Below are 285,495 nucleotides of genomic sequence, written 5' to 3' on the forward strand. Positions count from 1 at the left end.
AGCATAATTATCTACTTGTATATTTCTATCCTTCTATCCTACTAATAGTATAAATGCGAAAGTTTGGATGTCTGGATGTTTGTTACTCTTTCACGCAAAAAGTACTGAACGGATTTTGTTGAAACTTTACAGTATTATTGTTTATAATCCAGAATAACATATAGGCTATAATTTATGACGACCTGTGACAAATGAAATTTCACGAGGGTGAAGCCGCGGGCAAAAGCTAGTACTAATATAATAAAGCTGAAGAGTTTGTTTGTTTTCAAAAATTCGTTAATCTAAGGAATTACGGGTCCGATTTGAAAAAATATTTTTGTGTTGGATAGCCCATTTATCGAGAAAGCCTTTAGACATACACCATCACCCTACAGCCAATAGGGGCGGAGCAGTAAAAAAAATGCAACAAAAACGGGAAAAAATATTCAAACTATTTTCACGCGTACGAGGTCGCGGGCACAGCTAGTGCTTTATTGTACAATAAAGAGTTTGAATTTTACCAGCCCTAAAATGACTAAGCTTTGTTTTAGTGTTGATGTCATTATTTACAGTTTTCATTTGTTTACACGGCGATAACAATTATCTAGATAACAAAGGGACTCAATTGTGTAACCGCAGTAGTTACTTATTGACCTAGTTAAGTTTGATTAGGACTTAATTTCGGTCTATTACGAATTAGTTCTGTGTGGGCAGGTAATTGTGTGTTGGATTTTGTTTCTGTGGGTGGTTAATAAAAGTATTATCTGTACAGTCAGCGTCAAATAGTTCGTGACACCCAAAGTATCCAAAAAGTTCGTAACACGTCTTTGTTACAATGAGGGCTATCGTTTTTATACTTAACAGTTGGCACCCCTGGCGATTGACAGGACCTTACTCTACAGTGGCGCCATCTTGATGAGCGCAAATGCGATAGTCCTCTAACCACTTTCGCGCTCACCAGCCGGCGCCACTGTCTTCGCTACTAGCAAGTGACAGGACCTTACTCTACAGTGGCGCCAACTGGTGAGCGCTAAAACGATAGCCCTCATTGGAATAAGGTTGTGTTGTCAACTTTTTGGCCACTTTGGGTGTCAGGAACTATTTGACGCTGACTGTACGTTGAAATTTGTAATGTGGTAGGAACAAAATTTAGGACAGTGTAGCGTTCTTGGGCAAGGCCAAGTTTTAATATTTAGGTTCATAACAGCATGTAACCTCCGACTGTCGAAACGCAACAATGCTGTTGACATTGTTATGGCGATTGTGGTGATATTATTATGGTGGTGCTTGTCAGGTGGAATTAGATCAAGCTCTACCACCAATAAAACCGATTAGAAAATTTTGCTCCCACTGGGATTTGAACCCGGGACATTTGGGTCCGAGACAGGTGATCTAACCCCTAGAAATTGCACCAACTCAGTTCCTTGTGAATGGATTAATTCACTCATGTGCTGGCATACGTTATAGATACTTATTTACCTTTTCATGACGCTTGTTTTTAGTAGTAAAATTATTTTAAATCACAATCAATAAAAATGCAACAACAATCATAAGGCACCTGTAAAAAATCATCACACAATCACAAGGATTAAACATACTTACGTGCCGATAACAAATTTCTATAGAAAAAGCTATCCAACTACTCAATATGTAGGAATTTTAATGATTCACCATGAGGTATACAAAATGATAAAGAACACCACTCACCAAGTAGGTATGTATCCTCTTTACTAAGTATACTCATATAAAACGAAAAAATTCTGTCTGTTACGTTTTTGATGAAGAAACAATGAGTTTTGGTAGAGATGGGAGCCAGGACACAATAAATAATTGGCTAGAAAGTAGGCCACGTTTAGTTTATAAACCTGGAACCTCAAATCGAATCAGAAATGAGGAGATCCGCAGGAAAACCTTACCGACAAAGCCCGCAGAATTTCTAAAATCAAGTGGCAGTGGGCGGGGCACATAGCTCGTAGAGCTGATGGACGTTGGGGCAGAAAAGTTCTCAAGTGTGGGCAGGCTTCCCACTAGGTCAACCGACGATCTGGTGAATGTCGCGGGAAGATCCTGGATGCGTGTAGCGCTGGACCGGTCATTACGGAAATCCTTGGGGGAGGCCTTTGTCCAGCAGTGGACGTCATTTGGCTGAAACGAACGATCAGAAATCTTATACACTGAATTTCACGTAGTCGAAGCAGCGGGCTTTAGCTAGTTCAGATTATAATAAGTATTCATTGAAAAAGTGATAAAGAACATTATTGAAGAAAGAAGTAAGTTCCATTGATGGTAATGTTGCAGGAAGAATGAAAATATATTCAAGGTGATGCACATAGTTAAAATAACGACGTTGTCACAGATGATACATATTTTGGTTTTGTATGGAGTAAAAAGTGTCTATTTGTTGCCTCATTACCATTTTAAAGAGAGTTTGCATTCATTAATCAATTTTGAACCCTAAAGACTGGTAAATCTGGTAATAAAGTTTAACATCTGTCATTTCAGTATGCAGTTGCAGGAAAATATCTATTTCAGGATTTTAGCGAAACTGCTAATTTTATTATGAAAGGATAAAAAAATCACCCAACTTTTTTTGTTAAATTACTTGTGTTGTGTTTACTCTTGCTAACACTCTATTTGTCTTGAAGTACAAACCAACATGAAGGGAAAATAAATAATGATATTTAAATGTAGCAAGCAGACTTAGGATTTTGCGTAATCTTATCTTTTAGGTCAGTCACCCATTACAGGTCTATAGTAGGTACCTAATGCGTTAAGGAGAGAAACGAACTATTTTTCCATGAAGTCTTTTAACTTAACCAATATTTGGAGCCTGTTATAGTCAAAATGTGAATCTTCAAATATTTGTACTTAATGTATGGCCTTATGCTGCTACCCAGTTTCGGTTTAGAAAAGACAGATGAAAATTCGGGAGTAAAAGTCAATTGAATCGCGTGTTTATTTCATTTTGCTGTAAAATAACTAATAAGTAAGTATGAAACCTACCTATCCAGTGTTCCATTGATGTAATTAAATCAAATTAATTGATGTAATTAAACTAAAATGTATTAGTGTAACAATGTATTGGTGAACCAAATAAATAAATAAATCGAACAGCTGAAAACTTACCTAAATCACGTGGCCATGTGCTCATATGAATATATAACTTTATTTATTTCTTTAGTAATATAGTACCTACTTATTTCTACACCAGGAGGCCCTTAATAATAATGTTTATTTTATTCCAACTTCTTACATGAACCTTTTAAGATTCCAAAGCAATAAAATGGTCATTAAACTAAGACGAATTGTTTAACCTGGCCTCAAGTAGACCTTGTTAGCCTTCCTGATTACTCTTATTGCATTATAATTATTCAATTGTTTGTGTTTGTTTACTGTTAAAGTTTTGGTTGCATCTCACTTAGGAATTTTTATAATAAAATTATACAAATATTTTAATTATGTTTTGAGCTAATTTTCATAATCACAGATTATTACAAAAACCTCATACATTAATTAATTTAAAAAAAATCTACTGGCAGGCTTGAGTGTTTAAAAAAATAAGTTACCAGAGATAATTATAAAATTAAGCTCTATTATGAAGTTTGATGGCTTCTCCTTCATCCTGATCTTTAGTTTCCACAGGCCAAGATCTTTCTCGTACGTAATACACAGATAAAAAATTCAAACACAGATTTATCGTAAAATGCCACAAAAAAAAAAAAAATATCCACGACATAATAAGTCCTGCGTGTCTATGGCGCGGTAATTTGATTAGTTTATTAAGTTGGCAGCCTTGAACCGGTGCGCGCGACCTCGCATAGAAATGCGGGGAATCAGAGCATGGATGCATGTCGCTGGACAACTGGAAAATTGGATGATTACCGAAATGGCCGATGGTAATTGAATTACTAATTGAATTTAATTTTTAGTTTTTTTTTTATTCATGGTTGTTTGAAAACAATATTGTAAAGTAACGTGCTCGAGTGGTCCAGTCAAATTAGCGATCAACCTTGCAATGAAAATTTAGTAGGTACTAAAAATGTTGTCTCAAAAGTCCCATAAAATTTTCGTTTTTAATTTAAAAACAAAAACTTTTCCAAACAAAATTAAAAGAAGAAAAAGTAATTAATACCTAAATACTTTTAATTGGTATGAAAGAGACATTACCGAAAAATGTTAAAGTAACGAAAATCATAATAACCGAAGTCTCAAATAAGTCGGTTTGAATATTTTCGAGTTTCGTGCATGTTAATGACGTCTCAAATTATCCAAAATTCGTTTTAAGTACTGACGCGGCATTTCAAGGTAAACAATTTGAACCGTAAGTAGTTGTAATAGATGTTATTTTACAATAAAGATTGTTGTTTCTGACTGTATCAATGAGTAAGTGGATAATCATTCAATCGGAATGCACGCTGGTAAGATAATTTCGTTGATGGCACCCCAAAACGAAGTTCTTCGAACTAAGTCATTATCCTGGGAATTATATTTAATATTTCTGACGTCCTTCCTTACGTCAGTGCAGAACTTAATAGATTGATTGGGAGGATTGGAACACGTCAGTGTGATGAATGAAAAAAAAGATAGGTATTCTTTAGCTAAAAGTTTTATCATTGCTGTTGTGATCCAATCTAAGTGTTGAGCTTGATTCTGTTTTGCTAAAAGATAAGTATTCTAGAACTTAGCTTAAGATTTGATTCTAATTCAAGCACAAATGGAGGCTTTTGATTGGTTCAATTTCAAATTTTAGTAACAAGTGTTAATTGTGAACAATCTAAATGTTTTAATATCAGGGTGAAATTGATGTAAGCAATGTCAATGCCAAACTAGAAACGTCAGAAAAGAGGGACGCGCGGGGGGGACGTTTCCGCGCGCTTTTAAGCTAAGTGATTAAATAATGTGCATTGTGTAATTAGTATCCAGTGTTTTATTTATGAAAATAAATCTACCGGCCTCTAATAGTATATTTAGTTTTAGACCAGACCCAAGAATTTATGACAGAAACGTTAATTACGTAAAAGAAACAAATTGCTCTTTAATTAAGTGTAATTAGCACGAGTCCTTCATATTTCATGGAATAACGCAGCGTAGCGTTTCGAACGAAGAAAAATTGATAAGTAGGAATGTGAAAAAATACTGCTAACTATCAATCGAGCGAGTCTTATTATTTTAAAAAAATCCGAGTTTTTTTTTTTTTACAAAAAAACTTATTTTTTCCGAGCGAGTCTTATCATTACTTGTAAAAAACTTTTTCCAAGTTCCGTATAAAAAAAAAAGTTTATTAAAAACTGTTTTGTGTCGGAGTCGAGCGTGTTCTACCTAACTAGGCAAACAGTTAACGACAAACTTTTTTAGCTTTCAATTTTATCGATATTTCAGACGTTTAATAATATTAGGCGCGATTTATCTTAATATGCCACAATATTTTAACAAGTAAGGAAAGGAGCCACCTTTTCATCTTATTAATTTATAAGTTTGAGTATTCTCAATTAATCTTATTGACTCAAAACATTGATGCAAGTATCGATTAACTGTTTATTTGAAAGTATCGAGCTATCATTTACCCGTATTAATTTTTAAGGCAACATTTTTTTTAAACTTTTTTTTGCTGCAACTCAATAAAAGCGTACCGTACCGGGCAATTTGCGAAATGCCCGGGCGTGTCTGCGACGTAACGAGCATCTTTCTCCTACATTACACTGCGCGTGCAGTGTGGCTAAACGGCGATATGTTATTATGTATGATGGGGTTCCGTTGGTGAATAGGGATGTTTCTTGGGAAAAAAGCAAGAATAGAGAGATACGGGTCTCAACGCGACATTTTTTACATGAGCTATACAGTGTGAGTCACGTTAAAGTGTACATATGAAAATAGATGAAACTAGACCTATTTTTATCGACAAAAAAGAGATCAAAAAATTTTTGAGATTTTTTTTTAATTTTTTATAGAATTTTTTTTCTTCCAATTACTTATTATAAAGAAAACGTATTAACTTTTAAAGTAAGCGGTATATCCTGATAAAATAAAAACAATAATAATGCTAAATAACAGGCAATACTAAAAAAATACATAAAATACACAAAAAAGGCCAACAAATAATAAAAAATGATACTTTTTGAAAAAAATATGCTTTTAAATTCGTGTTTTTTTTGGTTATTTCATAAATTTCTCCAAAAAATGCCCCTATAACCGGTGGTTTTTATTACTTTGTATTATTATCTATCGTATTACCTTCGTAAAACCAAAAGTCGCATGTCTCTATCTCTATCACAACGTTTGCAATGATCGTTTGAACTAAACCTCTCCGGGCGCGCCATTCAAAGCTTCGTTAACAACGAAACTGAAAATGACTCTAGATTTGTAATTTTGATAAAGACACGTTAGATTTCGAACAAAAACAAAAGATTTCGAAGTAAAATAACCATTTTAGTTCAAATTAAAATTTTCTCTACCTGTAGCGGAGAATAATGTTGTGGCAGGCCTTTGTTCAAACGATCATAGCAAATGTTGTGGTGATAGGGATAGTGACATGCGATTTTTGGTTTTACAAAGATGATACGATAGAGAGTAATACAAAGTAATAAAAACCACCTGTTATAGGGGCATTTTTTGGAGAAATTTATCAAATAACCAAAAAAACATGAATTTGAAAGTAGATTTTTTTCAAAAAGTATCATTTTTTATTATTTGTTGGCATATTTTGTGTATTTTATGTATTTTTTTAGTATCGCCTGTTATTTAGCATTATTACTGTTTTTATTTTATCAGGATATACCGCTTAGTTTAAAAGTTATTACGTTTTCTTTACAATTAGTACTTGGAAGAAAAAAAATTCAATATTTTTTTTTTTTTAAATTCAAAAATTTTTGACCTCTTTTTTGTCGATAAAAATAGGTCTAGTTTCATCTATTTTCATATGTACACTTTAACGTGACTCACACTGTATAGTCTGGTCCGGGAGCACGTACAATTTTGTCCACTGACACCAAGCTACCCATCCTTATCGCTCGCGCGTAATTATGTTGCTGTCACTCTCGAACACTCACTGCGGGCGCCCGTCCCACAGTCGCGACAGCAATATAATTACGCGCGAGCGATAAGGATGGGTAGCTTGGGGTCATTGGACAAAATTGTACGTGCTCCCGGTCCAGACTATACATGTACTCACGGCTTAAAATCTTATAAAAAAACAAGACAGTGTTTGATGAATATTATAAATTAGACGTGGGTCTGCTTTTTGACTGCCTCTATGGTCTAGTGGTAAAATCTGTCTCCGATCCAGAAGTCTGGGTTCGATTCCCGTTGATGTTAGGGCTTGCTCACCTGGTCCACCTGGCCACTCTATAATATACAGTTTTAATACGTGATTTTAACGCCATTTCACAGTAAAGATTTTTAATTTATCCGTATATGTTATGATTACTATGTATGTTTCTTAAAAATGTAATATGCTATTGTATACTAATTTTGGCTTACGGTCCAATATGTAATTAACACTTTTTCTTTACGATGAAGCTTAGACTGTAAACTGTTTGTATACCTATTACAAATAAATAAATAAAAAACCTATATACTGAACTCTTATTTCAAAACAGTCTCGCTCTTGACAAGTTTATGTTTATTACAGGTGTTGATACAGACTTTCATTGGATAGGCGAAGAATTTACCTTTACAGGCTTCTAGTTTGGAAAGTGAGGAAAATTGTTTTATAAACGTTTTCATAGTGGAAAATAGTAAGTATAGGTATGACATTTATTACATGACGTGGGTGTTTTTTGTATGAGGCATGGGCCGTCGAGCTATTGGAACGCTGCCACGAAATTCCGATCGACCAGCAGATCAAGCGCCGCAAGTGGAACTGGATCGCCACACTCTCCGAAGGGATCCCGATCACATCCCCAAGCAGGCTTTGTATTGGAACCTCCAAGGAAAACGCAAACGTGGTCGCCCCAGGCAAACTTGGCGGCGCATTGTGGCGAAGAAGATCGGCAAGACTTGGAGCGAGATGAAACGCGAAGCTCAAGACCGAACGCGACTGAGGACTGTTGTGGACGGCCTCTGCCCCATCTAGGGGGCATAGGACCTTAAGTCAAGTAAATTCTTACCGTAGATTCATATAGTCTTCCAGTGACTTGCGGACTTGCCCCACTTTTAGCTTGGTCCACGGGCCAAGTAGCTGGATTGAATTTTTAAATAGTTTTTCTTAAGATTCTAGAGTAGATTTTTGTTGACTTGATGTTTAATTTATTAATAAAACATTGCAGGTGGGCCCAGTGACAGTCACTGGAAGAAAAACTATTACTAAAAATTCAAACCAGCGACTTGGCCCTTGGACCAAGTAAAAGTGGGCGAAGTCTCTGGAAAAGTCCATTCATATAAATATCTTGTATATTGTAGTGACAAATTAAGTACAATTTGAATAAATTATCGATTTTCATCTGTCTGTGAATAATGTTTTTTGCTTAAATACTTATTTTTCTGCTTAACCCATTTAGCATTGACAAGGTCACCAGCCAAGGTTAAGCCAATGATAAGACCGTAGCCTGTTGAAGGTTAACTCGACCTGCTGGTCCAAATTAACCTGTATCGTCAAGGCAAAGAGGCTATGTTGGAAAACCAAGGTTTAAGGATAACGGCTGTCTGACAAATATCCGGTTTTTCCAAGTTTTTCCTTTGATAATGGAGGCGATATCTGAAATTCATTCATTAAAATACAGAGGTAATGTTCAATTGAAAGTAATTAAGATTTTTTCAAGGCAGACAAATGATAATTGAATCTCATTATTTCACTTTTGCTAATGACGTCATAGATAAGTTATTTTGCAGTAATTCATCTACACTAGTCTTCACTTTAGGGTCTCGCGTTAACTCAGTCAGTGTCTGAGGTATGAAAGCGGCAGGGGAGGGGTGACATTGACATAATGTGACAGAGCATACAAATTTAAGTCCCGGGTTCGATTCCCGGCCGGGCAGAAATTGAAATGATGAATTTTAATTTCTGTAACGGGTCTGGGTGTTACTATGTTATGTATGTATTTACAAAAAAAAGTAGGTATTTAAGTATGTTTATTAGTGTCCGACCGAAACTAGTTTTACGACCGAAACCGAAAACGAATTTCGGCAACGGTGTCTATTTCGGCCGAAACCGAAACCGAAACTTCCTTACAAGGCAAGGCTCATATTTTGAGGGAAAAATAAAGAAAAAGTTATTATAATCAGTCAGTCTTTATGGTTTTCTCTTTAAATTGCATTAAAATTGAACTTATAAAGTGCATTTTTACTCTAAAAGGTATCAAATTATGTATTAGGTATCAAAAAAAGAAAAAGAAGGATTTATAGTCTAGATTTTTTTTAATTACTCGCAATATTCAGGACATCTACATAACCCGTCGCATGGTCGGGTTTTTTACCTTAATAATTTCTCAAAACAAAATTGGTAGTACGTAAGTTAGTAGGTACCTTAGTTAGTGCTGTGTGGGGACGGCCGTAAAAGAATACTTTTCCCCACCGCCAACAGGAGGCGTGTCGTAAGAGGCGACAAACTCCTGTAGCACCGGACGGGCAGCAGCGTCTGCGTGCGAAACCAAGCAAAAAAACTGCGATCGCCAACCCGCCTGCCAAGCGTGGCGATTAGGGCAAAACCCTCCAAATGGTGGCAAAAACAAAAAAACGGCCCCTAGTCCCCGGCGGCCCCACTATCCCGGACCACGGTAGCGGTCACGGTAACGGTGGGGCAAGGGGTGCGAAGAATCCCCGGGGGATGCCAGGCTACCAACACCGACGACCTCTGGCCCTGGCAACCTATAACGCTCGCACACTGCGTACAGACGTGAAGCTAATGGAACTCGAGGAAGAGTTGAGCAGGTTACGGTGGGATATCGTAGGATTATGTGAAGTCCGAAGAGAGGGGGAGGACACCATAATTCTTAAATCCGGAAACCTGCTCTATTTCCGGGAGGGCGACCAGCAGTCCCAGGGTGGTGTCGGGTTTATCGTCCACAAGTCCCTTGTCAACAACGTGGTCCAGATCGAGAGTGTTTCGGCGAGGGTAGTGTACCTGATACTCAGAATCACCAAACGGTATTCGCTGAAGGTCATACAGGTATACGCACCGACCACGGAACACCCCGACGACGAAGTGGAGACCATGTATGAGGATATTTCCAGAGCCATACATGGCTCCCGGTCCCATTTTACCGTTGTGATGGGGGACTTCAACGCGAAGCTAGGTAAACGAAGCGATAATGAGCCGAAAGTGGGGCAATTTGGGTACGGAGAGAGGAACGCACGTGGCCAACTGCTGGCTGGCTTTATGGAGAGGGAGGGCCTCTTTATGATGAACTCCTTCTTCAGAAAGCCAAAACAGCGAAAGTGGACATGGCTGCATCCCAATGGCGCTACAAAAAATGAGATAGACTTCATCTTGTCGACGAAGAAGCATATATTCAATGATGTCTCTGTGATCAATTCGGTCAAAACAGGAAGCGATCACCGAATGGTAAGAGGCACATTGAATATCAGACCCAAGCTCGAGAGATGTCGACTGATGAAGTCTACGCTCCGCCCAGCGCCCATCCAACTCCAAAACCCCGAAAGCTTTCAGCTCGAGTTGCAAAATCGTTTCGAATGCCTAGGAGACTGCGAAAATGTGGACAAATACAATGACAGGTTCGTGGAAATTGTCCAAACGACTGGGTCTAAGTTCTTTAAAACCCGTCGTTCAAAAGGAACCAAAAAGATCTCTGACCTCACCAATCAACTCATGGAAGAGAGACGGAACTTGGTTCTGCAGTCCTCTGAAGATGCTGCTCAGTATCGGCGCCTTAACAGACAGATCTCCAAGTCTTTGACTCGCGACCTACGCCAATTTAATACAGACCGTATTAAAGAGGCGATTGAGCGAAACAAGGGCTCTAAAGTGTTCGCAAGAGATCTGTCTGTTGGCCAAAGTCAACTGACCAAGCTGAAGACGGAGGATGGCAGAGCCATTTCGTCGGGGCCGGAGATATTGGAAGAGGTCGAGAAGTTCTACGGACAATTATACACGAGTGTACGTGCACCTGTCACAAATCTAGCCGAAGACCCAAGAGCTAGACTGACCCGACACTATACCGAAGATATCCCGGACGTCAGTCTGTACGAGATTAGAATGGCTCTCAAACAGCTGAAGAACAACAAGGCACCGGGTGATGATGGAATCACGGCTGAGCTTTTGAAGGCAGGCGGAACGCCGGTACTGAGGGCTCTTCAGAAGCTGTTCAATTCCGTCATCCTCGAAGGAAAAACGCCTACGACATGGCACAGAAGTGTGGTGGTACTCTTCTTCAAAAAAGGTGACAAAACCTTATTGAAGAATTATAGACCCATCTCACTTCTGAGCCATGTCTACAAGCTGTTTTCAAGAGTCATTACGAATCGTCTCGCTCGCAGGCTCGACGACTTCCAGCCTCCCGAACAAGCCGGTTTCCGAAAAGGCTTTAGTACCATAGACCACATACATGCGCTAAGGCAGATTATACAGAAGACCGAGGAGTATAATCAACCACTTTGCCTGGCGTTTGTGGATTATGAGAAAGCCTTCGATTCGGTCGAGACCTGGGCAGTGCTACAGTCTCTCCAAAGGTGCCAAATTGACTATCGATATATCGAAGTGTTGAGGGGTTTGTACAAAAACGCCACAATGTCGGTCCGCCTCCAGGATCGGGATTCGAAACCTATCCAGTTGCAGCGAGGGGTAAGACAGGGAGACGTCATATCTCCAAAACTGTTTACCACCGCCCTGGAAGATGTCTTCAAGCTTCTGGACTGGAACGGATTTGGCATAAATATCAACGGCGAGTACATCACCCACCTTCGATTCGCGGACGATATAGTAGTCATGGCTGAGACCTTGGAGGATCTAGGCACAATGCTCGATGGCCTCAGTAGAGCCTCTCAACAAGTGGGCCTCAGAATGAACATGGACAAGACAAAAATCATGTCTAATGTCCGTGTTGCACCCACTCCTCTGAAGGTTGGAGACTCTACACTCGAAGTTGTCGACAATTATGTATACCTGGGACAAACAGTCCAGTTAGGTAGGTCCAACTTCGAGAAAGAGGTCAATCGTCGAATCCAACTCGGATGGGCAGCGTTCGGGAAGCTTCGCCATATACTCATGTCCGAAATACCGCAGTGTCTCAAGACGAAAGTCTTCGAGCAGTGTGTGTTGCCAGTGTTGACATATGGATCCGAAACGTGGTCGCTTACTATGGGCCTCATAAGAAGGCTCAAGGTCACCCAAAGGGCGATGGAGCGGGCTATGCTCGGAGTTTCCCTGCGTGATCGAATCAGAAATGAGGAGATCCGTAGGAGAACCAAAGTAACCGACATAGCTCGCAGAATTGCTAAAATCAAGTGGCAGTGGGCGGGGCACATAGCTCGTAGAGACGATGGCCGTTGGGGCAGGAAAGTTCTCGAGTGGCGACCACGGGCTGGAAAGCGTAGCGTGGGCAGGCCTCCTACTAGGTGGACCGACGATCTGGTAAAGGTCGCGGGAAGAGCCTGGATGCGGGCAGCGCAGGACCGTTCATTGTGGAAAGCCTTGGGGGAGGCCTTTGTCCAGCAGTGGACGTCATTTGGCTGAAACGAACGAAGTTAGTACCTACTATACTTGCCACTTGGATACCTTGGTTATAAATACTAAAATGAACTTTGAAACTCTGAATCCATAATATTATCACCATAAAATGCACTTTAGTAATTAATAACTACTTTCCTAATGTTTGTTTACGTATAGCACTTGCGAACCAAAAAAAAAATTATAGGTTAGATATTTAAACTTGATTATACTTTTATCGGGAGCCAAACTTGGGTGTACCAGACCAAAAATAGAGCAAAAATAGAATCATGTCAACATGCGATGGAGAGGAGCATTCTGAAAATAAGAAAATTCAAAAAATCAGAAACAACAAAATTAGACAACAAACAAAACTAACAGATGCTCTCCAAAAAGCTTTAAAACTAAAATGGCAGTGGGCTGGACACCTAGCAAGGTACAAAGATAGAAGATGGACTATAACATCAACAGAATGGAAGGGACCGAAGGGGAAGAGGAATGTTGGGAGACCCAAGGAAAGGTGGGCTGATGATATAATGAGAGTAGCGGGAGAAAATTGGCTCGACCTAGCCCAGGACAGGAAGAAATGGAGCGGAATGGAGGAGGCTTTTGCCCATACAGGGGTGCCACAAGAGTGAAGACAAATGCTTCTAACTTAATATTTAAAATTGTAAACTTGCGGAAATAAAAGCTTTTTATTATTATTATGTTTGTACGCTTTGGAGCTCACGGGTCAAAAGTGGCCCGGTCCTTTATAAGGCTTGCGTGGGGATACAGATCCAACATGTAGAGGCCGTTTTAAGCGCAAAATAATCGACAAAAGTGAAAGTGGTGCACATGCTGGATCTAGTCTCTGACTATATCATGGGATGTAGCCAGAGACCATCCCCAGCCTGTGCACAGGTGCTATTGCAGTTATGTTATTGGAAAATGGACTAGGGTTATGGATGAAGGATGGATGGACTGGTTACTGGGCTATGGATGGAGACTACGGGACACCTGCCTGGTTCATAGTCTCGGACTGAAAAAATGGCAGGCGGTGACTAGCCACTACTAGCCAGCGACTAAATGGGCCCCACCTGGCGTCATGAGTCGTATAGACCGGACTGAGGGGCAACATTGGCGTCTGCCAGCTCAGGGGTGTAGAGAGGTGTGCTGCGCTTTCTCCGAGGTTACTCGCGGCGTTATGCCCTTTAACACTTCCACCCCTGGAGCATATAGCTCTAGCGACTCCACTCTGGCCGGCCGGTTAAGGCAAGCCAGAGGTGAAAGTCCTGCAGACCCTCTCGGATTCCACTTCGGCAAGCCGAAGACGAGAGTCTTGACCGACTCTCGGGAGCACTCGGATTAACAACTGGCCCCGTGGTGTCGCTACTCACCAACAGCTCGCCACAAAGCTGCCCTGCGGGGCTTATTATTATTATTATTATACTTTTATCAGTCATATTGAATATTTATTTTTATGTTTACACCCGCTCTTATGTTATAACGACATAAAACGAGATAAAACATACCAAATTCAAAATAAATCACTTGAAAACTCGCCACCACAACAAAACAAAACTAACAGCAAGCAAACAAACAAACGAGCGAATCACGACATTTGGCTCTGATCGGATTCATTCACTCATTCAACGCGCCGAACATGACCGATAACAGCGCGGAAACTCCCGAATGCACATTCGGTTTCGGTCGTAGTTTCGGCAAGTTTGCCGCCGAAAACGAAACTAAACCGAAACTCGTGTTTTTACCGAAACTCAACCGAAAACGAAACCGAAACCGAACATTCGGTCGGACACTAATGTTTATCCGACTAGAGGCGCAGTGTAAAATGTCCAAGGATATTTTATTATTAACCAGCTTTCCGCCCGCGGCTTCGCCAGTGTGCAATTTTTTCTGTCATAGAAAAGCTTTATCGCGCGCGTCCCTGTTTCAAAAACCGGGATAAAAACTATCCTATGTCCTTTCCCGGGACTCAAACTATCTATATGCCAAATTTCATTAAATCGGTTCAGTGGTTTAGGCGTGAAAGGGAGACAGACAGACAGAGTTACTTTCGCATTTATAATATTAGTATAGATTAACTTAAAATACTCGTATAGTAACCCGATAGAAGCAAATAAGCCTTGCGTATTGTTTCTAATCACCCCTAAAAGGTATTATGGTCACGGATCACCATCGATCATGAGTAACTGTATGCATGCCACAGTTACGTGCGAGCGAGACGGCGACACCCAAGTTTAGCGGGCAAGAAAGAGACGCAGCGCGAGATCAATTTGTGCACGAGGAAATGGAGTGTGAAGCCTGACAGGGTTGGCAAAAGTAAGTTAATGGATTAAAAATTACTTTTTTGTGATAGATAAGCGAATTTGGCTATAAGAGATTATGCTTTGCTGATCTTAGTCTAAGAGGATTATGTTTTTTATCTATTTTTGGTCAGTCAGTGTATATCTAGCTTCCTGCTTAGATAACTTTTTTGATGATTGATTGCTGTTACGGATCAATGATTTAAGAAATATTATTAGAAAGAGTCTGTTATGAACCTATACGTCGATAACATTTTTTTTTTAGCTTTTTACGATCTTGCCTAGTTAAGAATTTTGCACGCTCCATCGCCCAAAAAATTGATGAATTAGCTAAGCTAAGTTGATTTACCGTTTCACTGAGCGGTTGTGACTGTGAAATAGGGTATTTATTAAATTGTGTGAATTAGTAATGGTAGCAAAATTATTGTAATTACTTATTAGGGCGAGGCAGTCATGATGAGTAAAGTTATAATAACCTCAAAATTATGAGAAAGTTGTGAGAAATTTAGATTGTCATGAAGTGAAGTTAGATTTTTTACGAATAATAACATAACCTATTAAATTATAAAATAATTTCCAGAAATGCTTACCGAGAGTTTATCACATGAAAGTCGATTTGAAATCAAAATCGGTTCATCGTTTGGGATGTTTAGGGAGCTACGATGCACACTACGTGTGCATCTTATCTTAGCACACATGCTCCATACACACCCTTTTTTTAAATTCAATAGGATTTTAATAATAATGCAAAAAACCATCTGGGCACAAGTCAACTGTGGGCCTCAAGCCAAACATATAAAAGCACATTACTTAGTTTTTCTGCTTAGCCCAAAGGTAAAGTAGCAGAAATGCCTTTATTGCATTAACATCGCCTTCTGTAGCAATTATAGCAAGGTGCTGGACGCAGGCCGCTACCAACCGGGCAACACGGAAAGCATTGGGCGAAGCCTATGTTCAGCATTTAAGGCATTAAATTAATTGGCATTGTTCCAAATAAACACTTTTTATTTTTTATTTTATTTATTAAAGCTTAAATAAATAAATAACTTTCTTGTACCAGCCCTAGCCTTCAACTTGATCGTGCATGACGCACCGCACTCGCACACGGCGCGTTGACTTCCTGCACTTGTATGGAATCTATGGGATGTGCTGTATGGCTGTATTATGGGATTCAGCTATCAATTACCCAGTGCATTTGATATGCAATTAGCAAGTGAATGAGAGTTTTATGGCATAAAGCGATAGGGATGGGCGAGTTAGAAGTTATTCGAATAGTATCATAATCGATTTTTTGATTGTAAAATACACCATTTGAAATATTCGAGTGAAATAATTTATTGGAATAATTTTTCATTAGAAGAAAATTGTAGACTTATTAGGTATTCAGGCAGAGACGGGTGATTGTGGTGTATCATCATTGCATCATTTTAGCCACAGGACGTCCTCTGCTGAACATAGGCCTCCCCCAATGATTTACAGATTGGCCGGACCTTTATGAATCATTCGAATAGAGAGGAAAATTATTCGGCACTGTTAGGCAATCATTCGAATAACTCGAATGTTATTCTTCAGTATTCTTTATTCTTTAGTAGACAATCGCCGATTGCTAACCAGCGCTATAAGTAAGTTGTTGCGCTGTAAGTAACTAACTACCCAACTTTGCTAGAAGGAGGGTTATGTTTTTTGATGTTTTTGTTAAAGTTGTTGTTATGAAAAGGTCATATTGTTTTTGTCTTGTATGTTGCTTACTCACCAGAACACATAATGTGTATTTTGAGATGTATTTTCAGTGTTTTGCTGCGTAACTCTTTTTGTTTAAATTATTTCCAAAAATACCTAATTAAATAATAATAAACGTAATCAACGTTGTTTTGATAAGGATTATAAGTGCAAAAGTAAGTAACACGTGTATGTCATGATGCCTAAGAACTGGACCAATTTTGATGATTTTGGCATACCTACCTAGATAAAGATATAGAAGAAAAACATAGGCTTCTATCAGATGCAAATTTCTATGCGGTTACATTATTTTACAAAATGTGATAACTACAAAAACCTCAACACCAGATTCTCTTTTATCACAGTTAGTTACTTTTGTCCGTTTTGCACTGGATAAAGTCGAACCTTAACTTCGGACTCTACCGATGTTCTTCTGATTAATTTCGTTGCTGGTCCAATGACAGTTTAACTTTCCCCCGGGACAAACTTGACCTTCACTGGTTGGGTTTTTATTGGCGGTCAAGCTGTAGATCCTGGCTACACAGGAGTTGCAGCGGTGGGAACGAGAGTTGGGACTGGGAATAGTTCCGTTCCGTAGGTAGTTACTTTTGTCTTTGCAGGATTCGAACCAATGGCTTACCGGCACTACTAGCACTACTACACTGATCACTAAGGTCATCTAATACCTAAACATGATTATTAGTTTAGCCTATTAACTTCTTAAAACTAATGCGATTTTAAAATTAGTTTAATCGACTTACCGTAGATGGCGACACGCACTGACATTGAACCAAATAAACCTATTAAAGTTAAAAGTAACTGTAATTTATTAATTGCATTAAACGTCTGTTCTTTGTATTTGCTAATTAGTGTTTTCTTTGAACCGACGATTGCGATCTGGGATTATTAATTATTTTTTTATTTAAATGGGTTTCTGCGTTTTTCTGGTCTTGGTACCACTTGTTTTTCTCAAAATACAAGTTTTATTTCAAAATAATTGGTATTGCTTTTCTTTTAATAACTTTTATATTCATATTTTTTGCTTATCCTGAAGTAAAAGTATAAAAAACCCTTTTCTTATATTCTAGATAGAACACGATTTATTTACAAGAACAAGTAAATTTTTAAAAAATATTTTTATTTGGAGTTTCTTCTTCTTCTTTTATTTTGGCAACGACTTGGTATTGAGAACCATGATTTCGCCAATGTCACGTGGAGTTTTGGTCTCGCTACTTCTGCTTTTTGTCCAATTATTTTTTTAATACTAACGCCCGTATTGACAAATATTACTATGAGGTTTCACAGTGCGCGTGGACGCACAGCACAGGGTCACAAACGAACCAATCACAGAGCTCTATTTAACGCTGTGCGTTTGATTTTGTATCATTTGTGAATACGGGCGTTAGTTAGTTACAATTTTGTTTATGTTTCACCATTAATTAGTCCCAAATATGATTTTAAGTAGGTATTATCTGAACTACGCATAATAATTCTGATTCTTATGTAAATGGAACAATTGCCGGCAAATAAAGTCTTTATACTTAATTCTTTAAGATTTGCCGATGTCTGATTGATTGTAGTACTTGGGATTAATGCAAATTAATTTATCTAATCATATCAGATAAAATTATTTCCATGATAAACTTATAAGGTGTGGCTACACGACTATTTTGGTGTGCGTTACCTCACACCTGCTTGTTTTGTTTATATCGCTAATAATATGATGTTTATAGCCACCTACTCTATTGCAATATCCCCTAGGTAACTAAGTCTTAAGCCCATGTACCTATGTAAATGTCACCATTACAAATTGTCACTAGTAGTAGTAAATCTATAGTATACATAAAACTCAAAGGTGACTGACTGACTGACATAGTGATCTATCAACGCACAGCCCAAACCACTGGATGGATCGGGCTGAAATTTGGTATGCAGGTAGATGTTATGACGTAGGCATCCGCTAAGAAAGGATTTTACGAAACGCGGGTGGAGTTTCTAAGGGGGTAAAACGGGATCCACGCGTACGAAGTCGCGGGCGGCCGCTAGTTTGATAATATTTTGACGGGGTAACGCACACATTCCTTTATGTCTGTTTGCAAAAAAGGTAAATTTTATTGAAATTAGTAACTTACATAAGGCTTATGACTTGCTTGCTATTTACTACAACTTTTATGTTTTTTGTACTACAATATTTAAAAATTAAGATTTGAATGCTAGCGTGAATTAAAAGCACACAGCGCCATCTGTTATCTAATTTTGCAAACAATTGCAGTTACTTTCTGGTGGTAGATAAACACGCATCATCAGTCCGCTCATTTTCTCGCAAATAATCAAATAAACATAAAAGCTGGGGTTTTAAGTTACATTTATCAACGCACCTTTATAAAATACCACATATCACAGATAATAAAAGTATTAAAACAATATTAAATACTTGCCTTGATACACTGATTTAGACGGAGAAAACTGAATGATGTTTTATTAATAAGAAAATGTTATTTTAATAACTACAATATTTTTACTACTTTTAATGACTGGTTTCATTTTTATTGTATTTTAAATCTAGTTAAGAGTGTTACGCGACATTATACTCTACGTGCCTTTATGTAAAGTTTATATTAACTTGTCATTTTATTTGTATCCTAGGAGGCTCTTTCACTCAAACTCTCAGTACTTAATTGAAATTAAAGTAAAACACATGTTTACAAGTTTTCTAACATCTCTGTTAAATGTTAGGTATTGAATTAATAAAAAATATTATGATACAATGTGACTCTACATTTAAACTGACTTTCATATAATGTGGCACTTCATAATCAGAGTTATACCTTAATTGAGCAGTAAAACTAACTACAATGAGTGAGTAAAACTAAATAAAAACAGTGCAATTATCAGTTTTTTTAAGAATTATTACGAATCGATAATAATTAAAAATCAGGGTTAGGTTGGTGAGCCCCACATAACCTACCCTGTCCCCGCAGGGTAGGTATGCGATTCAACGCGTTTTTTCCCCGTATAAAAATAGTTAATAGAAAACTAATTAAAATTGGGTTTTCTAACTCACTGATTAATCACGAAATCTCAGAAACCATAACAAGGAAGGAAACTTGCTGGTAGTTTCCTTATAGGGTGAAGACATCCGCTAAGAACGGATTTTACGAAACTGGGTGGAGTTTAACTAAAGGGAGTAAAACGGGGTCCACGCGTACGAAGTCGTGGGCGGTCGCAATAAATTTACGCAGACTATAAATTTTGTTGTAAAAATCGATCTTATTTCAATTACATAAGTGCCAGTGTTTAGCTTGATACGCTGTCTTTACCCACCTAAGTTACCCATTACAAACAATCAAGAAACCGAGCCAATATTCGAAAACATTTGCCTTCTATACCGTGTTATGGCAACACTGGTGGGAAGAAGTGTTGTATTGTTTCACACAGGAAAATGTCTCTACGGTGTCACTGTGCACACTGGGAGAGATGCTATCCCAACTAATATTATAAATGCGAAAGTAACTCTGTCTGTCTGTCTGTCTGTCTGTCTGTCTGTTACGCTTTCCCGCTTAAACCTCGCAACCGATTTTGATGAAATTTGGCATAGAGATAGTTTGAGTCCCGGGAAAGAACATAGGATAGTTTTTATCCCGGTTTTTGAAACAGGGACGCGCGCGATAAAGTTTTTCTGTGACAGACAAAATTCCACGCGGGCGAAGCCGCGGGCGGAAAGCTAGTACTATAAATAATTTGAAAAAATCGAATTGCCTATGGCGGGAATCGAACCCATGACCTTTCGCTTTCCGGGCGACTGCTCTTCCATCTGAGCTACTTAGTTTTTGTATCTATTTTTATTTTATTTTATTTGGGATAACAAACAATTGCGCTGAAGATACTGGATGAACCAGTCGATATTTTCAAGTGCAATACCTACGCTGTTGCGGTCGAGTTGCTATATTCCTATGTAGAGCGACAATTTGGTCATTGTCAGGTTTTTTTTTATGTGACAGAAGGCAAACGAGCAAACAAGGATCACCTGATGGTAAGTGATTACCGTCGCCCATAGACACCCGCAGTCTCAGGGGCGTTACAGGTGCGTTGCCAGCCTTTATGGTACTTTTTGAAGTCTCTTGAACTTTTTGGAGTTACGGTATTTAAAACAAAAATGCTTTCTCGTAAGTGTCTGAAATAGCCCAATTTCCGTTGTATTATTGTTATAATGCTTGCAATATCTTAAACAAACTGGGAAAAATTTACTTGGTGATTTCTCATTTTTTCCAATTCTCTAACCACCAGACTGCACAAGCATGCGTAAAATATAATATTATTAAGTATTTATTGATATTACAGCTGGAAAAACAGTATCAACAGTAACTCTGTAAGTAGATAATGTTGAAATATGACAAATATTTATACGAGTACACATACAAATATGGGCCACTGAAAATATTGATCAATCACAGTGAACACTGTCTATCTTATGTACAGTCACGGAATGAAAAGGTTCGTCAGTTTTCAAATTGATTCCTTCAACGAATCGCGAGCACATATTGCCTTTTGAAACTATGTTACAGAATAATCTCGAATTAGAGAAAATAATCTTTAACTGTTCGTCAGTAAAGTTCAAAATTATTCAGATCAAAGTTGTTTGACGATTTAACTTGTCAAGAAGATTATTATGATTGATAAACTACAACCTTCTTGTTGGTTCAACCTGCCATTATCTATTAAATAAAAAAAACTACATTTTGTAACATTGCACTGATGGGATAGAAAAATAAACAAGCAAAACCTTATTCGTTAGCAAACGTCATATTTATTTAAATGTTAGCAGCACTGTTTCTTGCACGGTTATGTTGGCAGGTTTGACTCTTACAGTAGGTACCTAGTGCAAGCGAAAACCGACACTAAGGTGACGAACCTTTTCATTCCGCGACTGTACTACACATAGGTGCTATTTTGCATTAAAAATGTTTACCCTGATGTACTGTCGCCTGTATTTACTGATCTCGATATCATATCGGCTAATAACCTCAATCAAGGGGCATTTTATAATGTTTAGGTAGGTTAGGCATAAGAACTGCGCCAACTCATTTGACTCTGCGTATGTAATATGTGTCCCTCTATTAAAGTAAATAGATAAGACTAACTTTTCCTATGGCTTCGTCTGCGTGAAACTCATACCTATTGTCGCAGAAAGACTGACTTACTTGACACTTTCGTTGTAATTTGGCTAATGATCTAAATCCATTCCGTAGTTTTGTGTGAAAGAGTAACAAACATCTAGACATCTATTTTCACTTTTCTCATAATTATTGTGGAAGTATGATACTTATTTCAGCCATGAGATGTGCCAGAGAAACAAAGATATAAATAATACAGTAGCAAGTATAGCATAGCATCGCATTCAGTGGAGTTACCTGATTTAGCTATAACACAAGGTGCCTATAGAGAGAGCATAATACACATACCGTCTCTAGTTTAACCTCTTTCAATACCTTTACAAGAATTCGCTAAGCGTAAAGGTATGTAGTATGTGCTAACAATGATGGAGTGTCTTCACTAATCGTGGAAGCACCTTTAGAAACTAGCAAATAAGTCAATAGGTTGCGATCACACGTGAATTGTGCGGTGCGACGCGGCGAGACTTTAGTGATGTATGTTTGACACAATTTATTTTAAATGCAATATATTGCACTGATATTTTAGCAGCCGTTCTTTTAAATACAGGTTTCCATCTTAGCAATATTTATGTCCTACCGCATTTTCTTATCTATATAAATAAAATGAATTGATGTACGTTAGTCTGATTAAAACTCGAGAACGGCTGGGCCGATTGAGCTGATTTTGGTTTTAAAATGTTTGTTGTAGTCCAGGGTAGGTCTAAACGGTGAGCAAATACGCGCGCGATATTGTTTTTCTGTGACAGACAAAATTCCACGCGGGTGAAGCCGCGGGCAGAAAGCTAGTCAGAAATGAAAACTTCGAATGAAAGTAAAAGGGAATTCTTAGATCATTAAATTGTACAGTACATTAGCACACTATACATATACCTACACACGTTTTAATATACAGGTTGTCCCAAAACTTGCAAACGGGCACCGGACGATAATCCTAGCTAGCTTAGGAAAACTCTGAGAAAAATATTTTTGAAAAGTTCTGGGACATCCTGAAAAATAATTTTTTGTTGAAAAATAGCAATTAAAACCTATGGAGGATTGGAAATAATTATGTAAACTGTAATAAGTTGTTTAGCCACTCATTTGTTACGTAAAATTAGGAATAAATACGTAATAATAACGTAATAGATGCCAGATGACTTATTTTAAGTAAGATTACATCTTCATTACAACGTCTGCTGGTCAGACTGTCAGACCATTGTCTTGAGGAAAGTCGTCAAGCAGAACCTTCGCCAAGCGCAAGGTCAGGCTGAGGACGTCTTCGGACCGTGAATGTAAGAAGTTAGTTGTTTTTGATTTTGGATGAAATTGTTTTATGTATTTTATTTTTATTTACCGTCGTTCGTACTACATAGGCTGGTTTTAGTGTCACGCGGACTGTCAGTGCGGATCGCTCCGCACAGCCGATTTGTATGAACTGCTAGGGAGCGAAGCGGTTTCTCCGGACCGCATTACTCTAAAACGCTCCCTAGAAGTTCATACAGATTGGCTGTGCGGAGCGGGTCCGCACAGGACGGTCCGCGTGACACTAAAACCAGCCATAGACCTTAGCACTTCCACAATAAGGTGTACCATGCAGTAACAATATAAAAAAGCATATTTAGTGCCTGCAAAGTCATTACATTACATATCATTACACAGGCAAGTACATCGCGGAAGTGCGCAATTTCACTTATCGCTAAGCCAAGGTCGCAGCCGCCATTATGTAACGTGACATAAACATGGCGTCTGTAACCCAAGTTCAAGAGCTTGAAAACTTATTTTGGTTTAAAAAAGGTTCTATTTTTTAACATATTCTGATACTTAACTCTACAATGTACGATATTATCATAACTCTCTGAACTTTGTATTACAACAAGGTTGATCATAGCGCAGCACTATTTAAGGGAGATCGAGAAGAGTTGTAACACAGGAGAGTTGTGACATTGTCGATTCGTTCGTTTCAGCCGAAAGACGTCCACTGCTGGACAAAGGTTGAGCTGAAAGGTAGAGCTGATGGCCGCTGGGGCAGGAAAGTTCTTAAGTGGCGACCACAAGCCGGAAGACGTAGCGTGGGCCTCCCACTTGGTGGATCGAGGATCTGGTGAAGGTCGCGGGAGGTGCCTGGATCCTAGCGGAGCAGGATCGGTCTTCGTGGAAATCCTTGGGGAGATTGTCGATTATTTGAAACTCATTATAACTACCAGCGAGCTCGTAACAGTGCGCGTTTTTTAGTTCAAATCTCGAGCTAACAAATGCGCGCTGTTGTGAGCGAGCTATTAGTTAATAGGTTTTCAAAATGAAATGAAAAAACCTTTGAATGCAGTTCTCTCTCTTTTCAAAAATAAAGAACTGTTTTCGTTGAGTAAAATTTTCTGTACAGTATTAAGAGTACTTTCTCTCCAGGTGGCATTACAAAATTCCACCCTGTATATGAATATACAGCTCTAGGTATCTGGTGACTGTGTGTGGCTCCAGCCCGTTTTAACCATCAATCCCTATTTTTTAAGTGACCCCTATGAAAGCAAAATGCCTGTTATGTGTTACCATAGGGATCACTTAAAAATTAGGGATTGATTGATTGAAACAGGCATCAGGCTCTTAACTAAATATCTCCAAACTCAGCTATATCAAACTGGTAGGCCATAATTATTCCGATTGACACAGTCCAAATCAGTATTTATCAGTCAAACCTTATTTGTAAATAAATCCCCACAGTGCTTCCTTCCATGCCAAAAGAGGCAGGTTAAATTAAATCTAACCATTATTCCAACTGGACACAGTCAAATAAGACCTAGTATGTCATTTAGGTGATTAAAATTTCTATAAAAGAATCAAAGGCTCTTTTCGATGTACCTTTCTCAATCACCATTTTAGGAAAATAGTGTTGGGAAAATTAAATGCTTACTTATTCCATTAATCCTTTTTAGCTAAAGTAAGCTAGTTTCGGTCGTCCGTTCGTTTCAGCCAAATGACGTCCACTGCTGGACAAAAGCCTCTCCCAAGAATTTCCACAACGTTTACTTAAAGGTAATTTGATTATGCTGAGTTTTGGCCACTTGCCGTTTCAGAATCGTTTGACATTTGAGTGCTTATCTGCCAAAAGGCTTATCAATTTGGTGACGTCAGAAAACATGATATACTGGTAACACTGCACTGTGTCTTGCCAGAACAAAAACCAATGATTGAGCATCAAGGTCGGCGGTTTGGCGGCGACCGACCGTGACGGACCGCGTTATCATTTGACATTACAACCTACGTGGTAAGGCTTAATATGTTATGTAGAGTCATGTAGTCGACAACACATTAGAGTGACTCTAATAATACGGGACTATTCCCACCTCTCGTTCCCACCGCTGCAACTCCTGTGTAGCCAGGATCTACATCTTGACCGCCAATAAAAACCCAACCAGTTAAGGTCAAGTTTGTCCCGGGGGAAAGTTAAACTGCCATTGGACCCGCAAGTGTTTGAAATTCTAATTACAAATTCGAACGAATCGGCTTTTGCGGGACACTGCAAACGGGATGATGTGAACGTTAATATGAAAAATGAAACACTGTTTTTGACATTGTTGTTACAAGCCGTGCCTTCGTGAAAAATTCACTTCGTTCCGTCTCTTTGCAGAAATCGTTGATTCCGAAGGAAGAAATTCCATATTATTTGTCAGAACAAATTTAAAAAAGCACAGTTCCCTTATGACCTCCTACGTCTTGCTTTTTGACGAGATACATATTAAAATTAATCATTCGTTTCGTAAATTAATTGATGGAATCATGATCACATACAAAAAAGTTTAAGCTCATGTCTCAGTTTTTGTCTGTATCTAACTAACATGAGTTTAACCACGTGAAAAAAGAGTGCTTCAACATAAACATCCGGGTTTAAATGCTAATTTGAAAACGTTTTGGGTTAATAATATTTGATTTAACGTCATTAAAGATGGAAGATTAGGATAAAAGCTGAAGCGTGCTTCGTAGCGGTTGATAGAGAAGAAAATCCATTAAAATCAGTACTAGAGATTAATACGTAGGTACTGACTTCCACACTTGTTATACATAGGCATAGGTAGTTAAGAAAAGAACAGCTTTCTTCCGCCACTTCTTCTCAGCACCAGCCCAAATGTTGTCTCGATTTTTCCCCTCCTAATCTCCCATCCTACCCTCCTTCTTCCAACTATTTTAATCCCAGTATTATGTATATATTTATGTTGTCTCAATTTGTTATGTCTTTTTTGTTTTGTTTTAGGTACTCACACAAATAAATTTCGCTTATTGTTAAAAACTTAAATATTTTCTTTTTTTTTTCTCTTAAAACCCTGTAACTTTGTCAAAGCTGTTTACGTGACATTGGCAAAATCATGGTTCTCAAAACCAAGCCGTCGCCAAAATAAAAGAAGAAGAAGAAGAAGAATTGTAGTAGGGTAAGCTATATGTATTTGGGACGTGTAATAAATGACCTTAAAAGGGCTTGAAATCAGTTCAAAAGAGGGTTTAATTGTTACTTTTATTAGGTATGTATCAGTAAAATACATAGAAGTCTAGGCGTATTTTTCAAATTTTCATTTTGAAATCCAATATGAATTTGCCCTAATCTACTATACAAAAATAAGTCGGGTTTTCCTTCCTGACGCTATAACTCCAGAACGCACGAACCGATTTCCACGGTTTTGCATTCGTTGGAAAGGTCTCGGTTTATAGCAAAGAAAATTCAGGAAAAATTTAAAGGGGATAAAACGGGATCCACGCGTACGAAGTCGCGGGCGGCCGCTAGTTGTATATGAATTCGTTTCGTTTCTTTGTTATATTATAAGTACCTATGTGAATTGGAAATATGTACGTGCGTCTAATTTAGATGTATCTCTCTGTATCTTATAAAAACGCTATCGCCCTCTCCTAGCACCGAATCTTCTCAGTTCAAGGTTTGCTCTTAGAACAATACTGCGCCATTGTTGAGCTCTTATATAAGCTAATTATGTATTTAATTATTCGTGACACGAGAACAAGACTCGAAGCTGAATTAGTGACGTGTGTACCTCGTTGTTAGATTTATAAATATAAAAGTTATTACGACAAATATTGGCTATTCTGTCTGAACACTGGAATTGATTACTTGCTTTAGTCCAAGTAGCAGACAAGCTGTTTTGGGTATTAATGAACCCGTACTCACAAACATTATATGAGGTCTCACAGTGCGCGTGGATGCACAGGCTCCCAAAAACCTATTCATAGACAGACAATGAGTGGCGAAGTAACACACGGACCAATCACAGAGCTCTTATATTTCACGCTGTGCGTTCGCCTTCGCATAACGTTTCTGCTTCACTTAAGCGAGCATCGTTTGTGAATACGGTGTAAGTTTAAGACACTTATCAATAACTAGAATACTAAGGCTGAGTTGCACCACTAAACTTTAACGGTAACTATAACGATAACCGGTGGTTTTTGTATTGAGTTTGACAGATTTTTGACGTTTGTCAAAGTTAAAGTAAGAGTCAGCCTTAGATATTATAAGTGGAGACTCGCAAAGGTTGTAGTGTAGGCGTCAAACTAACAAACAGTCAGTAACGTAAGTGTTGTTATTAATTACTTACGTGCGTATAAGTTTATGCTATTATAGATTACATAATGTTTATACTATAGGCTGATGTTCTGACTACTCTACCAATTAATATAGCCAGTTTCAATCTCACGATTAAGACGAATCTAACGACACCTCTCACGCTAAAATCGGTCAAGCCGTTTAGGCTGCAGGCCGTGCCAAAGAAATATACATGTACATACCCACATACATACACTCGAAAAACATAAATCTCCTTCTGGCGTAGTCGGGTAAAAAATAACGATAAACGAAGAAAATAAACTCCAAAAGTGACTTACGAGTATAAACATAAATCTTGCTGCCGGTAGGGTTTGAACCATCTACTGGAATTAATGATAAAGACTTTTATACTAACCACTAGGTCACGTGCCCACGGTCTTATAGAGTAAATAGTTATTAGTTTACTCAGTCATGATAAATATTTATCCATGCACGTTTAGACCCATTAAGGTTATGGTTTTTTCCGCTTCTAGAGATCTGAAGTAGGTAAATGATGTTTTCCATCTCAACTAAGACACCTTACATTTTCCTTAACATCTAACCACCTTACTAATAAAAAGTTACACAGTTGTTGAACACTGTTTTAAATTGACATTTCCATACTAAACATCATTTTAAAACACTGTTCAACGCGCGTGTAAGTTTTATTAGTAAAGGGGTAAGAATTTATATCATCATCATCATCATCATCATTTCAGCCACAGGACGTCTACTGCTGAACTATATAGGCAATAGGCCTCCCTCAATGATTTCTATATTGCCCAGTTGGTATAGCGGCCTGAATCCAACGCCTTCCTTAAGTATGAGGTCGTCTTCTATCTATTTATTTGTTTTTATTCCACCAGCACTTCATCAAGAACCAAGTGTTATAAAAAGTATCTATCTACCAAAATTGATGCAATGTCCTATACGAACGAATTCATGTTACGGCATGTAGTAAAAAGAAGAAAGAAGCTTTCGTCTTATTTATTTTACTTTAATTTAATCCTTAAACTACTTCAATTTGGTTCTTAAAGCTAACTAACGTCCTAACTTGTGTCCTAAAGTTGTTATACCTACCTACGAAATGAAAAATATTTTAATAAGACCGGTGTAAAAACCTTCCAAAAATCAAAACAAAATGGAAGCCTAATTGCAATTTTACGCTACGTTACCTACTTTTACTATGATTGTATTATGTGAATTAAACTCTCATTTGTGCTGTAGTAAGTTGAGATCTGGGGGCACGGCAGTGCCCCCACCAAGTCGAGCAAAAAAGCGGCACGGCCGTACCATCCTTTTCTCGAAGCAATTCAGGCCATTTTCGACCGCCTGTAACTTCGTTGTGGATAAAACTAGAAGGCTGAATTTTCATTAACTATGCAGGCATTGCAAAGACACGGTATATTTAAAATTTCATTCAATTTGAACCAGTAGTTTAAGAATTATAACGGGTCAAAGTTACTTAATTTTGTCACTCACTGACTCTCTGACTGACTCACCGATCATCAAAATTCTAAGGCACTTCTAGCAGACCTAGAAGCTTCAAATTTGGAATATAAGTAGTGTTTGGTGTATGAATCAAGGAAAAACTAAAATATTTGGGGGCACGGCAGTGCAACCGCCAAGTCGAGTAAAATTTTTCAATTTCGGTCCAGTTTTCTAGATACATAACTGCTGTCTACAAAATACAAAAAGAAATGAGATTTGGGGGCACGGTAGTGCAACCGCCAAGTCCAGTAAAATTTTTCAATTTCGGTCCAGTTTTCTAGATACATAACTGCTGTCTACAAAATACAAAAAGAAATGAGATCCCATCAAAAACAATACTTGTCAAAAAAACCAAGTCTCGCAACTCAGTTGTTCTACGGTAAAAAGTTGTGAGATCCATGTAATACCAAGTCCAGGCCAGGAAATCTTTAACGTTTTACATAAATATATTGACTTGGCCATCGCATGAAAACTTAAATTATTTAGTGCGATGGCCAAGTCAATATATTTATGTAAAACGTTAAAGATTTCCTGGCCTGGACTTGGTATTACATGGATCTCACAACTTTTTACCGTAGAACAACTGAGTTGCGAGACTTGGTTTTTTTGACAAGTATTGTTTTTGATGGGATTATAATTACTAATTACAGAACACAAATTTCACTTGTTATACAAGTTGTAAGTAATTGTTTGGTAGGGAATTGGGCTTTTTGGCATAAGTTATAAAATTGTCCACTACGAGTACCTACAAGCCACCTTATTTCTACAATAGTTTTTGGTTATCTTTATAATAATACTAGCTTTTGCCCGCGGCTTCACTCGCGTGAAATTTAGTGTCACAGATCGGCATAAATTATAGCCTATAAGTATGTTAATCTGGGTTACAAATAATATTGTAAAGTTTCAACTAAATCCGTTCAGTAGTTTTTGCGTGAAAGAGAAACAAATATCCAGACATCCAGACATCCACACAATCTTTCGCATTTATAATATTAAGTAGTAGGAGTAGGATAGTAGGATAAGTATCATGCATTTTCTTATAAAATTAATTACCTAATATTATTATAAAAAAAAACATTAAAAAAAACAGTCGGTTGAACCACTACAAATAATGTGGTTTACCTATGCCATTAACCATAAAACCGCTTATTTGGTCAACTAGTGGTACTTTCACCCTATGCAGACTGGAATTTGGAACAGCTGGAATTCTGGAACTTCAATGTTATCTGAGCACTTACGATTGCACATCCATCTACATCATTGACTTTTGCAACACCTGACGCAGGAAATTTGCCTTTGGGTGTGTAAAGGTATGTAGGGTAACAACACCAGTTTGGGCACAGTTAAAATATGGACAGAATTGTCGTGCCGTCAATAGTACGGTACCATATATCTAGTCTAGTGATTCTTCTTCGATTCTGATAACAAGTAACCAAACGTTAAAAATATTTTTCGTCGTATGCGTCCCAAATCAAAACGAAATCCAAAGCTTGTGTACCCACTTCTGGTTAACTCTAGGACCACAGAGATTGAGGATTCTGACCACTTCTGCACTGTGCAACGCGGTGACATTATATCGGAATTTTCTTCTATTGCGTCCATTAATTGATATTCATAGGGCGCAGGAACGCAAACAGGTTTGGTTACCTTATGTAATCTTCTGGTGCCGTCACAGGGAAGCGTTAGAGCCTGGTTATTGAATAATCTGGAAATCTTGTTTAGAACTAACTAAATTATAAAGTTTTTTTATAAAGGGTTTCCTATGAAAGAAATTGATCAACAATGTGAATCGATACAGATTTATCTAGTAATAACCCTTTCTTGGTTTCGAAGTAGTTATTCGGGTAAAATGGCACCATGAATGATAAAACAGTACAGCACAGTAAATCTACAACCTTCATCTGTAGCTAATAGAAAAACATGTAATTAACAAGCTTTTTTTCTCTATTACCAGAGAAGTTACATTCAGCATTTATGTATGTATTTATCACAAAGTTCTATGCATTTTCTTTATGATAGAGTTAACTATTTAAAAAAAATCACCATAGATGTAAAAAGGTTGTACAGCAAACGCCTTTGCCTTTTCCCAAGCTGATGCGAAAAAAAAGGTGAAGATATAAAACAAAACCTCTTTTTAAGTCCACGGATGTCACGAAGCGAACACGTGTTTAATCTGTAATTTCCTTTCCCGCCAACGATTACTGTCAATATGCAGTGCAAATAATCTGTGCAAATTATTGTTTTCCACGTTCACACTAGAATGTAAATTAGTCGGAAAAATGCATAAACTTGTTCAGATTAAGTGGATTTTTCTTATGGAATGTGGAAATCTAATAGATTTTATTATGATATGATCAGATTTATTTGCAATTGATTCACTTAAATTAGCAATTCAATTGGTTTAATGAATAACACCTTACTCGTGCTTGAGAGCTAGCTTTATAAAATGGGTTTAAAACTTACATGACATGGTTATTGTTAAAAGTTGCCAAATTTTCTGGAAAGTTTTACTGATGGAGCTTTTATTATAGGATTAATGCAAGAGTGAGATAAAGAAAAACGAGCGAGATCCTAACCTAACCTTTTAAAAAAAAAAAAAAAGGTTAGGTTAGGATCTCGCTCGTTTTTCTTTACCTAACATAACCTTAAAAAGTTTAATACCTTATCAGTCACCTCTCTCCCGTTTACAAAAAAGAGAAGTCTTAGGCTGGGTTGCACCATCTTACTTTAACTTTGACAAAAGTCAAAAATCTGTCAAACTCCATACAAAAAGCACCGGTCATCGTAATACTTACAGTCAAAGTTAGGTGATGCAATTCAGCCTTAATTATAATTCAAGACAGAATCCAAATTAACTGTCAAACTCCAAAGCATACCTACTTGACAGGTACGGTTACGGCAAAAAATATTGACGTTTCATCCACATCAAATGCAAATATTATCTGACCTTCACATCATACCTAAAAATAAGGAGTGATTAATTAATTCTTACCTAAATGACGTCATATGAGTTTGCTCAAAGGCAAAAAATGCAATTGTTTTATTTTACGTATCATTATTCACATTATGTAACCTGTTGTCTCTAGGTTCATAATAAAAATATTTTTGGGTTCTCATTAGTATGAATAATTCAGATTTTTTCAATGACAATAGGGTTTATTGTTCTTTTAATTAAAACAATAGAAAGTTGGCTTGGTACAAACAAACTCATCTAATATGGAGATTGCTGATGTTTTGTTTTTGTACGAAAGTTTTTTTTTTTTTTTTTTTTTTTATTAATGGCAACCAAACCTCTCTGGGAGGTTTATTTCTGCCAATGTCGAGTGAAAATTGACATAGTTATCAATAGAACGTGGGTGTTTCAGTTCTATTGATTTTTCATGGATTCCGTGGAGTTAAGTATGCCCGTAAGCAGGTTTCAAGACGCCACCGGGTCCAAAGCGGGTTGTTCATACGACAACCCACTCGACACTCGATGCGCGCTCAAATTCGAAGTATTTCAATGTTTTTTATAATTTATCACTTCACTGCACTTTAGAACACAAAATAACACCAAATTTGTACACTAAAGTCCATTAAATAATAAATTGAAACCATTAAAACAGATCGACCATGCTTCCCGTTCAACTACCCTCCACGGAATCTACGAAAGTTCCACTCTATCGTAGTTCGATTGACATGTTTTTTTTTATGTGACAGGAGGCAAACGAGCAGACGGATCACCTGATGGTAAGTGATTACCGTCGCCCATAGACACCCGCAGACCCAGGGGCGTTACATGTGCGTTGCTGGCCTTTAAGGTGAAGATACGCTCTCCTCTTGAAAGCTTGCAGGTCGTATCCGTATGTTGTTGACGATGTGAGGAGATACAAAGTTTTTGTGATTCTCAGACTCATTTGGTACCATGAGAGCGATGTATCTGACATTGCAGATTTTAACCAACTGTCCGAAAAGATGCTGAGTTTCTTCTTTTATGGCAAAGTTCATCTTCATCACTGATGATTCATCAGATTACATCAGTTTTAAGCGTGTTTAAAATGCATTGATACCCTGGCACCGGGAGTGCAGGGGACTTAGGCCCATTTTCCACCAAGGCGGAGCGGGACGGAGAAAATTAAATGTTTTGAACAACCAATCAGATGTCATTCAGATTGAGTGAAACCTTTTGACTTGGATTTTTCCGTGTTTTTTTTGTCATCAGTGTCGTGTATAGCCCCTTGAGATGCTTTGTTTTACAAAACCACATCCTGTATAACTGATCCCCCAGGTTATTAACGATAGGCGGATCCAACCTAGCTAGGGTATCCGTATCAGTTGTAGGGGATCCGAACGGAACCACTCACAAAGACAGAGTAATCTGGCGTACCGTGGACACATACAGACGACAGCACGTCAGCCTATACATTTCCGTTGCAAAATCGTTCTTATTACTACGTAATTAAAGACCACAGTGTTACAGTAGTACACATTTAATAAGGCGCGTCGTGAATCTTCGGCCACGCAGACAAGGACAAAATTTTTCCGATTATGTTCCCCGTCGCACTTGCGCAAGCCCCGCCCATTTCATAATTACACTGCAGGCCAAGTACGGGGAATAAAATATTTATCTTTTTGAAAAAGTTTAATAGAGTATTTAAATAAATAAGATAAGATAAGAAAAACTTTATTTGACACAAAAAGAAAAAATAAAAAATAGAACAAATACACTTGTGGTACCCGTCGTTGTTCCCGATTTCCATAACACAAGTGCTTTTGCTACATACTTTGGGATCGATCGGAGCAATGTACGCGTCTAATATGTATTTATTTATTTACTTGCTTTTGCCCGCGGTTTCACCCGCGTGAAATTTAGTTTGTCATAGATCGTCATAAATTATAGCCTATATGTTATTCTGGGTTATAAACAATAATAAGTTTCATCAAAATCCGTTCAGTAGTTTTTGCGTGAAAGAGTAACAAACATCCAGACATCCAAACTTTCGCATTTATAATATTAGTAGGATTATTTTTGTGGGATGTATTTAATCCATAATTTAGAAATGTTATAATTTGCATGCTACATATAATTGTAGCGAATTACGATAATGCACTTTATTTTATTTATCATATCTTTAATATACTGTACTCTAATAAATGGCAAATAAATATTTGAATTTCCGAATGTGAGAAGGTTAATGCTGAATCTATGAATGAATTGTGAATGTGTAGATGTACGGAGATTGGAGGCTCACAAAAATAAAACACTTTTTTTGCCACTAAGTGTACTTTTGTCAGCAACGCGTCTACGCACTCTAGAGTATGGCGGCTGACTAACATTGATGTGTCACAGCGCGCGCAAACATGACACGCGGCGCGGACCAATACCGGCACAGGAAGAAGACGCGCCGTGCGTGGAGTATCCCGATTGGTCAATAGCATTTCCCGCGCTACTTAAATTCGTCTTCTGCGCAGGTACATCGGTGAGCCTTATTAAATGTGTACTACTGTAACTTGATGTGATAACTGTACAAGCAAACAGTGGCCTTGCCACGGCGTGTGACTCGCAAATAATGGGCCTTCTTGTTACCGTCAAGTGAGTCAATATACGAGAGTCAATTGTCTTACGCCCGTACCTATTCACAAACGATGCTTGCTTAAGTGAAGCAGCAAATCGAACGCACAGCGTAGCGAATAGAGCTCTGGATTGGTTCGTGTGTGACTCTGTGCGTCCACGCGCACTGTGAGACCTCATAGTAAAGACCTGCAGGAAATTTACCGAGACGAAACGCGAGCACGCACACCGAAATATAGACGACTAACGGCGATACTAACTGAAGTGGGTGTTTACACTAAATGTCTCGATGAAGTTCTCGCATAGTGTAACTGCGCCATTAGGTTCAGTTTTAATTATTTCCGTAATTATTCAATATAACTATAAATACTTTAGTTAGATGATCGTGGTGGCTTTAATTTTCATTCTAATCTAGTGGTTTTCGTTCTAGCCTAATTGACAAAGTGATTATTTAATAATATACCTACTGTTTTAAAAGCCATTAAAAGCGACGGAAAGGCTTAAAAATATTATTATCTTGGCGTGCCTATAGAGATGTAGGTCTCTAAGAGTCTAAGTACTATGATTACCAAACTAGGACATCCTGAATATTATGAAGAATCAAGTAGCCTTCTTTAGTTCAAGTTTCCATCCGCAGTCATTACACCTACATAATGGGCGAAGGTTTTGTTTTACGGCTTGGATTGACAGTTTGACACTGATGATTTTTAATACGATTTGACACTCCCTTGAATTGAACTCCAGACGCTGTTGAAATTATTTGACAATACAAAAAACTATTATTGTTTCTCACACAATGACTGTTTGATTTGGCTTACCTAAATACTAAATACCTATTTTACATACTTAATAAGTATTAACCACTACTTAATGCGCAATGAAATTTATAGTAGAGCTTGCATCACAAAGTTTAAATATTTTGATTAGAAACGGACTCCAGAACAATCAGTCCGTCAGTGTAAAAGTTTAAAGTCGTAACCAATTAAGTAAAAAACTGGATTAATTAAAGATAATTATTTAATTTTTTTAGCGTTATAGCGCCAATCTAATTTGAAAATTATAAATAACTTAACTCCCGCCTTAGGCAGTTCGATTTTTTCAAGTTATTTTTAATTTTCAAATTAAAGATAATTGTTATTAAACAATAAAAATAGACTTTACATCTTTCTTTATAATAATTATTGTAAACAAGATGACACATACGATTTTATCACGATGCTAACGGTTGATTACACCAATCTTATTAATTATTTATCAATGTTAGTCTGATATTTAATTGGGTATTTGATTGACACCATTTAACCTTAAAGGCATGATTAAAAATAATACTACGGCCTGAAAATTCAATAGTTAGGTAAGTTTCATTAAATTGAAACCTAATAATCAACCAGTTTTTTAAACTATGAAAAAACGTTTAAATTATTTAAAAATATTTTCGAATTAAGTACCTACGTATTTTTGAGATATTCGACTTAGGATGGGAGGACATACGACATCTTGCGACCTTCAAGAGGTTAATAAACAAAAGATAGATTTTTACACCTGATGTAGAGACAGGTATTCAAATGATTTTTACAATTTGTATTGCCCAAATAACTAATAGTCCCATTAGCCCCTCGTGTACCCCTAAATAAGCTTGTGTTACGAGTGGGCTCACCACAATAGTCGAGCGGCAAATACAAATGTTATTTGTATGAATATTTGAACATCGCGGGAAGGGCAAGTTAAAAAATTAAAGGCAGTCGAAAATCCAAGCAGGCAAAGCCGCGGCCAGAAGCTAGGGAAACTATAATAAATGTGAAAACAGGAATTAATGTAAGTAATCACGCAAGTATACCTTCCTTTTGTTTGCTTGCCTGGCCCATATTTTATTGCGTAAATATCTAAACACGATCGTAGGTATTAGATCACCCTTTATTTATTCTACGAGTATGTAATGCAATAATTAAGGTTATTGTTTGCCAAATTTTTTTATATTTTTACCTGCGAATGTGCGGTGCGTATATTCATTTATTTATTTTAGGAAGACCAGGGTTTATACCTAGACAATTTGGTAATCTTCTTGAAAAACTGTTTTATTGAAGAATATTATGATTGATTGTGAAATTCAGTCAATGGCAGTCCACTGTTGTACCTTATTAACCTACTAAGAAGCTCTTTAAGACATGACATTCCGCTTTTTTGTGCAGTTGTAGGTTCTGGTCTTCTTCCGAAAGACTTTATTCGTAGCATCTAATCCTACGAATCAACCTTTGCATAGCATGGACTGGCACACAAATGTCTACAAACATTAGGTATAAAACTTTAACTTTCCCCAGGGACAAACTTGACCTTCACTGGTTGGGTTTATACGGTCAAGCTGTAGATCCTGGCTACACAGGAGTCGCAGCGGTGGGAACGAGAGGTGGGAATAGTCCCGTAAATGTCTACCTCATTATAGACTAACTGCTAGGTAAAACGAATGTTTTTTGCTAAAATACCGATTGTTAACAGTCAAAGTAGAACTAGTCTAATCACGGTTTCAACATTTAAAACTTCTTGCCACGAGACAATCATTGATGTAATCTCAACCTGGCAAGAACTGGATGGTTGCAAATGGCTTGCGAGCACATTTTCACTGGCGACCTAGAATGTGAGTCTACACGCATAGGAAAAATATGAATATCTTTCAACTATTAAATACCGCATGTGTTTAAGATTGATTTGATTATTACGATTTAATTGGAGCGTTTTTTTTTTTGTTTTTTAGCGTTAAGTCGCATCTCAAACTTTTTTTCTACTTTAATGCTTTTTACTTTACATTTTGACAGATTCGGTGGAGTTTTTTTGACGTAAAGAAGATCACTACTCAATGTTGACTGGTTACATTTACAAGTAACCTACCTAAGAAATAAAATATCGTGGAAAAATGTTTTCCTTTAAACTACGGAATAACCCAAGAATTTCAAGCATTGATCAATAAGGTAAACTGAACAAGAGAACTCTTTGGAGATACATATTTTATTTTTGACTGTACCTACTTACGTAATTAGATTTTTTAAATCTTCGCATGTTATTTTGAAATTAGTAAGTACCTACTGACTGATTCGTTCGTTCGTTTCAGCCGAAAGACGTCCACTGCTGGACAAAGGCCTCCCCCAACTGATTATTATTGATTAATTATACTGCTGTTATCAATTTAATTGTTAGATAGGTAGATATAAAATGAGGTGATACCGAATTATCTGCGCTCGAAATGGAGGTAGGTAGACATTTTTTTGTGTCTATTGATGATTGCCTCTTCTCAAACATTTTTACACAAAAATCAGACCTCATTTTGAGAGAACATTGTCTTGTGCAAGCCATTTTCATCTTTATCTGCTGACAATAGAGAATTGTCTTGCAACAAAAAACTTATTTCACGCCCGAGCGTTCTCACCGAAGTTTAATGTGGTCAAATAAAAACAAACTTTTATCTATGATAAATGCGAGAACAACAAATCGGTGAAAAGAGGTGCTCCATAAAGAGGCCAGAAACGACCGTGTAGGAATGGAATTTTATCTTAATTGCAGCAAAATGTAGGTACGTTTAGAAGTCAACGACAAAATCTATTAACAAACCTCCGTGAGTTATCGCCGTCCGTGGATTACGCCATCGCACATAACATAAACACCATGGAGAACTTGCACACAAAAACTTTTTGGTTTTCAAACTGGCCACATATTTTTGAAATTAAAAGTAAACACAGAGCTGTCAGATTCGAGCTGTCACATTCGGAAAGTTGAGCGCGTTTTGGCGCGAAAACGCGTAACTTCGAGGACGTCAAGCGCTTGGCGCGACGCGCGTTATACTGAATGTACTGTTGTTGGCGTATCACGTTATCCGGTGCAACTCCGGCCCATGCAAGACGAATGCACCGTTAATTCTTTGTACGTTACCGATTTATTGTTAAATTGCATCGGATAAAACGGGGACTTTCGGTTTTTAACTGCATGCCTAGATTTTTTGCAGAAAAAATCCTAAAGGTAATTTCTTAGAAGTTTAAAAGGTTTTTGTACGGGTGTCCTTTTACTACCTGCGATACATTGTGAGTCATTCATCAATCATCAAAAACCTTTCAATTTTGATTTTTTTGCTATTGACGCAAGTTGCGTACCTACCTACTTGTTTGCATAATGTTTTCATAAAAGCTGGGTTATTCTTATGTACGTTCAGCTTTGATTTAGGAAGTTATTTAATGGCAATGATATTAACCCTTCATTTGGCAAGACACAAATTGTTTGATTTTTTCAATAAAATCTATTTAGACCTAATTGTTACTATCAAATAAAGTTAAGAAAAATAATAAAAAAAATATTTGGTTGGTATTTTCGCGAAAAACGATTGTTGCTTATTTACCACATTGCCAAATAGGGGTACTTAAATATAACATTGAGATATATTATAGAATTAATTTTTTTATATGAAAATCATAAAAAAAATCAATCGTATTTCACATTATATGCATTAAACTATTTTTTGGCCATTTTCGCAAAGTCGACAACGACCTTTTTCTCCAACATTTGATAGATGACGCATGTCATCATACTTCACGATCAATATGCCGAGCCAAGGTTGGCTTTTTATTTTCTCTTTAGCTTCTGAAACTGGTATGTTACCGTTATCTGCTATAGTTGTTGACTTCAACGCAAGAAAAATGTGTTTATCATTTAAATCAGTTCAGCGGTATAAGCTTGAAGACAGACAACACAGAGACAGACAGCAAATTCTTCCCCTCTCCTAAAATGATGTGCCCGACAGGGTCCATAATTGCATCAAAAGTAATTGTATACCATCTCTATAACATTATTCATGTAATACATGATTGATTTATTGGGTATTGACACTTTTTTGTATTAACAAAAAGATAAACCTATTTTGTTAGATGTTTGGCACTGATGCTTCTAGGCAACATCGAGGTTCGGAAGCATGTCATATTATTAGAAAACACAGTTTCTACGCCAAATATTGCTTTATATGATTAGTTTGATTTATTATGAATAAAATTTAGACAAAACAAAAACAATTAGAGATGATAAAATAGTATAAAATCATAAAACTTCCGTCTTTGTTATTCTCATTGCGCGTCATCTTGGCGTCTGACAGAAATATGAATATGAAATCACTCAAAACTCAGTCGACGACCGATTTACTAGTGTTTTGCTGAACTAAGCTTCGTAACAAAATCGAATGATTTGCACAAAACTTATTATTTGGTGCTGTAGAAATATTCAAAGTGGTTGTTGCTTAAAAGCATCACTGCCAAATGAAGGGTTAAAGAACTATAGATATGTTACGTTCATAGAAATTACGATTTTAATCCGTGCCGAGCTATTCCAAATTGCACACATTGACAAATGTAACTGATAAGTGAAACAAAAGATACGAAATAGCACGCAAATGAAAGAGATAGCTATAGTTTTAACGATTCTGCACTAACTAATCTATGTCCGCAGCGCACGCATCCTTATCGCTCTAACGTCAAAACAAGATCGCTTTCTCTTTCTTAACTTGAACATGGCGCATGGCGTCTTGATTGTTTGCATAAATAATTGAAAATATAAATACTAAATAATTTTGCATAATCACATGTGGTAAGAGATCCCTTGTATTTTGTTTACTTTAGAGTCATAATTGGTACACTTTCGAAACACACACGATGGCATTTTTTATTTATTTTGGTAAGAACACAGGAACTTATGGTGTGGTACACGCGATTGCGCACGACGCAGGCCACACGAAGACTAAACACAAGACGTCCCAATTGGGACGTATTTGAGTATTCACAGCGCGAGCGCTTATAACATATCTGCTTTTGTTTTTATATAATATCATTGTTTAATGGCATTAATGCTACAGGATATAAAAACACAACTTTGCTCGTCTTTAATATTTCATTTTTATTTCAGTATTGGAACAGATGTATGGTAATTTGAATAAAACGTATACACGATTAGAAACACGCTTTTTACATTAATTTCGTCAAAATACAATTAGAAGATATGCTATGTTTTTGATATGCATTCTATTGCTAAAACCAGTTGGAGTACAGTCATGAAAAAAAATTAATAGATTTTTTGTTCAACTTCAAAAAAATATTTAAAAAAGTATTCTAATTTTTTTGTTCAAAAAATTTCAAAATTAAGAAAATAGCATCATTTTTGGGGGTATGTTTTTTATTTGCTCTTAAAACGTGATACTGTGCTAAAACTGGTCTGAATTTTGTAGCAATTTATAATTTTAAAATTTTTCCAAATATTTGTGCGTGGTAAAGAACTAGCGACATTTAGTTAAAATCCTATTTTTCTTAATTTATAATTAGTAAAACTAATAATTAACTTAAACACTTATCTATTTAATAGAAATAGTATATCTACATAGTAAAGACTATATTTATAAGAGTATTCTAGATTTCTTTGGCGAAGCATTCATATTTACATGTTTTAATAAACATGAAAAATAAATTATCCAACTTCTAAACATAATAAGTAAATAATATTAAATATTTATAACAATATCAATCGTATTTTGAAAATACATATAATTATAACAGTCTTTAAAAAATATCAAACAAAATCTAACATTATAGACTACAAAATGTTTAAAGTCTCTTAGTCAATATTCAAATCCATTGTAATTAACACAAAGTAATTTGCACCTAATTTTAATAAGTATTAATCGAGATCTAGGTGGGTAACTTCTGTTCTATTAGTTTGAACATAAAAATATCAAATAGTTAGTGTATTTATATTTAACTGCGCTTTTTTTTTAAATAAATTTAATTTTTTACAGCACTCGTGAGCGGATTTTCAGCACGCTTGCTTAGCTCATAGGATGTTGATATAAACCAATTAATGGTTATTTTAATTTACCTATTGAATGGAATTTTGCATTTACAGTGCCAAATATATCACAAAAACGTAACATTTTCTTGTAAAACTGATGTTTACTTAAATAATAGGCTTTTAGCATCAATTTGTGTAGGTAAATTATTTTTGGTAAATGTATTTTAGGATATAAAGTGATGTACTTGAGTATGTGTTTCATATTATGTTTAGTCCGTAGATTGAACCTAAAAGTACTAAGTGGATAAATTAATTAAATATTATGTTAAACATCATTTAGGTATTCTGTGATTTTTTAAAATTTGTTTTCAATATTTAGGTAAAATTATGCTCTACTTTGGGACAACATTTTATTGAGTTATTTGTTTACTTTTTATGATAGAGAAATGAGGACGCAACGAAAACTAAAAGTAAATTACTTTACACAATAAAACATTTTTTTCTAGACCAAAATTATCTCTCATTATCCCTTCTGAGCAGCCTGTTGACCCTAAAGATCCTGTTTTTGTATGACTGTATGGGCGCTCGACGCAGCAGTCGCGACGCCCGTCATAGCCGCTTTGTAGCTCTCTGCCGAGCTAGGATGCGCGCCGTGATAAAATCTTATCGATGATTTTACACGACAAACGTATGGACCTATCGCGGCAAATCCGATAAAATGGCGCGATAAAAGCTTATCACGGCGTCCATCCTAGGCCTACTGGTGTAAGCATGGTCGGAATCTCGCGCGTGCGCAAGCTGTCAGACGACAAGATGGCGGCGTCAGACAACATGGCGTCGATGTCAAAGAAGACTTTCATCTGATCCGCTTTCAAAACGTAACCAGATAAGATTGAGTATATTTTTTTTAATAGAAATGAGGACGCAACGAAAACTAAAAGTAAATTACTTTACACAATAAAACAATTTTTCCTAGACCAAAATTATCTTTCATTATCCCTTCTGAGCAGCCTGTTGACCCTAAAGATCCTGTTTTTGTATGACTGTATGGGCGCTCGACGCAGCAGACGCGATGCGGCGACGCGCGTCATAGCGGCTTTGTAGCTCTCTGGAGTTAGCATGGCGGGCGTCTCGCGCGTGCGTAAGCTGTCAGACGACAAGATGGCGGCGTCAGACAACATGGCGTCGATGTTTTATTTAAGATGAAGAAGATTTTCATTTGATCCGCTTTCAAAACGTGACCAGATTAGATTGAGTATTATTTTTTTTTAATTAATAGTCAGAGAAATGAGGACGCAACGAAAACTAAAAGTAAATTACTTTACACAATAAAACATTTTTTCCTAGACCAAAATTATCTCTCATTATCCCTCCTGAGCAGCCTGTTGACCCTAAAGATCCTGTTTTTGTATGACTGTATGGGCGCTCGACGCAGCAGACGCGATGCGGCGACGCGCGTCATAGCGGATTTGTAGCTCTCTGGAGTTAGCATGGCGGGCGTCTCGCGCGTGCGCAAGCTGTCAGACGACAAGATGGCGGCGTCAGACAACATGGCGTCGATGTCGCCGTTCAACATCGCTAAGGAATCTGAGGTGGTGAAGTTTGAGTTTGGAGTGCAGAGCGGGATCGCGTTCGACCATTTTCTGTTCCTGTTGGTTAAATTGAAGAGGTTAGAACAGTTTATTAAATTATGTACAGTCAACAGGACAAAAGTGAGCTAGTTTTGACATTTTGAAACAAAAAAGTGCTAATAGTGTCTTATTTATTATGTTGACTGTACATTGTCTTGGGTAAATCTTGGGTTCGTAAAACAAAACAATGTTGAAAACTCGACTCAATCTCGATGAAGAAATATTTTCACACGAACACCGCGTTTGCAGTTCCTTGAAAACCCCCCAAATCAAATTTCAAAGACAAATAATTTCAGGATCCTGCATTAAATTAAATTGGTAGAAAAACTGAATTGCCGTGGGAACGATCCCTCAGACTTGAAGTGTAAAATCACTTTCTGCATTCACAAATAATGGGTCATTTACATTTGTTCCAATATTGTTTAGTACAATGAACTGAAATCAAGTGGCAGTGGGCGGGGCACATAGCTCGTAGAGACAATGGCCGTTGGGGCAGAAAAGTTCACAAGTAGCGACCACGGGCTGGAAGACGTAGCGTGGGCAGGCCTCCCACTAGGTGGTCCGACGATCTGCTAAAGGTCGCGGGAGGAGCCTGGATGCGGGCAGCGCAGGACCGTTCATTGTGGAAAACCTTGGGGGAGGCCTATGTCCAGCAGTTTTTTTTTATGTGACAGGAGGCAAATGAGCAGACGGATCACCTGATGGTAAGTGATTACCGTCGCCCATAGACACCCGCAGACCCAAGGGCGTTACAGGTGCGTTGCCGGCCTTTAAGGTGAAGATACGCTCTCCTCTTGAAAGCTTGCAGGTCATATCCGTCCGGAAACACCACAGACGACAGTCCATTCCACAGTTTGGTTGTACGGGGTAGGAACAGTGGACGTCATTTAGCTGAAACGAACGAACAATGAACTTACTTCAAACACCTCAGCATGGGCGCTCCTTTCAGCCTGTACCCTGGCTCGCAGGTGAAGGTGACGGTTTCCCCGATCTTATAGTAGAACTTGACGGAGGACATGCGACCGGATATGGTGGTGCCTGGGTACGTGCACGCTTGGGCACCTGAGGAAAAATGCTATGGTTAGAGGAATAGTGGTATGCACTAATTACTTATTAGGTATGTGCATTACGTTTGTAACTTCATAATGTGTACAAACGTCAGCAATTCAACAGAATGAGGATCAGTACTGTTGTAGAAAATTCAATAAAACTAGTATCTACGTTAATCTTTAAGACATAAGAAAGATATATCTTTTTGAATTATCCAAATCGGACCATTACTTACGAAGATATTAAGTAATAAACATAGGCCGTTTTTGCCGCTAAAAGACAACGCACGCAGGGCCGCGTGACGTCATTATATCCGAATCGAGCGCAGCCGGCGTACTATTGGGATGGAAAATATTTTTTTCCAGCTAAACTATCAGTTTTAGAAAAAAACTTTTAATAACATTTATTCATCAAAATAAAGTAACCTATCAACCAGTAATTTTTAAAAATAAAAATTGTGAAAAATAAGTATCGTATGTCCAAAAACCACATTTTTATAGGATTCGATGGAATGCGGAGACGCGGTTGGGGTGAGTGTAACTTTATGATTGTTTGTATTGAACATAATAATACATAATATGAGTGCTAATACCCAGTTTCTGGCCTGGGGGGGGGGGGGATAAGTCATACCCAGCTTATAGCCTCGGGGGAGGGGCAAGCCTTATCCAGCTTCTGGCCTTGGTAAGAGGGGGGGAGAGGCAAGTCATACCCAGTTTCTGGCCTAGAGGGGGGGGGGGGGGAGTCATACCCAGCTTCTGGCCTAGGGGGAAGATAATAGATAAGATTAAATAGATTTCCAGGAGGGAGCAGCTGGCCCGCCCATGGGAACGGCGAATAGATAGGTAGGTACGTAGGTTTAACTCAGAAAAACTAAATAACAGGTAGGTATTGCGTGTACGACCCGACTCGACTCGAGTGGCGACCACGGGCTGGAAGACGTAGCGTGGGCAGGCCTCCTACTAGGTGGACCGACGATCTCGTAAAGGTCGCGGGAAGAGCCTGGATGCGGGCAGCGCAGGACCGTGCATTGTGGAAAACCTTGGAGGAGGCCTTTGTCCAGCAGTGGACGTCATTTGGCTGAAACGAACGAACGAACGAACGATTGCGTGTACATCGAAATGATCTTCATAGCAATGTCTTGTAGCCTAGGCAGAGTGTATCTGCCTCAGCTATACTTATTGTTAGAAGTAAATAAATTAATATTTATACATTTTTATATTTTACTTGGACGAAGATAATTGACTCTAACAACACTTATGAACACTTTATTTGAATAAATCGCCAAATATACCACCGCGGAGACCCTAATCGCGTCTCCGCGTTCCATTGAATCGTATGAGCGTATGGATTTTTTGCGATATTTCTCACAATTTCTATTTAAAAAAATTACCTATCGATAGCTTACTTTATTCTGACGAATAAATGTCATAACAAGTTTTTCTCTAAAACTGATAGTTTGGCTAGAAAAAAAATATTTTCTATCCACGCAGTACGCCAGCAGCGTTCGGATCGGATATAGTGACGTCATCGGTCCCGCGCCAAGCGGTCAGTGAACTTTTTTAGTAATTTGGCCATAACTTCGTCAATTTTTGTCGTAGAACAAAAATTTTTGGACTGTATATTAAGGATTTCTTAGACCTATAAATCTGCATTCACAGCTAAAAATCGAAATGATCCTCATTACAGAACTTACTAACTTGATTCCTCAAAGGGTAGGTACAGTGAAAAGGGTACAATACACACACAGTTATCCTATAACAGCGGGACTGCAGAAAATGTTTGGCCATGTATATGACTCTGCTTTTTTTTCCCGTATAAGACTAAAATTTTCTGCAATCGCTGTCTTAGTTTGCCTGGATAGGTTCTCCATAGAGCATTTTCTTCATATTTTGCTGCCTCCACCGTCCGTTGTCCTTTATATGATCCACATAAGGATGGTTCTTCTATAGTGGAAACATAATATCTCCTGCTCCGCACAAAACAATAGTGACTCATATAAGTCCCCTGGAATTCCTGGAAAGGCACATAAACTCACAAGTAGGCGGCTTATCGCTCCACCGTCCGCTGTCCTGGCACACCAAGATAGTTAGGTCTTCCATGAAGGGTATGCTCTGGGTTGCAGTGGAACTATAGCTCGTTCCCGGCCCTGTACGGTGGAATAGTGACTTATACAAGTCCCCTGGAAAGGCACACAAACTCACAAGTAGGTGGCTTATCGCTCCACCGGCCCCTGTCCTGGCACACCAGGATGGGTCTTACATGGAGCGTGTGCTCTGGGTTGCAGTGAAACTGTAACACTTCCTCTGCCCTGTACGGTTTAATAGTGACTTATACAAGTCCCCTGGAAAGGCACACAAACTCACAAGTAGGCGGCTTATCGCTCCACCGTCCGCTGTCCTGGCACACCAGGATGGGTCGTCCATGGAGCGTATGCTCTGGATTGCTGTGGAACTACAGTACATCCCCTGCCCTGTACGGTGGAATAGTGACTTATACAAGTCCCCTGGAAAGGCACATAAACTCACAAGTAGGCGGCTTATCGCTCCACCGGCCGCTGTCCTGGCACACCAGGATGGGTCGTCCATGGAGCGTGTGCTCTGGGTTGCAGTGGAACTGTAACACGTCCCCTGCCCTGTATGGGGCTCGGCCGAGGACGTAGCCTGATGCTGGTGGAGGCAGTGCTGGGCAGGATACCTCTGTGGAAGATATTTTGAAGTGAAGTAGATAATAAAGGTTGTGCAGGAATTAAAACACATTTGTCGACTATCTGATGGTATACTTCTTTAGAAAGAAACACCTTTAGACGTATTTCCTTACAAGACGTCCCCGTGGATAACAGTACGAAACTTTACCTCTCAGTTCACGTGACAACCATACGATTATCAAAATTACACTTTATATTCTGATCAAGCATTTAAAGATCATTGAGACACATCGGTGTCTCCTCATATCTGTGAAAAATCTGACCGAGTCAAAAGTGACCCTCACGTCCAAACACTTTGCATTCACACATCTTCAATCCACAATTTTGAGCGTAACTTACCTCTACAAACAGGGAAGGGTCTGGCCCAGTCCGCGGCCGGCAAGCAGACCGTCTCAGCGGCCCCACTGAGGGCCCACCCCGGGGGGCACGAGAAGGCCGCGCGGCCCCCTACACCACGTGACACTACCGCCACTCGGGGGCGCCTCTTCCCTTCGTGGAGGAGTTTAACTGGCTTCTTCGGTTTTAGTGAGACCAGTTTTGAGACCCCTACTAGCAGTCTTTGCCCCTCACAACACATTCATTATGTGTGCTTACCATGAGTTTATTTATTTATTTACACTTTTGCACATACAACTGTACAGTGGCGGACTTAATGCCAGGTTTACATTAGGTGTGTTCGCTAGCGAGTGCGTCAAAAAATTCTATGAAGATTTCAGTTCTTTAAAGTAGCCTCTAGGGGCACTGTACAATTTCAAGTCGCTAGCGAACACACCTAACGTAAACTATTACCATGAGTTTGTGGTAAGCACACTATTCTTGTAAAGAATATCGAGGCATCAAGACTTACCTCTACAAACAGGAAAGGGTCTGGCCCAGTCCGCGGCCGGCAAGCACACGGTTTCAGCGGCCCCACTAAGGGCCCACCCCGGGGGGCACGAGAAGGCCGCGCGGCCCCCTACACCACGTGACACCACCGCCACTCGGGGGCGCCTCTCCCCTTCGTGGAGGAGTTTAACCGGTTTTTTTCGGTTTCAGTGAGACCAGTTTTGAGACCCCTACTAGCAGTCCTTGCCCCTCACAACACATTCATTATGTGTGCTTACCATGAGTTTATTTATTTATTTACACTTTTGCACATACAACTGTACAGTGGCGGACTTAATGCCAGGTTTACATTAGGTGTGTTCGCTAGCGAGTGCGTCAAAAAATTCTATGAAGATTTCAGTTCTTTAAAGTAGCCTCTAGGGGCGCTGTACAATTTCAAGTCGCTAGCGAGCACACCTAACGTAAACTATTACCATGAGTTTGTGGTAAGCACACTGTTCTTGTAAATAATATCGAGGCATCAAGACTTACCTCTACAAACTGGGAAGGGTCTGGCCCAGTCCGCGGCTGGTAAGCAGACCGTCTCGGCGGCCCCACTGAGGGCCCACCCCGGGGGGCACGAGAAGGCCGCGCGGCCCCCTACACCACGTGACACTACCGCCACTCGGGGGCGCCTCTCCCCTTCATGAAGCGGTGTGTCGTGGACCACGTCCCCGCATTCTACGCCTTGAAAGATAATTTCAGTATTACAGTTAATCTCCGTAGGGTTAAAAAATGTCGCTGAAAATCTATACTACAGATATTGGAAATCTTGTGACATAGTGAGAAACGTTGCAAAATATTTATCTCTTGGAAATTAATCATCAGTTACCTATAGTATCTTGTGGATGTCGCGCTATTTTAATTTAAAAAAAAATTCAGTTATCTTCAGGTCTTCGTTATTTAAAACTAGGGGTTCAGCGTCAGTGCGCGAATGAAGTTTTCATTCAGAAGAAGAGCAAGATCTCATGATTTTCTACCAAGCAACACTACGAGATCTTCTCGGGGCACTCAAAATTGGATCTGTCAGTGAAAACTAGACTTTATTCGCTTCAAATAAGACTCACTTTCGCATACAGGAAGAGGCGCGCTCCAGTTGCCAGATGCGCGACACGTCAGTGCATGCGCACCTAACAGCGCGTTTCCATTGGCACAATGGAACCGGATCTCGATGCCGAGTCGCGTGCCTAGTCCACTGGCGACCAGCCCGCGTCTTATAGGCAGGGGCGGACAGTGGACATCTGAAGACAGTTAAATTTTAGTGTTAATGATGACTACATGATTAAAGATAACTAACTAAAACTTAGTTTTATCAGCAGGGGAGAACAGTTGGCATGGGCGCATGGCAAATTATATTGGTGATGAAAGATAAAATAAAAAAAAATATAGTTATAAAAGCTACTAAAGCTGTGTAAGAATAATTTGCTAGATCGTTGTTCATTATGCAGATGTTTAACGAAGATAATGACCACAATAACATTTTTTGATTGGTTATGGCAAGATGTTTAAGCCTGTGAGTCATTTATTTGTCATATTTTTATGTTTCATTCTAATGTTCTTAACAATGACATTGTGCACGATTAAAGAAATTCCAGATATGGTCCTTCGAGCCGGATTTGTGTAGTAATATTGTATGGACCAAACCAGGATCAAGAAGATTTTATTTGAACTAGTAGATTGTTTTACAACCATAGCTTCTTAAAAACCCATATTACTAAGAAGAAATCCGTAAAATATTTTTTTTATGTAGGTTAGTTAATAACGTACCCTCAACAATAATCTCCACGTGGTGACTCTGTCTGGCAGGGGTCTCGCAGCGGTAGATTCCTGAATCCTCCTTCACAGCTCCCAAGATGCTCAGGCGATACTCCAGCTGGCTGTCCCTGCCAGGATCCGTGGTCCAGCCTTCGGTGTATTTGCGGTCGGAACTGAAAATATACACCACAAAATTTTTATCACCGAAAATTTTTTAACAGGTTATGTAGAAACGTGTGAAAAATTTAAAGCAAAAGAAAAAGAAATGTTTTTCATAAAGTTAATTTTTTTATTAAATTTTCTTTAATCCGTATTTTACGCTTCACAGCTTTGTCACTCCGCTGCTCGCTAGAGTAGTCGTACGCGCTCGCACGTTGCATCGATCTGTCCATCTCGCTCACGCCTCGACCACGCTTCCAGTGTTATTATTACATACTTAGCTAACTTAGACCATTTTGAATTCTAATAAGTGTTACAGTATCGTACGTAAATAGTGCTAGCGACGCGTGTGTCCATAAATTACCAATTTTAGGAGGAAATTTTGAGTCACTTTATTTAACTTTTTTTTTGCACAAATGGGATCAGTATCAATAACTCATTACCCAAAATTTTTTTTTCGGTGTTAAAAATTTTGTGGTGTATAAGAGGCTATGCTAGAATGAGTTTCGTTTTAACTAAATGACGTCTAATTGGACGGTCTCTTCCAAGGATTTCCTGAATAACTGGGCCTGCGCTGCCCTCATCTTGTTGCTTCTCGCGACATATCCTAACTACGATATCATCCCATCGTAACGCCAACAATAACTGGCCGTCATTTTGTTACTACTCATAGGGATCCACCCTTAGACTCAACAGATGTAATGTCTTCGTAATAGTGAACTTTTTTTAGAAGCTTTATGTCGCCTTCGTCAAGTTATGAGTATCATTCTGTAATAAGAAGTCAAACTGCACATGGCCTTCCCCAAGGATATACGCAGCAGCCCGCATATACACAATGGGCGGGGCACATAGCTCGTAGAGCTGATGGCCATTGGGGCAGAAAAGTTCTTGAGTTGGGACGTGTAAAAGTGATTTTTTAAAGCCTACTTACAGAAATAAATGAGTTTTACTGAGTTTCACGAGTGTGGGCGGACCTCTCTCATGGTGGAACGAAGATCTGGTGAAGGTCGCGGGAGAACTTGGAAATGATATGACGCGAAAATTTTATAAACAACTCACTCAGGATAATGATGCGTGACATTCCACTTAGGGTTCCCGAACCTCCTCATCCAGAGGCACTCCATATGCAGCACTGTACCAGGGTACACCAGCAGTTTCCCGTCGTTGGTCTGCGCGATGGGACCTTGGGAGTGCCTGAAGAGAATCGTCGGAGGCTTCTCCACTGAAACAATGTGCGGAAGTTTGTAAGAAGCTTTGGTTTTTTAATTCACTGCCACTGGATTTATATTTGTCAACGTGAAATTGTGAACTCCGTCAGTTTATAATATAACGCGTGAGATTGTAAACTAACAGTTCCGATTTATATTATTAGTTCAGATTTATAATCTGACGGAATTCACAATTTTGAGGTGACATCTTCATTTCATTGCCCTTAATGTTGCGTGCCCGATAGGGTGTACGAGTATAATGGGTGAGCAATAAATATTTGAGTAATTAGTTAAATTACAACATATTCAATTTGCTACTGTAGCATCTATCTATAAGCGAAGCACGGTGCTATTTTCGAATCATAAACAATTTGATTAATTTTAATAGCTAAGATGAAAAACCTTTAAATGAATGAGTTTACAGTCGCTAAGTAAAAGTTACTAAAAATAAATTATTGTGTATTATTTTTTCTGCTAATGCTTGTTCAAGAGACTCCGACTAAATCAAAAAAATATTAACATATCGCTTAACAATAGCAAGTCTAAGTAACTGAATTAAGTAGGCTTTTATTTTAAGAATCGAGAATTTTATAAAAACTTTCTTGTCAGAGTGCAGTTTGCATAAAATGACCCCAACTTTTTAAAGAACCTGTAAGTGCGGAACTTGTTTCCTCAAAGGAAAGGGAGCCAAATTTAAACCTGTTGTCTCAGTTAGACATCGCGCTGGAATAAACTGGATATTTTTCACGTGAGTACAAAATTACAGGTCATTTTGTATGTTAAGAGATAATAGTAATAATATATTAGTCCATGCTGTTACTCAAAACTCAATTTATGTTACAACAGCTAGTAGACTGGTGCAAGTCGGCTCCAAGACAGGCCTATGCAAAACTTAATGACCCTATGCAATTTACAATGTACAATGGTTGGATGATGTATCGTTCCCCTAAAGAAACTACACTTTACACATTTTACGATAGATGCAGGACTAGGAGACTAAAGGACACTAAAGGCCGTAGCACATTTATCAACCCGGAAAGGAATCGTAACCGTATTAACTCGAGGCAGTTAGTATTCTTTGTATGAAACTCCATACTTAAACACCGTATCGTAAACGCCTCGCCAACATATCGAAAAAGCCTTAACTTTAGACGAACTTAATATTCACAAATAGAAAATCAGCACGCTAAAGCTGATAATCTTAATTTAGAAACCGGGGGTAATTGTAATATAGTGGTGATCTTAATAGAAATGGAATCGAAACTTGGACTAAATCAACTAGGACTGCTTAACTTAAAAATACTTGGATTAATACTTACTGGCATAATCGTTCTCTTGGTTGAGTCCGAAGCAAGTGGGCTTGGCGCCGTCCCACGACCCGCCGATGCATTTGCGCTCTTGTGACCCCGTCATAGCGTACTTCCCAATGTCACTGCATCTGGAATCATCATCATCATCAGATCATTTAGTCTCCACTGCAAGAGCACGATCCTCATCAAGAGGTAAATTGAGGATTTGGACTAAGAATACTTCCAATGCTGGACAGACGGGTTGGGGAGACCTGATGTTCGCATATTTGTTCCTTAGTCGCCTTTTCGATATCCACGTTACACAAGTATTAAAATCGGACTGGGAAGATAAAAGGATATGACTTTGAGTGTCTCTGTCCCTGTTTTTAAAAGAGAAGAGATAGGCCTTTCAGACATGGGCCCAAACTTATGTTACGAGTATATTTTGCCACATAATAAGGAAAAAAATACTTTTCATTAATATCAAATCATTTTATGGTCAATTTTGTCGCAAAAGAACTCATATCACAACCACTCAGCCACTCAGCTCTAATTTACCTGGACACAATAATAGCGCCAGCCGGGAAGTCCACCGTCTCAGTGATCTGCATATCGTTGTAGAAAGAGACGACATGAGGCTCTTCATTCCTGAACGTGCAGCTGTTATTGTTCAGCAACTCCTCGCTTTGGGCTTCCAGCTCCTCTGCAAACAAGTCCTCCTCTTATGTGTGAGAAAAACATATTTTGTAAGTAACAATACAATATAGGACAGGTCATTGTGGAAATAATTGAGGGCCTGTCCAGCTGTGGACGTCATTTGGCTGAACGAACGATTATGAACGTGTATAGTCTTGTCCTGAATTGGGCATTCCGTATTATACAGTACATTGTGTATTAAGAAAGAAAAAAATATTTATGTATTATTATAAAAGAACATTAAAAAAAGTTTGCACTAGTGGTCTGCTCCATATGAAGCCATAACGTTGGTATTCTGCAGACACCATGACAGTGCAATAGGTAATTACAGCATCGTACTAAATCATACTAAATGACAATAATAATTGCTATACTTAGATAAATGCTAATGACAGCACTTAACATAACCCATAATGATTTATTCTACCATCAACCTATGTGCCAAACATGGTACATACTAGCATAATTATTATAGCTTACAGTTCATTAGCTGCAACATTGCTATTTCAAAAATAGCAGCCGATATTAGTAGGTATCAACTTGAAGTAAAAAACTTATAAATTAAATTCATTTAGGTGCGTAGGTAATAATTATAAAAAAATTATTCTATTCATGACTTTAAAATTACTTAAAGACAATTAAACCGGATTATTTATTTCAATAATTTAATTGGGAAATACCGTAGAACGTCCAGCTAGATAACGTAAGATGCAAGATGATGATGTATCTAATTTAGAAATAAAGAAAAGTAAACAAAACTCAGGACACTTACCACAATTGAAACTTTTCCCGACCCAGTTTCCGTGTTCGCATATCAACTTCCATGTTGTTTTTTCACCCATAATGGATGCTATGCATCTGAACGTTATTTCAGTTCCATGGGGGTATCCCTCCATGCCCATGGTGCCATTGACTTCGGCTCCATCCCGATATATCAGAGTTCCCTGGACCCTGAGAAATGTTTGGGAGAAATTTTCAAGGTTTTGATATCATTTAGAATGAAGTTAGTAAAGAAGCTTGAAAGAAAGTCCTTAGGATGTATTTAATTTTTTATGTCCATTAAGATTTCATTTTTACAAGATTTAAGTGTCTCAAAAATTTGTTGAAATTCTATAAATGACAATATAAAACACGTCTCGACAGCATGCACTAAACACCAAGAAGAAATGTATCAAAAAGTTGAGCAACAAAAATTAAGCTTGGCCAAGACATAAAAAGCCAAAACCACGGCCATACAAACAGCTGACTGAACAGACATACATAAAAACATTTTATATGAACCTACACAATAACTAAGCCCTGCCTTCTGAGGATTTGAAGACCTATTGTTTATGAGGAAAAAGTTTCTTTATAAGAAACAGTAAGAAAAAAGTGTTGGAAAAATGTCGGAAAGATGGATGAGCCCAAATAGTTGGTGATCATAATGGTGATGTTATCGAAATTGATGAAGAGGTTGTGGTGATGATCAGAAATATGATGAAGATTTTAAATAAGCAAAAGTCCGAACCTATAAGGCTCTCACCAGGGCTTCGCATCCCTGAAGGCCTGTGTTCCCTTCAGCCTATCATCCAGCCAGCAAATAAGAAACGCAGACTCTTTGCAAAAACCATTATTTTTTTGTAACTCCTCATCCTTTATAAGTGGACGATGCCATCTTGGTAAGTTGTTGTCAAATTCTTATCAAAATTGGTAGTTTTGAGAACAACTTACCAGAGACGATTACAATACACCATACAATAGCAAAATAAACAATAAACGAAACGGAAAATTAACTGATGCGTTCAAAGCACATGGGCTAGTTCACTTTTCCAGTGTCTTTTGGAAATTGCTGTCGAATTGTGCAACTCAACATCTATAGCAATCACTTTCAGTATACATCCTTCCAAAGACAATTAAGTTCTTTAGAATGAAAATTGCGTTTTATCGGTCTTATTTAACGATGTGACTGTTAGTTAGACTGTAAACTTTGTGGACATTGCAGCATAATATTTGCTACACTCTTTCCCCTCAATCAAAATTGACAGTGAGTTGATGGTACTTATCAAAAACATGGTACGAGAAATTTATCATTTAAGCACATGCCTACTTAGACAGCGGACTGCCCAAATCACATTTGAGATATCTAATAAGTCAGTGATGGATGGATGTGCAGATTAAAATATAAGGGAAGTAGGTAATTGTGATAGATGATGAATTAACCAATTAGACCGTAGCTAATTAGATAAGCACCGGAAAAGTTAGCCCAAAACACATGAATGTTGCGGTATCTCTGAATGAGATGTTATCAAATAACATAACACACATAAGCTACAATGAAAGCTTTGACAAAATCGACATTGACACAAGAACGAGAATTTATAATTTTTTTGTTGCTTTAAATCTTTGTTTGAGGGTTAAAAGATGTAGGGTAGGTGATAATTCTGTGAGTTTTCGTTACCTAGCTGGTGGTCCACATTCTGTGACAGTTTTCCCATCTAAATCAGGTTCCAGTTCCGATATGTCTTCCCTGACGATGTCAGACCCGCTTTGGTACTCGGATGTTGGTCGAGGTCGGGACAAATTGGCTGTAAACATTATCATCATCATCAAATCTTAGTAAAAGTAGCCTTCATCTTAGTAAAATCATGTGCAAAAGGTTACCTACATTATTGAAGACATTGAGAACTTACGAGTATCTTTTTAGGGCTACGAGCACAGAACATTGACACACATTCTAATATCCAAAGAAGGGTACTTATTGAATAAATTTTATGTGGTGGTGATGCCATTTTCCCCAATAATAGTGGAATCAAAAATGGTCCCATCATAAACCATCTGGAATCATCTTCATCATTTCAGTCATAGGGGCTCATAGGCCTCCCCCAGTGATTTGACTTAATAAAGGTAGCAGGAAGGCGCTAAATGCAGGCCGCTACCAACCGGCCATTATGGAAATCATTAGGGGTGGCCTATCTTCAGCAGTGGATGTCCTACGGCTGAAATGATGATGATGAATGAATATGACTATCTACACTTACCTAAAGGCCGGCAGAAGTCATGCACAGTCGGCTGCAGTCGCCCCAAGTGGCAGTTCAGTGTGGCAGGCGGCGACCGACCGGCTTCACACGCAATGTTCACTGACGAAGCATGGGCTACAGTCAGACCAGCTCGGTAGCCCGCTTCGTAAGTCGCACCGTGTAAGAGGGGGAGCTCACAGGGAGCTGGTGAAGAAAGAAAGAACAATTCAATTTTGGACAGCGTAACAGAGAATGAAAGAAAAGGAGAGAATGTTTGTTATTTTGGTCATTAGAGCGAGATAGACAAATATCACAATGTGCTACAAACATACAATAGATCTATAACACATAAAACTGGAGTAACAGCATTATAAAGAAAACGATGATGTTGACGAATTATAAACTAACACAACCAGAAAAGATTAGTAGAGAGAGAACGTACAGTTTGGACCAATACTGCATTGAACAATATTGGCCTCCTCAGTAAGTAGTTGTTTCTAAGAAATAATGTGTACTGCCTCCGCCAGTGACCTTTCGCATGACGTCATTTGACTGGCAAGAGGGCCTCTCAGCAAAATATTTGTCCAGAAGTAGAAAGAAATGTAAGTCAACTTTGCTATGATCTGTCTGATCTAAGGACAATAATTAGAAAAGGAAAAGGTTTTGCATTACCTGCCACACATTCTGGCATGCTTGTAACAGCCCACTCCCCAAGCCAGCAGCGAAGATTGGTTGGGCCTTGCACGTTGTATCTGAAAGTTACAAATTGGCCCTTTAAATTTTGCTTCAACTGAAAACCGCCAAAAAAACCCAAGTAACAAGCAATAACTTACCCATACTCACAAGAGAAGTGGATGACCTGCCCATTGGGTACTGGATCAGTTTCATTCAATTCTTTCTCCTCTCCATGAGTAAGTCCCGATGATCCTAGCACTTGGCTGGCCGTCATCAGATGGCCAGGGTCGGAAGGCATTGTGTATATCCCATATTCTGTCGAAGGCACGTGACAGGGCACTACAATTCACAAAAAAAATGACACTTACTATTCCCATTTTTCCTATTCTTAGATTTGAGGATATTGGTTGGAATAATCCAGGTTTTGTAACTGTAAAATCATGCGCATTCGAAGGGTCATCATTCCAATGCAATAGTGTAAAGATTTTAGTTTTACCCAATGCGAATGCCATTCTAATTCCAAGCGGCATTCTTTGTAATTGGAAAGCGAGCAAATTAAAAATTAGACATGAAAAAAAGTTGAAAATCACGTCATTCTTTACAGATAATATAATCAATTCAATATCAAGAGTTAATTTCAGACATATTATACTAAAAGCTATAGACAAAGATTACATTTTTGTAAAGTCCAAATGGTTTTTCTTAGGCACCTAATTTAGACAAACAAATAAATATTATCTTACATATTTCGCACTTCGGTTTCTCTGGCTTCCACCTTCCCCGAACACATTTGGCTGTAGCGTTTGGTTCCAAATTCAGTCCGTAGCCTTTACCACAAGCCACTCTGACGATAGTGCCTGTAGAAATAAGCCAGTTTTAGAGATTTTTTGGTAAAGTAAGTATTTTCTGTTTTTCGTAGATTTTCAAACTTTACTAGCCTTCAACCTCTGGCTAGAGTCGATTCCAAACTATATCAGAAACTGCCTAAAGTAATTTGGAATTATAAGAATTTTCGGATAAATCTAAATCAAATTCTAAATTAATATACAATCGTTTTTACCAGAGCTGAAGGTATTATTTGGGTCTCGGCCATACTTCACAATCTCTATGTTCACGTAAGGTTCGCTCTCTATCGGTTCGCAAGGGCTCTTCGGTCTTCCCTTCTTGCCCTTCTCAGTTTGATTCCCTTGAGCTGCCCCTTCGATGATTTCTTTCGTTTCTGAACTTGCTTCTTCAGTACCATCGGTTTGTTGTTGCCGAAGCCTACCTTTACTTTCACGGCCTCTGTAAAAGACGTTAGAATTAATGAAAAATTATTTGAAATATTAATTTATTTATTAACTTTGTTAACTCACGATTTTGGTACAGTAGCTGTCGTTTGATTCAGTCTATCAGTCTTTCTACTCGTCCTCTTGTCTCGCTTATCTAAAATATTATCAACCTCAGTAGAATTTGTATTATTATACTGTAGCGGTATTAGAGCCAATTCCTTATTATATTCCTTTTCAGTCTCATTATGAGTATTATAATCTAATGGTATCACTTTTAAAAAATCGTTTTCAACTTCATTCGTCGATACAGATGATTCCGCACCTACGGCGCCAGGACTTGTAGTCCATATTTCCCTATCAGATTCTTCTATATTTACAAATCGTTTAATCCTGGACTTTTTTGCTTTGTCTGGTGTACTTGTAGTCACCTGAAGCGTGCTGGCAGCTTCTAGTTCTAAATTTATATCTTTTTTAGTTTCTTCGCTGGTTTTTGCATTTGAAAACCTTTTTCTTCGTTTATCGACGTATCGTTCAAAATAATCATGTTTCAGTTTGTTTATATCTTCAGCGTTAATGCTATTATCGTTTCTATGATCTGGAAAGAGTCCTCCCTTTAAAACTGTGACATGTGAGAGGTCATCAAATTCATCTGAATCTTCGTACTCAGATGTATTGACGTTATCAACTATTTCATCATCTTCAGGTTCGTATACAGGTTGGTAAGAATATAGTCTGTGTCCTATAGGTTCTCCATGAACGTTGTAAACAGTGTAAACAGCTGTTGGGTAGTTTTCGTCATCTTTGCCTTCATGTCCTGTACCAGTTGATAGGTCTTCTTCAAAACCTGAGTCGTATTTCTTCATTAGTTTAAAATTTGCATGGCGTAGCGTAGGTTTTTGGGTGTCATGGTTGTATTTGTCATATAGCTGATCTATGTATTGCTGTGTAGGGTCCGTGCGGCGTCTAAGATTTGTGTAGTATTGACGGAGATACGCTGACCTTCGATGTCGGATTTCAGGTTCTGTGATGGAACGGCGTCTTCGACTCCATCTTATGCGTGGGTGTTGGTATAGGGTGCACCTAAAAGGCAATTATGAAGCATGTTTCTTTTATGTATTTAAGAACCAGTGCATCAAATAAAAATGGTAATAAAGTTAGTAACTTACTTTGGTAATTCTCTAGGGCTCCAATGGCCACCAACGCAAGTGGCACCTGGGGGACCCTCTGACAGTACGTATCCCTTTTCACATTCATACATGATCTGTTTATTGTTTACCACCTGCAATGTTACTTTATAAATACCAAGTTTTTAAGCAAGTGATATAGCATGTTTAAAATGTTCATTGTTTTTGAATCTTAAAACAAAGCAACAAGGTTCAAATTACCTTTTTGACGTATGGTCGATAGTCATACAGGCCCATGTTTCCAACGAGGAGTACTTTTCCATTGACTATGTAACCGGGGAACGGGCAGAATACTGAAAGACAAAGAAAGCAAATATACTTAAAAAGTAAACAAGAATTTTGGATCGTATTCTCACCAGTGCAGAACACAAATTAGCCACACCACTTCAAGAAGTAAATAAAGTCCGGTCGCTGAGCAGATAGAATTTCGTAAAATGACCTCAAGCTCGCACACTCACACGGCGGCCGCCCGTTAGCGAGCGTGACAGCATTATAATTACGCGCGAGCGATAAGGATGGGTAGCTTGGGGTCATTGTACGAAATTCTATCTCTTCGGCGACCGGACTTTAGACTCAACTCAGCGTACCTTCTTCACACTTCGGAGCTTCCCCGCTCCAGTTCCCAAAAGAACAGACCACGATTGGATTCCCTTTCAGCTCGAAGCCGTCTTTACATCTGAACCGAGCCTTCATCCCGTGCTCCGTTTTGGGGGCTATCACCATCCCATTACGAGGATTTCGTGGCATTCTTTTGCATCTGAAAATAATTTTATAAAGACATATTTTATTATGAAGACATTGATCTTGATCTTCATACTTAGGGCAGAGAAGGGATAAGGCCTTCTTTAACCCAGATACTCCTGAAACTTTTTATACTTGTCAATTTTTATAAATTTTTAGTATGTTTCTAAATAGAGGTCAAGTGTCCACAGAAAAATATTAGAAAATTTATTGGTCAACTGGAAAAGCCGGAAAATGGGTGGTGTTTTAACACCTGGTCGGAGAATGGACTACTACCACAACTACTACTATGAGAAAACACCATACTATGATTTTGTTAGGTTTAAGAGTTAAAAACGAGTTGTAAGTTATACTCATTTATTAAAAAAATACCAAAATCTTATTCAGAAGTATGGTATTATGGTAAGACATAAATCATAGCCTAGGATGCTTTAGTACGTGGCGCATTTTTTACACCAAATTGATTTTTTCTTGCAAATTTTACATGTCAGTTGCGTGTAGTACCTACTCGTAAGTAAAGTAGTACATAGGGAGGGATGTAAGCTCCGTGGACCCTGGTTGTGGTGCCATTCTTCATAAATATTGTTTCGGAGTATGACTGCTTTGCCATGTATATTTTAGACATTTTGGCCCAGAACTTTCACAGAAGGTACTTGCACCATATTGCATTGTTGTAATTGTGATTGCGGTAGTTTTATGGCAGAAGAACTAATTGCATTGGAGGCGTCATTAGATTAATTCGTCTTACTTTAAAAAATCAGAGAGCGGGATGTTATCATCTTTATCTGAAGACTTGTCGTACAGTACTTTTGCCTAGGTATCTCTAAGTTGCGAACCTGGAAGTTCACGAAAAATAGCAATAGAAAATTTACACGCTATAAGTAGTAATGCAGAAGCAACGGCTGAATATTCTGGTGAAGAAGACTATTTACCTTATAAAATCTTCCAGGTTATAGTTAGATAAACGGAACCAGGCTAACCTGGAAGATTTTGTAAGGTAACGTGGTCTTCTTCATCAGAATATTCATCCGTTGCTTCTGCATTGGCATTTTCTGGTGGTAAAATTGCTATGTGATTCGGTATCTGAGCATCGTCGTAAATGTTTTCTAATACGTCCACAATTTCGTGAAGTCTCAGCGGTCTTTTATATCGTGACCTAAACTTTTAATGAATATACAGGTTAGACGTCGATTATGCGACCAGGTGTTAAAACACCGATCGTAATTTTGTCACAAAAAGTCTCAAAAATGTAAAACTTTTCAAAAACATATGTTTATAGTTTTGTAGCTAACAGTAGTACATAAAATAATAACTAGTATAATCTAAGGTATTACTAGCAAGTTTATGAAATATCTTACCATTTATTAGACGTTTTTGCACAAAACTAAATAACAGAATTCAAAATAATAAAAAAACTAACAAAATAAAGCAAATATGCGATATCGAACATACTCAATTACAGCTTGATTCGTAATGAAGAGAAAATACAAAACAGTAAACAAATTCTCGATATTTTTATAATTTATCTGAGGATATTCCGAACTACTTTTTAGCGGTGTTATAACGCCTGGTAGGAGTAAGTGGGTTAACTAACCGGGGGCCCTATGCATTTATAGGGATCCTTTTTCCTAAAAAATCAAAGAAGTTGCAAAATTTTTGATCTTTTCAGCGATCAAGACAACATTTGGTATCTGTTAATAGTGGTTTTGAGAGCAGACAGGGGGCAGTAGGTACCTCACCTGCCCAAAGTATCCAGTGGGATTGAGAGGCTTGGAGATTGGGAATCTAAAAGTATAATGAGTGTAAAGAACCATAGAAAATGGCTTTACCTGGCAGGTTGACATCTAGGTATCTGCGTCCAGGTGCCATTATTGCAGGTGACCGCAGCATTGTTCGAGGGAAACTCGTAGTTCTTTTCACAGTCCACTACTATTATTTCACCTGGAAAATAAAATAAAAAACGCTTTATCCTAATAGTAGTTTACTGGGTGCTGGATGTAATCCCAGGAAATGTTACAAAGTACGAATTTCAGCTTTTTGATACAGTTATTATCAGTTATCTTCTTGAAGAAATAAGTGGATGGGGTATTTAGCTTAGCGGTTTGATTTTGGATATTGTTATAAGACACTCCAAAACTATACTGCTAATTAGGTTTGTAGAAAATCTCAGTCTTTCGAAAACAAATGTATGGTGTATTCAACGTTGTTTGCCAATCTGTCTCACTCGTATATGGTGGTGAATTGGTTTGGTGATGCTTACCATGTTGCACCATAGAGGAACTGCCGACTATCTGGGTGTTCCCTTCTTGTGTTTCATTTTCTCCGGTCTTGTTCTCAACCAATACTACACGTCCTTGAGACACATGAGGGACTACGCAGGGCGCTGAAATTAATGTTATTATGCTTTTATTATTTGTAGCATTAATAAATACAACCCGGTCGAGTTAACTGCGTACCTGGCAGCCGTGACGTCACATAGACGCTCTGATACGGACGGGGCGAACGCGGGGAGGTGTGCGGGTAATGGGAGGAAGAGTCGCATTCCAGCGAAGTGCGCAGTTAGCTCGATCGGGTTGTAGACAGGAGCCAGTAAGTAAAAAGTTTGATATTTTCAAAGGCTTTTGATGCCTTTTTGTTTTCAGTTAAAACACAAAATAATAAGGTAGAAGGCTCAAAACATTTTGACAGAGAGGAGTTTCATGTGCTACTAGATGCATAATTTAATCAAACCAAGATGATTATTTATAAAAAGGAAATTATGCCTTACCTAAACACATCGGCAAAGGGTGACTCCAAGTGCCATCGCTCTGGCATATCGCTGACCCGTTGCCTTCCATCTTCATGCCATCCTGGCATCTGAAGATGATAGATGCCCCCAAACCAGTCCCCGAAGAAATGTTTTCAAGCCAACCATTCCACAGTTGGCCGGGGTGACCACAGTTGATTTCTGAAAATTTTCATGCTTTGTAACTTGTATAACTGTATCTCTTTTTTATGTTGATTGTAGTTAAATAAATTTTGTCATAGACATAAATGAGACCTAGCAGCATACCTTGGATATCTTACTACCTGATGTAGCAAACATAAATGAATAAAGGAACTAAGGGGATGAAAGTTTGTCCGTCCCAGTAAATTAATTAAAATTTTTAATGCTTTTTTGGAAAGAAACGCAATTTACGCAATGTTTTGGTCAGACGCGCCTGAGATAAAGATTCTGTGAAAGATTTAAATCCTCTATGTAATTCTATTTAAATCTCACCTTTGCAAACAGGCTGCGCCCCAGACCACTTCTTGTCTGCTCCACATCTCCTCGTCGCATCACCGACCAGTCTGTACCCATATTTGCACTCGTACGACACGACAGAGTTGTAAGCGCACGAAGTGTACACTGCCTTGCCATGTCGCGGCGCTTCCGGCGGCGGGCACTGCACCTGAGTGACCACTAGATGGCGACACGCGTCACTTTAACGTAACTCTCCATTTAAATCACAGATGGCGCTGACAAAAGTTGCTGAATCACGATATTAATACTCAGAAGACATCAATGAAACTATATGATTAGTAAAGCTGAAAATTCACATGCAAGAGGAAACGAAGCATGCAGTAAATGAAACAATCATTTATTTTTTTGTCTTTATTTCGCTACAGCATAGTATAAGATAAAGTTATGAAATTCTTTACAATAAATTCTTGCAATTTCAACATCGATTAAAGGCTTCACTACTTAAAGAATATTAGTATATCATCTACGTAAATATAGCTACAAGTATTGTTGGCTATATAGGCAGTAAAGGTATTTTTGACATTATTTTATCATGGCCATAATAATGTTTTGACTTTTACTTAATTTAGGAAAGTCGTAGTTGTATAGAACTTTATAGTAATAACAACTAATATAGTTTAATAACAAATTTGTGACACTACATAATGTTATGATCGATTCAAACTGTGTCCTTCTCTCCTCCTTCTATTCAGCAGCAGGAAAGGAGAAAAAAGATTTTTAAAACATTTCATTAAAACACATCTAACTTTAATGGAAGTCCCACTGGTATTGCGGTCTAAATGTCAAGGAAATCGCACTTTCATTTTGGAATAAAATATTTAAATTCACTCGTCGTGAAGAATTATACATTTCAACAATCAAACTCGACCGTAATGATGTTGAGTACGAAATTAATGAAGTTTTTAATGTTGATTTTAAAAAGTTCGACCTAGTGGGAGAACCATTTGCTAATTGCGTCATGACAATGGTATTGCTCAATGATAGCCATGATAATAGCCAAGTACCAAGCTTTACATGCCAACTAGTCATCGTATAACAATTATGTAGACACTTGAAAAATCCACAAAATCCGAAAAACCATGCAACATTCCAAATGATAGACGACACTGATCGGCAACTACATTGTCACGAAGCAATGCCAAGTTTTGCGTTAGTTTCAAAATGTTCCAATAGTTTTGATAATGAGTCTGCAAGAACATTCTTTTGATATTAAAGTTTAAGAAACATCAATACCTAAAGTAAAATCTCTAACACTAAAACAAACGAAATTCACACTTTAAACGCCATAATTATACAAATACGCTGATCAAATTGAGCATAGAGGCACTCCTCAAAAATCTTTGTAATGGTATAGTCTTTGGTGGTATCATCCAAGACTTCTGATCGCTGCTCCAGATCAGACTCATCATCAAAACTGCTCATCATCACATCGTCTACTTACGGACACAGGTAGGCAGCTCCTTGGGGGCCCAGGCCCCGTCGGACTGGCAGTAGCGTTCGGCTTTGCCAACCAGCTCGAACCCTTGGCCACATTGGACTACGGCCCGGCAGCCGAAGGTATGGCAGTCTGCGGTCACCCATCCGTGGGGGACGTCGCCTGGCTCGCCGCATGAGCGGGCTGGAGGTAACGTTTGAAGACTTAAATTTCTTTTGGATTATCTATAGACTTCCTATAAACTGGACCATCACTGGTTGGATTTTTATTGATGATCAAGCTGTAGATCCTGGCTACACAGGATTTGCAGCAGTGGGAACGAGAAGTGGGAATGGTCCCGTTTAGACTTCCCATCCTACAGGTGACTAATAAACATGATTATTAGCGAAGGTAAGACAGCTAGGAGCCTTAGCCACACTTGACATTTAATTTTAACAGTAAGTCAATCTGTTTTGCTAGTAGGTATCATAGAACCCCTTAGTATTTTCCATCTCAAATCTTTAGGCAACTCCTTTATTGGATTGGTTCAAATCATTACATTAATATCATATTAAACACAGAAGTAAACTTACGTTCACAGCTGATATCAGGCCCGTACCACGAGGCCTGTCCTTCGATAGCCAGGCACTTCGCCCTCGGGAAGCCGTTGGTGACGTATCCAGTGTGGCAGTTGTACTGCACTGTGGCATCCAGGTCGAAGGTGGCTTGTTCTGGTAGAGCGGAGTGACGGGCATGCTCGATGGTGGGCGGCTGGAGGCAGTAGACTGAAAGGGAGATGGAAGAGTTAGACTGAATGGTAAGTGATCGTAAGTGTGGTGACGGCAGAGTAGAATACATTTGTCACCAACCCCTACTCTTCCCGCGGGTGTCGTAAGAGGCGACATAGGGACTACACATCAAACAGAGAATGGGCAGCAGCGCTCTCTGAAAAACATCAATCTTTTAAACTGCGATCTCCAACCCTACTGCCAAGCGTGCGAAATTATGGCAAAACCCTCCACTATAGTGGAGGAGACTCATAGTCCAGCATTGGACTCTAAAGGGCTGTTGATGATGATGATGAAGTGATAAATTATAAATAGCTTGGAAAAATCGAACTGCCTAAGGTGGGAATCGAACCCACGACCTTTCGCTTGCCGGGCGACTGCTCTTCCATCTGAGATACTTATGCCCGTTTTCACCATCAATCCGTAATTTTTAAGTGGCCCCTTTGAAAACAAAATTTCTGTTATGTGTTACCATAGGGGTCACTTATTGGGGGGGATTGATGGCGAAAACGGGCATCAGTCACTTAGGCTTAATAAATAATATTGGCACTTATTTAAGCGTAGTTCGGTTCCTGTACATATTTTGAACTAGCAATTAACATAACTGACCTAATTAGTACTTGCTAATTGCATCACATTCCGTGTATCTAACTGATTGCTTATTATGCATCCTAGCGTGTATCTTGTGCTGGCATAGTATATTATTTACACATGTACCTACACAATGTAGTCACCAGTATGTGTATGACAATCTGACGTAGTTAGATTCCAATCTAAAGGCCTATTCAGACCTAAGCGGTATTCGCTACCGTCTGCGGCAGAGAAAACCCAGTGGGTATGCGGTAATAATACTGTTCAGACCTAAGCGGTATTCGCTACCGCGTGGTATGTACCTCTACCCACAGCGGCAGCGAATATCGCTCAGGTCGCTCTAGCCGCGATACTTGATACTAAATACCTGAGCGAAACCCGCGCGGTATGTACCTCTACCCACAGCGGCAGCGAATATCGCTCAGGTTTGAATAGGCCTTAACCTAACTGCTCAGTTTATAATCTCACGCGTTATATTATAAACTGGCGGAGTCCACTATTTCACGTTGACATGCACAAAATGAGAAATTTATCAAATTGACTTTGGATTTTGTTCCTTTATAATAAAATTCCATTTCTCAAAATGGGTAGGTTGATGAGCTTCAGTGATATTTTCGTATCAAAGATCAGGTAAATGTTTGTACCTTTTATTCTTTCTTAATCGGATCATCATTATCATCAACATTTCAGCCTACGGCAGTCCACTGCCTGACCTATGCCCCTAGAATAAATTATTACTGTCCCTATTTAGTACCTATTACCTAAGCCTAGGATGCGCGCCAGGTTAAACTTTTATCGAGGCATTTTCACGATTTTACATTTGTCGTCTAAAATCATCGATAAGATTTTATCACGGCGCACATCTTAACCCAGCACATGACGATGATCTCGTGGCGGCGGCGCGCGCATGTGTTCACGCGCACCGTTAGCGAAGAACAGGAGAGGTACTACTTCCCTGAAGCCAGTCGTCCATTGCTCAAACAGATCGAGCCACAGTCTGGGGCGGAGCCGTGAAAGAATGTCTAGGTCATCTAGCTCGGACAATAACTCGCAGCTCCGTCCCAAAGACTTCGGGAGAACACCGTCAGGTTTTAGTGAGTAGGCCCTGCCCATCTGGCAGGGAGAGCCTCACATAACCCACTGGTTCTCCCGGGCCAGTGGGTATGCAATTTCATGCATTTCCTGACGAAAAAAAGCACTTGATGATGATAGTGATAGTGGTGATGATGATGGTGATGATGATGAAACTTACTGTTTTCTTTACAAGCCGGGGCTTGTCCTGCCCACTTGCCGTCCGCTTGGCAACTCCTGCTCTGGAGACCCACCACGTGGTACCCATGAGGACAGGAGTATACGGCTCTGTGGAATAAATAATTATTATTACATATTTTTTACAACAATGTTATGTTTATTTTAATCAAACACATGTATGTACCTACAAAGCATTTAAAAGTTTAACCGCACATAATCAAGTACAGTGGCGGTAAAAAGGTTAAGAGCACACATGCAACTTTTAGCATCGCGATGTAGACGCTTTTTAGAAGCTGAATGCAGCGTCCACACATTCAACACATCTTTAAAAACACCAAACGCAGCGATTGAATCGCTTTTCGGAAGCTCGACGCAGCGAGTGCAGCGACAGCAGTCACTAAAACGTACAAAAACGTCTCCGAATGCATAAAGTCGTGAAATCGCAATACTGCATCGATATAGTCGCAAAATCGCTAAAAGTGGTATATCTGTTCGTCGCTTGCCTCTCTAACTGACGTAACTGAATTTTTTTTCGAAACTGAGTTATCTACCCCTTCTTAATCGATTTTGCAAGACGAATCGATCTGTCTAATCGCCTGAAAATTTTGCTAAATGTCAGTTACGTCAGTTCGAGAGGCAAGCGACGTGCTGTGTGTGACTGACTAACTGTAGTCCCCAATATATTTTAGTTTATCTTATAAATATTAAGGTCAATAAGGCAGCTAAGGACTGTACAAACACAAAATTATGCGAGCAAACCCACGGGAAAAAGTAAGCAAGCAATAATAATATGTATAGGTATTTTCAAAGCTATAATTTAAACCTTAATAAATAATTTTCCTTCTGCCAAACAGACATAGCTGTCCCTAGAGGTAAAATTTCTCAATTTGACTTCCAAATCACGAAATCTTCAAAATGTTTTTTTCAATAATAACATTCTGACTCTAAAATTAATTATAAATAATAAATATACTCACTTGTCCCCGAAGAGGTTTCCCGTCAGCGTGATTTTCCCAATTTCAGGCTGTTCCAACGCAGGGCACTCGCGATCTGTAACAAATTAATGACGTTTTTAATTGAATCGCGACATAATTATCCTTAAAACGAAATTAATATTATTTGAGAACATACCTAAGTCGTTATTCAACAAGGCATGATTTCCAAAAACAACAAAGAAATGAAATCTGAAGATAAAGAAAACAAAACACCATCAAAAAGGGAATAGAAAAGTTTTTTTTATTTTTCAGATGTAGTGGCCAGTATCGCGGTTGTTAAGCTAGCTTTTCTAGCTTTTCTGTTTTTTTTTGTTTCTAAAATGTTTTGTAATAATTTTATGATTAAACTTTTTGGTTGATTAGACTAGGAACTTTTTTTGTTAAAATCTAGACAGCCAATAGAGCATGGTATGTCGTAAGTTAACGGGACTATTCCCACCGCTGCAACTCCTGTGTAGGTGTGTGTAGCCAGGATCTAGGTACTTACATCTTGACCGCCAATAAAAACCCAACTAAGTGTTGTTGTATCGCAAGTTAGCTAAATAGTAAACGTATGCGTTTTTATCGGATTGTGAAGCCGGCTTTTACCCGTGGTTCCCCCAACAGCAAATAGAACGCAAAGTGTTGAATAGAGCTTTGTGATTGGTTCGTGTGTGACCCTGTGCGTCCACGCACACTATGAGACCTCATAGACTTGTTCATAAATACAGGCGTAATTATCTAAGCTACAAAGAAACTCCGCACTAAAATAAAACCCTAGACCGATTTTCAAACTGACACACTTTCACCAGAATTTAATAACTCAGAAAATACGCCTCTTGAGATCATCTCAAGTCGAAATGCTCAATACGCAAAAGCTGAGGCGCGACCCTGGATCGAGAGCCGGCCCTCAGTCGAGGGCTCTCGCTTCTCAGTCCTGAATTCCAGATAATTCTGTACCTAAAACTTTACCATTAATTATTTATTGTCTTTTCTTATACCAATCAATGTAGGTAGACATTAGCACGGTACTAAATAAGGCTGAGTTGCACCACCTAACTTTAACGGTAACTATGACGCCGGTGATTTTTGTATGGATTTTGACAGATTTTTGACGTTTGTCAAAGTTAAAGTATATGGTGCAACCCAGCCTAAGTATACAATTAAATTACTGAAGAAACGATAGCCTAACGGAGAAGGGGTACCGGACTGGCTGACTCGTGATTCGAGGAACGCGAGTTCGAATCCCGCCGCCGCCGCCCGACTATTGTGGTGATCCCACTCGTAAGGGCTATGAGCGATTTCCATAATTTTTAAGAACTAATTGAACTACCACTTGAACAAATAAAGATTTTTTCATTTTAATTTTAAAAATGCCCAATACGCAAAAGTCGAGGCGCGACCCTGGATCGAGAGCCGGCCCTCAGTCGAGAGCTCTTGCCTCTTAGTCAAGATAATTCTCTACCTAAAACTTTTTATTAACGTAAGTGCGCCTATTAACGACCCCCCAAAATTTGTATTCTATTACCGCCCTATTTTTCTTTCTTTCATAAAAGACATAATAACAGGTTCCAGAAAACACGTTACCTAAAAAATATCTAGATATGTTTATTGACTATCAAAACGATTAAAGTTTATGTTCGTAAATAACCAGTAAACGGAGTTATTTGACATTAAATGGGACGCGCCCGCAACGGACGCACTTTTCATACTGACGCGCTCCCAGCTACTTAAGGTGCACCTTGTTATTAATTAGCGATTTTAACACATTTAAAATGAGTATACCAACATGTTTTTGCATAACAATATTAATTCGTACTTTAGTTTCCTTAATAAACCCTCAATATAGCCCTCTCGCTGTATTTTTGTGGATTAAATACAATTTTAAATAAGGGCGGTAATAGAAACACTTTTAATAATTTGGTTCCTAATAACGACCCATGGCGTTGTTAGAATTTTTATAACGTTTTTTATTTTGGTATTTATATCTTTAATTACGCATTTAACCTCCATTTTGTTATCTTGATCGATTCATAAGAATATTTCACATACTTAAATCAATTAACGCCATACGTTAATTGTCATAGGTTTGGCATAAAACTGCAATGAACATTAAAGAATATCTCTAATAATGTATGACAATAGATTTTATAAAAACCTGTTAAATTCTAATTAGTACCTATTTGATATAAAATAAAACCTAATAAAAATGATACTTCACTGATCACGTCTTCATTAAAGTAGATATTTTAGCTGGTTGCTGTTTTTTTTTACGGTCGGTAATAGAATAAAGTAATATTCATACTTAATTCTATTACCGCCTCATAACTATAACGCCACTTGCGAAGACTTATAAGCCTGTATTTTGTATATAACTAACATTTATGACATGACACCAAACCAATCATGCGTTATCACAACTACTATGTAACTTTTTAAGATCTTTTGAATAATAAAAAAATAATTTAAAATAATTATACATACAGTGTCCAATTGTTCATAGTTTAAATTAAAATACACGATTACACACAATTAAAATCAATCAAAAACTAATTAAAAATTATAGTCAAATTAAAAATAAAAATAAAATATTAAATGAAAATTAAATTTTATTAAAACTCAAATACAGTTTAAATAATGACCCCCACTACTCACTAGAACACCGGGTACCGCGTAATCAAGAGTATAATAGAGAAATTTATTATTCTACTATTTCTGCTTGATTATTTATTTATTTTCGAGAAGCGTGCCTTTTCTCTTTTAATAATTAAAAAAACGTACTTGAAAAAAATAACGAATTTAACTAAAACTAAAAGCAAAACAAAGGACATTGGGAACTTTAATATGAGAAAATGCCCCACGGCGGACAAAGATGAAACGTATTTTATTTCAAAGCTTTATACTTGTAGGTATATTCACTTAAAGCGCTATGTTGTGAGATATGGGAATTCTGAGATATGACGAGTCTAAGTTGAAAATATATTTGTCTAAAATGATTTGATATTTTTACATGTTATGTTGTTTGGCATTGCAGAGTAACCAATAAAAGTAAATAAAATAATATAAATAAATAAAAAATATAAATAAAATAATATAAATAAATAAAATATTATAAATACTTAAATTAATATTAGACAACATCTCATATATTACTCCAACCCAAAATAAGTAGCTAAGGCATTTGTGTTATGGAAATCGGGAACGACGAACCACAACACACCCAAACCAGAGACAATGTGAAAAGATCGTTTTCTATATTGTCCCGGCCGGGAATCGAACCCGGGACCTCAGGATTGGCCCGGCACACCTTGAAAACCGGTGTGTGCGCCTCTCCGCCACGGAGATCGTCAAAAATGTTACCTAAATGTAAAATAAAATAAAATATTAAAACTTCATTTTCTCAATATTCCCATATAAGAGAGAGAAAAAAAATGCACGGAAATTCATTGGATATTAGTATGTATCATCTGTGATAGGTTTCGTTTGTGTCCGCTACTTTTCGAAAAGTGGGGCAAAAAGTTCCCAATGTCATTTAACTTGAAAAAAATCAAGTGGTTCCCGAGCCTCTGAGCGGGAATCGAACCCGTGCCTCATGGAATATACCCAATTGAAGAGCAATATTCTTAGCGGTCGGTAATAGAAACAGAAAAAACGTTAATAGAAACACACCTCGTCTATAGGTCGGTAATAGAAACAACTGCTTTTTCAGATTAAATTGCTATTTATTAATTATTGTGTGATTGTATACTCATTTTTACTACTTAAATTCAAAGATTAATTCATCATTGTTATAAATAACTTAAAGTGTCTTTTCTATCACCACGTCTTATATCTAATTTTCTATCGTTTATCCGAAGTCAGCTTAAACTGGCGGTAATAGGCGCATTTACGTTATATTTATTTATTGAAACACAATGGTGTGTTCTTGTAACAAACTTAGCACGGTAGTAATCTAGTCATTAGCATGGTACTAAATACGTATAGGTACTACTATAATTAAAATTACGACGCAGTCTCGCGGTAAATGAGGGTCATAAGGGCAGTTTCTATCAGCGAGAATACGTGGTAAGTAACAATAAGTTGTTTCTGAATGTATACAGACAGTGGTGACTGAGTTTGTTGCGTTTCTTCTCAGTAGGTATTTGCCAATGTTTTCCTCGAAGCGCTAGTAGGGTAAAGAATAATCAGACATGCAAAGGCTGCTCCTCAACATGTGACACCCTAATGGCGTATCCACACATGCCGTCGGGTTTGCCGCCGGCTTTCAGACTGCCTTGCAGGTTAAAAGATGCACGTGCCGTGCTGCCCGGCATGTGTGGACACATTTTAATAAGTGGTCACAAATGAGACCGCGGTAACAATTGAATTCTTTTGTGTCTCAATTCACTGGTACCTACCTACTTGAAGGGCTACGAAACGAAGTTTTGATGATTTGTGAGAACTATTTAACTCATCATCATCATCATTTCAGCCATAGGACGTCCACTGTTGAACATAGGCCTCCCCCAACGTTTTCCATGTTGATCGATTGGTAGCGGCTTGCATCCAGCGCTTCCCTGCTACCTTTACGACTGTTTAACTACTACTAAACAAATAAAGATTTTTTTATTTTGATATTAAAAATGCCCAATGCGCAAAAGTGGAGGCGCGACCCTGGATCGAGAGGCGCCCTCACTGGAGAGCCCTCGCCCCTCAGTCGAGATAATTGCCTATCTGCTCCTCCTCCACTCTTGAATCCTCGTTTTGTCAGCGTTCGCGCTTCGAGAGGATTTTGTTAATACGCTTATTTTTAACAAAAGTTTTTATAGAGGCATTATTTTGTTAATTTTTAATAACCTGACAAAATTGAATTGCCTAAGATAGGAATCGAACCCACGACGTTTCGTTTGCCGGGCGACTGCTCTCACCATCTGAGCTACTTGGAAATTGGGTGAAACAGTCGAAATTTTCCGACGGCCGATGGGGCAGCAAGGTTCTGGAATGGAGGCCGCGTACCGGAAAACGCAGCGTGGGACGTCCACCCACAAGGTGGACCGACGACCTGATAAAGGTAGCAGGAAGGCGCTGGATGCAGGCCGCTACCAACCGTGCGATGTGGAAGTCATTGCGGGAAGCCTATGTTCAGCAGTGGACGTCATATGGCTGAAATGATGAGTCAAAATTTTCAATTTTATAAATAGGACTTTACTTACCTGAAAATAATGAATTAAAATCTCCATTAAACAAAACAAATGGACAACAACTTTTCAAAGAACGCACATTAACAAAATCCTAATTCCCTTCTTAAATATCAATCAAGTGCAAAGCTTCTATTATAAAAGACAAAACAACTAATTTGTTTCAAACAAAACGACGGAATGGAAAACAATTTTAATTAAAACGAGACGAGAGGATGAATTGAAAAAATAAATCGTCCAAATGAATATTCTGACAAACGGGAGCTTTTGGTGATAAGGAAAAGTTTAATGGGATTACTAGCTATTGCCCGCGTCCTCGCCCATGTAGATTAAGCCTAAGGCGCAGACCACCGACTTTTAGTTGACCGATAGTTGGGCCCGATTCTAATTTGTATGAAGAATCGGCCGATACCAATTCGGCGTAATGTGCGCACGTTCATATATCTTCATACCAACTGATTAACAGCCCGACCCAACTATCGGCCAACTGAAAGTTGGTGGTTATTATTATTATTATTGGTTTTTGGGCCTTTATTTGCGCCAACTCGACCAGGTTTGATCTATTGTGGCAGCCCTTGTCTTTAGAGTTCACTGCTTAGTCCCGTTGAGTCTATAAATTTCCAGATTCTTTGGAGCGTGATATCTGCTATCTCATCCGGGTGCATGATGTGTCGCCCGAGATGGATACTTCTTTTGCTCATAAGCGGGAAGCATGAGCAAAGAACATGCATGGCCGTTTCTTCTTCCGTATGGCAGAATCTGCACAGAGTTTCCTCGGTCATGTTCATGTTCGATTTATGTTTGTTTAGTTTGCAGTGGCCGGTCAGTATTCTATTCACTGCACAGGCTTTGTACCTTTTGAACTTTAGCAGTTCCTTAGTTACTTTGTTGCTATATCCCTGAATGAGTGCTTTTGAGTGTTTTTGTCCCGATGTAGACTTCCACCACTCAATAGCCTCTTGTTTGCAGAGGGCGGTTAGTAGCGTGGTGGCTCGTTGTTTGGTAATGCCACAGAACGGTTATACGCCGATTTAAGGGTTATCGGCTCCATTTCTGGCGATTTCATCTGCTACTTCGTTTCCTTCTATATTCGAATGTCCTGGTACCCATGTAAGCGTTACTTTGTTGGTATTTCCCAGTGCATTCAGTGTCTCGGTGCATGTTTGCACCAATTTTGACGTGTATTCGAAGGATTTTAAGGCCAGCAGTGCTGCTTGGCTGTCTGAGTTGATGTAGATGTGTTGATCCTGGAGCTTCCTTTCCAAGTTTATCTCTGCACATTTGTTTATGGCAAAGACCTCGGCTTGGAAGATTGAGGCTTCAGTCCCCATGTTTAGGCTAACTTTGAGCTTAGGTCTCTCTCCGTAAAGTTGGTGGTTTGCGCCTAGGCTAATAATATCGTTATAAATTGCCTATAATGTTTAAGTATTCCGACATATCTATATCTACTACTACCTACACCTTCCGGACTATCGATTCGAAGATAACTTCACACAAAGTAATAGGGTTATTAAGGATACAATTACATGTTGCATAGAAGTATAAATATCTTCCACCTGCAAAAGATCTAAAAAAAACTTGTACTTTAGGTATTTTTTATTTAACACAAACTACCAATTCTCTTTGCAAGAGAGCTCTGAGCATTCTGTACGGCTAGCACGAAAAACTTTCGAGTTCGAATCGTTTGCGTATTCGAATCGCTATCAAAAGATTTAGTACAAAAACTACAACAGCACCCTTGTGAACGTGTCGTAAAGTGAACTAAGTATAAGAAATGGTTGTACGAAACTTATTTTTAGAATCAAAATTGTCACGTTATCGTTTAATTAGAAGGTTTCATATCGAATTTTGTCGAATACGCAAACGATTCGAACTAGAAAGTTTTTCGTGCTAGCCGTACTGTAGTAGTTTTTATTCTGTCTTTTTTTCAAGTTTCCCCAGCATTCATACAGGGTGTATACCTAAAAATTACTGCTCTATTTTATCTTCATGTCAAATTCAATAATGCTCTGGACTATTTATTTTTATCCAAAATAGAAATGCTTCTTTGTTAAAATATACGTGTTAAAGAAATCCAAAAGAACAATACATCTTGCTTTTTTATCTAACACTTAACAATAGAAAAATTCTCTTTGTAAGAACGCTACGAGCAAAGTAGTTAGTAGTTTTGTTTCTTTTCTTTTACTTGTACGAGCATTCGTAAAGCGCTACTAAATGATGGATATTTTCCCCAAGTCTTTCGTTTTAAAAACAGTTTTTAAAAAAGGTAGATCGAACTCCGTCTTCCTTTGGACTACTATAGTAGCGCAAACATAATTTAGCTTAAGGTGGGTTGGTTAACGGGAAAATTAGTCATTTGCGCAATAATTTTAAATTAACTTACTATTATTCTATAAAAAACAAAACAAGTGTTCAATAGAAATACCTAATCGCTGTGTAACGTGTGGAACAGCAATAAAATAAATATGAAGCGTTTGATTTCAAAATATTTCAATAACTTTACTGTTTTATCTGATAGCTTAGAATAAAAAACTTTTAAATAAATCTACCATGTTTTTCAAAATCAAAATCAAAATCAAAAGTATTTATTCAGTTTAGACCACAAGTGGCACTTATGAACGTCAAAATTATTATAGAAAATAATAAAAAAGAAAAGTTAGCCCTTATGGGGCACTTTACATGTCTCCTTATCTTTTGGGCCCTACACCCTTTGTTAACTACCCTCCACATACGCCCGTTATTTATTTCTATTTCATGCAGTTTCCAGTATTTATACAGGGTGTGCGATCAAACTGGCTTTTAAAACTTAAAGCCGGTTTGAAATATTAACCGGCCGGCTAAGCGAAATGCGATTACGGGTTGGCGAGTTAAAAGTTAAAAAATATCGAAGCGCAATAGGGCTGGGAAATGAGGATTCTTTTTTATCAAAGTTTATTTTAGTTTTAAAATGTTTTTAACTCTCTCTCACATCTATAGGACTAATATGTATTAGCTTTTGCCTGCGGCTTTGCTCACGCGAATATTGGTCTGTATCAGAAAGACTTTATCGTGTATCCTTTTCAAAAAACCGGGATAAAAAATATCCTGTGTTTTTCTCCTAGACAAATTATATCCGAAACTACTGGACCAATTCGAAATCAATTTTCACTATTAGAATCCTCATTCTTTCTAATGAAAATAGGCGGTACGAAGTTCGCTGGGACAGCTAGTTACTAAAACTCCGCAGTATCAAACAAAAGGCACACTTAAATAGTAAGACACGGGTCTTAACGCGGCGTTTATTAATGAGTTACATTATGTACTCACGGCTTGACGTTTCGGCTGCGATGCTGCAGCCGTGGTCACAAGCAGACTGGCGGCTCGCGGCCAGTTTAGTTGAAATGGAACGCGAAAGTTTAAAATCTTATAAAAGGCACACTAATTCATACTAATATGAATACACCTTTATCAAAACTTTATTATTTCTTCAGATGGATGTGTGTTCAAAACTTCAAAGGGAATCCAAAAAGGCTAAAAGTACTGAAACTGTGCGAAGTTAGCAGCCCTAGCAAAAGTTCGTAACACTTAACTAAAAGCTATTAGAGCGAGCTTTTCTGTATGTATCGGTGTACAGCTTTAAAAGTGCGGTATTTCTGTTAAATTGTAAAAGTTGCTAAGTATTTTTCTATGACGAGCGATTTGCAGTAATGTGGTAATGTGCATCAAGAAAATAAATGGATTTTGATTTTTGATTTTCGGCAGATAGCAGTTGCATGTTCAATTCTAGCACAGTGCAAACATTTGTGTACAGATCTTTGATATTGATCTGGAGGTCTATGTATTAATAATGTTCATATTAATTTAAGTCTATGTGTATCCATTTTTTGGTCATCAGTAGATGTTTTCTATAAAAAGATTTCAATAAAGTCTTACTAATTTTAGCTTATGTCCTATACAGATGTATGTATATGTAACAACTTTGCAAAGTTTTGTCATAATCCGTCCAGTAATTTATGCGTGAAAGATTAACAAACATTCATCCATTCTCACAAACTTTTGCGTTAACCAAATAAATACGCTTTGACGCGTTCTGTAGTCCCTTTGAACCTAAACAGATTTTCAAAACATTGAGGGCTTATGTTTACTTCAACAATGAAGAATAGAATAAAAACTTTATTGTATTGTTTCAGTTAATCAAGGCACAATTCCCGGTTTAACTAGATTTGCAAAATCTGTTAGCCTAGAAAAAGTCAACCCAATTTCCGACATTTCCCAACGTCATTATGAGACCCATATTCAGATCACGTCGTATGCTAATATGCAAAGTGGGACGGGGAATGTCGGGTTTGACCTTGCAGGTTAGTGCGGACGGAAAATGGAAAAGAAGCACCTATTTCTACTTTGGATCGATGAAAAATTAATAATATGAATTTGAATATTATAATACTTATGAATAATATGGTTTTCAAGGTATTACGGATCTGGATTCTGGATAAAATCTGAAATGAGAACAATCGGAAGAAGAAAAAGTAATGGGTAGTCTCATACAATTACTGAAAAACATCCGACTGTGTTTTAAACTGTAAATTTTCAAACTTCATCATCATCATCATTTCAGACAATTATGACGTCCACTGCTGAACATACATACAATTTTAAACTTAAAATATTCAATGTAACTACCTAATTACGATAGACGAATTAAAAGACATTGTGATATATCCAGTATCACTCTCATTTCAAGCTAAAATCTATCAAGTCGTATCCCATTAGGTATTATCAATTTTGATTTTGTAAGACGTAACTTAAGTTGCTCTTACGAATAACATTAGCTTTTATCTGTAACCATATTTGTAACAATACGAAAGTTGTAAATCTTTACGTAGCAAAGAATACATTGCAAATATTTTTGCAGCGTATGCACATGAGTCATGTACAAAGTGGGATGGGGAGAGTCAGCATCGCCTTTCAGGTCAACAGGGCAGGGCAAAGCGCAATTTTTCACGTACGAACTGATGTGGAAAATTGGACCGAATTGGGAGATGACCTTTTGACATTTTTGGGGTAAAATATAGAGCAAATGAGGTGTTGAATTTTTAGAGATGTCAATATAAATAAGGGTTTTCATTTGGGAATGAAAAATAGAGGTCTTTTTTGCCGAATTTTGTCTTTTTTTTCGTCAGGAAAATACTTGAATTTGTATACCCACCAGCCGCGGGGGCAGCTAGTGGGTTTATGTGAGGATCTCTCCAAAAGCTTTTCAATGTCCCAATATTAGTTTTTAACTACTATTCTGGAAAGATTGAAATAATTAAAATTTTGTTCAGACAAATTAAATTAGTTTCGAAACACACTTCAAAACGAAGCAATCCCAAGTAATATCGATCGTTTCTTTGTTCAAACTCTACAGATAATTAAGGGTAGTGGAAATAAATCCGTTCTATTGTTTAGTCTAGAACCTAAAATTTTAGTACTTTCCTGTAAGCCTTTTGAACAAAGGCTCTCCTCGTCTAGACTTCAGGTAATTTCATTTAATAAACTACAGACGACAGCATGTTATCTTCTACAATAATTTTCTTAATACAATTTAAACTTTATTATTATAGTAAGTAGGTCCAAAATCAATTGAGGAATTGTGGGAAGGTTGATGTGCTACACATTAGTTAGGAACACCTTTGTGCCAGGGATGGGCGGCCATTACAAATTAATACCTATTTGGGACAGGGTTGGCCATGATTGGATAATTAATTAAAACGTAAGAAACTTCTGCTATTATTGGACATTTAGTGAGGTATAATGAATTATATTTTTAGTTTAGCTGAACAAATCACAAAGCGAAACCTTTTCTACAATGTAAAAAAAATACTCAACTCATAAAACTCATCTACATATGTTTAGCAAGTAGGCTTATAAAAAACATAACCCGCCTTCTGGCGCAGTCGGGTCAAAAGAGCTTTTACACGTCCCAGTACTACCTAATTTATTAACCCTACCACTGTGCACTGCTTACGGACAAAAATTTGCCAAAAAATAGTACAAATAATGGGACAGTAACTTGTTTTTTGTATAAAAAATTTTGAAATCACGAATGTTTTTTCTTTCCTTGACAACCCTAATTAAAAACGGGCACCAGTCACGTAAACAATGAACCAGCCAGACAAGGGTTGACCCTGAGCCATGTCCGCCACTGGCAATCCACTGGGAAGTATTCTTTATTAGCTTTTACTAGAGACTTCGCCCGCGTGAATATTGGTATGGGGAAGAATGAATGAATGAATGAAACGCCACTACACATTCTCACGGACTGTGGACCTTTGATGCGTAAGCGGAGCAAACACATCCTAAGCCCACAAGATGTAAAACGTATCGCCCCCTAAAAGATACTGCACTACCTAATGGATGCAGGACTGGGAGGCAAACTGTAAGGAAACCAGTGGCGATCACAATAGATCGGTACAGGTTGCAGTGATACTGGGACTTCATAGAATCAGAATATCCGCTCAACACAAAAAAAAAATGGCAAAGAAATTCGCGTGCTGTTTCTTCCAAATAAGTTTAAGGTTCCCCCCGCCGGCTCAAGGGCTATGAGCCCTTGATATTCACCTCATCCTGTCATCCGCTTTGCAATGGAGGGAAGTCGAACCTTAACTTCGAACTCCTCCTATGTTCTTCTGATTAATTTCGTTGCGGGTCCATTGACAGTTTAACTTTCCCGCGAGACAAACTTGACCTTCACTGGTTAGGTTTTTATTGGCGGTCAAGCTGTAGATCCTGACTACACAGGAGTTGCAGCTGTGAGAACGAGAGGTGGGAATAGTCTCGTATAATTGTTCACCTCCTAACTAGTCCAAACAAAGTTACGATGTAAAAAATTGTGTTCCAAGCATTTCTCTCTACATCATGTTTTAAACAGTAATTGACTGGACTATATTACATAATTCAAATAGTTATTGAAGTTTAGTTTCCCATAAACTAGGCAAGGTAATAAACACAATTACGCAACTTGGAATTCTAGCTCAAAATTCGGACCTAGGTCATCTGTCCAACATTATAACGATACATAATTCAAATTGTTATTAAAGTTTAGTTTCCCATAAACTAAGCGAGGTAATAAAGGCTGACAGTGGTCACGTGAGCGGAGCCACATGACGAGGGTCTGGCCGTCCATTTGATTGGAAACGTACGGGGCGATATTGCGGGCGTGCGCGCAGTTTCAATATACGAATGTAGAGTTGAATAGAACTGATACAAAAAGACGAGAGTATAAGTTTAATTTAGACAGGACACCACAAAACTACAGGCACAACTCACAGGGGCACGAAATAGAAAGAAAGAAAGAAAGAAAAATTGTTTATTTGGTTCAAACATAGTAATTTTACACAATTTGGATAATAATTATAAATAAATTGATGAACCAAAATGGCTCCTACTCAGCTTGTATCATATTCCGTAAAGAACATGATGCTGGTATTCTGTAGGAACCATTTTGAAAAGAGCGTCACCAATTTCACCAATTTAATTTATTATTAAAATATGACCTCAGCTTAAATAGCAACCGTTACTTTAGTTTTTAATTAAATATTAAATAATTGATTTACTTCACTAGATCTTGAACTATCCTACCTACTTCTTCTTTTGATTTTGACCCCAAAAAAAAGTTCATCCCCAACCGCATGCCCTCGGAAAATAAACTTTTAAAGGATACTAAAATTACCTACTGTCTATATCTAACTAACCACAGTGTCTACCCGTAACATGAGGATAAACAACTTTACCCTTACTAAAATAATGATGCAGAAGCAACAGATCACACTTCCAACATTATAAAATCATCTTCTATTGTACCACTTGAATAATTTTACTCGTCCGTGTATATTACCTACAATGGTCAAGAAAGTCATAAGTCATTCTCCAATGGGGCTTTTACAAGTCGCATTGTAATTTATCAAGAGTAGGTATAAAAATAAATAGTCATGTACTGACCGTACCCAAATGAAAACTGTGAGGAACAAGGCTTTATCAAACTATCCTTAGGCAACAAGATACGACATGATCATAGAGCGGTTGGCCCATGAGCCTGCTTGAAGAGGGTCTGGACGGCCGGGTGGCTGTAATGTTGGAATCATACGGGAAGTTATTGTGAACGGGTACGCGGCGGGTTTTAAGTCTCCAACAGTCCTATTCCGGCTTTTCGATTTAGTATTTCTTTTATTTGTCTGTATTATGTGATGTCGGTTATATCAAGTCATCTCTGAGAATGATAGTTATAAGTGTATTTCAATTCAATACATTGGCAAAATGGATGCAGGCCACTATCAACCGAGCGATGTGGAAGTCGTTAGGAGAGGCCAGGCCAATGTTCAGCAGTGGACGTTCTGTGGCTGAAATGATGATGATGATGAATGACGACATTGACAAAATTAGCAATATACTACTGGACTGAGAGACTGAATATACTACTGACATTTTTCAAGGTATTCAAAAGAAATTGTCACTTTTATAAGCCTAAAAGTTACCCTAATCAACTATAAACTGTATAATCAAAGTTCAAAATCAATTGACTTTAACAAACTACTCATGCATGAACATCTGCAAAACAGTAAGTAAACACTCGTGCGCAACTCGTGCGTTTGATCAAAGTGGAAGGACAACGACAAAAGCCCGGGGGCTCAGGTTCTTTCCCGGGTCTATGCGGGTGTGCGAAGTTGGCTGTGGTATAGCTGGAGTAAAACAGCCAGTTTAAAAGACAAAAACTTTGTAATGTAATTTAAAAAAAAATTGAACAATCAATAGCCATTCCGTTGCCAAAAGGATATCTATACCTACTTATAATAAATCTGTAGAGAGGTCAATTCTGTACATGAAATATATTTTCAAAATAACTATCAGGGGGTGATTAGTGATCAATACTGATGCCAAAAATGCGATCAGTAAAATTTTTGTCTGTCTGTCTGTCTGTCTGTCTGTCTGTCTGTATGTTCCTTATAGAAACAAAAACTACTCGACGGATTTTAACGAAACTTGGTACAATTATTCTTCATACTCCTGGGCAGGTTATAGTGTACTTAAGATTATCCCACGGGAACGGGAATCAGCTGGAAAATCCTTTTGTATGGAAAATCTAAACCGCTTAAGTTAGACGCTTGAAATTTGGCATGCAGGTATCTTAGTAAACTTAAAGCTTAGTTGCAACAGGATATTGCAAAATTCCCACGGGAACGGGAGTTAGCGGGAAAAAACCTTTGTATGAAAAAATCTAAACCACGTAAGATAGATGAAGGAGGTAAAACGGGATCCACGCGTACGAAGTCGCGGGCGGCCGCTAGTAATATAATAATAATAAACGTTCAACGCCGTCGTATCGCCTTTCGCGAGCTGTCATCACCTTTCGCGCGCTGTCAACCTCGAGGCGAGGCGTTTACGTTACGTTACGGTGCGGATAAGTGTGCGTTGCTTTATAGAGTTTCATAAAATAATGCTGACCGCTTCGAGTTGATACGGTTAAGTGTAATCCTTAACTAACTTAGTAAAAAAATTTAGCATGGCCGTTATAAAAAAATTCGTCAATGGATTGGTGGTGTCAACTACTATTTGACTAGCGTGGTCAACTACCATATTTGATGTAAATATCGTGCTATCTGTTCTCCCAGGGCAGTGCCAGAGGTGTGTTTAGGTAATTTAGGGTTGTGTGTAACTGCTATTGATCAACGCTTTGAGGCGGTAACTCCCCGGACATTGGGTTGTGTTTGTGTTGAACGCAACGCTATATACGGTATGTAGCATTTTATGTAGCGTTTCGGCTTTCGGTTTATTCTCTTTGTTTCGAAATGTTTTATTTTCTTTTTGATTGCAATAAGATAAAGTTATTGTAACTTTTCTCCTTAAATTATTTGTAATAATTATTATGATTTTGATGATGAGTCTAGTAGAGGCCCTAACTCTATTTACCGATTACCGCCTTAGGCAGTTCAATTTTTTCAAGTTATTTATGATTGAATAACCCAATAGATTGACGTGATGTCATAAATATCAGATTTGTGAGGCTAGAGATCACCAGATGACCAGAGTGATATTGGCATCTTCAAACTTTCGATCAAAAGTTTGAGCGAACCCTCTTCATACGATGCGCGACGTGTCGCTTAGACCCCAAAAACCAGCCACAGAACAAATAGTAACAGAAGACAATCTCCAGTATGTACTTAATTTTGCCTAAGCACACAGACGCGTGTCTAAAGCAGGGTTTCCCAATTTTTTTTGCCAAGGAACCCTAATTGATTATACTTTTCCTAGCGGAACCCCCGTACTACTCCACCCGCACGCCCTGCCCCTCCCTTGTGCGTAAACAAGTCGGTGCGAGCGAACAACGTCGGTCACGAAACGTGGGATAACATTTTTTACGGAACCCTTGCGGCCATTCCACGGAACCCCAGGGTTCCACGGACCACCTTCCGGGAACCGCTGGTCTAAAGCCTTGTCTATTAACCTCATGAGACCTGGCGTCCAATTTTTGGAACAAATTGCAACAATGTCACTGCGTCCTGCTGACATTTTTGAAACACGACCCTTCATTGTGACCGAATGTTCCAGAAATGGATCAAAATATTTTTTCGCCTTTAATTTAAAATTATTTTTTCATTCACTTTCTGTGTAAAATGGAATCTTTCTATGTATTCCTGAAGTCCCAAAAACTTTCTTAGAGCCAAAATATACCAAAATCATCATGAATCTAATAACATGAACATGAAGGTTCAGGACTCAATGGTGCTATTTTATTTGTTCTAAACTTGGACATCATAAAGGTAGGCGCTGGACGCAGGCCGCTACCAACCGGGCAGCATGGAAAGCATTGCGGGAGGCCTATGTTCAGCTGTGGACGTCCTATGGCTGAGATGATGATGATGACGATGAAATGACATTGGGAACTTTTTGCCCCACTTTTCGAAAAGTAGCGGACACAAACGAAACCTATCACAGATGATACATACTAATATCCAATGAATTTCCGTGCATTTTTTTTTCTCTCTTATATGGGAATAAATATTGAGAAAATGAAGTTTTAATATTTTATTTTATTTTACATTTAGGTAACATTTTTGACGACCTCCGTGGCGGAGAGGCGCACACACCGGTTTTCAAGGTGTGCCGGGCCAATCCTGAGGTCCCGGGTTCGATTTCCGGCCGGGACAATATAGAAAACGATCTTATCACATTGTCTCTGGTTTGGGTGTGTTGTGGTTCGTCGTTCCCGATTTCCATAACACAAATGCCTTAGCTACTTATTTTGGGTTGGAGTAATATATGAGATGTTGTCTAATATTAATTTAAGTATTTATAATATTTTATTTATTTATATTATTTTATTTATATTTTTTATTTATATTTTTTATTTATTTATATTATTTTATTTACTTTTATTGGTTACTCTGCAATGCCAAACAACATAACATGTAAAAATATCAAATCATTTTAGACAAATATATTTTCAACTTAGACTCGTCATATCTCAGAATTCCCATATCTCACAACATAGCGCTTTAAGTGAATATACCTACAAGTATAAAGCTTTGAAATAAAATACGTTTCATCTTTGTCCGCCGTGGGGCATTTTCAACCGACTTCAAAAAAGGAGGAGGTTCTCAATTCGACCCGTATGTTTTTTTTTTTTTTTTTTTTTTTTTTTTCTATGTTTGTTACGCGATAACTCCGCCAATTATGAACCGATTTGAACAAATCTTTTTTCGGCGTATAGGTAATACCTCAAGGGTGGTCCCATTTAAATTTAATAATAAAAAAAACAACCCCCAAGGGTGGAAAATTGGGGATGAACTTTTTTATACGCAATATCTCCGCCGATTATAAACCAATTTGAACGATTATTTTTTTGTTGAATAGGTATTATCAAAAGGGTGGTTTCATGCGAATTTGAAGAAAATATTTCACCCCCAAGGGTGGAAAATTGGGGATGAACTTTTTTATACGCAATTACTCCGCCGATTATGAACCAATTTTTTTTGGTCTCAGTGTACTGCCTACCTTCAGTGGTAACATCAAGGTAATAATTAGTTAACTAAAAAGCAAGAAATAAGTAAAATTTTATAAAAAAAAATAAAACCGACTCCAAAAAACCTACACTAAAACGTAGAAAAATAATTACTAATTACCTACTTATTTATTAGGACGAATTATTAATATTTATGTAGGTATACCATGATTGATACTTTTGGAGTCGGTGCAGGCAAACTTTACATGTTTCATAATCTTGGCACCGACTCCAGAAGTATCAATCATGGTATACCTACATAAATATTAATAATTCGTCCTAATAAATAAGTAGGTAATTAGTAATTATTTTTCTACGTTTTAGTGTAGGTTTTTTGGAGTCGGTTTTATTTTTTTTTCTCATATTAAAGTTCCCAATGTCCTTTGGAACATTCGGTCTCAATGATTAGTGGTGTTTCTAAAATGTTAGGTCAGGGGATATGTGTGCGTTGACCAAGCGCACTTTGTATGTAGACTAGCGGTCGCCCGCGACTTCGCGTGGATCCCGTTTTACCCCCTTAGGGGTGGAGTTTCGTAAAATCCTTTCTTAGCGGATGCCTACGTAATAACAAATACCTACATGCCAAATTTCAGTCCGATCCGTCCAGTGGTTTGGGCTGTGCGTTGATAGATCACTATGTCAGTCAGTCACCTTTGAGTTATATATGTCACCGGAAAATAACAAGACTCGTAAGTTGATCAATTTTCTAGGTAGTTGATCAACTCTCGGAAAATAATAAACGGCATTTGAAATGTACTATTTAACGTATGTATTTTAGTAAGTTGATTAATTTACGGCGTCTTGCCGTTAAATCATCCGACAAAGGGAAGGTGTACGTTGATTGGTTAAAAGACTCACGTGCTTTTATACCGCTCCCCGCCACCCGGCCGCCGCCATTACCGGTTTAAACGTAAATAAATCTATCTATTTTCTTTATTTACAGTAGTAAAATTAGCAATTGTTGTTTTTAGAATTATAACGCGTCATTTTATTTATGATGAGTGAAATGCAGGCTGTAGTGGTAGAAATAAACAAACTTACTTATTATTAACTAGCGGCCGCCCGCGACTTCGTACGCGTGGATCTCGTTTTACCCCCCCTTCATCTATCTTACGTGGTTCAGATTTTTTCATACAAATGTTTTTTCCCGGTAACTCCCGTTCCCATGGGAATTTTGCAATATCCTGTTGTAACTAAGCTTTAAGTTTACTAAGGTACTTGCATGCCAAATTTCATGAGTCTATCTTACGCGGTTTAGATTTTTTCATACAAATATTTTTTCCCGCTAACACCCGTTCCCGTGGGAATTTTGTAATATCCTGTTGTAACTAAGCTTTAAGTTTACTAAGGTACCTGCATGCCAAATTTCAAGAGTCTACCTTACGCGGTTTAGATTTTTTCATACAAATGTTTTTTCCCACTAACTCCCGTTCCCGTGGGAATTTTGCAATATCCTGTTGTAACTAAGCTTTAAGTTTACTAAGGTACCTGCATGCCAAATTTCAAGCCTCTAACTTAAGCAGTTTAGATTTTTCATACAAAAGGATTTTCCCGCTAATTCCCGTTCCCGTGGGAATTCCTAAGTATCCTATAACCTGCCCAGGAGTATGAAGAATAATTGTACCAAGTTTCGTTAAAATCCGTCTAGTAGTTTTTGTTTCTATAAGGAACATACAGACAGACAGACAGACAGACAGACAGACAGACAGACAGACAGACAGACAGACAGACAGACAGACAGACAAAAATTTTACTGATTGCATTTTTGGCATCAGTATCGATCACTAATCACCCCCTGATAGTTATTTTGAAAATATATTTCATGTACAGAATTGACCTCTCTACAGATTTATTATAAGTATAGATATAATACAATAAACTCTGAGCTCCAATATATTTTTTTAAACATTTTTCATTTATTTAACTATATAGCATAGACGAACTTTAATATCCCTATCTCTAAAATGTAAATATTAAAACAACATAATCTAAGTGTTTGTAACTCTATGAATAAACACTTGCTAAATGCTTATAATTAATGCTGTCGACCAATCGGAGAAAAGTGTATTAAGTGACGGATAATAGTGTACCGTCAAATAGTAGGTACACTGGGCAACGATTGGTCCATTTGTGGATGATTTTACTTGTAGCAATATTGTTAATTATTAAATTACGGCTAGGTACCGTAAGTTGACCAATTAGCTAAAATTCGATGCGTTAAATACTACATTTCAACTGCCGTTTATTATTTTCCGAGAGTTGATCAACTTCCTAGAAAATTGATCAACTTACGAGTCTTGTTATTTTCCGGTGACATATACAATTTAGATTGTCTTCTGCCCCTATCTATTTTATGGCCGAGCCAACCGCCTCGTGCGTGAAATCGTATTTCCCAGTAATAAGGTCGTTAATGAAGGGTCCATTATCGTTACAAAGTATTTCAGTTATCCAAAGCGGTTGGGTAATGTTGAAAGCTTAAATGGTGTGATGATTGTTGGGGAAAACTGTAGTTTGTCTGAAAGAAGTGGCAAATTATTGGGAATAGTAGTCAATTATACCATAAACATATTGGACACCTAAATTTTTATTTATCAATCAAACAAGTAATTTTACGAAGTTATGATGCGTTGAAGTTCCGCGTGACGTCACAAAGTGTTACACTTTAATGCACGCCTTGACGTCACGGGCCTCTTCTTTTGAACTTTGTCGCGTTTTATCTCTTTACAATATTAATTATTTTAAAAAGTGAAAAATACGTGTCGTGTATTTTTTCATAAATTGACTGATGGACTAATTTTCTTGCTTTTTTACCCAGGAAATATCCTTAATGAAGCACCTTTCGGTTTTAATAGGTAGGTAAGTAGCTCTACAAAACTAAGAATAATGTTATGTGAATGATGAGTAGGTACATACGTGTAGATTATACCTGTCTTACTTAATTATTATTATTGTATCGGTGTGGTTTTGTTCCCCAGTCGATGAAGCACATGACAAGGCACGACGCCTTGTGTGCCCAAACAACTGCAGGCAGGAAGATTTAATGAATGCTACTAACAACGCCACTCTTGTAGCGGAGTTTTGGGCTGACACTGTATCGGTTTGTTGTCGACACGACAAGTAGAAGATTAGTGTTTCGTTGCACTTATAACAGTGCGAGGTAGATAGGTACATAATCTATACATATGTATGTAATCTTGCCTTGTAAATGGTATTCCTGTAATAAATAAGAAGTTAACAATGGTGACTGAGTTTCTTATGCCATTTCTCAAGAGCAGATGTCCCAAAATGGTGGTAGAGAAGTTTTTAGTAGGATATGTAACGCCACGAATAAAACAAGATTACGAGTACGTTTATTTATAGAAGAGGGGGCGAATTGATAAGTCGGTCACCTGATTGTGAGTAACCCTAGATCATAGTACAACAGGCAATGAGGAAATAGGGTCCCGTTGGCACCCTTTACGGAATTATAACAAAGTAGGTAGTAGTGGGAATACTATTCCCATTTCTCGATCCTACTATTGTGCTCACTATTCCGCTTGACCGCTAATAATCCACGTGTGTCCAGGGAAAATTGAACTGTCATTGGACTCGCAAGGGAATGAATCAGGAGAAAATAGTAGGAGTTCGATATAGTAGTTCGACTTCCCTGTATGTAGGACTAACTATTTTAAGCTTTGCTTATGTATTTCGTTTGAAAAATCCACAATATTGATAACAATATGTAGGTAATAGTTAAGTAAGGCCAATAAAGTTTTTTATTTTTCTACTCTATCTACTTCTCTTGGTTGGTTGGTAACTATAGGTTGTCTGGAAAAGATAGCTTTTAGCGATAAGACCGCCTAAATTTAGCTGTGTCTTTTGTATATTTCTTTCACTTTCTTTTCTTGTCTTGTGTGGTATACAATATTGTCCATCTATCTATCTACTATTTGTGTCTGTACTTCAGGAACATGATCCTTTCTATTTTTAACGAGTTAACATTCCGTCTTTCTAGTGTTTTAATCAACTTTTAAATAAATAAAAATAAAGTATTTGCACAAATTCCTCCAAGATATCCTCAGGTAATCTTAACTAAGCTTAAAAACAAAGCTTTTATCGTAGTTTACTTCGCCGCTTCCGAAGAAAGTTATTTTTATTCGAGCGGAGCTTCTTGCACAACTTCGAAAGTTCCGACTTCGATCCGTTCGCGTTTTGTTTTAAGTTGTTCTTTTTAGCTGATTTATTTATGTACTGGCTTTTACTGGCAGTTTCTACATTACAAAAGCCTTAGGTAGGTACTTACTAGGCACTGTTCTGATGTAGTTATACCTACTAAATCATTGTGAAGGTTTATAAAAACCGTTCTGTTTTTGCGTCTCTCCTTTACGTAAAAATGTAACCTGCATGGCATTTTAAAACCTTTATTAGTATGTAGAGCTAGTCCAGCCGGGCTGTATGCGTGATAAAAACTTATCGATGATTTTAGGCGACAAATGTATGGGCTTATCGCGTAAAATCGATAAAATGGTGTGATAAACGCTTATTGCGGCGCGCATCCTAGGCCTACAGATGACGTATTTTTACGCGGTTCGAATCGCGCGATACTTACATTCTAACATACAGTTGCGCGTTTTCACAGACAAAAGTCGAAACACGCGAGTAAAAAAGCGTCATCTATACCACCTCTTAGTTAAATTTAAAAATGTGGCGCACATTTCCATAATCCACTCCAATGGCGGTCCAAACAAAATATTATAATAAACCTTTGGCATCGTGGCCCTCTTTATTAAGAAACTCCAAGTTCAGCTGTTGTTAAAATCTCGAGTTTACCAACAAGGGCTGCCACCTGAGTTGTTACAACTTTAAAACTGAATAAAGTGGCACTTTGAAGAGAATCTGCAAAGTTTTTGGGCCGAAAGATGCTTATTTAGGTACTTGATTGAAGTTCTTGGGGTTTGAGAAATCAGATTTTTATTTTAAGTAAATCACAAAGTAATACTTAAGTGGTTTCGAATCTACTCGTATTAGGTAAAAATCTATATTTTGGGACACCACTAGTCTTTATTAAGATCCTGTACGAAACTCAAACAATCGAATCCTAGATCTATGCTTGGAAATGTATAGTCTTGAGCTTATTTGCTGTCCGTGGTGTATGTACTCGTATATCTTTTCTTAAAGGTTATATAAAACCTTTGTTTTTTTAATTTCGTTGCGCGTCCTATGACAGTTTAACTTTCCCCCGGACAAACTTGACCTTCACTGGTTGGGTTTTATTGGCGGGCAAGCTGTAGATCCTGGCTACACAGAAGTTGCAGCGGTGGGAACGAGATGTGGGAATAGTCCTTTTTAACACGCTTTTATTAGGTCGTCGTGTATGTAACTAGGTAAATATGTAATGGAATCTAAGAATCTAAATTACACGCACTTCTAATTCTTGTATCATTGAAACTTGGCAATTATATGTAGATTAGATGACAAATGCAATATTATGTTACCATCGAGCTGGTCTGTTGGGACTGGAAGGTAGCCTAGGAACTCCCAAACGAAACGGTGGAATAGCATCGAGTTTGGGTTCATTGAATTTGTCTTTTTGAGCACTTTATGTCTAGAATCCTGCCTTTTAGTACAGTAATTAAAAGTGTGTTTTTAGTTTTTAAAACTATTTTTTTTAGTTTTTTAATGCAGAAGCAGCCCTACACACTCGGTGTACCACAGTAATATTCAGAGTTACACAACTCGGCGAACTGTGTTTTGATTGTGAAATAGAAATAAGTTTAATTTCGCGAACGTAACGCGAACTTGCTCGGGCATAATTAAATGTTCGAGCGAACGTTCGCAAGTTTCTTGGGAATACCCGGGATTGTGTTGTTGAACAAATAGAGCTTAATGATAATTGTTATTTGGATTCATTATGAGAATATATTCAACTTTAGTGATCCGTTTAGGTATGGATGATATAAACGCGAAAGTAGTTCTGTTTTTAATAATAAAAATAAAAATACGAATAAACCAATTTTGATGACTTTTGGTATTGAGATAGTTTGGATCTCACAGAAGGACAGTCTGTTTTCGAGGAATAAAGTAGCTTAAGTGACATAAATATTTAAGTACGCTACGTAACATAAACCATAGAAGTGTTTCACGAAAATAAAACTTGAAGTAAAGTTATTTCGATAAAGGTAGTTTTTAGTTTTTAAGTAATTTTAAGTTTTCTTGTAAATGTAATATAAAATTGTTTATTGAATAAGGTAGTATAAAAATAGAGACGAGCTAACAATACTTCCAATCAATGAGGGCTATCGTTTTTATACTTAATAGTTGGCACCCCTGGCGATTGACAGGACCTTACTCTACAGTGGCGCCATCTTGATGAGTGCAATTGCGATAGTCCTCCTACCACTTTAGCGCTCACCAGTTGGTGCCACTGTCTTCGCTACTAGCAAGTGACAGGACCTTACTCTACAGTGGCGCTAACTGGTGAGCGCTAAAACGATAGCCCTCATTGATTTCGACGTCTTAAAAACTCATACCCTCTCAGAGAGCATCTGCCATTCACGACACCAAATTCAAGCCTATTCAAAATAAACTGATTTTATATTAAAATGGTAAAATACCCATCCAGTCTATTTCCAAGATGGCGATCTGTCCCCACACATTTTTATACATCGTACCTTTTGAGCGTTGTCAAAGAAATTCTAAGCGTTCTCGACAAAACGGACATTTAATAAAACGACGACTTTTATGACTACTTCCATTCAAAGTTGTATCCCGAGTTCTTAGAAATTCTATTATACAGGGCGACTTTATTTATAATTCTTTTTGAAATAGATTTTCTTCTTGAATTTTCCGGGAATGTTTTCTAAATTATACCTCGCATTACACAAATTTTAAGCCCCAAAGAAATGTAAGTAACTGAAAATTAAATGGAACCACAGCACAGATCGTTAAAAACTATGAAGAAGTTGATGTAGGTATCAGATGTATAACTAATAACACTCTAAAACATTAAACTCCGTTCAGGTATACAGTATAGTATTTGCATGAAACCTTCATCCATTTACAAACTTTTACGTTGTATTAGGATTTTATCGTATTACCTACAAACAAAACCTATTTTATAGAAGACTTTTCTAGATAGACTTTTTATAACTGATATAAAGCTGCTAAAAGACTACCGTATTTTTCACACTAGACCGACTAAAGCATTTTTACAAGAATACAATCATTAAAAAATATATAACTTTATCCAGTTACGTTATTCGTTGTACGAGTACACAAAAAGCCAGTTACATTAATCATAGCAAATACAGTTTTATTCCGCGTATTATTAAATGAAGATTTTAAAGATATACAAGAATATCACTAGCTTCATATACCTACGTACCTACATAGCTTTCAAGGTGAAAACATTTTAAACTCACCCTGTATATCTAGTCCCGACGGGTCTGGAGACAAATCAAATAACATGAAACAGGTCATTGCTTTCAGGTGGAGTGAGTAGCCATGAGTTATGGAAGAAGCAGGACTTGCTCTTCTTGCACTGCTTCTCAGCACTAGCCCATTTATTGTCTCGAAGCAGTGACAGGGTTAATGAAAGCGCTTTTTAAAAGCAGAAAATAAATTACTATTACGACTTTTGTGGGCAGAAAAGTCCCGAGTGGCGACCACGGGCCGGAAGACGTAGTGTGGGCAGGCCTCCACTAGGTGGACCGACGATCTGGTGAAGGTCGTGGGGTGCCTGGATGGTCGTTGTGAAAATCCTTGGGGGAAGGCTTTTGTCGAGCAGTGGAAGTCATTTGGCTGAAACGAACGAACGATGTTTGTGACTTTTTTTGTTTCAGACAGAAGGATAAGGTTGGTAATGTAAAGACATCTAGGCCGCTTGATAGAGCTTCAGTCATTAACAATTTCTATCAAAAAAAGAGATTCGAAAATTTGTAAAAAATGAAACTCACAAAAATAAAAGACCACTTTTGAACTTGATCCATAGTCACCCTACATTTATCGCACATTGCGAAAATAGCTTGTATTTCTTTACGAAGAATTCTTCATAAAATACATAGCAGTTGGGCGATAAATTGGGAATCGCCGAAGTTTACGCTACAGCCTTTATCGATTGTATCGGAGACAAAATAGTATTGATGTGTGATAGGCTTAGCTAAGAGAAGATGCTTTGTTAGTTTTATGGTTAGTTTTATTATTGATACTTGAATTGGGCTACCCTTACTTTATTTTTGATTTTTAAATTATGACTGGCAACTAGTGGTGACTGAGTTTGTTCCGGCGTTTCTTCTCAGCACTTGCCATAATATGTTTGTCTCGAAGCGCTGGTAGGGCCCAAAAGATAAGGAGACATGTAAAGAGCACCTTATAAGGCTAACCTTTTTTTTGTTTTGACGTTCATTAGTGCCATAACATTCCTTTTTGAAGTCGGTTAAAAACTGTGTTCAATACGATATGCGAACCCTTCACAAAGGGTCACCTTTTTGTGACTGTAGACTCTTTCTAACAAAGCCATTTGCTGTGGCCAACAAACCGATATTCATTACGAAATTCTGCAAAATTAATAATGACCATTTTGTCGAACTCTACCCACAACTTTCAAACTCGGTCGGACTATCCCCAATGGGAAACGAACTAATTTTCGTTTGTTGCAGTCACAAGTAGTGCTGAAAATACAGGTGAAAATGCTATCGACAATTTTACTTAACGATATAAGCGAGTTGAGTTGAGACTCTATTACAATAAAACATTTTATCATTGTAGAAACACTTATGAGCTTTCACAAAAATGGTAAGTATATTTTCTTTGGCAAAGGAAGGTTGTTAAAAGTTGTTTATAGACAAAGATTTTAAAGTTTTATTGAACCCATCATTTGTTTTCGACGAGTTTTTATAAGGACTTTATATTTAGGACAATCAACATCACAAATACGAAAAAATTATGAAAAAAAATTCAAAGAACTAAGGCTGAGTTGCACCAACTTACTTTGACTGTAGCTTTCACAATAACCGGTGCTTTTTGTATGGAGTTTGACAGATTTTTGACGTTTGTCAAAGTCAAAATAAGATGGTGCAACTCAGCCTAAGTGTTGTAGTTGTCTGATATTACGATGAGAAGGAATAATTCGTTAGCGACACTTATTGGAATCAGTCTCTAAATTCGCATCACTCACCTAGTTCTTACGGTATAAAGACAATCTTTGTTTATAGTCAACTAGCTTTCCGCCGGCGGCTTTGCCCGCGTGGAATTTGTCTGTCACAGAAAAACTTTATCGCGCGCGTCCCTGTTTCAAAAACCGGGATAAAAACTATCCTATGTCCTTTCCCGGGACTCAAACTATCTCTATGCCAAATTTCATCAAAATCGGTTCAGTGGTTTAGGCGTGAAAGCGAGACAGACAGACAGAGTTACTTTCGCATTTATAAATTAGCATAGACTATCGATACTCTAACAACTCACAACAACACTAGCTTTGTTGTTTGTAATAACCCTCTATCCCTACTTAATAGCCAGTAGTTAATCGGCTATCATCGACTGACCGCCCGATCTAATTAGGTCGGTCTGTAAGACCTGGGCTTCCATTTTAGGGTTGAAATTCAAATTAGTTTCAAGTATTAGGTATTCATAGTTAATAGAAGAAAACTTAGTTTGAATTAATAAGAATGGTCGCTAACATATTATAATATGTACTTAGGGTTGCCAGGTGTCCGGCTTTAGACGGCTTTTTACGGTCTTGTCCGCCTTTTTTAGGCTTTTTATTTGACTGCCACGCCAGGCGAAAGTCGAGCTAAGTACAGAATAATATGAAGTGCACGCATCAAAATGTTAGGTAACCGATGATGGCAGTACTCACTCGTGAGCTACGACACTAATTGCACATGCAACATGGGGGGTGAATCACCGTTATACGGGCTTTATAAAAAACTATCTCAAGCACCAACATCCCACACAAGGCAACGGTTAAACTACGTTAAGTCTTTGTACCAATTTTGTAACCTTTTGTGAGAAAAATAAACATTGTACTATTTTAATAACTCCAAGAAAATACACCTTTAAAATACCTGTTTTTGAATTGCACAGTTGAATAAAAGTCCTGTCAGAGGGTGCGCGGTACATTTCCTGCGCTCGCTTCCTTCCTCGCTTTAGGATTTATTGCGCCAGAATTAAATAATGCAGACTGTACTCTAGATTAAGAATAATAGTTGGAGATTTATTAAGTTGAAGAACTGTTTTGATAATAGAAGTTTTATAGTGGAAAACTATAAAATGAGAATACATCAATAATTTAGTTATTGATTGAAGTTGGTAATGCACGACTTTGTTAAAAGTAATAAGTAAGTATTGAACTAAATCCTTCAAAACTAGTAAGTGCCGGAAAAAAATTGATAATTTTTTGAGCTTGGCACTAGGCAGGCTGGCACCGACTCCGAGAACATCAATCATGACACATTTGTCCCATAAGTAAATAACGTAATTATTTTTCAACCTTTAATGCAGGTTTTTTGATTTCGGTATTAATTTATTTGCTAAAATTAATTTATGTGTTTACCTTCCACAACAAATGAACTAAAACATCATATTATTTTCCCACACTTTTCCCATAAATGGTAGAACACCAACTGCATTTTATTTAAAAAGACCAAGACACGGTTAAAGCACACAAATAACGTGCACTTTTAACTAAAGTTCAGGTCAACAACGATATTCTGCGGTGTGTTTCCTTCCTGTGCTTTCAGGATTTATCGCTGAAAGAATGAAATTACGGTTTGTTTGTACGCTCCGTTATTAACGTGGTGTTTAGTGCTGATATTGCAGGAACAATGCAGTTTCAGTGCCGAAAGGAAATAATTGTGTTGGGTTTTCCACCAAGGCGGAGCGGAGCGGAGAAATGTTTTGAATAACCAATCAGATGTTAATTTCATTAAATCTGAATGGTATTTTCGTTAATGTCAAATCGAGAAAATTATAAAATCACATAGATTTCCATTTTTTAATAAGTCCAAAACATTATTTAAGATAGGTCCCCTCAATGGACAACACGCATAAGTTGTAATATTAAGTTAAATTATGACTTAATTTAAAGTTTAGATCACACACATTACACTAGTTTTGATTTCACCTCAATCCATCCAGTATTACCGAAGATAGAGCCTCGAGAAGTTTACGGACTTTTTAAAATTTTCAAAAATTTCCAATATTCGCGCGTGACGTCACAACATGATTTTGCAGCCCCCGCACATTAACCACTTTTTGTCTTTTTCCAACTAAAATAAAATTTTACCTAACTGACAACTGTTGTTAGTTGTCATCGTTCAATCACATTTCAAACTAGGCGCTAAAAAAGTAACCATTATTATGTCACATTTATGCACATAAAAAAAATAATAAATTTTCTGGAAAATAACCAAGTTTGTGTCTCTGTGCTCAATAACAAGTAAATAGTCCAGTTATTTGTTAATTTTACTTGGAAACTTTTCCGGAATTTTTGAAAATTGGTGAATAAATAGATTTCGCTATGTTCTTTCCGAATTTTGTGACCTCGTTTATAGAAGCGCGCTCGTTTATAGAAGCCTTATTGAAAAAAATCCGCCTTAAAAAAGGTTTTTGACAACTACTTTTTTATAATTTTTGGGACATAGACAAGCTAAGAAGCTTTGATAAATGTGATAAATTTAATGTACTGTAAGTTAAATAGATTTAGAGTTGTGAAACAGTCAAATTAATGTACCTGCTAAATTGCGAGTTCTTTTTTCTTTAATCATGGCAGGACACGCTGCCGGGTGTCCTAAATATGCTGAAGTATAAAAAAATTCGCGTTGCTGAAGTACCTATACTTTTTTTTTGTCTTGTTTGTTTCTACATTACATAATTGTATCCTACTAATATTATAAATGCGAAAGTTTGAATGTCTGGATGTCTGGAAGTTTAAAATAAAGTAAAGTAATGTTTATTTCTCACCAACATAACAGATAATATTATTATGATAACAAACAATCAGGAAAAACAAAAAGTAAGAATGTTGGTGGGTTGATACCTGAACTAAGAAGATTCCTGTGTCTCAGGTTTGTTACTCTTTCACGCAAAAAGTACTCAACGGATTTTGTTGAAACTGTACAATATTATTGTTTGTAACCCTGATTAACAATAGGCTATAATTTATGCCGATCTGTGACACTAAATTTCACGCGGGTGAAGCCGCAGGCAAAAGCTAGTCGTGAAATAAATAGGAAAGTTTAAAGATCTGAAACGTGGTCGCTTACTATGGGCCTCATAAGAAGGCTCAAGGTCACCCAAAGGGTGATGGAGCGGGCTATGCTCGGGGTTTCCCTGCGTGATCGAATCAGAAATGAGGAGATCCGCAGGAGAACCAAAGTGACCGACATAGCACGCAGAATTGCTAAAATCAAGTGGCAGTGGGCGGGACACATAGTTCGTAGAGACGATGGCCATTGGGGCAGAAAATTTCTTGAGTGGCGACCACGGGCTGGAAGACGTAGCGTGGGCAGGCCTCCTCCTAGGTGGACCGACGATCTGGTAAAGGTCGCGGGAAGAACCTGAATGCAGGCAGCGCAGGACTGTTCATTATGAAAAACCTATGGAAAACCCAAAGGCCTCTTGCCTTTGTCCAGCAGTGGACGTCATTTGGCTGTAACGACGAAATAGGAAAGAATTTAGATAACTACCAAAAATCTTCTCTAAGGCAGCATTTTTCCAATTTCCCAACGAGCGCGGCAATCACACTTAACTAACAGACTAACAGAGAGCATAGCGAAATCTATTTTAATCACCAATTTTCAAAACTCCTGGAACAATTTCCAGGTAACCACGTTAATTTGTACCAAACGACTGGACGACCAAATTTAATTGATATAAAAATTTGGGTACATCTTCTCAAAAACAAAAGAACTGGTGCTAAAAGGGTTAAGTGACGTTTTGACATTTGTAGAGGGCCTTGTAGAAGGGGAGGCTATGGTGCTGAATGTGGATTAACTCGAGTGTCATAGTAACTTATTAGGCTGCTAAGCTTGATGATAAAAAGAAAAATATTTTATTCAATGTACATAGTCTGTCATATGATAATAACTTTTGAATTTTGAATGAAGGTTTCAAAAACATTTTTTACTGAATTAGAATTAAAAAGAAAAAATGTGCGATAGTTCGAATTTTATTGTATGTGTAGTGGACGCATAAAGAAGTCCGAACTGCAGTTGTCACGTTGCATTGCTACGCGCCAAAGCAGATTTTCGTTGTGCTAAAAAAAATAGTTTATCTTTTCATTAAATGATAGGTATAGGTGTACCAGAATCTCACGGCAAACTACAACATTGGATAAGGTGTGTCTTTCATATGGCAAATGTCTATGGCTTTACTGTCACCTATCAAAGTAAATCAAGTGAACTGTCAGTCGCTGCAGAAATTTTGTAATCTCTTCATGCCTATTTGTTATTTTTGTGAAAAAGTCGAAAAAGCTCAAGAAAGCAAGTCATATTGTTTTCAATGTGTATTGTAAAATAAGGCATAATTCAAAGTCAATCTTTGATTTTAAAGCGCGTCGTTGAGTTGACAGTAAGTTGGAGTGAAATTTGATAATTTAGTTTATTACCTAACTGCGTCAGAAGGAGGGTTTTTTTTAAATATTATTCTTATAATAGCTGCTTTATCGGGGGTTTCAGGTGTAACTCACAAATTGGTGCAGAGGAATGGTGAAAATGTTATGACCATGTAAATAAAATTGAAAAAGATTTCATCAAGCAAGATAGAATAATTAAAATGCTGGAAGAGCAATTTATAATAAATACCTCTTTATCTTGATCATCTATTGAAGAAAAGTGGAATCCTTGGAATCGTTTTCTAGTTCTGAATGAAGTGATTAGTTATAAGTATGATACATAATAAAATTAGTTACATAAAGTAATATACGATTTACTTATTTTTCAAGACATTTTCCTATTATTATTACTGACGGGATTGCTAGAATGTACCTTAGTTTTGAGTTTCCAATATTTCGGCACTGTTGCAAGCGCCATGGTCACGGAGTAACTGAAGAAATTAAAACCAGACATCGTTCAGATGGGCGTTCAAAAGACCTGAGATTTTAAAAAAATCCCACGTTTTGTTTAAACAGTAAGCGAAAAAAAAGTGACTTGAAAAAAGATTACAAAATGATAAGGTATGGTAAATGATAAGTCTTTATCAATGAAGAAGCAGAAGTTCAATTTCATGTGTCCTCCATCTAGGCTAGTTTCCATCGTCAGTCAAAGTTTGGATGCGGTCTCAAATTTGGGCTTAATTGAGGTATTTTTTGGGTGAGAGGCATAAGAACTAAAGCCGTTTTATATCAAAAATTCATACTTAGAGGTACTCAACCAGGTACAAAGTATTTCCTTGTATGTTAGTCTGCCACTCTTTAGTAAGTCCCGAAATCCCCGCTTCGGCTACCCTACTAACCATTCTAACCACTGTACACAGATAATATCTTACATGCAGCTTTTCATGTTACTACGTCACATTTTCAAAATCCGCGCGGAAAATCGCTCCTAGCGGAAGAGCGCACTTTGAGCTTGAATATTTCAGTCATTTTTAAAGATATCAAAAAAGTAAAAATACAGTATTCATTCTAATTTTTTGTAGTTTTTTTTGGCATCTTCAACAAAAATTGTGCGCCATGTCCATTGTAGGTCAAAAACATACTCGTAGGAGACAAAGATAAAGTTAAAATTATTTAATAATCAAGTTAAAATTAACTATAGGCTGAAGACCAGGAGTAGATACGATCAAGTTAAAATTATTTCTGTATATTTTTATTTACACCTAGCGCCCCGTCCCGGCTTCGCACGGGTGCTTAGTACATCTGCCTTCCTCTTAAATCACTATATCTATTAAAAAAACCGTATCAAAATCCATTGCGTAGTTTTAAAGATCTAAGCATACATAGGGACAGACAGCGAAAAGCGACTTTGTTTTATACTATGTAGTGATAATTGAGTCATGATATTACAAGATCAGCGATTCTCAATCTTTCTTCTCCAACACACCCTCTTTTCTCCATTCTCTTTACACACAAGTATTTTTACCTAAGACCCATTACATAGACACAACAGCCAGCCTTTTACATTAAATTACGTTAATTCACTAATCAGTACACTTGAGACGTTAAGCCGGCTGTAAATTAGAAGATAAGAGCCGTGCCCTGGCCCGGCTGATACCTAGAGTCATTTATTTTCCAAACTTACCATAATCTTGACGTATAGTCAGTAACGTAACTTGCCTTAGGCCCTGTATCAAAAGTTGGTGACTTTCATCTAAGACCAAAAAAAATGGGTGCCCAGGTAATATGGATCAAAGTGGAATAAGGTCTATTCCACTTTGAATACTTATAAGAGTCCAAATGCAACACTTTTTAGTATCCTATGAGTCACTCTCGGATAGAATCACATCAATTTAGGAAAGGAAGATTTAATGAACGCTACTGACAACGCCACTCTTGTAGCGGAGTTTTGGGCTGACACTGTGTAGGTTTGTTGTCGACACTACAAGAAGATCGAGAAGAAGAAAATATCCAAAGCACACTTAAATATCGCCTATGGAGACCCAGGTGACCAAAAAAATGGTCTAAGGATTAATGCTTCGGTCTTTTCATCCAAAAGGCAAAATTAACAATTTCAGAAGGGTCATCAAAATTGGTATTGATTTTTTTGAGCAGACGGAGCCCTGGTAAGCTTCTTAAAAACCTTGGACACCTAGTCACCTACTCTGTCTTATAATTGATCTTGGGAGCCCTATAGACCCTGAGCTCCGTATCATTAATACGGCTGATACGTCGGTAGCAATAAGTCATTTTAAATCCACACTTACCATAATCTAGACGTATAGTCGTTTTTAAACTACCCCAAACTTACTTTGTCCCATTAACGCGTTATCAGTGAGTTAATACAACCCTTTTGCAGCTTAGAGCTGGTTAATCCGCGCTATAAGTTACTTCCATCAAGTCTTGGACGATAGTATAAGTTGGTTTCAGTAAGTGTGCTTTGAATATAAAGGTAGTAAGTGAGGAAGCCGTGTGGTGACGGCAGAGTAGAATACATTTGTCACCAACCCCTACTCTTCCCACGGGTGTCGCAAGAGGTGACTTCGGGACTACACATCAAACAGGGAACGGGCAGCAGCGCTCTCTGAAAAACATCAATCTTTTAAACTGCGATCTCCAACCCGCCTGCCAAGCGTGGGGATTATGGCAAAACCCTCCACTATATTATTAGAGGAGGCTCATAGTCCAGCAGTGGACTGTAAAGGGCTGTTGATCATGATGATGATAAAGTGAGGAGGATATTAAAAGGCGACGTAACGTGAGCTATTGATATCATTTTGAGAACAGAATTGCATCTCTCTAACGTATTTTCAGACAGATTTATTTGTTACTCCTGGCAGAAGCTGGTATAAGCGATTGCAATGGATTGATTTGTGAACATTCTTTGCATTTTAAAGTAATGTAAATATGTTTAAATGATAAAAAATAGTAGCAGCAGTGAGTAATAAAAAATTGCCTCGTGGTTTCGTCAGATAAGAAAAGGATGTCCCATGGATGTCGTGAGAGGCGACTAATAGAAAAATATGCAACCATCATTCGTCCCCAACCGGTACGGCCAACATGGGGAGTGTATGTCAATTCCTCCCTTTGGCCTATGATAAATTACAAAGGATTAACTATCCTCCTGCAGATGAGACTAAATTACCTGATGATTATGAAAAAAAAAAAAATTATTCCAGCTTAAATTACGTCTGGGCCTTCTAGTTTGTGTCCATTTTGTGTCCAAACTAACTCACTAAGAGGTGTCAAGAATAATCCTTTACTAAAACGTTCTTTGAAGCGAGTAAGGTTTCGTTCGTTCGTTTCAGCCAAATGACGTCCACTGCTGGACAAAGGCCTCCCCCAAGGTTTTCCACAATGAACGGTCCTGCGCTGCCCGCATCCAGGCTCTTCCCGCGACCTTTACCAGATCGTCGGTCCACCTAGTAGGAGGCCTGCCCACGCTACGTTTTCCAGCCCGTGGTCGCCACTCGAGAACTTTCCTGCCCCAACGGCCATCGTCTCTACGAGCTATGTGCCCCGCCCACTGCCACTTGATTTTAGCAATTCTGCGAGCTATGTCGGTTACTTTGGTTCTCGATCTCCTCATTTCTGATTCGATCACGCAGGGAAACTCCGAGCATAGCCCGCTCCATCGCCCTTTGGGTGACCTTGAGCCTTCTTATGAGGCCCATAGTAAGCGTAAGGTAAGGATAGTAAGAGTAAGGTTTACAAGAAATTAATATTTCAGGACGTTTCAAGGGTGTTAGAGCTGCCCGTCAGAATAAATCCTGAAAACCAGCTGAAAACGGAGGCGTATGGAATCATTGGATTACTAGAGTCACTTATAACAGCACGTGTATACTCGTAGAATATTTATCTCGGTTGTTAACTAAATAAAGTTTGTAATAATTATTAGTTGTTGCAATTCATAAAGGCGAGTGAGCATCGTTCGTTTTTCAAAAGATTGAAATAAATTACACTATCGTTATGTGCATGTACACATACACACACAAGTAAAGCTTACTTACCTTCGTGAGTCGCAAGAACTAGGTATACATGGACATCATTGGGGGAGGCCTATGTTCAGTAGTGAACGTCCTGTGGCTGAAATGATGATGATGATGAATACCTTTCACTGGTATTGTCGCAAGTTTGAAAAGAAAATCAACTCTAGCTATAATAAATGGTAATTTTAATACAAAACTGTAGCTAATTGATAGGTAAATGTTTAAGTTTGTGAAAACGGGTGGATATTTGAGTGAAATAATTCAATTCCAAGTAAAATTATGCAAATTTTAATTTCATTGTTCCAACAATAAATTATTTCTTGCCACAAACCATATTATTGTAGTCTGTATTGTACCCAAAATAACTAGAATTTGCATTATAATGACAGATAACAAATAAAATAATAATGTGTTTTATTGCTTCTTTAACGTAAATAGAACAGAATTTTCATTTTCATATTCACAATGAGAAAGCCCAGTAAATCTTATTTTCTTGGAAAATTCAAAATACAGCTCCTTTACCTAAACAGCGAATATGACGTAAGAACGTTAACGTAATTTCGTTCATAACATTGAAAGCCTTCAAGAGCCTCGGGAACATTTTTACGGTTCGTTGCAAGAGGACTACTCCGAATCTACGTTAACGTCGTTTCGGGTCTAGCTGTCACTGTCACTCATGCTGGCATCTCGCTTTGCGTGAGAGGGATAGCAACACGAAATTTTGGACGTTTTTCGGAATAACCCCGCGACATTAGGACTTCCGAAGCACGGATCATGAATCTCGGGAGTTGATAGCGTATTACTTATTATGATTGCGATCTGTAAAATTACTACGTGAGGAAAATGTTTCAGGGTTTTATATGAGACTAGCTTCTGCCCGCGGCTTCGCGTGAAATTTTGTCTGTCACAAAAAACTGACGCGCGCGTCCCTTTCAAAAACTGGGAAAAAACTATCCTTATGTCCTTCTCGGAACTCACTATCTCTCTATCAAAGTTCATCAAAATTGGTTCAGGGATTTTGGTGTGAAAACGTAATGACAGACACAAATTTTGCATTTATTATTAGAATATTTTTTTTAAAAGCAGGACTTTTCCCACCTCTCGTTCCCACCGTTTCAACTCTTGTGTAGCCAGGATCTACAGCTTGACCGCCAATAAAAACCCAACCAGAAAGAAAGAAAGAAAGAAAAAATGTTTATTCAGTATCATCGACAATACACTTGCAATACTTAACATTATTTAATGAGAAGGTAATTACAATTATACTGAAAACGTATCCACTCACGCACTACTGAGCACAACAATTGCTTATGAATCATGATACATAATAATATAAATACCTCATAAATACGTTACATATTGTACACCTTATATATAACCAGTGAAGGTCAAGTTTGTCCCGGGGGAAAGTTAAACTGTCATTGGACCCGCAACGACATAATCAGAAGAACATAGGAGGAGTTCGAAGTTAAGGTATTAGGGAAATCAGGGACGAAAGGGAGCAGTGTCTAACTACCTTCTCTTCTCATTTTCGAGAAATTTCTAATTCCCTCATAGTAGTGCGAGTGAGACCATTAGCAAAGGCTACCGGACTATCACCTCTCGTTCCCACCCCTGCAACTTCTGTGTAGTAGGGATCTACAGCTTGACCGCCATAAAAACCCAACCAATAAAGGTCAAGTTTGTCCCGGGGAAAGTTAAACTGTCATTGGACCCGCAACGAGAAAATTCCAATTCCCTCATAAAAGTTCGAGTGAGACCATTAGCAAAGGCTACCGGACTATCACCTCTCGTTCCCACCGCTGCAACTCCTGTGTAGCCAGAATCTACAGCTTGACCGCCAATAAAAACACAACCAGCTAAGGTCGTTTGTCATTGGACTCGCAACGAAATTAACCAGAAGAACTTAGGAGATCGAAGTTAAGGTATTAGGGAAAGCAAGAACGAAAGGGATCAGTGTCTCACTACCTTCTCTTCCCATTTTGGAGGCAATTCTCTTATTAAAGTCCGAGCAACACCATTAGCAAAGGCTAGTAATGAGTTCGCCTGCATACTACATACATTGTATTACACTAAACACATAAGTACATACCGAATGCACGCGGATTTCCTAGTTCCTATGTTTGTTATCTGGTATGCAATTATACTAACGGATAATGCCCGGGTTGCACTGAAGCGTCATTAGTGAAGTGTGGGCGTTGCGGGGCAAGTTGGAATTGCGGTGTTCTGTGAAACGTCTGGGATTAATATTAAATTGGACTGAGCTGAGGTGCTGTATGTAATTTAACATTGTGATGTTTTTAAACATTAGAAGTAAGTTGCACCACCTTAACTTTAATCATACTATGAGTATAACCGGTGCTTTTGTATGGAGTTCGACTTTTGACGTTTTTTATTAGTTAAAGTAAGATGGTGTAATCATACTCGTACTACATTAAACAGTAGGCTCTTCGCTGCAAGAACTGATTACATATTTGAAAATAGACAAACACCTAAAAGGGGGACAGACGACCACTAAATGTAGCAGGAAGGCGCTAGATGCAGGCCGCTACCACCCAGCTAACCTGAAAATCATTGGCGGGACCTATGTTCAGCAGTGGACGTCCTATGGCTGAAATAATGATGATGTTGACGAGATTCGTAACGCCTAGGTATATTATTGCGAAATACCAAATTACACACATGACCTGTAACATTGATACTGCTGTGCTGGCGTACGTTTCGCATGTGAAATTGGTTTTGGTTAGCTAACATGTGAGATGCAACAAATTAATTAAAACCTTAGCACGTTGTAGTGCATCTTAGGAATTTATTCATAAGCTAATAGTTGAAATGAAACAAAGGTTACCATAAACCTTAGTTTGTCACCTGCCATCTGCTTTCATTGGAGGGAATTCGAACCTTAACTTCGAACTCCTCCTATGTTCTTCTGATTAATTTCGTTGCAGGTCCAATGACAGTTTAACTTTCCCCGTAAACAAACTTGACCTTCATTGGTTGGGTTTTTGTGGCGGTCAAGCTGTAGATCCTGGCTACACAGGAGTTGCAGCGGTGGGAATCAGAGGTGGGAATAGTAACATATTGGGGTGGATTAGGGAGTATAGAACCAAGTTTGATAATCACTACCAAACTAATTAGACCTCAATCCAGATTTATATACAGACTGTTCTATAACTATTAACTAGTTAGATGTGCGAGCGAGATAACAAGTTCGTTCAATTACTAATCTCAATTAAGCCAATGAGTGGGGGAATAAGTTAGGCAAAGGGGGGTAGGTTTCTAATCTTCTAATTCTGATCTTTCTAATTACATCTATGATATACTGGTTCTGAGAATATGCTCGCTTTTGTTTGATACACGGCCATAGCTGAGAGTGTATGAAATTCCATGTTGTGATTACTCGTACCTACATAATGTATGACTGTAGTGGCACTCTTATGTAGGTAATATACATTAATGTTGCAATTTGTAAGTAAATTAAAATGAATGAATTCAACCGGCAGACAGTGGTTTCTAAGTTTGTTACGGCGCTTCTTCTCAACACTTGCCAAATGTTGGTCTCGAAGCCCTGATAGGTTAAAAAAAATATTATGAGACATGTAAAGTCCTCAGAGCAAACCCTTTGAAAGAAAAGAAAGAAAGAAAAATTTTCTTTTCTCAGTAAATTTTGACTTACGATAAAAATATAAAGGTATACCTAAAGTTAGTAAAAGTAAAAAATATTGGTAAAAAATACACAAAGCACACTGTTGTCATGTGAAGCGCTCCAAAGTAACTAAAAATTCATGAAATTAGGTATGCACACTGCACAGTTATCCATCACTCACGAAATTGCAAAAATTTTGGCCCAGCCTGTATTTTTTTATTATTTATTTATCATCTGTTAACAAAACACTCGCTTCTCTATTTTGACAATCTTTCAGTAATTTCCACCAATTAAAGAATGAACCGGTAAACTTAAAACGGTCATATAAAATTAATTTTAGTTTTCCCCAAGCTTCTGAGCTGATGAGAGATTTTATACGTGAGTTGACTTAAGTTTTATAAATGTCGTAAAAAATTTAAAGTGAGAGGACATAATTTTCTAGTGCACACTAGGGCAGGGATGGCGAACCAATGGCACGCGCCACAAACCACAATATTTCGGGCACGCCACCAATCAATTTCACTATGAAATAAAATATGTTGTCCCGAAGTGGTGGTAGGCAAGTATGTACAACGTGTTTAAGCGCCCTGGAATGGGCCTACATACAGAATAAAAACTTTGACTTTGAATGTCAATCGAAAGGCGCGGAAGGAGAAGGAAGCAGGTAAGTATTTGATGGGGCTGATTTGGGCGGGGCACACAGCTTGTAGAGACGATGGCCGTTGGGGCAGAAAAGTTCTCGAGTGGCGACCACGGGCTGGAAGACGTAGCGTGGGCAGGCCTCCTACTAGGTGGACCGACAATCTGGTAAAGGTCGCGGGAAGAGCCTGGATGCGGGCAACGCAGGACCGTTCATTGTGGAAAACCTTGGAGGAAGCCTTTGTCCAGCAGTGGACGTCATTTGGCTGAAACGAACGAACGAAGTATTTGATGGCCTATGCCTTAAACATTTTATGAAAAATGGTATTTTGATCATAAAGGTTCGACATCCCTTCTCTAGAGCCAACGCTAAACGAATGTAGTAATTAAATTTTGTACGAAAAATAACAGACCGTTTTTTCTAGCGGCGCCGCGGGCAAATTATAATAATGGTAAGTCCTAGGATAAAGTTAGTTTTAAATTATTATATTCTGTAGTAGGTAGCAAAAAACTTCCGTTGTTTTTCGGTGAAATTGTTACATAAAATGACTGGAAGAGCAGTCGCCCGGCAAGCGAAAGGTCGTGGGTTCGATTCTTACCTTAGGATTTTTCAAGTTATTTGTAAAAAGAAGACTGGAGTTGACCTTCACTGGTTGGATTTGGGACGGTCAAGCTGTAGATCCTGGCTACACAGGAGTTGCACCGGTGAGAACGAGATGTGGGAATGAATTATTTTATTATTCTCTGCCACTAAGTCGTGACTATCCAGTATAGTGTTAGGTATACCTGTACTTGGATGTAGTTATTATAAGAGAAGTAAAGCAGGTAAAAATTGCCGTGCTTTATTGTTAGTGGTCAAATGCCAATATTTTTCTTGTCGTGTCGTAAACAAACCTATACAATGTCAGCTCAAAACTCTGCTAGTGGCGTTGTCAGTAACATTCATTAAATCTTCCTGCGTGCAGTTGTTCGGGCACGCAGGGCACGACATCATGTTTGTTGTCTAACTTCAGCTCTTCCAGTTTCTATTACAGCAGACTAGTTTATTCCCATATTTTACGAGTTCCCCGAAATAAAACTAGGAAATTAAAAACTGTCGCGATAAGCGCGGCGAGCACGCGCCATTATACTGAAGTGTGGTGATTTATGTCCGCAATAAGGGCAGTCGTTTGTATCAGATTATATTTGGCTAAATACAAAAGTTAGATATTAAGTTTAATCCTCTTCCTAGGCGGCTACTAGGATAATTTAGTCAAATTGTTAATTTGGTCGTAAGTACCTATTATTTCTCAAAAGAAGTGTGTAATTTGTATAGTACAAAAAAGTTAAACGTGCTTTGAACATGACATTTAAATACTAAATGACTGTTTAAACAAGTGTTCAACAGTCGTTTAAATTTTTGTAATAAGGCCCTTAGATTCTCCTTAAAGATATTAGGACTAAAACACACCAGTAACATTGATTATTGAGAAGTTCGGATCACAAAAATAAGTTTGCTTGGACTGAGTTTGTTCTTCACAGCACTTCCCAAAGCGCTGCATGCTGGTAGGGCAAAAAAATAATGAGACATGTAAAGGCTCCGTAAGCGTCATATTGACGATGCAATAAGAAAAAAGTACGTTTAATATATCAAATGCAAAACTTTAGGGATTCCAAGGGAAGAGTTACTTACAAAACTATTTAGTGTAGAGATTAGTGCCAGAAACTGAAGGAAGCTATTGCAGGTATTCCCTCCAAATTCAAATGCACATTGTGCCTAACACAATTATACTACACTTATACCTGTACTTGAGTATATCGAATTCAGTACGTGCACAGATTTGCATCAACTCGGATGCAGTAATGGCTCAGTTATTCCGTTTTCGACAGTACATCATTTATCCAGCTGCAGTGAAGTGATTTATGTTTGCAATAAGGCAACCCCGGTCGTTTCAGCTTATATGGCAGAGTTCAGGCACAATGGAGGTGGGTACAGTGGTTCCACGCACAGGTGGACCGACGACCTCGTAAAGATAGCAGGAAGGTGCTGGATGCAGGCCTCTATCAACCAGTCATGGAAATCATTGGGAGAAGCCATTTCAGCAACAGGACGTCCATCGCTGAACATAGGCCTTGCCCAATGATTTCCATGTTGACCGGGTGGTAGCGGCCTGCGTCCAGCGCCTTCCTGCTACCTTTACTATGGGCAGGGCACATACGCAGAACTGACGGCCAATGGGGCAGCAAGGTTCTGGAGTGGAGGCCGCATACAGAAAAATGCAGCGTGTGACGTCCACCCACAAAGTGGACCGACGAAATCATAAAAGTATCACACATCATAGCAGGAAGATTATAAAATATATAACCACTAACCCCCTTACTAATAAAAAGTTCAACAGTTGTTGAACACTGTTTTAAAATGACATTTCATACTAAACGTCACTTTAAAACACTGTTCAACGAGCGTGTAAGTTTTATTAGTAAGGGGTAATTATGTAAGCCATCTTCATCTGCCTCTAGTGTGTTGAGTGTGTGTGGAGCTATTCAATTTATGTGTCAAATATCAAATTCATAATAACGTTGCGACACTAAAGCCAAATTAATATTTGTTAGCAGTCTCTCGTTTACGATGATAATTTTAGTGTGTGATTTTAGATTTATAGAAAAATCTCAAGGCTTTTACAATTATAATGTAGGTATACTCGTGTTTATACTTTTATATTCTTTTAGACTTTACAGTTATTTATTAAACTAGCTTCATGGTTTATTCGTAATCAAGCCACTATTTGCACGTTTGGGGTAAGTTATTACAAGAAGCTGTATAAAATAAGTTAGTGCCCGTATGTACGAGTATAAGGTAAAACAAATACTAACAAAAGACGGTGTAAAAGTTGTTATTTAATAAAGCATGACAGCCGTGAAACTTACACGAGCTTATGAATACGAGCCAAGTTCCACAAGTTTCGAAGTGCGAGTGAATTAGCTCCAGCTTGGAGATAGCAGTAATTGTTATTTTGTCATCTAGCATCTCATTATGACTGTATACTATTGTCAACACTGAACATGATGTTTACGCTTTAAAATTTAAATAATAAAAGTGTAATAGACTTAAGTTGTCTTAAGACCGTTTTACTACCTGCTGATAAGTTTTACTTAGAAATTAAAAACTTGTCTCTGACAAATAAACTACAAGTTTTTTTTCTTTTAAATTATTATCATCAGATAAACTATAACTTTGTGGATCTTTTACCACTTGTTGGTAAAGTCCCTGATAGCATATCAGCAACATTTATCTGTCAGATAAACGACGACAGTAGGCAGTTTCACAGATTTTGTAATAGAGATTCTAGCAGCTATATTTGTTAGGCTGAGTTGCACCACCTTTCTATAACCGTCACCATAACCATAATCGGTGTTTTTTGTATGGAGTTTGTTAAATATGGTGTAACCGTTAAAATTAAGCCTTAAATATTTTCCCAAAATTATTACGATTCGACGTCGGAAATTGAATACATTATTCATCTAGAACAATACCGGGACAAGTCGAGACCGCGAGGAGACTGGGGCACATTCAACGGCGTGTTGTACCGTGAAGCGGCTCAGACTCAGCCTGTGAATATGCAGTCTTTAATACGACAGGCACATTCAGTAGCCTTAGAAGAAATTTCATCAGATAAGGTTTCAAATAGCTATCTAAGGGCCTAGTGTGAGTGAGCGCGTAAAAAATTACATTAATTGTATGACGGATTGTACAGCGCCCCTAGCGGAAACGTTTAGGAACAAAAATTTTTATACATTTTTTTAACACGCTCACTAGAGAGGACGAGAATAAAGGCTGCTAGTTAAAGTATTTTATCGACTATTAGGATGTCATCTTCAATTAAACAGTAAGTTAAAGTTTCAGATAGCTATCTGACATTATACCTTTTTAATGCTTTATAATTATAACTACCGGTGACTTTGACAAGCATCTCTATCTGTGATAGAAATTTTTTTGTAGTTTATCTGAGGGATAAGTTCCTAATATGGTGTTAAGTGAGATACAGTCTAGGATGGTACATATCTGCCCTGTAATTGCCTAATCACTTACAGGGCATTTATTACTGACTGACTGACATAGTGATCTATCAACGCACAGCCCAAACCACTTGACGGATCGGGCTGAAATTTGGCATGCAGGTAGATGTTATGACGTAGGATAAGAAAGGATTTTACGAAACTCCACCTCTAAGGGGGTAAAACGGGAATACGGGATCCACACGTACGAAGTCACGGGCGGCCGCTAGATATACATTATTTTTAACCTATTTTTTAGTGAACGTGTAATTAAATTGACTTAAAAAATTCAGTAAGCAGTGGGACTTCTGCCACAAATTCCATTATACTTTTATTCCCGAATATAAATATTCAAGGCGTATAATCGAGGCGTTTACATAAAACGAAGATAAGCGGTCTAACATGAATAATTCAATGTTATTTTGTGATATCACTGATTTCTGCTGACTAGTAAAAGGGTGAATACTCCTACAAATGTGCGGTGATGCGGGCTGTATTTCAAATGGGATGAGACTACAATTTTAGACTCATTTGTAATCGCTAAGCTTTGTATAAAACGTTAATGTATACTGTCTGGCTGGCTACCACGTCTTTTGTCAAGCCCGTCACCAGCACGAAAATGTTAACAGCATTGTTGTGTTTCGGCAGTTGGAGGTAAGAAAGTCAGTTTATCTGTAGACGAAGACTCCGGGTGTAGTTCGCTACCTTCGACCTGATCATCAGCATCTAACCTAGATGCAGGGCGAAGAGTTTATCCATTGTGATTAAAAGTAATAAAGTTTAATCAAAATCTGAGCAGAAATTAGTAAGAACCGTCCATCTAGGTACCCACTCAAACATAATATTACTATAATATGTAGATTGCAAGTTAGACAATAACAGCTTCACAGAAACTAATACATAAACATTAGTTATCGTCGTACAATAATATGTATAATAAACTATGTTCATAGCTATGTTCATCAGAAATAATCTAGGGTTCTTATAGTGAAAGAATTTTTCAAATCTGTTTGGTAGTTTCGTAGCCCATTCAATACAAACAAATAATCAAATCTTTTTAGTTTTTAATTAGTGTAGAAGTGTAGACTACACCTTCCTCCTACGCACTTCAACATCTACATCCTCTTTTCCCCTATCTCCCCTGGAGAACAATCAACATCTATACAACCCTCTTTTCCCCTGTCTCCCCTGGATAAAAATCAACATCTACACTGTAACCTTTCCCCTGTCTCCCCTGGAGAACAAGTTCTTTCATCTCCAAACCTTTATGTAGGTACATAGAACAGCACTTCACTTGGATCCTTTTCCGATTGTAGGCCAAGGGCACGCATCGCGACCCAGTTCGTGACTTACTAAATAGGCCATCAAATACCAGGTGAGATGGGTAAAAGGTAAGGTGGGACTTCTCATGGGAAATGTAGGTAGCATCTCTCACCGATATGTTTTGTGAGAATTGGAATGTTTTATTTCAATACTAGCTTTCCGCCCGCGGCTTCGCCCGCGTGGAATTTTGTCTGTCACAGAAAAACTTTAACGCGCGCGTCCCTGTTTCAAAAACCGGGATAAAACTATCTCTATGCCAAATTTCATCAAAATCGGTTTAGTGGTTTAGACGTGAAAGCAAGACAGGCACACAGACAGACAGACCGAGTTACTTTCGCATTTTTAATATTAGTATACTAGAAGTATAGATGGGTAAAAATACATTTCTCTCGTATTATGTGTAAGTTGCCAGTTACTGGTCAAATAAGGGTCAGGTGTCGAATGTGCAGAAATTTGTTGGGTTTTAATAGAAATGTTTTAAAATACTCATTAAAGTAGTTAAAATATTCGTCTTTAAAGTTATGTTAATAAGAAAGTTAAGGGTTTGGTAGAGTCCATTGTGTTAGACTACTTATCTATGATTTTTCAGTTGAAAATAAACTACATAATACATGTGAAACTTACGACATTTTGCTTATGTACGTGGTGACTGAAGATACCTACTTTTATTGTTATCATTTCCATTTCACCCATGTATTATTGCATTATTCCATTATTTTGGAATTTATTTCCATTAGATATTCCAAAAACACCAATGACGCCCTAACTAAACTCATTAAATAGTAAAAACACTAACTAAAACAAGCTCCAACCATTATCATTTGTCTCGCCGCCTTAAAATCGCATTTCACCGCTCCATTATTCCATTCCAATAAAAATTCCAACTAAATCCCGCGCTGTTGCAAATAACGTCCGTACAAATTGCTCGTTGGGAACTTCAGTATTCCAGTAATGCTGTGTAAGTGTTAACAAACGACTCAGCAATTCCATTAATCACTCTTGTTTGGAATAGGATTAATTAATGCGTGGTAAACATTTCGGTGCAATGTTTTTTGTTTAGGCTGATTTATAGGCAGATTTTATGGTAATAGAAATGTAAATGGACTGGCCATATTATTATTATAGTTTTTGCAACTCACGAAGGCGAGTGAGTTTTACTTGTGTGTGTACGTGTACGTGCACATAATGATAGTGTAATTTCTACCAAAACTTTTGAAAAACGCACACTAGCGAGCCAGCACACATGTAAAGCTCACTCACCTTCGTGAATTCAACAACTATACATATACTGTGTGAAAAGGTGGAAAACTAGAGCCAACTAGTGACTTGAACTGAGGAACATCAGCGTCTCAGACTAGTATGGAAAGGAAAAAGTAGATGAGACAAGCAACAAGGTGGAATGCCGGATAGCTGGTCTTGGGACCTTACAGCACCATGGTGGTAGCCTACAGACGGTAATAGAAAGCTTTGGAGAAGCTGAAGGCTTTTTACTAGCCTCTGTCAAAAGCCAAACGCTAAGAATGTTAAGTGTGAGATATAAGTATCTAAAATAACATGAAGTTTAGGAATCCAATCCATAATTTTTACAATTTCGAAAAATTGCACTAATCTTTTGATTAATTTAGTAGCGTGTACTAATAATTACTGCTTACTCGAAAAACGAGCAACAAGATTAAAAGAGCAGCGATCTACATATTATTATACCATCTCCACCACAGATATGGATAGATGCAGCATGTGAAAAAAATTGTATGAAGCCGAGCGTGCCACTTTTTAAACGTCATTAGTGTCATTTTAGCGAATTTTAGTGATTGCCGCAACGTAAAAATAATCGTATCATCGTACTGCATTCGCAAAGTCATCGAAAGATATCGTGTGACTCGATTCGAAAATTAATTAATTCCGATAAAACTGATAATTTGTTAAATACAAAACCAAAAACATCTTTATTTACCTTTGTAATCTTTTAAAATTAGTAATCTTTATTTAAAAACACCTTTTTAAATAAATTAATTCTTACAAATCGTCAAATCTCGTTATTTTTTTTACCCTACCAGCGTTTCAAGATAAAAATTTGTCAAGTGCATGAATACATGGATCAGTGTGTGTCTTTTTGTTATGAGTAAGTACGATTCCTTGGCATCGGTATGAGTGCACCACATACAGGGACCATGGTTTTAACTCTTAAGAGTACATCGCAGGATATGTATTAAAAACAATGCTACTTTATACTTCTTCTACTGCTACTTTATTCTAATTAATTATGTGTTACTTGTGCTGTTAATTACAATTCTCAATCCGTAAATAATTTCTTCTTTCTACCGTGTTCGTACTACTGTCCTCGTAAAATCATCGTAACCGATTGTTGTAATCGGATTACATGAACATCACTCGACCATGTATGTCCATTTGGACATATCGGAATGGCACGCTTTGACGATCAACTTGCTGTATCTACTCTAATCCATATAATATGTGATCTCCACCCTCTGTTTCTCTCATAATCGACATCTTAGTCGTTTTCAGTGTCCATCAAACACCGCCCCACATTCTTTCAGGCCTACCTGAAGACCTAGATTGTTAAAGAGGGCGCTGGTAAAATATGCAAAGAGGCCGGAGGTCGAGCACCTCTTGCCTCCTTTCAACATGGTCGCCAAGGCCAGCTGAGGCTTGGAAAGGCATTAGATAAAACCATTATGTAGCCCTTTTTATCATCAGGAAGATGAATAAAATTGCGTACCTACCGGCCGCGGGAGCAACCATTATGTAGCCTAAAGTGGCTATGATATTTATTGGAATTTATTAGATCTAATAAATAAATCTTAATAATCCACTTTTTTAAACACGCAATTAATTTTCTACTTTTTGCAGCTCTTTTTTGGAATCCATTTGTTTTTTTATCTCTTTTATTATGTACAGTCACGGAATGAAAAGGTTCGTCAGTTTTCAAATTGATTCCTTCAACGAATCGCGAGCACATGTTACCTTTTGAAACTATGTAACAGAATAATCTCGAGTTAGAGAAAATAATCTTTAACTGTTTGTCAGTAAAGTTCAAAATTATTCAGATCAAAGTTGTTTGACGATTTATCTTGTCAAGAAGATTATTATGATTGTAAACTAAAACCTTCTTGTTGGTTCAACCTGCCATTATTGTTTCTATTAAATAAAAAAAACTATTGTCAATTGGTCAATGTCATCATTGCATTGCACTGATGGGATAGAAAAATAAACAAGCAAAACCTTATTCGTTAGCAAACGTCACATTTATTTTAATGTTAGCAGCACTGTTTCTTGCACTGTTATGTTGGCAGGTTTGATTCTTACAGTACCTAGTGCAAGCGAAAACCGACACTAAGGTGACGAACCTTTTCATTCCGCGACTGTACCTGTGTCTTGCCTGCTTGTATACCTTTCCTTCAAATGAAAAAAACTATTCTATTCTATTTTCTATTAATAAAATTGAGGCAAGTGCGAGTTCAGATGCACATCCATTACCATCTCACAAGATTCAATACTATGTTTATTACCTTGCAATACCTTCTTAAATCATGTAGAAATAAATATGCAATACAACATGTTTTTTGTATATGAGCCGTTCATTTTTTTCTATTAAGAAATTTTTCATCATCATCATGCATTATGACGTTATTTAGTTTTTACTACAGGAGTACGGGCTTCACTAATTTAAGTTAGACAAATGAGGATTTGGCCTCTAAAAAGGCCGTATAGTTTAGAAATTCCCCAGGTTTGATATTTTTCCTCGTTCATTGTTAAGTACAGTCGATAATACGGAAAGGCAGAACGATACTAATAGACAGACAGTGGCAGTTAAGTAAAAGGTCCCTTGGCACCCTCTAGGTACCTACGGAACCCTGCAATGTAGCGAGTGCAAAGTAGATCCCTTTGAATGTTTGACGAGGTCACGCACCTACGCTTTCAGAAGCTTCAAAAGACAGGCTGAATGGAGGCATTCCTAGGGCTGCCACTGCGATGTAAAAATCATTTTATATTATGGTTGTTGTAATTCAGCAGCAGATCAAGCGCCGCTAGTGGAACTGGATTGGCCACACTCTCCGAAGGGACCCCGATCACATCCCTAAGCAGGCTCTGGATTGGAATCCCCAAGGAAAACGCAAACGTGGTCGACCCAGGCAAACTTGGCGGCGCACTGTAGCGGACGAGGCGAAGAAGATCGGCAAGACCTGGAGCGAGATCAAGCGAGAAGCTCAAGACCGAACGAGATGGAGGACTGTTGTGGACGCCCTCTGCCCCATCTAGGGGACATAGGACCATAAGTCAAGTTGTTGTAATTCACAAAGGCGAGTGAGCTTTACATGTGTGGTGGCTCGCTACTGTTCGTTTTTCAAAAGTTTTGATAGTCTTTTTTTTGACACTATCGTTATGTGCATGTACACGTACACACACAAGTAAAGCTTCGTGAGTTGCTAGAACTATACTAGACTAGCTGACCCAGCAAACGTGGTTTGAACCTAGGGGCATGAAAAAAAGTTTACGTACTGTCAGACCTACTGCCTAAACACACAAAATGTTATAAGGATCGATTCAGTCGTTTCGGGGAAATTTTGTTACAAACACGAGACACGAGAATTGTGAAAAGCAACCAAAGCTTTTCTGATGTATAATAATAACATTATAGAGTTTCGTGGTTTTGTTTGAGGAAGTAAGTAATAAACATCCATCTTTCAAACTTTTTCGACCAGTATTATGTAACTAGTAGTATTTGGTATTAAGCAATATTTACTCACTTTACCTACCTACATGAGAAACATCACATAAGCTAACAATCAAAAACCTATAAAATTTTGATAAGACTGCAGCGAGCTTTTTTCAAATCAAAAGTGACAACCCTATGTTTCTTTCAGTAAATCTCAGCTTATTATAAAAGAAGACTTGCATTCGAGCGTGCTACACGCGTGGCCTCAATACATAAGTTTATTCATTTGCTTGAAATAAAAGAGGTAAAAATATAAGGAAGTACGGTAAAAAAGTAGTGAGGTAAAAATAACATCGTGAAAAAGTGTTTTGGCCAGTTTTTCACGAAAAAATATCGACAAATTAGCGTTTACAATAAAACTTTTTTCGGTAATCTCTTAAGATTTTTAACAATACTCTTAGGCTGGGTTGCACCATCTTACTTTAACTTTGACAAACGTCAAAAATCTGTTAAACTCCATACAAAAAACACCGGTTATCGTTATAGTTACGATCAAATTTAAGTGGTGCAACTCAGCCTTAATTCTTCGTACAAATACGAACTTTCGGAAATAAACTCTTAATGAAACTAACATTTTTCACAAACGAATTATTCCACCTTTTTCCTTATTAGCTTTTCCCTAGCCAATTACAAAAAAAATTCAAGCGATCTAATTTCGGGAACTAAGAAGTATTAATTTAATTCTTCGAAGAAATTGAGTTATCCATTTAGTGGTTTTAGATGGAGATTAACACTTAGTAGGCGCACACTTGGCCGATAGTTGTGCCCGATTTTGAATCGTATGAAGCATCGGCCAAATCGAATCGGCGTAGTGTGCGCACTCCCATACATGCCCATGCTGATCAACTGCCCGATTAAACTATTGAAAGACGAAAAATCAACGGTGTGCGCCTACTCTTAACACCAGGTGCGATTGCGGTCAACGCCAAAAAAGAATTACGTACCTATTTATTTTTCTTTTTTTATTAAAGTTCTTGTGGCCAGGATTTTCAATTTTTTTCTTCTTTTCCGAACCGATTGTTTTTCGTTTTTTTATCCCGCCAAGAAGTCTATTTTTGTTTCAGTACTTTCTTATTTCGTTTTCTTCACGTATTGTTTCCCTAAGCTCTTTATTACTCACAATCGCATCTCGCCAGCGAATTCACTCTGAGAAGCCATTATGAAAATAAGTCCATTTGTGTATCGAATTGCCTCCGGAGTATGAGAGGGTATTGTTTCGGGAACAGAGTATTTCCAAGGGACTTTCTTGTTAAAACACCAATGAAATACGTAATTTTTGCTGACAAGGAAAACGATGAAATGCAATTTTCGGGCATTGCTTCGTTTATAGACTTCGAATACCTACATAGACAGTTGTTGGGATTGTTATGTTAAAGACGTAGATTTTTATAGAGGGGATTAACACCCGTATTTACAAACGATGCTTGCTTAAGTGAAGCAGCGAATCGAACGCACAGCGTTGGAAAGAGCTCTGTGATTGGTTCGTGTGTCACCCTTTGCCTCCATGCGCGTTATTATCGCATGCATATTAATGTTAAAACGAGTCCAACTAGCCACTTAGGTTTTTAAAATAATGTTTTTATTTTTTATGTAGGACGTAAGTAGGTATACATGATATTTATAGCCAGTGATTTCAAGCAAGTTAAAGAATGACTTTCAGTTAAAAATAAATTGGGTTTCAAGGATAAATAATGTCAATGAATTTTTGAATAACGTAGATAGGTATATTGCATTAGAGAGCTTACTGATAAAATCTTTATTTCACTGTTTGTTCTTGGATACCTATTTTGCGAGAGATTTTTCTTTTCTTTTATTCTTGCAACACAATATTTTGCTACGAAAAAAGGTATTTATCCCTTTTGTATTTCGTAACATGACAAATAAAGTAACCCGTGATCAACTAATATTGGTCCGTGGGACAAAAATGGAAACATGTTCAATATATTTTTATACAAACAAGTCCGCCGTTCCATTGTTATTATATTAGACTTAATTGAAATATTTTCTATAAGAGCGGATTATAAAACACTCAAATGTTTCGTATGCGTATACGGATACGCATTCAGAAAAACGACGAAGGACAACGCAACAACGAATGCAACGAAAGTTGAAGCGAATGCATACTCAGACTGATGTAATATTTGAATTCAGAACACACAAATCAGTCAGAATACGCAAGACATCTGCGCGACAAGCGTATACAGATACAAATCTTCGCTCGTGTTGATCGGCTCAACTCTCGCTGCGAGACCTATATCACTAAAGTAATTGTCTTAACGCACTCTTGTTGCGCGAAAAGTAATTATCTTAACGTACTGACCTGGTTTGATGCAGGACATCCCGCAGGCTCCGTCGCAGAGGCACTTCTTCTTCTTGCTCTTGCAGTCTTCGTCTGATGAGCACTTGCGGAGACACTTCTGGCCCTGGAATACAATTTAAATGTCAATAAAACAGGCGACAATAGCCCAATGATACTGACATCTGCCTAACCATCTTTGCGGTCTACTGGTGGAACACCTTTTTCCAGAGGTTTCAGGCTTGATGACCAGAGGGGGGAATTTTTTTTACTTAGTTGTATGGTTTGTTCTAAGTCCGCCTGGCTAGTAACGACCACGATCTATCTATCGCCATAACAAAGTTATATTGTGAGTGTGATGGTTCGTCAGTAGTAGGTGGTAAGAAGCTATTCCTGTGTGGTTGAGGACTCCTAATAAAGCTCCCTATCACCTTCGTCCTGATTATCACTTTCCATTATAGGTGTCAAAATGGAATAATTTACATTTCATTCCTTTGCACCTTGTACTTTTACTGGACTTTGAAATAATATGTAGGTGGTTTGAGGGTAGCTTTGAAGGTGTGCGAAGTACAGCCACAGCACAGAAGACCATACACTCTATTGAAAATTCGTCCGTATTACTACTGTATAAGTTATCATAACTTGATGTCCCTGCTACCATCTGTACATTGAAGTCGAGTAGTATCTAAAGTTCAGTTTACCTAGGACAATGTTTGACTAATGTTGCCTTAGGACAGTTTAAAACACCTGCCATAATACGTATATCATAGTCAGGCCAGTATTGTGTTCAAGTAATTTAAATTCCTTTCTATTCACCATAGAGGTAGAGGTAGTACTATCGGCCACAGTGTTAATTATCCATTTTCAATTTTGCTCTCGCTCTTATCAAAGGTGATTATTTGCGATAGAACGAGACGACATGACCGGCAATGGGTAGTTAATACTGTTGCCTATAATACCTATAAGTATTTACTTAATTACTGTGTGATAATTATGATAGGTAAAGACCATTATCATCATTTACACATACACTGATAATACTATGTAACATGGGTTAATAAACCCAAGATGATTGTATGTTCCAGCAGTTGGAGGTACGATAACCAGTTACTCTGTGAGGATTCTGGGTGAAGCTCGTTTCCACCTTCGGCCTGAACGTCACTTTCCATCAGGTGAGATGCATGCCAAGAGCCTCCCCGTTGTGGATAAAAAACGACAGACCAGCAGCATAGTGATACGGGACTATTCCCACCTCTCTTTCCCACCACTGCAACTCCTGTGTAGCCAGGATCTACAGCTTGACCGCCAATAAAAACCCAACCAGTGAAGGTCAAGTTTGTCCCTCAAGCAGCATAGTGATGTGCTCCTCGACGGTGAGTTGCTCAAACTATCCCTCTCTGTTTTTCTCTTTCTCGTCACTTTGTCTATGGTCTGTTATGCATCCGTCCAAGCCATTTTAGTACTTATTATTATGGGGTCATAAGGGGAATACTTGCCAGCATAGTAGCCTGCTCTTCGTCCCTCGGACACTGCGCCGACGGCGAATTCCGCGGGTTTTTATACACTCGGCCGTCATCGTCGGCGTCGGCGCGACTCTGCGGCGTGGTGTCGTCTTCGTCGTCGTCGTCGTCGCTGGCCGTCGGGTTCGGCAGGGCTGATACTGGAACAAACGAAAATGAGACTTAATGATATGAAGTTTTAAGTTTATTTTGTGACAAATGCTAGAAGTCTCAAATTTTGCATGGGGGTTCCTTTTAGAACGTAGGTGCTCACTAAGACGGGATTTTGCAAAATTCAACCCCTAAGGGGGTAAAATGAGATCCACGCGTACGAAGTCCGCTAGTTATCTACTAAAAACAATATCAAAAAGTAAGTAAATCTTGTATCAGAATCATTTCAGTTAATTAAATATCATGTTCAAAACAGAATACATTGCTTTGATCTCAACTTAATATCAAATATTGAATCTAATCTAATATCCAAATAAAATTACTTATTTGGTCTCGTAAAGAAAAATATGGGATTTATTTGGAAGATTCGTCCGTTTTTCTTCAAATTGGGGATATGATAAATACGGGCTTTGATAGGATTTGTTTCTTGTCCGTTTCGTTTACCTTTTTGTTCTAAAGGTAATGGATAAGTAGAATCGCTCACTTCACAATAGCTACTTATATTAAAATCGTAGACATTTTCAGTGTTATTACAAAAAGTTAAACGCATATAGCAATAGATATTTAGTGATTTTAAACAAGTGTTCAACGTGTGTTTAACGTTTTTGTAATTAGGCCCTTTGTGTGTAAAGATTTGTAAGTGAGTGGAAGATGTGAAAATAAGGTTTGTTTTATACCAAATGACGTCCACAGCTGGACAAAGGCCTCTCCTAAGAATTTCTACACTGACCGGTCCTGCAGAGCTTCCCGCGACCTTCATTAGATCGTCAGTCCATAGAGTAACACTCAAATAAGTAGGTAATAAAAGGTAAAAACATTTGGCAATTTCGTAGGTAAGTTACCTAATATTTTGCCATGCTACCAAGCCCATACTATGTATAGCTCAGTTGTATTGTTATGTTAGCTTCAATCAAACACCGGGTTGCGTTCCAGGAGGAATAGGGATGCGCCTTGATTTAAAACATCGTTATTTTTTATCGACTGCTGGAAAAAACATTGCGGTGTTTCCATATCGTAACTACTATGATAGACCCTAAAATAAGTGGTGTACATAATGCTACATTTTATGGTTTATTCTAATCCATGAAATAAATAAAGAAAAAGTGGATCAATTTGTGTCATTTCGTTAACGACAATATGCGATAGCAAGTGTCAAATGATTCCTTATTTCGCTGCTTCAATTTTTTTTTATTGCATAGATCACGGAATAAAGTCACTACTTAGTTCGACAAAAACTATTACTACAGTAACTAATTAGTAATTTGTGCTATTACAAAAAACTACTACTATTCAAGACTATTCATCACTGTTATCTATATCTATACTTATAATAAATCTGTAGAGAGGTCAATTCTGTACATGAAATATATTTTCAAAATAACTATCAGGGGGTGATTAGTGATCGATACTGATGCCAAAAATGCAATCAGTAAAATTTTTGTCTGTCTGTCTGTCTGTCTGTCTGTATGTTCCTTATAGAAACAAAAACTACTACACTCGCGAGCAAAACTATGGAATCACTTATATGAAGTTGTTTCCACGCGATCTTGTGTACTAACGAATTTGTAAGTAACAAAAAAAGTGGCACAATTTTAAAGATTAAACTTTTACCTTTTAATTGATACCAAATTCATTTAAATCACAACGGTATTTAAAAAGATATCCCGGCTGATGTGAAGAAGTAAGGAAAAAGAAATGTATCAACTGTTTGATACGTCGTGAGTTGCGGCCTACTTACCCCCTATAAAACACGTGTTTTCGGATTTTTGCTTTCACACGCTGATCCATACACATCTCCGCTTTTTTTGACACTTTACCTGGGATGCTACACCTACAGAAGCAGCACAAATCGTTGCACTATTGCAAGAAGGGCTCAGCCAGCAGGCTCTCGCACGTCAGCTCCACATAAGCCAGTCCTGGGTTTCGAAAGTTTTAAGACGCTTTCGGGAGACTAGTGGCTTTATCCCGAGACCAAGTTCTGAACAGCGCCGGTGCATATCGCAGAAGGATGACCGTTTTTTCATGTCAACCTCTCTATGAAATCATCATTTGAGTGGTATCGACGTCCAGCAAGAGCTCAGAAATGTTCGTAGGATAGCTGTTAGCGTGTGGACAGATCGTCTAAGATATAAGCAATAGAATTTGACTCCAAAAAGGCCTGCCACAGGCTCGAAACTGACGGCAGGTCACCGACAAGCACGCTTTCAATTAACTCGCACTTATTTTGATGGGTAGGCGAGTAATGGAGGCGAGTTTTGTTCTCCGAAGAATGCAGACTGTGTTTGCAGTGCAGCAGTTGAAGAGGTCGGGTCTATAGGCAGCCTGGGGAGCGATTTGTGCAGTGCTGGTTCGCTGAAACAGTGGCTTATGGGGGTGGCTTGCTCGACTTCCCATCGAGATGTGAACGAGCAAATTGAAAGCGTGCTTATCGGTGACCTGCCGTCAGTTTCGAGCCTGTGGCAGGTCTTTTTGGAGTCAAATTCTATTGCTTATATCTTAGACTAACTGTCCACACGCTAACAGTTATCCTACGAACATTTTTGAGCTCTTGCTGGACGTCGATACCAATGAAATGACGATTTCATAGAGAGGTTGACATGAAAAAACGGTCATCCTTCTGCGATGTGCACTGGCGCTGTTCATAACTTGGTCTCGGGATAAAGCCACTAGTCTCCCGAAAGCGTCTTAAAACTTTCGAAACCCAGGACTGGCTTATGTGGAGCTGACATGCGACAGCCCGCTGGCTGAGCCCTGCTTGCAATAGTGCAAGGATTTGTGCTGCTTCTGAAGGTGTAGAATCCCAGGTAAAGTGTCAAAAGAAGCTGAGATGTGTATGGATCAACGTGTGAAAGCAAAAATCCGAAAACACGTGCTTTTATAGGGGGTAAATGGGCCGCAACTCGCGACGTATCAAACAGTTGATACATGTCTTTTTCCTTACTTCTTCACATCAGCCGCGATATCTTTTTAAATACTGGTGTGATTTAAATGAATTTAGTACCAATTTAAAGGTAAAAGTTTAATCTTTAAAATGGTGCCACTTTTTTTGTTACTAACAAATTCGTTAGTACACAAGATCGCGTGGAAACAACTTCATGTAAGTGATTCCATAGTTTTGCTCGCGAGTGTAGACGGATTTTAACGAAACTTGGTACAATTATTCTTCATACTCCTGGGCAGGTTATAGAATACTTAAGAATTCCCACGGGAACGGGAATTAGCGGGAAAATCCTTTTGTATGAAAAATCTAAACCGCTTAAGTTAGACGCTTGAAATTTGGCACGCAGGTACCTTAGTAAACTTAAAGCTTAGTTACAACAGGATATTGCAAAATTCCCACGGGAACGGGAGTTAGCGGGAAAAAACATTTGTGTGAAAAAATCTAAACCGCGTAAGATAGACTCTTGAAATTTGGCATGCAGGTACCTTAGTAAACTTAAAGCTTAGTTACAACAGGATATTAGTTACAAAATTCCCACGGAAACGGGAGTTAGCGGGAAAAAACATTTGTATGACAAAATCTAAACCGCGTAAGATAGATGCTTGAAATTTGGCATGCAGGTACCTTAGTAAACTTAAAGCTTAGTTACAACAGGATATTGCAAAATTCCCACGGGAACGGGAGTTAGCGGGAAAAAACATTTGTATGAAAAAATCTGAACCGCGTAAGATAGATGAAGGCGGGGTAAAACGAGATCCACGCGCACGAAGTCGCGGGCGGCCGCTAGTAACATAATATAATTGAGATAGGGAATTAAAATGTTAAAAATTAAAATAAGTATTTAAGATACTATCCGATTAAAAATACCAACAGAATTGAGCACCTTTTCCTTTTGTTGAAGTCGTTTAAAAATACAGATACGACTCTTACACCGTGGAGTTTTCCCCCCATAAATAATTGCCAAGACAATTTCCAATTTCCATAACCTTTTACGGATTGATTGTATTAAGTCAGGAGAAGCATCGATACCCGTCGCCCCAATATCGATACGCATTAGTCATCCCTACCTCCAACTTTTCTTGTTTCTGCGATAAAAAAGGGTGTTTTTTCGTCCTCATAAAATATTGTTGCGGGGAACACATGATACAGGCACAATGTAGATGGATAGGTGTGATTAACTTCGTTTTTCATTGTGAGAAAATACGACATGTGACGGAGAAAAGGTGAATTTTAGGATAATATTTAGATTCAGTCATCTAGAAAGGCTAGCCTTTACGTAGAGCTTGTAAAGACATCAAGCTTTTGCTAAATACTGTGGCATCTATAACGTTGTATTAAGGACGGTTTTGCAACAAAAATCTATATCCTGTAAGCCAAGGATGCGCGCCCCGATAAGCGTTTATCGCGCCATTTTATCGATTTTTCTCGATAAGCTCATACATTTGTCGTCTAAAATCGTCGATAAATTTTATCATGGCGCGCATCCTAGCCCGGCTGGTCTGCTGTGAACTGTAGGACTCGATAATTTATTATCTAGACTTCTTAACTATATTTACATAACAGATACATGACTTACGGCCTAGTACCCTAGTAGTAAAGTCACCCTCCGGATGTGACCCCATCTCTAACTAGCCCTCTCTCCACCATACTGTTTCCTACTGCGAGAATACTTTTGTAAATTCAATAAGAACAATAATTATTATTACACATAGTTATTTAAACTTCCAATCTTTTCATTATTACTTCAACCAACTAACGAAGTTTCTGACAATCTAGTAGATATTATTATTATCTGTCAGATAAAATACAACAATTAATAAGGTAAGTATCCCATCACTAGTAGAATCCATTATTTTATAGATAGCGTTCTGTTTACAATAATATTGTTTTAATGACTATAACGCTCGTATACATAAACGATGCTTGCGTAAATGAAGCAACAAATTGAACGCACAGCGTTGAATAGAGCTCGTGGTTGGTTCGTGTGTCACCCTGTGCGTCCACGCGCACTGTGAGACCTCATAGTAATGTTTGTGAATAAGGGCGTAAATGCCCTAATTTTTAGTCATTAATCTATCGTTATCTATCTAAAACTAGGAACAGACTAGCATTAGTTCTGGAACTAAAACGATTATTCCCGATCCTAAAGGTCTAGTGCCCTAATTATAGAAGACTAATTAACGAAGAGGATTAGCAGGAGTTGGAGATAATTGCGTCCATTGTCTCACGCTGTTAGAAGAAAGACAAATGCTTCAAGATTTTGAAATTATTTGAGTCATTTTTCTTCCCTATAAGTACTATAAGTAAGGCATTTATTCGTAAATTTTTAAGGATTTGGGATCTTTTCTGTCAGCAAAAAGTGGCAAGATAATTTACTAATTCGTTTTACTATTAAATGGTCAAACAAAACATTATTGTTAAAAATTAACATAATCTTAATTTTTCCTCCACCTTTTGAGACAAACATTTGACTTAGGGCTGCAAGTTGCAACAAACTTCAAAAATTAAATAACAAAGAAACGATAGAAAGTTATTTATGCAGTACATAGCAGGTGAGTGTTTGATTACAATCACACCTGATGTTATGTGAGATGCAGTCTAGGATGATACATACGAGTATATGCCCTGTAAGTGCCCATTCACTCTCGCCTTGAAGAAGTCGAGGGTTTTATAATGCTCGTAGTTTTTTGAATTAATTAATTAATTAATCTTCTTCTTCTTATCGTATCGACAACAAACCTACACAACGTCCATTAAATCCTCCTGCGTGCACTTGTTCGGGCACTCAAGCCACGACATTATGTGCTTCATCGACTGGGGAACAAAACCGCACCAGCACTCCATGTTTGTGAGCCATCTAAGAATCCCCACCTGACCAGATTGTCCTTACTACGGCCAACCTGCGTCCGAAGTCTATTTAAAGACTTCCAGGTAAGCCAGGGGAGCTCATGTCCAGGTGGAGGACTCTCAGACAATTAATGACTTATGATATGTCTGTGTAGCCAAGTAAAACCAAACTGAAAGCTGCTCCCACAAGATATCAAACGCGAAACAATTCGAAAACTCCCAACTATCGGCGCTAATCCTTGTTCCCTAAGGAGTCGCCAACTTCGGCTCTATTGAATAAGTAAGCCTCTATCATGGCGGAACTTTTAAAAGGAACCTATTAGGCACTAATTAATTGAGTGCCGTAATTAGAATGCTCTTATTAAATTAGTTATGCCCGCGGCTTTGCCTTAAAATTAGTTTATCAAAGAAAGAAGTAAGTTTAACTTATCGTAATTTGGCTAATTAACTCAATGCTGTTATTAATTAAAGTCTATAACATTTATTATCTGATATACCGTTCAGAATCCGTTCAGTAGTTTTGCATAAAAGGGCAGGTCTAACAAACTTTTACACGTTTAATATTAGTAGAAAACTTCTTGTTTGTTAGCGTCGTATGCATAACTAATCTATGGCCATTTAAATTGATGGACATAAAATCTCAGACAAAGAGGTCCCAGGTTAGATTCCCAGTGGGGGGCAAATTTTCTGCTCGGTTTGGTTGTTGGTAGAGATTTCTATAAGTCTACCATTATACCTAAGTCATCCATAACAACAAACAATGGTTGTGTTCCAGCAGTAGGAGGTAATAAGTTTCTTGCAATATTAAGTACACCTCATCATCATCATTTCAGCCATAGGACGTCCACTGCTGAACATAGGCCTCCCCCAATGCTTTCCATGTTGATCGATTGGTAGCGGCCTGCGTCCAGCGCTTCCCTACTACCTTTATGATGTCGTCGGTCCACCTATTACAAACTAACTAAGATGGCCACAGTGTGTACACTGTATATCTTAACAGATTAATGCTCTATCTGCTTTCTATACATTTGCAACTTTTGCAAGACTCTTTGGTATTTTAACATCTGTAATTCGAATAGATTCATCAACCCCGACGACAGAAAGAAAGAAAGATATTTACGCGAATAAAAGAAAACGCCATTAATCAGAACAGCTGTAGATGTTGTTACTTACACTCGCGCACGATATGTAAGGGCGCGTGTTTAGTCATAGGCGATAGCGGATGAAATATTATTTTTTATAAATAACTTGAAAAATATCGAACTGCCTAAGGTGGGAATCGAACCCACGACCTTTCGCTTGCCGGCCGACTGCTCTTCCATCTGAGCTACTGACACTGGATGGATAGTTAGTTTGCGATGCAACTCTTTATTTTATCCTGATAATAAGACGCCAGTGACTATGTAATGTACGAGTAACGGGAACATAAAACTTAATTTTTTAGATTTTCTTACATTGGATTCAAATATCCGATTACTGAAATGTAGTTCTGAGAAATAGACGTTTGTGATTTTGCTATACCTGACTCAGGTTTTAAGGTTTTTTTTTTGTGAACGTTGAAGCGTAGCCCTACCGTGGACGCGAAGTATCTGGCATTGTTATTATCAATTTAACCCGTAATACTAAGGCCTTATGTAGACATGCTTTAACATTAGTTCTAGCATGAGCAGGAATCCGGCTCTGGCCTAGTACCTACATAAGAACACAATAAATTCGGCTGTCAAACTTTTTTTTTCGTGTCAATTTTTTTTCTGTATTTTTATTCAATTTTTCTATCCGCCATTCTTATTACTCAGTTCTCAACCCAACTCTCACGCACAGAGCTCTTGTAATAAAAGTGAACGCACTTTTACCGGAACTAACCACCGAGACATGACGCTGGCGGGTTGACATTACACCCTGCCATACGAACATGTACATAATTAGCCCTACGAGTGTGTAAGTACACTGGTACATGGATAGACACAATACATGTGTAGATACAGTCAGCGTCAAATAGTTCGTGACACCCAAAGTGGCCAAAAAGTTGACAGCACAACCTTATTCCAACTGTAACAAAGACGTGTTGAGTTTTTTTTGGCTACTATACGGGGACACACTTAGGGGTGTCACGATTATTTGACGCTGACTGTACATAGATTGACACAACACAGTCAAATAGTCAATTAAAAAAAGTAAAAAGTTCGCAACACGATTTTGTTACAATTGGTGCTATTAATAATTAATATTAAATTTGTCCGTGGTCGTGTCTTTTCTTAAAAGTTTCTAAGCCTTTGTTTGTCACCTGTCATCCGATTTGCAATAGAGGGAAGTCTAATCTTAACTTCGAACTCCTCCTATGTTCTTCTGGTTAATTTCGCTGCGGGTCCAATGACAGTTTACTTAACTTTCCCCGGGACAAACTTGACCTTCACTGGTAGGGTTTTTATTGGTGGTCAAGCTGTAGATCCTGGCTACACAGGAGTTGTAACGGTGGGAAAGAGAGGTGGGAATAGTCCCGTTTTTTTAAAATTGGAATAAGGTTGTGTTGTCAACTTTTTTTTGCTACTTTGGGTGTCAAGAAGTATTTGAAGCTGACTGTTCGTAATTGACTCTGTAGGTAAAGGTAGCAAACCCGGTGCGTACTTAGTGTGTTTCAACCAAATGTGATTTTGAAGCGACAATAGCGGAACGGTAAAGTTTTTATTTTTATTCAGTTTTTATTGGCGGTTAAACTATAAAATATTGCAATAATATCACTTTTTGCCCCATCGGCCGACTTTTAAAACCTTGTTGCCCCATCGGCCGTCAGTTTTGCGTACTATGTGCCCTGCCCATTGCCACTTCAGCTTGCTAATCCGTCGGGCTATGTCAGTGACTTTAGTTCGTTTACGGTACTCAATTCAAATACGAATAAAAAATAAACAATATAAAAGTCCGTTATGTAATTTATTGTTAACTCACGCCAAATTCGAGTAAATATTTTTTAGATAAATTAATGTAGTTACTGTAGGTATATAAATATGTATAAGAATCTAATGAAACGGAAAAGTAACATCACGCAAGTTGAACACACCTTTTGTAGCTATCAATACACTTATTTCTAAAGTGGATCTTGTTGCACCGACTTTAAGTTCAAAATGCAGCTTATTGCACGTGCGTGCGTATACTTTTTGCATTATCGCACTAGTGCAGTAATGTGATTTTTTTAAAATAACAGTAGAATGTTTATATCTAGAAATATTTTTGTTATGTAAGATTATTCCAACTGTAAGACCACAGGGCTTAGCTTGATATGAAGTCGACTGTACATTAGAAAATAAAAATACAGGGTGTTAGGTAAATGGGTATATGAGCCGACACTAGCCCATGTTAACATGGTCATATAAATGGTATGGTGAAGTCAGAAATTTGATATCATCATTTTAATTTTCATACAAAATTAATTTTATAAAATCCGATTTGTATGAAAAATAAAATAATTAAAATGAAGATATCAATTTTCTGACTTCACCATACCATTTACATGACCATGTTAACATAGGCTAGTGTCGGCTCATATACCCATTTACCTAACACCCTGTATATAAATATAACATGATTACATAATATTCTTTTTAATCTCACACACATACAGGTTCACCCCGTATCTTTCGCTTCTTTGCCTAAAAACCTTGCGCACAGATTCATTCATTTATGGTACAGTCAATGTCAAATATTTGGTGACACCCAAAGCCCTTACGTTATGCGTTGCGAACTTTTTGGCTGGGTTGGGTTATTGGTTTTGACGAACCAAGTTCAATATTTGGTACTACATGACTCTAATCTGGTCCATGGTAACTATATGACTCTGACCATTTAATGATAATACGGGAAGAATTAATTAAGTAGGTACTTACCCATTCTTTGTCTAACAGTTTTAGAGGTGCTTTAGAACATTTTGCGGTAACGTTACTCCAAAAAAAAGTATTACGTAGCTCTAGCCGAATACAAAGTAATCTAATAAGATAGGAGCCAAAACGTGCCTTAAAACTAAAATCTAATTTTCTTGAATACCTTTGTAACGGTGGGATACTGAAATTTTATATTTCGGCCTCGCTTACTCCAGTTAGTGTTCTAATTTTCTTGTCTAGACAGAGCATCCCGTAAGGAAGAAAAAATATTAGGTTAGATTCAACTTACTCGTATTAAAATTTTATGAAACAAATAGATTCATCGATATTCCATCATCATCATTATCATCATTTCAGCCACAGGACGTCCACTGCTGAACATAGACCTCCCCCAATGACTTCCACATCGCACGGTTGGTAGCGGCCTGCTAGCTAGCGGCCGGCATCGATATTTAGTAATAATTATTTGTTAGGTAACAATTTGCTAGACTAACGCACACGCTAACCCCGGATTCCCCAAGGTTACTGTCTGTCACTGTCGCTCATACTGGCTACCCCTTGCTAGAGAGGGATGGATGTAATTTCCTCGGCGTTAATTTTTAAAACGTATCAAAATAAAGGGGTGAGAGGATCAGTAACAAATGGGTTTATTCGGGTTTTACAGCTCAATTAAACCGCCGTTCTCCATAAATTTTTACACACGACGAAATGGACTTTGCCTTCCATTATGAGTTTCAGATAAAATCCATTTCCCTGGGGTTGTGCCAATATAATATTTGGGTACAATACCAAAAACTTCAATATTGTCATGAAATATGTGATTTTTTTGTATTAACTCATCATCATTTATTTTTGGTATCGCACCCAGAGGGGGGAAATGGGACCATTATTATTGTCTCCACAGTGTGCCAGTCTGTAACACTTTGAAATTTCAGATTTTCACATAGCAAATTACCATATCCGCTATAGCTACAAGTAATTAAATTAAAATTTTCGTCCACTGCTGAACAAAGGTTTACTACTTACCCCAATAATTTCGATGACTAGTCCTCTCCACTTCGTGACTAATAATAATGTTGGTCTTAAAGGGTTAATTAAGCAAAAGTCGACAGCACATTAGACAATTCATTTTGTTTTGCAAACTAGCTCCTATTTAACTAATAAGATATCACAGTTTTTAACTTGATGAATCTACCTAATTAATTCATAAGTGAAACCCTTCGTGTCGCCCACTAAGCTGTTTTATAGAATAGAATAGAATAGAATAGAATAGAATAGTTTATTTCAAAGAATATGGTTACAACAGTTCTTAAAATGACAAAGTTCTACATATTCTGCCGTATTTTGTTGGCGTAGAAATATTATAGGTCTACTAGAGCGGCCCGCGACTTCGTGCGCGTGGATCCCGTTTTACCCCCTTAGGCCCAGAACAGACGGTTAAACGCAACTGCGACGAAACTGCAACTTTCTGATGATTCTTATGAATGAAAGTGAAACTGAAAGTTTCAAACTGGTCGCGTCATGTGCGGTCTCTCAACGGACGCTATGGCAGAAACTTAGATGCAACTCAAAAGTAACTAACAGTTGCAGTTTCGTTGCAGTTGCGTTTCACCGTCTGTTCTGGGCCTTAGGGGTTGAATTTTGCAAAATCCCATCTTAGTGAGCACCTACGTTCTAAAAGGAACCCCCATGCAAAATTTGAGACTCCTGGCACTTGTAGTTTCTGAGATTTCGTGATGAGTGAGTCTGACCTTTCGCTTTTATATTATAGATAGCTTTTAATTTAGGTATTGTGAAGGGACAGTGGTAATCCTACACCGTTTTATAAAGCCTTACATCCAGTCCGGCCCTCGATCTCCGAAGTGAACCCATCCTGAAACCGCCCAATAAAAAGCCTATAAAATACCCACGGGTCGAGTGACCAGACTTTTGGTACAAAAATGTTCTCATTGTAAGAGCTGAGTCAAATTATTTTTTTTTTCATTTTATACCCTTTAATTAATACAGAGTGTAGGTAATTGATAATGTAAGAAGCTCCCTGCTCGATGAACTGACGAACTCAAGTAGATAACTGGTAGTGGCTAATGATAAAGGTGGGAGATCGAACTCTTACGTCCAGCTTTGGATTTCTTTTTTTTTTCAAAACTGAGTATTATTATAAGTTCGAAATCGAGAAAGGAACCCATGATACAGTATTTCGATAGTTAAAAGAATATCTATTGTCTTAAACGAGGTTTATACTAGCAATAAAACTTGCAGAAATTGACTTCCGCAAGCAAGCTGTTTACCACTGTGTAGGGCTGTAGCAAGCCAACTTTTGCAAGATTTACACTGTGGTGACAGCTTGCGGAAGTCGAATTCTGCGAAATTTTTAGCTAGTCTAAACCTCGCTTTAAGAACATTCTGTATATTTTGTAATATTCGAGAACAAACCTCATAGCCCTGTACAAGTATATAGGGTTGCTTCATAATCCAACCACCCTACAGCTCTCGCTTCTTATCAGCTCAGCGCGCGTCAAAGATGATTCCAGCCCTCTAAATTATGCCCTCCCCAAATGATAAATCGGGTGACAGTACCCAGACAAAACCACCCCCTATCTCCAAACCTGAAGGCCTGTTCTCCCACAGCAAAAAGGATATTGAAAATTGGTAAAATCGACGAGTTAAGCGGATTTTTCGCATTTAGTAATACCCCGAAATAGGTCAATGGCTTTCGGAGCTCTTCCAATATACTTTTATAGGAACATTCTTTAGTGGAGTGAAATATAAACTTTTATCGTAAAAGGTAGTGCTGACCCTCTTTCAATACCAATTAAGTAGTTGTGTAACCTCAAAATTAATCCATGAAGATTGAATAACGGAGTTTTTGCAGTTGGATATTCGTGATTCGTACCTCACGCCCGTATTCACAAACATTACTATGAGGTCTCACAGTGCGCGTGGACGCACAGGGTGACACATTGAACCAATCACAAAACCCTATTCAACGCTGTGCGTTCGATTTGCTGCTTCATTTAAGCAAACATCGTTTGTGAATACGGGCGTTAATCTTTTTGTGTTTTATCATTTTGTGTGTTTTATAAATGTTTTCCAAAGGTGTTATGTATTGTAAAAATGTTTTCCTAAGTTGTAGTTTGGCAGATATTACTTGCCTAAAAGCAAAAAATTTAATGTTTTTACTAAAATAAATATATTTCATTATTGAATTTTTTTAATTAATATTACACCTACCAACCGAGTATTAAGCTTCCCTTAAAAATAACATAATTTTCGAAGAACCTAAAACGATTAATAAAAACAAGATTATACTTACATAATGTTCAGCAGTAGACGTCCTTATGGCTGAAATGATGATGATGATGATAAATAAAGATTACTTGAGTCAAAACTGGAAGTTATTTATATAAAGTCACTTCAGGACAATTCGAGCTAAAGAAAAGTGGAAATTCCAATATAAAAGGTACACTTTTCTTTTTTATCCCTTTTCCTTTACAATTACGTCATTACTGTCACAAAAGGTAAGAAGTGACAGATCCATCACTATTATCCCGTTTACTGCTCTTTTTGTAACACTGAGATTGGATAAGGGTTGTGTGACACTGAGTGCGTGTTAAATCAGTTTAGGAGTTTATTTGTTTGTATTGAATAGGCTCCGACACATGGACCGATTTGAAAAAAAAAAACATTTAATCCTACATTATTTCTGATGAACATGTAGATCATCAGGCTATAAATTTTTGTTGCAATATAGCGCTTATTGCAACTACATTGTGACCGGTTGTCAGGTAAGCACTGCGTAATTGATTTTATACGCCACGTGCACCAGCCATAAGCCTTTGACTATTTACGTGTCCTCTCTACAGCGAAACTAGAACAGGTAACTTCTTAATAATGTCTAGTTAATATTTTACCCCAGACAGGTTAACTAACTAATATCCCTAAATCAAATCATTATAATAGATCAACAATTTCAACAGCATAGCCAATTCAACATAAAATGCATGCGAAATTCAAATTAGCAAAACAATGCTCGCATGTTGAGTGTTGACCTTATATGAAAAATGATTTTATCGTTTAATACAATAATGGGAACATAATATTCCACATTTTCCTCTCTGTGTGCCACTAGCTTTACTCACAATGGGTCCCACTGTGGGTCCCACGACCGTTCTTATGACAAGTTACTACCTATTTTGGCGTATATTGTTTATTTTTTGTCTCCATTTCCGACGTGGTTGCGAAAGTGATAGCATAATAGCGATTGTCTAACGGATTATTTAATGGTGGACCTTGAAGGCTTATTTAATTTATATAATAATTAATTGGAATTAATTAATGAAGTGTGCACTTGAGGAAAATGGAAGCAATTAATAAGACACGAATAATACTAATTAACAAAGTTTAAAGAAGTTGATTGACTTTGCATTTGGGACTGCCATATATTTATTATGGCAAAGAGGATTATGAGTTTATTTAATTTATAGATTGCAATGCTACTGAAAATGAAATTATATAAAAAAACGAGTTTATTTATAGAAAAAAATTGTGCGAGATGCGACTCCACGTTATTATTTAACTAATACGCTAAATATTTAAAATTGAGTAACAGGATTTTTCAGGGCTAAATTAGAGTGTTGTTTTCTCCTAATATTTAACCTACTAAATATACTTTTTCCAAAGGAATTCTTCCAAAGGACTTATTTTTGTGATAACAGGGTTATCTTGCGAATTTTTGTAACTTTTTCATTTCTTCGTATAGTTTTATCGCGTACCCATACATTATACAGTGCGAAATAAACGACCGTACGGTACTTTTAAATAATGATCGTAAATTTTCTCATACGGGGAAAAAGATTAGGTTGTAAAATATTACCTGAGAAACTCGGGTTGAGATTTTATTGAATTCAAAAAGTGTACGAAATAATACATTTATATTCTCTGGAACGACTGAACGGATTTTGAAAATTCTAACATTAGTAGAAAGTCTACATTATTCATATCATGATAGGCTACTAGCTTTTGTCCACAGCTTCGTCCGCGTGAAATTTTGTCTGTCACAGAAAAAAAATATCGCGCGCGTCCGTTTCTATGTCCTCTCCCAGGACTCAAACTATCCCTTTACTAAATTTCATCAAAATTTGTTTAGGAGTAAATAAAAGCGTAATAGACCGATAGAGTTAAGTACTTTTGCATTTATATTATTAGTACGCGACTATTCCTACATCTAGTTCCCCCCGCTGCAACTTCTGTGTAGCCAGGATCTACAGCTTGACCGCCAATAAAACCCAACCAGTGAAGGTCGAATTTGTCCCGGGGAAAAGTTAAACTGTCACTGGACCCGCAACGAAATTAATCAAAAGAACATAGGAAGAGTTCGAAGTTAATGTTTGGCTTTTTTTTCCGCAATCGCACCTGGTGTTAAGTGAGATGCAGTCTAGGATAGTAGGTACATAATTATCTGCCCTTATAATATTGGGGGATTGTAGGGATTACTCGTGTTAAAAAGATGGCCTATGTCACTCAGTCGGGAAAACCCGCGGGCTATATGCTATCGGAAAATATTTCAGCCACTCCACCCTATTTTCCGACCGTACATCCCAACTATCCCAACTAATATTATAAATGCGAAAGTAACTCTGTCTGTCTGTCTGTCTGTTACGCTTTCCCGCTTAAACCTCGCAACCGATTTTGATGAAATTTGGCATAGAGATAGTTTGAGTCCCGGGAAAGAACATAGGATAGTTCTTATCCCGGTTTTTGAAACAGGGACGCGCGCGATAAAGTTTTTCTGTGACAGACAAAATTCCACGCGGGCGAAGCCGCGGGCGGAAAGCTAGTTCAATATAGAAATGAAATACGAACAGAGAGCGGTCGCATAATACGTTTATGCTGTATTGCGGCTAGTGTTGTTAGTGATAGTACTTATAAAATATCGATAGAGTGTCGACTGTCGATACTTTTGTGGCCTTGAAAAACAGTATCAAAATCGATACGAGTAGGTACCACCTATCGGAAGTTTGGAATATTATTGATGAAACTATCAATAATTTCGATACTATTTTACTTTATTGTAATACCGATTCCACCACGACCGGTACTGCGCTGCACGCAACCAGGTACTTCCCGCAACCAGGTACTTCCCGCGACCTTCACCAGATCATCGGTCCACCTAGTGCAGCGGTTCCCAAACTTGTTTTGTCACTGCCCGCTTTGAGAATAAATTCTTTTTAGCGCCCCCATTTGTAGTCGAGAGTCGAGTGCTCAGTCGGTGTCTAAGAGACCACCTAGTAAATGACGCCTCCCAAGCCTCTATACAACGTCCTGATTTTTTTCTGGGTCTCTTACCGCCCCCCTTTTCTCTTACCGCCCCCCTTTTCTCTTACCGCCCCCCTTTAAGCCTGCAGCGCCCACAAGGGGGCTTTATCGCCCACTTTGGGAAAGACTGACCTAGTGGGAAGCTTGCCCATGCTAAGTCTTATGGCCCGCGGTCGTCACTCGAAAACTTTTCTGCCCCAACGGCCATCGTCTCTACGAGCTATGTGCCCCGACCGTGTGCGATTTTGACGTTAAAAAGTATCAAATCTTGCTCTTAACTGGACATTTTAATTCCTATCGATATTGTGACCGTTTTTCCAACTATCGATATTATAATCATTCCATCGATAGTTTGCAACACTAGTGTATTCTGAATTGCGGCCGCGTTGGAAGTATTGTATCGCTTATTTCATTTTGTGCAGGTTTGAACGCCATTGCTGGTTATTTTGTGGAAAACGTGATTTTGTATTAATGGACATTACGGTCTGCTATTTTTAATGGTCGGTTTATTGTGGTACACTTATGTTAGTAATGTGAATGAAATTATGAAAATAATGCGTACTGATAGTAATAATCGTAGTAATTTGATGTCTAATCCCGGATTGCTTGTACGAATAAAAGCGGATCACAGTCATTAATACCGTTTTTATTGTTTTTTATCTTCATCATCTTTTAAGCCACAGGACGTCCACTGCTGAACATAGGTATTTCCATATTGACCAGTTCATAGCGGCCTGCACCCATCGTATTATCGCCTTTAAATGAGGTCGTCGATCCGCCTTGTTGTTTATCTATGCCCAATTAATATTTTAAGCACAGATTTTATAAATTTTGCGGGGATTGAAACCACGATCTTTTTCGTCTCTCGAACCAAAGCGTAGTCAAAGTACTGTTTGAACTAAAAGTGCTAAAATAAGCTTTCAAACCCTCTGAGTGAGCTATAACTTGCGAACAACCTAACCAAGCTTTACAGTTCAGCTAAATGCAACTAAATTCAATTATCAACTCTAATTATACTGAGAAACGCGGAATCAAGTATCAAAGCGCTGGGTCGCAGTTCACGAGACAACCGAATTAGAGGGTGCGTCTTTGTGCAAGTATCAAGATGCTTTGTCTATGACTACTCGGGCGGAACGCATAGAGTAGAGCGATGCAACGCTAGTGAACTACTAGTAGGCTTCTTGGTAAACAAACTTGGGATATTAATTAAGGTCTACGCTTAATTGTGTCAATGCCTGAGGTATGGGAGCGGTACGGGAGGGGTAACATTGACATTATGACGTTTGACATCTCAAAAACAGTCTCCTGTGCCGATTCCATTCATAGGTACCTCAGGGACTGACACCTGTGTTGAAGTCTAAAACCTCGTATTTGTCGCTATAGTGCATTGGCGTTAAGAAAATAGTGACACTTCGTTGTCACTTAACTTAGGTACACCGCTTGACAAATTAGATCAAAGTAAAGTAGGCCGTGTTCACATTGACCAGTTGAAGTAGTCCTTCATCAGATACTGTCTGATGAAGGAAAGCATATACTGTCAATTTTAAAAAGGAATAGGTAGGTACCTCACCTTTTCAAAAAACAAAGTGGATCAATAAATTCAAAGCGGAAAATATAAGTGAGATATCATTCATGTACCGTATCTAAAAAGGTACATTTGAAATTATTCAATTTTTTCATCATCATATTATGATTTTTTCAGCAAGAAAATTTTATTTATTTACTTGAAATACATAATTTACTTGACATGCCATTAATATGGAAACCGCACCAAAGCAATAAAGAAAAGGAACTTCGATTGAGTAAATTCTACTAGTAACTGTACCAAGCTAAGTTAAATAAACGCTGTTAAAAATACACGATTTTCCAAATCTAAACGCAGCTCTATTCTTTTAAAAAGCTTTTAAGTCGATCCGCCTTTTGAGCGAGAATATTCAGGCAAAAGAAAACGTTTGATTGTTCCTTCAGGCACAAAAACTTGGGATTCTGGGTCGTCCACACTGGCTCATAGATAGGTCTTTATTGCACAATACAAAACTGGCGATTTGGAGAAAGAGAAAAAATGGGACAGCATAATTTAGACGGTAATATCGCTAGAAAGCGATATCCTATCTGAAGGATATCGCTTTCTAGCGATATCTTGGGGAGAGGTCAGTTGTTTATGCTTACTTAATGTCCCCAAATAAAAAACGAATACATTTGTGATCCAGTGGTTGCAGTTGCAAGTTCGAATACCAGATAGGACAGGACATACTGGTCTCATATGAATATTTCTATTTAATTTGTAGACCAGTGCATGATTGTCCAATAAAGGTGTCAAGCCATCAGTTCAACATCACGACCAAGATGGCGCCTCAAAAATCTGACACTAGCTATAGTCTGGTCTGTGAGCACGTAGAATTTTGTCCAATGACCCCAAGCTACCCATCCTTATCGCTCGCGCGTAATTATGTTGCTGTCGCGCTCGCACACTCACTGCGGGCGCCCGTCGCACAGTCGCATCGCAAATCTCACAGACCGGGCTTTAGCTAGGTACTAGCTTGTTGCAACCGACATGACAGAAGAAGAAGTAACAAGTATCTTTTTTCCCACTCTATTGTGGACGAGCCTTTACATTTATATTTGGCATGCTTTTAGCCGCTTTGTCGTCACAATGTCACAATGTAAAAGAAAATTAAGATCGCAGTATAAACATTTCACGTTCTTTCTAAAGGACTAAGGTTAAATATTAAAAGAAAAACGGGGCCTTTTCGCATTTATCTCGGGTATTTGAGTACTAACGAAGGTCAATTTGCACAGTCTAGGATTAGAAGTGGCTCTGGATAAAAACATGTTTTGTTGAGCGCTAATTTTTGAATTCCCAGATGACATTTATCTGGTGAATATCTCTCTTAAATAAAGTTAAGACTTACTGGTTGCTATGCGAAGTAAACATATTTTTGACTAGATAAACACGACTAAATCGTCAATATTTAAACACTTATTAGGCCAGACAAACACCACTAGCTACAAAAGTTCATAGAAACCATTCAGTTCACAAAAAAAGCAGTTGTTGAGCTGGACAGAGGAATCTTCCAAGAATTTCCACAACGATCGGTTCTTCGCTGCGCACATCCATGCATTTCCTCCATCTTCACTAATCATAGATCCACCAGTCCGTCGATCTGATTAAGCTATGATCTGAGGATTATACCATGTCATACGACGGCGGTTCATTAAGTAAATGGTCTTCATGATAGAAGAAGAAACGAAACATTCCACCCGTAAAATTCCTTGATCCCACTATGTGTGGTTTGAGAAGATTGATATTAGTGAAGATCGCAGAAAGCGCCTGGATGCGGGCAGAGCAAGACCGATCATTGTGGAAATCCTTGGGGGAGAACTTTGCCCAGTAGTGGACATCTGCTTGAAACAAACTACAACATTTAAGGTGGGCGAATTTTTTTTGCAAGTAGCTACGTTTGATTTTTCGAACACGGTTCGATGTAGGGACGTGTGAGTGATAGGAAACTGAGTAATTCATAATTTCATGAATTTTTAATCACTAGAGCATTTCACGGGATCATAGCGTGTATTTTGTGTATTTTTTCAAAACATTTTTGGCAACCCTATACATAGGTACATATACATACAGAATAGTATTTTCCCACAAATTGTTTCCACAATATGGAACACTGGAGGTAACGAGAGGTTTTGTGAATGGACATCATTTGCAAGTTGCGGCCGTAATGCCCCGTCCGTGCCAAGTCACCGCATTGGGACTGCATTTGAGTGTACCACCAGCATCTTATACGGTTGTTCGTTCGTTTTCAGCCAAATGTACGGGTGTATTAGAGTTCATTTTGCAAGAAAAGTTTATAGCTGTCTAGTTGTACCATTTGGTGCAATAATGGGTCGCAAATGCAGCGTTTGGAATCTTGCACGTCGTAAAGACGGTGGATAACAATTATTAACACGCAAGTTTCCTTGGAAATGTAACTTCACGATTGGACTGAAAATTTTAAAATTTTGAATAGACAAAAAGTTGTGTGTTTATGCTAATATTTGAGATTTTCATAATGAATAAATACTTACGATGGTTGTGATGGCTGAATGATGATTCAGCTTTGTGAAATAAATAGGTAATTTTAAATTAATATGCAAATTAAACTACTAAAGAGATTTTCCGTCACTGTAAACTTCCAATTTTTATTGTAATAAACAGACGTTTCACTTTCAACTGAACGGTGCATCATCGCGAATATTTTTAATTAAAAAACCTAGAATTGAAAACTCCAAGCTCTTGTGGAATTCGAATAGTACCTAGGTAATTGTTTAACGGCGAATCTTTTTTGAATCGCTACCAGTTGTTGAGCGCTCGTAGGGATGCGACGTGATTCGTATCGATTTTTATCGACTCTAGCATTATATCTATAACTTGCTTGGACGCCTATGATTACCTTATTACTGCGACAATCAGTCCGTTAGTTTTTTACAATTGTAATATTTGGTGCCTAGATTTTTTTCATTAATCACTAGGCATGGTGACGCTCTTGGCCTACATCTCACGTGACAGAAACTGATAATCATGTCGAAGGTGGAAGCGAGCTTTTCCAGGAATCAACCATAGGGAACTTATTGATCTTAATTTATAATGAAAAAGATGTCTTGTCGAACTTCAAACAACATCGATATCGACAGAAGCCAATATAGCGAGCGATGTTTTTATCACTCTCTATATTGGCTTTAATATTATCGATAGTCGATAATAATAAAATCGTTCCATCCTTATTTACGTACCTAGGATGCATTCAAAGTAACCACCATTCGGGTATTGCAAAACCTCTATTTTGCATTTAGATGAATATGATAATGGAAAATTATATAAATTACAGAAATGGCCCGAAAATTTGGAAATTAGGCTGAAGAGCAGATGTGCCCAGTTTTCGAAGTAGAATGTGCTTTTGTTGTATAAGCGAAGTTAGAGTCAACTTCGAAGAACTTAGGGTCCGAACCCAAAGAATAAGAGCGGGAACCTTTTAATAAAATTGGATTATTTCACCTCTCATTCCCACCGCTGCAACTCCTGTGTAGCCAGGATCTACAGCTTGACCGCCCTGGTTGGGTTTTACGTAAACGGTTAGGTTTTAACAGTAGACGTATGTAACTTAACTTTATCAAATAGAAATACATTCTACATTTTCCTATATGCCCTTTAGGTATAAAAGTATGTATAAACGAAAAAGAATACACACCGTGACATAGGTATTTTGCATAACATCGAAATTCCCTCTGCGCCGCTCAGTACAAACACATACCGAACAAAATGTATGACCGTACAGTTCATAGACCACTTTAGGGATAGACACTCTTTGTACTGACAACGGCACTTACGCGTTACGTTAACACAGTTTTATTTATCATCATTATTTTAGCCACAGGACGACCACTGCTGAACATTTTTTTAACCCACAACGAGGAAGCTCTTGGCCTGTATCTCACCTGATGATGAGTGACGATCAGGCCGAAGGTGGAAGCGAGCTTCACCCGAAATCCTCAACCACGGAGGAACTGGCTAACTGCCTACCTACTACCGGAACACAATAATGCTGTTAACATTGTTGTTATGGCGACAGACTTAGGTAAGATGGTGGTAGCTAGCCAGGCGGACTTAGAACAAGCCCTACCACCAACCAAACCGAACAGAAAAATCTGCCCCCACTGGGAATCGAACCCGGGACCTCTGCGTCTGAAGCAGGTGATCTTACCACTAGAGCACAGAGGCGGTTAAACATAGGCCTCAATGAGGGCTATCGTTTTAGCGCTCACCAGTTAGCGCCACTGTAGAGTAAGGTCCTGTCACTTGCTAGTAGCGAAGACAGTGGCTTGTGAGCGCTAAAGTGGTAGGAGGACTATCGCATTTGCACTCATCAAGATGGCGCCACTGTAGAGTAAGGTCCTGTCAATCGCCAGGGGTGCCAACTGTTAAGTATAAAAACGATAGCCCTCATTACCTACTTCGATATCAAAATTCAAAATACTCTAGTCTAGCGCATAACTCAGTTAGTGCCTGAGGTATGGGGTGTTTTTTGTTACGTCAAATGTCAGCGAAACTTCAGATTTTTATGCTCTGTCACGTCATAATAATTATGTCAATATCACTCCTTCTGTGCCGCTCTCATACTTCGGGCACTGAGGGCTTAGTGTGACTTTACATCAAACGTCGTCACCTCAGGTCGTCACTAGCGAGCGCAAATTAAATATAAAGATTTGAGTTCTTGAAAGTTTTTTTTTTTTTTTATCTTTGGACAATTTCACACAGCGCCAGCTAGCCCCAAAGTAAGCAACTTAATGCTTGTGTTATGGGTGCTAGCTTAACGGATATACTACTTATATACTTTTTTTTTAAATACATAAATATTATACACAGTCACACCCAGACCCGTCACAGAAATTAAAATTCATGATTTCAATTTCTGCCCGGCCGGGAATCGAACCCGGGACCTCTCGGCATAGTAGTCCGTTCTGAACCACTACACCAAACGGCCGACAACCACGCCGAAAGTTTCCGCTAGGGGCGCTGTACAATCCGTCATACATTTAATGTCACTTTTTACGCAGTTGACATCGAATGCGTTTGACGTAAACTCACACTACGCCCCCTGGAGTTACAGACCTGTAAGTTGTCTATGAAGGTACAGTCAGCAATGCACACATATTCGCTGACACGTACCGTCAACAAAACATTCCGTATTTGCCGTGCTGACAACACGCGTGTCGGTCAAAGCCGGGTTATCCGGGCGAGCCGTAACGCCAGAACCGGACGTTATGTCGGGTGTTGCTGACGCGAAAACCGGTTTAATTTATGTGAAGGCTTTTGTTTTTTATGGGTTTTCTCTCTCATAATTGTCGTACCCTACAGGACCCATACTCGTAATGTTGTATAAGTTTTTGTTTGTAAGCAATACTACTATTGTGAGGCGCAAATCTCGAGACCATTTGGATGAATTACGAAATGTATTTTAATATAGAGTTAAGCTTCATTTACCTAATAAGACCTAATTAGTAAAGTGAGTGAGAGTACTATTAAGTTTTATGATTTTGGTTTCTCTGATACCTACTACTTAGCTAAGTAGTAAAACTTCAATATTATAGGTACGTAGATTAATTTAATAACATATCAAAAGATCTTATTCACTGTTGAGCAAAGCTTGAACCCGGGTCAAGACACAAAACCTCACAAACCCGGATCCCGCCCGTTTCCCACAAACTCATTCCATATAACCTCATAAATGCCCGTAATACACTTACCTAAGTCATAAAAGCGATCTGGTTACCGTATCCGATCCGTCCGGATATCCGGACGCAGTGACCCGGGTAATAAGCTCAAAGTGCATTGGATTACTGCAACCGCTGGCATCGGGCCAAGACGGTATCTGTGTAAATCAGACGTATCCGGGTGGCCAATATTTAGTGAAACGTACGGACGTAAATCGAGTTAGGGATATATTGCCATGAGGTAGGTTATAGGCAGGAATGTACTTGGGCCCAGTATTGGTTGCATTCGGCTATGTAACTAAAATTTTTAGATATCAAACCATCAGATCATTTAGCATCCACTGCAGGAGCACCTTTTTAATTGAGTTCGTTCTTTAGCTCATTTCAGCCGAAAGACGTCCACTGCTGGACAAAGGCCACCCTCAAGGATTTCTACAAAGGCCGGTCCTGCGCCGCTCGCATCCAGGCACCTCCCGCGACCTTCACCAGATCGTCGGTCCACCTAGTGTCCTCCTTATTCGGTTCATCGGTCCTCTTTAATTTAACAGAAGTAAATAATATCACATCTTAGGTTGGATACTTTTTTGGTCATCAAAAACAATGGGTAGGCGATATTATTCGTCTGATTCCCCCTATATTCTGATTTTTGTAACGGACTTCAAGACAGTCAGTTACCTATTACTTAGCAGTACTACCTATTCAACCTTCGCTGGTTAGTGCCTGGAGGACTATTCAGACTGACACTAAAGTATTGTGACCACAACGGTACTATTCCCATCTCTCGTTCCCACCGTTGAAACTCCTATGTAGCTATGATCTATAATAATTTGACCGCCAATACCTAACCAGTGAAGGCCAAGATTGTCCCAGTAAACTGTCATTAGGCCCGCAACGAAATTAATTAGATTAATGAAATAAGACAGTTGTTAAAAACACGAAGCCAATTCTGTTAAGGCTGGTCTTACACTTCAATATCCTCTTGGTTGGAACCATGCCAGTCCCATTAACTTTTCTAAAACCCTACCACTTTACGATCCCTGAAGTGCAGTAAAAAAGGCTTAAACTCTGCTTACAAACATTCTGTTTGTTGTTTACTAATATCTAGCCTCAACCTAAGAACTAATTTTGTTGAAAACTGAAGGCACTTGATGAATATTTCGGATAGCTCTAAAGCTAGAGTTCTTTTACTAATCAAGCAATGAAATTAACTTCTAATGCCCGTTTTCACCATCAATCCTTAATTTTTAAGCGACCCCTATGAAAACAAAATTCCTGTTAAGTGTTACCATTACAATAGGGGTCACATAAAAATTAGGGATTGATGGTGAAACCGGCATTAGTATCTAGCAAAGAAACGGCACAGTTTTAGAAGATATTTCTTTTAGTACAACCTACAGAAACCAGTTACGGCCAGTGCATGTCAGTCACGACCGATTCTATCCGGATAGATCTGGTTTGCAAGATAAGCATTCGGTAAAGTGGATCCAGCTGAGATTCGCTGAATTTCCGAGATATGGCATAAATCTGATAGCATTTCTGTCTGCTCCCACTGAGAGTGTACCTATCCTACGAACTGTTTGTACTTGCTTAGACTAACTCATACTTGCTACTGTTATGTATTCTGTGCATATACCTACTTTGTTTACGTAGATTAAAGTAGGTTATCGCGTTGTAATACGTTTATATTGACGTGTTTATGCAAGTGGATTGGCAGAAATTGAAAATAATATGTATAGTTTTTCTATTGATACTTATCAATAATATCCATTGAGAGAACTCATTAACAACATTATAATTTTCTGCGGTGTTGGTTGTGACAACTGACGTCACATTAATACATATTTTATTTATATGAATGTCGAATTACCGACCCACTTATGTAAGTCCTTTTAGCATATACCATCCAATCTACTTTGTCCCGAAAAGGATCAAACCTAAGACCCAAGGACCAATTCGATTCATCACTCACTGTGCCACAAATGGAAGAATAAATTGCTAATAGCAGAAGGCTGGCAGACGAATTGCCAATTTACACCTACCTAGGTATTCCAGACCACACCTATTCGGAAGAGCGATGGCTACCAGATGTACAAGGCATATGAAGCTAAACAATAGCACCTTATGTAGTCGTACTAGATACTATTTTGCAATAAAAAGTATATTCCTGTGTGCTGTGGATTGTACGATAATCGAGTCGGCCACCGAATAAAAATCCGATTCCCAATCGATTTTGTAGGTTCATTCCACTCTAGTACCTACTGAGTCGCGAGCTCGCTTATTTGCTCAAAATATTTGGCTTAAAAGCATGATAAGTTTTTATAGTCTACTAGCTTTTGCCCACGGCTTCGCCCGCATGAAATTTTGTCTGACACAGAAAAACGCTGTTCCCTAGTTCAAAAACGGGAATAAAAACTACCGTATGCCCTTTTCACGGGACTCAAACTATCTATCTCTATATAAAATTGCTTCAAGGTTTTATAGTTTTACTGACCTGATTGTATACAAGAGTGCAGTCACTAAGTTTCAGAAATGTTTACTTCGTTATATTCAGAATTCTGAACATTGTGTTGAAAATAAAAATGGATCTGAATTGTAAATAATCAAACTTATCTTCGCTCTTTATTCAAAACTAGTCAAGTGCGATTTAGCCACCACAAACAAAATGGACTAAAAAAACATTTCAAAATTTCAAAATATTCGGACCCAAAACTTTTTCAATTACGACTCGAGTATTCGTCGAGTTCATTATCTGGGCTTAATTACAACAGTTAAGTTCAATTTACGATCAAAAATTTTAAAACGAACGTAATGTGGTCGGATTAGAATTATCGCGGAATATAATTGTTTTAACGCGATCGTCATTCGGTTTCGGCACTTTTATTGCATCGATTGGGCAGCTGATTTTCAAAGTTTGCTTGTGAACAAATCTGTTATTCGGTAAGTTAAGGAAAATTTTATAGGCTTTATTGAAGGTTTTATGGAATTCAAAATAATTAGTGAATCAAAATTATATATAAGGTGTTATTTTTTGTACTGATCATACTTTACCAACGCATCTAATAAAATCATACAAATACAACCCAAGTGTTTTTAAAAAAAAATTCAGGCTAGTTTTTGTTTTTACTTTTCCTAACAAAAAAAAGATATTATTTTTACAACCATCCTGTCTTCACTCACTGCCTCTCTCTCTTTCTTTACTCATTTCATTCATACGAGTACGAACAATGGCCGCGCGCATTCATTCAACGTTCACACACATAAAGGTTAGATTACACTAAACCTACGTTACCAAAAATTATCACTCGTGAGTATGTACGATGTTACGTCATGTTAATAGGTACTACGCGCTGGGAGAAACAAAATCTAGCTACATAAGTAGGTAAATAAGTGTATTTTCATTAGTGTAATAGCGGGGGACTTTTCCAACGAACCGAGGCGAATCATCCGCGTTAAACTAGAAATTTAAAAAAGGATAGAAATTGGAATTCAATATCTACGGTTTCGTAATGCCTACGCAATTTATTTAGAGACGTAATAAAAAATTGATAGGTACATACCTATTACTACTTCGCTTCGCTTCAGTGGAAATGCACCCTAATATTGAATATGAATGTGTGGTAAATAAAACTCACTGATCAATTTTCCTGGTTTTAATTCCTAAATTATGATTTGCCATCACACTTTAGATTCATTGATTTTACTTATTCACACATTTACCTATTTTGAATGTTGTTATTTAAAGTTCCTAGGTTATTATTACACTAATCACAATACATTTTGAACGTCAAGCCTTTGTTGAATGTTCACGTAAACACTGTCTTGCACTGTCTAATCTAGCCACGATCGAATTGAGGTAATGCTTTCGGGCTGCACACTTGCTTGCTGTTCACTAGACACCACGTCGGATGTTGTATTCACAATTCGCGCACTAACTTTTTTACGGAAAAAGTCCCTTTCGCGTAAACAAGCACTCATCTGTCCAAATCACACTGTAGGTATGTACCTAGGTAGACTTCCGCAATAACCATCGATAGAACTAGGTCGCGGTCGTGGCCCTCTGGCAACAACTCCTTGATAAGGCATTCCGTATTTCTACGAAAAAGCCGCCGTCTGCGGCGCTCGCATCTGGGTACCGCCAGCACTGTGCCGGTGATTGAAATTGAAATCCAGAACTTCGTCCTCGAAGCGCACGGAATCTCGTCAAGTCAGGATACGGCTGCGCTCCCTGAAGCGCTGCGCGGCTCCAAACAAGCAAGGTATGAAGGTTTTCGACTCGTCAATGTTTCTCGTCGGCCAGTTAGTGTGCCCGAAACATAATTTCACCTGCGTTTTGTTATTGATCAAGCGCGGCATTGTAATAAACCACACATACACTGCAATACGTTTGGGCGCATTGGACGGACTGGGACGATTATTTATGTTGTTGCGCTCCCGCATGCCGATCGGCGGCTCGGCGCGGGCTGTGGGCGCGGAGCGACTGGCAGCGATATCAATATGGCCGACTCACGCGGCGCGGCACGTGGCAGTGGTCGTTGCCCTCGGCCGGCTACTACGATAGTGCGTACAAACGAATACTCACCGCGCTCAAAGGATGATTTATTTTTTATTTTTTTCGAAACATTCTTTGTCGTTTTACTCGAAAACTAGCCTGAATTTTTTTTTAAAAACACTTGGGTTGTATTTGTATGATTTTATTAGATGCGTTGGTAAAGTATGATCAGTACAAAAAATAACACCTTATATTTACTTACTTGTTCATTGTATCGTAGAAAATATTAGTAGGGAGCTTACAACAAAATTACGAGTTTATCCTATGGATTGAAGTTTGAGTTTGTGATAGCTTTTTGTGCCATTAACTGTGCTTTAAACACAAAAAATTTGTTTTCATAGATTACCATTATCAAGATATTTTTTTTTGTTTTACTGGTGTATTTATCCACCTAATAACAGAGCCCACATTCAAAACGCTGGTAAATTAAAGAATAATCCTACTTCCAATTACTTAATCCAAATAATACACTCTGACCTACATTTTTACAAACAGAACACACGTTTACCCCTTTTCTGCCTAATCTCTGCAGTCGTGTGAATGTTATGGAAAAAATATAAGCGTACCTTTTGTTGTTTGTTCATAATGTAGATAATTTTCTAAATTGTAGTATGCTGTTAATACCTACTACCAGTATTCAGAATTTTGCAATTTATCTCCGTTTTGGGGATAAAAAAAGCCCCAATTAATCTACAGACCTTAGCACCATCTCATTCTTGCTTAATAAACACACACGTGACTTCCATTTCCATCATGTCTGTTTTCACTCACTAAAGAACTGTCTGCTATGTACAGTCTATAGCACTTCGAGCTAAACACGGTGGCTTCTTATGTGCATAGTAATATAGATGACTAGCGGCCGCCCGCGACTTCGTACGCGTGGATCCCGTTTTACCGCCTTAGTTTCGTAAAATCCTTTCTTAGCGGATGCCTACGTCATAACATCTACCTGCATGCCAAATTTCAGCCCGATCCGTCCAGTGGTTTAGGCTGTGCGTTGATAGATCACTATGTCAGTCAGTCAATCAGTCACCTTTGAGTTATTTAAATTTCGATTTTTCAACAAAAATGTATTGTCTGATGTGCTGTCTGTATCAACATTTTCCAATAGAAAATCACTTAGACAATACGGCGTTTGCTTAACCCGCCATTGGTGACGTCAGTTTCACTTACAACATTGGTGACGCCGGTCTCACAGACCCATGATTTGGCCAACCATTAACTAGTTATCCTATTTTTAGTTAGTTTAGGTTTAATTTATTAATTAATTATAAACATATGTTTGGCAAGAAAACACAAAAAATAATTAAATCACAGCTTGTTTATTACGAATTAAACAATTGTTCTTAAAACACTAAAAAACACTATGGTTTTACGCATATATTTAAAAAATTTCGAAATTAGTAACAGTATTTAACTTTTTGTACTTAAATCAGCCTTTGTCAGTCTTATGACATTGCATACTCTTAGAAATTAAACAAAAAAATATATCCTATTAACAAAAAAAAAAAGAAAAGCATTCTCAAAAATCACTCTTCTTGGGAGATCAAACAGCTTCTGCAATAAGGTACTACATGCTCAAGGCACAGGTATTTCTCGCATTTTTGGCAAAAGTATTTAGTTTTTCTGTTTTTTTGCCACCCACATTCATGGCAACGACCTTTACGTAAAGGACCAACAGAACCACGTTCATCATCAATCTTCAAAATCTCTGAAATCCTTTCTCTCGTCAGTCTAGGTAAGTTTAGTTGTGTACGTCTTTCTCTCAGATGAGGTTCAATAAGTTTCATGGCTAAATTCTCAATAAAGTGACGGCGTTGTAGTTTTGAGTTTTGATTGTTAGCTGTATGTATCACCTGACTATTAATTGTACTGACATTGAGCATAGCGTAAAATACAACCATAGGCCATCTTCTAGTTGCTCTGGCACAATTGTAGTTTGCACATAAACGGTCTACTACGTCAACTCCACCCTTGGTGTCATTATAATTCAATATAATCTCAGGTTTTTGAGTTTCTGTATCAACTTCAGCATTATTGTGCATAGTGCTAATCAGCATGACATTTTTGCCAGTCTTAGGAACATGTGAAACCAAAACCATATTGGCGGCAAAGCCAAACATATTAGACTTGACACTTCGACCACGTAAAACATTGAATTCAGCAGGGATTTCCTTTTTGTTTTTCCTGATTGTCCCAATAATTGTAAGACCATTCTGTAGCATTGCTTCAGCTAAGGGTATACTGGTGTACCAATTATCAGTCGTCACGTTACGACCAGTATTGTATATTGGCTCGCATAATCTTTGAACAACACTTAGGCCGGAATTATCAACATTGTATGGACTTTCATTGGTCTGTTTACCGGCATAAATCTCCATGTTGAAGGTGTAAAACATTTTAGCATCACAGAGAGCTTGAATCTTTATGCCATACGGGTTTGGTTTATTGGGAATATATTGCCGGAATGAGCATCTGCCACGAAAAGCTTCTAATTTTTCATCAACAGTCACAAATGCAGATAAGGTGTAATTATCCTTGCAATTCTGGACAAACTTCTCAAAGATTTCTCTGATATGACAAAGCTTGTCTAGTGCTTTTCTCTGATGCCTTGTTGTACAGTCGTCAAATCTCAAAACTCGGAGCAGAAACCTAAACCTTTGAGCTGACATAGATAATCGAAATATCTCTACTGAACCACCATCTGTTCTAAATAACTCATCAACATTTATATGATTGGATTTCTTCACTCCGGATAACAATAGCAATCCTATAAAACATTTTATTTCGTTTAGATTAGTCGGTCTGGCATATGTTTCCCTGTTATATTTATGTTTTACGGTATCTATATACTGGTTGGTGTACTTGATAATTATATCAATTATACCATCGTCAAAGAAGTGTTTCCAAATAATAAGAGGATCCTTTATATTTGCCACAGCCCGTTTTGGTCCCGGTAACTGAGTTAAAATATTGTGCCTTTGGGTACGGACTGATTGACGATGGGGTTCCTTGCTCCATTTTGTATGTTTGTCCTTTCCTAGGTAAAATGAAGAGGTGTTACCTGATGATTCTCGATCACTCAAATCCTCTTCGCTGTCCGTATTTCGATCTGATGCAAGATTTTCTGCTTCTACATCGCTCTCCGTTTCGCTATCCGATGATTGCTGTGGGCTTTCCTCGACAGATAAAACTTGTTGTAAAAGAGCCTCAAGACGACGCTGTTCTCTTTCGTGCGACATTCTGAAACGAATTTTTCATACTAGATAAAGGAATATGTACCTATATTTATTATGTTTTAAAAAAATACTATCCATAAAATTATACAAAAATCACATTAATCAAATACCATTCAATAAAATAATTAAGATAACAGTAACAATAGTACTAAGTTTTGATGTTATTCTAAGATTTTTTAAATTCTGTGCTAAATTCCATGTAAATATTTTACTTACTTGTTTGGTGACGCCGGTCTCACGGACCGGGTTGGCAATAAAACTCCGGAACGTGCGTTCGCCGCGAAGCCACGAGCGGCACTGACTGTTTAGGACTTAAAACGAGGCAGCTACTCGAAATCGCAACCCGAATAGACGGCGGGCGAAAAAGTTATTCGAATTTTTCGAGTCACCCGGTCTCTCAGACATATACGTCACCAATGGCGGGTTAATCTTTGTATTGAACTACGGAACCTTATCTATGGCCCGACATGCACTTGTCGCTTGAACCCTTTATCTAACTTTGTCCCCTATAACCGGGTAAATCCAATTTATCACGTTAGTACAATCCCTACATAAATATTGATCCCTGGCCCCACTCCAAACACATCAATTAGCGAGTAGACCTGACGGGCGTTTCGGATACGGATATCCGGATATATGGACTTCGGATACGGTGAACGGTGTCACGCCTCTAACGAATTGTTACGGCGCGCGTAAGTTACGGCAGTTTGCTGTACAGCTATATCTTGGCAGACTGTTAAACTGTCTTAGACTGGAGATATGACTTTACAATGCTGACTTGAAATTGAAATAATGGCCCACTCACAAGATGTACCGACGACATCATAAAGATAGCAGGAAGGGGGCTGGGTGCAGGCCGCTACCAACCGGGTGATGTGGAAATAATTGGGGGAGACCTATGTTCAGCAGTGGACGTCCTATTACTGAAAAATGATGATTAATGGCCCACTCCACTGTATGTGGCTTATGATCGATTTAAGAATGTTATAGTACTGAAACAGTGAAAAAGTTAATGTTAAAAAAAAGTTTTGGAACGTGTAAAAGAGTCTTAATGAAAATTATTATACGCATTTCAATATCTTCTCTTGTACATACATTATTGCTGCTGTACCGTATTTGCAACAATTTGTCACGTCAATGCCCCTCGACCTAGCATTGATCAGGTCTGACCCTACCGGGAATCGATCAATCTACCTGACGAATGCTCGCCCCGTGCAACAAATAGCTGGAGACGTGAATAAGCGCCTCTACGATACAGCCATTAAGTGAAGTCTACGGCAGCTAGACTTGGAGAAAAGTATCGAAGAAGTTGCAGGTTTGAATCTCGGTGGGGTCATATACCTATCATTACAATGAGTTTCAAGTTCAACTAAAGAATTGTATTTTTAAATAAGAAAACGGAAAAAGGCATTGAATCATAGGTGAGTATAGACTACAGCATTTTTATGTAATGTGACGTTCTTACGAATGTTACAATACTGGTAAAATGTACGACGTTTGGTTCTTGAAAGGGTGATACAGAACATATCATTGTTTGGAATACGGTTACGGATAACCCTAAAAATACGGATTTGAAAATAAAATCCGAGTGGAATGTCCCTTTTCTAATTTGAACGGCAGTCAGCCTTGATGGATGGGTTCTGCAGAGCTTGCAGCTTCCAATTAAATAAAACATACTTTGTTGACGAGCTGATGACGTAGTGGCGAAAGATTTTGATTTTGAGGTTATTTTTATTACGTCCCTGTCGACTAGTTATTCTAGGGGAGTCTGGGTTTTACGGTTGGTTTGTTCGTTCGTTCGTTTGTTTCAGCCGAAAGACGTCCACTGCTGGACAAAGGCCTCCCCCAAGTATTTCCACAAAGACCGGTCCTGCGCCGCTCGCATATAGACCTCCTCCAGACCTCCCGCGACCTTCCCCAGATCCACGGTCCACCTAGTGGGAGGCCTGCCCACGCCACGTCTTCCGGTTCGTGGTCACTACTCAAGAACTTTCCTGCCCCTACGATGGGTAGTCTGGTGATAATAAAAAAGAAAATTGCGCATACCAGAAGCTCAATGTAGAGAGAGATACCACAGTTCAAAGTTACAGACAAAGCGATTCCTTTAGCCTTTTAGAAATACCCTACATTACCTACATTGTTTCATATCTATAAAATCAGAATCGAACAAATAGTTCTTACAAAGTACAAACTCATACAGAAGCCAATCCAATAAAGTTGTATAAGCGATTTCATTCCACAAATGAGTAGAGTACACCAAGTTTAACACTAAGATCTTATGTGGGTGGAATAAGAGCTATTTTTCAACGCAAATGTAAAGCTTGATGCGCCATAACTAGGCAAACTCTTGACCCAATTGCAAGCGTTTTACCACCATTCTCGGGTAATATCGGGCCGTTAATGGAAAAGTAGGGAAATTCTATCGATCATCGCACGGAAAAATTATTCGATTATAGCAAAAATGGGGGAAATGAATCATTTGATAACGAAAAAGATTTTGTATGTTAAATATTGTAATTCGATATTAACTTACACAATTTCGTCAGGTAGGTACCAGTAGGTACAGGGCAGCCAAAAGTACTTACATTGGAGCTGATAAAATAATGATCGTAAAAAGTGTTCTGAAAGGATATTTTTGGAAAATAATTTATACTTATGGGTTTTTAACACCTAAACACAAAGTACTTACCTGTTTTAAACTTTTATAAATGGTAAAATAAAAAAAAACAGTTTTTAAATACTTCATATTCACAAATACATACCGCTTTACTTTTGTAAACGCGCGTTCTTAAAGCCCGGTCTGTGAGCACGTAGAATTTTGTCCAATGACCCCAAGCTACCCATCCTTATCGCTCGCTCGTAATTATATTGCCGTCGCGACTGTGCGACGGGCGCCCGCTACGTGCTTGCAGACCAGACTATACCCGATAGGAACCAAAGGTTTTATTAATCAATCTACCTATGTAAGAGAATGCATAATAATGTTTGTTCCATTTTCACTACATACTGGATTTATTTAATCATATTTTCAGAGTTCATTGTCTTCTACGCCATGCTGTTTTATATGCAAAATACTATGAAAGTAAAAATTCCAGTCTGGTCGCGTTTCCACGCCCACACGTTTGTTTCCCTTCTCAGTTTATCAGCTTTCATGGTTGGGTAGGTCTAGCATTTTTAGCTCAGCATTTTAAAATAAAGTCTAACACTGGTAAAGTTTTATGTACGAAGGCAGGCCACGGAAAATATAGCTAAAGTGTGGTCTTAGATGTAATAAGTGGGATTTTGAAATAAAAATATCATCATCATCATCATTTCAGCCACAGGACGTCCACTGCTGAACATAATAATATGTCTCCCCCAATGATTTCCACAAAGGCCGGTTGGTAGAGGCCTGCATCCAGCGCCTTCCTGCTACCTTTATGAGGTCCTCGGTCCACCTTGTGGGTGTTAATAAAAATGTACTAAGTAAAAAGTAATCAATAGTTTACTGCGCGAAAGTTTGTGGAAATTTGCTACTCTTTCACGCAAAAACTACTAAACGTATTTCGTAATATGATGAAACTTTATATTACTTTTGTTTTATACATCGAATAACATACATAATTCATAAACAATTTGTGACAAACTGAATTTCACGCGGGCAAAAAGCTAGTCAAGGTACTCGTACGTTCATTTCCATCAGTTATCCACCCATAGGTCAGAAGATCGTCCTGTTTTAAGTTTTTAATAATAAGTAGTCCCATTTTAACTAAAATAAATCGTTAACTCATAATACGTTAAATTATAGGTTTAGTTAATCAAGCTGTCGGATTCACAAAACAACAAGCGTTTAATTTGATCAAATCAACGTACTAATGAGTTATTTGATGAATCAGTGTTGTCGTTCGTTGGTCTGTTTTGGCATAGAGAACGAATTAATTATTGTTTATCGGATTTTTTGGTTTAATAATGTTAATTAAGCAAGTATTTTAAAAACGTTTGGTGGGAACCAGTGGCGGATTTACAGTTTTGCCGCCCGTAGGCTAGGGTGGGGTTGGATCTTTATTTAACTTTTATCTTCTGAAATCGAGTAAGCGTCATCTGAAATCTGCCGCCCCTAGGACGCTGCCGCCCCTAGGCCGCGGCCTATACGGCATATTGACAGATCCAGGACTGGTGGGAACTAAAAGATCGTGGGTTCATCATGTCTGGATAAAGAACGTAGGTACGTATAGCCCCCTTATCAACCCGGAATGGGATCGTAACCGTATCAACTCGAAGCGGTCAGTATTCTTTGTATGAAACTCCACACTGCAACGCACACTTATTCGCACCTTAATTTAAACGCCTCGCCTTACGGTTGACAGCGCGTGAAAGACGATGACAGCTCGCGAAAGCCGATACGGCGTTGATTCCTTTCCGAGTTGATAAGTCTGCTATGATCTTTAATCTTTTCAAGAGATTCGTTCATTCATTCGTTTCAGTCAAATGACGTCCACTACTGAACAACGGCCTCCCCCAAAGATTTTCACAACGAACGGTCCTGCACTGCCTGCATCTAGGGACTTCTAGCAACCTTTATCAGATCGTCGGTCCACCTAGCGGGAGGTCACTACATCTTCCAATAACTTTTCTACCCCAACGGCCATCAGCTCTACGAGCTGTGAGCAACACATATTATTAGGTCATCACCATCAGTTTTAGTTTTAGTTAAAAATATTTTCCCAGCTAAATCCAAAAACATCATAAAAGACGTTCAACTAAACCTCTATAAAGTTTAACGTTTACAATAAATATCCGTAATTTGTCATTTAAGTTGACACTGATAACGGCGGCTATAAACAGAAGCCCCATAATACGACCCCATAACTTTAAAACGTGTACGGGACAAATTCGACCATAGTTCAAATAGATGAGTAACATAACTTTACAGAAATGAAATAAGTATTCACTTCATAGGACTTTGCACCTGGGCAAAAGTCAGTCTATTACTCGTTACAGCTAAATGTGATTGAGAGAAAGGGAAGAATCGGAACAGTGACATTAATTTAGGCACACCTAAACTTCATTGTGTTATTTTTGATGGGATAGCAGAATGACTTCTTCGTTTTTCTATAAGATAATGCACTGTTCACCAATAAATGTTTATCACTCATGTTTACCTATTACATCCTGACTAGATTTTTTTATATTGTAGTACAGTAGTGGTAGCCTGGCCCCAATCCGTCTGGCCAGGGTGGAGTGTTTGCCAAATCCTACATTTTTTTTTATGTGACAGGAGGCAAACGAGCAGACGGATCACCTGATCACCTGCTTTTGGAAAATCAGAGAGGGTAGTACTCTACAGTGGAGGGCTAAATGATCTGAAAATGATATTTCATAGAGCTTACCTGCATCAATTAGTGTCAACGGCACGTTAAGAGACCACTGCAGCATCTATAGATGCGGTTATAATAGGGGCAAGTGTGCTATAAAAATGCATAGACTGACTATAATGTCAACCTGCTTATCTATTCTATTTTGACTGTGGCACGCCCTACTTGCAAACTGCGTACAGTATAGTCCCGGATTGATTAATAGTCAGTATTATATCAAATTAACCCATAAATCCGGATATCCGGAGATTAAGGATTAGCTCCGACTTCGGGAAGTCGATTTGTACTTCAAATGGTTTAATTAACTGATAAATACTGAGTAAAGTGTAAACTGTCTTAGATATAATCCTATAGAGTCTTGATTTAAGTATTACTTAAGTTTTCCTAACCCACTTTTTAATTTCTAGAATTATTAGATCTTCTGATGGGGCCAATTCACAAGGTAAAGTTCTACAAAATTTGTTACGTTATATTTCATAAATGAGTCAAATTGAATTGTGATACTTTATTGTAGATATCTTACTTCTTTCATAAGGAAATGCTCAAATTCGGTTGACTTTTATTTGTAGCACAATTGCTGGAAACGGACGCTTTTCCTCAATTTTTTTCTTCCAATCGGTGTCCCAATGTTTTCGAATTGCCTTACGTCTACCGAAAACATTGCCCCATCAATCACACCCTTAGGTCCGGTTTCCACTAAAGTGGAGAGAAGAGATGTGTTTGAATAACCAATCAGATATCGTTACGGAACCTGATTGATTCATCATCATCATCATTTCAGCCATAGGACGTCCACTGCTGAACGCCTCTCCCAATGATTTCAATGTTGGCCATTTGGTAGCGGCCTGCATCCAGCGCCTTCCTGCTACCTTTATGAGGTCGTTGGTTCACCTTGTGGGTGGACGTCCCACGCTGCGTTTTCCGAAACGCGGCCTCCACTCCAGAACCTTGCTGCCCCATCGGCCGTCAGTTCTGCGTACTATGTGTCCTGCCCATTGCCACTTCAGCTTGCTAATCCGTCGGGCTATGTCAGCGACTTTAGTTCGTTAACGGATCTCCTCATTTCTTTGAATAACAAACACATCTCTTCTTTTCGCTTCAGTGAAAACCAGGCCTTATTGCCTTAGACACTTTTGTCCGGTATTCATCAATATTATCTGAAATCTTTTAGAAGTCCTTATCTTTTGTTTTGTATTTTTCCTGTCGGGTAAATTAAAAACAAGCACATCAACGAAGATCTTTCAGATAGTAAAAGGAAATTGATGGTGGAAATGTAATTAACTAGCTTCTGCTTACGGCTTTTGGTGACTCTGTTTTTTTCTGGTAGTAAAGCTTATTGAAACACAAAATCATTACTATCTTTTCAAACAATCAAGATGATTAGTGCCTGTTTTCACCATCAATCCCTAACTTTTAAGTGACCCCTATGGTAAAACATAAAAGGAATGTGAAAACAAAATTTTGTTTCAATTTTTATGTCCATAGGTGGACCGATGACCTCATAAAGATAGCAGGGAGGCGCTGGATGAAGGCCGCTACCAATTCATAATGGAAATCATTGGGGGAGGCCTATGTTCAGCAGTGGACGTCCTTCAGAAATGATGATGATTTGTGTCCATACTAGAAATATAACTTAAGACACCCGGAGAGACCTTCGAATTAATTAGGTACTAGACTATGTACACATTACTGTTATAAATAGATTTTGTATAATATAACAAAAAACAATTACCTACTGTCCGATTTTAACACGTTCTAAAACGATTATTACATCGTTGTTACATTTTGCGCCCATTGTACCTATCGTTAATGTGTAGTTTGTAGCACCATCGCCGGACGGGATGCGGTCAGGCCCCGGCCGTAGGTGCCAGGGCTGCCAATATACATTTAAATAAAAATAAAAATAACTAACAATTATGCTTGTCGTTACTTCGTATAACCTCTCTCGTGTATCAATGATAACCTAAAATTTACTTACTGAGACTTAATTTGAATTTCTTAAATAATTTTAGCTGATGACAGGCACTGCTCCCGCTTTTTCATTCACACGTCTTTCAGTCACAATTTATTTAACTACCTACTCTTTAATTACTCTTCAATCGTTTCAATCAAAGGTCCACTGCTGGAAAAAGGGATTCTCCAAGGATTTCCATGACAACCGGTCAGTTGGAGACCTTGCTAGACTACGTCTTGCGTGACATATCTGTCCCAACAACTATCTGTTCTACGAGCTGTGTACCCCCCGCCTACAACCACTCGCACGTTTTTTACGAATTTTTGAGTTAATACAATTAATTATTAATCGAGCTATCCATTAATTAATTAGTGCATTAATTCAATTAGTGGCAGCCCTACAGCAACCACATATTGTGGTTCTTCGGGCGTCGTCCGCGGTTTTGGCACGTTTTGGTGTGTGCCTGCAATATGCTAAAATGGGCAGATAATGGATACAAAATAATTTGGGTTTTATTGAAAACAAATAATGTTAAAACCACATTCGTGAAAACATGAACCAATATATGAATCCAAGAGATCACGGCTTCGCCCGCGTGATATTAAAAACACAGATCATTATAAATAATAGCCTTTAAGTTTTTCTGAGCTATAAACAATAATACTGTTTTCATGAAAATACGTTCAGTAGTTTTTGCGTTAAAATGAGTAACAAAAATCATCCTTACAAACTAACATCATACTAATATTGTAAATGCAAAAGTTTGTGTGGATGTCTGGATGTTTGTTACTCTTTCACGCATAAACTACTGAACGGATTTTGACGAAACTTTACAGTATTATTGTTATAACCCAGAATAACATGTAGGCATTAATTATGACGATCTATGACAAACTAACACGCGAGTGAAGCCGCGGGCAAATAACTTAATATAGCGTACTTAGCGCTAGAAACAAAACATCAAACTTTCAAAATAACAACTCCGTCAAAATTTTGCGATCAAATTATAGTAATTTTCGTGAAAAATATAAGATGTTTAGTTCCAACTTCAGAAGAAACTACTCAAGACGGACTCAACTAGTTAAGTTGTTAGGTAAGTAGTACATAAATTATTAACTACGTTAATGCCACTATAGTGGTTAGTAGTTAGGAAGTTTGGCCTTCTTGGTTCCGTACGATAAGCTCACGATATTAATATCGTATGAATTTCTGTACAAAATAATAGATCGTTGAATTAAATAAAATTCCATCTGTTCTAGAACTCAGGTTCCAGGCGCTACTACAAGAACTATTGTGATTAGTTTCTATAGTTTCCACTCATGTGACGATAGTTCACTACTAAATAATATGCCACATTTTATTTTGACTATTAGTATTGAGTTTGTGAAGTTAGGGCAATTAGAGTTAGAAGTTTGACTCTACATGAGATCTGCTAACATATTCCGAGCTCTTAAAAAATGAAAAAAAAAAAACACGTGTTCGCGCGCGTCATGTTTTTCCAGGAAACTTTGAATCAGAAGAACATAGGAGGAGGTAAAGTTAATTTCGACATCCCTCCAGTGTTCTCGCACTAGTGTAGTGAACTTTGCAATGGTGCAAATGGTGCAATGAAATAGGTACTTACCCATATCTACAAAAGAACCGCGTCTATAAGCAATTTTGACTTAAAACAGAAAGACACGGGTCTTTACGCGACTTTTATTGAGTTACATTATGTATTCACGGCTTGTTCAAAAATCTTATCTTCAATTTTGACCAAGTATCAGCACTTGTGAACGAAAAATCTCCTTGCCTTTTGGATCCAGCAGTTTCGAGAAAGAACTCGATTACAAAAACCTTTTACGACAGCTCCACCCATAAAGCTAATCGCATAGCGTTACGTTTCCATTTGTAGAAACGCCAGAGCGGCCTAATTCACTGAGCGGCCGATATTCATGCGTGTAATAAACGTTCGGCTTGACCTTTGAATGACTCTGACTTTGGGAGGGCTGCCACAAAAATTTTGAGCAAAAAAGGTAAAGGTAAGGTCTTATTCGCCAATCAAATCAAATCAAAACTTTTTCTAATTCACACCCTGCATCTGAAACCTAAAATTGTGTCAATCCCATTAAAAACTACTATACGCCCACAGTAATTAAAAGTACGCCTAACCAGATAAATTTTAGGCGTAAGAAACTTTATACAGAGTGTCCCAGAATGGATGAATCAAATTGCTATGGAAGGTATCTCATGACCTTCTAACCTACTTCTAAAAATATGAAAAAATAAAATAAAACGCACATGGCCATTAAAATTTTAGTACAGAAAAAATAATTAAATAAAGTCTTCTAACTCCAAGCCAAGGTTGAATTCAAAACATACCGACACCGATATCACCTACTTAGAACATTAAAAACCTAAGACCTTATAAATAAATGGCATTAGAGCATTATCACCAACATTAATTAGAACATAATTAACCATTACACCACAATGTCTGCTAAGGGATGAATAGGCTGCTCAAGTATGCCATTAAATCCAGACCGCCATTAATTATCTGGATAATTTATTGAAAGTTATGGACATCTATTTAACGAACTGCTTAGTGCTTAGTTCTACTTGGTGGCACTAATATTAATAGGTAGGTAAAGGGACTATTCCCACCTCTTTTTCCCACCGCTGCAACTCCTGTGTCTACTGTACAGCTTGACTGACATTAAAAACCAGTGGGCCTAGGATGCGCGCCGCAAAAAGTACCATTTTATCGATTTTGCGCGATAAACCCATACATTAGTCATCTAAAATCATCGATAGGATTTTATCACAGTACGCATCCTAGCCCGGCTGTGAAGGTCAAGTTTGTGCCGGGGGAAAGTTACTGTCATTGGACCCGCAAAGAGTTCGAAGTCAAGGTTCGACTTCTCTTTAGTACAAATCGGATGACAGGAGACAAAACAAAGCCCATACCTCAGGTACTGACCCAGTTAAGCGCTGGTCCTATAGTAATTAGGTTGGTGCTCAATAAAATTACGTAATTTTCTTCACAGTGACAGCCCTACAGGGACCACCCCTGACTCAGCAGTGCCCGTAGCCCAGAAGATTGGACACACGAACTTTTTCACTGTCCCGTATATTGAGAAATTATCCGTTTTCTTTGGGTATTGAGTTACTATACTCGTACTACCCTCATCCATGACTAGGCCTTTTGTTTTAGGAAAGTTAGACTTATTTTTACTTTGGGTCAAGATAGAAATAACTATGCCGTAATATTTTTTGTGGAAGATGGTGTAAGGAAGTGGCATGTCAGATACTATTAACAAACCGCTCTTAAACTTATATCATTTTCTGTTTTCAAAGATTACACTTCTACAGTCTAAGTATTAAAAATTATTTCTGCCTGTGTCGATTTTCACTGGTGGATAGAAAATAGATACTGTTAATAGGCCAGTAGAATTAAACACAAAAATTGATTAAATCGGAAATAATTCCTACAAAAGATTTTTTTGCTTTAATGGCTTCATTGGTTGCCCATTAAGACTCTCCTAAGTTTTCGACTTCGACGGAGTTGTGCTTAAGTGGTGGGGGCCCCCGAAAGGGGCGTTTTTTCGGTTTTCCGGTTATACCGCGTAAAGGACTTACCCTATCGAAAAGTGGTCTTCATGACGGTTAAAGGGCACTTAATCCTGCATTGAATAAGACCAAATTCATATGTTTTGGACAAACCGTTCTCGCGCTAAAGTTCGGCAAAGTAGAAAATATACGTATAATTAATGACCCTCTCCACGTCCAATGGCTTGTTACCCACATGCTTCCAAGCCTTGTAAAGGGTCGCCTTAACCAGTGTAACCCTAACAAGGCTCACGAGTTTGATTCGCTTATCCTTGTTCGTCCCAGCCGTTCCTTAACTGCGGTTGCTGCACCTCTTCCTGGCACTCTCCTGAACGACTCTGTGTTACCTAATGTGGCTGCCCCTCTTCCTTGTACCCTCCTGTACGATTTCATTGCTTAGCCATATGCCTGGTCCAAGGTTCGACGCCACAAAATCAACTTCGTACGAGTGAAAATAGTTTAAATACTATTTCCCGTGCTTGCAACATTTTTCTTTACTGCTTCGCCTCTATTAGCCGTAGAGTGATTGTATATATCCTATAGCCTTCCTCAATGTATGAGCTATTCAACACAAAAATAATGATTTCAATCAAACTAGTAATCCTTAAGATTAGCGCGTTCAAACAAACAAACAAAAAACTCTTCAGCGTTTTAATATGAACTTGTTGTTGTTGATTTCTGGCGTCGAACCTTAGACCAGGCATACGGCTAGGCAACGTAGTCATGCAGGAGGATACAAGGAAGAGGGGCAGCCACAGTAGGTAACACAGAGTCGTTCAGGTGAGTGCCAGGAAGAGGTGCAGCAACCGCAGTTAATGAACGGCTGGGACGAACAAGGATAGGCGCATCAAGCTCGTAAGCCTTGATAGGGTTACACTGGTTGAGGTGGCCCTTTTCAAGACTTGGAAGCCTGTGGGTAACAAACCATTGGACATGGAGAGGGTCATTAATTATACGTATATTTTCTACTTTGCCGAACTTTAGCGCGAGAACGGTTTGTCCAAAACATATGAATTTGGTCTTATTCAATGCAGGATTAAGTGCCCTTCAACCGTCATGAAGACCACTTTTTGATAGGGTAAGTCCTTTACGCGGTATAACCGAAAAACCGAAAAAATGCCCCTTTCGGGGGCCCCCACCACTTAAGCACAACTCCGTCGAAGTCGAAAACTTAGGAGAGTCTTAATGGGCAACCAATGAAGCCATTAAAACAATAAAATCTTTTGTAGGAATTATTTCCGATTTAAAAGCTAATTCTACTGGACTATAAGAACACCAAACTTAACTGACAAGTAAAAGAAAAACGAAATTGAAACTAGGGCTGAGTTGTACCACCTAACTTTAACCGTAATTATGACGATAACCGGTGCTTTTTGTATGGAGTTTGACAGATTTTTGACGTTTGTCAAAGTTAAAGTAAGATGGTGCAACCCAGCCTTAATATTTTTCAGTTCTTGTCACTGGGTGTCGCGACATGTTCCAGCGAGAGGATAGCAAGCTGATTTAAAAGTTACAAAAGTTTTCAAGTAAAACCCCTATGATCATAATATAGATCAAACTTAGTGACAGACCAAAACCAAAGACAAAGTCTTGTAGCTATTCAGTAACATTGCAACAGCACTATGGGAATCCATTCAAAATGGAGTAGCAGTGGAATTGGAATTCCTTTACCGGATTGCATTCCAGTTTGTATAGTATAGATCCGGGGAATATCCGTAAATCCACAACCCGATTTCCGGGTAAAGATGTAAGGGACCCGGATGCCCGGATATGGTTTGAGGGAGGAAATGGTAGGTTAATATATTTTAGTTCTACTTTTTTACACCTAACATTTGTGGGACGCTCTTTTCTTATAGCTACGGAACGCAGATTTAATGAAATAAAATGTCAAACTGCCTTAGGGCTGATTTTTCAATCGTCGGATATCTTTTAACTAAAAATGAAACAGACTGTCAATGTGCCGAACTTAGACTGAATAGCACCACCTAACCTTCTGTTTTTTTTTTGGGATGGTAACCTTATGTTATAATGATAACCGGCCGGTTTGTCAGATTTTTGACGTTTGTTAAAGTTTTTTTTTTATGTGACAGGAGGCAAACGACCAGACGGACGAAAGTTAAAGTAAGATGGTGCAACCCAGCCTTATTCTTCAGTTAAAAGAATATAATTAATGGAATCCAAAATACATAAATCTCAATCTACATATAAAAACAAACTATGTACCTACCTAGCGAATATTATTTTATTACAATGACATAAAATTATCGTTTCTTGGCTTCCTTAATTCAATTTACAACTAAATTCTGTTTAATTAATTAATTATTGTTCTTTCATGCATGTATCATTTGCCGATTATAATGTTTTCATTTATTAATTGCATATCAATATACTCGTAGTTGTTATTTTGTTGATTAATATTTGTTTAATGAAGCAATAAAGAGGCTGTCACATGTCTGTTATTATAAAAAGATATTTTAAATGTAATAATTTATTTATTAATCAATAAATTGTACCTCATTCAGAGTTTCAGTCAATGAGGCTCATCATCATTATCATCAGCATCATCTCAGCCATAGGGCGTCCACTGCTGAACATAGGCCTCCCCCAATGCTTTCCATGTTACCCGGTTGGTAGCGGCCTGCGTCCAGCGCTTTTCTGCTACCTAAATGGGGCTCACTGCTGGACAAAGGCCTCCCCCTAAGGATTTCTACAACGACCGATCCTGCGTTGCTCGCATCCAGGAACTTCCCGCGACCTTTACCAGATCCTCTGTCCACCTAGTGGGAGGCCTGCCCACACTACCGGTTCATATAAATATAAGTTTTGAAGCCACGATAGCCGAACGGTGAAGGAGTCGGACTGGCCGACTCGTGATTCGGGGAACGCGGGTTCGGTCCCCGCCGCCGCTCGACTATTGTGGTGAGCTCACTCGTGAAAGCATATTTAGCTTAGTACGAGGGGCTAATGGGAGTATTAGTAATTTGTGTAATAACAAATTACTAATAATCTTTTTATTAAAAAAAAGTAACAGGGTGGATTCGACCAAACAAGAGTAAATATTAATCTCCGAAGAAATCGTCAGTTTTGACATATTTCCCATACTGAAACTGTCAATGTGTCAGTATCGTCGTCGTCGTCGTTTCAGCCGAAAGACGTCCACTGCTGGACAAAGGCCTCCCCCAAGGATTTCCACAAAGACCGGTCCTGCGCCGCTTGCATCCAGGTACCTCCCGCGACCTTCACCAGATCGTCGGTCCACCTAGTGGGAGGCCTGCCCACGCTACGTCTTCCAGCTCGTGGTCGTGTCAGTATACCAGGAGTTATTCTCGGATAAAAGTTTGGTCGAATCGGGCCTAAGGAAAGCAAACTAATTTCAAATCTAAGGTTTAACTTCTAAGGTAGCCCCAAGAGGCTAGTACAAAATTGATACCCTCTTCTGAAAGGTAATGTTCGCCCTATCCCACCTACACCTGGCTTTATCCGGTCCGATCTAGTTTGAGCCAGTCTACACCCGTTTCTATTTTCAGATAAACCGGTTATTTATACGCAGAAAAAACCTTTTGATGATATAATACTTTGGGGCGATGTTGAAAGATATTTTGGATGTGGTGGAGCGGCGAGTTTCATTTGATATTTTAACCAGTATCTACTAAGGCTGAGTTGCACCACCTAACTTTGACCGTAAATTGAATGATAACCGGTAGTTTTTGTATGGAGTTTGACAGATTTTTGACGTTTGTCAAAGTTAAAGTAAGATGGTGCAACCCAGCCTAAGAATATTTCTGTAAAGCTTGATGTTCTGTCGTCTGTACAAGGTTTTAGTTTATTGCCATTTTAACTCATTGAATTTATCTCATATTTGGGGAATGTACTATCGCCCGTATTCACAAACATTACTATGAGGTCTCACAGTTCACGTGGACGCACAGGGTGACATACGGACCAATCACAGAGCTCTATTCAACGCTGTGCGTTCGATTTGCTGCTTCACTTATGCAAGCATCGTTCGTGAATACGGGCTTAAGTATGAGTAGGGGAGACCGAGGAGAGTTGTGTGTGAGTCTTATTTTAAAAGGATGCCAACGTTTCAACTTCACCTTGTAACGTAAATACGTTCTATTCTACACCAACATAACTTACTCTAATTCAGCTCACCAATAGAGCGAACTCTGACCTTACCTTTGCAAATAAGCGAACTCTGCAGAACCTCCTTTGTTATCTTACCAAGTTATTTGATAACCCTGCAAAATATGGGGCACCCATGTTCACATGAACCTAAAATTTTGGGTACATTATAACGGTATCGTTTAGGCTCGGTTTCCACTAAGGCAGAGCGGAGCAGAGAAGTGTGAATAACTAGATTGCATTATTTCCACATCTCTCCGCTCAGATAAGTGGAAATGGATCGCGCGGAGAAGAGAGAAGTGTCGCGCGGACTTTTTTTTCTATAGAATTTGACAGCGGCGGCAGCGCGAAGCGGAGCGGAGCTGTGCGGAACGGAGTGTGTTTTCCTTTCATAAACAGCAATAAACTGACAGCTAAGCACAGCACACATATCCTCTCGTCTCCGCTCTTCTCCGCTCCTCTTTAGTGGAAATAGCTTGCCAGCTTTGCCGCACATCATCTCTCGTCTCCGCTCCGCTTTGGTGGAAATAGCCTGCCAGCTTCGCCATACATTTCTAGTCTCCGCTCTTCTCCGCTCCGCTTTGGTGGAAATAACCTGCTTTGCCACACATCTCCTCTCGTCTCCGCTCCGCTTTGTTGGAAATATCTTGCTTTGCCGCACGTCTCCGCTCCGCTCCGCTTTGGTGGAAATAGGCTACCAGCTTCGCCTCACGTCTCTCGTCTCCGCTCCGCTTCGTTGGAAATAAACTGCTTTGCACATCTCCTCTCGTCTCCGCTCTTATCCGCTCCGCTTAGGTGGAAATAGTTTTCCAGCTTCACCGCATATCTCCTTTTGTCTCCGCTCTTCTCCGCTCCGCTTTGGTGGAAATAGCCTGCTTCGCCGCACATCTCCTCTCGTCTCCGCTCCGCTTTGTTGGAAATATCCTGCTTTGCCGCACGTCTCCGCTCCGCTCCGCTTCGGTGGAAACCGGCCCTAACGCTATCGTTTATCTTACAAAGGTACCGCCACAAATCTCGCAAGGTCGGTGTGGAAACCCTATTATGTTCTGCACAATGGATAGTCCTGCGAGACTGTGAAATACTAGGTTATTTCGCTGTTATTTTGTCACTTGATATCTTTTGATAACATCTTTCTTGTTAGCAGTGGAATTACTGTGGCAAAAATGGAAGGAAAATAATGCCGTATCAACTAGATGAAGTCAAAAGTTATTTGGGTATTAGGGCTCTTCCCCACTGAGACATCCCGTTTATTGCGAGAACTATTTTTTGCAGGATCCCGTTTTGCTATATGTTTTAATATTAACATTCACACGAACATCCCGTTTGCAATGTCCCGCAAAAAACAAATCCGTTCGAATCTGGAACTCGATCAAGCACACTTATGTGTTCACACGACAGTCAAAAATTCGGGATGCTGAAAACAGTTCCTGCAAAAAACGGGATGTATCTATGGGACAGAGCACTAACGTCAACATCCGTGTGGCATCTCTCTTATAAACTAAGGCTGAGTTGCATCATCAAAATTTGACCGTATTTTTAACGATAACCGGTGTTTTTGTACGGATTTTTGACATTTGTCAAAGTTAATGTAAGGTGGTGCAACTCAGCCTAAGTGTCAGGAAATATTAAACAAGTAGAAAAGGCCCCAAAAATTGATTTCGTTGGTTACTCTGATAACGTCAGCATACACGACACTCTATGACGTATCCACATTTAAAAGTATAATAAATGGACGCGCCGAAGACGACAAATTGATGACAGGATGATGGATGGACGAGCCTTCAGCACTTTGTCAGGGTATTTATACTAGCTGATGCCCGCGGGTTCGGTCGGCCTAAACACAATTTTACTTTCAATCAACCACAATACGAAATCGTGAGCTCCCTACATACTTAAGCGGGGTGAGAGATGTGATACTGAACAAAGGATGGACGACCTCATAAAGGTAGCAGAAAGGCGCTGGATGCAGGCCCTCCAACCGGTCCTCTCACCGCCTCTGTGGTCTAGTGGTAAGACCATCTGCTTCAGTCAGACGCAGAGATCCCGGATTCGATTTCCAGTGGGGCAGATTTTTCTGTTCGGTTTGGTTGGTGGTAGGGCTTGTTCAAAGTCCGCCTGGCTAGCTACCACCATCTTGCGTAAGTCTGTCGCCATAAAAACATTGTTAACAGCATTGTTGTGTTCCGGCAATTAGAGGTAAGATAGGCAGTTCCTCCGTGGTTGAGGATTCCGGGTGAAGCTCGTTTCCACCTTCGGCCTGATCATCACTTACCATCAGGTGAGATACAGGCCAAGAGCTTCCTCGTTGTGGATAAAAAAATAAAAAACGTCGCTGTGGGCGAGTAATTTTTATTAATTAGGAACTTTTTTCACATTATAGGAACCTTAACGATTGATGATTTACTTTATTTAATTTTTATTAAAATCAACAAACTAAGTGGTGAAGCTCGTACATTGCCCTCCATCCATCAAACCTGCCTCGATCAATTTGTTGACTCCGACAGATTCATTAATTACGCCTAAACATGGGCCTGTAATAGTATGTTAATGGGAAATATTGGGTTTTGACATAGCAATTTACTATGACGACAGTTTAGTAAACACTTAAATAATAGTTATTTTCCACAATAAATCTACATAGTCGGCCGTTTGGTGTAGTGGTTCTAAAACGGACTACTATGCCGAGAGGTCCCGGGTTCGATTCCCGGCCGGGCAGAAATTGAAATGATGAATTTTAATTTCTGTGACGGGTCTGGTTGTTTACTATGTATAATATGTATGTATTTAAAAAGTATATATATATGTAGTATATCCGTTAAACTAGCACCCATAACACAAGCATATTAATTGCTTACTTTGGGGCTAGATAGCGCTGTGTGAAATTGTCAAAAGATATTTATTTATAGTTGAAAGTATGACATATTTTTTCAAGTGGGCCGACGAAATTAGTAAAGATTTCATAAGTGAGTTAAATTATAATGTGTTTTAAAAAAAAACTATTTGTAAATAATTAAACATCCATATGTGTATTAAAGTAGGTACTCACTGAAAATCGTAATAATACAAGAGTTTTTAAAATATCAGCGAGAGCATTTGGCACGTGAGAATTAATTTACCTATCTCTATCTCACGGAAGACCAGTTTCTTGACATGCCCTTACGAGCATGTCAGGATAAATATTGACACAGTGGCCCACTATTTTCTATATTCGTTTTGTGTTGTTATTGTATATAATTTGTGCTTACTGTGTTCAATAAAGTCTATTTCTTTCTTTCTTTCTTATTCTTATAAAATTAAAATTTTCGCCATGTTTACCTGATCTTCGTAGTAAGTGATTAGTGGCTCAGCAAGCGTAAGGTTATCGAGCAGTCTATATTTTCCGATGTACACTATAATAATATGCTTGTCCTGTGATTGACTGGCAGACAATGCCACCCTGCATCAAGTCCAACACTGTACATTACTTACTACGTACAAAAGTTTAAATAAATAAATTATTGTAATCAATCCCTATTATTTCAACTACAATGTACAAGACCGTGGTTCAAGTGTACTATCGCCTTAGCAATACCTTTCTCCGCGCAAAAACTCGGAAACGCTGCAGGAACGAACAATGAACATGGCGGGCACGCGATCCGTGACTGCAGTGCAACGGTTCCGATGATGCAGTAAACGCCTAGTTCATTCAAAACAACTCTGCTAACAGCCTTTGGTTGGATAGTTGACCCCATTAAAAATAATTATGCAATTTAATATTTTTAACTATGTATGTGGTGGCCTGGATACGGACAGCGCAGGACCGGTCCTTGGGGTAGACCTTTGTCCAGCGGTGGACGTCATTCGGCTGAAACGAACGAATTAAATCTAATAGTTTCAAGACACATCTTTTTCTTAAAATATTTCATCCTATCCCTGAAATCTGAATGTGAAATTCATAGTTCATTGAATCAATTTTCAAACTGGTGACGTCATAGGCCTTTGCCTCAATAACTTTGTATAGCTTAACTATATTCTCCTCTGTGTAACAAAATAAGTGAAATATCCAGTTCCAAAGAAAATAGCTTCATACTTTTGTAGCGAGCAACAAAATAATATCTTCCATCCTAAAAATGTTGATGCTCCAAAATGAGAATACCTTGACATGGACTATAAAATTTTAACTCCCATCTAGAAAATGCTGAGTACAGTCAGTGGAACGAAGTGCACGCCAACTGCACTAGCAATTTTGCTGTCACGAATAGTTTGTGTTACATGGCAGGCTTGAATCAGAGTAAATACAAATGAGTAGGTCATCTTCATAGAAACGCACCGAGCGCGGTTTGTATGTGAGCGCGCGCCAATACGTATGCGGCGCGCACGCACACACTGACAAAATTCGGTGCAACTCACCGCTAATTTTTTTTCAGTGTGTGCGTGCGCGCCTCATACATACGTATTGGCGCGCTCACATACAAACCGCGCCCGAGCGTTTCTATGAAGATGACCTACTCATTTGTATTTACTCTGCTTGAATCGACCTGATGGACTGAAAATACATGACATGTTAAGAAGTGATGACAGAATATCGACTTGCTAAGTCTGACATAGTTGTTGTAACAAACCTATGTTTTACCGCGTTTAAATAGAAGAGGTTACAATTACTTCCACCTTTGGTTTGATCATCACTTTCCATCAAGTGAGATGTAAGCTAAGAGTTGATTTCGTTGTGGATTTAAAAAAAAACCTTTTTTGCACAGCTTATAAAATCTACAAATACTATCTTACTACAAAAGATTGCTTACAATGGAATACGTGGAAATCTGCTTCGCTGGTTCCTGTCATATATTGAGAATAGAACTCAGAAAGTGGTAATAAATGGTTACTCCTCTAATCAGCTGAATGTCACGTCTGGAGTGGCTCAAGGCTCAATCCTAGGACCATTTTTGTTTGTTTTGTTTGTAAATGACATAGATATGTGCTTCAGAAATTCTCAATTTGTACTCTACGCTGACGACCTCAAGGTTTATAGGAGAATTGAATCCATACGTGACTGCGAAAAGCTTCAAGAGGACTTGGACCGTCTGTCTGCGTACTGTGATAGTAATAAGCTGCACCTAAGTCTCGCTAAATGCAAAACCATAACCTTTACAAAAAAAAGGTCAACCATCAACTTTAACTATCAATTGTGTTACACTGGCCTAGAAAATGTTTCTATTATAAAGGATCTAGGCCTGCTTATCGATTCTAAGCTACATTTTGATGTTCATATTTCTACTGTTGTGAGTAAGGCATTCCAGATGTTTGGCTTTGTTGTAAGAGCTAGCAGTAACTTTAAAAAGGCATCAACCTATCTTCTTTTATATAAATCACTGGTCAGGTCTCAGTTGGAATATGCAAGTGTCATCTGGAACCCTCTCTACGCTAAATATGTAGATCAGTTAGAACATGTGCAACGCAAATTCCTTAAAACTACTAATTACAAATGTTTTCATGCGAAGTCCTCTTATGAAGTACTGTTGCAGAAGTTCTCACTCGCGTCGCTCGAGGCTAGGAGACATTCTTTAGACCAAGGTGTATTGTTTAATATTTGTCAAAATAAACTTGACTGTAATGAACTAACTAATCAATTGCATTATCGCGTCCCTAGCCGGTCTCAACGTATCCGTGACACTCATGTACATCGTTTATTTATGCCCAGATCATGTCGAACTAATGCCGGAAAGCGTGCCCCACTTCATCGTCTTATGGAGTCATACAATACATATTTTACAGATATAGATTTGTTTAAACTTGCGCCAATGGCTTTTAAAAAGGAAGTACGTCTTAAATTGGAGGAATTTATGTCTTAATTTAATATACTTAGCTACCTGAATTAAACCTAAGGATTGTAAAATTTATAATTTTATAATTTTGTTAAATTTAGTACTCAGATTTTGAACAGTAAACTTAGTGGATTTTCAATAGTAAAACTGATAGATCTCATTTAATTAAATTAAATTCATTGTTTAAATCAGAATATTGTTATAAAATATTATTATGCTGTGTTAACTGTCTGACTGTTTATATAAATAACTCTGTTCACTTGGAAAATTCCAATTTAAATGATTTGTGGGAATGAATAGAGGTATCCGTGGCCGTGGGCTCCACTGATTGTTCTGTTCATTTCCATAGATCAGCTAGTGGTGCAAAGAGGCAAAGCATGTTTGTAAGATGGGGATAGCGGTGCGGGTTGTACAATAACTAAATGTCGATGTATAACTTTACTGCATATCTAAATTGTACAATTGTTTGTTTCCTAAATAAAATAAAATAAAATAAAATAAAATACAGTAGGCGCGAGAGTTCATGTCCATCCTGAGGAATGCGGTAGTGCTGTTACCTAACTAATTATGCTAATGTCGATATCGATAATTATTACCAATTAAGTAGGTCAACCTTATCTACTTATTCCATATTTTTTGCAACTTATAAGTAAGTATAAGTAAATAAGTAAGTAAGTAAGGCCCCGATGGACATGAACTCGCGCGCCTACTGTAAACGATTAGGAACCTAATTAAGTATTTTTTTTCAATTGGTTTGTTTTCTTAAACCTCTGATCTAAATTTTGAAAGGTCCAACCACATTTTTCATAAAGAAAAGACGAAAAAATTCACTCACATCCACAACTCAACCATTCGTTTTTAAATGAAATAAAAAGGATAATTTATTGGCGCATTACACTGGATATTATCGTAATTAATCTTGTAAATCGCACATGAAAGTTGGTAACGACAAGTAGGTATATTATCTACCAGAAGAATCGCTATGTAATAAACATCCTGTATGTCGATAAAATTATAAGAAAGCCATTAGATTAATAACTTTCACTCTTTCTCTCTATTTACCTAAAGATGCGTTTATATGTGCAATTGAAATTGCTCAATCTAAAATTATACAGGGTGTTAGGTAAATGGGTATATGAGCCGACACTAGCCCATGTTAACATAGGGATACAAATGGTATGGTGAAGTCAGAAATTTGACATCATCATTTTATTTTTTTTTAATTTTCATACAAAATAAATTTTATGAAATCCGATTTGTATGAAAATTAAAATAATTAAAATGAAGATATCAATTTTCTGACTTCACCATACCATTTATATAGCCATGTTAACATGGGCTAGTGTCGGCTCATATACCCATTTACCTAACACCCTGTAGAAAGATTTGATTGAATTAAAGAAAGAAATTGAATAGCCGGAACTACTGGACCGATTCGAAAAATTTCTTTCAACATTAGACTCCTTCTTTATTTCTGATGAACAAAGGCGGTTCGAAATTCGCCGGTAGAGCTAGCAGTGTAATTTTGTTTAAATACCTATCTCATCTTTACGCACTCTATTTTGATTACTTCTATGGAAAAGTTGATTTTATTTTAAGATTTTGCCTTCCTTCTCTTGGAAAATATTGTTGAATTTGAGTAGTGCAATCAATCCTTTTTGTTTGATCCATACTTAAACCGACAACCTCTATAAAAATAGCAAAAGGTTCACCCTAAGTTCTGCCAATATTGGTACAAAATCATATTATTATACATATTGGACTAAATTGATTAATAAATAAACAAAAGAATATGAAAAATTGCACATTCAACCGCATCTTTAGACTGTCTAGAGCAGGGGTGGCCAACCGCTCGATCGCGACTATTAGTCCAGTCGATCGTGGCAAGACAAAAAATACTATATGATTGTGTACTAAACTATGCTGTTTCATTTAAGATTTCAAGAAGTATGTAAGTGATAGATCGCCCAGGGTTTCGTTAGTAAACAGTAAATCTTATGTCTAATCAAGTTGGTCACCCCTGGTCTAGAGTCTAGACTCTAGAGCACTAAACATCGATAACTTATATAACAGTGCGTACGCATAACTATGCAATTTTTGCTCCATTACGCAAACCGTTCTCATGTGCACGAGACTTATGACGCATTGTGCACTGATGCATGCATATGCATTAGATGGATAGCATAATAATGACATATACAATATACGGAAATCTAGATGCATTTCTTTGTATGGAATTTAATTGCGTTGTGTTTTTGTGACTAGCTGTTCCCGCGACTTCGTACGCGTGAAAATAGTTATAATATTTCCCGTTTTTGTAACATTTTTCTGTACTGCTCCGCCCCTATTGGCTGGAAGGTGATGTTATATAGCTTAAAGCCTTCCTCGATAAATGGGCTATCTAACAATAATTTAATTTTTCAAATCGGACCAGTTATTCCTGAGATTAGCGCGTTCAACCAAACAAACGAACTCTTCAGCTTTATAATATTAGTATAGTATAGATTGCATCGCGGAAACATATTGTTTATAAAGTAAAAAAAGTGAAATATACTTTCGTGAATATTTGATTATCGCCTCTCGGTATACCTACAGCTTCTGCTGTTTTTCATAATAATTATATGAATTAAATTTTAAATTATATCGCTATTAACAAGGTAGAAAAGAATTACTTCTACTCTTCCCTGGATGTCGTAGAAGGGGACTATGGGACAAATATGCGAACATTAAGAGGCTTTCCCAGCTCGTCTGGCCAGAGTGTGGAGTGTAGACCAAATCTTCCATTTGCCTCTAGAAAGTTAGCCTCTAGAGACCAAATCTTCTTCTTCTTATCGTGTCGACTACAAACCTACACAGTGTCAAACCAAAACTCCGCTACAAGAGTGGCGTTGTCAGCAGCATTCATTAAAACCTCCTGCGTGCAGTTGCTCAGGCACTCAGGGCACGACACCATGTGTTTCATCGATTGGGGAAGAAAACCGCACCTGCAATCTATGTTTGAGCCATCCAAGAATCCCCACCTGACCAGATTGTCCTTACTACGGCCAATCTGTGTCCGAAGTCTACCTTAAAACTTCTATTTATAGACCAAATGACCTGATGTCATGATAGTGATGATGACGATGAAACCAATAGATACCGGTGACATGCGACCACAGATCCCAGAAACTAAAGGGAGATGTGACAAGGGGGCGGGGCCGGTGTCAAAGCAATATGCCCAAAAACAGAACACATTGCTCGTGTAAGCAATGATGACAGCAGCGACGTCATAATGAAAACAGTTTACATTGCTTGCGTAGTACTAAAGATTATTCGAACATTGAGTACTGATACCGCAGTGTATAATGAGCACATGTTTTGATTACTTTGAGTGTGTGAATTTCTAATGCGACACTGAGTTTCGAACTCAGTGCATTAGTTGGCATCTCTCTACATCTCTATGCATGCGACATAATATTTTACTAACAATGTGTATATTATGTGTGTGCGTAGGAACGTTTTCTTAAAGACTGGAACGTAGAAAATGCTGTATAAACATAAATAATAGATAGCTAAAGCAAGAAACATCGGGAAAACTCCTTAAATGAAACCAAAATGCTATGCAACAATGATCCTTACGAACGTAGAAGAATACTCAAACTTGACAAAAATGTTTTACGAAGTTACACAAAAACTCAATTTCCATTGAAAACAATACCGCAAAGTTATAATGGGGCGTTTAATTTTTTTGCCAACTGATTAAATTTGCGAAAGCTATTTCGGACGTCGAAGGAAAAATCGTTGTTGAAAAGTAGGAGTAAGCAATATAAAACCAATTGCAAGTGGGCAATTTGTGAAAGACAACAAGGAGGTATAAAATTGGCAAAACCGTGAATATTTTAAAGGATACGGGAAGATATAATCAAATTTTTCAATAGTTACAAAGCTAATTTACATTGTTTTTAGGACACATCTATCTATGTGTCCCCTATATGACCCATCAGGAAACTAAACCTAAGACAGAGAGCCTTTTAGCTTTAAAAATCTTATGATACATGATATTTTTTCCTAGCAGTCAAGCTCCTGTGTAGATCTTAGCTACACAGGAGTTGCAGCGGTGTGAACGAGAGGTGGAAATAGTCCCGTTATACCTTTGAAAATCATTACAAGAGTAAAAAAATCTGCGTAACTGTGTATAATATTTAAATGAGACTCCGACACAAAAAAAAAAGAAAGATAATATCAAATAAACTTAATTTATTACGTCTGATATTTCTCTTTCAGACATTTTAATGAAAAAAGAAAACAATGGCACGACAACGGATTACTACGCCCGAAACGTTTCCTGTAACGAGATTCTCTTTATTACAACGGAAATTTCAAATTTGACCTTAAAATTAAAATCACAGAGCCGACTGTACCGGCCTCTTAAGCTCTTAATACAGTCGGAACGCGAAACGAATGAGTTTTTCATGTAAATTAACCCAGCGGAGATTTTATGAAATTACCCGGAGAAGTTCTGAGTGACAAAGACTGACTAATTTCTTGAAATAGCTTGATTATTGTAGGTAAGTACGAGTACTCGTGGTAAGTAATAATATAGGGAGTTAATGCAATTTTCATTGAAGATATGCCCGTTTTCACCCCTAATATATGATTTTAAACATTCGTGTTCCATTTAAACTAAAATCACTAGTCTGCTTGTGACCACGGCTGCAGCGCCTGCAGCATAGCCGCCGAAACGTCAAGCCGTGAGTACATAATGTAACTCATTAATAAACATCGCATTAAGACCCGTGTCTTACTATTTTAATCAGTCCCTAATTTTTAAGTGACCCCTATGGTAACACATAAACGGAATTTTCTTTTCATAGGGCTCACTTAAAAATCAGGGATTGGTGGTGAAAACGGGCATTAGAGTGTTTTTCATTGAAGACGGGATTGCCCCGCATATTGTGTCATTTTCATACAAGTATTTATTGAAAGCGTGGAAAATTCACGCGGGGAAATTCCGCGTCCGTGATGAGATTTGCACGATATTAAAAACACCCTTATTGCTAAAACTAGCGGCCGCCCGCGACTTCGTACGTGTGGATCCCGTTTTACCCCCTTAGGGGTGGAGTTTCGTAAAATCCTACGTAAATACGTCATTACATCTACCTGCATGCCAAATTTCAGCCCGAGCCGTCCAGTGGTTTGGGCAGTGCGTTGATAGATCACCATGTCAGTCAGTCAGTCAGTCATCTTTGAGTTAAACATATATTTATTGATTATATTCTATTTGTTCCTAATTTTTTTTTCGTATTATATCATAATCTGTGGACTTTTTCTAGTGAATCTTTGAGAATGTGAGCATTATAATGTAAAAATGACATTTTTTATGTATAATAAAAATTCTTGACTAGCAGAATAAAGTGCTGTGAAATAGCTATGTAAACACGACAGCACATCAGGCTACCCATTTTTGTTGCAAACTCGCCCGTATTACAACTGCACAAGAACCCACAGTGGTTACCTTGACGTGCCGTCGATGTACATAACAAAGTGACAGTGCCTAGTGCGTGTCTCTATGTTGATATATTATGTCATTATGTACTCATTCATTGGAGTGATAGACTTATTATTTACTCTTCACGTCGTTAACTCCACTTTTACTTTAGTTGCGCTTCCTTGGTGTTTATACAGGGTGTTAGGTAAATGGGTATATGAGCCGACACTAGCACATGTTAACATGGTCATATAAATGGTATGGTGAAGTCAGAAAATTGATATCTTCATTTTAATTATTTTAATTTTCATACAAATCGGATTTTATAAAATTTATTTTGTATGAAAATTAAAAAAAAATAAATGATGATATCAAATTTCTGACTTCACCATACCATTTATATGACCATGTTAACATGGGCTAGTGTCGGCTCATATACCCATTTACGTAACACCCTGTATAGATAATTTAATTGTGTATGAGAGCCATGGCAAAGCAAGGTATATAAAGAAGGAATACTTTTCATTAAATTTGGATCCAAATAGAAACAATATTTTGTTAATTTTGCGTGTCTAATATTTTCAATCATGCGTATGTGCGCATATTATTCGTAGAATTTCCAAATAGTATTTTTATTCGTAAAATGTGTAGGAAGTCGTTGTAGAGTTTAACTTCTTGATAGACTTAGATAAATATTCAAATGTTTTGATAGTCGCTTTCTCGTTGGCAGTGGGACAAGTCCCATAAGGGGAACACAAAATAGCTTTAAAATTCCAATTCTCTTAAAGCTTACTTAAGTAATCCCTCAGATATGGCTCGGAGCCAGCTCATCCCATAATGAGGAGCATATACTCGGGTGGTTGCCAACCAGAAACTTAAGGGAACTTTATATTAATGGTTATTATTTCCGTAAAAAAGATAGATAGATGATGGGAAATATGAATATAATGTTAGCTAGCTAAAGCACTTAGCATACGGTACTGATATATAATATAATGTTTTTACTACAACCAGCCGGCCTAGGATGCGCGTCGTGATAAAATCCTATCGATGATTTTAGACGACAAACGTATGGGCTTATCGCGTAAAGTCGATAAAAGCTTATCGCGTTGCTCATCCTAAGCCTACAAGCAGCTATTGGCCTGCATGACATCCACCTGTTCTATCGTTGCTTCGGGATCTCTTTACTGCCTTCTGTAGTTTTTCCAAGTTTATTCATTCTTTTACAAACACTATTTATATCTGACTGCTTTAATTAAAAAAATACAAAATCGAAGGCCCTTCTGCTTCCTCAAAATTAAAAATCTGGGAACATTTTCCTCAAATGAAATAGGTACTGTTTTTGTATTTTTATATATTATACATAGATATCAGGAAAAATCTACTTTTGTTTTTAAGCATGAGGTAAAAGTATCTCAATAATTATTGTAAAAAATAACGAACAAAATATGAATGGATGAACGGAAAACTGAAAGTACGTTGATTAATTAAATAAAGCACCGGGCTCAATATCGACCCCTGAGGCACGCCAATAATTGACGACGTTAAAAAAGAATATTCAGACATCTTTAAGCATTTGTCTTACGAACTAAAGAAAATGACAACGATAATTATCGTTAATTAATGCAAAACCCAAAGTTGCTAGGACTCCTTAGGGAACCCAACTAAGGCCATATTAATTACTAGGAAAGCACTTTGACGTCATTAGGAGCTAATTAAAGAAGAATTTGGCTTCAGTTTCATCTAATTATTGGGAAGGTGTCGCCCCCTAAGGGTTGTCGACGTCAATATAGGGTGGGAGGTTACAGTTAAGATGGGAATCAATTATCTTTTGTTTTATCTTACTGTCTTTCTGCTTGGAGAATTATAAAATATTCTCGCAATACTCTTGCATTAAACCTTCTTCAAGATTTTATCGTCGGTCAACGCATGCACGAAATGAAAAAAAAAAACAATAAAAATTTAAGTGATTTTATAGAAGCTCTGGGTAAATGTGCAGCCACCAGTTATGTCGCGGGTTTGACTCTCACCTGAGGTAGTCAATGTTGGCTAGATGAATATCATTATCACTATCAATACATATTATTGTAATTGTAAGAACTATTTAATAGTCTATACAAATAAAGAAATTTTGACTTTGACTATAAAACAAAGTCGCTTTCCTGTCCGTCTGTCCATAAGTATGCTTAAATAGATCTTTACTACGCAACGGATTTTGATGCGGTTTTTTTAATAGATAGAGTAATCCAAGAGGAAGGTTATTAAGTATTGTACCTGTGCGAAACAGGGGCGGGTCACCAGTAAATGCAAAAATCCAAATAACTAAACCTACTCGTATATTATGACAAAAGTTTGTGAGTTCTGAATACCTTGGCAATTACTTAATATCTCACAGATTGTGAAATGCCTTGATATGATTTTTCTTAATAAAACCGACTGCCTCAGGCAATCACCTGGCGAAAGGTCGTAGGTTTTCATCTGAGTCAGTATATTTCGTATTTTATTTAACAACATTTTTCAGGACCCAAATTAAGATCTGGAGCTTTTTGATGAGTTACAACACAAAGGTTTTCTGACTTAGTTTAGGTATTAGATTAATAAAGCCTAGTGGATAGTTTCCATGCAAACGCTTCGTCAAAATTAATCATCTATAGTTTAGGTATTTATATGGGCTATTATCTTCTTTACGGCAATCTAGCGCTGGACCTAAGTCTTCCACAAGGGTCATCAATTCAATCTTTAAATAATATTAATGAAACCATTGAAAAGTGAAATTTATTAACAATTATTAGTTCAACGGAACGTTTTAAACAGCTTCTTAAAATTCAATAAAGTTTTACACGTGTTTTCACATTAATGAAGGTAAAAGTTATAAATACACGCGTCTACTTAACGCAAGTAAATAAAGGTTAAAGGCTCTTTTTCTCGAAAGCCGCTTAATGAACTCATTAAAAAGTAAATTATACTTAAACGTGGGATGTTGTTCTGTACAATGTTATTAAATAATTAATTTTGTCTTTGTCGTCCAGGATAGATATACGTGAAGAAGTTTAAATATCAGAATTTGTTAGTTAGTGATGTTAACAAAATGCAGAGGTTAAAATTATCTGTCCACACACGCGTAATTTACTTACTGTCAGAAAAAACAATAGACGCGCGTTTATTTTTCTTTCATAATAGCTCTTGTTATGCCATGTTTTCAGAGCCAAATAGATTTAAAAAAATACTTAACCTATTTCGAAATAAGAACGCATCGTTTAAAATTTAAATTAAGAATATTTTTTTTAATAACTTTTAAATATGGCCAGCAAAACAAATGGGCATTTATTAAAAAAGATCCTTTTCTATTTCCTTTGCTACTGTAAAATAACATTTAAAAAATATCATTATTTACCTCGATGTAAAGATACTTGTTATTCCCCTAAAAAGGACGGTCCATTTCTGTTATTTTATTATCTGTATCCCAATCGCTGTCAATGGAACCCGTCGAAAACATTAAACTCTACTTTTTAAAAACAAAAAAGGCAAAGGCATAATCAATTACAGCTTACCTATAGCCGACACTGCCAGCAGCATCACAATAAGGGTGTAGTATCGCGTCATTTTCCGGATCACTGTGGCGCGGTTAGAATGTCATGGCGCGTGCGGCCCGGGCGAGCGCTCGTCGCGGTCTGGACTCCCCTCTACCACCCGGGACGCCGCTGGGGAAGTAAGGCGGGACACTCGCGGCACGATGGAAAATGGGGTGCGATTTTGTCGCGCGAATATGCGCTGTGATTTTCATGTAAAACGTTGTAAAGAAGAAACGTTTAGATAACATTAAAGCATAATATTAGAGGCACAGAATATTATAATAGTAAAGAGGTTTAACTCTTCACAAAGAAATTTGATCCACCTTCTGGTGAAGACAAGTACAAGTCAAGTTAAATGTTACTGAATCAGGATGGCTAAAATTGAAAACGAAATCAAAACATGATTTCGCACTTCATAAATATTGCATTGCGTGTAGTTATGCAGTCAGTTGATTAATACTGTTAGACATCAATGAATAGTTGTGTGAATGTGAATAGATTGTGTGTTTAAGATTACTTACTGTATGGATTAGAACTCTGAATCAAATGTTTATAGGAGAGAGTCATTGGGTCGAGTCCTATGAGTCAGTCAATTATCATAAAAAAATATTTACCACATATTAACAAAATAACCAAAAATTTTTTTAAACAAAAAACAAAGTCAAGGACTCTATTTAACATTGACGTTTAACAAATTAAGTTTATTTATGATCGTAGTATACCTATTATTAGTTAATTCTTTCCTATTTCCTGTACATAAATCACATTAATTGTTATTTCAAATGTATGTACTTAGTGCCGCTATGACAAGCATTTACTTTCACTGTCTTTTATTCATACAATTCTTCAACAAGACTAGGTAAGTCAGTCGCAATTACAAATAAGTATAATTTTGAAGTAAATATATAAAAATAATATTACTTCATTTGAAATATAGGTAATTTAATGTTTCCAGGTAATTAGACGTCATGATAACTACCGGTCAGAGTAAATAATATTTATTTGTACAAGTAACAAATGTAAATAAAAACCTTAATACTTATACGTAAGTTTATTGTAGATGTTTATACATACTTAATCGAAAGGTCCTTGAGATTTTTGCGTATAAAATGCGATATTAATTGAGTACTCGACCAAAGAATTGAAATAAGCCAATTAATTTTTATAAAATAGTTTAAAATGCATTGCATTCCATGCCATATCATACTTTCTAATTTGCAATGCAATAGGCTAGTTTCCTAAAAAAATTTTTTTAGTCCATCATTTTTAATATCAAAAAATATTGGACACATATTTTTATTTGTCAATCTAACAAATAATTACATAGTTATGGTGCGTTGAAGTTCCGCACGACGTCACAACGTGCGGCACTTTTATGCACGCATTGACGTCACGGGCCTCTTCTTATGAACTTTGGCGCGCTTTATCTCCTTAAATTTTCATTAGTTTGAAAAAGTAAAAAATACGTGTAGAGTATTTTTTGATAAGTTAACTGACGGACTAATTAAAACTCTTGCTTTTTGACCCAGGAAACATCCCTATTGTGTAAGTATCTACCGTTTGCGATATAAATCGATTTACCATAGTGAGAAAATGTTTTCCTTCTCAAATCAAAATTAGCTCAAGTATGACCGCGAGTGGCACGCACTATGACAGTCATGCTTAGGTGTGTTTAGGGCCGAAGTTTTTAGCAAACATGGACAAAGTAACTGCCGAATATATGCCATTAATTCCATTTAATTGAATTTAATGGATGCCCATGGAAGAGCGAAAATTTGTCCTCAACACGTCTGGTAAGTATAGTGTATTATTTTTTTATTTTGCCTCTAGGTAAATTGGAAACGCCTGGATGGATCGCAAATGAAAATGATTTAATTTGATCTGTGTTTCGAAAATTACGTAGGTACTTTATGAATTAACATTATGACATTAGTTCAAAACTCAAAAGGTTAACGGATTAATTTTTTTTTTCTGTAAACAATTTAGGTAATTAGCATTTTATTGATTGTAAGCACTTACGGTATTGTTTTAAATTGTTTAGAAGAATAAGTTTGGCACATTGACAGTTTCAGTATAGGAAATAAGTATGTCAAAATAACAAGTTTATTCTTTAGTTAAAAGTTATCCGACGATGGTAAAATCCGCCCTTAATTGAATATCCTGAAAAAATATTACCAAACTCAGAGCTACTCAGTGATAATTACATTTATCTATACAATTTCAATATCATCCTCTTTACTTATAAATTTTATTAAGAAATGATATTGAAATTTAACTATTTTAATCATTTTAATGGTAATCCTACAGGTATATTTTCTCTTAGGCTGAGTTAGGTACACCACCTAACTTTAACCGTTACTTTAACGATAACCGGTGGTTTTTGTATGGAGTTTGACAGATTTTTACAAAATGTTAAAGTAAGATGGTACAACCCGACCTTAAATTATACTCTTTAATATTTTCTGTTTTCTTTGTTTTCATCTTTTAATATAAAATATTATTTTACATAACATTGTGTTGGACTGAAATCGCGTCTTTATATCACCTTTTACATAGTCAAAGCTCAAGGGAATATTAAAGTACCTGCCTACATTCACACTTTTGTTCTACTGACCTACATAGGTATATAAAATATTCAAATTGAAATTCTTTATTAGTATGTGCGCCCTTTTCAGGGTACAGAGACGTATACAGGGTGTCCCAAAAAGTAGTGTCAAGCCGAAGCCCAGAGGTAGAGCATCACTAGAGCTACCCAAATCACTGTGATTTTTGATGGTTTTCGAGTTATGATTTTTTTTACAACATACAGGATTTTAGTTTACATTCGTTTTATGGATATAAATACTTCGGAATCAGCTAGGCCTAGTATCCATCTAATAATAATAAAAAAAATCAGGCTTCACTATTCGCGCCACAGTGACCACAAAGTGCCTAAGCACAGAAATCATAACTCGAAAACTATCAAAAATCGCGGAACATACATTGGGGTGATTTGGATAGCCCTAGTGATGCTCTACTTCTGGGCTTCGGCTTGACACTACTTTTTGGGACATCCTGTATAATAACTTGCCCTGCCACCATCGACATTAACTGATCGGCTTAACTATATTACGTGTTACTGAAAAATGGAGATAAAAAGCGATAATTTAAACATTTTCATCCATTTACATAAACTTAGTAAGGTAATAACTTAGTCATCGAGTAAATATCCGACGTAGTTCACTTAGAGCACCAGTCAAATAGGACCCGCACGAATAGCACCTGGCCTAGTCTATATAGAGCACTTATCGATATTTTGTTCTCTCTCTCGCGGACAAAAATGTAAAAAAGATGTATTCACGAATAGCGATATCAATAGGTGCTCTATGTCAACTAGGTTAGGTGCTATTCATGCGGGTGCTATTTAGGCGGGTGCTCTAACTAAGTGGACTACGTCAACTATCCTAGCTATCTCGTACATAGCCCGCAGAAATATTGGGGTAGAAAAGTTCTCGAGTGGCGACAACGGATCGCAAGGTGTGGGCAGGCCTCCCACTAGGTGGACCGACGATCTGGTGAAGGTTGCGGGAAATTTCAGAAATCCTTGGGGAGGCCTTTGTCCAGCAGTAGACATTATTTGGCTGAATCGAACGACTAGACCAGGGGTGTCCAACATAATTTTGTGGAGGGTCAGGATAAGTATTTTTGTAACCGTAGAGCGGGCCAAAAAATAGGGTGGTAGGTAGGTTGAAGGGCTTATGTGGACCAAATTGCGGCCCGGGGGCCGTATGTTGGACGGGCCTGGACTAGCTAGGCTAACCCTAGACTATCTCTCTACCTAACTTAGGTGTCTACGTAATACCCAACTTATTCGAGTCCTTCATCTCGTCTAGACATCAGTATTGACCATTACTCAAGTGTCCTTACTGTCCTTAGGTTTATAAAAATAATACTGGTGGAAAATCTTGTAGCAAAATTTACTTTGCGGACCCGACTTTCTATGAATAACGCAAATACCTTTGTCTAAATTCTTTTAGCTCATCATTTCTAATAAATAAATATGAAGCCTTTTCTCAATTTTTAATGCCTGAAATAACTAAGCCAATGTTGATATTTTTTTTGTAGAGTGAGTGTGAGTGTAGACTTTTTGACCTTAGAAGAAATGACATTGACTATTTCTTGTACTTTTTCACTTCTCTAACTTCGAACTCCTGTGGGTCTAGACAAAGTGCAAATTATAATCGCAAACCAGTCGAAAAGTGGTCGAAAAGCCCCTTTTTTGTATGGAGTTTTGACGGATTCGATTTTCGATTCGATCAAAAAGTGCGTTTTGTCTAGGGGGGCTGTTCCGATGCTCTTCTGATTAATTTCGTTGAAGGACCAATGACAGTTAAATTTCCCCCGAGACGTAGCCTTCAAAGGTTGGATGAAAATTGTGAAATTACTCATTGTAAAATTAATAAAACCTAAGTATTGTCTCTACCACATTATAATACAGATTTTTGTTGCAAAATTACATTTATTACCATTACATAAGGTTGAGCTGAACTGATATGCCGTTGTCGAAAAGAAAATAGTTTCTATACTCCTCAAGCAAGGAAATCTTTGGAAATCACAATCAGTCGGACGACTGCTAATATCCGGTCATCCCGGTTCATATTATCCGTACCCGGGTTATTACAACACTAGTAGCTAAAGTACTACCGGCAACAGTCTTAATTGCCCATTGCCGGTCATGTCGTGTCGTTCTATCGCAAAGAATCACCATTTGATGAGAGCAAGAGCAAAAACGGAATTGGATAGTTAACACTGTGGCCGTGTGTACTAGCATTTGCCCGCGACTTCGCCCGCGTAAATTTTGGACTGTCAATAAAGACTTAATCGCGCACGAGTCCCCCTTTATAGAGCGGGTTGAAAACTGCCCTATGTTTTTCTGTAAGTCTCAAACGACTCTATGTCGAATTTCATAAGTGGTTTAAGCAATGTAAGACTATAGGATTATTACAATGAATACCATGAATGCTGGCTGGGCTAAGTTTGCGAGCAAAGCCGCTAGCATGAACTATGTAGTTTAAAAGTTTGTTACTAGATAGAGAGAGGCTCTACGAAACTAAAATGTTCAGCAAGCTTTCTCGTGGTTGTTTGTAAAAGAAAATGTCAACAGATGGCGTTAAACACATACACACTTTGATACATTGATTAAGTATTATTGTCTCTATCCAGAAATTTCATTTAATAAATCTAATTTACGATTTAAACTAATAAATAATAAACCTCATAGGCACAATTAATACTTGACGTAAACCTTACGCTATAATAATACATGTTTCACCTTTAATTAAATAAGGAAGACCTTAAAAGGCAAAGTTTATAAATCTGTCGCTAGATGGCATAAAATAGCTATCTTTAAATAACTTGAGAAAGTGGGTGTTTTTGTTTGTAGAAAAGGTTTGTCATTTCAAGAATTGGGAAAATTCATCAAAATTGGTTCAGCATTTATAGCGTGAACGAACATACAGACTAAGCTTGAATTTGTTTTATTTATCATAGATTTTTGTTACATGCATAAAAAATAATGATGCTCATTATTATTTTGTACCAAATTATATTTAAAGCAGAACTGATAGAGAGAAAGTAATTAATTAAAATCCTAGTTAATGAAGTGCTTCCAGATAACAGTTTGGTGTGCTTTATCAAATTAACAATCAATATAAAGGTCCGAATACTATAATGACAAATACCTACATGACATTAGCATGAGCGTCCTATACTTTACAATGCAAAAGGAATGTAGGAAAAAGTAGGTAGTTAAAGTAAATTAATTAAATAAGAAAAACGCAATACACAGCATTAAATAATTCAGGAATCAGGATCCACATTCCATTTTGAGCAAAAAGAAAAAAAATCACTAACTTTGCTTCTAATTACCATTTACAGGCGAAAAGATATAAATTATTAGTTAGATTCCTAAAACAAATAATATGACATTTTCTATGTGAAGATATGAAAAACACAAGTGTATCATATCCTTTATGTCGTTAATGTGATAATATTATGTTTAGGTAAAACTATTAGTATAAAATGCGACATTTTCCCCGTAGCCCGACATTTGGTAGCTTACAGGGCCCCAAAATGGTGTCCCGGTCAATTTATTTAGTTTTTTTAATAATAGCAGCTAGTTCTGCCTACGTTTTAGTGGGTGAGTTTATTTTGTATCTTATTTGGAAATAAGTTACTTCTTTTAAACAATTTTTTGTGTGTATCAAAAGAACTAGATACTATTAACTATTTTCTGTTTTAACCTTTACATAATAAAATCTACGTTTTGTCACCACACAAAGTATTTGTATGAAATTACTTCCATTCAAAATCGTCGTATACGCGCAGTTAGCAGTCATTGACGTATGTAAGTTTATAACAAGCCCTTTTAGTTTGTCCCTTATGGAAACTGAACCCACAACCGAGAGTCGAGAGAGCTAAAACACTATTCCTCTGTGGTCTAGAGGAGTCTTTTTACTAATCAGCAATCACTTTTTTTTCTGATGCTCTTGCAAAATTAAAAAAAAATATAAAATGCTACCAGCTAGTTTTGACCTGGCTGGCTGGCTATTTTTACCCGACTGCTCCAGAAGGAGGGTTAAGTTTATTATAAAAAGTAAATTTTTAATGGATTTGCTTCCAGAAAACGACGACCCAGAAGAAAGCGTGATATGGCCGTCCGAATATTCTTATAAAGCTGAAGATATCGACCTGGTTAACGCCTTCATTGAGAACTTCCAAGTTTGGTAAGTTAAAATAAAAATGGACATTATCATCTTTACTGCACGAACACCCTTAAAACTCGTTCATTTTTGCAAATATGCAATTAAAAAGCACTTTTACACGTCCCAGTATTAACCATTCATCATCATCATTTCAGCCACAGGATGTCCACTGCTGAACATAGGCCTCCCCCAATACTTTCCATGTTGATCGATTGGTAGCGGCCTGCGTCCAGCGCTTCCCTGCTACCTTTACGATGTCGTCGGGATTAACCATTAGGGACAATAAATGGGCCAGTGCTGAGAAGAAGCAGCGCAAGAAACTCAGTCACTATTGTTAGCTTCCTTTCCCAATGTGCCCGAGGCAAATGGATCATTTGGCCTACTGTCTCCCTACGCTTGGATGAGTAACGGAGTACAGATTATCGCATGTTTGTCTCTTTATGTCGTCTCTAACGTCTCTAACACGGGGAGAGTGGGATTAGTCCTTTTCTACTTCTATTCCTTGCTGAAAGGGAGTGAATGGGGAAAGGGAAGGAAAAGAGGGAAAAAGAGTGAAAAAATGGGCTTATAGAATTTGAATCTAGAATACCCCATCAAACCCCAAGCGGTCACATAATATGACCGCGTAACAATTGATTGAGTACCTTGATTCGCGGGGTTGAAGGAATAAGAGCCACTTACTGACAGGCTCCACAAGGCCAGAAGATGGACCGACGACCTTATAAAGGAAATAAATAAGGCGCTGGACGCCGGCCGCTACCTACCGATCATTATGGAAGTCATTGGGGGATTGGCCTATGCTCAGCAGTGGACGTCCTATGGCTGATAATGATGATGATGATGATGATGACTGGCAGGCTCACAGCAATGAAAATGTACCATAATTTAACAGGTACAGTGCCGAGCACAACAGGTCTCGCATCGACTACAACAATGGCACCAACAAAATATACTACATCGCCGAGTCTGATGACGACATGGGATATCAATACGAGGTAAGTAATTTGAATTGAAGCTGAAGTAGCTATGGTCAGGGAACATAAAGTACGGTCAACTAGCAGCGATACAAAAGGTCGATACGACTGTCGAGTTGACAATATATTCTGTCTCTTCCCATCTTGTGTATTTATTTGTCGTAATGTCTCGTTCTCCCGCCAAAATATGTCAAAGTCAGACGGGTTCATTGGGTTTGTTTACATTTGGTATCGCTTCTCGTTGGCCGTACTTTAGTACGCAGAAATGACGGCCGAAGGGGGAGTCTTCCAGTGACTTGGCCCAATTTTAGCTTGATCCATGGGCCAAGTCGCTGGATTGAATTTTTAAATATTTTTTCTTCTAGTAACTATAACCTTCAATGTTTTTTATTAATAAATTGAACACAATATCAACAAAAATCTACTATAGAATCTTAGAGTGCCAGTCGCTGGAAGAACAAATATTAAAAAAATCAATCCATCGACTTGGCCTGTGGACCAAGCTAAAAGTGGGCCAAGTAACTGGAAGACTCAATGGGGCAGCAAGGTTTTTATTAATCAATTTAGTTACTGTCCATTTTTTTATACCAGAGCCTTTAGTGACGCCTGTGCTTGCTGCGGCGATATAAACCACTGTAAGGCCTGGTTTCCACCAAGCAGCGAAACAGAACAGCGGAGCGGAAAGTGTTTTGAATTACCAATCAGATTTATTGTTTCCACATCTCCTCTCCGTACCGCACAGCTCCGCTCCGCGCCGCTAAAAATTCTATAAAATAATTCGTCCGTCTGAGACTTCTCCGCCTTGGTGAAAACCGGGCCTGGGGGGCTACTCCGAAAATCGTAATCCGTAATTTCAAATGCTGCCATCCCTCTCACGCATAGCGAGATACCACCATGAGTGACGGTGACAGATAGACCCGAAACTACGTAAACAGCGTTTCGGAATAGCCCCCCTGACAGCTGTATGACGTTTCAGATCCACCCAATCACAACTGAAACTGTGAGGAACGAGAATATCTGCATCCAAAGCTACTCTGAGGGCGAGCAGCGTGATTTCTTGCCGAATCTTGATGGCTACGAATATTCGCGTGAGTATCCTTGACAGCTTTCGCTGATTGACTGATAGCTAACTTTTTTATTTCTTTTTTTTTATCCACAACGAGGAAGCTCTTGGCCTGTATCTCACCGGATGGTAAGTGACGATCAGGCCAAAGGTAGAAGCGAGCTTCACCCGGAATCCTTAACCACGGAGGAACTGGCTATCTTACCTCTAACTGCCGGAACACAATCATGCTGTTAACATTGTTGTTATGGCGACAGACTTAGGTAATATGGTGGTAGCCAGCCAGGCGGACTTAGAACAAGGCCTACCACCAACCAAACCGAACAGAAAAATCTGCCCCCACTGGGAATCGAACTCGAGACCTCTGCGTCTGAAGCAGTCACTTACAACTCGGTCAAGTTAACTGTCAGGTGACTTCCATGACGTCACATGTACAATATGAGTGTGTCAACAGACATAACTGAGAGTTAAATTTTTTAGATGAGGAACTAGAAAATGGCAGAACAGTGCGAGTGTGGATAAAAGAAGAAGAGTCAGAAGATGAAGAGCATGTTACTGTCAAATCAACGATGTACGTGTACAGGACCGACTACGACTTCGACGTGCCTGTCAAGTGAGTTATTTTGATTTTTTTTATCCATCTTTATGAAAATGACTTTGATATTTATTTATTTATTTATTAAAGACGCAAAACAGATTACAATTAAGATTTCACAAATTGTATAGCACGTAAACTTATGGGCTAAATTGTAACCTAACAACATGCATCCTATAAAGTATGTTAATGATGAATGTTACAACAAAACTTCAAAAATCAGTTTACATTTTACAAAAAATTAAGATGTTTATTAATATTATGTGTGTGAGTGTGAGAATAGTGAAAGAGGAAAATAAGATAAAATGGGAGCGATACTCCTTGGAAAGGCATTTGGACTAGACGTAAAAATGTCGATGTCCGGTTGGGCCAGTACGGTGTCATTGTAAAGGCGGCATTACGAAGCCTTTTAAGGTCTCTTTTGCCCCCTTGAAAAACTGACATCTTTACATCATAGGTACAGTATCTCACAGTATTATGTCAATTTAACCCTACTTTATAATGTTCCTACAGCTGATTAAATACATACTAGTACCTAGTGACATCGTATGATTTTTTGAGGATGCACAGTAAAGATTCCTTAATGTAAAAAAAACGCGATATTAATGAAATAAACAGGTTCGGTCCTTTTTACCCACAACGATGAAGCTCTTACAACCCGGACCCGGTTGAGTTAACTGCGCACCTAGCAGCCGTGACGTCACGTCGACGCTCTGGTACGGACGGGTGAAAGTGGGGTGATGTGCGGGTGCGCAGTTAGCTCGAGCTTCCGTCTCACCCGATGGAAAGTGATGATCAAACCGACGAAGGTTTTGTCGACTTTAGAAAGAATGAAATATTTATTACGATGAACATCACTTAGAGAACAAAGAAAGTATACGGAAAAAAGACAGAAATATCACATAAATATTACAAGGAAATAAAAAGTGAACTGAGCAGTGCCACCCTGTTGCAACAGCGATGCCCATCGCAATGGGACTCCACTCAGCATATGCCGTGGCCCACGGTGGGGAAGGCCACGACGCTAGTTTTCAGTGTACCACTTTCATATAATGTTCTAATAACTTCCAGGGTAATCGCCAAAGCCCTGAACCTTGTAGACGGCTCCATCCAAGCCAACATGATCAGGAACTACTTGCAGTTCACCTTCATCGTTACTGCTGATGAAGTCACCCTGAAAGATGGTAAGTGGTCCTTTGTGCTAAATTGATCTGATAGTGAATACAATAAAATCAAACAATTTATTATGCATTTTGCAGAAGACTGTAATGAACCAGTTGATGAAAATCCCGAGTTTAAAGCCATCATCGATCATTTACATCCTCATGACCCTGCTCATGTAGAGAAGGCATTCCACAGGTAACGTTAATTTCTATTTCAATCTTTAAATAATACCTACTCGTAATTTGCTGATCCCAAATATTTACCAGACTTTTTGTCCTTTCAGTTACAAAAAACATCACGGCAAGACGTACAAGCAAAATGAGCAGGCAATGAGGAAAGCCATATTCCACAAGAATTGGAAGTGAGTTGATATGCAAAAGATATAAAATCTTTTTTCTGTGAAGGGTGACTGTGACTAACTCTGCAGTAACACATGAGAATTCTCCTAGAAATGTATTCTTCGAAGGAACCTTTGTACAGCAGTGACGTCATTTGGCGGAGACGAATTTCAGTCTTAAAACAATTTTTACTACATGTATCTATCTCCCTTTTCAAAGCAAGGAAGTCACTTTACGTTAAGATCCTTCCTTAATCTTCTGATTAAAGGGATTCCAAGCTGCTCCCAGCACTCAACCTTCACTGGATAGGATTCACTGGTGGCTAAACTGTAGGTTCTTTCAAAGGAGTTGCAAAGGTGTGAACGAGAGATTATTCCCACCTCTCGTTCCCACCGCTGCAACTCCTGTGTAGCCAGGATCTATAGCTTGACCGTCATAAAAACCCAACCAATGAAGGTCAAGTTTGTCCCGGGGGAAAGTTAAACTGTCATTGGACCCGCAACGAAATTAATCAGAAGAACATAGGAGGAGTTCGAAATTAAGGTTCGACTTCCCTCCATTGCAAAGCGGATGACAGGTGACAAATAAAGGTTAACAACCTTTAAGAAAAGATATGCACCACGGACAATAAATATTAATTAAGGGGACCTATCGATAAAGATGGCATTAGTCACAATCACAATAAAAACATTTTTCAGAATTATCCGCGCTCACAACCTCAAAAACCTAGGCTACAAGATGGAGCTGAACGTCTTCGCTGACCGCACCCCAGAGGAGCTGAATATCCTCGCCGGCACTCGGCCTTCGTCCCCCACGGCGGTGGGGACCATGCCCTTCCCCCACTCCGACGAAGAAATAAAGGAACTGGCCGAGGATCTCCCTGACAGCTATGACATGAGGTTCCTGGGCTATGTTGGACCTATCAAGAGTGAGTTTTACTATAGTCTGGTCTGCGAGCCTGTAGAATTTTGTCCAATGACCCCAAGCTACCCATCCTTATCGCTCGCGCGTAATTATGTTGTTGTCGCGCTCGCACACTCACTGCGGGCGCCCGTCGCACAGTCGCGACAGGGTGGATCCGCCGATTTGATTCCGCGAGATTTATTTTACGTTTTTTGAAAAACTTTACAGGAATGCGTGCAAACTAGCTTAAACTGAAAGGTTAAGCAATGAGCTTTTTAGATCAGTGTGAGGCCCTTAGATTCAATCGTTATTTTAGAAGTAACAAGCGTCCAAATATTTTTTCACAAAATGGTAATGACGTTTTCCCAATGGTAATGATTTTATTAAAATGGTAATGATCTTATGTTAATGGTGATGACGAAATATAATTTTATAGTAATACATTAAATTAAAATAACTTGAAAACTAAAATTTAGATATAATTGTTCAGCTAAACACCAATTTTATCTATGTTATTTTCCTAGCTAAGCACGTACCTATTAAAGAATGGGTTGGAAATAAAAGTAAATGTATTCAATAATTTAATGAATTTATTGAATTTGGAACAATACGGACATTAGTTAAAATTTTTTTACGTTCCTAATATTATTCAGAATCAGAAAAAATATATATTTACACCAATGAGGATTTTGATTGAAAAATATGCCAAGCTACTCTTACTTAGACTTACACAACAGTCAACATACAAGAAATGAATAAAAAAACGTATTTTCGTAAACTAATAAAAAACCTTCTCATTTAAAAACAAAGCTTAAAGAACAATGGGACAAAACGTCCCCAGAACTGTAGCACTTTAATACCTACCTTATATGATAGACCATGCTAATACCCGACCGATCTCTCTAGCTACAATCACGGCAAAGGTCCTTGACAGTGTGCTTGACTCTCTACTAGATAAATATTTAAAATCACATGATGCTCAATTCGGGTTTAAGCCTGGACTGTCGACCGAGAGCGCCATCCTTAGTCTTAAGCACACTGTCAGGTACTACACGGATCAGGGGACTCTCATTTACGCATGCTTCCTCGACCTCTCCAAGGCGTTCGATCTTGTGTCTTATGACATCCTTTGGGATAAGATGAGGAGGCAGGGCATCCCGTCAGAAGTATCACAAATATTCCATTATTGGTATGCTAACCAGATTAACAGCGTAAGATGGGCTAACGTTTTTTCTGAGGAGTATGGGTTGCAGTGCGGGGTGAGACAGGGTGGGCTGACGTCTCCCAGGCTTTTCAACCTACACGTAAATGACCTCATTGTTGCCCTTAGCAGTATGCGTATCGGATGCTGGGTAGATGGTGTTTGTATCAACAACATAAGCTACGCTGATGATATGGTACTGCTGGCGCTAACAATGGGGGCTCTCAGAAAGATGGTGGGTGTGTGTGAAGTGTATGCTAAATGCCATGGCTTATTGTATATTGTGAAGAAGAGCGAATACATGGTATTTAAGGCCGCCAGTAAATGTCCAAACGTGGTACCCGACCTCTTGCTTAACGGGGTAAAGTTAAACAGAGCCACTAAATTTAAATATCTCGGACACTACGTTACTGATGACCTTAAAGATCATGTTGATATCGAGAGGGAACGAAGGGCGCTGGCAGTAAGGTGTAATATGTTGGCTCGCAGGTTTGCCCGATGTAATGACCATGTCAAGATCACTCTGTTTAAAGCATACTGTCAGAGTCTATACACGGGAAACCTGTGGACCACGTACTCGCAGAAATCGCTTAGCGTCCTTCGGGTCCAATATAACAACGGTTTCAGGATGCTGTTGGGCTTGCCTCGCTTCAAATGTTTGCTCAGTCGCACACTGACGGCTTCTTTGCTGTCCTATGCAAGAAGACTGCCTCGTTGCTCAGTAGGATACGGGCGAGCCCCAACAGTATCCTGAAGACCGTGGCGGAGAGGTACGACTCTCCTATTTATCCGACATTTCCTTCGGCTACTTCTTACCGAACGGGTTGGATAATTAGTGGTATGTTATAATAAGTAAATTACTAACATAGTTGTATAAGGCACCCATTTACTAACCATGTGGATAATTGTTATCTTTAAATGAATAAATTGAATGGAATACTATAATTTTATTATAATTATGACAGCTCAAGTGTGACATGTCTCAGAAAAGTTATATCAAAAATAAAAATTCATAAGCAACCCTGAAAAAATACATACAAAATCACTTTTGACCAACTTCAAAGGGCACGACAGCTTGACCCAGGGACAATTCGACCCCTGCTACAACTCAAACCCTGCGACAACTTGATTTTTTTCAAAACTCAACACTTTTAACTTACTTCAAATGGTTTCACGACTGCTGGACAGTGGCGGCGTAGCATGGGTTGGCACCCGGGGCATAGCACAGCACAGCACCCCCCGTCATAAGTCCTTAATGTAAGTAAGTTGGGTATACATATAGCGGGGAGGTAAGACACCCCAAAATGGTCCTCCCTTACGCCGCTGGTGGCTGGACCCTACGACTGCTTAACCCTACGACCACTCGAACCCTCCGACAACTTACACTTGTGACCCTGTGACAAGTCGAACACTGCGACACGTCAACCCCTGCGACTACTCTGAGCATTTATTGTAGATACAGTTCAGGCATTGATTGATGGAGCTAAATGGTTTACAATAAGTATCATAGTAGAATATTTTGGACTTGTCGTAGGGGTCGAGTTGTCCGGGTCAAGTTTTTGTAGGGTCGACCTTCGTTTAAAGTAGGTTAAAATTAATTTAATCGAGTTATCACAGGGGTCGAGTTGTCACAGAGGTCCAGTTGACCCCGATGACAACTATGATACTTATTGTAAACCATTTAGCTCCATCAATCAATGCCTGAACAGAATCTACAATAAATGCTCAGAGTAGTCGCAGGGGTTGACGTGTCGCAGTGTTCGACTTGTCACAGGGTCACAAGTATAAGTTGTCGGAGGGTTCGAGTGGTCGTAGGGTTAAGCAGTCTTAGGGTCCAGCCACCAGCGGCGTAAGGGAGGACCATTTTGGGGTGTCTTACCTCCCCGCTATATGTATACCCAACTTACTTACATTAAGGACTTATGACGGGGGGGTGCTGTGCTGTGCTATGCCCCGGGTGCCAACCCATGCTACGCCGCCACTGTCCAGCAGTCGTGAAACCATTTGAAGTAAGTCAAAAGTGTTGTGTTGAAAAAAATCAAGTTGTCGCAGGGTTTGAGTTGTCGCAGGGGTCGAGTTGTCACAGGAGTCGAATTGTGCCGGTTTTAAGCTGTCGTGATACCCATTGAAGTTGGTCAAAAGTGATTTTGTATGTATTTTTTCAGGGTTGCTTATGGATTTTTATTTTAGATATAACTTTTTTCTGAGACACGCATGTCACACTTGAGCTGTCATATAATAAAATTATAGTATTATAAGGTAGGTATTAAAGTGCTACAGTTCTGGGGACGTTTTGTTACATTGTTCTTTTAGGATACCATTCATAGTCATCATTACCATATACAAAGTGTCATCACCATAAGCCTAAATGATATGGTAATGATGTTAATGGTAATGACGAAAACGATTTTAAAATTATATAAAAATAATTGTCACCACTATTGGGACACCTCAATATCGCCATTTTTTTATTGTAATCACATGCTACAAAGTGCTAATTATTAGAAAAATATCGATATATTAAACTTACTAAATCGCACAAAATGGGAATGACGCGAGCCGATGACAAACTGCGAGTGTCTCTCGTTTTCGGAGTTTAAAAAGTCTCGGAGCTGCGTAAATTTTACGTGCATTCTGTTCTGTTACGAGCAACGAATTGAAGAGTGGGACGCGCGGACACAAGCGGGGATAAGTCGCGTCGCAGCCGCATTAAAGAACCTTTGATGCTGCCGCGATGGCTATGACGATTTCTCGTGACAATATTTCAATTCATGATTCCATTTTATTGGCTAATACGATTTCAATATAATTTTGTTATTTTGTCACGGTAAATATGTACATTTTAAATTTATAATCAAAATCTGGTCTGTGTATAGGTAAAGTAAAAAAAATTAAAAGACAACGGCAAAGGTCAGTACTTTTACTGTGATGGTAATGACGTTTAGTGCGTGTTTTCTTGATTATCGAAATAACTTGAAGTATTTAATCAATATGGATCATGGCGCCTTATGTGGAAACTTGTATGAATCGTTATTCAGAAGTTTAATTTACCAGAACTACAACAGTTTTTTTTTTATCGATCGGAACATAAGTTTTTTACTGTTTCGCGGATTTACCCGACAGCAATATAATTACGCGCGAGCGATAAGGATGGGTGGCTTGCTCACAGACCGGGCTTTAGTTATCTCTGCTGTATATGATTCGTCTTTGTATTTTGTCTTTGTATATGAAACGTGTTGCGAACTTTATGGCTACTTTGGATGTCACAAACTATTTACGCTGACTTATGAGAAAAAATGTGACTAGTACTTTCGTTTCAGATCAAGGTGAATGTGGATCATGTTGGGCATTTTCTACCACCGCCACCGTGGAGGGAGCACTGTCAAAGTCCAATGGAGGCCGCAACGTGGATCTCAGTGAACAGTCACTGGTAGACTGTGCTTGGGGGTAGGCATATCTTTTTGTTACTTCTCACCATAGTCACCATAGAGATCCAGTTCGATGAGCAGCGTACGACTGAACTCGACGCGAAGCGCGATGACTTGAAGGCCCGTCCATCTGCTGCCATTCACTATAATAACTATGTTGGCGGCGTGCTCAGATGCCCTCATTGTGCGAGGGGGTTTGCCGCGAAGATCGGCTACGTAAGCCATCTTCGGGCACACCAGCGCCGCCAAGACAGCTAGGAGTCGGAGTGGTCGCCATGGCCAAAATCGGTCGGATGGATCATCATCAAATAAGTGTGCTTACCACGAGTTTGGTGACCTCGCTGGCGATTGCGTCAAAAAAATCTATGAAGATCTTAGTTATTGAAAGTAACCGCTAGGAGCGCTCTACAGTTAGTCATCATGTAATGTCATTTTTTTACGCATTCGCTAGCGAGCACACCTAAAGTAGACTCATGGTAACATTTATCATGAATCGGAACTCTTACCCTAGGTCGCACTATAACAAACCATAGAAAAACAACGGTTAAAGTTGTTATTTCGGTTAAAGTTATGGTGAGGCAACACAGCCTTAGCAAATTTTCTTAACCTACGACCTCAACACGAGTAACTATTACAAACTGAAATGTCCTTAAGGCGTAAGTGTTGATTCCAGGCTGTAATTGGATTTTAGATCTAGGTCACAGGCTTACCATCTTTTTAATGATTGTTGTTAGGTAAAGATATGAAAGACAATCATTTAGGCAATAATTTATTGTTACTCTTTTATCATTTTTAGCTTCGAAAATAGTGGCTGCAATGGTGGTCAGCTCGACAAGGCCTACGAGTACATATTGAAGCATGGCATCCCATTTGACAGTCAGTACGAATACAGACAAAAGGTAATTAATCTTATTTTTACTTATGACACATAGCACATGAGTAAAGAAACGGAACAGAGACAAAGCTACATACGAATGCGCTGTCATAGGTACATCACTACAAGTGCAACGCGTGTGTGCGCGTTTCCACTGGCCGCTTGTCACGTATGAGCCGAAACCGCTTCAAACTACATAGATCAGACAGTGGTCAATCTCAGGGTGTGCAGGCGTGACGCGACACTCGAACGTCGTGCGTGTTTTGTTTTTGTTTTCGAGTTTCTCACATAATACGTACCTAGTAACTCCTGACAATTTTATTGCATTTGTTGAATTGCTTGAGCAAAAATTTCGCGAATATTTTGATCTTCATGTACAAATTGTTAATATTGGTAATGACATATTATTAGCACGTTTGCAAGATTGTACATTTCATAATTATGCCATGTGAGGGTTTCCCATTGGATTATTGGAAAAAACTATATTAGATTTAGAATTTATCATTCGATTAAAAGACACAACAAATTATTAAAAACCAAAAAGTAATAAAAATGTGAAAAAAAGAACATTTATATTTTTAATTTATTCAATTGTGCCAACCCTACCAAAATAGGTATAAATTGGGTTTTGTTAAAAGTTAATCTTCCAATATTGCTAATTATGTTGTTAAATATTTCTGAATTTAACAAGGGTTGATAGAGGAACGTTTTTGAGACCTATGCATGCATCACATTCAAAGTTTAGTTTCTCAAAATTCTCATTTTCCAGGATGGCTACTGCAAGGTTGACAACACGACCGACACCTTCAAGATCCGGGGCTTCGGACTCGTCACCCCCAGGAACCCAGAAGCCCTGAAGCTGGCTCTGGTGAAGTATGGACCCGTCTCCATCGCGATACGTGCTACGAGAAATATGTATTTGTACACCAACGGAATCTTCTACGACATAAACTGGTAAAACCTTTTCTACACTAATCATCATCATCATTATTTCAGCCATAGGACGTCCACTGCTGAACATATTCCTCCCCCAATGATCTCCATGTTGATCGATTGGTAGCGGCCTGCGTCCAGCGCCTTCCTGCTACCTTTATGTTGTCGTCGGATCACCTTGTGGGTGGACGTCCCACGCTGCGTTTTCCGGTCACTGCTGCGTTGGAACCTCAGTGAATAATTTTAATTTTTGTTTCAATCCACAGCGATGGCTTACACGTCAACCATGGAGTAGTGGTGGTCGGTTACGGCGAACGCGACGGTACCCCCTACTGGATCGTCCGCAACTCCTGGGGCGAAAACTGGGGGCAAGACGGGTACATCCTCATGTCAGCTCTAAATGACAACTGCAAGGTGATGGACTCGCCTTACTACCCTATTGTTTAAATTGAAGTGCAATATATCCCATGATATAGCGGTAGAAGTAAATAAAGTTACCACACCTCACTTTATTAGCGTCTTTTTCCTGCGGTTAAATACCCTCTTTTGCAGTGCATCTGATAAGCTTAATGTATCGTATATGTATTGCTTCGTTTCAAGTCTTTCTCTTGACTAATTTATTTCAGATTTTTATCCATCTACTGGTTAATGTTATTTTGTATGTATTTCATATATTTCACATATTACATTTAATGGTCTTACTTGTATTGTAGTTATTTATTTTTAAACTCGATGCTTCACAATGGATTTGCACGAAAAAGGGTGGAGGTGATTGGTGTACTATATTTATTTCTTGATACCGCTGGAGGAGATACTTTGCAATCTTTTAATGACCATGCTATGTACTATTTTGGATACCGAGACTTTAATAAATTCCACGTGCAAACTTTAATATTTGTTTTCTTTGTTATGGTAAATTACGTACTTACTCATAGGTGACTGTGGAGCGTAGAGAGGCTCCCTCACAAATGGCTTCGTTCTCTCGATCTATTTTCTTGAATACTTCTATCACACAGCATAGAAAAATAAATTACAATAACTAAGCCTTGAAATAAGATTTGCTATAAAAAAATATAATTTTGTGTTAAAGATAAACTATGACATGAAATTCGACACAACCAGTTTCTAATTTCTTCAACCAAGTATAAAAAGGCTACAATTTAACTTAAAATGTAAACCTACATAAGTAGCACATGGAAAATGTATCGCCGTAAGTTGAATATACTTTTGACAGTTCTGGCAATTCTGGCAATTGTCAATACCTGTGTCGGTGACGACGTGAAGAAAGAAAAATGTGGTCCAAGTAACAATTTCTGCAACAATCCAGATGGACAGAAGGCCTTTCAAAGGGAGCAGTTTCTCTTACATGATGGACATGGGCCAGATCCTAAGAATGCCGGATAGATATTCAATATTTAAGCTTTGGGGGATCCAGAAAATATTTCATGTTGTCTCTAGATTTTCTTTTTGATATTTTTTAAGACACCGCGCGGCAGACTTTTTGTCAACCGATAGTTGGGTCAGCTTATAATTTGTATGATGAATCGGCCGTTACCAATCAGTGTAATGTGCTTCCATATAATGTTCATACGTGGAAAACCTTGGGGGAGGCCTTTGTCCAGCAGTGGACGTCATTTGGCTGAGACGATAATGTTCATACTGATAAAACAACCGACCAACTATCGGCCGACTAAAAGCCTGCCAACTGCCTTGTCAAACCTCTTTGCTTAAATCATAGAGCTGGTTTTATGTGTCTGACTACTACATGCCATAGTATTATTTAAAAAAAAGCATTTAAAAAAGGCTGTCCAATGTGGTCGTGTGTTAACTTCGGATGTTTGCCCCCATTGCAATAAAATGGTTCATGAAAAGATTTTTCTTTGCTTAGTAATTTCCTTTCCCGATCCTTGTTAAGCACACACCTCATGGTTACAAATGGAAATTGCAGTTAAGCCAATAAATAAATAAAGAAGAATGGTGAGAATAATAGGATGCCAAGTAGGAGTTTTATATTAAAATTCAATAAATTCAAGGGATAGAATTGCATTGCAACCCTTTCATATATTTACCTACCTACTATAATTTAAATTTTTGTCTCAACCATATTATGTAGATTAAATTAAAATAAAATCCCAACGCTAAAAATGGAAAGTGAAGATTTCAAAATTCAAAAATAGTAGGTACCTAAGCTATAACTTATCGTTGAGCCATCAAGTTCGACAGAGATAAGGTTGCTTGTGGAAATAGCGATATTAATGTCGCGGCGGGGTACTGTTTGTATGGGACTCAATTGAAGTTTTGAGAATTTTGGCAGCTAATTTTAGAAGCAACATGAAGATCAACAAAGTTGATATGGGCTTGTTCCCACGGTGACATCCCGTCTTTTTCTGAAAATGTTTTTTGCAGGATTCCGTTTTAATATGAACGTTCACAAGAACATCTCTTTTGCAGTGTCCCGCCAAAACCCGATCCGTTCGAATTTCAAAAACATAATTGTGTGTTCTCACAACTCAGGGAATAAGCTCTAAGGTGATTTTTTTATAGCGCACACAGCCTCTTACCATCTCTGTGACAATACTAACGGTCTTATTCATAATAAAATGCTAATATAGGTTTAAAACCTACATTAGCTAAAACGTTTGATAGGCTTAAAACACTCTTATAAACCTCTGATAAAAAACGTTATTCATAATCGTTTACAAACCTTTGATAGCTAAAACAGAGTTTAATATTTTCTTTCCACAGACTATACAAAAAGAATGAACGAAAACAGCTTTTTTGGTGATTTAACTTGATGGACCATGTAAAATCATAGACAAATCGCAGAAAAAAAAAACAAAAAATTGGCAGCTGTGACGTTTTACTTACTGACATTGACATTTGGCACGAAAATTTAATAAAGTTTTCGGTTTTTTCGATCAACTCCCAAGTTTTATCAAACTTTTATAAAACTTGGGATTGTATGTTCTGGATTCTGTACCTCTTACCCTGTACTCTGCAATAAGCTCTTACGACGACCCGGCTAGTTACATCGGATACTAATTATGTCCATGACGAAGGAGAACAGACCGCCTAAAAGGCAACGATCAGAAAACTGGTTGGAGGAAGATAAGGTAGTACTTATTTTTAGCCTGATAAAGTGCCTACTAATTTTTGTAGCATGGTTTTATTTATGTTTGACGCCTAGTGTTTGCTTTTCAGTATTTGCTGAAAGAGTTGGTGAAAGAAAGAGTAAATGCAATCGAAAATAAAAATACAGACACTAACACGAATAAACGGAAGGTTGCGGCTTGGGCTGATTTACAAACAACGTTGGTACATCTTTTGATTTCTGCCTTCAATATAAAATTTTGCCTTTACCTGTAATTCAAAATCCTGTCATTTCTTTTTCAGGTTTAATTCAATGTGCGCTGGTATGAACCGCTCCATTACCCAGTTAAAATCGCAATGGAGCCTCATAAAAATCAGTGCGAAGAAAGACAAGACCATTGCTAGGCAGGCTCAAATTAAAACTGGCGGTGGTCCACCATTATCAGTGCCTGACGATAGGGCTGATGATATAGCATCTTGGTTGCCCAATGAATTTGTAGTCGATGTTAACAGATTTGACTCGGACTCAAATAAAAGTGAATTAATTAACATTCAAGAGGAGGAATCAACTCAAAATACGCAAGATCAGGAATTGATAAATAATGAAGAAATCCAATATGAATTGGTGGTACTTGATGAAGAAATAGAAGATACACATGCTTGTACTACTAGAGGCATATTGGAAGATAAAGAAAATAAAAAAGTAGAGGCAAAAGAAAATAAAGCAAAACCTAATTTTAAAGCACCAGCAATCAAAAAAAAAAGGAAACTGTTAAACAAAGAAGGCTTAATTGATTTAAGCAAAGTTAGGATTTCCGAAATTGCAGAAACAGAATCAAAATGCCGGATTGAACTGCATGAAGTTCAAATGGAAAACGAACGGAAGAAAGGGAGAAACTTGGATCTTGAGCATCAATTATTACAGGAAAAACTTAAATATTACACTCACATTAATAAAGAATAATAAGTCTTTTGATGTTAAAGTTTTTCAAGTACTAACAGATTCTAAATAATAAGTTAGTTCCTCCCTTACTTCTGTTTGTTTTTAATTTGTATTTTATGCAGTTCCAATCCGCATTTTGATTGTGTTTCTGCAATATATTTAGACGGCTATGAATATGTTTACTAGTCATAACTTAATAAGAGTTTGAGATTACTATTAACTAGCTGTTGCCCACGACTCCGCCTGCGTAGACTACTATTTCTGTAACCTACAGGATCTGTGCATTTTTCCAGGATAAAAAGAAGCCTATATGTTATTCGAGACTATATAATCTATCTGTTTTAGCAATTTATTTGTTTATAAGAATTGAACTGTGATTTTTAGTAAGTAAGTTTAATAATTGTACTTAAATCTATATATATAAAAGAAAGTCGTGTTAGTTACTTCGCTTATAACTCAAGAACGGCTGAACCGATTTAGCTGAAAATTGTCCGGGAGGTAGTTTAGAGCCAGGAGAAGGACATAGGATACTTTTTATCCCGTTCGAAATTAAAAAAAGTCTGCTTATTTATTGCCATTAAGGCGGAACAAAGTTCGCCGGGTCAGCTAGTTAGTGATATAAAGTAAATACACATATGCCTAGTCACAAACATTCGCCTTTATAATAATAGTGTAAATTATGGTTATTTTGTTTTAAATGTAGAAGGTTGATAACCTCCGAATAGAAACGTTTATACTTAAGCAATTTCTTTGTTTTAAAGAATTGAACTGTGATTTTTAATAAGTAAGTTTGTTGAAACTAATTGTACTTAAATTAGTGATATAAAGTAATTTGTTTTGAATTTTTGCAGAATAATTGCTTTTTTAAAGAGAACTACAGGTTTTGTTTTTGTGATAGTAACAAATTGGACTGAAAATTGAAATACAGGTATTTTTCAATCAAATATTCTTTTTATTTTCATTAAGATGCCAGGAACAGTATCTGAAAAATTAAAATACAACATTTTCATGAACTCAAATGACATTACATAAAAGTAAATCGTTGGAATTTATCAAAATGTATTTTAGTACCATTCAAAAATGTTGATTTATAAAATTTTGTAGTATCAACTGCGACCTACGCCTCAACAATGAAGGTCGGTTGTCGTGAACACTGTTCTCCGTCGAAAGTTGCGGAGTTACAGGGACCTGCTCCATATGTTGTTCTGAAAAATATTATGAATTTGTCAACATTTTGTCATAAAGATTTGTATTCCTTATGTACAGTCAAATTGATAACATTTACCTAACAATGTGTCATTCATATCAATGGCTATATTATGTAATACAGCCAATGCTATGATCACAGCTTTTCCATTTTGGAGGCTTACTGGTAAGCCATGGAGTAGGCATTGGAACCGCTGCTTCCACACCCCAAAACACCTTTCAACAGTGTTCCTAGTTGAGATGTGAGCATTATTGTATGCTTCTTCTTCTGGACGACTAGGCCTTAAAATAGGTGTAAATAGATATGGCAGAAGAGGGTAGCCCGAATCGCCAATAAGGCGTCCTCTAAACTGCCTATCCTCAAATCGTTGTTTTATATTGCTCTCCATAAAAATTCGACTGTCATGTGTACTGCCTCGCCATCTAGCCACTATATCCATTATTTTGAGGTCAGCATCACAGACAACCTAAAATAAAAAAAACAGTATCCTGTAGGTAATCCATACAATAATATAGTGTTGAATGTTGCTAAAATTTAGATCATACAAAGTAAAAATTATAGACATTATTAAAACAAATCTTTCTCTGTTGTAAACTGTATAAAATCAAAATATATTTTACCTGAACATTCAGGGAATAATAGCCTTTTCTATTAATATAGTACTGGGCCATGTCACCTCCGGTTTTTTTAATTTTAATGTGGGTGCAATCTATGGCTCCTATCACCCCAGGAAAATTTTTAATTGCTCTAAATTTGGCACTAATTCTTTCCTGCTCTCCTATAGTGATAGGCATTTTGATGAAGGAATTTGCCTTATTCGCGATTGCATGCGCGACTCTGGCGCATATCCGGCTCACTGTCGGCTGACTTAGGCCATGGAGGTCACCAGCATCATCTTGTACCTGAAAATGTATGAAAATAATTATAGCAGCCACGACAAAGGGATAAAATAAAACACTTTTTTGTGCTTACCTCACGACGTCCCCAACATCTTATGGCCACTAAAACTTGCAGTTCAGGACACGTGCCACCACCTCTAGCGCTCTGAACCAGATCATCTTCCACCAAATCTATGATGGTGCGCACTGTGTCCTTATTGAACCTATATTTTATTTTAAAATTTAGGTCCCGCAAATCGAATGGGTTGCTTCGTTGGCGGTAGAGCTTTCTACGTCGCGCTGGGTCGGCATTATTGGCTAAATGCACAATTGCATTTATAGCATTCATTTTCACAAGCAAGGATCACAGCAAGGATATTTTGAATAAATAAACCAACGAAGTGACATTCATATGAAATGACATTTATAAAAGTTAGGTTAAAATAGGTTTATTAGAGCTTTAAACAAGGCCCGAGCTCTCGATAACTTATCACACAGTTATAAGAGGATTTTAGCGCTAAATGACGATTATGAATAACAATTTTTATCAAACGTTTTATAAACCTCTAATAAGCATTTGATAAAATGTGAAAAATGATTATGAATAAGACCGTAAGATGCTAAACAGCCCTTAGCTTCACTGCGACACAGATTAACTGATTTTGTTTTAAGCCAAAAGTAACCTTGCTTTTTTTAACAACTTTCTATTTTAGGTACTAGTAATTATTGATGTTTACTTTTGGTACTTTCTATCGAGTGTGTATTTTCTGTAGGTAATTATAAACCTTTTAACTATTTGAAAAAAGTAAAAGAAATACTAGTTAAAGAGTTGGGTTGTTTTATTAAAATGCATAGTAGAATAATTTAAGGTTCAGCCAAGCCAACGCGATCCCACGCGATCAACCGGCGTGCAGCGATGGCGATCAATGCATTTAAGTCTGATCGCTTTCGCTGCACGCCGGCTGATCGCGTTGGTTTGGCTGAACCTTTAAGCAATAATTAGACAAATTACACTCTCGGGACCCGCTCAGCCTCAGGGAGAGGTGGTCGCGCCGGAGCGGGTTTAAGCCTAATTTGGCGTCGCGTCGGATACTATGCCGATAGGCTCGATGGCGCACACGCAGCCCACTGATATACGATACGGCTGCCTCTGGTCCTGCTTTGGGAAATAAACCAGCTGCGTGTCCACCACCTCCACGCAGGACAACAACGCGTCATTGTGCGCGTGATGGCAGCACTCATGGGAGGCCAACTGACGATGCATGCACCAATGGTGGAACACCGAATCGCTCGCGCAATGCAGATGCTTGATCTTCGGCGGGATGCGCTCGGGGTCCTCATCGATTTCTACACTGATCGGGCACACCGTCTTATTCAGCACCGAGGTCATGTCCACCGCTGTCGGCCTAGGAGTCCACGGTTTTACCGGGACAAGCCCTGCCAGCGCCGACACCACTATTATCGCGAGTGTCTTGGACCGCGAGTCCATGTTTGGTTATTCTCAACGAAGGAACGAGGTGATAGTTAAATTTGCATATGTTTGACTGCACTTTTAATGTGCACTGGATATCGACTAGTGCCGCAGGAAGGTGGGCCGGCAATAGAGCTCGGCACGAGGCGGCCAACTTTTTAAGACACGTGCGCGTGCGACGATTATGCTTGCGTATATGCGCAAGCATAATCCAAATTAAAAACATGCCAACTCACAGAAACTTACTCAAAAAGATACACGTCACTACCCAGTGTAATTTCCCCGGGATTGGCACCCTTTTAATAAAACGCAATTCATGGATGTTGATTGCTGTATGTATACAATATGAATATACAATAAGAATGATTTTGATAAGTAATATTTGAAATTTAAGGAAGGCAAAGCAAAAAACTCTCAAGGCGGACCGACGATCTGATAAAGGTGGCAGGAAGGCGCTGGATGCAGGCCGCTGCCAACCGTGCGATGTGGAAGTCATTGGGGGAGTCCTATATTCAGCAGTGGACGTCATGTGGCTGAAATGATGATGATGATGAAAGCAATAACCCTCCTTTTGCTTTGCCGTAGTCGGGTAAAAAAGAAGAAAAGAACATTTTATTAAACCGAAAATGAAACCTATGTTTCATACATCAAATTCCTGAATAATAAATAGATGGAACAGTAGGATTTGCTCGCAGAAATGGCGCTATAATGTCGCCTCGGGGTACCGCTTCAGTAAGTCAGGTCCTATAAGGATTGACATCCAATGATGTATATTATAGTCTTCACAAAATCTAGTTAGTACGTTGGGTTGTTAAATTGTTTGGTCTGAGAGCGCTATGAGTATAGTATTCATAATATTATAGCTATTTAGATCTTGCTTTAAACTTAGCGGACATTATAGCGCCGTTTCAACGAGCAAAACTTGTAACATGGGCATTATGTAGTTTATGTGTATTGGATTCTATCAATTGAGGTTAATACAATACTGGAGACAGTAAGTAATAGAAGATTTGAGTTTTGAAGGTCAACAACTTAGTGGTGAGCATTGACCAATATCTCAATACAGCAAAGCTATAATTTTCATAGAAGTCTTTGTACATTTTTAAGTTAAAATTATTTGCATTAAAAGATTGCAAATTGCTACGGGGTGTATTCCGTAGATGCGGTATTGAATAAAACATCAAATTGAATTAAAAACGTGATCGATTTCATGGATGATCGGGGTGTTAATTTTTGTTTATTTCCAAATATATATTATTTTTTTCGTTTTATTCGCCGTGACTTAAATTAACTGGAATAAAAGCGTAAACAATTTCACAATTAACAGTTTTTTAATAAAAACAAGAAACGATTTGTAAAAAAAATCTTGAAATTCGACATCGACATGCAGTTTTATAATTTTCTGCCAAAATTAAATTATCACTGGAACAAGAAAAATCATAAACAAGAAAAGTTCGAACAGCCTTTAAATTTGGTTAACTGGACAAAATGAAATTTAGTCTTATCCCAACAGCCAGGTTTATACCTATTTTCCGCCACTTCAAGCGGTCCTGTGTCAGACTCATGTACTTAGGTGAAAATGTATCTGTTTAAATATACAATTATTCTGTCAAGTTTGGCAGTTATGGCGTATGTCACTAGCTCCGCAGTCAAACATGCTTCTGCGAAGTCAGCAGCAGGTCCTAAAAGTCCTGCCAAAAGTCCTGCCAAAAGTCCTGCCAAGGGTCCGAGTCCTGCTAAAGATCCTGCTTCAAGTCCTGATGGCAAGGGAGTTGACAATGATGACAACCTGAAACAGCTATATGACAAGTTCCAGTCGTTGATTCACTTTTTTAGGTCTATTAATGGTTTAAAAGAATAAATCAAGTTAAAAAAAATAGCTTCATCGTTTCTTTTTTTGCACACGGTCATTTTACTTTATAGTACCTAGGTTAAAATAGGTTTTCTTAGAAGAAGTACATATTAATGTGAATGAGTTTAAAATTCTTACGGTCTTATTCATAATCATTTTTCACATTTTATCAAATGCTTATTAGAGGTTTATAAAACGTTTGATAAAAATTGTTATTCATAATCGTCATTTAGCGCTAAAATCCTCTTATAACTGTGTGATAAGTTATCGAGAGCTCGGGCCTTGTTTAAAGCTCTAATAAACCTATTTTAACCTAACTTTTATAAATGTCATTTCATATGAATGTCACTTCGTTGGTTTATTTATTCAAAATATCCTTGCTGTGATCCTTGCTTGTGAAAATGAATGCTATAAATGCAATTGTGCATTTAGCCAATAATGCCGACCCAGCGCGACGTAGAAAGCTCTACCGCCAACGAAGCAACCCATTCGATTTGCGGGACCTAAATTTTAAAATAAAATATAGGTTCAATAAGGACACAGTGCGCACCATCATAGATTTGGTGGAAGATGATCTGGTTCAGAGCGCTAGAGGTGGTGGCACGTGTCCTGAACTGCAAGTTTTAGTGGCCATAAGATGTTGGGGACGTCGTGAGGTAAGCACAAAAAAGTGTTTTATTTTATCCCTTTGTCGTGGCTGCTATAATTATTTTCATACATTTTCAGGTACAAGATGATGCTGGTGACCTCCATGGCCTAAGTCAGCCGACAGTGAGCCGGATATGCGCCAGAGTCGCGCATGCAATCGCGAATAAGGCAAATTCCTTCATCAAAATGCCTATCACTATAGGAGAGCAGGAAAGAATTAGTGCCAAATTTAGAGCAATTAAAAATTTTCCTGGGGTGATAGGAGCCATAGATTGCACCCACATTAAAATTAAAAAAACCGGAGGTGACATGGCCCAGTACTATATTAATAGAAAAGGCTATTATTCCCTGAATGTTCAGGTAAAATATATTTTGATTTTATACAGTTTACAACAGAGAAAGATTTGTTTTAATAATGTCTATAATTTTTACTTTGTATGATCTAAATTTTAGCAACATTCAACACTATATTATTGGATGGATTACCTACAGGATACTGTTTTTTTTATTTTAGGTTGTCTGTGATGCTGACCTCAAAATAATGGATATAGTGGCTAGATGGCGAGGCAGTACACATGACAGTCGAATTTTTATGGAGAGCAATATAAAACAACGATTTGAGGATAGGCAGTTTAGAGGACGCCTTATTGGCGATTCGGGCTACCCTCTTCTGCCATATCTATTTACACCTATTTTAAGGCCTAGTCGTCCAGAAGAAGAAGCATACAATAATGCTCACATCTCAACTAGGAACACTGTTGAAAGGTGTTTTGGGGTGTGGAAGCAGCGGTTCCAATGCCTACTCCATGGCTTACCAGTAAGCCTCCAAAATGGAAAAGCTGTGATCATAGCATTGGCTGTATTACATAATATAGCCATTGATATGAATGACACATTGTTAGGTAAATGTTATCAATTTGACTGTACATAAGGAATACAAATCTTTATGACAAAATGTTGACAAATTCATAATATTTTTCAGAACAACATATGGAGCAGGTCCCTGTAACTCCGCAACTTTCGACGGAGAACAGTGTTCACGACAACCGACCTTCATTGTTGAGGCGTAGGTCGCAGTTGATACTACAAAATTTTATAAATCAACATTTTTGAATGGTACTAAAATACATTTTGATAAATTCCAACGATTTACTTTTATGTAATGTCATTTGAGTTCATGAAAATGTTGTATTTTAATTTTTCAGATACTGTTCCTGGCATCTTAATGAAAATAAAAAGAATATTTGATTGAAAAATACCTGTATTTCAATTTTCAGTCCAATTTGTTACTATCACAAAAACAAAACCTGTAGTTCTCTTTAAAAAAGCAATTATTCTGCAAAAATTCAAAACAAATTACTTTATATCACTAATTTAAGTACAATTAGTTTCAACAAACTTACTTATTAAAAATCACAGTTCAATTCTTTAAAACAAAGAAATTGCTTAAGTATAAACGTTTCTATTCGGAGGTTATCAACCTTCTACATTTAAAACAAAATAACCATAATTTATAAAACTTACTTACAATTATTAAATTAAGTACAATTATTAAGTACAATTAAGTACAATTATTAAACTTACTTACTAAAAATCACAGTTCAATTCTTATAAACAAATAAATTGCTAAAACAGATAGATTATATAGTCTCGAATAACATATAGGCTTCTTTTTATCCTGGAAAAATGCACAGATCCTGTAGGTTACAGAAATAGTAGTCTACGCAGGCGGAGTCGTGGGCAACAGCTAGTTAATAGTAATCTCAAACTCTTATTAAGTTATGACTAGTAAACATATTCATAGCCGTCTAAATATATTGCAGAAACACAATCAAAATGCGGATTGGAACTGCATAAAATACAAATTAAAAACAAACAGAAGTAAGGGAGGAACTAACTTATTATTTAGAATCTGTTAGTACTTGAAAAACTTTAACATCAAAAGACTTATTATTCTTTATTAATGTGAGTGTAATATTTAAGTTTTTCCTGTAATAATTGATGCTCAAGATCCAAGTTTCTCCCTTTCTTCCGTTCGTTTTCCATTTGAACTTCATGCAGTTCAATCCGGCATTTTGATTCTGTTTCTGCAATTTCGGAAATCCTAACTTTGCTTAAATCAATTAAGCCTTCTTTGTTTAACAGTTTCCTTTTTTTTTTGATTGCTGGTGCTTTAAAATTAGGTTTTGCTTTATTTTCTTTTGCCTCTACTTTTTTATTTTCTTTATCTTCCAATATGCCTCTAGTAGTACAAGCATGTGTATCTTCTATTTCTTCATCAAGTACCACCAATTCATATTGGATTTCTTCATTATTTATCAATTCCTGATCTTGCGTATTTTGAGTTGATTCCTCCTCTTGAATGTTAATTAATTCACTTTTATTTGAGTCCGAGTCAAATCTGTTAACATCGACTACAAATTCATTGGGCAACCAAGATGCTATATCATCAGCCCTATCGTCAGGCACTGATAATGGTGGACCACCGCCAGTTTTAATTTGAGCCTGCCTAGCAATGGTCTTGTCTTTCTTCGCACTGATTTTTATGAGGCTCCATTGCGATTTTAACTGGGTAATGGAGCGGTTCATACCAGCGCACATTGAATTAAACCTGAAAAAGAAATGACAGGATTTTGAATTACAGGTAAAGGCAAAATTTTATATTGAAGGCAGAAATCAAAAGATGTACCAACGTTGTTTGTAAATCAGCCCAAGCCGCAACCTTCCGTTTATTCGTGTTAGTGTCTGTATTTTTATTTTCGATTGCATTTACTCTTTCTTTCACCAACTCTTTCAGCAAATACTGAAAAGCAAACACTAGGCGTCAAACATAAATAAAACCATGCTACAAAAATTAGTAGGCACTTTATCAGGCTAAAAATAAGTACTACCTTATCTTCCTCCAACCAGTTTTCTGATCGTTGCCTTTTAGGCGGTCTGTTCTCCTTCGTCATGGACATAATTAGTATCCGATGTAACTAGCCGGGTCGTCGTAAGAGCTTATTGCAGAGTACAGGGTAAGAGGTACAGAATCCAGAACATACAATCCCAAGTTTTATAAAAGTTTGATAAAACTTGGGAGTTGATCGAAAAAACCGAAAACTTTATTAAATTTTCGTGCCAAATGTCAATGTCAGTAAGTAAAACGTCACAGCTGCCAATTTTTTGTTTTTTTTTTCTGCGATTTGTCTATGATTTTACATGGTCCATCAAGTTAAATCACCAAAAAAGCTGTTTTCGTTCATTCTTTTTGTATAGTCTGTGGAAAGAAAATATTAAACTCTGTTTTAGCTATCAAAGGTTTATAAACGATTATGAATAACGTTTTTTATCAGAGGTTTATAAGAGTGTTTTAAGCCTATCAAACGTTTTAGCTAATGTAGGTTTTAAACCTATATTAGCATTTTATTATGAATAAGACCGTTAGTAAATATGAAAGAAATTATAAAACTCGAGCATCGATATGTTTGAGTAGAGACGTGGACTATCTTACTCTTTAAGAGATAACGAAGGACCTGGGGCCTTTGATATGTAGTATGAGTGAAAGAAGTAAGCTTGTAAGCAACAAAGAAATGACATTATTATCATCTGTTTGTTGAACACAGAAGGGGGAAAATGGTAAGATACCTACCTTGTTTGTCATGACAGAATATTAAAAGCAATTCTAGAAGGCAAGACGCTTACGTTTGTTAATTCGTCTCATAGTTGGTATTGTTAATATTATTTTTTATTTTCGTTTTTGGCAACTTTGATTGAACTTAATCTTAGTTCCCGATATAATAATATGTTACATTTAGTTGATTTTTTTAGGTTCGGTTAAGTAGTCATTTTCCGAAATACGAGTTTCTATTTCTTTCATTTTTTTGCATACTGCAAAAAACTGCATGATTAATACTTTACAGAAATAATTTAGTATTTTTTGCCAATTTCTTTAGGTAACATTAGGACTACATAAATGAGAAATGTGCTTTAACCTGCGTTCACTTTCTTCCAGTTCCTAATAATTTTATTGTCGACTTTTTTCTAAATAAAACCCATATATTATTAACAAAAAATAAAAAGATACAAGTTTCTAATCTTCGTTTTATTAAAACGCATAACATAAAACACAATAAATATATTTGATTAATGCCCGTTTTCATCAATCCCTTAATTTTAAGTAACGCATTTGGGAACAAAATTCCTGTTATGCGTTACCATAGGGGTCACTTAAAAATTAAGGATTGATGGTAGAAACCGGCATAAATTAGGTACTCTATGGAAAACCCCAGGTCTTTTATCCAGGCGTCGCGTCCTGAACTTCGCTGCCATCCTGCTTGACGCACACGCAGCCCACGGATACACGCAACGGCTGCGACTTCTTCTCCTTGGGGTAATACACGCTCACCGTGTCTTCCAACTCCAGGCAGCTCAGCACGAAACCTTCCCGCGCTATCTGGCAACACTCGTTCGTAGGTATGTTCTTGGGCGCGCAATACTTGTTCACGTCTGACGCGCATTTGAGAACCTTGATCTTCTGCGGCTCACGCGCGGGATCCTCGTTGATCTCCACATCGATCGGGCATACTGTCTGGTTCACTACTTTGTCGAAGTCCAGTTTGGGCCTGTTAGCAAACGACGGCTTCACGACAGCGAGTACTACCAGCACCACTAGTAGGGCAAGCGTCTTGGACCGCGAATCCATGTTTGGTTGTTCTCATGAAGACAGCTGACACAAATTCGGGTATATTGGCTGTACTTTGAATGAGCTGAAGATATCGACCAGCGCCGCAGAAAGGTTGGTCGTCAATAAAGCTTGACGCGAAACGGCCAACATTTTAAAATACGAGTGTGTGTGACGTTGAACCATGTGAGATTATAAACCAAACCAAATATGCCGACTCACACAAACTAACTTGAAAAGATACAATACACGGGTTGTTTTAAAGAAGCATTCCAAGTTGATTGCTATAAGAAGGATATTGTGGAAGTTTTGGATCAAACATTATCTTGTAATTTTCAATTTCCAAAAAAATAATTAGGTACACGTGCCACTCTACAAAATTAGATGACTCAATGAATCAAGGTCATTGAAGTAATTATTACTGTACATAGTACATTATATCTTAATGATCAAGGCACAATTTAAGATATTTTTAAAGTTCGCTTTTTTTTTTGTGTTGGGGATTTATTTAGTAAGAGACCTTTCATTTGATTTTAAATTACATCTATTATGCAAGCTATATTCTTCTTCTTATCGTGTCGACAAAAAACCTACACAGTGTCAGCCCAAAACTCCGCTACAAAAGTGGCGTTGTTAACAGCATTCATAAAATCCTCCTGTAAACGAACTAAAGTCTCTGTCTTAGCCCGACGGATTAGCAAGCTGAAGTGGCAATGGACAGGGCACATAGTACGCAGAACTGACGGTCGATAGGGCAGCAAGGTTCTGGAGTGGAGGCCGCGTACCGGAAAACGCAGCGTGAGACGTCCACCCACAAGGTGGACCGACGACATCATAAAGGTAGCAGGAAAGCGCTGGACGCAGGCCGCTACCAACCGGGTAACATGGAAAGCATTGGGGGAGGCCTATGTTCAGCAGTGGACGTCCTATGACTGAGATGATGATGATGATGATGATAATGATGATGATGATGATAAAATCCTCCTGAGTGCTGTTGCTCGGGCACTCAGGGCACGACATAATTATTAAGTTGTTAAGTGTAATTCCCACAGCGTTCATGAGTTTGCTATTTCCCTATTTTATAGAGCTATTGCTAGCTTTGGCGGCACCTAGTCTCGACATTATAGAGCCATTTCAACGAGCAAACCTTATCTTGGCACCTATCAATTTCCGTACCCTTCTCCCTTATTAAAATTTGATACTACTTATCTATAGTTCTTGCGTAAGTGCGTGTACATGATAGTGTAATGTCTATCAAAACTTTTGAAAAACGAACAGTAGCGAGCCACCACACATGTAAAGCTCACTCCCCATGGTAAATTGCAACAACTACATTAATACCTGTTATTACCCTTTTGAAACACTCTCAAACGGAGTTTTTTGACCTGTAATGACGTTTGGTACATACATTCTCATTTGCCAAACTTCAATAAGCTATCTACCATACTACAAGTTAAAGTCCTATCTATTTGATAAAAATCAATTTTTTTTCCTCAAATTCTTTTGCTTTTGATGATCGTATTAAATATTCATTTTAATCTCGTCTCGCATCAGTGGAAATTATTTCATTATTTTTTTTACGTAATAAATTAAAATTCGTTCAAGTTCAAGTTTCCGACTTTCCATAATTTCACCCAACACAGTTCAAGGTTTTATTAGTTTGTAACTATTTTTTTAATCTGCAACATTATTTTCAATTACTTTTTGGTGACCTCTCTACACTTTGATTATTTCTTGGGAATAAATTGTAGGTATATCGAAACGAGATTTGTTTATAATAAAGAAGAATAAACAAGCAAATCTTAAATAAATATCAACAATTCATCCTATATTTTGAAGGAAATATTATTTGGCAAATGTTCTTGCGCATCTTGATCTTGGGAATGTTTATGGTGATGATGAAAAACATCAACATCGTAGAAGCTGCTGGGGGAGTGAAATGTCTGCCGGGAGATGATTTCTGTGGTGTCAAGATACCACCACCGCCGTATGATCACCTATATTAGTAATTTTGTTTACTATCGCTAATTGTTCTAAATAAAAGTCTTACACCAGCTTTGTTCTGAGTTTTCTTAAGTTGTAGTTTGCAATAACTACAGAAATTCCTCATTGTGAGATTTTTTTTAATAAATTTTTTATTTTGTTGATTTAACGGGTCAATGACTATTCAAGGCTAATTGTTTTTTTACATGTTATTTTTTATTTCACGCTTTATGCATGCCAAATTTTTTCCTATTTTTTATTTATAAATATTATTCTTATAAATAACAAATAGGATTTTTTTTTGATAAAATCGTCTTGCCGATTTTCTTCGCCTCGTCTACTACGGTGCGCCGCCAAGTTAGCCTGGGGCGACCACGAAGGTTTATAGTTTCAAACAAATCAAGAACCACTGTCAGTACTTCACCCTTTATTTTGAAAGATTTACTATGTGGAAAATTATCTTACGCGTCGTGATGACATTCATCATCATCATCAGCAGTGTGACAACAGTTGATGGCCGGTTGCAATGTCAACCGGGCGAGGAGTACTGCGTTCTTAAGAAACCGTCACCGCCATCTATGTACGATCCTTAGTCTTTGATTGCTTTTAATGAATATCCTAACCTATGTTTTAGTGTATTTCCTTGATCAATGCTGTTTTAATTTAAATAAAGATATTTGTCAAGATTTGGAGTCCGATGAAATCAAACACTCACGTCATGTTATTATTATTTCCTTCCATTCATTTCTTCCAGCCTCTGATTGTATATCTTCTAAAATAAGCTCCCAGAATATAATATTATGATTATCCTTAAGTGCTGGTAGTTTTAAAAGACTCTTCATCAGGCAATTTCTTTGAAGATGACAAATTACACTTTTTATTAAAACTGAAAAATTTGGAACATTAAATTCTATGTAGCGCAAGATTTTTGTAACGAGATGATCTTTTGATAACCTTTTAAAATCATACAAAATTTAGATATCAACAGAAACTGTATTTCATTTAATCAAAAGTTTAAATAAAATTACTACAGTGTTACAATATTATTTCCAACACCCATATTTGCATCGCTGCAACTTTTGAATCAAGTCGTTCGTCGTTTGTTTCGATTGGTGTTTTTTAAGGTTTAAAGGCTACGTCGTAGAAGATGCTGCTACGTATCATGAAAATGTTCATAGCAATCCTTCTAATTGTCAACTTCGTATCAGCTTTTGACGACCGAGTGGAATGTCCTCCAGGGCAAGATTACTGCATCCTCAAGAAACCACCGCCACCGTCTGTAGATTTTGTTGATCTATCTGACAAGCATTAAGAATTGCCTTTGTGTTCGATGTTTTCAATAAATAGTGACCAATTATGGAATGTTGTTCTTTTGATAATTTCCTTTCAACCATTTTTTTTTATTAGCACCATTATTCTCTTTTTCCGGTTGTTTCGATTCAACCATGTTTTTTACGGAACAAGAGTTTCACCACTTGCAGAATTGCCATTGTATAGGGTAGATATTCGAGTAATAAGTGCCACTTGTGGTCTAAACTGAATAAATATTTTTGATTTTGATTTTGATTTTAATGGTACTTATTAAGGTTCGGCCAAACCAACGCGATCACACGAGATCAGCCGGCATGCAGCGACAGCGGCCAGACTTAAATGCATTGATCGCCATCGCTGCACGCCGGCTGATCGCGTGTGATCGCGTTGGTTTGGCCGAACCTCCGACGATAAACAGTAGAAGGGAAGGGAGCGAATTTTAAAGTAGTCACCATTGAGTTATAAATAAAATGTACTAGGTACGTAGTAATATTGCTTCAATAGTAGTCTCTTCCCACATAAAGAAAAATTGAAACGGCAAAATTAGATGTATTCATTCTTTTCTTCAACGTTTTTTAAGATGTTCCTTCAAAAGGTGACCATTATCCTGGCAGTTCTGGCAGTTCTGGCAGTATCTAATATTGTGGCAGCCCCTGATTGTCCATCTGGTGACGATGACTGTATCCAGAAAGAAGCAGAGGATGAGCTGATCAAAGGCATTGTAGGAGAGCCTGAATTTTGCGCGTCTTCTACTGTTACAGTCATTTGTGAAGAGAAATAGACATAATAAACATTGAGTTACGAAATAGAAAATTTGATAATTTTACCTTTACTAATTTAGGTATTTCATTACCTCCTTCATATTTTCAAACCTAATCGAAACTTATGTTTAAAATATAAACAAGTTGCCTCTTGGCAACAGAGATCAATAAACAATGGGATATTATTAATCGCACATCAAATAACTTATCATACATCAATTTATTTGCATCAATTTAAATAACTTTTACATGAAATAAATTATTTCATTGCAAATAAACAAATTATTTAACAAAACTAGTACTAGAAATAATACGAAAATACACATCAAAAGTGTAATATATATTTTTCTCAAACGCGCAACAAAAAAGTTGTTTGATGTGCAAAAATATTATTTTCTCATCAAATATACTAATAGCACAGCAAATTTACCCGAGCGTACATCAGTAGGTAATACTCTTACTCATATCAATATAACTATTCTTGCAACATGTTTTCTAATATGCATTTATAAAGTTGCTCAACAATAATGTCTCAAAATTTCAGAGAACTTGTTCGGCAAATTTAATAATAATTAAATCAAAATAATGTTCTTTGTATAGCATTAATTCTTAAAGTTGAACTGAAAATCTATTTTGCGTCTTTTCTAACACTTTATGCCGTTTAATAATGCAGTCCTGACGATCCACCGACATAAGTCGGCGACTTTTCGCCGACAAACAAAAACGGTGACATGATTCGTTTGAAATAAGGCCGCCGACACTAAGTCGCCGGACTTGATGTATTGTGTACAAGTGACATGGATTTAAAAAATCCAGGATGAATGTTAAATGTACCTAACTGTCCCCTTTTTTTTTAAATAAAGTATATTATGCAAGCATTGTGCCGTGTGGGGACGGCCGGAAAGAATACAATTCCCCACCGCCAACAGGAGGCGTGTCGTAAGAGGCGACAAAATCCTGTAGCGCGAGATGGGCAGCAGCGTCTGCGTGCGAAACATATAAAAAACTGCGCTCGCCAACCCGCCTGCCAAGCGTGGCGAGTACTGGCAATTCCCCCACAATGAAATACACAAAAGCAACCAGGCCCCCAGTCTCCGGTGGCCCCGCTGTTCCTGGCTACGGTAGCGGTCAGGGTGACAGCGGGGCGGGGGGTGCTAAGAATCTCCGGAGGCGGATTGGCTACCCACACCAACGACGACTGGCCCTGGTAACGCATAATATACGCACATTGAGGACTGACGAAAGGCTTATAGAGCTGGAAGATGAAATGAGTAGGTTGCAATGGAGCATCATGGGACTATCGGAAGTCCGACGAGAGGGCGAGGACACGATCACCCTGAAATCCGGCAACCTACTCTACTACCGGGAGGGCGAACAACTGTCCCAAGGTGGTGTCGGGTTTCTCGTCCACAAGTCCCTCACTAACAACATCGTCACCATCGGAAGTGTGTCGAGCAGGGTTGCATACCTGATACTCAGAGTATCTAAAAGATACTTGTTGAAGGTAATTCAGGTATACGCACCGACCTCTACACACCCAGATGAGGAAGTAGAGGCTATGTATGAGGACATAAGTAGGGCCATACATACTACTAAAACCTACTTCAATGTTGTTATGGGGGACTTCAACGCAAAGCTGGGCATGCGAGGTGATGATGAGCTGAGAGTGGGGCAATTTGGATGTGGGCAACGGAACCCCAGGGGACAGAGGCTGGCCGAATTTCTGGAGAAGGAGGACCTCTTTGCCATGAACTCCTTCTTTCAGAAGCCGCCTCACAGGAAGTGGACCTGGATAAGTCCCGATGGTTCCACGAAAAATGAGATTGACTTCATCATGACCACAAAGCGACGAATATTTAGCGATGTCTCCGTGATCAACAGGGTGAAAACCGGAAGTGATCACCGAATGGTCAGAGGCATACTAAATATTAACGTCAAGCTAGAAAGGTCCCGTCTGATGAAGTCTACGCTCCGACCCATAAATTCCCATATTCACTGCCCCGAGAGCTTTCAGCTCGAGTTATCAAATCGCTTTGCATGTCTGGAAAACTGCGAGTCAGTGGACGAGATTAATAACGGGTTCGTTGAAACTGTCCAAGCAGCTGGGTCTAAATTCTTCAGACCTCGTCGCAAAAACAGGCCGCAAAAGTTGACCGACCACACCCTCAACCTCATGCAAGAACGACGCCTAATGACACTGCAGACCTCCGTTGACGCTAAGGCATATAGGCAGCTCAATAGACAGATAAGGAAGTCCTTGCGACACGATATTCGCAACTTTAATACCAACAGTATTAAAGAGGCGATAGAGCGGAACCAAGGCTCCAAAGTGTTCGCAAGAGACAACTCTATTGGGGAAAGCCAGCTGACTAAGCTAACGGCGGCGGACGGTAGTGTAACGTCAACAAAAGCCGAGGTTCTGGGTGAGATCGAGAGGTTTTATGGACAGTTATATACCTCAGTCACCAAACCTGTTGATAGCTCAACCACAGATCCAAGAGCTAAACTAACTCGACACTATACCGAAGATATCCCGGACATCAGCCTATACGAGATTAGGATGGCTCTCAAACAGCTAAAGAACAACAAGGCACCGGGTGATGACGGAATAACATCGGAGCTTCTGAACGCGGGTGGAACACCGATACTGAAAGTCCTTCAGAGACTCTTTAACTCCGTCTTACTCCAGGGAACTACGCCAGAGGCATGGAACAGAAGCGTGGTGGTGCTCTTCTTCAAGAAAGGTGATAAGACCTTGCTGAAGAATTACAGACCCATCTCGCTTCTGAGTCATGTCTACAAACTGTTTTCGAGAGTCATCACGAACCGTCTCGCGCGTAGGTTCGATGACTTCCAGCCTCCCGAACAAGCCGGATTCCGAAAAGGTTATAGTACCATAGACCACATCCATACGCTGCGACAGGTTATACAGAAGACTGAGGAGTATAACTTGCCACTATGCTTGGCGTTCGTGGACTATGAGAAGGCCTTCGATTCGATTGAGACTTGGGCAGTGTTACAATCTCTCCAGCGGTGCCGTATTGACTATCGGTATATCGAGGTGCTGAAGTGCTTGTACAAAAACGCCACCATGTCGGTCCGAGTACAGGAGCAGAGCACGAAGGCGATTCCACTGCAGCGAGGCGTTAGGCAGGGAGATGTTATATCTCCGAAACTGTTCACCGCTGCATTGGAGGACGCTTTCAAGCTCCTGGAATGGAAAGGATTCGGCATAAACATTAATGGCGAGTACATCACTCACCTTCGGTTTGCCGACGATATTGTGGTCATGGCAGAATCGTTGGAAGATCTTGGCACAATGCTCGAAGACCTTAATCGAGTTTCCCAACAGGTAGGCCTGAGGATGAACATGGATAAAACGAAGCTTATGTCGAATATCCATGTTGCGCCCTACCCAGTTTCAGTTGGGAGCTCAATTCTCGAGATTGTCGACAAGTATGTCTACCTCGGACAAACGATCCAGCTAGGTAGGTCCAATTTCGAGAAGGAGGTCAATCGTCGAATCCAACTCGGCTGGGCAGCGTTCGGGAAACTACGTAACATCTTTTCGTCCAAAATACCCCAATGCCTGAAGACGAAAGTCTACAATCAATGTGTGTTACCAGTGATAACTTATGGCTCGGAAACGTGGCCTCTCACTATAGGCCTTATACAGAAGCTCAAAGTTGCACAGCGTGCTATGGAGAGGGCTATGCTTGGTGTTTCTTTGCGAGATCGAATCAGAAATGAGGAAATCCGTAAACGAACTAAAGTCGCTGACATAGCCCGACGGATTAGCAAGCTGAAGTGGCAATGGGCAGGGCACATAGTGCGCAGAACTGACGGCCGATGGGGCAGCAAGGTTCTGGAATGGAGGCCGCGTACCGGAAGGCGCAGCGTGGGACGTCCACCTACAAGGTGGACCGACGACATCGTAAAGGTGGCAGGGAGGCGCTGGATGCAGGCCGCTACCAATCGATCAATGTGGAAAGCATTAGGGGAGGCCTATGTTCAGCAGTGGACGTCCTATGGCTGACATGATGATGCAAGCATTTATAGGGCTTGCGATTCGAGCCAAGTATGTCACATCAAAAATATACCTATTGGCCAAAAACGCAAGCATGGACGTTCGATTATTGTGACAAATAAAAAGATTTTCATTTAGATAAACTGCAGTGCACGATAGAAAAATTGAGAGATTTTTTTTAAATAAGTGATGTAAACATTTTCTGTGCGCAAGTTATTATTAGCTATGCATTCATAAAATAGCTTCACTTTTTAAATAAATAGCAATGCGTCACGAACTTAAATTGCTGCAAAGATTTTAATATATTGAGGTACCTAATTATTTTGCTGTGCAATCAGTATTTTTTCTTAGAATTCGGATTTTTTTAGTATGCAAAAGGATGATTTTTTGACTTGCGATTAAATACTACCCATAAACAATTTGGCTAGAGTACCTACTACCGATTTCAAGGTTGATATTACCTTTCCCAAAAAAATGATCAATATTTTCATATCATAAATTGAATTAGAATTTACTTGAAACTCATTTCATTCCATTCGATACACTTTCTCCAATTTAACATCTTACTATAAAACGGTCTCGACGTCTTCATGGGTACCAATTTAAGCCTTCAATTGAGTCTTACTTAGCCAAAATGTTCTCAAAGAAACTGACAATTATCCTGGCATTTCTGGCGATTGCCAATGTTTTGGCAGCGCCGCAACAGCCCTGCCCGGCTGGTAAGATCTGTCCCGTGGACCACGAGGAGGCAGCTGATCTGGGAGATGCATTGTCTCAGGCTGCCGACAAGTGGAGAGCTGATGACATTGGCGCGGATTTGGAAGGTTTGGGAAAAAAATAGGAAATATTTAGACCATTGCAATATTCCCTGCTTATGACAATAAATCATTTATTGAAATTATTTTATTTTTCTTCTGTCATTGTTCATTCAATTTATTTTTTATGCTCTTCTCCAATATACAATGTAGCCACAAGTCATAGTTCTCTAATGGTACATACAATATTGCTTGCTCCATCCTACCCAATGGATGAGGTTTTTTTGTAGTGCCGACTGAACTCGACGCTGTCTTCCAAGCTGTTTATTAAAGCTTTTCGAACCGATCTCTACTCCCTCTAGCTAACACCTGTAGTCAATTCATAAAACAGTTTTAATCAGGGTGCTTCGAACACCATGGTGATGGTATAGTAGAAATATTTTTGCAAGAATGAGCGAAATGCGTCTGCAAATTGAGTAGCTCTCGTTCTTACCAGTTCTACTCCTGTATAAATGGCCGTCGGGGCTGAACATTTCTAGACTGGCATCTACGCACCAGTAGACATCGAAGGAATGTCTACTTAATGGATTGGTGACCTGGTGAAGGTCACAGGAAGTGCCTGAATGTGAGCAGCGCAGGGCCGGTCTTTATGGAAATCCTTGAGGGAAGGCCTTTGTCCAGCAGTGGACGTCATTTGGCTGGAAAGACGACTAACGAAACCGTAACCTAGCAAATTGATCCTTGGGCATCAATATTTCCACTTCGAATGACACAGGTGTAGACTTAATCAAGATAATTAAAGTCGCATACCTAAACAATTGTCTATGTTGTGGTGATAAATAGGTACAGAAAAAAACAAATTCAATTCAAGACATTTTATTATTAAGGTAACAGCAGTATAATCCATACGTAGATACTAACTTGGTCACAGGTAGTTTCTCCTGTAGGTACATAGCATCAGTAGTGGTAATTACTTACCTGAAATATAAATAAGTAGTTTTTTTTATAAAAAAAGATTACCTATTAGTAACTTGTATTGTACAAATTACTAATATAGTCCCGTTAGCCCCTCGTGTGCCCTCGTGCTTAGCTAAATATACTTATGTTACGAGTGGCCTCACCACAATAGTCGAGCTGTGGTGGGATTCGAATCCGCGTTCCTCGGTCCACAAGTAGGCAAGTCCGACCCCTTCACCGTTCGGCTATCGTGGCTTCAGTTAAGAGAATATAGTTAAGTCGTGCATGATTTTTGTAATTTGAAATTTAATTGTTCTATTGACATTCGGTAATTTGATTTAAATCTATTGTTTTATTTATTTGACTTAATTATTATTATATTGACATTGAATTAACTATTATTATATTGACATGCATGATGATAACCTATGTACAATAATTAGTCATATAAGCGCTTTGGAATATATTCTGTTAGCTTGTAAGATTATTGAATAATAATAAATAAATAAATGATATTCGGTCCCCACAACGTCAGATGCATACGGGACTATTCCCACCTCTGGTTCCCACCGCTGCAACTCCTGTGTAGCCAGGATTTACAGCTTCCTACAGATATGGTTGAGTTGCTACAAGTTTGAAGCCGACTAAGTATACGCAGTAGCAGGCGACGCGTCGCGCTTCGAATAAATTGTATCTTACAAGAACCCAATCGAAATAACTGCGCACCTGGCTACCGTGACGTCACATCGACACTGGTACTGCTGGTACGGATGGGGCGAACGCGGGGAGGTGTGCGGGTGAGTGCGAGGGAGAGTCGCATTTCAATGAGGTGCGCAGTTAGCTCGATCGGGTTGTAACTTTTTATTTTAATAAGGGGGTTGTTCTTTACCATACTCCGGCTTCAAAACTCGATCAACTTGGGTCCTTCGGCCATCTTTGAAGTCGATACTGACGCAACTTGACTTACTTGACTTATGGTCCTATGTCCCCTAGATGGGGCAGAGGGCGTCCACAACAGTCCTCCATCTCGTTCGGTCTTGAGCTTCTCGCTTGATCTCGCTCCAGGTCTTGCCGATCTTCTTCACCTCGTCCGCTACAGTGCGCCGCCAAGTTTGCCTGGGTCGACCACGTTTGCGTTTTCCTTGGGGATTCCAATCCAGAGCCTGCTTAGGGATGTGATCGGGGTCCCTTCGTTGAGTGTGGCCAATCCAGTTCCACTTGAATACTGACGCAACTACCGAAAGCGAAAATAGTCAAAAGTACCTATCAAAAACTTTGTAAAATACATTTTTAAATTTCAGGCGAGATCGTGCTTGAAACGTTTGAATATTACAAAAGTTATGCAATAAGTGTAAAGGTATTTATAATTAAAAAAATAATGTAAAGGTGCATGTCAAATCGTAGTCTTATGTTAAAGATAAACAAAAAAATTAGAAACATTTTTTTTCTAATGAACATTTCTTTTTTGTTTAATTCTTTACTATACCTGTGCGAAGTCGGGGCGGGCCGCTAGTATAGTATAAGGAGTGTCTACTTAGTGGACTGATAAACTGATGAAAGAAAAGGACGTGTCAAGAGGATTGTTTTATAAATCCTTGAGGGAAGCCTTTGTCCAGTATAAGGACGACAGGATGAAAGCAAAAATCCAGGTCACTATAGTGTATTTTCATCGGTTACCCAACTGTCACCTAGCAATTTCACCCTTCGGGGTCAATATTACCACTTCGGGTTACAAAGGTTAAATATCATCGTGATTATTAGTGGCATATCATAACAATAAATTGTACATGTTTATTTGATTAGTAACTACAGAAAAAAAAACAAATTCATCCATTTTAAACTTTTATTAATTAGGAGATACTAGATCATAGTTTCGTGAACACTTGACTCTTGTAAGTATAGCAATCAGTGGCGGGAATTACCTGAAATATAAATAATTAAAGAGTTAAGAGACTGATTAAAGGTCATAGCACAGGAAGCAAAGCTCGCCCCTGGTTCAACGCTGATTGCCGTCTTGCTGAAGCGTGTAAGCAGTCAGCATTTCTGGCATGGGCTGATGCTCGAACGCGCGGCTCACCTGAAACTTGCAACCTGAAGAATGCCTATAACCAAGCCTCCAAATCTTGCAAAAAAAACACGCGAAACAAGGCGATTAGCGTTTACGTTACGGTGCGGATAAGTGTGCGTTGCAGTTTGGAGATTCATACAAAAAATACTAACCGCCTCGAGTCAATATGGTTACGATCCCTTTTCCGGGTTAATTGGTGTGCTACGTCCTAACATCTAAAGTCGTAGTTAGAACAGCTGTTCTCTCGATATACGAGTAAATAGCAATAAACTCGTGCATATTTTTATCATTTTAAATGAACTACAGTTATTACCATTGTCTGCAGTAGTTGACGTTCTCGTCACAGGGTCGTATTTTCACTGCTGGATACGGGTCTACTGTAGTGGTAGTGGGAGGAGGCAGCCTTCGTCGTGCATCTTCAAAAAATATCAAAATTAATAGAGATCGGATCTATATAGTCAACAGATTTTTCGATTTAGACATCACATTTTATCATTAACATCTCAAAAATTTCGATATCTACATCTTTATACCAAAACTAGCGGCCGCCCGTGACTTCGTACGCGTGGATCCCTTTATACCCCCTTAGGGGTGGAGTTTCATAAAATCCTTTCTTAGTGGATGCCTACGTCACAACATTTACCTGCATGCCAAATTTCAGCCCGATCCGTCCAGTGGTTTGGGCTGTGCGTTGATAGATCACTATGTCAGTCAGTCAGTCACCTTTGAGTTATAATATAGCTTTCTAACCGTCAGTAAGCCAGCATTAGCGTATAAAGTCTGAGTTGGAAATATCCTTTTCTTGAAAAACATGACCTTCAACAAAGACCTCTGGGCACGTTCGACCTCCAGAAATTTTGTCTTAAGTGCACCTCCCCATAAAGCAATACAGTATATTGTGACTGACTGTGCTAAAGCGACGTATATGTATATTTAGATTTATCTCAGCTATGTGATGTTCACGTTAAAACTTACTTATTAACTTCGTATTTTTTATTATTAAGAGAGATTATAGTTTACCATATTCCGGCTTCAAAATTCGATCAACCAGGGTCCTTCGGCCATCTTTGAAATCGATACTGGCGCAACTACAGTAAGCGAAAATAGCCAAAAGTATCAAAAATTTTACAAAATACATTTTTAAATTACAGGCGAGATCGTGCTTGAAACGTTTGAATATTACACAAGTTATGCAATAAGTGTAAAGGTATTTATAATTTTAAAAAATAATGTAAAATGTGCATGACAAATCGTAGCATAATGTAAAAGTTTCAATATAAAAATGAAATTGAAATTAATTTTTTGATTGAAAACAATGATTGTGTGCACTTTTACCAGTCGTCACGCTAAAGATTGAAATTTTCTTTAGAAGTGTTCGATATTCTTATAATTAGTATACTATGTGACTTTTAAAAAAAAATCCAAAATATAAAAATCGGTAAATGCTCTTAAGGAGCCCATTCATGTCTCATTATTTTTTGCCCTACCAGCGCTTCGAGACAAACATTTGGCAAGTGCTGAGAAGAAGCGCCGCAACAAACTCACTATGAGTCACAATATTTCGAATCAAAATTTTTGCCATTTATAAAATGGAATGCCTCAAAAAAGTGCCTCTTTATGTGTTTCCTTATCTTTTAGGGCTCTACCACCGAAAGAAGCATTTGCGAATGTTGAGAAGAAGGCGCCGGAACTTTTCTAATCATCTTTAGTGTCCAGTTATTCAATTTTTAAAAGTAAATACGTATACAGTAGCTGACCATACACTATCAATAGGGGCTTGTTCCCATGGCAATGCAGTTCTGCGGGATCCGGTAATGCAGGCTCTTGCAAAACTGGACTGTCATATATGTCAACATACATGTTTTGAAATTAGAATTACGCCTGAAAACTGTAGTGACTATAGTCAATTTACATCTGAACAGATGATGATTTTTGCAAGAACGTAGTCAAACTTGACTTGAAGATTCACAGAAAAACTAAAGTAAGACAAAGCACGCAATCGTCAAAGTGAAGTGAGGGTTAGCGTGGTCCATTAACTCGGAGAATTGGTAACCGTTGAGGCTGAAAAGTTCTCAATTAGCGACCATGCACCGCTCAGTGTTTCTTTACGAGATCGAATCAGAAATGAGGAGATCCGTAAACGAACTAAAGTCGCTGACATAGCCCGACGGATTAGCAAGTTGACGTGGTAATGAGCAGGGCACATAGTACGCAGAACTGACGGCCGATGGGGCAGCAAGGTTCTGGAGTTGAGGCCACGTGCCGGAAAGCGCATCGTAGGACGGCAAGGTTGACCGACGACCTCATAAAGGTAGCAGGAAGGCGCTGAATGCAGGCCACTACCAAACGGCCTTTGTGGAAATCATTGGGTGAGCCCTATGTTCAGCAGTTGACGTCCTATGGCTGAAATAATGATGATGATGGTGAACACGCACCGGTAGACGTAGTGTAAGAGGACGAGTCTATTTAGGTGGACCTAGGAGCAGTGCATGACCTGTTGTTATTGAAATCCTTTGGGGAAGCTTTAGTCCAGCAGTGGACGTCAGGACGATAGCAAAATTCATCACGCAATCGTGTGTTTGCATCGGATTACTATAGTTCTTGCAACTCACGAAGGCGAGTGAGCTTTACTTGTGTGTGTACGTGTACATGCACATAACGATAGTGTAATATGTCTATCAAAACTTTTGAAAAACGAACAGTAGCGAGCCGCCACATGTACCTAAAGCTCACTCGCCTTCGTGAATTGCAACAACTATAACCTATCATATTGACCCTAGGGCTAGGGGATTAATACTACTACTTTAGGTTATACAAAGAGGCTTATTAATCAAGATAATTTTAAGTGGTATTCATAACAATAAAATTGCCCATGTTTCATGATTAGTTACACACTACAGAAAGAAAAGTAAACATATTTTATGACATTTTATTAGGTAGGTACATTAGTAGAATCCGTACGTAGATACTAGGTCTTACAACACCTCTATACAGCAATCAGCGGCGGGAGCTACCTGAAATATTTATAAAATTTATATTATTTATATCCCATCAAAAACAGGAGATACAAATAAACTACTTAACTAAACTGTAGCTAAATAAAAAAGGGAAAAAATTAAAATATGTACAAGCTTTATAAATAAAAAAAATCGTTTAAGTCGCTCCCTTGGGGGAAGGTGCCTAAAAGGCTGGCCACATTGCCACGCTGGATGGCAAGGCTAATACGTTGGCCAAGGTAAAGGCCAGCCTTTGTATCGTAAGATGACGCACTAAGCGCTGAGACATCAAAAACATAAATCTCAAATGAGAGTCAAGTTCAATATTATGATTGTTGACTTCAACGACAAAGAAGTGAGATCTAAATGGGTGCCAAGTTCAATTGGTTAGTCCTGAAAATTTATATCGACATAAAATATCATTTCTTCTTATAACTTACGATAATATTGTAGCCTAAGGCCTGACTTGGCTCATTCTCATATACGTTGAAGTTCTCGTCACATAGAACGTCCGTATAGACCCGTAGGTCTATTGTGGTGGTAGTGGGATTTCTAGGAACTTGGAACTTATACCACTTATACATGGAACTAAGATTTAAAAAAAGAAAAAGAAGAGAGAGATGAGGGATCGACCGTGTATTTTTGTAGATTTGGTAGAGTGACTGATATGTATAAACATAGTAAGTAAAAGTTACACTCAAATAATGCTAACTATAAAAATATAGTAGACTGTATAATATACAGCCAGTTCTGGTTACTTACATAGCAGGTTTTATAAGGACTGGCCACTCTTCGTGTTGCGTCTTAAAAAAAAAGAAAATTAATAATTGAAAAATTTAGTTGTACTTTAACAGACTTCTCAAAAATTTCGATTTTATTTATTTCTTTATACAAAAACTAGCGGCCGCCTCGAACCCTTATGCAAAATTTGAGACTCCTAGCACTTGTAGTTTCTGAGATTTCATGATGAGTGAGTGAGTCTGTCCCTTTCCCTTTTATAAATATAGAAGATAGAAAGATTCATCTCAGTTCAGCTGGTTATGACGTAAATACTTATGTATTTGCAACTAGGTATTATTCTTACCCCCTTAGTTCCCTTACTAATAAGAGATACATCTCCGTTGAACATTAAGTTAAAGCAGTAATTAAAGTAATTTTACCAGTGTTAATAAACAAAGGTACAATTTCGAAACCTATAGGTACTACGCAGCAGCAGTGACGGAAGACGTTCCTAAGTTTAGATATCTAAAAAATGCCTTCAGACGACGTGTCGCTATAGGCAGGGCTCCCACTAAGTGGACTGATGATCTGGTGAAGATCGCGGGAACCACCTGGATGCAGGCACCGCAGGACCGGTCGATGTGGAAGTCCTTTGTCCAGCAGTGGACCTCATTTGATGGAAACCAATGACGACATCTGCTGTTAATGCGTTTATTCAGCTTCGTGTTTGTTCCTTAACTTCTTATTAGTAAGAGAGTTTATAGTTTACCATAATAATATTCCGGCTTCAAAATTCGACCAACCATCCTTCGGCCATCTTTCAAGTCGATTATGGTGCAAAAACCGAAAGCGAAAATAGCCAAAAGTATCAAAAATTTTGTAAAATACATTTTTAAATTAGAGGCGAAATCGTTTGAAACGTTTGACTATTACAAAAGTTATTGAATATGTGTAAAACTACCTATTATTTTAGGATGTAATGAAAATACATTGTGCATTGTGCATGTCAAATCGTAGTCTAATGTAAAACATGAATAAAAAAAATTGAATTATTTGCATGTTCACTTTCAACAGTCGTCACACTAAAGATTGAAAATAATTACAATTATTGGAAAGGATTTTGGATTGAAGCGCTTTTAGGATAAAAAGATTATGATGACGCGATGACGTAAAGGCTCCTTAAGAGCAAGACTTCAGTTTTTTTTATTAGGTAATAATACTATTTTTTTCTTTAAATATTTGACGATTTGTAAGCACTTTTCTTAACTATGCAAATAAATAATTTTTGACTTTGAAGTATGAACTTTTTTCATATACAGTGTGTCCGGGCATGTAGTGATCAAACTTTAAGGGCCTAATCTATGGACAATTTTATCGGTGAAAATACTTTAAATTTGGGGCTTGACCCATTTCTCGCATATTTACAAGGATTTAAGTTTTTAATTTTAAGTTTTCACCTCTTCCTTCAAAAACAAGTGATAGCGTGGGTAGTTTAACATTAATAAGCAAAAATTTTATATCATGCGATAGCCAATAAAATTATCTATTAGTAGAATTAGAAAACAGATACAAGTTTCATACATTTTAAGGGTGTAAGAATGGATTTAATTTGAAATAAACATGATTTTTTTCACATCTTTTTCAGTTATTTCCCAACACAAGAAAAACCAGGTCGTTAAGGTATGTTTTATTTGCATTTTATTATTAGTATTTGAGCTATTCTACAAAATGAATGTAAATTTATTAGTCTACGTCTATTAGTTTCGGCGTAATTGTTGAACAAAGATACCCCTTCCCAGCGGTTTCCATAGCGCACGCGACATGCGAAAATGCACTGCCTGAAAGAATCACACAACCTATTCCGATTACTATGGAAACCGCTGGGAAGGGGTATCTCTGTTCAACAATTACGTCGAAACTAATAGACGTAGACTAATAAATTTACATTCGTTTTGTAGAATGGCTCAAATACTAATAACACAATGCAAATAAAACATACCTTAACGACCTGGTTTTTCTTGTGTTGGGAAATAACTGAAAAAGATGTGAAAAAAATCATGTTTATTTCTAATTAAATCCATTCTTACTCCCTTAAAATGTATGAAACATGTATGTGTTTTCTACTTCTACTAGTAGATAATTTTATTGGCCATCGCATGATATAAAATATTTGCTTATTAATGTTAAGTTACCCACGCTATCACTTGTTTTTGAAGGAAGAGGTGAAAACTTAAAATTAAAAACTTAAATCTCTGTAAATATGCGAGAAATGGGTCAAGCCCCAAATTTAAAGTATTTTCACCGATAAAATTATCCATAGATTACGCCCTTAAAGTTTGATCACTACATGCCCGGACACACTGTATAACTGATCCTTGAGCGGAAGTTGAGCACCCTCAAGGAAATCTCGATTCAGGAACCGGGCCTATTGTTTTTAAAAATAAAACGAAATCAGTCAAGGACAGTCCAGTATATTTCTCGTCAAGTGAAACGTAACGTTTTTTTTCAAGTTCAGAAAGTTTTCGAAATTCGGTATATTTAAACAGTCTGTGGTATTTGATTGTTGTCCCTGTCGGCGACCATTTTGATTTTCATTTGGGACAACAGGATTGTTTACTCTGTAATGAAAAAATAAAGCAGATATTTAGGTAGAACTTTATAAATAAGTAGAAATTGACAGAGTTTCTTGTATCAAATACAGATAAGTTCTCGAGTAAGTACCTAACTATAAGTAGCGAACACTCTGAATCATTTTGATGGTTAAATTATTGTTTCAAATGTAATATACTCATAGTTGTACTTTAAACAATCTGATGCCGTTGCTCTTTTACTTACTTATATTTCTTACTCTTTCATTAATTTACCTGCATCTTTTAACATTCTTAAAATATTTCAAACTACTATTTTTCAAATAAAACGTCTAACTGTTATCTTGTAAGTAGTATATTTTTTTGCTCTTACCGAATCAAATGAAAATCAAGATGCTTTCAGCACACTATTTATTTACATCTAAAAAAAATGTAACATAACGGCAAGAGGATCAAGAATTTAAATAAAATAATTAGTGTTTTGGACGGTATTTTTAAGGCGAAAATAATTAATTTTCAAGCATCAAAAATAAGTGCTCGTTCATATAGATTTACACCCGTATTCACAAACATGAGGTCTCACAGTGCGCGTGGACGCACAGGATCCCAAAAACCTATTCAAAGGCGGAGTGACACACACTAACCAATCACAGAGCTCTATTCAACGCTGTGCGTTTGACTTCGCATAATGTTGCTGTTGTGAAACGAGTGTCAATCCTTATTATTTGTCTACGACGATATTTGTCTGGGGGTCCTCAACTTGCTTCCGACTATAATCTGGGGGTCTACTCTACTTGCCTACGACCATTGTTGACTGGGGGGTGGTCCACCCCTCCTATGACCTCTTCTTGTCTACGACCATTGTTGAATGGGGGGTGATCCACCCCTCCTATGACCTCTTCTTGTCTACGACCATTATTGAATGGGGGGTGATCAACCCCTCCTATGACCTCTTCTTGTCTACGACCATTGTTGAATGGGGGGTGATCAACCCCTCCTATGACCTCTTCTTGTCTACGGCCATTGTTGACTGGGGGGTGATCCACCCCTCCTATGACCTCTTCTTGTCTACGGCCATTGTTGAATGGGGGGTGATCCACCCCTCCAATGACCTCTTCTTGTCTACGACCATTGTTGAATGGGGGGTGATCCACCCCTCCTATGACCTCTTCTTGTCTACGACCATTGTTGAATGGGGGGTGATCAACCCCTCCTATGACCTCTTCTTGTCTACGACCATTGTTGAATGGGGGGTGGTCCACCCCTCCTATGACCTCTTCTTGTCTACGACCATTGTTGAATGGGGGGTGATCCACCCCTCCTATGACCTCTTCTTGTCTACGACCATTATTGAATGGGGGGTGATCAACCCCTCCTATGACCTCTTCTTGTCTACGACCATTATTGAATGGGGGGTGATCAACCCCTCCTATGACCTCTTCTTGTCGACGGCCATTGTTGATTGGGGGGTGGTCCACCCCTCCTATGACCTCTTCTTGTCTACGACCATTGTTGATTGGGGGGTGATCCACCCCTCCTATGACCTCTTCTTGTCTACGACCATTGTTGAATGGGGGGTGGTCCAACCCTCCTATGACCTCTTCTTGTCTACGACCATTGTTGAATGGGGGGTGATCCACCCCTCCTATGACCTCTTCTTGTCTACGACCATTGTTGAATGGGGGGTGGTCCACCCCTCCTATGACCTCTTCTTGTCTACGGCCATTGTTGAATGGGGGGTGATCCACCCCTCCTATGACCTCTTCTTGTCTACGACCATTGTTGAATGGGGGGTGATCCACCCCTCCTATGACCTCTTCTTGTCTACGGCCATTGTTGACTGGGGGGTGGTCCACCCCTCCTATGACCTCTTCTTGTCTACGGCCATTGTTGACTGGGGGGTGGTCCACCCCTCCTATGACCTCTTCTTGTCTACGACCATTGTTGATTGGGGGGTGATCCACCCCTCCTACTACTTCCTCTTGCTTACGACGGTTTGAATAATCAGGCTGGTTGTCTCCAGTTAGAGGAATGCCCAGATGTCGACGTGACCTAAGGGCATACTTGTTGCGCGAAGCTGCGAATGAGCGTAGGAACGTAGACGGTTGACCATCCGCGGTGGGTGGCAGGTCCGGATATCGTATGTCTTTCTGACAGGCGGCGATGGCCACGCATGCCAGGATCAACGTCAACATGGATGGTAACATCCTGTAAAAAATTAAATAATGTTACTATATTTATTTATACTACAGGAGGTACAGACATCGACACTTCAAGATAGACACTGTGGGGTCTGCAGTTGTAATAAGATATTACAATGTTAATTCAATTTAATTCGAAACAGCCATGTTTTATTAAACTTGAATTTTTAAAATTTGTTGGATCATAGGTCAACGAGTTTTTTTCCTTAATACACATACAGGCTGAAAATATGAATCTCGAGAAATAAACCGCGAGAAGTTTGATTGCCACAAAAAAGGCATTTTAAAAGCAATAACTTTAAAGTTTATTTTTTTAATTTTACTATTTATAAGTGGTGGTTCTTCGGGAATGTGTAGCAGCCTTGTACTATACTATACTTCCACTATTAAATATACGGACTACTCATAACGTAGACATGTACACTACATGTAAAAACTACTTCAGTTATGAAATAATTTAGGTCAAGAAAAGCATTTAGTTGTGGTCGTATTAAAACTACATTTAATATTCACATAAAGTATACTTGCAAGCAGAGAGTTGTAATGTAATTTTTACGCAGTCGCTAGCGAAGACGTTTGAGGTAAACTAGCACTAAGCCACAGAATAAGCCTCCTGTCTAAGCTGCCGATCTATCGAGCTCTACGTTAGCCGAGACGAGGTATAAAAATTTACGACGACTGTCCGGGGGGTCCACCACTAGCTTACGATTGTCCGGGGGATCCACCACTTGCTTACGACGATTGTCCGGAGGGTCCACCACTAGCTTACGATTGTCCGGGGGGTCCTTCACTTGCTTACGACGATTGTCCGGGGGATCCACCACTTGCTTACGACGATTGTCCGGGGGATCCACCACTAGCTTACGATTGTCCGGGGGGTCCTTCACTTGCTTACGACGATTGTCCGGGGGGTCCTTCACTTGCTTACGACGATTGTCCGGGGGGTCATTCAATAGCTTACGACGAATGTCCTGGCGCTGATCGCTTGAATCAGTTTGGTCGTCTCTTGGGGTAATTGGTAGAAGGGAAGGCCATGGATCATGATTAGCTGGAAGGGGGCCAAGGGGGTCCAACTGACGACGACTGGCGACGATGGCCATGCATGACAGGAGCAATGTTAACTTGGTTGCTAACATCCTATAAAATATTGAAACATTAATTATAATCTTCATCATTTCAGCCACAGGACGTCCACTGCTGAACATAGGCCCCCTGGTTAATAAAATACAAAAAAATTTGCCCTCGCCTCGCTTTTTACTATTTTATTATTTTAAGAAAGAAAACATCACAAGCACTATTTCATTAAAAATCAAACTTTATTATATTTCAACAATTTTAAAAATTTTTTTTCGACGAGTCTTGGTGGTGATATTGATCTAGATATCCTATTTCTCCGTTTGGGATAACGGTTTGATATCGACGGATTCAGTGACGTACTTGCGACGATCGGGGGGGTCCTCTACTTGCTTGCGAAGTTTGAGTGGTGGGAAGTCCTCATCCTGATAACCCGGCGGTATTAAATCCCCTTTTTGTTTACGACGATTCTTTGAATACTCAGGATTCTTGCGCCGATTATTTGGAGGCCAGGTCTTCGTGACGCCTGGTGGAATAAATTGTTTACGGCTATTATCCGGGGGGTCTTCTTGCTTGCGATGATAGTTTAGGGGGTCTTCGTGCTTACGACGATATTCTGGGGGGTCTTCTTGCTTACGACTATATTCTGGGGGGTCTTCTTGCTTTCGACGATAGTCTGGGGGGTCTTCTTGCTTACGACGATATTCTGGAGGGTCTTCTTGCTTGCGACGATTTTCTGGGTGGTACTCTTCTAGATAGTTATAGTCATAATCATACCATATATTTGCTCCATCTGGGACAAAGGTTTGATATCGACGGGATTCCGGGACGTACTTGCGACGATCTTGGGGATCCTCTTGCATACGACGATAGTCTGGCGGGTGATGCTCTTTTATATACCATATTTCTCCATTTGGGAGAAGGGTTTGATATCGACGGGAGTCCGGGACGTACTTGGCTAGCTTGAAAGCTGCGTTTGACCGCCGTCCAGAGTAGTCAGGGTTGCCAACCGCATTCGGGGGGAGTTCAAACCAATCTTGCGCGCAGGCGATGGTGGCCCAGTATAACAGGAACAACGTCAACGTGTTTGCTAACATCCTATAAAATATTTATATAGTTTAAAGTAACTAAAAAGCACCCTCTTATGAATGCTATCCTATTTAGGGCTGATTTTTTATTTATTTTACAAACTTTAAACTAAAGAATAATTTGGCACATTGACAGTTAGGTAAATGGGGTTATAAGCTGACACTTGCACTTGCTGATGTTAACATGTGCAAATAAATAGTGTGGTGAAGTCAGAAAATTGATATCATTTTATTATTTTAATTTTCATTAAATCAGATTTTATAAATTTTATTTTGTATGAAAATTTAAAAAAATTAAATGATGATATCAAATTTCTGACTTCATCATACCATTTATATCCATATGTTAACATGGGCTATTCGGCTTATAAACCCATTTACCTAACACCCTGTAAGTAAGTAGTTCTTTTTTGTTTAGATGGTCATCCATTAGCCTATTATCTCCTTAAGTTTGGCACGCTCTTTTTGTGACACCTGTATAAGTCATGGATAGAAATCATAGTTACTATTTGAGTGCTTACTGATTATGCCATCATCATATTTTTTTGCTACAATCATGAAAGGGAATATTTCCAGTAAATAGCTCATGAATAATTCTTCTAGTGTCTAAGAAATGAAGGAATCTGAACTAATAACCATAATCATGATGATTGAATAAAATAACAAATTGTTGCCTTCACTATTTATTAAAATTTACGAAATTTCATAAGTTTTTGTTGAACAAAACTGATTACATTTAGTAAAATTAAGTAGATTAGCAGATCAACGGTGTTGAAACCGAAAGACATGTAGATCTATCATTAAATCTATTTTTTTTACTAAATACCTACAGCCACAAGAATTTTGAAGTAATAATAATTTCAAAATCAAAGTAATAGTTGTGAAGGATAATCTTCATGCTTCTTCATTTTCATCTTACTTGCATTGATTTCAGAGGTTTTCTACTTACGCCCGGGGACAGGTCCTTTCGTCGTATATTCATTCTGTCGTCTATAGTCTGGGGGGTCCTCTTGCTTGCGACGATTTTCTGGGGGGTCTTCTTGCTTGCGCCTGCCTGAATAATCAGGGTGGTCATCTCCAGTTGGAGGAATTTCTTGCTGCTTGCGCCTGCCTGAATAATCAGGGTGGTCATCTACCATAGGAGGAATTATTAGCTGCTTGCGCCTGCCTGAATAATCAGGGTGGTCATCTCCCGTAGGAGGAATTTCTTGCTGCTTGCGACGATTGTCTGGGGGGTCTTCTTGCTTGCGACGATTATCTGGGGGGTCTTCTTGCTTGCGCCTGCCTGAATAATCAGGGTGGTCATCTCCCGTAGGAGGAATTTCTTGCTGCTTGCGACGATAGTCTGGGGGGTCTTCTTGCTTGCGACGATTTTCTGGAGGGTCTTCTTGCTTGCGCCTGCCTGAATAATCAGGGTGGTCATCTCCCGTAGGAGGAATTTCTTGCTGCTTGCGACGATTGTCTGGGGGGTCTTCTTGCTTGCGACGATAGTCTGGGGGGTCTTCTTGCTTGCGACGATTTTCTGGAGGGTCTTCTTGCTTGCGCCTGCCTGAATAATCAGGGTGGTCATCTCCCGTAGGAGGAATTTCTTGCTGCTTGCGACGATTGTCTGGGGGGTCTTCTTGCTTGCGACGATAGTCTGGGGGGTCTTCTTGCATGCGACGATTTTCTGGGGGGTCTTCTTGCTTGCGCCTTCCTGAATAATCAGGGTGGTCATCTCCCGTAGGAGGAATTTCTTGCTGCCGCCGTGATTGGACATACTTGACTATATCCAGAGACCGGCGGCCATTGCGCTCCGACGGTCGCTCGCAGGCGATGACGGCCATGCATGACAGGAACAATGTTAACTTGGTTGCTAACATCCTATAACATATTTAATCCCACTAAATCATTTCATCAACACAAGAGGTTAAATTGACGTAAAGCAAAAAATGTACTAGAAAACCTATCCGAATTGAAAGGGAGTGATTCTGGTGCCCACACAATTTTATGAGTCCGGCTTTCGTTTTACACACTGGTCAGTTACCTAAATGTCAAAGATTCCACGGAGTGTGACTATAGCATTTCATTCTTTATTACAAGTAGGCAATTTTCAGGACTTAGGACTTATCACGTTCCAAAACTTCCTACAATAAGCTTGCTAATTTGAGATAACATCTCAAAGGAAGCTATCTTATATAATACTAGCGGCCGCCCGCGACTTCGTACGCATGGATCCCGTTTTATCCCCTTCATCTATCTTACGGTTAGATTTTTTCATACAAATGTTTTTTTCCCGCTAACTCCCGTTCCCGTGGGACTTTTGCAATATCCTGTTGTAACTAAGCTTTATTGGTACCTGCATGCCAAATTTCAAGCGTCTAACTTAAGCGGTTTCGATTTTTCATAGAAAAGGTTTTTCATCGCTAATTCCCGTTCCCTCTACGGTACCTAAGCTACGTCCCTTCCAAATTTCAAGTGCCTACGTTAAGCCGTTTAGGCTGTGCGTTGATTTAGAATAATTAACAAATTAAAAAATTAAAAAGAAGTTAAAGCTTACCTTGACAGTCCTAGCTGTACTGTGCCAACTACGAAGTGCCAAATACTGTTAAAAAATACATTTATATAGTATCACAAACATAAAATTGTTAGCGTAAATAATCAAAGTAAAAAACAAATTTAATTTTTATTTTAAAACAATGTAACGCTTGGTTAAGAAGTCGTGTAAAATTTTAATTCACATTTTATATTTTTTTGGTATTCTAATCAATTTGTAACATTGATAACCTTTGACTTTGTTAAAAACTTGGTAAGATAACCACTTTTCTATGATTTTGGTCAGATGTAAAAAAACAATTTGCTTGTCTGTAAAAAGACCGACTATAGATGACCCACGCTGAACTGTCCCACCAAACTCAATGACAGGGGGGCGCTCTACCATCGTTCAACTATGTGGTTTCCAACATGGCAAAAATCGGAACTAGCGATCCGGTATTGACGGTGGCGCCCCACTGTCAATGTCATGCATAGGACAGTTCAGTATTTTGGAACTATACTAAATCTTATGGTTTTATCTCCCTCCAGTCAATGTAACATGACAGATAATTTCGAGATCGCTTCGTTACGTTCTCATGTGACACTAAGTCTGTCACGAATCAATCTTTGTCTATTATTAGCTCAAAATCATCTCAAAATTGATTCATGAAAATGTAAAAGACCCATTGTAACCCTGTTTTATGCAAATAAATATACCTATTTGATTTGATTTGATTTGAAATTTAATTTGTCACTAATGTACTTTTTGGCTTTGCAACCTCTCTAGACAAACTAATATTTACCTGCTCGGAGATCCCAGATTCTGTGTGGTTTTCATAATAAGGTTTTGATGTCCTTATTTATGACTACCAACCGGGCAACAAGGAAATCATTGGAGATGCCTATGTTCCTATGGCTGAGATGATGATGATGATGATGAAAGTTAGGTTAGGTTTGGTTAGGTAGTAGGACACTTGTTTGAATAAAAAGGAAATAGTTCTATGGAACAATTTATTTATTAGAACTCAGTCAATACAAAAACCCAAAAAGTCGTAAAATATTTTCCTTCAAGCCAGAAACATTATTTGTTTTTAATGTAGTATAGTTTTTCTGATGCCTTGCTCTCTTGCGCTCCGTACCTGGTAAGAATACCATAATTATTTTCAAATATTTATGTTTTTGTCGGTTGAGTTGGTTTTTTGAGCTGCGAACCTGGACAGAAGGAATTCCAGGACAGGGAACCTCCTATAATTCACTATGTCACATTGGAGGTATGGTTCCTTAGTACATTCCAGGTGCGGGTTTCCATTCTGCCGCCTCTGAGCAGAACTATCACCAGAGAAGAATGCTGCAGCAACGATGAGGAGGATCTAAAAAGCATGAATAACATAGAAAACTAAGTGGGAAATTATTGTCTCTATCATCATAATCATCACCATTGCCATCATCAGCTAAGGCTACATATTATGCTGGGGCCACACTACCGTGCGTGATATCCCAAAAAAAACTATTATTAATAAAACACACATCCAGCTGTTGTAACGTTTCATGGGAGCATTCGCGTGTAATGTAACGTTACAGATAACTAAAATCTGTAACGTTTTGCTCCCGGTGAGGATGAGGAAGCACCTTTACGGTAAACGGGCGGTAGACGGTAAGGTAGTGTGGCCCTAGCATAATAGATCTACGTAGCGCCACAGAATAAATAATAGTATGGTAGCGCGTAGGTATAGTTCCAAAATACTGAACTGTCCTATCGATGACATTGACAGTGGGGCGTCACCGTCAATGCCGAATCGCTGGTTCCGATTTTTGCCATGTTGGAAACCCATGGAAACCATATAGTTGAACGATGGTAGCGACCCCCTGTCATTGAGTTTGGTGGGACAGTTCAGCGTGGGTCATCTATACTAGAATTTGAATTTCTATTTACCAATAGATTCATGGCGTTTTATACATGTGACCTATACAAAATATTTTAGAACAGTTTCTTACTTTTATTTATACAAACATTTAACTTATTCAGTCATCCATTTCAAATTGATTTTATTTTTATTTTCCCAGAAAACTCCATTCGATAAAAATTGCCCTTTTAAAATTAAATTGATAACCTACCTAAACTTATCAGTATCACGCCAAATATTTTACTTTTTATTTTCTGAATAATTTGTTTATTTTTAACACGCTTTTAATAGGTCGTCGTGTGAATGTATTGGAACTAACTATGTAATGGAATCTAAGAATGTGAATTACACGCACTTCTAATTCTTGTATCATCATGAAACTTGGCAATCATATAGATTAGATGACAATACAAAATATTGTATAATAATGGTATCATCGAGCTGGTCTGATGATGGGACTGGAAGGTGGCCATGAGAACTCCTAAACCAAACGGAGGAATCGCATCGAGTTTGGGTTCATTGGATTTGTCTTTTCGAGCACTTAAGTGTTAGATGATGTCTAGGGTCCTGATGTTGGAGTCGGGAGGTGTAGGAACTAATACATATTTTTGGCCTTTATATGTATAGTCCAGTAATTAAAAGCGTGTTTTTAGTTTTAAAACTGTTAATTTATTTGATTTATTAACACCAACAAGACATACAATATTAAAGACAATGGAACTATATTTCCTTCTAATGTATCTTTATTTTATTAGGTATTTTTATACATGGCAATGGTTTTTATGGTTATGTGTAATTGTGTATGTAATAAACTGCTATGTCGCTATTATGCATGCATTTAGATTAGTCTTTCCCAAAGTGGGCGATAACGCCCCCTTGTGGGCGCTGCAGGCTTAAAGGGGGGCGGTAAGAGACCCAGAAAAAAATCGCGACGTTGTGTAGATGCTTGGGAGGCGTCATCTACTAGGAGGACTCTTAGACACCGACTGAGCTCGACTCTTGACTACAAAAATGGGGGGCGCTAAAAATAATTTATTCTTAAAGTGGGCAGTAGACTAAATAAGTTTGGGAATCGCTGATGTAGATAATGATCTATTTCAACAACAAAACGTTTTACAAGTTGAACTAGTACCAATTAAGCTATAGCAAGCGTGAGACATGAAACAAACTTGTTTTGGTAAATTTTCGTAATATAAGTTTTGGTTGTAGAGTCTTTTATATTGTTTTAAACTTTCATGGTCACTAAGAGAATAACAGGTACCGGAGGCAATCGTAATAAAAGACTGCGGAAAAGGGTAGACCAATATGTCTGCCCAGTGCCCATAACATCTCACCCGCCAGTCCCCTCAATTACTCCGTGATCATGGCGCTTTTGGGGCGCAACAGTGCCGAATCCCGTCAATAATCTAAATATAATATAATTTAAAAGGAAAAACTGACTGACTGACTGACTGACATATCAACGCACAGCCTAAACGGCTAAACGTAGGCCCTTGAAATTTGGAAGGGACGTAGCTTAGGTACCGTAGAGGTGCGCTAAGAAAGGAATCCCCGAAATTCCAACGGGAACGGGAATTAGCGGGAAAATCCTTTTGTATGAAATATTTAAACCGCTTAAGTTAGACGCTTGAAATTTGGCATGCAGGTACCTTAGTAAACTTAGCTTAGTTACAACAGGATATTGGAAAATTCCCACGGGAACGGGAGTTAGCGGGAAAAAACATTTGTATGAAAAAATCTAAACCGCGTAAGATAGATGAAGGGGGTAAAACGGGATCCACGCGTACGAAGTCGCGGGCGACCGCTAGTTACTTATTATTATTCTGTAGAGTATTATTTTTAGACAATAATATCATCTAATGATAGAATCCACGATCTGGTGAAGCCTTAAGGTCGTAGGAAATCCTCGGGGAAGACCTTTGTCCAACAGTCAAGTGGACGTCATTGGGCTGAAACGAACAATGGAAATCTTCAAAAGGGTATTAAATTATTTAAGTATTTCTGAGTTGCAAAAACTACCTATACATAATTAGGTTAAAAGCTAATTATAAAACAAGTATAATACACAAATTGAGAAAAAGTATATTGTATCGAATCAATTTATGTCGTTTCTATGGATCAGAATAAATCTTAGGCAAAGTCAGAAATTTTCCACTGATAAACAAATAAAAGTACCTATAAAAACCCTTACCTCTTCCTCCATGTTAATTCTTCCGCGTTATACTTACAAGCAAAACACAGACACCATGAAGTTATGGGTAAGGTCCATCAGTTTATTTGCTGGTAAAAATATCATATTTAAGACAAAATACCTACCTAAAAAAACTTCCAACGTCACTATTTTTATTCTCTTTCCGATTGTACTTGCCATATGTTTGTCTCGAAGCGCTGGTAGGGCCCAAAAAATAAGGAGACATGTAAAGTAAGGCCCATAAGAACTACCTTCTTTTTTTAACTGTATTTTGACGTTCATAAGTGCCACTAAGGCCCGGTTTTTTGATTAGTAGTTAAAATAACCAATAGTCAAATTTGACAGATGTCAAATGACAAGTGGTTAAATATCAGAAAAAAATGTTTTTCGAACAATGGTTACCTTGACTTTTAGTACATTTTTTAACTATTAGTTAACATTTTGTTAATATTTAACCATTAGTAACAAAATTTAACAATTTGTTATTTTAACTATGAATCAAAAAACTGGGCCTTAGTGGTCTAAATTGAATAAGATATTTTTGATTTGATTTGATTGACTAAATCAAGATAAATAATAGTATTTAAAACTGCTAAATTGCTTTTTACTCCTACTTTACGTGACACTAGGAGTTAAGTTAGTTGGCAGAATGTTCAATTTTCGCTTGTACTAATTTCGGAACCAGTGAAATTTCTTCCCGGAAAATTTCCGATTTTCCACATGCGGCCCTAAACGCGAAAGTTAAGTAGTCTATCACATTTTACTAATGAGTAATAAGTTACTCTACTATATAATTTATTAGGCAAAAGCTAAGTTGTTAATAGTCTTTTCCTTTTTCAGATCTTCATAATCGCAGCTTTGGCAACCCTCTCCATGGTGCTGTCAAAGCCCATAACGTGTAAACCATTTACACAAATGTGTGTATGTCATGGAGAGATATGTTCCTTAAGTGGTGGTCCACCACCAGTGAACGAATTTAGCAAATAAAGCTTAATCACACAATAAACATGTATTTATTTACAAAACTACAAAAGATTACAAATCGATGAAAATACAGAAATAAAAGGTTAGAAAAGTTCTACGGAATAGTTTTCTTGCTTGACTTGAAGTCGATTTCCACATCCAATATGTTGCAGATAATTATGTAGAGTGAGTGCCAACAAATCACTCTAATTCTAAGAAAAGTATTGAATAAAATCAATTTGCATCGGTTCTATCAGTAATTTTCTGATTAAGAAATAAGTATAAAAACTATTTCTATATTTTGCTTGCTTAGTAAATAGTATACACCGGCACCATGAGGCTATGGGTAAGTGCATCACTTGTCACGTAGTTAATGCAATGGAGGACTTCAGTCTTTAGTCTGGGTTTGCTGATTTAAAGGAGGGGTATTGGGACTCAATGTTGGACAAACTTTCTTGGCAATGCTGCAGCTTAGCTATACAGGGTGGAAACGATAAGTGATCTCACTCTATTATTTCTAAACTATACAAGATATCAAAAAAGTAGTCACTGATCCTGAAAGTGCTTCACAAGCTCTTTCAAACGGTACCAATAATAGGTCACGGAATAAACAGGATCTGTCCGAAAATTCAATGTTTTCAGCCTCCATACTAAGTATATGCCAGGCATGCCAGCCACACAATATTAAAATTTAAAAGTGTTATTTTATTTTTATTAAATAATAAGCACTCAAAATGAACTCGTAAATTGCATTCTGATTTATTTTATTGGTACCGTTGAATAGAGCTGAACCAATTTTTGGATATCTTGTATAGTTTTTAATATTAAATGTGGTTTTACTAAATATATGGAAGCTGGAAACGTTAAATTTTCGGATAGATCCAGTTTGTTTTGTAACCTATTATTGGTACCGTTAGATAGAGCTCGTAAAGCACTTTCAGGATCAGTAACCAGTTTTCGGATATTTTGTATAATTATGTAGTTTAGAAATAATCGAGTGAGATCACTTATCGTTTCCACCCTGTATAACTACTTAATATTTATGTACCTACTTTAAATTTTGTAAGTCCTTTCCATAATCCTTCCATCAATAATCATCCGTAGGCTGTAACAACTGAGGTCAGCACAACTCTGAGGGCTGAGTGTGAGTTTTCATCAAACGCGCTCACTAGTGAGCGCATCAAAAAATTACATTTGATGTGTGACGGATTGTACAGCGCCCCTAGCGGGAAATGTTCATAAAATAAAATTTTCATACATTTTTTAAACGCGCTCACTAAGCGCGTTAGATGTAAGGTCACTTGTATGTCTTGTTTTTAATAAAAGTGGAGTAGAAAACTATAGACAACATATTTTTATGAAGAATCGTGTCTTATTGTTGTGCCCTTCATGCCCTTTTTTAACTGTAAGCCAACTTCTAACTCCTAAGGTGTGCTCTAACTTGAAAAGCAGTGCATAACCTCCCAAGTAAACGTCACGGACTCGATTCGTTTTTGATCATTCTTTCCTTTTCCAGATCTTCGTCATCGCCGTATTGGCATCGCTGTCCGTGGCCCTGGCAAGGCCAAAATGGTGTGAACCATTCGTAGAACAAAACTGTGATTGTAAGGGAGGCGTTTGTAAAATAAAAACAAAAAAATGACCTCTGATCTGTCGAATTCTTAAGGTTAACCTTACTAAATAAAGGTTAATAAATTGAATTGATTTTTAATTAAACCTATACCGGCTTATAAGTTACTAGCTGTCTCGGCGAACTTTGTAGGTACACTGTCCATCAGAAAAAAATTAGGTACCGCTAAGATTTTAATGGTGAAAGAATTTTTCAAAACGGTCCAGTAGTATCAATACAAACAATAAAAAAACTTTCCTCTTTATAATATTAGTGTAAATGACATCAGTTGTTACAGCCTTCGGTTTGGTCTCCAATAAAACCTAACCAGTAAAGTTTTAGTAGTCCTGGGGTTAGCTTACTGTCTTACGCCCATACACAAACATTATTATGAGGTCTCACAGTGCGCGTGGACGCACAGGGTGACAAACGAACCAATCACAGAGCTCTATTCAACGATGTGCGTTCGATTTGCTGCTTCACTTAAGCAAGCATCGTTTGTGAAAACGGGCCTTAGAATCTGCAACCAATTGATTCAGTATAGCACCTTCAACCACATAAGTAGGCCCGATTCGACCCTATTATCCGAGAATAAACTCCTGCCCCCCTAGACAAAACGCACTTTTTGATCGAATCGAAAATCGAATCCGTCAAAACTCCATACAAAAAAGGGGCTTTTCGACCACTTTTCGACTGGTTTGCGATTATAATTTGCACTTTGTCTAGACCCACTGGTATAACTGGCACATTGACAGTGTCAGTATGGAAAATATGTCAAAACTGACGATTTATTCTGAGATTAATATTTAGGTACTCTTGTTTGGTCGAATCCACCCTAAGGCCCAGATTTTTGATTCATAGTTAAAATAACTAATTGTTAAATTTTGCTACTAATGGCAGGCCTGGCTCACTCCGCGCGGTACATCCGATAATTACCTACAGCGAAGCGCCCCGCCGGCGGGTATTATATCAGTCGAGTGTCACGCGCGCGCCCGTCAGGACGCTGGCGTGCGTTGTAGTATGATTATAATTCTATGATCGAAGTATTATTTAAAAATGGACATAAAGAGAAAGAAATATTGTGCGGCGTTCGGGTGTTTAAATTCGAAAAGAAATCTACAGGATTTATCTTTTTTTTTCGCTTCCCAAAGATGCTGAAAGGTATGTTGGCCATGTAGGTAATCAATAATTCTTAGGATAGTATAGGAACCTAACCTACTATGACTACTGCTCAGAATGCGTTCGTTCGTTTCAGCCAAATGACGTCCACTGCTGGACAAAGGCCTCTCCCAAGGTTTTCCATAATGAATGCATACTTACCTACATACCTACCTCATTACAAATAAGAAGATTAATTATTTTTTCACTAGACAGCAACCCTAACAGCGTAAGAAGAGTTCAGAGGCACGCGATAGAAAGAGACAAAACTTGTAGGTGAATAAAATTGTAGGTACGTAGTGCTGTGCGAGCTGAATTCCACTGTATCGCGTCGTAGCAAGACTCGCATTTATTTAAATCGTCTTGCGGAGTAATCCTTCTGTACCTGTACTATTACTTATTCTGTGCTAATGGTTAAATATTTGCAAAATGTAAACCCTATTGGTTTACATTTTGTTGTAAACCCTATTGGTTTACATTTTGTTAATATTTAATCATTAGTAGCATTTAACAATTAGTTATTTTAACTATGAATCAAAAAACTGGGCCTTACTCATTCATTAACCATGTGTGTGTTATTATATGTGATCAAATGAACTTCAAAGTGAAGTTCGATCATTATTATATGAGTCGCTCCATTCGAAGATATAATATTACCTGGTAGTTCCCCTAGCCTACATGGCAACGACGCACTTAAATTTTTAGAGATAAGTCGAATTTTTTCGACAGACAACAGTAGTTTTTTCGATTTTAGACTGGCAACACTAAGTAATAGTCTACCTTCACTCACTCACTCGCTCTGCTACCTCATTCATTTTAGAGATTGCATTAAGTTCTTAACAAAATCATTAAATTGGGTAGGGTGGGCTGGGTTGTTATATCTTCGAATGGAGCGACTCATATAATAATGATCGAACTTCACTTTGAAGTTCATTTGATCACATATTATATTTCGTCGCTCCATTCTTCAGATATAATATTACCTGGTAGACCTTTAGAGAAATGATTTTGTTAGGACTAAACAATGGTGTATAATGCATATCACAATAAAAAAACATTAATAACATTAACATGTTGGTTTTATTTATTTTTATAAATGAAAATAAAGAAAATACAAATTTTCTTTCTATAATTATTGACTATAGTTATTGTAATCAATATCTAATGATAACAATATAACCATTCGCATAACCAAAAGTATAACTTAAGGGCGAAAACAAACTGATTCCGCAAATACATTTTTTGTAATTATATTTAATCGATAGAATTTTGCAAAAGTATGATTATTGGTCCACCCAGCTGCTTTACGAATAGTTTCGATGCATACACCCGCGGCACTGGCCGTAGAGGTTGATGCGTGCCGTGTACTGTGCGCACTGAAAATTGAAACATCTATTCCACTCTCGGATAATACTGATTTTAACCATCTACTGATGGTCTGGGGAGAAATCGGTTTATGAGGTTTTTTGAAAGATAGCAGCAAATTATTTGAGTTTCTAATATTTTCTGTACAACTAATATAGTCTTGAAGTACTGTAGCTGGACAAATTTTTAAGTTTTCTTCGAAAAAGGGTAAAAAGAGAAGCGGTTGGTCACGACCAGGCGCTGAAGTTTTAATTATATCTGTGATACTTATTGTGATACCATTAGATAGGACTTTGATGTTATCTAATTTAATTAAGGATAAGGTTTGAACTCTTTGAGCGGTGCATAGTGCTAGAAGAGTCACTAACTTTTTTGTTAGTTTTTCAAGAGTGATCTCTTTGTTTGGATACCAATTTGCTATTAAGGTAAGTACTAATTGCGGGTCCCACGTATGGGAGTATTTGGGCTTCAGGGCTTTGACTTGAAGACACCTTTTAGAAGACGCTTTATGCACTCATTAGAACCTAAGTCATTTCCTAGTAACAAAGAGAGAGCAGATCTGTGATTGTTAATAGTTCCATAGCTAGCGCCCTTATGAAATTCTTGGGTCAAAAAAGATATAACTTCAGGGACAGAAGATTGAAAACTGTTTATATGTCTACTCTCACAGAACTGCCACCAGGCTTTATAACTTACATTGTACTGTTTTTTAGTGTTATTTGAGAGTGAAGCTAACATCAGATTTATGGCTTCTGGTGGGATATTGCGGTTTAAAAACGCCTTCCGGAGAGTTTCGCTGCAGCCAATGTAAGATGATGATGCAGTCGGTATGGAGGTGTATTCCTGAAACAGGATTGAAGAAAGTTTTCATCTGGCTTAAAATAAATTATATCGGAAACTAATAAGCGTTTCATTAGCGGATACCATGGCTGTGATGGCCACTTAGGGAAAACTAAGATGCCTACAGCTTGGTCATGGATAATTTTCTGTAAACACTTCAGTAGTAAGGGAAAAGGGGGAAACGCGTAGAAATAATAATCTTTCCAGGAAATGGTAAATGCATCTACACATAAAGCATCAGGGTCTGGAAACCATGAAACATAAGTTTCGCATTTGGCATTGATGCGGGAAGCGAATAAATCAATATTGGGTTTACCAAGTTTAAAAACAATTTTTCCAAACACATCGTCCGTCAATCCCCATTCTGTGTCAGGGTTTTGTTTTCTAGATTCAATATCAGCCTCTTTATTATCTTTAGTATTAATATACGAACCAAATAATGTTATATTACGCTTCTCGCACCATTGCCAAATTTGTCTGGATAGGTCATTCAAATGGGGGAATTGTATGCCTCCCATTCGGTTAATATAGCTAAGAGCTGTAGTATTATCGATACGCAATAAGATTGCACAATTTGTTACGTTTCGAGCAATGGTTTTTAATGCCAAGTAAATTGCTAACAACTCTAAGTAATTTATATGTAATAATCTTTCATTCGTTTTCCATGCTCCATGCACCCGAGTATTTTTACAGGAAGCCCCCCAACCTGTCTTAGATGCGTCTGTAAAGATTTCGAATTCAAAATTCGTGACATTTAAATCGTTTTTACATTTAAAAACTTGTTGGTCCCATCAGTTCAGATCATTCAAAATACACTCGGGAAGTTTCACTTTTGAATTGTAATTGTTATTATTATTATTTAACATCAGATATTTTTGTCTTTCTAATGTTTTTGGTGTACAAAAAACCGTACTTGACTGCTGGACAAGCTGCTACTAGTACTCCTATAAGCTGAGAAAATTCCCTAATTGTGCATGTGGGCAGTTTAGAAAACCTTTGTATTAATTGTGCAATCTTTTTGCGTTTTTCGTCGGGCAGTGAGATAGTCAAGTTTGTGGTATCAAAATAAAAGCCTAAGAACTTACATTTCTGTTTAGGTTCTAAACAGCTTTTGTCGGTATTGATTATGAATCCGAGGTCAGTTAGTAATTGCAGGGTCTTCTTTACATTATTTAGACACTTATTATAATCGCAACCGATACAAAGTATGTCATCAAGGTAGATGACGGATTGAAAACCTTGATTCCTAAGAAATTTTACTATTTCTTTCATGATTTTAGTAAAAATTCTAGGTGCTATGCAAAGACCATAGGGCATTGCGTTAAATTCGTACGTAGTCAAATTTGATTTAGGATTTTCGAACTGAAAACGTAAATATTTTCGGAAACTCATATTTACAGGTACTAATAAATATGCCTCTTTAAGGTCGATTGTAGCTAAAAAGCAATCTTTCGAAATTAATTTTGCAACTGTTCTATGGTCTTCCATCTTAAAATGTGATTTGGTTATATATCGGTTTAAAGATTTAAGGTTTAGAATAAACCGCTTATCGCCGTTGGGTTTCGGTGCTAAGAATATCTTTGAGATGTACTGATCGACATCGGGCTTACATATGGATACGGCACCCAAGTCTAAAAGTTTTTGAATAGCGAGTACCATATCACATTTTTCTTGTGCACTAAAAGTAGGGCTAACAAAATCGGTTTGACAAAAATCTTTTTCGAATGGAATGTCAATACCGTATCTAATCCAGTTAAGAATTTGACTATTATTAGTAATATTAAGCCAATGTTTATAAAAATATTGAAGCCTTCCTGCATGTACCTGAGATGGTCCTACGTCTGGTGATGAGGTTGCCGAGACGTCCCCCGAGTCTTGGTTTGTTGATAAGGTTTTGGTTGTGATTGCGCTTGAGATGTCTGCGTAGAGGTTTGTTGACCCCGTGGGTTGGTTCTCTTGTAACCTCCGCGCCCCCCCCTGTTCTGCGAAAAACGAGGAGGGCCCTGCCAGTTTCCCTGGCTGTTGGCCCGAGTTACAGTTTGGGCTACGGATGGTTTAGGAGTAACCGTATTCTTTTTTATTTGTTGACTCTGAGTCGTGATAGCTTTTGAAGCCTTGATTTTTTCGGATAAATTATTACCATATAGGGTGTCGTCGCGTTCCGCGACTTGAATCAATTGCAAGAAACCTTTGTCTAAGCAGGGGGTGATGAATTTTTTCCTTGTTTCGGTTTGTTGGTGATGCAGATCTGACAGTAAGCGACAACCGTCACTGATACATTTTATTGCTTCGATCTTTTTATCAGATGTAAGCAACGTGTTAAGGCCTCTATTAATGGCAGAAATGCCTACTCCTAATTGATTTTGCGAAGAGCAAATTTTTTTGTCTCGAAATCTCCCGGTTTCGGGAATGGCAGCCATAATTTCGGGATTTAAAGTCGGTGACTTTAGAAGGGGACAATTTTCGGGTATAAGGTAATCCTTTAATAATTTATCGCGGTTTTCTTTTAATAAACCCTTTTTTAACAAAGGTGTCCATATTTAAGCTATCGTGGATTTTTTCGCCAAAATCTGGGGATTCATCAACGATTTCCCCTAGGGCCGCTAATATATTGGGATCTAACTCTGGGGTGATCGGGGGTGGCTCTTCTGCGCTGGGCGCAGAGGCTGGTTCCGCTACATTAGGCAGTTCGACGGTTTCCTCGGTGTTGGGGATATCTGCAGGTACTTCAGGAGCGCAAACATCCACCAACTCCTCGACCGATGATGCATCGTCTTCTTCTGGAGGATGCCCCTCGATTTCCTCGGGGTTAACGATGTCAGCGTCTGTAGACAAGACATGACTTGGTTAATTTTATCACTATTTACATAATTCTAATTTTAGAATATGTTTATCGTGATGATGCTAAGCCTTCGTGTTGTTATCGCGAACAACCTCCCGGTATCATTCCCGTATCATTGATACAAACTAGTTTTTTGCCATTGTGTTAACATCGCGGTCAACCTCCAGGCATAAGTATGGCCTAAATTATTATTATAGATAATATTAACCATCGTGTTACCATCTCGGGCAACCTCCCGGTATTTTTTCTTTAATAATAGAACTGGATTAATATAATTGAATAATTAATTTCACCACTTTTGTAACACACAAAAAAAAATGTGGGTAGGATAGTAGGTACTTACTATTTTCTGGTTCCGAATCCGATGCGGCAAGGCATGTTAACCTTCGTTTCTTCTGCAACTTCTCAATCTTTTTGAGATATTTTTCAATTTTTTCTTCGGCACTGCGTTTAGACATACCTAATTGTTTTTTAACTATTTTTCCTACAATAATACTTATTTAGCACTTTAGAGAGAACGTCCGTTCGTTGCCACGCACTTTAAAGGAATGAGGTAGCAGAGCGAGTGAGTGAGTGAAGGTAGACTATTACTTAGTGTTGCCAGTCTAAAATCGAAAAAACTACTGTTGTCTGTCGAAAAAATTCGACTTATCTCTAAAAATTTAAGTGCGTCGTTGCCATGTAGGCTAGGGGAACTACCAGGTAATATTATATCTGAAGAATGGAGCGACGAAATATAATGAGACATAAATAAACTTCAATCTGCTTTTGTATTGATCATGAAGGTTTTTCTAACAAGGATGGCCGAAGCGGTGATAAATAGTACTGATTATGATATGAGCAGAGCAGTAACATTAATGTTACTGTAACTAGTTATTTATTTTGCTACGCTAATGCGTTAAAAAATGTATGTCAATGACACGCGTTAATGGCTTAACGATGGGTTAAATCTTAATTGATTTTTGCCTTTAGTTAATATGTGCAGATTAATAGTCACATGGCTTTAAAGGAACCGGCTCCCCACGATATCGACCGCGTTGATGTGAAACAGTAGAAAATAGATTGTTTGAAGTGAAAAATAAATATCTTACCGAATAATTGTTTATTGGTGTTTAAAAGCACTTTAGTTTGTTCGTATAAAAAAACGTTAAAAGCTAGTTTAATAATTTTTTATGTACCTATTACCTTTTAAACTTATGGACAGGCAAAATTATTTACTTATTAGGTATCCCCCTCTCCTTCGTTTGTTTCAATTCGTTGTGATTCTAAGGACCAAAATAAGATTTATTTGGATCAAATATGTAATTGCTCAATAATGAATAATAAATAAAAAAAAAAAAAAGAAGCGGTAGTTTTTTTACTTGGATTTTCATTATCATCATCATCATTATCATCTTAGCCATAGGACGTCCACTGCTGAAAATAGGCATTTAACATTTTCATTATCGGAATTCCTTTAAAATAATGAGATTACTAAAATAATAGAGTGGAGAACCAGAGTGACTGACATAGCCCGCAGAATCGCTAAAATCAAGTGGCAGTGGGCGGGGCACATAGCTCGAAGAGCTGATGGCCGCTGGGGCAGGAAAGTTCTTGAGTGGCGACCACGAGCTGGAAGACGTAGCGTGGGCAGGCCTCCCACTAGGTGGACCGACGATCTGGTGAAGGTCGCGGGAGGTACCTGGATGCAAGCGGCGCAGGACCGGTCTTTGTGGAAATCCTTGGGGGAGGCCTTTGTCCAGCAGTGGACGTCTTTCGGCTGAAACGAACGAACGAACTAAAATAATATTCATAAATCTTTGTTGCTAAGTCCGATTTTGTATGAAGAGCTGCTACGTTCCCTTCGGCACAAGCGCGGCAAAAAGTTGTATTGTTTCTAATACCCAGGTGCCGTGAGAGGGTACTAATTCTTTATTGTAATCCACACAATACCTAACTGGTCATTTATTTGCATACGAAAAATATAGCCAGTATTGTTTATCCGAAAATTTCGTGTGATCAGTAATTAATTAGATGACTAATTGATGACTAAGATCCGTGGTGATTAGCTGTTGATGCCCGTTTTTGTATGTTAGTAGGCACTTCTCTCTTCAAGGCCTCATCCATCTCCATGACGTAGGTACCAATTCTCATACAATTTTGAGACATGGAAGCTGAGTTTGGAAGTATTTATTATCTGTATTGCATCCCCCCTCCCTACTAATAACATAAAAATGCGAATGTAACTTTATCTGTCTGTTATGCTTTCATGCCTAAACCACTGAACCGACTTTGATGAAAGACAGAGATAGTTTGAGGACAGTTTTTAACCCAGATTCCCGGTTTTATAACATGGACACGCGCAATAAAGGTTTTCTGTGATAGACAAAAGTTTGAAAAGAATAGATCATCACATCACAAATTGAAACGCTTTGACTGATGACTTTTACCAGAGTAAATACAAATGAATAGGTCATCTTCATAGAAACGCGCCAGCGCGCACCTCACCGCTAATCCACGCTAAATTTTGTCAGTTCACATCACATCACTTCATCACATTTTTACTAACTATTCTCTAAGACTTCATTCTCTTTGATAAGTGTAGCAAACAAAAAAAATCTACTCGCCTCTAATGCGCTTTTAAATATTTCAGATACATTTCACGTTCGCCATCTTGATTCTGGTGGCTTACGCCAATTCTGCTCCAGACAAGATTCCAGCATGGCTGTCAGTTCCTGATAAAAAAGCCCTGGAAGCTTACCTGAAGAACCCCAATGACCCTAAATTCACCAATAGAGTCAAGAGCGGCTTCTTCGTACTGACAGATGGGAACCTGTTGCCTTTGAGTTCAATAAAGAACTAGTGATGATTTCGGTATTGATTTTGAAGGTTAATTGGTGGAAATATAAAGTTGAAAATTATTTGTGAAAATTCGTCATTTTAGTGGGTTGACCCGGGGCCTTAGGTTAGTCCAAACTTAGATATTCTCCGTTTTCTAACCTATTCCTTGATTTTGTATCTTTAGCTATCGCGGAATTCCGCCTCGTGAATAATTTGTGAATCATTTTATTAGTGTACTCTAGTCGTTAGACACAGATATATGCAGCAATATTAGAGTAGAGAGTTGGAGAATAGACCGACGTCCTGATGAAGATCGAGATCGCGGGAAGCTGGAATTCGCTGCCTGCTGCTGTCTAGAGTCTATCTAGAGTTCAGGACTCCATAATCCGGGCCTTTTCAAGGCGAGAGTGGATAGGCACTAACAGGGCAGATATGTACCATCCTAGACTGCGTCTCACTTAACACCAAGTGCGATTGCGGTCAAATACCTGCCTTGTCATGCATAAAAAAAGCGCCTGTGGTGCGGGCACACAGCACAGTCCACAGATTGTTGTGGAAACTTGTGGGAAACCTTTGTCCAGCAGTGGACGTCTGCACAACGATGTAAATGGAATGAATACTGACTATAACAATGTAATGTTGAGTTACATTAAACCATTAAACAAGAAGATTGTGCCATTATGAGGCCTAAAATGTCACGTCTCAGCTTCACACAGTCATTATCAAGCAAGTGCTAAGATGTCTCTAATAAAACCGCGGGTTGTGAAAATCGCTTTATTTTGTAATGCATCCTCGAGTGCACCACTGCAGTGTGATAGGGCTGCCACAAAATATATTAAGGCTGGGTTGCACCATCTTACTTTTAACTTTAATAAATGTCAAAAGTCTGTCAAACTCCATACAAAAAACACCGGTTATGGATATAGTTACGATTAAAGTGAGTGTAAGTTGCAACAACTCAGAGATCAAAGCAACTGGGGAGCTCAAATAAGTATGTACGTACATACCTATGTATAATTATCCCGTAAAAATGGGATAATGTGCACATCAACTAAGAAAACGTTTTATTAGTCTCAATCAACAATAATAAAATGAATCTGCCGACATTAACCTCTCTCACACGCAATTTGATTGGTTTCAAGAGGTCTTATCAAAAAGTACTAATACATTAGACCCTTTAAAGAAACCTTTGCTATAACGCTCATAATCTCGTTGTGTAGGATTTTCCTGATTAATGAAGACAGCTATCAGCCCTAGCCAAATTCACTGGACTACAGTGTCTCAGTAACCTCGCCTCTCGCTAGTCTATGAAACATAATAAGTTAGTTTGCAAGACGATCTCCAACCGCATGGTCATTGCACCATCGCCATTTTTATCTGTCCCCGCCATAGACGACATTTTGGCGCCAATTTGTGACGTTTAACTTTTTAAAATGACAGCCACTGGACAAAAGAAATGCAAAAATGCCATGTGATACTAGAATTAATGAAAAACTTAGTACAATTTTAATTTATTAGTATAAATTAATAGTTTTTACGAAATGTCAGTTATAGTGTACGTGATGTTATGTACAATTGTTTTTCCTGTTTTGTGTGGAGACATCGATCCAAGGATGGAGCAGGGATACCCCAGGGGCCTTATGTCAGTATGTATGTGTTTTAATGTCTGCTAATGTAGTTATTAAAGCGCTGGTAGGGAAAAAAAACCGGCCAAGTGCGAGTCGGGCTCGCACACCGAGGGTTCCGCCGTACAAACGTAGCGGTTTACAATTTATGACGTATTAAATCAAATTACTTACTTGATTCCGTTGCGAGTAGTGGCGAATTTCAAAATATGCGGTATGATTATTTTTTATTTATTTATTTTTCCTATATTTGCATTATAGGTAGGTACCTACCTCAGCGTTTTGAATTTTTGCGTTGATTTAGAATTTCTCACAGTTTAGAGGCAATTAGATTTAAGAAGTGTTTGATATGAACTTCAACTTTAATATCTCTACGCGTTAATGTGAAAAAGGGTAGGTAGTAAGTTTATAATTATTAAAAAAATATTTTATGTCATGTAAGCAAAAATAATATTTTAAATTTTATATAACTTCAAATTTATCATTTTCGCAATTTTTCCTTTATCTGTACTATATAACGTTGCTTCGTGCCGAATTTCAAGATTCTGAGTTCACAGGAAGTACCTTGTAGGTTTTGATTCCCTAGCGTGTGACGGAAATTAGTCTAAGGTGTCGCTGTATCTTTTGATCGCGTTAACTTAGAAGTTTGATTTTTTTACTTCTTAAAGGGACAATAGATCTAGGTATTTGGTATAAATTTCAATTTGATACCTTTATTCGTTCGTGAGAAATAAGGTAGTAAGTTTCATTTTATTAAAATATTTTTATTATATTATATAACTAAAAAAATGTAATTTTCGCAATTTTTCCTATATTTGCATTATTTGACAATGCTTTATGCCAAATTTCAAGATTCTGAGTTTACGGGAAGTATCCTGTAGGTTTTGATTCCTTTGCGAGTGTCGAAAATTTGTTGAAAATATCGACATAATCGGCTGTATCTTTTGATTGGCTTGGCTTAGAAGTTTGATATTTTCACAGCTTAAAGGGACAATAGACCTGAGTATTTCATGTGAATTTCAGCTTGATACGTTCACGCGTTCTTGAGATAAAGGGTCTTGACAGACGGACGGACAGACGGACAACAAAGTGATCCTATAAGGGTTCCGTTTTTTCCTTTTGAGGTACGGAACCCTAAAAAGAATGAGATATGTATAGGCTCCTTAAGAGCATTTGACGATTTGCAAGTACTAATTTAATTAGTCTAAACAAATAAAGATAATTTTGATTTTTGATTTTAAAAGTTTTTTTGTGACTCTGGCATTCATTCAAATAAACTGTTTAGTCAGGAAGTGAGATGAATGTGAAATTTTATTTTAGATGGCTGATAGAGAGGTTCTTAATTTTTTTAAAGAACGTTTGATTGCTACATCAAGATTTCTTCAAAAGATCTAATAAAAAAATCTTTATTTTTTTTATAGGTAATTTCAGTCACCACTGTCTGCTGGTTTAAAACAAAAAAAGCAGGGCAGTCAAAAATCTAATGCCGTGCATTTCATCGCATTCAGCCCTATAGTTATTTCCAGTTTTTCCAGTATTTTTCGTAATTTCTTACAGTATCGTAAGTACCTATTTAACCAATTTCACACCTTATAAAAAGAACAATTTTTGCGAAGCCTTTGTCCTCTTCCTAGGTTTCATCTACAACTCTTTATAAAAAAACATTGTAAAATGACAGTTGGCTGTAGGCTATCAATAGACTTGCCCGTTGTTAGGATATAGCCTAGGAAACAAAAAACGTGCCTAAGTAGGTAATGAAAGTGTAGAATTCTAGATAATATCAACAGCATGTGAGTTTTTGACATAGATCGTCAACTAGATGGAAAGTCTCAAGTTCTCGCAATAAATGATATCAACACAACAGTTCCTTGACGAGCAAAATATTAAATTAACTTTAAATATGGCTTCACCATAAAATACAGGGTGTAAATCTACGCCCTAAGCAAACCCTAACCCGAATATTAGAGAAATCCATACCAAATACTTTAGGTCAGGGCCGCAAGGCCACATAGATAAAATTTGTATTCCTTGAATGAGATTTCTACCGCATTATTGCCGCAGGACTTTTTGTGACAGTAGACCGAAATCTACGTGAAAAAAGCCGCAATTACAAGCTAGTAAAATAAAATAGAAGGTCCAAGCTATAGTTTGTTGTTGTGCCCTTAACCCTTGAGCCGAACTCAACCAGTTGGTAGACGTTGCATCATGCAGGACGGCGCTTGTTAGTTTAGTTTAATATTTAGTTAACGACCGGCCAGATACTCTGATTATCAGGTATGGTCGACATACTTCCGATGGTAATGATGTTGATAATGAAGGTCTTGTGGAAGGGAAGCCCACTGCCACCACCTTGGGACAGTTGTTCGCCCTCCCGGACACTCCCGGTAGTAAAGTATAGATCGTTTCATCCACGAAGACGCGCCCCACCATTCTTCCGCTAATGTTTCAGTGTTATCGGTACACGCTAAATTATCCATGAGTGCACACGCACACTACAATAATGACGCTCGGGATTGCTCGGATGAAACTCCCAGCACCCAGCGCTTCCTTCGGCCAAAAATTGGTGGAGCGCGTCTTCGTGGATGAAACGATCTATGGTTGCTGTATTTCAGGGTGATAATAGTGTCCTCGCCATCTCATCGGTCTTTTACAGAGAAGTGAAGTTCACAGGCCTGCTTGTATGTTATGTAGGCAGTTAGGATGGTTTTTGATTTTCCAAACCCGGGTTTTCTTGCGACTCAAAAAACCCGAAAACCTCGGGTTTTTTTCGGGTCGGGTAAACCCAATTCGATTCCCTAGACCTGCCGTTGTGGAAATCCTTGGGGAAGCCTTTCAGACGTATGGATGGATAAACAAACAATGCTGTCACCACTTCGCGAAATAGCTCTATTTCCAAACACCTCAAACCATAGCCTGCATGACAGAATTTGATGGCTTAATGGCTACATAGCAATGGTTAAGGAGCATGTGTTGGCGGAAACTCGTTCCAGTGCATTGAATGTGCCACTTGTTATTTACTTACTGTTACAGTCAAAACTCATAATCGGTAAAAACCACTCTTGCCTGGAAAAATCAGTCAAGTGTTATTGACACCACTTTTGAGTGATTTTTGCTTTAGTTAAAACCACTTTTGACTGCAAAAAATAAGTCGAAAGTAGTTTCGCCTGATTTTAAATCTTACCGATCAGTCAAAATTCATACAAAGTAATGATTCAGAGAGTCAAACTCACTTTTGACCGATTTTTGCAGTCAAAAGTTTGTCTGATTATAAGTTTTGACAGTAACATTACTACAATATTGCTGTAATAAGATCGTAAGATTGGCTAAATCCTCATCTACCTGATTATACCTATTATGAAGTAACAACATCCTGAAAAGACAACACCATACTTATTAGGTACGTATCGTTTGTTCTACTTTTAGTTAAGTAGTTGCATCCGTTTTTTCTCTCTTTCCATCATGCCAGAATTCATTGTTGCCAAAAAAAAAAAAATTAAAAACATTACAAGATTAGAGTACCTATGTTCTACAAAAACTAACGCCCTACTAATTGGACGCAGAGGGTGACACACGAACCAATCACAGAGCTCTATTCAACAATGTGCGTTCGATTTGCTGCTTCACTTAAGCAAGCATCGTTTGTGAATACAGGCGTTAGTCACCTCTGTAAGAAGTTTTTAAATTTTAATAAGACGTAGATAACTCAATTTCTGTTTACTTATTTCTGTCTCTTTTTAAATTAGTTATGTACTCTTTAATGACTTAATAAAATACTTATCTACCTACTACCTACTTCTATGCTACTACCTACACTTAATAAAGTTTAGTGTAAATAAATAAACAAAATAGGCTCGTGAGAATCCTATTAAAACCACGATTGCCTAAACAAGGAAGTCAAAGAAAGCACGATCCCATTGTCTTAACTCTTACTTAAGCAACATTTTACCACTGGCCTGGTAGTTTGCGCACTGGACTATACGCAGATGCGGTAGCGGGTTCGAAACCCACTAGGGACAAAAATGTTAAAAATGACTCCCTTGGTCATCACGGACTGTCATGCAGCAGAAGTGCCGGGAGATTTTCCCGTCACGCCAGCCTCAATGACATCATACGCAGGTCTCTTTCTAGCGCATCCGTACCGGCCATTCTTGAACCAAATGGCCTGGTTCGAAGTGATGGTAAGAGACCTGATGGTATGACTTTGGTTCCATGGAAGGTGGGACGGCCACTAGTGTGGGATGCAACCTGCGTAGACACACTGGCACCGTCTCATCTTCCGCAAACCTCGTCTGGGGCTGGTACTGCCGCTGCATCAGCGGAATCCCTCAAGCGACGCAAATATGTAGGTCTTAGTAGTACCTACATGTTTGAGCCATTTGGGGTCGAGACGCTAGGTCCGTGGGGACCAAGTGCTCATCGCCTGTACAGGGAATTAGCCAAGCGGCTGATTGACTGTACAGGTGATAGAAGAGCTGGCGCATTTCTTGGCCAACGAATCAGTTTGGCCATTCAGCGCGGAAATGCAGCCAGCATTCTGGGCACCATGTCGCGTTGTTTGGACAGCGATTTGGGACATATTTTTTATTTGTAAATATTTGTAAATATTTAGTCTATGTAGGTTAATTATTTGTATTATTCTTAATCTCTTAATTCTATACGTTCAATAAAATTAAATGTATCTATCATCATCATCATCAACACGGGACGTCCACTCCTGAACATAGTCCTCCCTCAATTACTTCCAAATCACACACAAATGTACCTATAATGCATTTGATTATACCAACCACAATCGTAGTGTAGGACGCCCCTGTTAGCTGGTCGATGGACAGACGAATTATAAAAACTAGAGACCACTAATGTTGGTGCTCCGTGGAAGGCTTACTTCCAGCAGTAGAGTGCCATTGGCTGAAATGATGACGATAATGATAAACCAAACTAAACTGGAAGTAACTATAAGTACTTAGATTGTCTTAGAGCATTGAAGACATGGTAGAATTTTAGTTTCTGTGATCTGTGGTAGAATTAGCAACTTAAACCTTTACATTGTTCAAATTCAAGTTATTTATTTGCATAAAATAGAGTTTACAAAAAGATGTTTCAAAGAGTTATGTGGCTTTCAACCTATTTAACTACCTATGCTATACTACAAAGGGTTTCTGATTTCTCGACCTATTTTTTTTCTCGAGTTTCGGGAATTCTCGAGGCGAAAGTCTCGAGTTTTCTCGGGTCTCGAGTCTTTTAATTAAAACTGTTGAAATCGGTTGAAATTTAATAAAAACACAGGTTTTTTTAATCTAATATACCTATTTTAATGCACAACAATCAATATTAGAATTTAGTACCACTTATTTTGGTAAGGAAACAAACAAAAAATGAAATCTTCTTTCATAATTAATATTAACTAATAATCATAATTAAGTCATAAAATCGCGTGTACTTTAAGGATAAATAACAATAAAAAATCTGGAGCTACAATTGAATCACTTGTTTTCCAAAGGATATAAGTCCAAATAGCAAAATTACGATAAATAGTTTTTTTTTTATAAACAAAAAAACACTTTTTAATATTTTTTTAAATTTCTTTAGGATAACGACTTGAATAAACTTTACGAGGAGGCACGAGTACCTAACCTAACAGACAGTTAACAAATTTTTCGGTCTTTAAATCAGTCAGAGTTAAACATCTAAATATAGATAGGAGGCAAACGAGCAGACGGATCACCTGATGGTAAGTGATTACCGTCGCCCATAGACACCCGCAGACCCAGGGGCGTTACAGGTGCGTTGCCGGCCTTTGAGATAAAGATACGCTCTCCTCTTGAAAGCTTGCAGGTCGTATCCGTCCGGAAACACCGCAGACGTCAGTCCATTCCACAGTTTGGTAGTACGGGGCAGGAAGTTTCTAGAGAAACGTACTGTTGTGGACTGCCAACCATCTAAGTGATGGGGGTGGAAGTGCTGTCGGGTAGATCGGTGGCGAAAAGTGGCGGCAGGAATAAGTCCGGATAATTCTTCGGAGCACTCCCCGTGATACATGCGATAGAAGATGCACAGTGAGGATACATCTCTACGCAGAGCCAAGGGGTCAAGCCGATCCGAAATGTCCTGGCAGTCAACGATTCGAGCTGCTCTCCGTTCAATGCGGTCCAGAGGGAGAAGCTGGTACTGGGGCGCACCTGCCCAAAGATGAGAACAGTATTCCATATGAGGCCGAACCTGCGCCTTGTAAAGTTGCAGACCATGGGCTGGAGTGAAATATAGTCTCGATCTATTGAGCACACCAAGCTTCTTCGAGGCTAATTTAGCCTTACCCTCTAAATGACCACGGAACTGGACTTCGCTCGATATGTCGACACCAAGGATTCCGATATTGGCTGAGGCAGTTAGGGGAGTGCTCTCGAAACAGAGGGATACGACAAACGACAACTTTTTGGCGGTGAACGCGCAAACTTGTGTCTTTGATCAAACATCTGTTAATGTCGAAATATTTCCAAATAAAAAAGGCGATCTTTTTTTCACTGATGGTCTGGTGACATAGGTACTCATGATGCATGCAGTTCAGTCAGATTACGCAGCAAGTAAACTAATTTATATAATTTTCGCTATTCAATCACACACTCGCTATAGCAACCAAAATGACCCGAATTGATCTGCCCCCTAGACAAGTGACAAAATCTGACATTCTATTCGGACGGATTCGATTTTCGAAAAATCTAGTCTACTAATAGACCCACTGATCGCGTTCGAAGCACCTGTGCGGCCGCTAAACTCGTCACGACATGCAACGAGACAATGGGCCAACTATCCGGCCGCCGGATATCCGGTATCCGGTATCCGGCCAAACAACTATCCGTTTCATCTCTATTAGGTACCGTAGAGGTGCACTAAGAAAGGAATTCCCGAAATTCCCACGGAACGGGAATTAGCGGAAAAATCCTTTTGTATGAAAAATCTAAACCGCTTAAGTTAGACACTTGATATTTGGCATGCAGGTACCTTAGTAAACTTAAAGCTTAGTTACAACAGGATATTGCAAAATTCCTACGGGAACGGGAGTCAGCGGGAAAAAACATTTGTATGAAAAAATCTAAACCGCGTAAGATAGATGAAAGGGGTAAATCGGGATCCACGCGTACGAAGCCGCGGGCGACATAATAAATACTCGAAGGTGAACATTATTACTTAGTTTCGATTGAGATCATTAATTGCAAATCAAATCAGTTAAAAAAGGAAGACTAGGCCAGTCTAAAAACAACGTTAACCTATTGAATAATTAAAAACTTACTTTTGTCTAAGAAAACAGGCTTTCAAGAGTATTAAAGCTTCAAAATCGAAACCCGAGAATTCTCGAGCTCCGGTAATTTTTTTCTCGTCTCGAATGAAGCCTTTCTCGAGTTTTCTCGAGTTCGAGAAGGCTCGAGCAGAAACTCTAAAGCATGCAAATTTTCGTCTTAAAACGAATTTTTTAAATAAATTAAGTGTTCAATTTAAGTATCCCAAAGATATTCACCTCAGATCATAGAAGGGATCTGAGATATTCACCGAACATTGCGAAAAACTAACAAAGCAATGAGGAAATTGCTCGTAAAATCTTTAATGTAATCTAAAATGTTTAGTAAATCCTTATTCTTCAGCAGGGCATGATGACGTATTTCGTAATTCTGCAACTACCTACAACTTTATAACGTAATTTAATGTTTTAGAGCACGTTGATCATGTCATTATAACAATGACATACCCAGATAATGTGTTAGATAGTGGCTATGTAACTTGGAGGACACCTACGTTTTGACATCATTACTTACGGTGTATTTGGCATTGCTAAATCACTATATACTACTTAGTTTACGATATTTGGTACTTAATATTAAACTACCTAGTTACTTTCGTCAAATACTTACGTCTGTACCATATCAAACTCAATGTTTATTTGTCTCTAGTAGTCTCTACATATTGCCAGAATCTATGATGAGCAGATCTTGATTCTGCGGCCGCCTAGCCTAAATATGTTTACCGGCACTACAATGCTAGATGTCGCGGGTTCGATCCCTGCACAAAAACAATATTTTTTGGCCATGAAGATATCTTTGCTTACGAGTATCTTAGTTTGTAGCTTTTTGTTTTGTTTTAATGCCGTTAACCCCTACTGGTGAGCTAAGTAATTAACATGCTTGTGTTACAAGTGGATTCACCACAATAGTCGAGCGCACGGTGGGGATCAAACCCGCGTTCCTCGGATCACCGCCAATCCGACACCTTGACCGTTCGGCTATCGTCGCTTCAGCTAGATTGCGTAGCGTCATGGGTGATCCAAAGATATTTATTTATTTACTATTTTTACCATCAGGTCCAGGGTCCACAAAGCCAGCTACCATCCCGAAGAGCCAGCTCCGTTACCTCAAGTTTGTGGTGCAGGGCAAGGGTCAGACGAGGCAGAAGTACACCTACTGGACTGCCAAGCTCATAGCTGATGATCCAAGGATAGACTTCCAGAGGTAATATTATTATTTTGATATTTAGTCCAAGCGAAATGGTACCTTAGGTGAGGAGACACGACGACCTTTCGTTTCCAGAACCAGAGGGGAGGCCTTTGTCCAGTGATTATTATATAAAGTTCTCCGTAAACTAGCACTTTTATGCCTACACAACATAGTTTTAACTTTTGACAATAACACTTTCGCTGCTTCGAGACAAAATATACAGCAAGCTGAAAAGAAGGAGTGTGCAACGTAAAATATCCTACTAATATTATAAATGCGAAAGTTTGTGTGGATGTTTGTTACTCTTTCACGCAAAAACTACTGAACGGATTTTGATGAAACTTTACAGAATTAAGTATTGTTTATAACCCAGAATAACACATAGGCTATAATTTATGACGATCTGTGACAAACTAAATTTTACCGCGGGTGAAGCCGCGGGCAAAAGCTAGTCTGTCATAAAAAAATAGTGTTGAATTTTTAGTCACTTGATTTTCTTGGTAAACCATATAATAACCAAAAACCATACCTTTAGCTAGCTGAACTGTTCTTGAATCTGAACCTCTATTTTCGAGCTGCTTAGTGGACATACATTATCTAAACCATTCTCACCTCTATTTCCAGGAAGACCATGCTCCTGGCGCTTGGCTACCTGGACAGCACCAGCTTCCCGATCTCCGCCATGCTGGCCAACGAGTACGAGGCCAGAGGGTACAATGTCATCATCGTAGACAACCAGAGATTCGCCACAGTTCACTATTATTTGTAAGTGTTTTTGACATTTAGGAATGCTTTAGTTTAGACGACCTCATAAAGTTAGCAGGTAGGCGCTGGATGCAAGCCGCTACCAACCAGGTGAGGTGGAAATCATTGGGGAGGCATATGTTCTGCAGACGCAGTGGACGTCCTGAGCCCCGATTACGGTAATTTTTAACGTCTCCGTTCCAGACGCGCTTCATCGATTCTGCGATACGATTGGTCAAAACAGCTGACGTCCGCTGTTTTGACCATTACGCTGACCAATCGTATCGCAGAATCGATGAAGCGCGTCTGGATTGGAAACGTTAAAAGTTACCGTAATCGGGGCTCTGAGGCTGTGACGCAGAGTGGCTGAAATGATGATGATGAAGTGGAAATCGAACCCACACGGCTAGCCCGCCCGCATGCAATGGGTCGTGGTAGGTTCGACTCCCAACTTATCCAATTCGATTTTCAGAGAATTCAAGAACCCATTCCACTTTATTATAATTTTGAGCTGCTTGTTCTTAGCACCGGGGCACATTGTCCCGAAGAAGTAGTAGGGTTAACTTATTGTTTACTAGCTTTTCGCCCGCGGCTTCGCCCGCGTGGAATTTTGTCTGTCACAGAAAAACTTTATCGCGCGCGTCCCTGTTTCAAAAACCGGGATAAAAACTATCCTATGTTCTTTCCCGGGACTCAAACTATCTCTATGCCAAATTTCATCAAAATCGGTTGCGAGGTTTAAGCGGGAAAGCGTAACAGACAGACAGACAGACAGAGTTACTTTCGCATTTATAATATTTTTAGTTGGGATAAATTATATTTTTAAAACCCACCAACTTACTGAGTATAAATTTTCTTCTTTTCAGAGCGAGTCGTCTAATGCGTCCTGTAGGCAAACATGTAGCCGAAGTCTTAGCTCAACTGACGTCTTTCGGCCTGGACCCCTCAAACTTAGAGCTCCTAGGTTTCAGCCTAGGAGGCCAGACAATCAGCTACATCGCGAAAAACTTTCGAACCATAACAGGCCGAAATATATCCAAGATAACCGCTTTAGAGCCTTCTGGACCTTGCTTCAGGTTCTTAAACTCTGATGACAGGCTGGATGCCTCAGACGCAGACTTCGTGCAGGTCATCCACACCAATATTGATGGGTATGGAATGGCGATCAAGATGGGGCATGTGGATTTCTACGTGAATGGGGGAGAATACCAGCCTTCAGAACTGCAGTTATACCCTTGCGTTTCTACGTGCAGTCATTTCAGGGTGCTTCCCCTTTGGGTGTCAGCGTTAAAGAATCCAAAGCATTTTATAGCTGTCAAATGTGACAGCATACAGCAGGCAAGAGACGCGAAATGCTATGACCGAAGACCTTTTGAAACAAACGTCATGGGTTTGAGGGTGAACACCAGTAACCATGGGATTTTCTACCTATCAACTAGCAAGGGGTATCCGTTTTACTTGGGACGTGACGGGCTAAATCCAGAGTTCGCTTCGTGGAAGACGATAACTGATGTAAATGATGGCGATGATACAGAAATTTATACGTAGTTATTAAATTTTAGAAGAACGAGTCTTGTTTCATTTTGCCTTTGTGTTGTGGTGTAGGATAGACTGAACTATGACTTGAATATTTTGACTTCCTAGATGTTGCATGCACGGAAAATAATATTTAAACTATTTTCACGCGTACGAAATTGATTTTGTGGCGTCGAACCTTAGACCAGGCATATGGCTAAGCAATGCAATCGTACAGGAGAGTACAAGGAAGAGGGGCAGCCACATTAGGTAACACAGAGTCGTTCGAGTGCATTACCGCAGCAAAATTTTTATAAATGTTGTGCTTTAGAGAGTCGAGAGTATAGCAGATAATTAGTCCATCGTGAGCAGAAATTTGTCCACTAATAGCAAAATTCGTTCAAATTATAGTTTTAAAGTTATTAAGAAAAAACGGATTTTGCTGGGGTAATGTTTGAAACGTTACCCCAGCAAAATTTTTTTTTGAAAGTCGATCTATCCCGGAACCAAATACATGGATAGATAGCTTTTGTTGCGTTGTAATTTGTCCACGAACAGCAAAATTTGTTCGTGTTCCGGTTCTCAAGTTATTCAGAATTTTGCTGGGGTAATGTTTTGTGATGTCCCAGATCTCGTAAATGGCTCAACGCAGAAGTTTGAAAAAAATACCAATGATAGACCTTGATATGTCCAAATTAGTTCAAGCATTAGTCATTGATTTGAATGATAAACACCAGTGTAATTAAATGATTTCGAAAATCAGATAAAACGGATTTGTGAGTAAACCAGTACTCTTACAATCGAATAAAAAGATGTAGCATGTACCCTTGGTACACCTTTATAACCACAGTAAATATAAATGATGTGGCTTTGCGCAAAAGAGAGATTTCAAGAAATTTAATTTATTTTAACAGTCTTACTTTCGTGGCCGAATACGCAATTCCCTTATAACAAGGGAACATGGCATACAATGGACAAATTAAAATGTTCCTTGAATAAGCTATCCTGTTAATTTCAGCTTTATATTACGGCTTATAAGAAAGTTATCGGACAGCAAAAAAATATCAGAAATTCTTCTATAAGCCGACCAAATTATAAAGGTTACAGAAAAGCGATCACTCCATACATACAGGTATACTTTGCAAATTAGTAGCTTAGCTGTCAATGTTTTGTACAGTTATGTGGAATTTTGTAATTCGTGCAAACGATTTTTAAATATTAATGAACGACTTTCAAAAAAAAATTTTGCCAGGGTAATGTTTCAAACATTACCCCAGCAAAATCTGTTTTTTCCTAATAACTTTAAAACTATAATTTGAACGAATTTTGCTATTAGTGGACAAATTTCTGCTCACGATGGACTAATTATCTGCTATACTCTCGACACTCTAAAGCACAACATTTATAAAAATTTTGCTGCGGTAATGCACTCGAGTCGTTCAGGAGAGTGCCAGGAAGAGTTGCAGCAACCGCAGTTACGAGTAAGTAACGGCATGTGCGTTCCCTTCGAGAGGCCACTGTGGAAAACGAAGGTTTCGTATACATAAATATTTAGCAGAACCTCTAAAACAAATGTAGCCAGAATGATAAATTTGTAGGTGTTGTAAGTTGGACGCTACAACCCGCCGAATGTGGTCCCTCAGATGAACTATGTCAAATACCAAATTACTGAATCTGACCTAAAAAAATCGACAATGTGGTTAACATACACAAAATCATTACGGAGAATTTAAGAAGCAAGATATTTCTTTAAATATCTACTTTATACAGCAATAATATTTGAATACAATTTTAAACTGCAAATTTTGTACATAAAATGGTGTAAACTATTTTTATCAAACAATGAGTTGGGCGAGATATTTATCATGGAATTGGTTTTTAGCGTGTGTTCCGAGGGCTCACTTTACTAGAGCTTTTATTCTGTACTAGTAGAATATATAAACCCTGTACTCTCAGGGTAGCGTTGTGGCTACTTCTGCTAAAATTAAAACCTTACCAAAGAAACTTAGTCTCAAGTTCCAATTTGTAGCATTAAAGTAAATTTTGTGCACTGGTGAACTGAGGGCCCATCGTCTGATTGGATTTTCTTTATTTGCAGTAACTATCCAGAGCTCTTATTTTCGTATGTAGCCCTACGATTTACCTCCTAAATATTACCATTCATGAAATCATCTTATTTGGTCAGATTCAGTAATTTGGTATTTGACATAGTTCATCTGAGGGACCACATTCGGCGGGTTGTAGCGTCCAACTTACAACACCTACAAATTTATCATTCTGGCTACATTTGTTTTAGAGGTTCTGCTAAATATTTATGTATACGAAACCTTCGTTTTCCACAGTGGCCTCTCGAAGGGAACGCACATAGTAACGGCTGGGACGAACAAGGATAAGCGAACCCAACTCGTGAGCCTTGACAGGGATACGCTGGTCAAGGCGACCCTTTACAAGGCTTGGGAGCCTACGGGTAACGAGCTATTGGACGTGAAGAGGGTTATTAATTATACACATATTTTCTACTTTGCCGAAACATATGAAGAACGGTTTGTCCAAAACATATGAATTTGGTTTTATTTAATGCAGAATTAAATGCCCTTCAACCGTCAAGAAGACCACTTTTCGATAGGGTAAGCCCTTTACGCGGTATAACAGGAAAACCGAAAAAGCGCCCCTTTCGGGGGCCCCCACCACTTAAGCACAACTCCGTCGAAGTAGAAAACCTAGGAGAGTCTTTATGGGCAACTAATGAAGCCATTAAGGGACTAAAATCTTTAGTAGGAATTATTTCCGATTTAATTCATTTTTGTGTTTAATTCTACTGGCCTAAATAGCAAACTGGTAAGTGCAGTGAAGTGCATGACCGTAATTACAGTGGCGCTATCTGGTGGTCATAAATGGCGGCGCTCATTGCCTCGATTTACTTTCTTTGAGTATTGAGTATTTATTTCGACGAAAAATATTTTATAAAGTAGGTACGTAATTTAGGTATGAGTTAAGGTATGTAATTTTATTGTTCAACAACTTATGAAATATTGATTTTCTACTTTGCGCTAGCTAGAATCTAAAATAGAGCCATCTATGTGACATATACAGAACTAAAACGTCACACTTGTCTTCTTGTTAAATGTTAAAAATCTTTTGATTTTTGAGGAAAAATATGATTTTTTTATAATGAATTCAGTTTAAAATATGATAAATAAACGGTTTTCACTTCAGTTATGAATATTTCTGTTTCTGATGGATTTTTAATATGTGCAACTTGGGGGAAAATGCATTTACCCAAGTCCACTACGCGTTTACGAAAGAAAAAGTCAAATTGTCGCAATGACGCAAGCCTGCCTGCTTGCCTGACAAGAAGGGGAAAAATCCTTGACAATTTTCTTCAATATTTCAAAATGGTGTTTCGTTCTCGCGGGTTTCTTTCTAAATTTAACCAATTATTTGTAAAATGAATAACATAATACGTTTGTAACACGCAAAACTCGCTTCGTAGCTATAAAAAAAGTTAAGTGCAAATTCGTGTGTGATTGTTTCGCGATAAATAAAATCGTCAGTGCAATTTCCTAAATCAATTTCGTCTGTGATGTTTGTGATCCCTGTTATTTAGAGAATCTTACGTAAGTATACAGCTTGGTATGTTATTAAACAACGTGTAGATTAGTTTTATTTAGTTGGGTGGTGACAGCGATCCATTTCTGTGGCTCTCAGTCATAAGTCTTCAAAGTTAATACACCCATTTTTCGTTCAATAAATGCGTGTTTATCGCATATAATTCTACTTATCGTTTTGCAATTGTCTCGTAACACGAACATGTGTAAGAAAACCAGTTTTTCCATTGAAGGCTATCCAAACTACTTGGTATAAATATGCGAAGCCGTATCGTCTATTTTTTCCTTGGCCAGTTGGCATTGAAAATATTTTGATACATGTAATGTCTATAGAAATGCTTGTGACTGAAATAAATCAATTAAAGTGTCGGAAGTTTCATCTCTAATGGATTGTAATAAGGCTGATTGTGATGTTAGGTTATATAGTAATCTAGTTGTAGTGTGTATATTTTTGAAAGACATATTGTGTGGTTGAAAGCTATAATTTACCTATAAGAATGCAATGAATCAGTCTGCAAAAGAATGACATCATCAGACATGTAATAAGCGCCTTGTAGTCAGTTTGTCTTATTTTAGTGTCTATTTCTTTGTAGAGCTCTATAAAAACCAGTTATTTCATATGCATATTGTTTTAAATTGTAGGTTTAGTAGCGCTTACTTTCGTATGCATTTTGTTTTAAATTGCAGGTATAGTAGCACTTACAACATGGTTACATTGTAACATGGAAAGAAATTAAGTTATCTTGCGCAATGAGTTTTATCTGCAGTTCTCCTTGACACATTACTGATTGCTTAAAAGACTGAAATCAACTTAATTGGTGCTGCTACAAAAATATTGAATGATTGTTTCTGAATGAAAATAGTGAATGGCTTGTATTGAACATTTTTTTTTATCCACAACCTGGAAGCTCTTGGCCTGTATCTCACCTTATGGTAAGTGATGATCAGGCCGAAGGTGGAAGCAATTAATAATTAATACTAAATTAATAATTAATTGGTTTTAACAATTAATACTAAGGAGGATAAAACTCTGTAATATTGATTTGGACATTAACCATTCAAGTACTAGCAAATCGAGACAATGAAAATTAAGTAAAAGATCTTTTTAAAAGCCTACTTGCAAAATAAATGATTTTGATTATATTGTTTCCGCAGTCTCTTGCATTGCCAATAATTATCTATGCTTAAATTATATTCATAACAACACTGTACATATTGCAATAAACTCTTGACGATTTATAATCCTATTTAAACTTAAAAACAAATGAAGGAATAAATATTTTCATTACATTATTTTATTCCCAAAGTATTACAATGCATTGCCAGTACATCAGTAAGTAATTGTATTTTCATGATATAAACAAAGAATCATATTATCCTTCATGTAATTTAAGAATAATTCAAATAAATTACAATTAATTATCATAAGATTATGTTAAACAAGTTTAATTTTCAGTACTTATATTTGTACAATGTCAATGTCACTCAGTTTCAAGTCAGACATGTCACTATTTAACAAGTCTATCTGTTCTTTAATTTGCATATTATTATCTCATTACAATATGACATGTAAATTCCTCTATGCTGAAAATACTATGTACTTAATAATTTATATTTTTAGCTAAAAATTTACTTTTCATCATTTGACCATTGCATACAAAAATGTCACAAGTTTCCTAAAATCCAACAAGAAAAACTAATTAGAGTTCAATCTTGTACTGTTTTAAAATATACAAAAGGTCTACCCTTTTGAATATTGTATTACAGTACAAATTCCAATCTTTATCTAAAGAAATAAAAAAAATTGAATGTTTGTAATGTCAACAAAAGAAATATTTTTATTAAAATACTTGAGAGTGAGACATTTTTTGTGTAATGTCTGTTACTGTCATCCTGCCTGTATAATGGCTGAACCAATTCTGATGATACTTTCAGCAGCAGATACTTTCAATGCCAGATTTCTGATGTTAGGATAACTTCTACTGTAATTTCAGAAATAGAATTGAGGTTCCTCATAAAATATCTAGGTTCTTAAAAACCAATGCAAGTGATTCTAAACAAAATCATGATACCTGGATATACACACGAGCGTAACCGCGGGCAATCGCTAGTCCCTGATAAAAATAGTGTCCAATTTCATACAATTAGTTTGAGTAATTTCCTAAATAGATTTGTGTTTAAAAATGACCCTGATTACAGCTGATAAGGTGTAATCGCATGTCCAATTATGTGTTATATTGTTTGGTTTTTGAAATTAAACCTTAATCCATTGCAATAGAGACTAATATATTATTACAGTGTATAAAGTAGGTGCCTTTATGGTTGTTTCAATAACAGTCATAGCTGGGCACCGTTAATCAAATAGTTAACTTCGTTAATCGTTAAACCGTTAATAAAAAAATTAACTTCGTTAAACGTTAAAACGTTACATTTAGCAAGATTTAACGCAAGTTAACGTTAATCGTTAATCCGTTAACACATTATAATAAAACGAAATAAATAATTGTATGCAAGGTTCTAATAATTTCGAAAGCTTGTATCGCGCATGGAATTTATTCCTCTTTTTAGCCAGACAGTTTTGACAGTTCCAACTCCTTGCCAGACAGTTTTTAGGGTTCCGTAGTCTTAACCAGGAATCCTTATAGTTTCGATATGTCTGTCTGTCTGTCTGTCCGAGGTTTTGCTTTGAAACTATTGGCACTAGAGAGCTGTAAGTTTGTAGAGGTATGTAGTTATATTGATCACGCCGGCAAAACGGTAGAATAAAATTTTGAAAAAAAAAAAAAAAATTTTTAGGGTAGCTCCCGTACATGTTAAGTGGGGATGATTTTTTTTTTCATACTCTACCCCATCGTGTGAGGTATCGTTGGATAGGTCTTTTAAAATAGTTAAGGGGTTTCTAAGACCATTTTTCTATTTTAAGGGATCCGTTTGCAAAATGTTAAAGTTTAAAGTGCCAATTTTTGTCTGAGTAGGCCCTCTAAAAACTAAACTGTTGGCTTAAAAAATTTGGAAAAATTCATCATAATAGTGCTTTTTATGAACTTTCAAGGAAAACTATAGCGGTTAAAATACACCAGTTAGTTCAAGAGTAATAGTCGTTTTACTCATGTATTGTAAAATTTCATACCTAATAAATTCCTTAGAAGAAAATATTTATAAATTTAAGGATAGTACACAGCACAATATCAATCTGTATCTAATAACAATGTTTTTTAGTAGATTTTGTAGGCCAATTATGACTATCCAATTAAAAGTGACTTTAGATTAAGTAATTGCTTACTTCTGAAATGCATATACATATATTGTGGTAACGACGGACAACTACGGAACCCTACACTGCGCGTGACACGACACGCACTTGGCCAATTTTTTTAGGATAGCTGCCAAAGCCACGATGACCCAAACTTCATAATCCACCAACATTCTAACCTATATTGGGAGCATACGCTGACAAACTTTCAGCTTTTATAAAATGACGTTGGTCTGGCGTTCACCAGCTCTTAGTCTATAGTATCTCAATCTCAGAGCCTTGGTTCAATTACAATACAATTTAGCACCAATGTGCTCGAAAAGACAAATCCAACAAACCCAAACTCCGATAAGTTTCCACCGTTTCATTTTGGAGTTCCTATGGCCGCCTCCTGACTAGGGCATGTAATATCGGAAGCTTTTCAATTCCGATATTGAATTCCGATATTAGATCTCAATATCGGAATTCCGATATTAATATCGGAATTGAGTTCATGTGCTATAAAATTAATGGGCATTTCTCTGTAAGCTCGTACAGGTCCCATACAAATGCTGTCCTGGCAATTATTTTTAACATTTTCCAAAAAACCGTGATCCATTTCAAAGAAAATTGACTATTATTTTAGTTAGATAAGGAGTCCCACTGAAATTATTAATATTTTCCGAGTTATTAGCGATTTTCCAAGAAATCATGACAGGGGACTGTTAATTGAGACAGAGGACTGTTATACTTTAAGAAAAAGTCATTTTAAATTGATCAATTATTTATTATTTTATAGCAAATCAATAGTAAACAAAATGTCTTTATAAAAAAATTACAGAAATAACAACTTTCCTTAATAAACATTCATATCAAAAATTAACCTTAACCTCTGAGGCACTGAATTCCGAGTACCACCCGTTCCTGCTATTTCATCATCAAATCTTTGAGGGGAATTTGTGGTCAATTCAGGTTCAGTAGATTAAAGATTTTCCGTTATAATGCTCACAAGAACCACTGTTGTAAAAGCAGCTGACACTTTTCATTGTTAGTCATCAACATCATTTCAGCACTGGACGTCCACTGCTGAACATAGGCGTCCCGCCCTCCCCCAATGACTTCCACATCGCACAGTTGGTAGAGCGGCCTGCATCCAACGCCTTCCTGCTACCTTTATGAGGTCGTCGGTCCACCCAGAAGGTGGCTCGGTGTCGCTTGTCTCTTGCTGCGTTTTCCGGTACATGGCCTCTACTCCAGAACCTTGCTGCCTCATTGTTAGTGTTTTATATTTATTTGGAAAGCCGAGGATGGACCAGGAATAAATACTTGCGACCTGATGCACATATTTGTGCAATTTCAGGCAGAGGACTGTTGCCAGGGGACTGTGTATTTCGGCTAGATTTCACAATATTTACGAAAATGATGTTAAATAGTGTTTTAAGAATCTACCGATCAATTGAGACGTAAATATTATATCAATTTATACTTTATTTAGAGATTATTAAGTAATTAACATGCATATTATGACTTACCAGAGGACTGTGTGTGGTAGCGATTCAAGCGCGTGTTCACCTCACAAATGACGCTCTGACACTAAAAAAATAGGCATCTCAACGCCGCATTCGGCAAGGTTGCCTATTTTATAGCAATTGCATTTCATTTCACTCAAAAAAAACATCGTAGCTATTATAGTTTTTTTATATTATGAATTTAAATTTTTGGCAGGGGACTGTATTAAAATTCTGGGGACAAAGTTTACAGGAGTTTACTAAATAAATAAAATTGGTAATGAGAGCTTGTTTTACGAAAATAATATAATTTCATTATTATTCTTTATGCTATGAGCTGCCAGATGTATGTAGTTTAAATATCTTCTTCGTAAATCTCATTTCTAGGATGAAAAACAGTGATGGGGACAGCCAGGGGACTGTATTTTTCGGGCTTCAATCGAGTCTAGAAAAAAACTAAAAATAGTTATGGTTCTAAAAACAAAGGGCCCGTAAAGTTTTGGGGTTAAAGTTTCATTACGAGTGTGTTTTTTTAAAATATTTCAATTGCTTTTTGAAAAAATCGGCCGGGACAGCCGATTACGAGCTTACAGAGAATCGCCCTAATATTTGGTTAAATTCGTAAGAATTCGGGATTGTTTACAATAAAATAATGATTGTAATCAAAATCTTTAATTTGGTACAAAACAGCACTTCATAAAATTGAAGTTTTAAAACCATTTTTACGTTATGGGTATCCATTTCATTTGGTTTTTTATGTGACAAGAGGTAAATGAGCAGACGGATCACCTGATAATGAATGGTTACTGATAAATAATGAGCTTATATGGACTAGCAAATAATTAAAGTGTTTTTGTAAAATCACAGGTATCAAACAAACTTTTACTCTTTCATTATATTACCCTGTTTTATGTTGGCGGAACGAATTTTAGAGTCATTAAAAATCACGTGCTACAAAAATTGTAGAGTTTGGTAAAAAACTTGAATATGCTTGTAATTTGTTCCTTTTTGATTATTCGATGTACAACTCACAAAACCACGGGCCATCATCATGTCAGCCATAGGACGTCCACTGCTGAACACAGGCTCCGATAATGATTTTCACAATGGCCGGTTGGTGGCGGCCTGCATCCAGCGCCTTCCTGCTACCTTTATGAGTTCGTCGGTCCACCTTGTGGTTATGAGTCCTACGCTGCGCTTTCCGGTACGTGGCCTCCACTTCAGAACCTTGCTGCCTCATCGTCCGTCTGTTTTGCGACAATGCTCGAAGACCTTAATCAAGTTTCCCAACAGGTAGGCCTTCGGATGAATATGGAAAAAACGAAGCTTATGTCGAATGTCCATGTTGCTCCTTACCCAGTTTCGGTTTGGAGCTCGATTCTCGAGATTGTTGACAAGTAAGTATATGTCTATCTCGGACAAACGATCAGCTAGGTAGTTAGATGCAATTTCGAAAACGAGGTAAATCGTCGAATACGAAGACGAAAGTCTTCAATTAGTGTGTGTTACATACGGTGGTGATGATATACGGCTCGAAAACGTGGCCTTTGAATATAGGACACAACGTGTTATGGAGAGGGATAAGCTTGATGTTTTTTTACGAGATCTAATCAGAAATGAGGAGCTCCGTAAACTAACTAAGGTCGCTGACATAGCCCGACGGACTAGCAAGCTGAAGTGGCAATGGGCAGGGCACATAGTAGTTAGTACGCAGAACTGACGGTCCATAGTCCAGTAAAATTAATGTTTGAAAGGGAGTTGAGATGTCGTTCTTTGTTGACCAAGTGCCTATGGCAAATGCTAAAATTGATTTAGAACAAGTTAAATTAACCATAAATAGTAAAGATATTAAAATATTTGCAGTGGAACAAAAAGTGATGGTGAGAGACATGAGAAAATCATTAGTCTTTGCCAATCATGTACTTTGGGCTTTGTGGCAGGTTGTGGCGAGTTTAAACGCTTTGTTTAAAATCTCAATTAAAACTTTTATCTGATTCCGATATTACGATATTGGGTCGCTCAATATCGGAATTGAAATATCGGATCTCGCAGTCCGAGATTCCGATATTCATGCCCTACTCCTGACTCCATCATTAGACCAGCTCAATGGTACCACAACATTGCATTTTCATCGTACTTACATAAGTATACAAAATTGCAGCTCAATCGGTTGAGGAGAACTGGTCTTAAATTCAGTTGCAAGATTTGTCCCATACATATACATATAAGAGTACTTAATTATTATTGTTCTGTGATATAAGCTTGTAAATAAATAAAAAAATAGCATTTTTATATCGTTTCTTTCTGGTTACAAAAACTGTTGTTTTGGGTTCTGGAAGTTCTGGAAGCCCGAACGTACTTGTCAGAACGCTTTTTTCTAGTGTTTTTCAGCATGCCTGCTTTATCTTTTTGGTAAATAGTAGGTACTCGATTAACGATTAACGGACTTAGGATAATTTAACGGAAGTTAACGAGTCCGTTAACATTTTTTAAAGTTAACTTAAAAGTTAATCCGTTAATAGAAATGTTAACTTCGTTAATTAACGATTAACGGATTAACGAGTTAATGCCCAGCTATGATAACAGTCAAGGTAATCTCAGAAACAGCTGGTCTCATTGACATCTGTATGGAGAAATAAAACGGATTGTTCTTTTTCTAGTTTAAAAAAAGCAGTTTTTCTAGATTCTAGCTGAATTTTTGCATTCCTCTAAAAGTACCTGAATGAATGGTGCAAGTACTTTACATGTGCTTGAATTTTTTTAAACCACAATTAAATACATATTGACATTCTGTTAGCTCAGGCTTCAGCATTACGAAACTTTTCCGTGACTTCATACTACATATTTTTTACATTTCATCATCATCAAACTGTTGTTTCATTAAAATGATGAGGGTATCATTAAATTAAGTCGTCATTTAAATACTGTATAATGGAGTCATTATCTGCTACACATGGACACAAAGATCTTGAGGAAAACTGACTTATCTTCTATACCTATCTACCTACACATCCAGCAGTTTATTTCGTACAGAACTAAGACAATATTCGTTAGATTTAAACATTATTAGGTACCACTAATTGCCTTTCAGTTAACTGGATCCAAAAAACTATACGAAACTGTAGTTTACAACATAATAAGAATAAATCATCGCCCGCTCAGCAAAAATCGCGACATGACACAAACATCATGCCGAGAAGCTGGTTTTCAGTGGGAACCAATGCGTGATGAGGATTGCGCGCCCTTCTGGTCGAGAAGGTTTGGTCAGACATAATAGTGACAAAATGTTTCAAATCGGTCCAGTAGTTTTGGAGCCTTCAATACAAACAAACAATCAACTCTTTCCTCTTTATAATATTAGCGTAGACAACAAATTTTTATCGTCGAAATAACCGGGGCAAAGTGGTTCGCATCCGCAAGGCCATTAAAACGGTCGCTCTTAGGGGGCGAATGTTTCTGTGATGAGCGAGGACATTTGTGTCTAAGTGTCAGTAAAGTACCATCATCCGTTATTGCTATGAACGTAGCCTTGTCCAAAAGGGGGCACAAGAAACTAGCGCCTGTATTCACAAAGATTACTATGAGGTCTCACAGTGCGCGTGGACGCACAGGATCTCACGCGAACCAATCACAGAGCTCTATACCACGCTGTGCGTTCGATTTGCTGCTTTACTTAAGCAAGCATCGTTTGTGAACACGGGCGAAGGGCTATTAATAAAGAGTAAAAAAATGTCAATTATAAGAAGAAACATCTTAAAATATGGGTACACATCATTGAGTTAAGAAAAGAAATACGATAGTAATTTATTATTTCATTAACCCTTAGAAGTACACTTTTAGACATAGACCTCCAACTTCTCCATAAAAAACCACAATGTCCATTATTAGACTATAGGCATAGAGATAGAGACGCTTCCATTTTCTTATGTATTAACTAGCTTTAGCCCACCCGCGGATTCGCCCGCGTGAAATTTGTCTGTCACCGAAAAACTTTATCGCACCTGTCCCTGTTTCAAAAACCGGGATAAAACTATCTTATGTAAGGACATAAAAGGGAAAGGTCCCGGGACTCAAACTATCTCTATGCCAAATTTTTAAGCGTGAAAGCGTGACAGACAGACAGTACTCTCGCATTTATAATATTAGTAGGGATTACATTTTTGCGACATCATCATCATTAGGTAGGTAGATAATTGCTAGTCTTCACCTCAGGAACACGATTCTGTCTGATTTACCAACAAAAGTACCTAACACGTAAACTTTTGAGAGCCTGATGGCAAATCAATACTTAGCTACAATATCTGTTTCATTGACAGCAAGAGCATTGTTGTGTTACGGCAGTTAGAGGTAAGGATATCCAGTTCTTCTGTGGTTGAGGATTACGGGTGAAGCTTGCTTCCATCTTCGGCCTGATCATCACTTTCCATCAGGTGAGATGCAGGCAGGCCAAGAGCTTCCTTGTTGTAGATGAAATAGTTGACTAGCTGTGTCCGCAACTTCGTACGCGTGAAAATAATTTGAATAATATTTCTCGTTTTTGCAACATTTTTCTTTAGTTACTGCTCCGCCGCTATTGGCTGTAGGGTGATGTTATAGCCTAAAGCCTTTCTCAATAAATGGCCTATCCAACACAAAAATAATTATTCAAATCGGATCAAGACTTCAGGAGTTCCTTAGATTAACGCGTTTAAATAAACAAACTCTTCATCTTTATAATATTAGTAGTAAGTATGGATTAGTCTCACTAGCCGATCCACGACAGTGCTCTAAATTGAGTAATTCCATAAACAATCGAAAGAAGCAGGGCGAATCGCTTACATAACTGATTTAACAGTGTTAACAGTGTTACAGCGTAATCCAAGTAATTGGAGACCTGTTAAAAATAGACTGTGCATTATTTTTCTAGTTTATTGCGAATTATATCAGACTTGTATGTCCTCACTTGGATTAAGGTCGTCCGCAGCGAGTTTCCTTGTCTAGTTAGTTCTTTATTGTATCTCAAGCTAATTGGGGAACATACAGCAGTATTTTTCTAAACCACACGCATATACTGATTTTAAAAGCGAAAACAAGGTCTATTCCTTATCAATTTTGATGAATTTTGGCGAGCAGCAATCGATTTGCCCACACCTAACTTTGAAGCGTAATAAAGTAAATGAAACATTATCCAAGTAGAGTTACTCATTGTCCTTTTTAAATGCATTTTTATTTTGGTATGGTGACTCTAGCTAGAATGTACGCACTTGAGCGAGTATAATGGACCTCTAATCATCTGTCCATCGGGTTCAGACATTCATCATCAATATCAGCTAATGTAGCAATCGCATCATCATCACAATCATAGCAATTCGGTGCTGGCTAAAAAAATTTGGGTGATTTGTTAAGCGACATTTATTTTACCATGTCTTTAGATAGTCTTCATCCAGCTTCTGCCAGTATTCTTTCGCTAGTCTACACTCCACACTGGAGGGGTAAAGGGGTTTCTACACTACACTTATTAAGTCCTTGACTCGACTAAAGGGTCATTCCATGACAAATGTTACCGAGGGTGAAAAACTAAATATGTTCTTTTCGCATTAAATCTGATGAATTTTGAAAGTAAACATTCCAAATTATAATGTGCAACAAAAAAAATCTGAAAGAAACAAGTAATTTTTAAGTTATTAGTCTTCAAAGTCTATACTTAAGCCAACTGTCTGAATGATCATTTTCTCTCTAATTATTGGTAATACGATTTTAAAAAAACTATTAATCTGTGAAACGTTTTGCCACTATATAATTCGAGGGTATTTATCATAGTATTGGTAGATAGCGTCATAGTCCCAAAAAAATTGATAATCATCAAGTTTTAAGTGTGTTTTCTTGTTACTTCGGCGATGTAACACCCGAAACAGAAAAACAGGTATTTGTTTTATTATTGTACCTTACACATGGATTAGGGTAACAATATTTGGTAAAAGTAAGGTCATGGTAGTAATGATTTCAAATACTAACTAATATCTGAGCATGATACTAATTTAGTATGTTTCTTTCTTGACTATAAACTGTAACACCCGAAACGTTTCGGGTATTACATTTTTATTTATATGTCGATAATGTGTGTATATTGCTTGGAGAAGTGAAAAAGTATTACTGTGAGGGTCCTTTGACCTCCCACTAGCGCTGGCATCGGAAAGGAGTCATATTTCTCAATTTAAGACTTTTTTGAAATGTCGACTTAACACTAAAATTAAGGTATTGCCAAAAAGTGTCGATGTTTGACATTTCCAATAAATATCGTAATTAGAAATTAAAGTAATGCTATTTCAAGCCAAAAACAATAGAAAAAGCTATATTCTGAGGAAAAATTAAACTTGAACTTTGTATATTTTTTAAAAAAAGCTGCTTCGTATTTTCAAACCAGAATTCGCTCTATTTGTGTTTATTTGTTGTACTCCTTATTTTGTAGTACCTAGAGACTAATAAAACACCGATTTTATCGATAAAACGCTTTGAATTTTCGTACTCGTAACACCCGAAACAAAACCATTGTAACACCCGAAACAAAGAAAAAATTTATAAAAAAATAGTAAAACGTTTTATTTAACATTGATTGTATGTTACATGGTTTGTAAATTTCATACTTTAGAAGTCCTGTAAGTTTTAGGTATGATTCCTTAAGAAAATTCGCTAAATTTCGAGTAAATGCAGCAACAGTCAGAACATAGAGGCAAAATCTCGTAACGCCCGAAACGCACACTTTTCGACATATATTTTCGTTATCCTACATTCTAAGCTGTACAAACTTTATTATTTAGATGAAACAACTAAAAACGGACAGATTAAGGCACTAACATTATTAAAATACTATTTCAAAATACATGAAATTGTTGAATATGTGTGTACGAACGTAACACCCGAAACGATGGAATGAAAGAACTTGTTTAATCCCAGCAGTTCAGATTCTTTATAGTCGTCAATTCATAATCTCTGGTCAAAGGCACTCATACAAGGAAAAATAATTATTATGCTTATGTTGTATAAAATAATAAGATAATAGAATAGTCACCTATTATTATGTACGCATATCGCGTGATGACCGTATATTAATATAATTTTTATAAATATACAATTACCTGATAGACGCAAAACAACAGATGATAGTTATTATGGTTATGTATATTAGCAATATCTTAACGAAGTTAATATTAAATTGCAAAACTAAATTGAATTAAAATTATCTCACTTACGTGCCATAAGCTGATTAAAATGATTAATGTGCACTTAAGGTAATTCCACGCAGAGTATAAATAACAGGATTTACTTTACTTGCTTAAAAAACTTGGTATTCCATCATGCCTGATGATAGAGCCGTCTGTAAGAAATACTATTGAAAGCAAATAGACTCCCAATCCTCACCACTACGTTCAGGAACATTCGGCTAATACTACAAGAATCGATCAAAAATTTTTGTAAGACTATGCGCAGACCACCGATTTTTAGTTGGCCGATAGTTGTGCCCGATTTTAAATTGTATGAAGAATCGGCCAAATCGAATCGGTGTAATGTGCGCACTTCCACACATGCCCATACTGATCAACTGCCCGACTAAACTATCGGCCGACGAAAAATCGGTGGTCTGCGCCTAGTCTTAGGAGTTTAAAGGAAGAAAGTGTAATTTTTTTGTAGCTACAGCTGCATTAGGAAGTCTCGCTGACGTTTGACGTCACAAAAGCACCCTCCCTTGAAGTCCCTTGCCGCTCCCATACCTTAGGCCTCAGCCTCGAGTTTAGCGGGCAGCGGGGCGGGAGCGGCGGCGGCGCGGGAGCGGCGGCGGCGCGGGAGCGGGTCGGGCAACGCAGACCCGTTCTTGAAACAAGCGGGCAGCTCGCGCGGCTTTAGCGGCGAAGTGTTGTGTTCGGGGTTGTGTTGTCGAGATATTTGTTTTTATTCGCAAACGAAATGTCTGAACAACGGCGACAATTTTATTTCGATTCAAATTTATTCCTAACGCTCGATTTATTGTGGGCAAAAGAAGCAGTGCGCTGCCCGCTCGTTGCCCGCTGCCCGCTCGTTGCCCGCTCGATGCCCGCTCCCGCGCCGCTGTTTTCGAGAACCGGTCTATTTGATTTTACGCATTAACTCGAAGCTGAGGCCTTAGGCACTGACACAGTTATGCGCTAGATCTGTTTGAAAAAAAATGTGAAACCGTTACTACCTGTAGAGAAATACAGGATGAAATGATGATACAGTCGTAGTAGGTATTACAAACCACCTTGCCAAGCAGACCCTGCATAATTACAACATGCACCGCCCCTGCTGTGACACCAATTACCTAGCCCCAAACTAAGCTCTTTATGGACGACTGTACATCAAACTAAACACCCTTATATCTTTTGTAATAGATGCGATTTTCCGACAACATTGTTTATCCTGAAGGGCGGTCGACTGTACTACGGCGACTCGAGCGGATAAACATACTTAAATAATGTAAACGGCCATGACTCAGGTACAAAATGCTTGTTACATACAAAGTATCAAAGTATACTATGTAATAGGGCAGGTGGAAGCCCTACTTTGTGAAACTCTTTCGATTAAGTATATGCTTCTGTGTCGAAGAATGCTAATAACAAGTGAGAGAGATAAGAAAAGATGTACCTAGATTAACATTGAAAGGACGAAAGGAAATCTGAAGGCTAGAAGGAAAACAGCAAACAGCAACAAATCCATGTATAGATAAATCATTTATTTGCATACAGTAACACACATAATTATGTTCATTTCGGTCTGCCACAGTCTCTAATCACGCGTAACATACATACACATAATTTTACTACATTTATTATACTAACTCAAAAAAAAGGTTATCAGTTTTACATTAAGTGTCTGCATAATTCCGCGAGTATCTCGTGTTTGTCTGAACCGATTTCAAAACAAAATTATACTTACTTGCTAAAAGTGCAAATATACATTTTCATACCCTCAGTTGAGAAATAATGGGGATGAAAATCTATATGGGAGATTCCAATCCCCTATCATCCCCAATTAATTTTCAAAACTCCAAAAGATCTTAGTAAACTAAGTTAAAGACTTGACTCAAAATCTACAACGCAGATACCTACTGCGTCTACAAAAATGATCTAAACATGATGTCATAAAATTCCTCATTCACCTTGACTGGTGAGTAAGGCGCTAGAAATCCCATGTTTAAACTGATTATTGTCTAATTATGCGACAGTAATTGTATATAGCTTGATTCAATGTATGGTTTTGGGTATATATAATTATCTTTAATAAAATTTTGAATTAGGCTTAGTAGAGGCCGTATATTTTAAAGGCTTTTTGTATAGATTTTGTATGTTGTCATCATATTAATCATATAATCTCCACTGCAGGAGCACATACCCCTCTTTTC

The 285,495-nt window shown here is 38.1% G+C and overlaps 9 protein-coding genes and 7 long non-coding RNA genes across 18 annotated transcripts; 5 read left to right on the forward strand and 11 right to left on the reverse strand.

The window, feature by feature from the left end:
* Nucleotides 1-42,062: 42,062 nt before the first annotated feature.
* Nucleotides 42,063-58,548, reverse strand: LOC135082995 (sushi, von Willebrand factor type A, EGF and pentraxin domain-containing protein 1-like). The gene is made up of 17 exons (XM_063977755.1): nucleotides 57,559-58,548; nucleotides 57,264-57,487; nucleotides 56,947-57,060; nucleotides 56,362-56,542; nucleotides 56,201-56,280; nucleotides 55,550-55,732; nucleotides 54,970-55,096; nucleotides 53,305-53,483; nucleotides 52,395-52,539; nucleotides 51,867-51,985; nucleotides 50,399-50,561; nucleotides 49,193-49,353; nucleotides 48,493-48,666; nucleotides 47,918-48,112; nucleotides 46,383-46,553; nucleotides 43,725-43,869; nucleotides 42,063-42,825 (listed from the first exon to the last, which is right to left on the reverse strand). The coding sequence occupies exons 1-17, from the start codon at nucleotides 58,335-58,337 to the stop codon at nucleotides 42,531-42,533; spliced, it is 3,435 nt and encodes a 1,144-aa protein (XP_063833825.1). The 5' UTR covers nucleotides 58,338-58,548; the 3' UTR covers nucleotides 42,063-42,530.
* Nucleotides 58,549-58,636: 88 nt separating this feature from the next.
* LOC135082996 (protein lev-9-like) lies at nucleotides 58,637-62,999 on the reverse strand. Its single transcript, XM_063977756.1, has 8 exons — nucleotides 62,993-62,999; nucleotides 62,659-62,841; nucleotides 62,167-62,346; nucleotides 61,660-61,782; nucleotides 61,229-61,340; nucleotides 59,246-59,415; nucleotides 58,860-58,951; nucleotides 58,637-58,753 (listed from the first exon to the last, which is right to left on the reverse strand). The coding sequence occupies exons 1-8, from the start codon at nucleotides 62,997-62,999 to the stop codon at nucleotides 58,637-58,639; spliced, it is 984 nt and encodes a 327-aa protein (XP_063833826.1).
* A 19-nt stretch (nucleotides 63,000-63,018) lies between these two features.
* Nucleotides 63,019-181,769, reverse strand: LOC135082816 (protein lev-9-like). The gene is made up of 8 exons (XM_063977578.1): nucleotides 181,663-181,769; nucleotides 120,629-120,792; nucleotides 119,157-119,259; nucleotides 67,704-67,776; nucleotides 66,728-66,834; nucleotides 64,690-64,881; nucleotides 64,124-64,300; nucleotides 63,019-63,366 (listed from the first exon to the last, which is right to left on the reverse strand). The coding sequence occupies exons 1-8, from the start codon at nucleotides 181,712-181,714 to the stop codon at nucleotides 63,341-63,343; spliced, it is 894 nt and encodes a 297-aa protein (XP_063833648.1). The 5' UTR covers nucleotides 181,715-181,769; the 3' UTR covers nucleotides 63,019-63,340.
* Nucleotides 181,770-187,776: 6,007 nt separating this feature from the next.
* On the forward strand, nucleotides 187,777-201,770 carry LOC135082812 (cathepsin K-like). Its single transcript, XM_063977573.1, has 13 exons — nucleotides 187,777-187,861; nucleotides 188,345-188,447; nucleotides 189,319-189,421; nucleotides 190,377-190,488; nucleotides 190,944-191,076; nucleotides 192,130-192,242; nucleotides 192,318-192,417; nucleotides 192,506-192,583; nucleotides 193,259-193,488; nucleotides 197,985-198,111; nucleotides 198,889-198,991; nucleotides 199,736-199,920; nucleotides 200,166-201,770. The coding sequence occupies exons 1-13, from the start codon at nucleotides 187,795-187,797 to the stop codon at nucleotides 200,344-200,346; spliced, it is 1,635 nt and encodes a 544-aa protein (XP_063833643.1). The 5' UTR covers nucleotides 187,777-187,794; the 3' UTR covers nucleotides 200,347-201,770.
* A 3,130-nt stretch (nucleotides 201,771-204,900) lies between these two features.
* On the reverse strand, nucleotides 204,901-206,633 carry LOC135082764 (putative nuclease HARBI1). Its single transcript, XM_063977530.1, has 5 exons — nucleotides 206,112-206,633; nucleotides 205,760-206,041; nucleotides 205,218-205,605; nucleotides 205,004-205,137; nucleotides 204,901-204,914 (listed from the first exon to the last, which is right to left on the reverse strand). Exons 1-4 carry the CDS (start codon nucleotides 206,364-206,366, stop codon nucleotides 205,007-205,009), a joined length of 1,056 nt encoding a protein of 351 aa, XP_063833600.1. The 5' UTR covers nucleotides 206,367-206,633; the 3' UTR covers nucleotides 204,901-204,914; nucleotides 205,004-205,006.
* A 2,845-nt stretch (nucleotides 206,634-209,478) lies between these two features.
* On the forward strand, nucleotides 209,479-211,220 carry LOC135082802 (putative nuclease HARBI1). Its single transcript, XM_063977562.1, has 5 exons — nucleotides 209,479-209,996; nucleotides 210,067-210,348; nucleotides 210,503-210,890; nucleotides 210,971-211,104; nucleotides 211,194-211,220. The coding sequence occupies exons 1-4, from the start codon at nucleotides 209,742-209,744 to the stop codon at nucleotides 211,099-211,101; spliced, it is 1,056 nt and encodes a 351-aa protein (XP_063833632.1). The 5' UTR covers nucleotides 209,479-209,741; the 3' UTR covers nucleotides 211,102-211,104; nucleotides 211,194-211,220.
* A 1,352-nt stretch (nucleotides 211,221-212,572) lies between these two features.
* On the reverse strand, nucleotides 212,573-213,134 carry LOC135083115 (uncharacterized). The gene is made up of 3 exons (XR_010259541.1): nucleotides 212,880-213,134; nucleotides 212,682-212,791; nucleotides 212,573-212,599 (listed from the first exon to the last, which is right to left on the reverse strand). It is a non-coding gene; the product is annotated as an uncharacterized LOC135083115 (long non-coding RNA).
* A 13,141-nt stretch (nucleotides 213,135-226,275) lies between these two features.
* Nucleotides 226,276-227,645, reverse strand: LOC135082823 (uncharacterized). Its single transcript, XR_010259489.1, has 3 exons — nucleotides 227,534-227,645; nucleotides 226,827-226,929; nucleotides 226,276-226,367 (listed from the first exon to the last, which is right to left on the reverse strand). It is a non-coding gene; the product is annotated as an uncharacterized LOC135082823 (long non-coding RNA).
* Nucleotides 227,646-229,442: 1,797 nt separating this feature from the next.
* Nucleotides 229,443-231,130, reverse strand: LOC135082661 (uncharacterized). Its single transcript, XR_010259435.1, has 3 exons — nucleotides 230,999-231,130; nucleotides 230,272-230,312; nucleotides 229,443-229,527 (listed from the first exon to the last, which is right to left on the reverse strand). It is a non-coding gene; the product is annotated as an uncharacterized LOC135082661 (long non-coding RNA).
* Nucleotides 231,131-233,602: 2,472 nt separating this feature from the next.
* On the reverse strand, nucleotides 233,603-235,024 carry LOC135083071 (uncharacterized). The gene has a single exon (XM_063977835.1). The coding sequence runs from the start codon at nucleotides 235,022-235,024 to the stop codon at nucleotides 233,603-233,605; it is 1,422 nt and encodes a 473-aa protein (XP_063833905.1).
* A 2,823-nt stretch (nucleotides 235,025-237,847) lies between these two features.
* LOC135082741 (basic salivary proline-rich protein 3-like) lies at nucleotides 237,848-239,755 on the reverse strand. Its single transcript, XM_063977512.1, has 2 exons — nucleotides 239,720-239,755; nucleotides 237,848-239,043 (listed from the first exon to the last, which is right to left on the reverse strand). The coding sequence occupies exon 2, from the start codon at nucleotides 239,040-239,042 to the stop codon at nucleotides 238,122-238,124; it is 921 nt and encodes a 306-aa protein (XP_063833582.1). The 5' UTR covers nucleotide 239,043; nucleotides 239,720-239,755; the 3' UTR covers nucleotides 237,848-238,121.
* Nucleotides 239,756-240,691: 936 nt separating this feature from the next.
* LOC135082918 (uncharacterized) lies at nucleotides 240,692-241,669 on the reverse strand. 2 transcript variants are annotated; one of them, XR_010259521.1, is made up of 3 exons: nucleotides 241,628-241,669; nucleotides 240,907-241,064; nucleotides 240,692-240,833 (listed from the first exon to the last, which is right to left on the reverse strand). It is a non-coding gene; the product is annotated as an uncharacterized LOC135082918 (long non-coding RNA). The 2 variants fall into 2 exon arrangements; XR_010259520.1 differs by having other exon boundaries at nucleotides 240,692-241,064.
* A 2,111-nt stretch (nucleotides 241,670-243,780) lies between these two features.
* LOC135082697 (uncharacterized) lies at nucleotides 243,781-244,870 on the forward strand. Its single transcript, XR_010259452.1, has 2 exons — nucleotides 243,781-243,856; nucleotides 244,630-244,870. It is a non-coding gene; the product is annotated as an uncharacterized LOC135082697 (long non-coding RNA).
* Nucleotides 244,871-245,061: 191 nt separating this feature from the next.
* LOC135082698 (uncharacterized) lies at nucleotides 245,062-255,476 on the forward strand. The gene is made up of 2 exons (XR_010259453.1): nucleotides 245,062-245,098; nucleotides 255,199-255,476. It is a non-coding gene; the product is annotated as an uncharacterized LOC135082698 (long non-coding RNA).
* LOC135082588 (uncharacterized) lies at nucleotides 248,748-252,217 on the reverse strand. Its single transcript, XR_010259414.1, has 3 exons — nucleotides 251,549-252,217; nucleotides 249,581-249,727; nucleotides 248,748-248,895 (listed from the first exon to the last, which is right to left on the reverse strand). It is a non-coding gene; the product is annotated as an uncharacterized LOC135082588 (long non-coding RNA).
* Nucleotides 255,477-256,728: 1,252 nt separating the features above from the next.
* LOC135082814 (pancreatic lipase-related protein 2-like) lies at nucleotides 256,729-267,808 on the forward strand. 2 transcript variants are annotated; one of them, XM_063977575.1, is made up of 4 exons: nucleotides 256,729-257,036; nucleotides 265,362-265,509; nucleotides 266,119-266,259; nucleotides 267,105-267,808. In XM_063977575.1, the coding sequence occupies exons 1-4, from the start codon at nucleotides 256,928-256,930 to the stop codon at nucleotides 267,784-267,786; spliced, it is 1,080 nt and encodes a 359-aa protein (XP_063833645.1). In that variant the 5' UTR covers nucleotides 256,729-256,927; the 3' UTR covers nucleotides 267,787-267,808. The 2 variants fall into 2 exon arrangements, with proteins under 2 accessions (XP_063833645.1, XP_063833646.1); XM_063977576.1 differs by having other exon boundaries at nucleotides 256,729-257,032.
* The last annotated feature ends 17,687 nt before the right edge of the window (nucleotides 267,809-285,495 follow it).

This window comes from Ostrinia nubilalis, chromosome 22 (genome assembly GCF_963855985.1).
Source record: "Ostrinia nubilalis chromosome 22, ilOstNubi1.1, whole genome shotgun sequence".
NCBI classification, from domain to species: domain Eukaryota; kingdom Metazoa; phylum Arthropoda; class Insecta; order Lepidoptera; family Crambidae; genus Ostrinia; species Ostrinia nubilalis.

Bases quoted from the DNA above. Each gene is read 5' to 3' on its own strand.
- LOC135082812 (XM_063977573.1), top strand. From the start codon at position 187,795: ATGGTGTCCCGGTCAATTTATTTAGTTTTTTTAATAATAGCAGCTAGT. The intron at 198,992-199,735 runs GTAATTAATCTT...CTCATTTTCCAG, and splicing joins AGTACGAATACAGACAAAAG to GATGGCTACTGCAAGGTTGA. The intron at 199,921-200,165 runs GTAAAACCTTTT...TTCAATCCACAG, and splicing joins ATCTTCTACGACATAAACTG to CGATGGCTTACACGTCAACC.
- LOC135082816 (XM_063977578.1), bottom strand. From the start codon at position 181,714: ATGACGCGATACTACACCCTTATTGTGATGCTGCTGGCAGTGTCGGCT. The intron at 120,793-181,662 runs GTAAGCTGTAAT...CGTTTGTTCCAG, and splicing joins GCTGGCAGTGTCGGCTATAG to TATCAGCCCTGCCGAACCCG. The intron at 64,301-64,689 runs GTAAGTTTACTT...CGTTACCTCCAG, and splicing joins GCCTGATATCAGCTGTGAAC to CCCGCTCATGCGGCGAGCCA.
- LOC135083071 (XM_063977835.1), bottom strand. From the start codon at position 235,024: ATGTTACCATCCATGTTGACGTTGATCCTGGCATGCGTGGCCATCGCC.
- LOC135082996 (XM_063977756.1), bottom strand. The intron at 58,952-59,245 runs GTACGCTGAGTT...TTTGTCTTTCAG, and splicing joins AGCTCCGAAGTGTGAAGAAG to TATTCTGCCCGTTCCCCGGT. The intron at 58,754-58,859 runs GTAATTTGAACC...GTAACATTGCAG, and splicing joins ATCGACCATACGTCAAAAAG to GTGGTAAACAATAAACAGAT.
- LOC135082741 (XM_063977512.1), bottom strand. From the start codon at position 239,042: ATGTTAGCAACCAAGTTAACATTGTTCCTGTCATGCATGGCCGTCATC.
- LOC135082995 (XM_063977755.1), bottom strand. From the start codon at position 58,337: ATGAAGAAATACGACTCAGGTTTTGAAGAAGACCTATCAACTGGTACA. The intron at 48,113-48,492 runs GTGAGTCTTATT...TTATCTTTCAAG, and splicing joins GCCTCTTCCTGTATGCGAAA to GCGTAGAATGCGGGGACGTG. The intron at 42,826-43,724 runs GTAAGTTCATTG...TTTAACCAACAG, and splicing joins CCCATGCTGAGGTGTTTGAA to GAACAGAAAATGGTCGAACG.
- LOC135082802 (XM_063977562.1), top strand. From the start codon at position 209,742: ATGAATGCTATAAATGCAATTGTGCATTTAGCCAATAATGCCGACCCA. The intron at 210,349-210,502 runs GTAAAATATATT...TTTTTATTTTAG, and splicing joins ATTATTCCCTGAATGTTCAG to GTTGTCTGTGATGCTGACCT. The intron at 210,891-210,970 runs GTAAATGTTATC...AATATTTTTCAG, and splicing joins TATGAATGACACATTGTTAG to AACAACATATGGAGCAGGTC.
- LOC135082814 (XM_063977575.1), top strand. From the start codon at position 256,928: ATGTCAGTTATAGTGTACGTGATGTTATGTACAATTGTTTTTCCTGTT. The intron at 257,037-265,361 runs GTATGTGTTTTA...TTTTACCATCAG, and splicing joins CAGGGGCCTTATGTCAGTAT to GTCCAGGGTCCACAAAGCCA. The intron at 265,510-266,118 runs GTAATATTATTA...CTCTATTTCCAG, and splicing joins CCAAGGATAGACTTCCAGAG to GAAGACCATGCTCCTGGCGC.
- LOC135082764 (XM_063977530.1), bottom strand. From the start codon at position 206,366: ATGAATGCTATAAATGCAATTGTGCATTTAGCCAATAATGCCGACCCA. The intron at 206,042-206,111 runs GTAAGCACAAAA...ATACATTTTCAG, and splicing joins GATGTTGGGGACGTCGTGAG to GTACAAGATGATGCTGGTGA. The intron at 205,606-205,759 runs GTAAAATATATT...TTTTTATTTTAG, and splicing joins ATTATTCCCTGAATGTTCAG to GTTGTCTGTGATGCTGACCT.